General features: G+C 40.0%; 6 protein-coding genes, 1 long non-coding RNA gene and 1 other non-coding gene across 18 annotated transcripts; 2 read left to right on the forward strand and 6 right to left on the reverse strand.

The window, feature by feature from the left end:
* Positions 1–12,398: 12,398 nt before the first annotated feature.
* On the reverse strand, positions 12,399–35,282 carry LOC132324962 (uncharacterized). Its single transcript, XR_009485802.1, has 2 exons — positions 34,935–35,282; positions 12,399–13,229 (listed from the first exon to the last, which is right to left on the reverse strand). It is a non-coding gene; the product is annotated as an uncharacterized LOC132324962 (long non-coding RNA).
* Positions 35,283–40,964: 5,682 nt separating this feature from the next.
* On the reverse strand, positions 40,965–49,220 carry TOMM20 (translocase of outer mitochondrial membrane 20). The gene is made up of 5 exons (XM_059841622.1): positions 49,007–49,220; positions 43,714–43,760; positions 42,930–43,011; positions 42,503–42,645; positions 40,965–41,372 (listed from the first exon to the last, which is right to left on the reverse strand). The coding sequence occupies exons 1-5, from the start codon at positions 49,128–49,130 to the stop codon at positions 41,328–41,330; spliced, it is 441 nt and encodes a 146-aa protein (XP_059697605.1). The 5' UTR covers positions 49,131–49,220; the 3' UTR covers positions 40,965–41,327.
* Positions 48,035–48,169, reverse strand: LOC132325911 (small nucleolar RNA SNORA14). The gene has a single exon (XR_009486067.1). It is a non-coding gene; the product is annotated as a small nucleolar RNA SNORA14 (small nucleolar RNA).
* Positions 49,221–50,040: 820 nt separating the features above from the next.
* RBM34 (RNA binding motif protein 34) lies at positions 50,041–56,546 on the reverse strand. 2 transcript variants are annotated; one of them, XM_059841624.1, is made up of 10 exons: positions 56,344–56,546; positions 56,014–56,156; positions 54,769–54,988; positions 54,130–54,189; positions 53,536–53,579; positions 53,049–53,132; positions 52,769–52,832; positions 52,620–52,662; positions 51,297–51,415; positions 50,041–50,424 (listed from the first exon to the last, which is right to left on the reverse strand). In XM_059841624.1, the coding sequence occupies exons 1-10, from the start codon at positions 56,518–56,520 to the stop codon at positions 50,113–50,115; spliced, it is 1,266 nt and encodes a 421-aa protein (XP_059697607.1). In that variant the 5' UTR covers positions 56,521–56,546; the 3' UTR covers positions 50,041–50,112. The 2 variants fall into 2 exon arrangements, with proteins under 2 accessions (XP_059697607.1, XP_059697606.1); XM_059841623.1 differs by having other exon boundaries at positions 56,332–56,546.
* Positions 56,547–58,778: 2,232 nt separating this feature from the next.
* ARID4B (AT-rich interaction domain 4B) lies at positions 58,779–147,212 on the reverse strand. 4 transcript variants are annotated; one of them, XM_059841625.1, is made up of 24 exons: positions 146,992–147,211; positions 145,803–145,864; positions 116,957–117,067; positions 112,229–112,294; positions 111,551–111,641; positions 107,361–107,440; positions 104,947–105,038; positions 102,355–102,493; positions 98,616–98,695; positions 97,250–97,323; positions 95,919–96,064; positions 91,505–91,577; positions 90,367–90,461; positions 89,163–89,260; positions 88,687–88,954; positions 87,520–87,692; positions 77,436–77,681; positions 71,081–71,165; positions 70,151–70,343; positions 67,546–68,754; positions 65,623–65,733; positions 62,682–62,897; positions 61,141–61,287; positions 58,779–60,556 (listed from the first exon to the last, which is right to left on the reverse strand). In XM_059841625.1, the coding sequence occupies exons 2-24, from the start codon at positions 145,806–145,808 to the stop codon at positions 60,426–60,428; spliced, it is 3,930 nt and encodes a 1,309-aa protein (XP_059697608.1). In that variant the 5' UTR covers positions 145,809–145,864; positions 146,992–147,211; the 3' UTR covers positions 58,779–60,425. The 4 variants fall into 4 exon arrangements, with proteins under 4 accessions (XP_059697608.1, XP_059697610.1, XP_059697612.1 ...); XM_059841627.1 differs by lacking the exon at positions 146,992–147,211 and adding an exon at positions 146,411–146,628; XM_059841629.1 differs by lacking the exon at positions 146,992–147,211 and adding an exon at positions 146,011–146,265.
* Positions 147,213–147,589: 377 nt separating this feature from the next.
* GGPS1 (geranylgeranyl diphosphate synthase 1) lies at positions 147,590–170,071 on the forward strand. 4 transcript variants are annotated; one of them, XM_059841636.1, is made up of 5 exons: positions 147,600–147,745; positions 148,135–148,279; positions 152,152–152,244; positions 161,132–161,202; positions 164,931–170,071. In XM_059841636.1, the coding sequence occupies exons 2-5, from the start codon at positions 148,264–148,266 to the stop codon at positions 165,690–165,692; spliced, it is 942 nt and encodes a 313-aa protein (XP_059697619.1). In that variant the 5' UTR covers positions 147,600–147,745; positions 148,135–148,263; the 3' UTR covers positions 165,693–170,071. The 4 variants fall into 4 exon arrangements, with proteins under 4 accessions (XP_059697620.1, XP_059697619.1, XP_059697622.1 ...); XM_059841637.1 differs by lacking the exon at positions 148,135–148,279 and having other exon boundaries at positions 147,590–147,745; XM_059841638.1 differs by lacking the exons at positions 147,600–147,745; positions 148,135–148,279; positions 152,152–152,244 and adding exons at positions 156,600–156,615; positions 157,383–157,500.
* A 3,048-nt stretch (positions 170,072–173,119) lies between these two features.
* On the forward strand, positions 173,120–197,516 carry TBCE (tubulin folding cofactor E). Of its 2 annotated transcripts, none has more exons than XM_059841630.1 (17): positions 173,120–173,191; positions 173,399–173,531; positions 176,322–176,406; positions 183,214–183,426; positions 184,453–184,541; positions 185,226–185,325; positions 187,123–187,225; positions 191,165–191,241; positions 191,482–191,577; positions 192,191–192,255; positions 192,340–192,404; positions 192,864–193,016; positions 193,737–193,890; positions 194,353–194,421; positions 195,454–195,513; positions 196,832–196,923; positions 197,174–197,516. In XM_059841630.1, the coding sequence occupies exons 2-17, from the start codon at positions 173,432–173,434 to the stop codon at positions 197,264–197,266; spliced, it is 1,614 nt and encodes a 537-aa protein (XP_059697613.1). In that variant the 5' UTR covers positions 173,120–173,191; positions 173,399–173,431; the 3' UTR covers positions 197,267–197,516. The 2 variants fall into 2 exon arrangements, with proteins under 2 accessions (XP_059697613.1, XP_059697614.1); XM_059841631.1 differs by having other exon boundaries at positions 173,137–173,191; positions 183,238–183,426.
* On the reverse strand, positions 196,039–226,010 carry B3GALNT2 (beta-1,3-N-acetylgalactosaminyltransferase 2). Of its 3 annotated transcripts, none has more exons than XM_059841633.1 (12): positions 225,836–226,010; positions 213,844–213,991; positions 212,454–212,554; positions 211,179–211,372; positions 210,087–210,182; positions 205,512–205,622; positions 204,661–204,739; positions 203,335–203,515; positions 201,657–201,782; positions 199,450–199,609; positions 199,001–199,057; positions 196,039–198,633 (listed from the first exon to the last, which is right to left on the reverse strand). In XM_059841633.1, exons 1-12 carry the CDS (start codon positions 225,927–225,929, stop codon positions 198,499–198,501), a joined length of 1,482 nt encoding a protein of 493 aa, XP_059697616.1. In that variant the 5' UTR covers positions 225,930–226,010; the 3' UTR covers positions 196,039–198,498. The 3 variants fall into 3 exon arrangements, with proteins under 3 accessions (XP_059697616.1, XP_059697615.1, XP_059697617.1); XM_059841632.1 differs by having other exon boundaries at positions 203,335–203,518; positions 225,836–226,009; XM_059841634.1 differs by lacking the exon at positions 225,836–226,010 and adding an exon at positions 216,999–217,140 and having other exon boundaries at positions 203,335–203,518.
* Between the last annotated feature and the right edge of the window lie 10,529 nt (positions 226,011–236,539).

The following is a 236,539-nucleotide window of genomic DNA, read 5'->3' on the forward strand; positions in this document are numbered from 1 at the left end:
TCTGGTCTGGAATATGGACCAAAAGGCACAGAAAAATGTCAAGTGGACAATAAACTACCTATTTAAAATAATTAATATTGCTGCATTAAGCCTCCAAGGTCTGGGAGGATTCATACAGGTACACAAATGGACATTCAGCTCTGAAAACTGAGGCTGGACAGAGTAAGACAAAATTATGTTCTCTCCAGCTGGACATATTTTATAGCCTGTCAGTCTGCCACATTAAATGGAAGAGAGGAAAGACCAGTTGGGACGTGCAACCAAGCAGAGTTTGATCATTCCTCCTTTTTCCCTCTTTCTGCTCATATACCTGGAGACTTTGAAAACTAGGTGCAGGCTGGGGCTGGTTATGAACCAAAACAAGGAGAGGGCTGTTGTGGACATCTGTGCTTGCTTTCTTGTGGGACTTGTCAGAAAAAGAGGCAGGCTGCATTTTTACTGGAAGGGGAGATTAATCATCTCGGAGATGCAAACACAAGAGAAAAGAAATAGAGTCTGTTGAGACACTTCCAGCTACACTGTGCCCCTTGCCCAGCTTGTTCCTTGCCTTGAGGGCAGGCTCAGCACCCAAAGCTCTCCAGGCTCTGAAAGAGCAGAGCTGCAGGGGAATGGCTGTGTGCCAGAGACAGGCACCTCCCATGCCACTGCCAAGGCAGCAGGATCCTGCACACAGCCACATTCTTTATAAAATTACAGAAAATGTTAATTTATGGCAAATCCTTCCCAATTAAAGACCATAAAGCTCCACAGTTAATCAAGCTGATTAAATGAATTAAACTTGTTAAGAACAGTTTTATCAAAACATTTACATTTCTGCTGAGCAGAGATTCATGTGACTTTGAGCTGCAAAGTACACAGTTGCCATGAGAGGACTGAAAAGAGGATTTGGAACATTAACCATGTAAAAAATCAAAGCCTACCACTGCTTCTCCTAGCATTCATTTAAACAAAGGAGTTCCCTGCTCCATTAATTTCATAACCATGTCAGGTATCTCCTACTTTCTAGAAAGAGAGGCATTGTTTACCCACAGTGGTAAAAAACGTATGGGTCCGGAGGTGGGGAATTCATCCCCACCTTAAAAAACATCTCCAAGCCAAAGTGCTGCCAGAGGTCCTGGAAGAGCAGCACCCCTCACCCAACCCATGGTGTACACCCATGGCACCTATCCAGGTAAAATGATGGCCTGGGTCTGAGAGCACCTATAAAGAAACGTGTCCGTAAGCGTACACAACACACACATGCCCACAGCTGTCTGAAAGATTAAAGTAACTGAGCAGGGGATTTTTTTTCCTTGTATATAAGTCTGCTCAGCTTCAGACCCCATAGACATGGGTCCAATAAAAGTCTTAGATGTCTAACTTCTTAATTTAGGCACTCATCTTCAGTGTCACCCATCCGAGGAGCGATGTACTGCTGAGAGGAACTGGACATTCAACCAGCATCCTACATCCTTCAGAAGAGAGCAGAGCAGGTTGATGGTGACATTTACCACACCATGACCCACCAGCCCCATGTCTTCCCAGAGCCTTACTTGATGGGGCTGAGCTGGGAGCAGACAGACCTGTAATAGCTGGACACAAGCTGAGCTGGTATTGAGGGTTTTCTCTGCTTATGCAGAGAGAGAGGCACCCTCTTACAACACTCCACACCTCTTTAAGGATAAATAATGTGGGCTTTGCTGTCTATCTGCTCACTGTAGAGCAAGTCATGATGCTAGGACTTACACTGAATGCCTCACTCCTGCACAGCTCAAATACAATAAACCAAGGCCAGGGACAGGGTATCTAAACACACAGCAGCAGGCTTGTCTGTCACAAATGGGTAGCCCATGTGCATGCAGAGGGCAGGTTAGTGTGGGTTTCAGATCCTTCTCAAATATTTAGCCCACCTCATTGATGGGCTTTCTTTGCTGCAGCAACATGCACTGCTCTCCACAGCAGGCAGTTTGAATGTAGCACTGTGTGTCTGCCCAGCTCTGCATCCACAATAATGCCCTGCCAACTGAGGACTTAAACAGTGAGACTGCACAATTCCAGCTAAGAAGGCAGTGAAGTGGGAAAAGCATGTTTAGAAGATCTGCAGGTTCAGCATTTTGCAGTGAGTTCTGCTAAGGCAAAGACAAACTTGGCATTGGTACTTCATCTTCTGTGCCATATGCTTTATTCATCTGAGAGTTGTTTTTTCCTGCAGGGCAGGGTGGATTGGCAGGTATGGAAAGAAATTCATTAAAATTACTTTGGTCGGTTCTTTGTGCTGGCCACCATCTCCATTTTGGTTTTTATTTCTCATGCCCAGAACAATCCTGAAACAAAGGAATCCTCTCCTGGAGCACAATAAATACTCTCAAAAGAAGTGCCTGAAAGGCCATGCTCCTTGGATGAGCCTGTAAAGGCTACAAGTTGTGGCTGGAGTATTTATAAAGAGTGGTAGAAACCAAGAGACTGATAATAAAAGTAACACATGCTAAGAACCCAAATATACTTACATTCCATGCAACTACTGGGTATTGGCAAAGGTACCATCTGCTTATATGCAAGCCACTTGCCTGGTTTTGCAACAACAGGTTTCTCAGATGATGCTTGAACTGAGCTACCTATTCAGTTTTGCACTACTTGTCTGATAAATGGCAGCCTTTTCAGTGGAAAGACAGACATTTGATTATTTTAGGTTCAGGGATTCTGGCCAATTCCTTCCCAAAAGTGGCTGGGGTTGAATAGCCGAAGAAAATTTATGCATTTAAACTTGATGATGCTTAAACACTGCAAGTAAGAACATAGAAATGGACAGAAGCCTGAGGGGCACCAGAAATCTCCAGGAAAATGACTTTTCTGTTCAGAGAAACTGCCAACAGCTCCTGATAGTGGCCATTACAAATATATTTCCATGTTCTACCCTTTGAAAGTATATATGATTTTCAGTTAAAAAGAAGTCTGCATTCATTCTTGAAGTCCTGTGATGTTTCTGCACCTAATAGTTTCCAGGTCTGTCCATAGGCTGTAGCAAGTTTTTGTTTATCCATATAGACAAAGCTTTGAAGGATTCAGACCACAAAAGCAGAAATCAGCTAACTCATGTGCCACAGGCAAACTGGGTGGGACATTTGGCTCCCATAGCTTTGGAGAAGATTGCACTTCACTGCCAGTTTGACGCAATGATACTGAGTAGCCACACAGACAAAGCCCTTTGCCTCTCTCCTTAATTGTCAGGTTAGGTACAAACCCCTTCCTATTTCCACCTCTAATGCCTACAGGGAAGAAATAGACAAAAAAGTTTCTTAAGAAAGATGAAAACTGCATAGACATCCTAGTAAATGCTCTTCAGGTAGTGCATGTTTCACAGGTTGGGCTTAGGTGTCATTTACAGATTCGGTTGAAATTGAGTCCTTTCATATTCTAATCCACATTGAATATAAAAATGTAGTGTCTCCTGCACATACCATTCCAAAGCTTTTACGTGTCCAAACAATCAGCTCTTAAAACCTCTGCCTGAGTTTCTGCAGAATGTGTTAGTGCTGAGAATAACCAAGGGCTGGATTTCTCCAGAAGGGCCTTGCTCACCACTTTAATGTCCTTCCCTTTCCATATATCCAAACTGTCAGCCTGCCTAGATGCCAGGGAGTGCCCAGTGTGACTATCAATGGAGACTAATTTTTTCCCAAGCTGGGGATGTATGAACCTGTGAAGCATTCCTTTCACTTTCTGTTAAAGGATTGTTTTGGATGTAGGAGGAGGAGCATGAGGAGGAGCATGACAGGTTTGGTTTCTAGTTATGATCTCACAAAAAAAATGTTTCTGAAATGGAGGACTGGGAAGGGGAACATGTCCTGGTGGGACATAGGCAATGCAAGGAAACATTTGGAAAAATAATCGATAGCAGTTGCTGAAAAGGCCTTAAGAAATGGAAAAGAAGTATCAAGCTAAATGCTGGTTTATAAAATAAGTGGGCGTCATTTGGACCTGTAGAGAGGTGAAGAACATTGTGTCATTGAGCAGAAGAGAGGTGGCTTTTCTCTGCAGTGTGCTGTTGAGTCTGAGCCGTCCTCAAAACAGATAAAGCAACTGCAGGCACTTGTGTGTCAAAGAGATGTTGGCATATTGGAAAGAATTCAACAATGAACAACAATCAAATAACTAAAGGGAAGATTAAATAACTAAATAGTACAATTTGGATAAGTAAATCCCTAAGAGGAAGATAAAATCATTTGAAGGTATCAACAACATCAAGGAGAGAGTGCTGTTTACAGAGCTCCAGATGAGGTGTAACAAGAAAGGAAAATACATCTTCCTGCAGAAAGGGAAAATGCAGACTGGAAGTTTGAGCTGCTAACCCCCTGCTGGTGACCTTCACAGCCCTCTCAAAACCCTGCCAATACCTCAGTAGGTGCAGAGGTTGCCGAGTGAGTCCCATGGGCCATTCACAGCCACGATGGCAATACCCTTCTGCAAAGCAAGCTGCCACACATGCCCGGTGTGGTGCACACCAGCAGGCTCCTGTCCCCCTGTGCTTGCACCTCCCACATGGAAAGAGAAAGCCAAAGTTTCCAAAGCCATTTTCCCATCGCTAAAATACAATTTCTTCCCAGCATTTGATTTAACAACAAAGCAAAAAGCACCTGGTAGGTCTGCAAAACAGCAAGTCCACCTCTGGAGCCTGCAAATGCCACATTACAAGCACAGGTCAGTACTTGCCCGTAGCAATTGGATAACCGGATGCGTAGCAGCAGGATTTCACACACACCCCTACATGTTTTCTGGTGGGGCCATCCACAGAGCCAGTTTCTAATTTCCCCCTGTGAGCTCTGTCTGGAGTTAAAGTTGCTTAACCCTTCCCATTAGTGATGCCTTGCTCGAGCTCAAATATACCATGCTGGATGTCTGCCTCAGGCAGACTCTTCTGGTAATTTTTAGCTAAAATAATTCAACTGTCTCCTAGAATGAGATTAGAAAGATATATGTTAGCTTGCTCTGTTCAAATCAAGAGATCAAGCATGTCTGGCTTCAGAGGCTGGTACTGATACTCAGCCAGGGAAGGGGGATGTGCTTTTGCAGGGGTCCTAAGTTCCCCCACCTGTGGTCAAGTTACAAGTTATACAAACCCTCAATCTACATGCGCCTCATGGGGGCTTGTTTGAGTTTGGTAGATAATTTATCTGAGGCCCCCATCTGTTTTGGTCTTGCTGCAGGCCAGGGACACAGGTGCTGCCTACCATCACCAATGCTGAGGGCTGCCGTCAGCTGTGGCCTTGAAGGTGAAGCAGGGATCCTCTCATCCTGCACAGCTGCAATTAAGCAGGACAAGGACCCTTCCCCTGGGAACTGTCTGCCCTGGGCATCAAAAGATAGAGAGTTGTTGTTGGGGAAAAAAAAGTATTTACATATGGATTTTAATCCTGTAGCTAAAAGCAACACTATCATGGCTTCTCTGCAGATGGGACTCAGTCAGCAAGTGTTACATCAATCATTTCTAACTGCTGAGTGCTTGACCCTACAAGCTTCCCTTACTTTCAGTCTGTGTTGGGTTTGTGTCATTTCCTTGATTTACACATGGCAAACTGAAACAAAAATGCAGGAATCCCATCATGTGACATCACACTGGCTACCGCATGACTCACTGTCAGGGCTGGCTCTATTCTCAGAGGTTAATTCCATCATGCTTGAAAAGCAGAATAACTGGGAATACTGATAGCCCAACAACCTCTGCTGAGGGAGCAGGCAGAAATGACTTACAGCCTGTGCCAACCACTTCCCCAGGTATTTGATGACAACAATTACTGCACAGCAGAAATCCCTGGGTTTGCTGTACCCCAGGTTCTGCAGGAGGTATGATCTGGTGAGAATACTCCTAAACCTGACTTCTTCTGCTCCTCCTGGTGCTTCCAGCCTGTCTTGTGCCTTGGTCCTGCTCCCATATTCACCTCCACATCTGACATCAGTTCCCCTCTCCGGGCAGGGGGCCCTCAGCCTTTGCACTGCAGTAGGGTTCCCTCCCTCCCCCAGCCAGGTCCTAGCCCTAGTCAGCATCAGCCTTCCTGCACGTTCACCTCAATATCAGCAAAGGAGCACATCTGGGAGCACCTCCAGGCTCTGGTGCACAGCACTGCAGTGACCCTGTCAGCACAAAAAAAGCAATGTCCAAGAGCTGCTGCACTTGCAGCAGGAGGCTGCCTTATCATCATCTGATTTAGCTGCCAGACTTGAACAAGTTTCCACTGAGCAAGTGTCTTCAGAGAATTCAGATCCTAACTCTTAAGAAGTTTCTGTTGAGTGGCTGAGATCCGAGGCCTTCTTTTCCCTATGGATTCTTAGTTCAGCTGATTTCTTTTTTTCCCCATGAAAAACAATGAAAGGTGTATTCCTGATATTTGCCAAATTTCAAGCCTCTCCTGTAGAAGCAAAAATTGCTAGAGTTCATCAACAGATCACTTCAGGAACATGTCTGAATATGAAGGAAAAAATATTGTTTCTCTCATCTCTTTCTTGTAAGCAAACAAAAACATTTTTGGCTGAAGTTTCCCAGATGCATTCAGCCTGAGACAGATACCCAGAACAGCTAAGTGGTAGATAGATAAAGTTTTCAGGGTTTTACAAGCAACTGAACACTTGGTCTTAAAAGAAACGTTAGATAGTCTTAAAAACAGAGTCCACATCAAAGTCATCAAGTACATGTAATTTAAACTGAGCTTCTGCTGAGTCATCTTTTCAAGATGAACAGAAAATGCATGAATTTGATGGTAAATTCCCCAAATTTGTAACTGCTTTTGTACTTTCTAAGAGGACCATGGTGAAGAGACTTGTTTCCTTCAGAAGTGCCTGTGTTCTGCCACAAGCTGCCTAAGCAGAGACTGTCTGGGATCTAAATGAGCTTGATGAGTGATTCTCCCCAGTCCTTCCACTGGCTCTCCAGGAGCCCACTCTGGGACCTGGAGCTGTATCTTCCCACTTTCCCAGCACTCACAAACCTCCAGGGCAGGCTACTCATTCTGGGGAGCACCACGAGGAAGCAGGTGTCAAGCACATGTGTTGCATTCCTCAGTGCTGGATTGGGAGCTAGACACAGAGAGCTGCTGAGCTGGGCAGCGGAGCAAGGGCCTGGGCTTTTTGGATTTCCTGTGTAAGTGTGGATTATTTAGAGCCTAGAGTAATGGGCACCCTCAGTGAAGGATGCTGCCAAACAGAGGGAAAGCTGTGGGTTGTTATTTTGGATCAGGCCAGGAAGGTGGCATCATTTTGCAATCATGTTATGGCATGAACTAACAAAAGCCTCGGCCCATCTCCCGGTCTGTTACTGCTGAGCATTTCCGTCTCTACATCACACACACACACACACACACACACGCACACACTCTCCCTGCACAGGGCCATCCCATCAATACCCATCATGGCACCGTAGCCTACATCAGGCTACTCTTGCTCATGAAGCATGTGTGCAGAATGTGCAATCCTCTGCCACCTCATTTTCAAAGTACAGGCAAAGCTTATTCCCCGTTTGTTTATGCAGACATGAGTAGGAGGCAGGTAGCAGGTCTGCAGACAGATGGGCTCAACCTGTCCTTCCTTCCTTTTGCCTCCCACCTTTTCCCAAGAATGCCCACTGCATGCTTGCACCTGCAGTGGTGCCACAGCACTTGCTGAAACACCTCTCCCCCTGTTTCAGGGATGGTTTCACCTGTGACCGACAAGCTGGTGCTGCTCTTTCACGGTGCTGCTCTTCAAGCCCCTCTTTCATAGCCAAACCACGATTCCTCATCCTTGCAACTGGGAACCTGCTTATTTATTAATCTTTGCTGACAGAAACAGAAGGGAGTGGAGGTGGGGGACAGGAGGCAGGAGAGGAGTGTGTTTTTGGTTATTGTGCTTTTGATTTTGTCCGGGCAATATAGAAAAGCTGCCCTTACACCAATGGTGTGGCCACTGCTGGGGCAGCAAGGGCGTGAACAAGAGGGCCCATGAGCCCTGCAGTGCTGCATGAGCTGTAGTGGTAACACTAAAGGGAAACCCATGCACAAGTTTTTATATGAATAATGAAAACCCAAGCCTCCTCACACTTCTCCACATTCCAATCCCTCCTCCTGTTTTCTCTATAATTCCATTTCCATCTCTCTCACTTCTTTGTACCACAGTTTTACAGATATTGCTCCTTTGGTGAAGAGCACCCCTGTGCTGAGATGAGTTTATAAGGCAGAGGCCTGCAACAAACACCTCGTGAAGCCCAGCCAGCCGCCCCCAGCCCCCTTCTTCCCCTCCTCAAAGTTCACACGGTTTAGTATGCAAGCTTCCTGCTGCCTGCCCAGCCAGCTCACTATTCACAGGCAAACTGCGCTCCTCCGCTTGGCTCCCGAAGAAGAATAAGTATAAAAAGCCCTGAAAGTCTTGCTGCTGAGCCAGCAGGAAACTCAAACTGCTCTGAGCATGGGAACCAAGAGAAATGCTGTGGCCAGCACAACAGGTATTGTTTGGGAGGAAATCCCGGCAGCAGACACAACTGCCTACGCACACACAGATATATATGTATATGTTTAGTGAGGGTTTGGCAAAAGGGAGGGTTGGGGAAGTGTACGAGGAGAGAAGAATAGATTAGCAGATATATCCAAGAAAGAATAAGAAAGCTGCTCAGCCAAGATAAACAGCTATATCACTAGCCAAAGAACCAACCCATTTGCCATGCATTTGAATCATGTGAGACCTCAAGGTAAAGTGATGAGTCTTGGCCTTGGTCTCTTGACCTTGGGTTTTTGGCAAATCTTTCTATGTCCTGGATTTTGTTCACATCATGAGTGAGTTTATGAGGCAAATAGCATGTTTCTCCTACTTGCTGTTTTGATTTATGTCAGGGAACATTTTTTATCTGGATTCCCTTTGAGTGAAAGGAAATGAGGAGATGGACTCCTGGAGCACAGCTCCTGCACTCCAACCTCTAATGAGCATCCAGTCCCTGGGAATCAGAGCTGAGGCAGTCTGATGTAAACCCCCTGACACAGCAAGTGCTCAGCACCAAACAGCCACCTCTGTGAATCTGCTTCCTGAGGCACCACACCAGCTGCTAACCATTGGCACGGTAAATACAGTAAATTGAAGTGCAAAAGGAGAAGGGAAAAGGAAAAACTAGAATTACATAAATTCTTTTTTCAGTGAATAAAAAAAAAGTGAACAAAAGCTGTGGTAAATGAGCTCACAAATGTCACATTCACAGAGATCACAACAAGAAGTTTGACAAGATTATGGTTATCTAAAAGTATTTTAATTATTATGTCTTACAGTCTTTCTTGACAGAGATGCTTCAAAGAAATAAATCTGAGAGCAACAGGTCATCCCACCCAACTCAGCACCCCTTGCAATCATTCCAAGGAGAAGCAGCTGTGAAAAGCCCCCATAAGAGAATGTGTGGCCCCAAGTCCTTGGATAAACACCAAAAAGCAGTTTGGAAACCTGGCCGAAACAAGCTGATTCTCCAGAGTCTGTAACACCAGTGGAAAATGTGGCTAAGAGCTTACTTCTGCTATTAGCAGCTTTCCCATAATAGGTTTTTCCTGTGCTATCTGGGAGTTCCAGGCTACTCAAGATTTCTGCAGTGCTCCTACCCCTAAAAGTCCACTGTCTGGCTGAAGGAGAGAGATCTGAACTCTTACCTCCTGGGCTCCCAAATAAAAAGTCCTCTGAAAATAGAGGTATCTTAAAACTCAGCTAACTGCCTTAGTGACCCTGGCATGGGCGCTGAGCAGAGACGAAGGCCTGGTGAACCCAGCAGTAGGAAAGGCAGCTGGTTGGTGCAGAGATAACCTGGGATGTGCAGAGCAGCCACATGGAGCCAAGAATGGAAAACGTGACCAGTCCTTTGAGGTGGAAGGGACAAGAGTCACATGCAGGAGATTTTAGTCAGCATTGCAAAACTCAGAGATTCCAACCAGCACTTCTCCCTGCTACGACCACCTGGAAGAAAACAAAGCAGTCCCCTGGGGAGCAGCAGCCCCTCAGCCCCTGGAACTGCCCGGTTTCCATCCTGCAGGGTGGTGACATGATGTGGAGGCACTCACTCCTCTTCTCACCTGTCCTCACTCAAAGAGTACATTGAGGAAAGGGAATTAAACTGCAATACAGCATTCCTGCACAGCAGATGGGCTGCATTGTGGATCACTCCTGCCCCAGGGAGTATGGTATGTACACTGCACCCACATGCACAGCTGCATGGCTTCCCTGTGCCCTTGCACATTTGTAAATTCAGTGCTGTTCACGGGGAGCAAACAAGCAGCCCAGAGCCTGCCAGGTCTCTGCAGGATGAGCGGAGAACAGCCCGTGCCACTGCAAGTGCAAAGGTCACTGAGTCATCCATGTCCTCCCCCATGAAGCACAAGGACTGAGGGTGCAGGATAAGATTGGAAAGATAACCCACCTCCCCAGGGCTCAGGCGCAGAGGCAAAGAGGTGAAACCCTCCTGGCAGCAGGCTCTCACACACAGCCTTGGCACTGCGCCTCCCTGCCGACCAGGAAAATTGGCTGCCATTACGCAGAGCCCCATTCAGGCTCGCAGGCCCATTGAGTGCAGTGCTGGGGTGGACTGCCAGCGAGGGGGACACCCATTGACAGACTCGGTGAGCACTGCACAGACAGTCCCTGCCCGCCGGGTGCGACATCCGCCAGTGGCTTCATGGAGAAAGGCCCTGTGTGTTTGCCGGTGTTTGTTATGGGAGTCCTAAGAGGAGAACGAAACTGTAAAGCAAGACAATACTTCTAAGTTGAAGGGGAACATTTCTTCCTGCATTAATTATTTCCCATGCTATTCCTGGCAGTGACCTTCACCAGGAAGGAAAAAAAAATCAGATTTGTTTTTATATCTTTTATCCGACTTCCTATACTAAAGCCTCTGGCTAGAATGACTCACATTTATATCAGCCATCACATTATATTATGCTGTAGCAGTGCTGTGACCTGTCTTGTCTTCCTCAGCATTAGCGTTTGTTAGCATTAAACCCAACAATTTGCAGCTATATTTAAAGACTACCTGCCTCAGTGGCAGTGTCCATAATACCTTTGTTTCATCTTTGGAAGTAATACCATGAGGATTACATTGAAGACTGCTGGCAATTTGCCCCAGATCAAAGAGAAATTCTTTTGGTTCTGTGCAGAGAAGTGTTTGCCTGTAGCAGAGAAGGCACCCCTTCTCCCACCACTTAGGATGAAATCACTTTTGTGCACCACTGGCCGGTTACATACCACTTGCTCTGTTAGAGATTCCTAGCATTATTTCTGCTCCCTGTGTGCAACAGAGCTGCATGCTGAAACCACAGCCCCATGGGGGGAATGACCCTCATGGTTCCTCATCAGTCATTGGCCCAGCTTCCCCTGCCCTCAATTTGAAGGGTTGAGTAGGAACTCCACTAGAGGAGTTTCAGAGACTTGCATCCCTCGCATAGAACCTCCCAGAGACAGCAGGCAGTGGGCTGATCCTTGTTCTCTCATTCCATTCACACTTGGTTTCTTCCTCTGCTTTACAAACCCTGTGCTCACAAAGCATCACCTTTGTCATGAAAGGTGCGTATGGAAGCAGGTTACCTTCCAGACGTTTCATTGTTTTTGAAAAAAAGCTGTTTAGATGGTAGCAATGGCCTGTCTGCTGCCAGAACTGAAGCTGTGCCATGCCAGGAGCTGTGTGAGTGCCCAGGGAGCATCCTAGCCCTCAGCTGCTTCCAGCCTAAAAGTGAAGCAGTCTAAAGGTTAAAAGAAAAATGTCATACTAGAGGTTTTAACATAATAATATACCTGAAAAGGAATTTGATCTTCATCCTACAGAATCCCAAGGAAACCTAGAGAAAATGTAACCATCCCACAGAGTCTGAACACTTTTCCCTGCCACAGAAACGCTGTTACGAGTCCACCATTGCTGAAAAACCCCTGACCTGCAGTGTGAGGATGGAACAAATGCTGGCTGCTGGCTGTGCTGGGGCCCTGTTCCATCTCTGAGCTGTGCCTCATGGCATGTCAGCAGGGCCAGTGCAGAATGTACCAACCTCTTTTATAAACAAAACAGCACCATGAACTTTGGTGTGAAATCAACTAATTTAAGGCAAATTGCAGCAAGTGTGACAAACAGCAGGAGGTAAGGAAGGCTTAAGGGTACTTCTAAAAGTGTTTATTTCACCAACAGCCCCAGAAGAGGTCATAGTCTGGAACTGGCAGAATGTTTTCAGCAGTCATTGTTCTTTCTAGTGCAGGTCTATCTGATTTTCCATGACACAAGATCTAACCACTGGGCTTGAGGTTGTACCACAGAATTTTAGTTCAAAAAACCCAAAAGAGAGACTTTAAATATATATATATATATATATATATATATATATATATATATATATATATATATATTCAGGTCACTAAATAAATAAATAAATAAACCTGACACATGAAAATAAATACTATTTTTCTTTAAATTTACTGCTGCTTTCATTCATTTACTGCTGCATGGAATATATTAAATGGCTTATTGTCATCCTGAAATAATAGGTATGTATAAATATCCATTGCAAAACTCTCTTCATTTTTGTAGTGTTTGTTGATAGAGAAGAGGAAGCACACAGGCCCTCCCAGGCAAGCTCTTATTCACAGGTACAGACCTTTTTTTCAGTGATGAATGAATCCTTTTAGAAATGCTAATATCAGCATTTATACAAGGTGGCCAATGTAAACAGTAACTGCTGGTTCATTATTCTTTTTGTATCCTTTGCCAATTTACAAATCTTCAGAGTTAGTGTTGAAACAGGCACTGTTTTTTGTTGGAAAATAGCAAAAATGTATTTAGTAACCAAAATCTACTGATGGGAATAAATGACATAACCTCAAGGAAGGGCTTTCCTGTGAACCCCACCAGTGTGACAAAGGAGGAGAGAAAGAAGATGGGGATTTTGATACTTGGATCATATCACACTGCTTGCCTTCCCCCAGGAGATTTAGTACTACTTCTGAAAGCAGCAGCCAAAAATATGCTTTGATGTATCTTTCATCTAAGACCATCTGTATTGATAAACTATGTTTGTGCGGGTGAAGCACTGAATCAGATAGGACTTTGTTTCCACTTCTGCCACAAGTTCTTGGTGTGTCCTTGGAAAAGAAAAGAGAGTTTGTGTGCCTGACCCCAGCCTCTCTCAGCCAAGCAGGGGAGGGACCACTTTTGGCACACATGGCAGCATAGAAAGAAGTCCTGTGCATCATGAGACGGACAGGTCCCACCATACTGAGTCCTCCTGGAAGAAGAGAAAACAAATTGACACTGGTCAGATTCAGACTGCTCTAATATTAATCATATGATTCATTAGAAAACAAATTCTTCAGTTCAGAAATTACCAGTAACAATTTTTTCTTCTGGGCTTATTGCTCGCACAGATGAGCCAAATAAAGGACCATTTCAAAGGTTGTGATTAATTTCAGTGCAAAGACACTGGCTTTGCTTTGATTGCAGGGGAATGTGACTTAAATTAGGCCAGCTGACTTTGTCCTGAAGAGGACTACAGTTTCTCACATGATCTGTACCATAGCTCAGCTGTGGATGTTGACCTCTCTGGCCAAAGCCACAGTGCATTCAACTCTGCCCTAGAACATTTGCCCCAATAAAGAGAAAATAGACTGGATGGAAATGGAGTTGTCAGAAACTGTTGAGGGCAGCTATAGATTCCAGAAAAAAAGCACTTCCTCAGATCACAGGGGATGACCATTTCTCCTACTTGAACACTGCTCTCCCAAATAACTGAGCACTCCTGGATTAAGCTGGGGAGGCAGGGGATGGAGGAGCAAGAAGCAATCTTTTTTGGTAAGGGAACATGTGTAGTAAATAACAGCTGCAAAGGCTCCCTCATGTATTGAAGTCATTATGATTCAGTGTTTTCCTTCCCAAAATCAGGCTTTAATGGGAAGCAAGTTTCAACCTTTCTAAAGGAGTACTCTACAATAAGCTTGTTAAGCTTGGAAAGTACTTTGGGAGCCCCTGGGATGAAAGGCGCTCTAGGAATGAAAGCTGATATTTACGATTATTGCTTGAAAGGAACAGAGAGGAACAGTAATGTAAAATATGAATGGCTGCTGGTGCTAAAAAACATATAATTGACTTGGTGCCAAAGAAGATAGTCCTAGCTCTCAAACCTGAATGACAAGGATTTAAGAGATGCAAAAAGTGGAAGAGACTCCTGCAAATAACAGCAAAAGCCAACCTGATTGCAGGGCAAATAGATGTCTTGTGGGTTTTTCTTTTCTTCCTCCTAAATTGCAGGCCATATGATTTGATCTCTCTCATCCCAGCTCTGCCACCCCAAACAGATGCCTGTTAACCACAGTACGTACTGCTGGTTTGTACTCAACAGAGGAACCTACAGATCCCATTGGACATCAGGGGAGAAAAATATCCTTGGTAAGTGATCATATGTTATGAAGTGGCCTAAGTAGATTCATATCTCACTCAAAGGACTCGGAGCAGAAGCACTTCAGGCTAATGCAAATTAAACTTCTCTATTTTAGAAAGCTATAAGAGAAGAGAATCAGGCTAACAGGCTCTGCTCCTGCAAACACCTATCTGCATACTTTCAGCTTCTAAAATGCCTGCTATTGATTTTACACTGGGCATCTGGCCCCCTAATGTGGCACTCCACAGCTCCTAGAGATATTCTCTATCCAGATCTGCTATTGAGACATCTTTATGTTGGGCTTCTGCTCTTCCACTTCTCCCTGAGAAGAGCTAAAAGAAAATCCTTTGAGAGAAAGAATTATGAATCTTGACTTCTTCAAAAACAAGCTTGAAAGTAACTCTAGTGCATAAGAAATCTTCCCTATAAAAACCCACAAGATCTCAGGAAGTGATTTTTTTTTAATATAGCAGAGAATAACACAGCATGTAGCACAGGCTGAATGCTAATATCAGACACATTTAAATTAGATATAAGGTTTTTTTTTTTTTTTTAAATGAGCTACTGCAATGAATTAACAAAAAACGCTGTGCACTCCAATTCACAGGCTCCAAATGAAGACAGGATACCTTTCACAGGCGTGCATCAAGCAGATGTGGGTTAGTGGGCTAGAAGAACTGGAGTGGCTCTAGGGACAAGGATTTTGCTAATGAACACCCCACCCAGGTTAGCAGCCCTCTGTGTCTCTGAGCCAGCCTTGAAACCTCTCTGCAGGCCAGTCTCCCACATTTCAAATGTGGCTGTGCCCCACATCAGCCAGGAGAGCAGTATGATTGTGCTCTATGGGTCGCTGAAGGCCGCAGCCTTCAGCAGAAGGCAGAGCCCTGGCCTCACCTCAGACTCTGGAGAAGCATCATTTCATTGAATCGACGCTGACAGGGCTGCTTGGCACTGCAGCTGCAGCACTGGCACACTGTAAGGGAAGAAGGTCCCCTGGCAGCTTGTGCTGCTGGGGCTGGGGTGTGGAGTGTGCTCCTGCAAGGTCCTTTCCATTGGCCCTGCTTTCTCTTCCTGGCAGAGTCTGATGCTGATGGATCTGCACTGGAAATAACACAAAGTCCTTGGCCTTTTTTTCCCCCTTTATTTCTTTTTTCCTTCCCTTTAGCTATTTAGGCCAGCTCTGGCTAATCACACTCTCTAACTTATACTCAGTCACTGCCATGGCAACCATTTCAACATGCAGTTCATAGACTGCCTCTGAAACACACACACCTTGATGCTTCAGTAGAGGCATTAGGAGAGAACTATCATCTGCTACACTGACACATTTTTCTACAGTATTACCTCTGGCAGCATGAATCTCTTCTTTTAGCTCTGAATAGCTCATCACTTGTTCTGTCCCCTTTTCCTCCCACTAAAATAGGTTCTTTAAAAACTGACACAGATTTATGGAGATGAAAAAGAAACGGTGTAGGAAGAGAAATGCATTTAGAAATTCCACTCTCTGGCATCTGAATTCACTCTTGTAAGAATCTTGAAAGCCTGTGCTGTTACTGCTGCACAGGAAATGCTGAGACCAGGTTATAACATGATGCTAGTAATGCCAAGGTTGTGGGTTCAATCCTCTCTATGGGCCATTCACTTATGAGTTAAACTCAATTATTCCTGTGGGTCCCTTCCAACTCAGAAATTCTGTTTTGCTCTGTTGTGCCTCAGTAGAAAAGGAGAAAGCTTTGGGGGCTTGCTTTCTGGTTTTCTCAGACCCCAGGAGAAAGGCAGCAGCTCAGGAATAGGGTAGGTACTTCTTCTTTCTCCTTTGCAAAATGGCTGCTCTTCGGAAGAGCAGCTGCCCTGCAATGTGCAAAACCAGGTCTGCCTTTTTCCAAGTACAGAGAGCAAGATTTGAACAGCAGTGAAAAAAGATCTACCTGGAACATGTAGGTGCATTTTTCCAACAGCCACCTCTGAGGATCCTGCTCAAGGTCCGCTGTAATTAGGTTTGCTTTTGTCTAGTCATGATGCCTGGCACCCAGGCAGCAGTGAGGTGCAGCACAGGTGTCTGCCATGCTGCCTACAAAAGGACTATTTATTCTGCTCACACTTAACACAGTCTGCTCCCAGACAGTCAGAGGGGAGGCTCTGACTGCCAGCACCACAGCATTAAAAAAAACCTTTTAGTTTCTTTATGTAATTATAGCTGCTGTGTGGAAAGACCTGATTCTATGTCTTGAATGTTTTATGCGTTTATGTGTGTAGGTTTCTAATGTGTATATATCACATGCAGTGTCATGTTGATCCTTATCAGGTGTAATTACACTATCCATTCCTTTCTTCCCATCTTCTTCTGTGTTTTTATCATTGTTAGCTGGCCACTAGCCACAAACAAGGCCTGCCCTCACCACTACCACCTACTTGACATCAATAAGAAAAATGTTTCTGCTGCTGACCAAGGGAGAAGAGAAATTCAGATGTGCCCACGAGCAAACAAATATTGGCACACCTAAAGTAACCTGTGTGGAACATATGATTTCAGTTTAAATGGTTTCAGTTTAAACTCAACTCTCCTAGCCATAGTAGAGCACCCTCAAACACAGTTCTTCAAACTGAACTGTTTCCTAGGAACAAAATCTGAGAGACAAGAGACAGCAGTCCCTAAGGCAGGCGGATATATCTCAGCCAGCAGATAAATAATAAACAGCGGTCACCTTTGCCCTGTTATTTTAGTACAGGCACATGCAGACATGCACACTGCTTTATAAGAACTGCATATGTACTTTCCAGCAAGCATCATTTATGCAAACTATCTTCCGCTGAAATCAAGACTCTGAGACTGCTGAAGTCAGGAAACTGTGTGTTCAGAAAGAAACATCATGTACAGTCTATCAAATCTCTAGGACTCCTTGACTATGTATAGCATGCTTGGGGGGACCCAGATCCCCAGCTGTCCTTTCTAATCTGCAATCTAAAGCCAAGACAAAGGCTGGCAAGAGGAGAATATAGGACACAGCTGACTGCTTTTAGGCCAGATACTTTAATGCTAATGCATTTCTGTAACTGTATAATAATCACGGACGAAATTACAATACATCTGTGAATGGGGAATACCATCCTCATGGCATACCTACCACACACCCAACTCTTTGGTGAATCAAATTTCTGTAAACCACTGTCCTGAATTTAGACAGTCACCACACCTCCCTTTCCCAATGTATCCTAATGTGTCAGTCTCCTCTGGCCTATAGGTAAGGATGCACTCTTACCCCCATGTGAGAGGAGGCATGGAGTGACAAAGGCTAGAAAATAAACTGGAAGTCTTTTCCTTCCTATGTCAAGCATTAGGTAACTTGCCTGACACCAGCCAGACTGGCAGCATCTGGAACAGAAAATCAAGTCAGGGAATCAGGGCACGAGTAGGGGAGCTCAACCATCCACCCCCAAGCTCTTGGTGTGGTCCTGGGTACAGTTTTGGCCCAGACCAAACAGTGCTCTACCAAACTGTTCCCAAGAATAGTCCAGGAGTTGGCATGGCCCAGGATTGTTCCCAATAGGTAGTCTGTATGTGACCAGTTGGTTTTGGAGGGCAAGAAGGTTTAAACATCTGTCACACCAGGGCCAAACTGTTACCCAGCCACAAAGCAAAACACAGCTGCTGCCTGGTTTATTAGCACAGACATGGTCCATGCCACACAAGCCTGTGCCTTGGGCTTTTGCCAGAGACAGTGTCCCTGCCTTTGCTGATCAGGACACACCTCTGAGCCAGTTGTGCTGGTCCTCTCCCCCACTTTTTCCAGTGCAGTGTCAAACTAACTTTGGCTACAGCTGCTTTAAACCATCACATCTGACACTGAAGAGGCTGAGCAGAGCAGAGTTGATGCAGCCAGTGCCGTGTCCCAGCTGGGAGCTGAGCCTGTCCCCAGGAGCATCTCACCCTGCTACATTCCACCCTACCAAATCCCACCAGGTGAGCACCTGGGCGTGTCTGACTTGTAATCAGGGGGAAAGATGATGCCATGGTTGCCTGTTTCTCCACTGGAAGGGCTTCATTTTGACTTCACACCAGAGGCAAGTAGAAAAGGTGCCTCACTGGCTGGCATCATAATGGCAGCAGCAGCAACCCAACCCCTGGCATGTGGCCTCTGCAAGGCTCCCCTGCCCTATTCCCAGCCCAGCCCCAGCCTGATGTGTCTTCCCTCACTGCTCCAGCCTAGGAGGGCCTCGGACTTGACCAAGGGGGCGCCACAGACCAGCCAAGGACTTTAATTGGCCAAACAGGCTGTGCATGAACATAGATTGGGCTCAAACCTGGGCTAAGAATTTGCTACAGACATACCCTCAGCAAGTCTGGCACAACCATGAAATGAAGCTGGATGTCCTGAGGCCACCAGTCCTCCCTTCCTTAGCATTGTATTCCTAAGAATATAAACCAAACCCTGCAGGGGCAGGAGAGCAGTAGCAGTCAGTGATTCTGTTTTCGTTTGATAAAAATGAAAATGCGAAGGTGCCTGCATAGCTGATCGCCTGCATTTTCTCTCCTGCATTTTCCATCAGAGAAACATGACCTCTTGGGAGACTGCATTAGCAAGCACCTCTCACTCCTCCACCCCTGCCTGGGTGGCACAATATCTCTTCACAGAACTGAGCTGAGGAAAGCTGACAGTTTACAGGCAGTGCAGAAACCTGTACTGTGCACTCTCATCTCCTTTGGAATCCAGTGTTAGGTGCTGTCTTGCTTTCCAAAGAGATGTGAAAGAGATTAGGAAGAAAGTAAAAATACGTTTTTTATATTTTCTTAAGAAACATTCAGGTCTTGTTGTGTTCCAAGGGAGGGCACTGGCATAGGAGAGAAATCAGGACTGGCCTAATTTGCATGTTCCCAAGCAGGTCAGGAGAGATTGCAGAGAAAAGCAAACATTGCAAAAACATTTTGTAATGCAAAACTCTACAAACAATTGCAAATTGTTTGAGTTAAAGCAGAGAAATTGCTTGATTGGGTTTTGAACCCTTTTCCTCCTTCCTAATAATAAGCGTTTTCTTTTTTGCAAGCATGATCCTGGAATGAGAAGTCTCATAGTTTGGGGATATGTTCACACTGGGAACATTCACGTGACCTTTCAGATCACATTCCTCCTATTTATAAGAGTATTAGTCATCCACTTAGAGAGCAGAACTAATACCATGTTTGTTAAATGACTAAATGTGTGCTATGAATAACCAGCAGAGGGTACTTAAAACCACAGTTACATCCAAGAGCACACAGAGAAGCCCTGGCCAGCTAACACTTAGATGGGACACAAATATTACTATTGCATGTGAAATACATTTGAAAAACAACTTGAAGACAGTCCATTCACAGGAAGGAAGGACTAAATTAATCACATAGATTCTTTTCCAGAGAGAGTTCACCTAGTTATTTAGACATATAGGAGAGCTGGCAAGAATGCATGACAGCTGAAGACTAAAATTTGACAAAAGTCCAGGCAGAACTAGCTGTAAGATTAAGAGGGTGGATCACAACTCTTCTGGACCTTGGCCTTTACACTACAGAGAAAACGTCAGGGTTGTCGTACTGTTTGCAACTCTGTCACTGGCAAAACACTAGGTTTGGGAGCTCTGAGTAATGCCTCGTACGTTGCTTAACTTAGCTTCAGGGAAAACACAATACAAACCATGCACGTTATTAGCCCCAACACGTTTGTGAGTCTCAGCCAACATGAACAAACTTTCTGTGCCTCAGATTATACCAGTGGCCAACAAACTGTCACAAGCAGTATCAGTTCCTGGGTCAGGAAAAAATGGTGCTTCCCAGGCTCTGAGGACTTCCCTGCTGTGCATGCAGTAGTATCAGCACTTTTGGAAGCATTTAGCAGAACGAGATAGACTAGTCAGTACACTCAGACCATTTTTGTAAAACCATATGAGTGCATGCATCTGTCAGGAGAGGATCTGGAGGAGAGGAGAGGAAGAGTGAAAGACAAAAAGGTGGGTGGAACAGGAAGAAGGGAAGTGTAGACAGCAGACTATGTACCCCTCTATAAAAGAAACACAAGAAGCAGTCTGGGCTGTATGAGGTGCACATTTCTGACAGCAGGGAAAATGGAAATGGGAACAGCTCTGCAAAGAATTTGTGAGAGTTTTGAATAATGATGTGCAAATTATGGGCTGGAATGCAGAGTATTAAAGGGCTTTGAGTTCCCACCTGCCCCTCAATTTAGCATTAAAGTCCAGTGACGTGCTTTCACACTGCAGAGGATGGGGTTGGGGGGACACTGGGATGCCTGGCTGAACTACACTTTGGCCAAACCTTCTGAGGGTGAGCTTGGGCATTACTGGCAGGAAGTGCCCAGCTGTAGTCACCTGGCACATCAAGGAGCTGCCCCTGCCAGCACACCTTCCCAGTGCCAGCCTGCTCAGAGGGAGACCAGCGCCACACCGCAGGCAGCTGCTGAAAGGTTCAGTGAGAAGGTGGCAGCTAAAGGTGCAAACATCACTTCCTCATTGCAGGCTCTGTGAATGGCCCTGCCTGTGCAACACAGAGGATGTTTTGAATGGCAGAGCACAGGCAGTGAATCATCATATAATCACTGCTGGTGTGTCCCAGCCTCCGTGTATCATCAAGCCTTCCTTTGGGTCAAGTAACCATCTGAGTCTGACTCACCGCCACCGCACAGGTTTCTCCTGGCACAGGCTGGCTGGTCAGTGAACAGAGCTAATTGAATGTGCTCTCACTGTTCCAGCCATGGCCCAGGCTGGGTGCAGCTTTCCGTGCAGATCTTGCTAGCACAGAGGGTTCCTAGAGATCACGTAGTCTGTTGGGCACAAAAGTCAGGTAGGTAATTGTTAACCATGTAAGTTATCCCTGTTTCCTTAAAAACTCCTCAAGGGCCAAAGGGTTAGCACTTTCATGGGCTAAAGCTATGTCAGTAGCAAGACAAGTCCTCCAAAACATAGAATAATTGAAGCTGACAGGGACCTCAGTAGGTCATCTGGTCAGACACCCCTACAAAGCCAGGCTTGAACACCCCCCTCCTAGTCCTCAGAGTCTGAGCTGCCAACACAGAGGAAGGAGAAATTCCATATAAGCCAAGGAGCCCTTGTGCCCCACCCAGAAGCCCCACCCAGACCACAGTTAAGAAATAAAACTGATGGAAAAATCCAGCAACATCAGATAGTAGCAGAGGAACACTGGAAAGACAGAGTAAACTGAGGAAAAGACCAGCAAAACTAGTATAGGAGAAAGAGAAGGCATGTTTGCTTCCTTTGCTGACAAGATGGAGGCAAGCAGGGTGGTATGGAGATATAGCTCCTTTCTCTCAGTTTGCTGCACATGGAAAGAAGACCCCTCCTGACACCACGAAGGCAAAGTAAGAGTCAAGGTTGCTGCAGCTGCAAGAGGGAGCAGAGTCCTGGCTACACCCTGCCTGCACAGTTCTTCCTTTGCAGGCCTTGAGAGGGGTGGAGGGAAGGGGCAACCCTCATTCCTCTCTAGGCCAGATGGGAGCAGGGTTCACCAGGTCTCACCTCCACCCTGTCACTAATATCAAATAATAATAGTATTTAGCACTTCCATAATTACCTTTGCACTCTGATATCACAGACACAGCTGAATTGGAAGTCATTAAGATCATTATAATGAGCTTCAGTGGATCCTTTCAGTCAGAGGCATTATTTAGCCAGCCCTCATTTTCGTGGTTACATCTGAATAAGCACTCTGCATTGAGGTGAGGTTTGCCGATGAGACACTTTGGCTTAAAGGCAGTCTCCTACTTGCAAAGGCAGAATAAGTGTCATTATGCATCATGTTTCACCAGACTTCAAAATGCCAAGGAAGGTAAGTCAGCTTACAGCTGACTCCACCTTCAACTTGTAAGAGCTGCAAAACTCTCCCATGGACTGGCACGTGGGGAAGGTCTGCCATGACTCCCAGTTATGGAAGATGCCGTTCTGGAGGCCTTCAATGCTCAATACAAGCAGCCACTACCACCTCTTGCTGCAGGGGCCAGTTCAGCAAGAATGGTTACTAAAGCAGAGAGGGCAGAAGGCCAGAAGCTCTGGGAGCACCTTGCACTGGGAACAGGAGCACCGTGCTGACCTAGTGAAGGGCTGGGCTGCTGGCCAGAGCTCAGGCAGGCAGGCACGTGGACATATGGCTGTTGCTTGACTGAGCATTGTTGGGGCCTGTGAGGAGAACTGAGTCCAGAGCCATCTGCAGAACAGAGATCTGCTGATTCTGGGTCTACTTACAGCTTCACTGAAGATTTCTTCCTTTGGCCTTTCACTAAGAAAGAATTAAGTGCCCCTTTAATTGTGGTTACTTCAGTTTCCTATTCATAAATGCAAATAAAGGCACTTATTTCTCCCATTTTTGTTTGCCCTTTGTGTTTGAGCCATGAATCCCTTGGGAATCCACAGCCCACGTATCAAGGCCTTCTAGGTGTACCTCTCTTATTAATAACAAAAGTAATGTGCTGCTTTTGTTACTGAAGTAGGAGGAAATGTAGGCACATGGAACAAACCCTTGCAATGCTACTTCTTATGTTTAAAAAAAAAGAACAAAAAGGCAATAGAGTGTATACTTTGACCAGGAGCAAAGGTAAAATCACATCAGCTGACTCAGTGTAACAGAAAGAACTTAATAGAGTTGGCAGTGTTTCAGCCTGCCCTCTCAGGAACATGAACATGGAAATGTGTTAAGAGTAGCATAACATACCCGGACAGTGTCTGAATGAAAGAAAAGAGTGTTGGACAAAAGTATTATTTTCAGCAGCAAGAAAGTTATGCTGGCAAAGCATGAGCACAAACTTGTGTTTATTTCTTGGTGTTCAGTTACTGCCAACATCACAAATAAACCCAATTGAGGTGTAGAATCTAAGCCTGCACTACTGGCCCCAAATACAGCTGAAACACTCTCCTAAAGTGTTTGTGACCTAACCATTCGACCCATCCTCCAGAAGCAGGTTAAAACAGGACACTTGGGCAAGAACCAAACAAGCTTCAGTGCAGCTTAGAAATACAGTCAAGACACAAAGCTGTTTCCCTACTTCAAGACAAACTGGCTGTTACAAAAAATATTGAGGAGCAATGACACTTCTTGAGCTCTGGCTGTATCTGCAGTGGAAAGGAGTTTCCCATGCAGTTTCCTTAATTAGCACAAATATGCTGACAACCTTTTCCATGCTGAAATCAAGCCATAGGTCACTAAAAAGTTGATCTATCTACGCATCCAAATTCACCACATGCTGAGCCAACACGTTGCAAAGCTGTAATCAGTACCCAGATTATAACATGGCTTTGTCATGCATCCAGCTGCTGAAACAAACTTGGATGTCCCAATATGAAACCTATTTGTCCTTCAGTCAGCAAACAAGAAAAGTGCCAATATATACATTCAATGTTTTGCAGGTGCTAGGGTTGTGTGCTGGCATTTATTGGATAATTTAGACCATTACATGAATTTATAAATATGACCAGTTGAATTAGAGAAATAACATGATCTGAAGATCAGATGCTAAGCTTGCTTCAACTGAAATAAACAGGGAATAACTCATTCAGCATCCAGTAATTTACTCTGGTTTCATCATGGAGAGATCAAGGCCACAGTTACCTCTTTACACAGATTGATCTGAGCTTTAGTCCTTGTCAACAGCACGTGCTATAGTACAATCACGCAGCAGTTGAACAGAAAAGACAGCATGCCAATACAGTAAATAGTGTAGTACCAGCCCTAGGGAAAAGTTTAGCAACCTGACGACAGGTATGGTTTAAGTGTGAACCTGAGCCTTGTTCCTCAGACAGTTTTTGCCTTGTTGGTAACGCAGCTGGCAGAACAAACCCCAACACAATTTATGCCTGGCCAGCTCCTGGCCAGCTCACAGCCAATTCTGAATGAAAGCTGTGATGTCTAAGCTGTTTCCTCCTGGCCAAGCAGCCCATTTTCCATGACCGGTTCAGTAAGGTTGCTGCCTGCTGTGGGGATAGGACACTGCAGTGTGCCAGTGGGACTGTCTGACCCCTTCTCCCACATTTCAGTTGTCCCTAAAGTAGTGCATCCCACAGTATGCTGCACCAGGGGCTGCTGCTCTCGGAAGGTTTCTTCCAGGAATCCACCTCCATCGTTACTGGTCTATGGCGTCATTGCCCGCATTTTCCCAGAATCACTTGGCACCAATGTGGCTGGACAGCATGGCAGGTAGCCCTGCCAGCATAGCTGCTGCTTGGAAAATCTGTCCTGTGGATGTAAGCTGAGCATTTCACTGGTTACCGGCTATAACTCTTTTAGCTGGATACAAGGTCACATTTGTGAGTAACAAGAATGTCTCTGTGATGACATTGACATAAATTACCTGTACTTTCTTGCCAAATAAAAATAATAAAAAAAGAACACCAGAAAGTGATGCCCCATGAAGAACAAATTAGATCCCATTTTGTGTCCCTTCACCTGTAGAGACAGGTTTGAATGTCACTGAATCCTGAACTTGTGACTGTCACCCAGCCCAAAATGAATGAAACCAGGCTGATAGCTAAGTCTGTAACTTTCCTCTTGAACTGTTTTCTTTCCTGAATTTTATTTTGCTATATTTATTTATTCATTTCAGTAACTGTCCTTCAGTACCACATCTTTAAGACACAAATGCATTGTCATCTGCCACAACAAATTTTCCTTAGGCACTGTCAGTGCCCATCATGACTCGATGGAACTCCTCCTGAGCTGGTGAGGCCAGAGGGAAAACCATGCCAAGGGCCAGAGCTGGGAGACAGCAAGCACTCACAATTGGCCTTGGCTTCTGTTTGAGGTACATGCAGCTGAGCCCTCATAGGGGAAGCTGGACACTTCAGTGGTTACATGGAGAAAGCCGACAGATGTCCCTGCCTGCTTGCAGAAGGACAAGAAACTGACAGGAAGCAAAAGTGCTTCCTACTGCTCAGAATGCACCCTGAACCCTTGTTGCTGTTAGACAACCTTAGTCTCCCAGGGAGAAGGGGAGGGATGGATTGAAAGTAAGTCTGACCTTCCTGGAAGAATGGACTTGCTGATGCTGTGCTGGGCTGAAATATGAAACCACTGAAACTCTAGGCCTAGAGAGTGGGAATTACCAAACCAAGCCCAGCACTATTTAATAAAGCAAACTAAGTCTCACACAGCAGCTTCCTCTTCCCATTCCTTTTCTCTGAAAGACACTGCATATTTTAACCACATGGCAGCAGTGATCTAGATGCCAAGAAAGCTGACAATGTCCAGCTGTGAGTCAGCACAAGCCAAAGGGACATAAATCAGGCAAGGTGCAGGTAGTCAACTGACTCATAAATGCTTCCCCAAGGATCTCCATTGTGCTCAAGCAGTGGCAAAAACCCCCATCCACACAAAGACTGACACACCTTTGCCTCCCACTGACCTCAATATAAAATTCATATTTGGAGAACAGAACCCCATGATCCTGGCCTCATTTACACCAGTTTCACACAGATACGTCCTTGGGAATACCCCATTTTTGCACAAGTGTTCCCAAGACTAAACCTGTCTCACTCAGCATCTCTAAGAACCACTAATATCTAGGTCTTTCTTCACTGAAGGAAAAGAAAAACAAACAAAAGCTTGACATGGCTGGAAAGCTGCTTTTAATCTCCCCCAGTTACCATTGAAGACAGATTAAGGAGCTCACAAACAGGAGGGCAGCTTGGAGCCTGCAGATCCTTCACTGAATACATGAGCAAGCACCACACAAACCTTCCCTGCAGTCCCACAGCTGCTGGGCCTTGGCCAGGAGGCACCACCAACACAAGGCAAATTTCCACAGTAATCTTTCCCTGGAGAGTTTCTGCTGCAGTGCCACAGCTGAGCTGCTGGTTTAGAATGTCAAAGTCCTCCCTGCTGGAAATGAGAGCACCACTCGCAGAATACACTTCACTTGAGCTGGCATTGGTTTCTTCCCATTTTCTAGCCTTTGCCATAACAGCCTAAAAGTTTGGTCTATGCCTTGTTTACAAACTCGACTCAGGACAAAAACCCCATGTTTTAGTTTGCTGACCAAAGGCTAACAGGCCTGACCTCAGTCATTAGCTGATCAGGGGACTTATTGAAGAATTAGGAAGCGCTAAACCAGAAAATGTCCAATATTGATGGCCCAAGAGGAGTCTTGCCCCATTTCTCACCTCATAGACAGCACTGTGCCCAATGAACATACCACAGCACACTACACAGAAGAAACGATCCCTGTCCCAGACATTGTAAAATACTGTACTGAGTTACAAGCTGGAGCAAGGATGAGGTGCAGAAGTCCCAGACAGCCTTGGAGGCAGGATTACTCATGTATCACAAAACTCAGATGTTGTGCTACTTACATTGCTATAGGGCAAGGAGGGGGGAAGAGACAGACTTTAGCATTTCCAGAAGACTTGTTTTAGCTGCTGATGACATATGGGGACAGGATTCACCAAACTTCCCTTGGCTCAAGAATACAAAATCCTATTTCCCCATGTACCATTTGCTAGCCACCTAGTCAAGTGCTGTTTTAAAGCCCTAGGCCTTAAATTCTTCTTGGCTAATTCACTGTATTGACCTCTGCCCTGCCACAGGGGGAAAGACCCTTGCTTTGGGAAACCATTTTCCCTCCAAGTTGTCTGAGCTGGCTCTGCCCTTCCCCCAGAGGTTAGGTGTGTCTACAACCAGCATCTTGAATTGATGAGATCCCAAAGAAATAAGTGGCTTACCCAGGTGGAATTTGGAAGAGATAATGGAAGTAAACACCAGCTTGACATTGAGGAGTTTCTGTGCACAGTTTCATTTGTGCCTACTAGCCTACAGGTGTCCTACAAGCTAAGGATGCTTCAGCTGACTCGTTTTTTCACATCACCCTCGCCTGTTTCTAAAAGCATCTCTCCTTTTGGTCACATGGCAGCAGGTACTCGCTTACACACACAGCAGTATTACAAGTGACTGTGCTGAACACATGCTGCACTGGTGAGCTCTGCAATATTATCTGTGGCTATAGGGCCACCACCCCTCACACACTGTCTCATTTTTCTTAGTGTAACCCCAGGTTTGGCCCTACTCAATCCTTGGCCACTTTTCAGAGGGAAACTTGCTCTTCCTCTCCTCCACCCCTCTGAGCTCAGCAATCAGGAATACAGAGGAAAACTTCTGCTCATTTGCACCTGGGATGAGCAAACAGCCAGCCCACACTCTGTCCAGCAGCGTGAATGCCAGGTTATGTGAGGACATGCCAGCAGAGCCCACATACCACTGCTGGGCCATGAGCACTTCAGATATGACTCTGCTCAGGAGACTGAATTATAAACAGCAATTTCTGGGAGGAGTGGCTCCATACAAATACTCCCCCATCTTAGTCACAGGCTGAAATAAATAAATAAATAATCAAAGCCATATAATCTGCCAGTTGGCGTGCTCAGAGCCATGTGACTGGAGCCAGCCCTCACCCCAAGGTGAAACATGGATCCAAAGACCGGGTCCCGGCTTTGCGGTGTTCCAATGGCACAAACGGGACAGGCAGCAGCCCCTAACTGGGAAGGCATAGACTTCACCCACCTGGCAGACAGCAGAGCCCAGCTGTGTGCCACCTGCTCCCAGCTCCATCATGTTACATAAGGGAAATACTGAGGGGGCAAGGACACATTTAACCCAGAAATCCCCACGTGACCAAGCGGATCCAAAGTGAATCCATCCCACCCAAAACCACATCTGGGAGGCAAAATAAACAAGGGCCACTGCACAGCAGGGACCTGAAGAGGCTGAGGAACTGGCCTAAGGAAGTCGTTTCCTCTTTCCCTGTGCTTTGGTGAATGGGAATAGTTATGCAGGGAGCCAAGAGGGGACACTGGGGCAGAATCAGTCTAGACTTGCTCTGCTTCTTGTCCTCCTTCCCGCAGCATCTGCTGCTGGCCCCTGTCAGAGGCAGGATAAAGAGCTAAGCAGACCTCGCATCCGGCACAGCACAGCTATTTGTGGCTGCCTTGTGAGCCTGGCCAAAACTCCTGCGTGTGCATGAAAGATGATCCCAGCATTAAATATATTCCTCCTCTTTGTCCAAACTAGAAATGGCTCCTCAGCCTACAATATCACCAGGCTATGTTAAAACATCTAACTATAATCAAGAATGCAGATGGAGGTCCAAGCACGGGTAAGCAACGATGAGACTATTTTAACAGGAACTATCTCAATGGGCTCTGAAAGCTACCTAAAGAGTATCTGCATGTTGCTAATTATATTTACTGGTGGTGGTTGGCATTTTTTTTCAAGCTGAAGATGAGTCAGAAAAAGAAAAAAAAGTCCTTTATGTTGTGGTAGCAGAAGGATGTCTCCTGAGGGTGTATGTAATGCACTACTGTCACGGCATGACAATGGAAAAACTGACTGCTGAGCCAACCAAACCCCCATAAATACCTAATGATATCTCTCTTGGCCCAGATTTTCTACAAGTCGGTGCCTGAACTGCATACAAAATGACAATCGATATGAACGGATCTCTTTTCTCAACAGAGCCAGAATTTAAGAGCCCAGCTGAGCATTATATTCCAGTTCATACAAAGACATCCTTTTAAAGGTCTGTCACAATAACTTAAAGGTGGTGATCCAGCAGAAAAACTGCTAGGCCTCTCCTCACGATCTCCCCCACGCTCCAGCCATGAGCACAAAGAACAGCTGGCCTCAGCGAACAGACAGTGTTATTAATTACAACATGGTGACACAAACAATGAGTGCCTAGGTATGTTATTGGGTCTGCATTCATGTGGGAAAAGAGCAACATTTTCTTCCTTTTCTCCTTCTTCTCCTCCTCCTGGCTTGAGTAGCTCTGCCACCTCGTGTACTCGGCAGGGGAGGCAGCCGTGCCAAGCACCTGGCCCAGTTACAGGTATGTGGTGCACAGACACAGGGAGCCCGTTGTGAGAAAACCCAGCCTTTGCAAATTTCTCTGGCCATCGTCCAGCCTCTGCACGTTGGGCAAGAGACTCTCGCTGGCCGCGGTTACATCAGTCACCACCACCTCCCTCAATGTCATGGCACGGGAAGCGGCTGCCAGGGGAGGGGGGGGGGGCGGTGGGGAGAGAGAGAGTGAGAGAGAGTGAGAGAGGCAGTCGCTGTTTTTTGAAATAGGCTGTCCAAAACACATTACAACACCCTTGCCGGTTTCCAGTGGGTTTGCTCAGTTCCTCCCTTCCCGTGAAGACCACACAGGCTTCGCGAGGGCGTTCCGCCCTGCCGCAGAAAGGCGGTCTCTGGGGCCCACCGCTCCCGGCAGCCGCTGCGCACCAGCGTGATTCCCCCCACTTCCTCCAGATACTCTCCCAGTTTCCATCGACGGCCAGAACCAAACTCAAAAGCTGATATTTAGAGAGGAAAACATAAGCATTTTCTTTCCTTTTTTTTTTTTTTCCCCTCCAGAGGGAGATTTTTCATGCTGCTCCGCCCCCAGCAGAAGGGAGGGGCAGGGCTGGAACTCGGAGCGTTTGAAGCCCCTCGCAGTTCCACTCGCCCCTCTCACTTGCCTCTCCTCTGCCTGCTCCAGTCCCTCGCACCCTGCCGGCCATGCACCCTCTGGACACAGAGGCTGCCCAAGGCAACCCTCGGGATACCGGGGCTCCCTGCCTTCCCAAGCCGGCAGCAGGTCACAGGGGCCCAGCCAGGGACTGCCCGCGCAGGCTGGAGCACCGCTGCCGGCACGGCCATCAGCCAGATCCCACTCTTGGCTACTGCCAAGGGTAAATTTAGAATAATCCTCCCAGCAGTGACTGGGAATCTAGTCTTTGCAAAGGCTCAGAGCAGACCCTGGACAAGGGATGGCACTTCAAAACAGTCATCTGGGGCGTATTGTAAGCAAAATCACCCTATAAAACAGAGCAAAACTGGCAAACGTATTGCTCCTGGCATGAATGTACTTCCATATTGATTCAACACTTAAAAAGGCAGTGAATGAGAATGAGGATGTCCTTTCTTCGAACTCTCCAGCAAATTCACTTTCACTTTAGGCAGCCTGCTGTTTTCTCACCTCTCAGCTCCTTCACCCCGACCGCAGCAGCACCTTCCTCCACCGCCAAACCCTCTGTGCTGCCTCCCCTCGCTGCCTCCTCTGCTCAGCCTCTTGCCTGAAGTCCTCCTAGAGGAGGAGCTGAAATTTTTGCCTGACCGCCCTGGCAAAAGCAGGGAGACATTGCTGAAGTCCGCTGGGAAGCCATCACCCATGCGGGCAGCACAGCTGAGCCCTGGGCTGTGAACCTGCCCCTCAGCCCTGCCTCTCCTGGGACAGGAGCCCGCGGGTTTGAGAGCTGGCCAGGTCGGGGTAGCTTTTCTCCAGTCAGAGGCTCTGGAAGGATTATTTGGCTGCAACATATCATATGACTTTGTTCTTAGAGTTACATTTTAACTGAGAAAGTTTAACAAGTATGACTTATGGGCTTCTAAAATTGGCAGCAGAAAAATGAGCTGAGGAAGTCATGGAAAAAAACCACAAGCGAGGCCATTCCATGTTATGCACAATTTCTGGGCTCTTTTTCCAATCTTCTGGTTTTTTTGGATGGTGGAAAATATTTTCCAGCTACACAGGCCTGGCTTCACTGAGTATGTATTTATGCCAAGTTTATAAAAAGCAGCTGCAGACATGGTTGAATGAAAGGATTACACTGCTGTCTGTCTTCCAGAAGGTGCTTCAGTTCACACCCTGTCCCATAGAGCAAAGCTCACTTCTCAAATCTCCATGAATGTATGTAGGGAGGGACAAAATTTGAACCACACAATACAAACGGCTATGGCTGTGCATGCCAGTGGGCACGCATGTGTGTACACACAGCTCTCTGGATAGCAGTTCCTAGCCACTGCTAACGCTGGCTTTTAGCACTTCAAGTTTACCACCGTTCCTCCAACCTCTCCCCACCCTACAGCTTGGTCCATCTTCCGTGAATACAAAAATGGGGAGAGGGCTTTCAGGGTCAAGACCCCAGTCTCAGTGTATTGCTGCTCCCTTCTTCATGCATACCTGCTCTCCAGCTGCTCCCACTGAAATTCAGGCTTCACCAACCTCACGTATTCTCAGGCTGCCAGCCTTTAAGGCTAGGAGGGATCGCTGTAATCGTGCAGCCTGATCCCCTCCACAGCACACAACACTGAATTTCAATCAGGAACCCAGGCAGCAGAGGCATAACCTTAATTTTCAGCCATGCCTTGTCACAGTCTTGGCCTGATACACTAGTCACAAGAGGAGAGTCACAAATAATTCTTCACTCTCCAAAACAGAATAGCTCCAGGGGGTGGGGGGAGGATACAAACTGAAAGCAAATGTATATAAAAAGGTAAGGTAGGTGGTAAGCTGCAGATCATGCATTACAGATCTGTATCCTGCTGTTTTTTCAGTCGAGTATGTTAGAATAACAGTACAGAGAACGACAGTGTTACATCAGGAATATCGGTCAAGACAATATTTCCTGGCAATTGTTTGAGAAATGCTTTTCTCACAGCTAATTTCTCCCAAGAGGCTGTGTTTTCTCTGTTTTTAGAAGGAGAGTGATTAAGAAAGGAGGTTTTTAAACCTCTGCACCCTGCTGTGGGACAAAGAACTGTGGGGGAAAGAAAGGAAAAAAGAAAGAAAAGAAAAAGGCACAACAGCTGTAATGTTCTATGAAATGATTTTGTTCTGTTCTCTTGCCGAGGTGGTGGGTGCAATCATCAGTTTGGCAGAGATAAATACAGGAAAAGCAAGCCCTTTTTCAGGAGCGGCAGCTGCAGGAGTGCCACATTGCCATCTAGCGACACGGGCTCTGGAAGCCGAAGCAGCGGGGCTCCGCCGGCTCCCCGAGCCTCCTCCACCGGTGCCCACCGCTGGCCAGCACATCTGGACATGGGACCCCCCTTTCCTTCTCGTGATTTACAGCCAAGCTTGAAAACTGCAAAACTGCTTGGTCTATAAAAGACAGGTGTAGGGAGGCAGGGGAAAAAGGGAAAAATTTCTCCATAAAGAAGTTTAAGATGAACTTGGCTTTGCTAGGGAAAGCTGGTTTTTACACTGAGGCCCAAACAGATTCTTGTCTTCCATTGCTGCTGCTGCTGCTGCTGCACACAAAGCTACCACAGCTTTGTCATCTTCTGCCGTTATCATATGGATGTCTGTGGCAAAATGATGCAGAAACAGTGAGCACTACCTTGTCCCATGGAGACAAGTCTGAATCTAGACCTGGTGCCCTGCTCCCAGTCCTGTTGGACCAAACAGCTGTGTGCCCCGATGCTATCTGCAGTGCCTACCTTGACTATTTGACTCCACTATGTACATCTGCAATGTACCTCTGCATTTGTATTCTGAAAAGAACACAAACGTTAACCTTTCAACACTTTAAAAAAGAAAAGCCCAAGTGCTAAGCCCTTTAGACAGCAAAAGGCGGGCACTCGGTCTTCAGAAGATGCCCAGCAAAGGGCAGTATACAAATTCTTTTGTATGATCTTCACACAGCAAGTTAAAAAGGAAAAAGAGCTTTGGTGTATGAGAGTTCTGACACTCACTGAAAGCTGTTAAATTGAAAGATACTGGCTACAGCAGACTTACATTTACCCAGAAAACAAAAACACTCCCTGCCTAAACTCTGCCAGAAGACACCATCATTTTGGGAAGCAATGAAAGAAGCCTTGCATCAGGCATCCAAGACTGTGCACAAAGCTCTGCTTCATGGCACATGCCCTTCCCACTGAAATAAATGAGCAGTCTCACACCTTATAGGCATTGAAAGGTGATTAGCAGCAGACTGTATTGGCTCTGGGGCAAAGGATGATGTGTCTAGCTAATCATTAACTCTGTGTGTTTAGTCCCTTATTCTGGTGAAGCTTCACAAGAGCACAGCTACCCTGCATCTGCAGGCATGTCACAAAGGGTAATATTCTTTGATATTAGCAAAAAATAATGTGGTCTTCCAAGAAAAATGAAAAATGCACTGAAGTTCCCCCAAATGAAGATAATCAATGCTGCTCCAGAGAGCTACTACTGTCTTCAAAAACCCAGTGATAGTCTCTACAAATTCTTTGGTGACTACATATACTATGAGGACCTAGAAATACTTTGAATTTACAAAACCACTCCTGCATACATTAGTAACAAAGTTTGCAGTGTCACCCCCTGAGACCCATATCACCTGCAACATTATCAGGAGCTGGGCAGGCAGAATTTGAACACTTAGATTTTGAAAAAGGGAAGGCCATGAAGATTCCCAAGCCATTGCTGGTTCTGTCAGACTGCAATCTGTTTCTTTTTTTCTTTAAAATCAGGGTGAGATCACTGTTTTTCTTGAAAATGTGCTGCCCAAGGTAGGAGACACCAATCTTTGAAAAGATCTAAAGTCTAATGGCAAATATTGTCAGGCCTGCTGAAGATCTTCAAGGGCAGTGCAGCAGAGACAACACTGCTCCCAGCTGACAAGGTCCTAACACCATTCTGGAAAAAAACAAAATAAGAGAGGGATTCTACAAAGGAGTCCATTTTTTTTCCTGGCTTCACATTTTATAACCAAAAGCATGGGGAGAGCACTGCCCCAGTATCAATACATTCCATCTCAGGGGATGTATTCCCTTTAGAAACCAACATAACTTATGAGCACTTACTTTCATAGTTGCCCAGAGAAGCCAAGGTGCCCCAGTGGTGCTCAAGCTTAGTGCTCAAGCTCCCACTAAGAACCAGACAGTCCATTGGTTCTTGAGCATGGCAGGGCACACCAGTCTCATCATCTGACTTCCTGAACATATGGTTACCACATAACCTGCCAGGCATGTCCTCCTCTGCTTTCTGGAAACCAGCTCCAAATTAGAAAAAGGAGGATAGAGCCAACAGAACTGCCTCTTAACCACCAAGATTTGGAGGGTCAAAAGCATGCTTTAGAAGGTTGCATTGTTTTTAAGGATGGGGCAGCTGTTCAAAACTGAGCTACAACTTTCTCTCTGTAAAGTACCTCTCCAATTTGCAACTGTTTTGTCAGGTTGTCAAGCATTCAGTTTGCAGTCCAACATCTAAGATGGACACTGACTCACTGCATTGCCTTCTAGGCTGTTTCCCTTATTTATGCCTGCTTTAATACCTATGACCCAGCTTTCCTGTTTGCATCATGGTATCACTGAGTTTCAGGCATTACAAGTTTGGGCTGATTACAAAGTTTTGACAGAATAGAGTTCCTTTTAAAGTTGCTATCCAACAGCAATCTAGATTTCTGAAAGATCGCTTCTTACATTTTCAATGCCGAAGGTATTTACAAACTGTATAACTGCCAGCAGAGCGATTAACCCAGTGCTTGACAGCTCATGTTATTGCTTTCATTTGGGTGGGAAGTTGTGCCTCAAATCTATTCAGTTATAGAGCCTTTAATACTTCTTTCTTTTGGTAGGTTTAATTATTTATAAGCAGATCTATGGTTGGTTGAAGTCTGATTTTTCCTGATTACACTAGTAACTAGCACTGATTAGCCAACTAGTCTAAAATTAATGTGATGTAGAAAAGAAGCAAGCTTCAGAGCTTCAAACAAAATTCAGATAAAACACCCACCCAACTACTACCAAAACAATCATACTATCCTAAACCTTACCTTCTCCCTTCCTGTGTAACTGTCCCAATGTCCTGCTCTTGACTGCTTAGGTTTCCATGAGGTAAGGACCATGCAGAATAAATTATGGGATCAGGACTGCAGGCTGTGAGTTTGCAGAAGCAGAGACTTCATCTTGACAGATTCTTCAGAGTGCCACACCCATCTCTGCTGATACAGAAGTAATAATAATTTCACGCTAAGAATTCTGCCAGTGCCAATGCCCAGTAAATAATATCCCTACAAAGAAGTAAAAAAGGGTCCTTAGTTCTGTCAGATGACTTCTAACAAGCCAAGGAACCTGATGTTAAAGCTCAAACCTTTAAATGGAGAGATAAATGAAACATAAACCAAATAGCAACCCCTCATGGTTATGCAAATTCAGGTGTCATTATAGCAAACACTCTGACTAGAACTCAATAAATATGGAGGCTGTAACCTGGGGTTAGATGGGGCTTCCCTTCTTTATGTAGGGAAAAACTTCCATCTCCTCAGTGCTAGGAGCTGGCAGTCTTCCTCATGGTAACTTACAGGACCAGGCTGTATTATTACAGGTCAATGTGTGGTGAAAGTAAATCTTCATCAAAACCAGACTGTTCTCACTAGTAATGAAATACTGCTATGAATTGATTAGGTGTGTAATATCAATTAAAAAGGGAGAGTTTCTCAAAGAACATGCTTGCTCAAGAATCCCTTTTCTTCATTTCTCCATTTAATTAGTCATTGCATTATAATTCACAATTTCATGCAATAATCATTGTCATTTTAATCATCAAAGCTGAATGTACATTCCTTTCTCATTAAATAATATTAAATACAACAAGAGATGCTAACCAGCTAATGTTTCAGAGCTCCAGGGAAATGCTCTTTTACATACATGCCGAAACAGGCAAATACTGTTTTTTTACAGCAAATTTCTGTATCTACCAGGCTATATTACAGGGTGTAACATGGCCAGAGTGACCTAAGGAAAGAGAAGCAGCATGGTTTTCACACAGTATCTTTTATTAAACAGCTTTCTCTAGATGCTGTCATGTGTTGAGCAGACTGAAGAATTTCTTACTAACAAGTTGAATGTTGGAAAAATGCTGATTGATGCCTACAAGGGTGGAAAATTTCCATTTACTTGTATAGCATACATACACTTTACCCCCCCACAAAGAAAGACCAGGAAGCAGAGAAAAAACACTTGTGAGATGTAGGAGTAAAGATTCGGTTTTGAGCCAGGTGCCACTAAAATGCGAACAGCTGCCTCCTAGGCATGAGAGAGACAAAGTATGAGATCAGCTCACTTCATGTCAGCTGCAGGATCACAACAGGGAGAGTAGATTTTGTCAACATCAGCTGAAATTCAACCAGCATTGAAAATGCATCCTGTCACCGGTGTATAATATCTTGCTTCTTTATTTATTTGGTTGGCTCTCCTCACATTGCCCATCACAGGCAGAGTCCAACTCCAGGTAAAATCTCAAGATGCAGATTTCACTTCCAGCCCTCCTGCAGTTAACCATGAAAGGTGCATTCCTTTCACTCCAGCTAGCAAAGCTCACGCAGAATAATCACAGCTGGGCAGGGGAAAGCTTCTCTTGCAAGCCTGGCAATCACATGTGGTGCATTTTGTTGCAGAGTTGCAGCTGGCTTATCTATTTACCTAGTTTGTATTGAGGGATGGAGAGAAAGAGGGAAATCCTCCTGATCATGACATCACAACAATTTAAACACACAGGATTTTAAAAAGACAAAATTAGTTATTATCAGTAGAAACACATTCCACTGCTGCCCCACTGAGCCTGTGTTATACACCGTACCAAATCTGTCTGGACAAAATGCTGCATTGCATCACCTCACCAGACAGGAAGATTCTAAAAATTAGGATTTTGCAGGGTGAGCTTGCACAAAATGTGTGTGCAAAACTGCCCTCTGCTGTTTAGATTAAGACCTGCGCTAGTAAATGACTCAGTGACCAAATCAGTTTTTAGCTGTAAGGGTCCAACGTGCAAAGAGGCAGAACCATCTGTTTTCTGCCTCCATGCACACTAGAAATTTCATACACAAAAGGCACTCCCAACTGCCTTGCAGCATGGACCATCCCAAGAGATCTGTAGGCTGCAGCAACACTGTGCCAGCTGCAACACTCTGTTAAGCAACTCTCCCATCATGGGTGAGCACCACCAGACACCCTCTTATCCCAAAGACGAGTCAAGAACATCTCAAGGTGCAGGGGAAATGATGAATTTGTGAGTGAGCACTGCAGGACATCCATCAGTCAACCTGCTAAAGACAGACCTGACCTGTCTGAAGTAGGAACAGGAACTGTATGCCTGGAGTCAAAAGCTTATAGCTCAGAGGCCTTTAAGAGTTAAGGACTATTAAGTTACAGGAATGATTGAAAAGCAGGGTAGTGAGCTCATCAAAACATGTCCAGTAAATATTCTTTAAAACTAGCTCCTACTGCAGGGAAAGAAGAGAGAACCTGGATTTTCTTTTCGAGAACACATGGAAACCATTGTACTTCAAAAAAGCTGCCCATTTTCTAGTGCCAGCATGTTGGACAATTTGGTACAAAAAATAACACAGAAGGGCCAGCTATTTTCTGCAGCTTCACCCACACATTCATACACCGGATGTAGCAAACTCAGCTCTGTGAGAACAGCATTAGACATCCACATTTTCTTTGGGAAGTTTGAGTTTGGTACAAATGCAGAAAACAAGTACTGTTACCCAGACTAGTTCAGTTTCTGGAGCACCTCTGATGCAAGCTGGCCCAGTCCTCATGAATTAAGCACAAGTTTCAGCTCTTTGCAACAGGCTTTTGGTCAGTGCACAGAGAATACTGTCAGCTATGCTGGTCAGTGTAAACACGCTAACTAAAATCCAAACCAAAACTTGGGTACAATAGAAACCTTGAAGAATTTTTTTTGTTCTTTTCACATCAGCCCTTTTTATGTCCATACATTCAAAAACACAGAAGCATGGGTGTGCAGCACAACATGCCTTTGAAACAATCACTAAAAGCACTTAGTGACCACTTCAAAGATTCCCTTGATGTTTAACTCATGTTAACTGTAACACAACAGTCATGTAGGGCCACTGTTCAGCCTAAAGGACTTTAAACACACCATCAACAGATGTACAAATGAAACTTTAGAAAGATTCTTCTGAGTGCATAAATTGCTGGAGCTTTACTTTGATGATGGCTGGCTGGCCTCCTACACAGCAGGGCTGGGACTTCTCCATTTTTCATGTTAAGGGCAACAATAATGTTGTGTCAGCCCCCAGGGAAAGGAAATTAGTGCCAGATGATTCAGTGTGTGCCTGACCACTCTGGTTTTGGATTTGATTCCATTATCTAGAAAACTTAAATGTGAGACATCAAAGGTAGTCCTGCATGATAATGAAACTAACTAGGTGGGGTTTTTTCTGTAAAAGCTGCCTAAGAAACTCATAACTTTGAGGACAGAAGACTTCCCAACATAAAACTGGACCTCTCAGTTTCTTTATAAGAAATCTTTTTTGTGCTGAAAACAAGTGCCTTTTTCTTGGAGAAGCACAGAAGGGAAGATGGTTCTTTCTGGGAGAAGGACTAGTAGTTTAACCTGCAGTACAGTAAGATTACTGATTTATTCTCCAGCAGCTGTGAGCTCCATAGCAGCAATTACTTCCACACGTTTTTCATTTGCACAAGTGAAATAAATGTACAGCACTATGCACAGCTAATGCAATGGCATTACTATTGTTGATGCAGAAACCACGTTTCTGATGACCTGCACTTTGCTGGTGTCTGAAAGCAGTGTCTTTGCTTGAGTATGAAACATCTGTGGACTATGTGTGCTTAGCTAGCTACACCTCTGTCAGCCTGCTGCTCTTGGAGCAACAGCAAATTTTTATTCTAGACAATATCTTCCAAGTCTTCACAATTGTAGTTTTCGCTTCACTGGGACATTTGGGGAGAAGAAAAAAATTCAAGTCTTGTTAAATTCCACTCTGTTAGTCCAAGGCACTCAAAACAGGTGTCAGAGCATGCTCTAACTCTTACTAACTAGGTACTTCTGGGTTATCAGATATGAGAATAAATTTGCATTTAAGGCTACATTTAAACCTATGCTGTCTTAAATTTTGTTTGCATTTAACTTTGCAGGCTCGAGAAAATAAAAAATGTTAGAGCAATATGTGTGTCTATGATGCTTATTACAGAAAATACCATTTATAGATATAATCACACTGTCACCAAACCTTCCATCAAAATCAGAATTGACACACAGGTTTGCTGAAACACAGTTCAGGAGAGCTTAGCTGTAAGCTAAAATGTGAATTCAAATTGTCATTACTATACCAAAGAGTGTAAAGAAATGCTCAGGTTTGACAGAAGGGTGCTACTTTTGTCTTGTGCTGTTTGGGTTTGTTTTTCAAGGCAGGATGGAAGATTTATTCACCTTAAAGCAATGTTAAAAGCTGAACTAAAAAGATAGGCTGAAGTTACCAGCAAAACAGAAGGTAAATATGCTAACAGTTCTGTCAGCATAACCTACGAATTCCTACTTTTTCCTTTTAAGGTGTAGAAGGGAAAAGAAAAACTCCTTCAAAAAGCCTCATTAAAATCAGAGCCATCTGTAATTTCACAGTATTTTTATTAAGTGCAAAATAACTTTTTCCTTGTAAAATAAATTAAAAGGAAAACAGCACACTGGCCACTGTCCCCTGAAAAATATGGCTGCTACGTTTTACTTTTACCTTATGCTACCTGAACAAAAGCACAAAGATTAAAGTACATCCAGTTGTTTAAAACATGTTTGTTGATAACAGCCACTAACTTCAGTATTTATCACATTACAGAAAATTTCAATAGCACCTCAAATCTTTGGAAATAATGTTTTCAAGGGCTAAGGGGAAAATACCTATTCCATTGCAAACCATCTCAGCAGAATGAGTCAGTAAGAGCCATTTCTATTCCCAAACCCAGGAACTGACTGCTAGGTCACCATCAACTATACATTTAACCTCTCAAAAATCCTGTGTGAGACAATTCCTGAACCACTGAGGAGAATCTGCCTTTGAAGAAATTTGCACCAGACTGAAATGAGACAGAGGTGGCTAGAGTGCTCTCAGTGTATCCCACTTCTACAAGATTATGCCACCTAATACCTTACTCTAGCAGTATCATTAATACTGTCAGCTGGTCTGAAAGACACCTCAAAGCATTCTCCTCAAGTTAAAAATGAGTCACTGTGCCAAAAAGATAAAGCTATGTTTTTAATTGTTTCTTCTGCCACCTGAGTGCTGATAGCACAAACTCAGAGAACAGCAGAAGCCAGTCTGTTTTGACATTTAGAAGACCCTACCCATTAAGAACTTGCCTTCCTAAGTACACTTCTCCTACTCACTTGAGCCTGCTGTATATTATTTGTCTTCTTTTCATTGGCAAAGGAAAATTCACCACACCGTATTGAAATTGTTCAACATCTAATTCCATTAGCATTTGCTATTTACCCATGGGATATTATTGTCTTACCTTATCAGTGTAAATTTTTTCTTAAGGCAAATGCCTTTAAAAGACTACTAACAACCATTTGCTGTGGTCTTGAAGACTACAGACTGAAATGTCAACTGTTTATCTTGCAACATTTCAAGCTTTCCAAAAAACCCCAACTTTAGTGCTCATAAAATGTGCCCAGGTTTTATTCCAAACAGCTTTGTTTCAGACACGTGTATTAATAGAGCTTTCAAGTTTGCAAGTAATTTTGAATTGATCATTGTACATGTTTTTGTTCCTGACAGAAATGGATTAGTCATTCTTTCTGCAGCCTGTCATCTCTTACCATTGTGATTTGCATCTCCTTCTAAGGTGTTCTGTTACTGTTTAAATGATCATATATTTATTTTCTCAGGAAATTACACAAAGTTTTAAACTTAATCAAAAGTATTGGAAGACCAGCCATAACATTAAAAATAAATTTTAATGTTGTCATTTTTAGATCATTTGCTTTGACACCCAAATATTCTGGATTTTAAAGTAGTACTATAGGGACACACAAATGCAGATAAATCTTTATTGCCATAACTTCGTTTTTTCAAAAATGAGCATTGGGTTTTTAATAGGTCGTAGTTTTATGTCTGTATATGTACAACATTACAACTGCGTATTTCAATAATAATGAAGTTAGTGATACTTTGATAACTCAACACAGTGTATTTATAAAATGAATTCTTATCAAAATACACTTTTCACTGGGATAATAAATAAAATCCTGCGAAACCCACCTACACAAAGTTAATTTTAACTCTGGTAGAACCCGATGTGGTACACAGTCCATTAACTACTATGTTTGCCCCTTTATCCCCCTACTGATGCTCATCTTCTGGGGTGAGAAAACTTTTTCCCCCCGTTGTGGTGTGACCTCATTCAACATCATCTTCAGCCAAGCACTGTGCATTTACAATTCTCTGTAAGAAGGAGAAAAACTCATTCACAATTACATAAAATTGAGAGTAGGCAACTGATTATCAAGGAATGTAATTTTACACTGAACATTAAGCAGTGTAATTACCGAACAAACTGATTAAAGTTAAAAATGGCAATCTATTTGAATAAAGTTTAGAAGTCATTTCCAAAGAAATTACAAACAGTGCAATATCTAATAAAGCCAAAGTCAGATAAACAATATTCTGTCAACCTCAAGTGATGACCTTTGTGTGGTTTCCGGCACTGTTCTCTTAGGAAACATTTTTGTTCAATCATTTTCCCAACTCCTACATCTTGTATAGCTGACACTTTCCAGTGTCACCCCTGAGAATATGGACCTTTACCTGAAATGTAACCATGCCTGAGCTGTAAGAAGGGCCAACTGACACCCAGCACTGAGTCTCTGCTTTATGTCAGGCAACGCTATTAAGGAGTCCCCTTGTACTTCCAAGAACATAAAACATATAATTTATTTCACAACAGACTCACCTGCGAGAACATTAACAACATTACCCAGTCTGTACTCAAACTGAAACAGGAGGGTATTTTATACACAGAGCTACTAATGCTTTTATCATCAGGGAAACTCCCAAGCTTCCAAAATTGTCACAGGTTCTGGTGCTAGTTAACATCTTGTGTCTGAAGCTGTCCCCAGAAGCAACAGGGTAGCAAAAGCAACAGATTCATTTTGATGAACTTCCATAGCATTTACACACACTTGCAGAAATGTAAATTTAAAAACTCTTTCAAGACCCAGTGCAATAAAGTTACTGTTTTTCCAATCCCCCCAACTTGTATTTGGGAAACACTGGATGCACTTACAGTACCAGAGCTGTGGTCAGATGCCTCTACTTCAAGAGCTTAGCATACCCTATACATAAGAGAAGTTTTGTATTTCTGTTTTATCCTAGTTGCTATTAATGCTACATGATGATTTTCATATTCACTTTTTAACATCTCAGGTGAAAAAAAACCAAAATTTCTTTTAATCTAACCGAACATATTAAAAAACCAACAGATTACAAAACCTGATACTCAAGACTGGTGCAGTGGATAAAGTAAGTATTTAAATTTTTTTCCAAACCAGACCAACAGGGAATGCTTCACATACCTGACTTATTGTAGGGAGCTTAGTTAGAAGCATTTGAAACACTGGTGGTGGAAGAGTCTGCTGTAGAACTTGTAGTAGCTGCTGCGGCTGCCCACACACAGCAATGGCATTGGTCAAGTGATCAACACCTTTTTCATATTCACCTGTATGACAAATTACAATGTTTTGAAATCAACTATCTTCCACACTGTAACACATTTACATAAAACATCCACTAAGAGTGGATTAAATTATGGTGAATCAATCCACATGAAACTCTTTTCCCTCCCTGACGGACTTTCAGAACACGTAAGGTTAGAAACAAATAAGCAGATTTTCTTAAATGAATTTGACTCCCCAGAATTTCTTGGTGTATAAAAATCATCTTCTAATAAAGGTAGAGAAAAATTATTTTACAACTTAGCCATTGGAAAAAAAATATTATTACCTTGAGCTAATAATTCCTCTCCAAGCTGAATCTCCTCAAGGAAAAACTTCTGAACTGCTTCAGCATCTTTCAGATCAGGCAACTATAAACACACAGTAAAAGTTAAATCAGCCCTTAAACACCAGCTAATAAAAAGTTAGCAGAAAATATTCTCAGCTGAAATTAAACAAGCACACAACCCCATTCTTACATTGACATTGGCAGAAAACCAAGTGTCACCACTAAGTTAAACATACTCAGAATGTTTTTGAAAATCAGACTCAGGTCTTACTACATCACAAATCTGTAGAGAGACAGCCTGAAATACCTCTACTCAGTTTATTAAGTACATCATTTAGGAGCAAATATAAATTCTAAGGTGTATTATGTTTATAACAACTGTATTTCTTGTAATTGTTTACAAGAAATCTTTTCTTTCTGGATCCATTGGTAATAATGAAAAAGAAATAAAATACTTATTGCAAAACAACCTATGAAGTTCAGTTATAAGTGTATTCCATCGATAATTAAGTCTGAAAAGTCCTTGTTCATTTTACAAAGAGGGAAAACATTTTCAAATCACACTGTGAACGTTGTACTTTCTTATATAACTCCTTTATCTGACACAAAAAAGAAACAACCATACAATTATTTCTGAGCATTAAAAAACCTAAAAACTGCATATTTGCAGGACTGATTGTAATCCTGCAAATTTGTTTGTAAAACAAATCCCTAAGTAAATCTCACAAATAATACAAGTGAAACATCTTTCAAAACAGCACTCCATTATTGATCACAGTATTACCTTGGAAAGTCCTGCTCTCTCTTTGGCAAGCTTCTGTTTCTTCCGTCCTGTAAGAATAAAAACATCTTTTATTTTCAATTTGCAATTAAAAAGCCCTTCAGCTTACAGTCTGAAACCATGAACAAATCAAAGTCCTTTTCCAAAGAAGAAACTGGTAATGGATTCCAAATATTGAAGATTGAGCAGAAGACTGCAACCCACTCAGTACAACAGAGCATCATTTAGAGGTCTAATGAGGGCTGGCAGTAGCGCCAGCCCAAAATGGCAATTCTTCTGAGGGCTACAGCAAACACCAGCTGTGCAGGGCAGCATAGCAGCAGCGCAGCACACCTCCTGAACTGCAGGCACACAGAGGCTAAGAGAATTAGAGTAACAGAGGAATTACCCACATGACTTCTAACAATAAACCGCAGAAGAATTGTCTGTATGTCAAGCTATCTAGTTTTGAACTGTATGGTGCACCACCAAGGAAGGGGAACTTCAGCAGGCCACAGCAGATACACACAGTGCACTTTCTCAGCTACTTTATAGCGAAGACTTGAGAACTAGTTAATAAGTGGCAGCATCTCACCATCCCTCAGCAAGAGCAATACTAAAGCATACATTTCTGAAACCTGAGGAAAGCAAACATTTACAGATGGAACAAACATTTACAGCTTTAACTGCCTACCTAGAGGCAAAAAGTTGGTCTGCTACATGAAGCTGTACCACTTCAGCAAAACTAATGTAACTAAAATTAAAGTTGCTTTTAATGCAGCTAGGCAGGTATAAAGATATCTTTATAGTAGCAGTTCTTCATACAAGAAAGAATAATTATAATAATTATTCTGCCAATTTCCTTGGAATAATTATTTATGTATATCTTCATCAACTGAAATAGTTACACCACTAAAACCTCTGAATACAGCCTATGGTTAAGCTGTCCTTCCACTCTTTGTCCTCAGTGTCTGCTCAGAAACTCCTGTACTGACAAAGAACAACTGTCACACAGCCCTGATTTTCCTTTTGATACAATTTTACACGCTGGAAATACTTCCAAATATGATTAGCAGTTTTACATGGTAATTAAAAATTTTCACTTGTCCACATGGTGAAGACAGTCAGGAATACTATTCCCTAGTGTAGTGATAACCTAACACGTGGCATTTACTGACAAGTTGTGTTCTTTATAGCAAGGGAGTTCACATTCTAACCAGATGGAACACCCTTTAATCTTAATACACCATCTTAATAACACTTAGCACCTAGATTTCTACAACTGACCTGTGTATGTTAATTTATACTATAGATGGAAAAATGTGTTGGATAGAACTGTAGTCTACTACAATTTTATAATTTTGGAGGGTTTCAATAGTAAAGAATTTCTCTTGAAAGTTAGTGCTTCAATTAGCTCACTCCAACTTTTCAGAAGCATTAATTTGCACAAAACTTTAACTTGCACTACTATGCAACAAGTTTTGATAATAGATAAAATTGTAAAGATTAAATTTTAAAAAATTGAATATTTGAAATTATTTACTATCAAAACAAGCCACACTGCAGCTGTAGTGCATTCAGAAAAACACTGAAAAGAAATACAGAGAGTAACAGCTTAACATTTGTACATCATTTTGAAGAGAAAATTGTGTTTTCTTGGCACGACTATGATACCTTCTTCTTAAAATATGATAAAAGGTATCATTCATCAGGTTAAGCATTCTGAAATAAAGAACAAAACAAAAGACATGCTGGTCACTGGAACTAATGAAAGCTTTTGACCAGCATGTCAAAAGCTGGTGATTACACAGATTTGAAATCAAATACTTTAAGCTGAAAATAGTGAAGGAATACAAAGAATCACCAAGATTTTAAAATTGAAAAATGATCTACCAAATCCTTCAAGCCTGACTACTATGGAACTTTGTTTTCGTCTTCTTAATACTTTTTTACAGGCTCTTTAAAAGTTCACTAGCTAAAACAATTATCAAACCCAAGTAACTCTAAAGGATATTTGTGAATTCTTCCTATACTGGTTGAGAAGAAATACTAGTTTCAAAGTATCTTTGAAATAACAACTAAAAGTTACATTTCTAGTATGACAAGCAAAAAAGCAATGGCTTTGAGGGGTAAAAAAACCTCAAAAAACAAATAAACAAAAAAACCCCACCCCACACCTAAAAAACCGCCCTGAATTTGTTTCCCCTCAGGGACCTCCACAAAAATGAAACACCTTCCTCTATTCTAAGGAGATAATCACATTTTGAAAATGGAAAGGCAGTCTTTTTGAGTCAATGAATCTTTATTACCACAGAAATGCAGTGCATGCATCCAAAGCACAAAGCTGAACTGCAGCTCTCACAGGGCAGGTTCTCCAGGCACAGCTCTTGTACAAGGGTTCAAGTTCCAAAAGAGAACCAATGGATGACCTATCCTGCTGGCATGGGTTGCAAAGGCCCCTGAGTAGCCCCAGTAGCTTCCCAACCAGTCCCACAAAGGAGCAGAAAACCCAAAAAGCCATCTGCATTTTCAGCTCCCATCAGTGAAGTCTACCTACTGCCCTCCTCTCACCCTGCTGTCCAGGGAGAAGGTGCTCTTGGGCAAAATTCAGCGTGGTCAGAAATTCTGGCTGTCTCTGAACAAAGACCTGTGTGTCTATATTTTAAAGCAGAGCACTTCTGTTTTATTCATTCAAGAAGGCAAACAGTAAACATACTTGGACTATTTTATTAACAAAATACAGCCTGAGAAGCTCAGCACCTACAGATGTTTATACTTTTGCTATCTTTTGGTCCCAAGACGACCAAATAGGGACATACCCCCCAAACTAGCAACAAGACCTAAAAAAAAAAACCCCAACAAAAAATTCCACCCACAAAACCTGCTAAGTAAGATTAAAACATGTGGAAAATTGAAGTCCAGTAGTTCTATAAGCCTTCCAGAAACTTCCAAGAAATCTCTTCCCCAGAAATCTAAATCTGGCCACCTCATTTTTATTACAGGCCTTTGCAGTGTAAACTTTGGCCCAAACACAGCACACAGAGATGGCAAAAAAACAACTGGTTCTTCATTTGTCAGCACATGCTTGACAAAATACAACAGGCAATCCACTGACACATTAGGTTTCTTGTCCTTCCCAAATTCAGGTGACACTGCATCACAGAGGCTGAAAAAGGATCTTACCCTAAGAAGGTTACTGGAAAAGATGTGCTGTAAAGGTGGTTTCTCCAAGCTTTCCATCCCATACTCCCACTATTGCAAAGCACATGGAGCATCTTTACATAAAGAACTGCAGCTGGCTGCTGCACTGAACCTTTCCTGGCCAAGTATTTTACAGCCCAAGCCTTCCTGTCTACCCAACAGTAAAAATGCTGTAATACCCAGATCCCTGGCACCACTGCTGAAGCATCCATACTAAATAATCTTTTACACTACCAAAAACAACCAAAACAAATTAACCAAAGCCTTACAACTAAATGCAGACCAGTGCATCACATGCAAGGACTGTAAGTCCTACAGTGAAGTCCCCCAAATGACAACTACCTCCTACCAAACCAAAATACATTTCTTTTCCACTTCAAAGGTAATGTCAGTTCTTAATCAGAGCAGTGCTAAGGTTTATTTAGAACATGACTGGATAGAGGCTCAGATTATGGAAACCTGGAATCCAAAAATAATTTTTGGTGCTTCTGCAAAAACCTTAGATAATTTGGTGCTTCTCCTACTGCTCATTTGTCATCATAAAAAAACCCCATGGCTGATTATGTTGCTGAAAATCGAGTTTGCTTGTGCAAACCAAGCACATACCAGTTAACTGCAGTCAAATGTCCCAATTAATAACTTGCACTGCAGGAAAAAAAGGACTGGGAACACACATACACACACAAGAGGTATGTGCCCAAAATACCACACACAGGAACAAGGGCTTGAAGCTGAAATATTTGACAGGCATAATTTGCTGTGGAGGAAATTTTGGAAAGCGGACTTAATGCACCACTAAGTGACAACAGTGGCCAGGCAAATTCAATCCATGAAGGCAGAACCAAAGCTGTTAAACTACATTTTAGTACCACCAGGTAAATACTCATTTTTAACCAGTCTGGTTATTGACTTTTCCATCCATGAAACTGCTGATCACATCATGTTTACTTGCCAGGAAAATTTACCTTAATGATAACTTCTTATCTTCAGATTAGTTACCAAAGGAATAATATACATTTTATCCTGACAGAAATAACTCAGTATAAAAAATATCACCTTACTGTTCACGATTCATTTGTGTTCCTTCAGTACTCATGCCTACAACTGCATTTAAAACCCTCACTGATTATTAAAACATTTAAATAAATGTTGAAGATGTGAAATAATGAAGAGCCATGGGACAAGAGCTCTACATCTTGGATTAATCAACAGTTTTCTCTGGCATTCATTCTTATCCTGGAAGCCAATGGCAGGGCTGCCAGGAGGGTTTAGAATGCAGCTGATGAAATACCTGAGAGCTGCCACCGACCCCCGCCTCACCACAGCAACAGCTTCACTGTAAGAGATCACACTGTTTTACCTGCTTGTGTTCCAAACACAAAAGTGATTTTAAAAAGTGTCACCCCGTAAATGTGGTAGCTACAATAGCACTGCTGGGCCTGTAGGAGAGCAAGACTGGACAAGACAAAAGGCGGGGGGGAGGTGAATTTGAACCAAGCATGGACGGAAACCCCAGGCTCCCCAACACCTACAGCAAGCACTCTCCGATGGGATGGCCCTGTCTAGAACCACCAGAGCGGAGACTCTAGTGAGGTGGGGTCAGTCTCTTCTGCCATGCCTGCAGTGAGATGAGCAGAGAAAATGGCCTTAAGCTAAGACATGGGAGACTTAGATGAGACAATAGAAAAAATCTCTCCCACTGTGAGGGTGGGCAGGCATTGGTTGCCCAGGGAGGTGCTGGAGGCACGATCCCCGCGGGTGCTCGAGAAGGAGCTGACTGTGTGTGGCACCGGGCGATGCTGGTGAGCGCCGCAGGGTTGCAGTGGCAGTGCTGGGCGGATGGCTGCTCGGGACTCGAAGGCATCTCCCGGTTTTGGCGGTTTGTGACCCTGTGTCCCGGCCCCCGGTTTCGGTGAGGGGACGGCGAGAGGCCGCAAAGCCGCAGGGGCCTGGGGCAGAGGGGGCGGCGCTGCGGCGACAGCACGTGCTGCCTTCCCGCGCCCCGGCCGGGCGGGTGAGCGGGGGAGAGAAAACGGGGGGATCTCGGAGGGAAGCGCGCGGCGGCGGGAACGGACCGGACGGGAGGAAAGGGGAGGGGGCGCCCCGGGACACTCACGCTCCCGCAGCCGGTTCTTGAAATTGGGGTCGCTCCGCCTCTTGCGGTCGAAGTAGATGCAGTATCCGATGAAGAGCGCCCCGCAGAGCCCCGCGGCGATGGCGCTGGTCCTGCCCACCATCATGGCGCTGCCGCCGCCCCCGCGCCGCTCCCGCCGCGCGGCCCGCGCCGAGCTCCGCAGGCACCTTGGGGCGAGCGGGCACAGCGAAAGGACCCCTCCTCGCTTCCGCTCACGTCATCAGCCCGCGGCGGCAGAGGGCGCCTCCCGCAGTGCCTGCGCCGAGCCCGGAGCGCATGCGCGGGCGGAGGGGCGTGGCCGAGCGACGGCGCCGTGAGGGACCGGGGGGCGGGAAACGGGATCCCGGGAAAGAGGCGTGGGATCATCGCGTCCAGCCTCTGACCCAACACCAGCAGGTCAGCTAGACCATGGCACTCAGTGCCACATCCAGACTTCCTTTAAACACCTCCACAGATGCTCCACCACCGCCCTGCCCTGGGCAGCCCATCCCGATGTCTAATCATCCTTTTTGTGAAGAAATTTCTCCTCATGTCCAACCTAAACCTCCCCTGGAACGAGGGCTACGAGGCTACGTCCTGTCATGCTGACCCTTGCTGCCTGGGAGACCGGCCCCCACCTGGCTCCTTTCAGGTGGCTGCGGAGTGATAAGGTCACCCCGAACTTCCTTCTCTCCAGGCTAAAAGTCCCCAGCTCTCCCAGCCGCTCCTCATAGGACTTGTGCTCCCAGACCCTTAAGCAGCTCCACTGCCCTTCTCTGCACAACAAAAAGCCCCGCCAATTCAGGGTAACGATTTCTATTTCATTACAGACCCAGTCTGAATGTGAGTCATGTTTTTCTATAGCCATTGTGGGTAATCCTACAGAACTTCGAAAAAAAGAATTCAGTTAGCCTCTGCAGCAAGACCTCAGCGGGAGACAGACTCCTGGAACACAGGGATAAAATCATGCAGCACCTCCTTGCTGCCTTCTAAGAGAAGCCAAATGCCCCAGAGCAAACACCACGAAGGACAACAGCTGTATTAGCAAACAAAATTTATGACACTCTCACATATAAAAAACACTCTCATATACATCCATCTTCATAACACTAATCAGCATTTTTACTGGATTTTTTTTTATCAAAGGACTGTTTGTTTTTCCCAGCTTTACTCCTAGGAGTAGTTTTTAGTCTTTTTAGCTTTATGCTCTTCTTTAATGGGTTTGCTTTTTCACCAACGAAAGAATCGTTTGAGTAGCTCTTTTCTTTTTTCTTCTTCTTATGAGCTTTGTCCTTGGGAGCACGAAACTGGTCTGGACTTTTCTGTTCTTTCTTCTTGTCCGTCACACGCTGCACTCGTATCTTTCTTCCCATTAGAACAGAGTTGTTGAGTTTCAGAGCAAGGTGTACAGCATCTGTGTTCTACAAAACCAGACAACCACTTTAAATGCAGCTTTATTTCCAGCTGAGTGCTTTCAAACAAAGAGTTACCTGTCTTTAAAACTGGTAAGCAGGATTTTACAATGCAGAGCACTCACACCACTCTATTTAGGGAATGACACAACATCTCTGCTCAGGAACACCAGCACCCACACAGCCCACACACTGAGGCACAGACACTTGAAAACAGGCTACGAAACAGCTTACAATGAGACACCGAAGTCTGAGGCAGAGAGAGACAGGGAAAAATCGGGAAAAAAGGCATTGGGCTGCAGGAAATGAACTAAGGGAAAATGAGGCTGGAAGACTGGCATGAGAAAGGAAGTTGCACTGAATCAAAAGGGGAGAACCATACACAAAACAGCTACAGGAATGAATTTCACTCACGTTTTGACACATAAGAAATGGGAGAACATTGAAGTTATACCAAACTAACTCATCTGTCCCCTCCGTTAAGTCTTTAAGGTAAAGTAACTTCTTTACCCCAGTGTGTACAACACCTAAAATATTTGTGGTTTGCATCTGCTTCCACAGAACCGGTCTTCCAAGCTGCTTCCACCTTACACAATGCTACCATTTCACTTCCTACATACACACACAGACCTCAAAAAATTACTGAAAGGAAAAAAAAATGCTCTAAGGGCAGACTCCAGTGCAGGTTCTGAAGAGCTCCTCGTGCCCTGGAGCACATACCTCAGAGGCTCACACGTACCCCGGGGGCTCACACGTACCCCAGCGAGGCTCACACGTACCGCAGCGAGGCTCACACGTACTGCAGCGAGGCTCACACGTACCCCAGCGAGGCTCACACGTACCCCAGCGAGGCTCACATGCCCCCCAGGGGTCCCACGTACCTCAAAGAGGACGTAGCCGAAGCCTTTCCCCAAGCCCGTGCTCCTGTCTCTCACCACTCGCACTCCCACGACGTCTCCGCAGTCATGGAAGTGCTCCCGCACGGCGTCATCGTGGATGTCTGCGGGCAACACAAGGGAACAGATGCCTCTTCAGGGAGACACACAGCCTTGGAAGCCTGGCCCACATCCAGTTATTTCCCATTTACCCATTCAGGGACACAAACAATATGGAATAAGGAGAGGCAGACAAATATCAGTGGTTCAGAAAAATCCCAGCAAGCCGACAAGGCAGACTTTATGAAGGGCTATTTGCTCTGACAGTTATTGCTTCTCCAGCTCTGAAGAGTACGACATAAATCACAAAGAACTAAGGCAAAGACTGAAACAGATTTTTCAAATTATTTCATTTATGCTTGGAACACAGTAGAAATTAAGAATTCTGCTATACATTTTTGTAGCTCCTCTTTATGCCAGAATTTCTTTCTAAGAATTAATGCTGATGATAATGAGCTTGAGCTGGCAGTTCTTCAACTGTTCATTGACTGAGCCATGAGTTTTAGCTGAATGGGGGAGAAGGGATTTACAGTTTCCAACCACAGCTGCTATGCAAATTATTCTGATAATGGCTGGGTGTATGAGCCTTTCTCCATCTCATGCCTAGGCAGACAAATGTGATGTGCCATCACAAAAATGCAGATTTTCAATTTTTGTATAGGTATGCTTCATGGAATCCCCTGATTAGAGGCATAAATGTCTCTCTGCTGAGGTTAAACCTGAGCTCAACAGTACAGGTTTAACTACAGTAATGGGACCTTGACATGCTGAGAAAGGTCCAAGCTGCTGAAGTAATTTCAGAGCATAGCAAATCACAGAATCACAGAATATTCTGAGTTGAAACTGCCCCACAAGGATCATCAAATCTCACTTTTAGCCCTGCCTGGACAGAGTCACTCAGCCTGCAATTCACAGAAAGCACCAGAAGGAGAAGCCATCACTGTCCATCACTTGGAATTGGTTCACCAACAGGTACTGGTAACCCCTGAACAGTTGAGAGAGCCACGGCCTACACAACTTAGTCATATTTATTTATAAAACATGAACAACAAGAACTAAAAGCACTTGCAGTACTGCCTACAATAAAGGAAACAATCAAGGTGCGGAACTGGACAGAAACTTACAACCTCTTTAGGTGTTCCAATTAACAAATAAAAATTACCTCCAGCGAAAGGTATTTATCCACCTAAATCCAAGACATAAAAAGCCTAATGTCAACCATTCCATAAATGCAAATTAATGATGCATAACGATCCATTTCAGACTTACCATATGAAAGATTTCCCACGAATACAGATCGTTTACTGTCATGCTAAAGGAAACAAGGGAGACAGGACAGTAACTATTTGTTACAGAAAACAATAAAACGCCCACAACCAAACCAGAAGAGGGAATTTCTAGCCATACGCGTTACTTACCGAACTGGTCTTAGATGCAGAGTCAACTCTAATGTGAAATCCACTAGCAATTTCTGTTCCATTCCTTTTGTGGTCAAAAACAAAAGGTTTTAAAAATGAAATAAGCATTACTTAACTGACAATGTCACTGCATAGCAGTATTCCAAAAGCAAAGTTACTTTTAAGTTTGAACAACATTTTATTCTGATTCAAGCAAAAGAGGGGAGGTTGTTTAAATTTAGCTATAAATCGATGTGAACTACCTCTTCAACAAGGTATGAGGAACAAAACTGAGACTTACTCCTTCAGAGCCTCCTGGGCATCACGTTCTTCCTTAAAGACCACGTAAGCATTGACAGACTTTGCATTCGGGTGCACCTTACGCCTGGAACGGGAAAAGGACCCGTTACTGCTTAAATCCTGCTGATGCTGTGCAGTGCTGTGCAGCACTTCTTGCTGAACACATTCATGCCTCGGCTTGTTCTGTGCACACTAACAACTTCATTTGCCTTGCAGGTCAAGCTACCCCTGTACAGGCAAGGGAGTCCCACTGTTGTTTAGCTCTTATATGCACCCTGAGCAAGCTTCCTCAGCAACAAATTACAAGTATACATGGCATATAATTCTTTATTACTTGTTGAGAAAACTTAATATACACAAAGGTAGTGACAAAAGACAAAGAAACACAAATTACATAAAAAAGACCAAATACAGACAACTTTTAATTACCAACACTTAAACATTGTTTAGGCCTTGAAAAATACACAAAAGTTACAAGGCGAACCTACTTGATTGCTGCTACCTTTTTGGATACAGTATCTTCTGCAGGAATCTTAAAGATAAAAAGAGTTTGAGTTAGGTGGGCCTAGTGTTAACTTATCACAAAGAGTTTAACATAAGACAAAGATGAATTCAAGCAGGAGCCACCCAAAGCAACACAGCCAGTACAGTGAGCAAATGACAGAAGTAGCTGGACCTAGAGATGGTCAAAAATCCCCTCAGAGTTAAAGAGCTTGCCTTGACTTTGTCTGAGATGTTTCTTGAGTTCCAAGAGAGTTATCGTCAACCATTTCAGCGAGTACCCTGATTTACAATAATGTGCCCTCGCTACTATGATTTAAAAACAGGTGAGCAATGCCTCAGCCAAACCAGCAATAACAAAGGCATTCCCCTTTCAGAGAACATAAAGCTCTGATCCTGGATCAGCTGCTGCTACAGGAAAAATGCATCTGTGGTGCTCCTGGGGTAACATCTCCAAGGCTTCTTTTAACAGCAAAACCCACGTACCCCAAACCACTTCTGAGCTAATAAAGGTACAAGACTTAAAAATACTACTGCCCTTCAAATAATTTTGTTATACAACATTAAAGGGAAAAACATACCAGAGACCGGAAGCGCATGGATTGGATTGGTCCATACTTCTTAAAAAGAGATGTCAGTACCTAAAGAGATGATATTGCAAACACTCGGTACACTTTTCAACCTGGTAATGAGAATTATTTTTTAGTATTTATAAGTAATACTATTCTTACACTGTTTTCATTTCCTTTTACTTATAGGAGGTCCCTTAATGGGCTACTAAAAAAATGCAAGTAATTTGTAACTATTTCTGTGTTTTTTTTTATGGCAGTCTCTTCTACAGACTGCCAGAACTGAAGTCGTGCCTCTTACTAAGGAAGAAAGTATAAATTTAACATGTTTTATGTAACAATCTGAAGCACCGTCTGCATATAAAATTAGAAGCAGAGTAACTTTGTAAATGTCAATATTCAGTCATTTTTTCATTGACAAGGAACTGACCAATTCTACTCAAGAAAGAGTTGCTGCATCCAGTGCTGCAAGAACTCCAGGAAACCAGAGATTTGTCTCCAATGATTTCTGAGAACAAGCACCATTTCCTGCGTTCCCAAAAGCAGTTCCAATCACAAGTGCGTGTGACTTCCCAGCTGGAAATATCCCCTCAAACTGAGGACTGGTGCAACTCCTTTCATTCCTTTAGCAGACAGAACCCACCTACGTACCTGAACAGTGCAGCTGACAGGCAAGTTTCCAACAAACACCGTTCTTCTCTCTGCTGTTTTATCATCCACCCTTTTTCTCTTTCGCTGTTTTGCAGTAGCACCCGTAGCTGAATTAACAACACTTTTTGTGATGGCTTGAGAAGCCTTTTTCTTCTGCTTCACTTTGCTTTGAAACAATTTTTGATCCTCCTCTTCATCTGCCTGCTCCAAAGCATTCTCCCTGACCAGAAATGAACAGGCAGGTTGCAATTGATGGGAAAAAAACAAGGGATTTGGGGTCAAAGTACTGAAGCCTCCAAGATACTTTAACTTACATTTGAAGTTATTATGTTCTACTCTAAAATTTCAAATATTATTTTGGTTTTTTCTGCATTAAAAAAATGTATTTAACTATTCAGTAACATGAAAAACTATTTGCTGTCCCCAGAACACTGCATTCACTATTTACCAGTAGTAATACAGAAATACTTCACAATTAAATAATTTGATAGCCTCTAAAATTGAAGGGAAAAAAATCATCTTTGCATTATGCTGGAACTTAAAACAGATTTAATCCTCCTCAGTATGCAGGAGACTCAAAACAAACCCCTGGAATACTGCCATGCACTAACAAGCCTCTCTCTATCCAAACCTGCCGTAAGAGCATGAACAAGGAGCAGATCTGAAGGAGCTCCTGGAAGGCTACAGACACAAACACAGCAAAAAGGTTCCATGGGCCCAGGGACAGGACGAGGGGTTAGCCCTGTGCTACAATCAAGTTCCCTTTATTATCCAAAGTGCATCGTAGAGCGAGCAGCTTCCAGCCTGCTCTGAAGCACCTCGCTTCAAGTATTTAAGAGAAAAGAGTGACAGAGAGGTTCTGTGTCACTGCAGAGGCCCAGCAGGACACAGGCAGCTCTGTGCCTGGCACCTCACTCCTGTTGAAACCACCTCTGCTGGATAAAGCCAAGACAAGCTAGAGAGCATCTCTGAGAGCCAGAGAGAACAAGATCCATGTGTTTTCATCTCCAACCGCTGGACCTGATGGCTCTCTAGCAGGGCATTTGCACTTCACAGACCTAGCGTTTCAAGAAACTGCACTACCTTCCTTCTTCAGGGGAAAACTACAGAAAATTTGCACAATCTTAAAAATAACCTTAAACACCAATTGAAGATGAGTAGTAGATGAGAACTTCGTTGTTTTATCAAACTCACGCTACAATTAATGTAGATGCTTTAATTTTACTATAAAATGGTGTCACGCACCTCTGTGACAGTTTTTTCTCTGCCTCTGAACGTTCCTTTTTTCTGGCCTTCTTTGCTTTTACCGGAGGTTCTTTTATGTTGGATAAGCTCTGGTCTTCTGACACTTTCTCCCCTTCTTCTACACGCTTCCTTTTCTTCTTTCCCTTAAAAAAAAATAATTGTAAGAGAAACAGACTTGAAGGACAAAATTCCAGGAACGCCCTCAAGTTACTTCGCATACTACAACTTATTTGGAGCGCCACTGCCCGAAGCCCACCGCTGCGGGCAGCGCTGCTGCCGACAGCCGCCCTGCGGGGCTCACAGAGCCCCGGCACTCACTCGCTCACTCACCGCCGGCACAGGCACCAGCACCGGCGGGGTGGCGGCGCGGAAGAGGCCAGCGAGGGGCGCGGCGGGAGCCGCGGCCGCCCCGAGGCTGCCCGACACCTGCCCCACCACGTACGGCTCCTGCTGCCCCTCGGCCGCCGCTCGCTGCCGCGGCCCCGAGCCGCCCCGGCGGGCGCGCATGGCGGGCACCGAGCGCGGCGGGAACGGCTCGGTCGCGTCACTTCCGCTGCGCGGGGCCGGGAGGCGCTCCCGGACCGCCCCCGCTCCCGCCTCCGCCGCCCCCTGCAGCCACGGGCTGGGAGCTGCTCCCGGCCGCCGCGGGACCGTGCCGCGCGTGGGCGCAGTGGCACCCTGGAAAAATCCAACATCAGGACCAGATGGACACAGTCTGAAGCTGGGCCAGGGGAGGTTGAGGTTGAACATAAGGAGGAATTTCTTCAGAGAAAGGATGATTAGATATTGGAACGGATTGCCAGGGAGGTGGTGGAGTCACCATGCCTGGGTTTAAGGAAAGACTGAACGTGGTCCTTAATACCATGTCTAGTTGACGTGGTGGTATTTGGTCTTAGACTGGACTTGATGATCTCAGAGGTTTTTTCCAAGCTAATAGATTCAGTGAGGAGAGGCTGTCACTGCTTTCCCACTACCCTCAGTTCCAAGGGGAGCTGAAGCAAGCCTGACAGCACTTTGGCTGTCTCGTTACACATTTGATGCACTTTTTGAGCTGCCACTGTAAGCAGGTCTGTTGGCACTAGCATCCAACCAAAGGCTAAACAAGCAACCCAGCTGGTGAATAGAAGAAAAGTCTTGGTGTTGACACATGCACCAGGTATCACCCCTGCCTCGCCTGCTGGATGCCAGGAAAAGTAGTGACCCTCATGGATGGGGTCAGCACAAGAGAATACACAAATCCTTGAAAAGGGGCAGGTGGTTTTTCCAATCTGCCTTCACACAGAAGAGCAGCACTGTAGTGACACAGGAGGGGCAGAACAGGCACAACCATCATCCAGCGCATTTCAGAGACTCATGGCCACTGAAACTCGGCAAGAGGCATACAGCCTCCAGGAACTCTGCCTGAGAGAGAGTTCAACCCTTGTGCCAACAGGAAAATTCCACAGTGTGATGGGAACTACCCAGTCATAAGTATGGACAGGTATCAGTGGAAACTGCCAATAAGGGGAGGTGAGAGCACTGCAGAGCCTTCAAATAAGGCGTGTTTTCCCTCAGCATATGCCCATCTCAGCTATTCCCAACACGATCAGTTGTGGGACACACAAACCTGAGTCTGTCCCTCAGCCAAGGTGTGGGGAACACAGCAGGGGGTGTCTGCCTTGCTTTGCCTTTGGGATCAGGGTCCAAGCAGGTGCTCAGGAGTACAAACTCAGCCCAGCAGGTACTGCTAGTGGCAAACTGCCTCAGCTGCAAGCAGAGTGCACGTGCCAGGCAGGGAATGCACTCGTGTAAAGGTGCGTACAGCACGTACCCTGAAAAGCAGCTCAGATTTGACCCACTGGAACATGGGATAAAACTGCCTGGCTTACAGTTTGCCAAAGGTATCTTCCTTTGTTACTTACTGGGAGACAAGTGGTTCCGTGAATCTGGAGAGCACCATTTACAGACAAACTTCACAGAAGAGGTGCAGTGTAACATACTCAGACAAATGTTGAGTAGCCACTAAACTGCATCAGAAATATTATGAAAATTAAATAATATCTGTATCATGGAAAATCAAAAATCCTATTTATGCAAAAACCTGACTTAGGAACAGGGAGCTGACTAATGATTCCTGTTTTAAAAAGGTAAAGAAATCCCCCCACCAGATCATAGAGTCAGTAATTGTCACATCAAAGCAAATATGCTGGCACTAAAACTCAGAGCTGATCAAGAACTAATAGTGAGTGAAGAGCTGAATTTGAATCTTGCTCACCCAGATATAGTTCCCAGTTACATCCATTCCCCTCATGCCTACTAAACTGAAAAGCAGAACTGAACTACCACGACTCTGATTCCACTAAACAGATGAAAATATCCTCTTAGTAGCCTCACTGAAAATATTAAAATTACCCCTGTAGTCTTGGATCATCGTCATTTTTAACACAGTGTTTCCAAAGCTTATTCATCATGGGTTGTTACTGTCAGTCTCATCAGTAATCTGTCACTTTGCAGGTGTACCAGTATTTTGATCACCTGAACTACAGCCAGTAGTTTGTTTCAACTGGCTCTGCCTTAATGATGGGTCACGCCTTCTGCTGAAAAAGAGGATGGACTTGAATTCATCACTAAGAAGAAAATTAGGCAAACGCACGTGCTCTATCTTACCTTTCTATGTCCATTACAGCACACCAAAGATCATTTGCTAAACAGATTCTGCAGCTTGATGTAACTTTCATGAACACACTACAGTTGCTTAATTAAACTGTTAGAAACAAAATCAGGGATTCACAAACTATGGCATTTTATTTCAGAGGCCTTTGCTTACATTTGTACAATATATTACATAACTCTCCATTTTCTGCAGAACCTAATATATATTTTATAGCTTTTTTCTATAAGCTTTTCCTTCAATGTCTGTCAACAAATTTTTACAGTCCTGTACAATTCTGAATACTTTGAAACCATTTTCAATAAAATCAGTTATAACCTTAAGCGCACACTACAAAGACTGAAAATGCTTTTCTTAGAAAAGTCAAATGAAAAGGATTCTGACACTCTAGCACCTACAAACAAAATGCTTCAAATTCTTACATGTTGTATTGCCAGAAAACAAAGAAAAACATGCCAGCCCCTATTTCCCCAGGCAAAAGAAGTACACAGAACTACAATTAAAACAGTAAAACAATCTGTACAATAAAGTACTGTGTATTAACAGTGCCAGGTATTAAATAGCTGAATGAACACTTCCGCAATATACAAATGTCTTACAAAGGTATAGAATTGACAGGAGAGAGCTTGGGATCCATTCAACATAAAATCAATACAAGTGAAAACATTTTGAAGTTGGTTTTGGAATTTGTACAAGGCATTTAAAAAATTAAACATCTACCACTTGGCTAGCTAGTTATTTTAAAAACAACTACCCTTTTGTGGCAGTGTTGGTATCAGCAACCACAAATTATAACCTCACACCTTGCTCCCTCTTGAAGTCCTCTCCTAGAAGCTCGTAATAAAATAAGCATTACAAATGAAATATTTGTTGCTTTAAGGGGAAAAGAAACATTTACAAGAAAACACAAAAATATACCTGTTATAATCCATTATGAATAAATATACACTTTAAACTGGCTGAATACAATCTTTATACATTAAGATTTAATACAGTTTGTTAGCCATTTTCTTTCTTTTTCATAATGTATTTTATCAAAATTAAAAAAAAATACTGTTTTATAGAAAAATGGCAAAGTACAGTAGTTTCATTCCAATTAACGGGTTCTTAAAACCCAGAGTAACCTACTTAAGCCTAATTCAAACCTGTAAACATTAGTCAGTCTTTTTTTTTTTTTTTTTTTCTTTTAAAAGGAATCCTCATATTTGGTTATCAGGACTGATGTCAGACATCCTACTAACTGCAGGTTTTGAATAGATGTGCTTGACGTATACAATTAAAGCCACTATAAGGTGACTTAGCAGTTAAAAAACAATTAGCTTGTACAAATGAAAATATTTTCAATATTTGTCATAAATAAATGGAAAAATATCAAATGTTCCAGCTTTAACAAAATACCAGGGAATACAGTAAGCCTTACCACATTGATTTAGATCACCCCAACAACTATATACTTATTGTCCTGTCTCTACAGGCAGTGAACAGCCTCCATTTGCCACAGCGGAAGGCCTTTGAGTCACTAGACTTACAATTCCCAGACAAGTTGGAAACAATTATTGCTTGAGGAAAAGCAGTTTGTTGTACTTTTTCTTCATAAAAGTGCACTTAAGTGCAAAGTTAGCTTGTCAAGAAACAACTTTAAATACAAAATAGTGCTTGTCTGAATTTTGTGCCACTGTGCAGTATAAAAAAAAAAAAAGGAAAAAAAAAAGAGTGGCCCTCAGCAGCCATTAAGTGCAAAGTGCTTTGGCAAGTCCTGCTGTCACCTGCACTCAACTGACATTCCATTCTGTGATGAACTTGACATAGATGGTTCTGCTAACGTTAACATAACTGCAGCCGTAATGGAACTAGAGGAAGGTGATGAGGAGGAAGATGATGTAGTAGCAGCACCTGCACAGGAAAAGGAAAACACAAGTTATAGAGATTCATAGATCAAGCAATAAACATGTTTTCCTGTTCAGCAGCAAGCAGTGGTACATACTGACTCCTGCAACCAATGCCCTGCAATGGGAAAGAAACCAGTCTCCACTGCCTGGTTTGTGTAGCAAACACTCAATTTAACTGGTCTCCCCTAAAGTCATGGAATAAACCCCTTATCCCAAGGGGAAAGCACTAACTAGGCCCACAAGCAACACTACAGCAAATTTATCTGTAATGTGAAGAAAAATTAGAAGTTATTAATACTCTTTGTTCACTGCTCAGAAAAGTTCATTTTCTGTATATTTTTTCCTGTATGAAGTGGTTATGCCTTAACAGCATTAAATAGATTGCACACCTTGGTAACGCTCTTCCCTCTCCAGAGTCACTGGGTATCTGATCCTTCTAATGGTCATAAAATACCTGCACACAGCATCTCCCAAAACCCAAACAAAACCACACTCCTAATGACACGCATCTCCCAGCAAATTATTCAGTACCTTCACATAAGATGCAACTAAGCCCTCTAAAAGCAGAATTTAGTTTCCAGCACTCACTTTCCCGCTCTTTTTTCTTTAAGCGCTTTCTTCTTCGGTCAATGGAAGCCACCTCAGATTTCAGGGACAGGTAATGTTTCCGGATTTCTTGCAGTTTTTCTTGGAGAACTGTTATGCGCTCAGCACTAGTCAGATTTTCCAAGTCAGCTGCAAGTTAAACAATCTCTGTTAATTATTGTATTGAAGCATTTCCAAACACTTCTGGATGTCAGTGAAGTGGAAGGTACTCCAATTTTAGTGAGCTAGCAGACAGCACAGCTAAGAAACAACAGCAGCGGCAACTGCTCTTTATCACCCCCAATTTGTTCACTTTTTATTATTCTTTAAAAGATACTGCCATACACTTTTTGGGGACTTTTTAAGGAACTGAGAGAGGAAAAAAGATGCACTCCCTTCCCCATCAGGAGGAAAAGGATTAAAAAATTAAGACAAGGGAGAAAAACATCAGGGCCAAAACTCGCTTTGAGCCTGTTGCTTTCAGTCCTTGCTGGACCCCAGACACTGGGAAGGTCAGCCTTGCCTGACTTGTCTTGGTACAAAACAAGCAGGTTCCAACAGTAGTGTGTACAGCTGTGGGTTGGTTCTGGTGGAGTCCCTGGTATATGTGCCACAAGGAGAAAGCATACAGGATGACCTTGCTGGACATGGCCAGCAAAGGAGCTGCCCCTCTGGCTGTTTCCAGCTGGGAGCTCTCCACAGCATGGCACACAGCAGTGGGTAGCACAAGCAGGAGAAACTCTTGGTTCAGTCCAAAAAAGCCACACAGGAGACACTCAATTCAAGAGCAATTAAGAATCATTTAAACTGTTGTGAAGTGCAAAATGCACTACACATCAACCTGTAATGAGGGCAGCACTAAAGGACCAGAAGTCACAACTATATTAGGCTGTGGGAAAATGAGGAAAGCTCCAGTGTCTGATTCAGCTACAGCAGGAAATGTGTCAAAGAGCACTCCACAGACCAACTTCTGCCGAGCAACGTTAGCATGTGGAGTGTAGCCATGGTAAAAAGAAAGGAAGGAGCAAAAGCCCCTCAAATGTGTTGCACCAGGAAAGTATTCAATCAATCTCAACAGGGAAGTAAGCGACAATGAAGACCTTTTACATCACATACTCCTGAAGAGCACCAGAATGTAACTTGATTGTGAAGAACTACTGGGAAAAAATACATTTAAAAGTAGACTAATGCTGGCATTCAGGGATGGGGAGGAAATTAAAAAAAAAAAAAAAAAACACCAACCAAAAACCAAAACAGCAAAGTCAGATTCAATTGGTAAGTTGCACTAATATGAGGGAACTGATAAGCCACTGATCTGTTTTTCAGATTGGCAGACAGGGCCAGATAGGGTTAGGCAGGATCCTTTCCACACTCCTCACCCCTAGCTGGACCAGTAGCTTGACTGAAACAGAGTGGAAGTTCTTAATACTAGAAATAGCAAACATGTGCTGGTTCAATAATGCAAAATGGATGGGGAAAAAAAGACAAATCGATCACCCAAGTGTCTGAACAAGAACTAGGTATGTTTTCAAGAAAATACTTACACATCTGAAAACTCCACTTGTAAACTTTGGGCAAACGATTATTCTGTTCTTTGAGATCAGACTCCTTCTCTCCATTTTTACCACATTTTCCTGGTGACTGTGTTCTTGTGAGTGATTTGGTTTGGTGAGATTTCATACCAGTAGAAACCGATTTTGCTGACTGGGACTTGGACACACTTTCACCAGCAGATAGTTCATCACTGTCGCTGCTGTTTGCTGAAGAAACAAAAAGATATTGTTACAAAACAAAGCCCAAACTAAAGCTTGTCAGAAGAAATCTCTGTGCTGATTTTCATACAATGGGAATTTATTTGACCCAAATCCCTTACTTTAAAACAGAATCCATCCTGGTGTGGCAGCTTGGCTTGATGCTCTTTGCATCTCTGAAGCACAACCAGGTATTTAATGGGGACAAAAGGAACCACATCTGCCTGCTCATGGGGCTGTACTTTTTCTAACAGTTCACAAGACTGATTGTTGGCCCATCTCCTGTTTACCTCTTTCTGAGGCAAACATCAATTTCTAATGCACTATTCAATATATATAAACCTCTATCCCATTTTAGAGCTAACAGTTACAGACAGAGCTTTGATTGTATTTTTAGGACATGTATAGCAGAAGTCAGAGCAAACACAGCCTTTTCTTAGCCTTATGTCACCTTCTTAGCCTTATGTCACCTTTATTTTAATTTTCCTTTACTAAAACCACTATCAATAATATGAACATCTGTGACATACTCTACAAATTCTCAGACATGATGATACAATTTTTTAATTCTGGAAAAAGATCTTTTGCTGACCCGCAACAGAAGAACTTTACCTCATGCTGAAAAAACTTTAAAGCAACAGGCTGAACTGAACACCAGTTTTTAATCAAACCATTCAAAGGAGAGCAGCAAAATAACCTATCTAAAAGACAAGACTTATGAGTAATGATTGAAAGGCTGAAGTTTTTTAGCATTACTAAAATAAGACTGACGTGAAAGCAGGCACAAGGGATTGTAATTTAACACAAGTCTAGCAAAGCCGCAGAATAAAATGCCTAGGAAATCTGCAGAACCTCAATTGTTAGAGTTGTTTTTAAAAACACCTTGAATTTATATTTATTAAGAAAAATGTATGCCTCAGTTGTACCTGCCCCCGATGATGACAAAATAAACCCTGAACCTTTTGGCCTTTATGATCTGGTGATATACACAGGAGAAACTGAATACCCAAGACATGTAGTGTGAAAGAGCTTGGCGAGCTGCTTGTTGGTATTGGTTTAATGTGGCATTCACATTCTCTGAACAGAGAGAGAGATAATTCTCTCTCTCAGGCTTTTTCCTGGAGAAGCAGGAGAGGAGAAGAAAAAACAATTCTTATCTCTACTTGCTGCTCCTGTTGTTTTGCACATGTGGAATGTGTTAGGAAGATGGTTTACCTGAAGTGATTTGTCAATTGGATTCTGCTGCAAATTGTTTTGTTTCCTTGGCCAATCACTCAAAGCTGTGTCCTGGCTGTCTTGAGACAGTCACGGGTTTTCTTTAGGATTCTTTGCAGTATAGTATCTCTTTGTATAGTACAGTATTAATGTAATATTAATGTAATATAATATAGTTTTAAAAAAGCAATTATTCAGCATTTGAATCAATGGAGTCAGAAGCCAATCATTCCCTATGTTGGGGGAACCCTGAATTCGATAGTTTAATGCAAAGGCAAGAGCTGAAGCTACCACAAAAGCAGGTTAACAGATACACTGGAATTTGGAATTTTGTCAAAAGCTTTTTTTTTTTTTTTCCTTTTTTACTTTCAGCTGAATCCCATTTTATCTATTCATTTTCCTTATTACATCCAGTAGTGCCTGAAGTCTAACAAAAAGAGCAGACACCAATGACTACGTGGTAGTAGCTTTGAAGTATTACATCCTCATGAAGACAGAGATTGAGAAAAAGGGGTAAATGCACCAAATCCAAGGGAATAAAGGCAAGACTTAAAATGGTGTATTTGTTCTGCAAATTCAGTTTGTTTGGTTACTTTAATTTCTGGGGTAAGAATAAGGATTATGAAAGGAGGTGACCAGTAAAACGGAATTTAAAATTATGAAAAAATATGAAGAGGAGATCAATGAACATGAAAGACAGGTGGGGTGAAAGCAAATACCAGACTAGCAAGACTTTTAGTAAAAGCTGTTAACAGAAAGAGGGAAGGGAAGCTGGAGGAGAGACAGGAAAAAAGGCATGGCATATGCTTTTTATCCTTGCTTTAATTCCATTTTTTACAGTTTCCTCTAGGCTTCAGTCTCTAGCTGTTTCCTGGTATCTTTTTATTAACAGAGAAATGAAGCAGTAATTGATCTCATTGTCTCCCAAACTCCTGTGCATACCCTAACACACCTAACACACCTCTGCTTTTATTAAGCTTCCCTTACTCAGTACTGTAGTTTCTATTCCAATTAGCTACTACAATTATAAGAAACTGCAAAAGCTGCATTTTTAACTGTAGATGTAACGGACAGCACAGGAAGAAAACAAGAATCTATATTCTTCTGGAAATATATTTGCTACAGGGTAGAGACATTAACTTCCAAAAACTCATCTTGCAGAAAATATAGAGTATCATTTCCTTCTGGTCCCAGTCTCTCCTCTAAAGCAGGCAGCTATCATGATACAGAGATACCTGTCCCAATTCTGCCATATGTGAAAATACGCACTCTTCTTGGTTTTCCTGAATTACAAAATATTAAGCAGCTCTTAGAAATAGGCCCAGAAATAGTACAAGACATTTAAAAACACTCTGGTGTTTAGGTAGAGCAGTTTCTTCATTTAAACAGTGTTAAGAATTCCCTGATGAGAACATTTTGTCCTAATGCATTTTTTATTAACTGACTTCATCTCCTACAATTAGTTGAACAAATGACACGCTACTTTCACACCTTTTATTTCACACTAAGTTGTACTTACTAGTTTTACTCTTCTTTTTGCTGCTCACAGATGTTTTGTGGCTCCTTTTCTGCTTTTTTGAAGAGCTGCCTCCTCCCTGAGCATCTTTAAGTCTTTTTTGGCCTGTACAGACTATAATTGGGGAAAAAAAAAAGAAAATAAACCAAAATTAAATAAATGCTTGCACTCCTCCCACAAAACACTTCAAAGCTTAAGTTTGTAGACAACAATGCAACTGTTCCTGCCTATCCTTAATGCAGCTCAGTTTTCTACTTATATTGACAAGAGGAGGTGAAAGACAATGGAAGGCAGACAAAGTTTTTATGATGCTTCCAAATTACTTTCCCATATGCATCACCAGAATTTCTCTTGAACCACATGGGTTTACTATTTTTTAATACTGTAAATTAAATACATTTATTTAAAAAGTTATCAAGACCTACTGGGACTAAAAAATGTTTTTAAAAGTTTGCTGTACTTGGAAGCTGTTAGAAAAAAACCAAAGCCATAATCTGTGATCAGTAATTACACTGATTGAAGGTCTTAAAAAAGATCTTAGATAATGTTAAAAAACCAAAAAACAACAAGAAAAGAAAGGTAAACAAGGGAAAAATTCTACTGGTATTTGTGACTACAAGGGGAAAAAGTTGAAAAGGAACATGGAAGGATTCTAGTACACCTGCTAAAAGAGAGTGTTTTAGAACTTCTTCAAACATTGTTTCACAACTCTGTGACTTACAGATTAAAAATGACCCCTCGCATGAAACAATTTAAATTAAGGAACCTAATTTTCTGAAACAGGCAACATGCTGACAAAATCAGAGAGGAACTTAAAGTCTAATGCATTTAAAAATACTCTTTTACAATTGTGTAATCCTTCTTTCAAGTGGCAATATAAAAATCCCCAAGCAACTTAAGTTCTAAACCTACACAGCTTTAATTAGCAAAGCAATACAGGTGCATTTATCAAGACATTGATACACATTGCCCTCTTCCTAACTCTCTCCTTTAAGGAAACACATTTTGTTGCATACTTTCAGGAGATTATTTCCAACAGAACACTGAAGGTAACACACCTTTAAGGGCATTTGGAAAAAAATAGCTAATTGCTAGCCACAATTCACTGAGCTAAGAAAACCCACTTCTGTCTCAGGTTTTTATACAAAATATATTTTCTTCCTTTGTGTCCATAATTTTTAGCCACTACAACACAGTGAAAGTCGCTGTACTTTTGATGAACTGCAAAACAGCTAGTCACTTTCAGGAAAAAGCTTTTGGATCTTGCCTTGCCAGCAGTTAAAAAGCAGGCAGCACTACAGCGACATCACGTGCACAAGTGTTTATTATCCCCCACTCTCTAGTGGTTTCAGGAAAGGAACTTCAATCCAAAAACATCACATATGAAAGTGAAACATAGCTGAAAAGGTCAATGCTTTTATCAGCTTGACTTGAATCTTATGAAGTTAATGTTCTGGAAATATACAAATTAGAAATGACTGCCTAAGCACCCTAGCAGCAAGAGGGCTTTCTCCCCCATAACAACCAACTTACAGAGAATCAAATTTTATGCAAGAAAAGGATCTCCTGCTTCTAAGGGCAGTGCTGAAAATGCTTCCATCTTGCTACAGTAAGTGTTCCTTACACAAGCTATTACAGTTTGCTTTGGGCTTTTTTGCCATATCCAGTATAAGCTTTATTCTTTTATCCTTTGTCCCTCGGTGAAACCACCACAATTTTAAACGAAAAGCCAATAAACTTGCTGGCAGATTACATTTCACTCATGAGATGATTATGTCATTTCCACACATCTGAAATGGACAGCAGGCTACTACTTCCTGCAAAAACTAACTTTCCTGCACCATAATCAAAACAGAATGAAAACACATCAGCAGTGAAATAAGAGCTGGTTAGGTCTGAGACAGCACTCTTAACCCTTTCCTTTACCTTTTTCAGCATGCTCTGGCTCTGGTTGATTACTACTACTGGAGCTGACGCTGGCATCAAAACCTGTTGGAGAAATATTTCCCTCAGACTGGAGGTCTTGCAGCTCCCCTGCCACACTGTCCACCTCTATTGTGCTATCTGTTTCACTTTTGATGCTTCGTATCTCTTCTTGATTTGGTGGCAGTGTCTCAGAGACAGTGACACTGGACTGATGTCTACTGGACTCTGTCACAGTTACAGAGGAAGGTGACTCAGGAGTTGTAGGAGGCGTATTTAGCACTGAATTGCTGCCGCTGCTTGGAAATTCAACCTTCTTCTCACCCACTTCAGTCGGTTTTTCCTCAACAGGTTTAACATCGACACTTGCTGGCAAAGATTTTTCAAGTTCACAGTTAGGCAAAGAAATGCCCTCTTCTGCAAGAGTCTGAAGCTGCTCCTCTGCCGCAACATCCTCAGGAGCAGCGTGTGGAGGAGAAGCAGCAGCCTCAGTATCAGAGTCTGAGAACAGCTCCTTCAGCGTTTTCTTCGGCCACTGGCCTTGGATACTTGACCACACATCTTTTCGATCCTTTGCTCGGGTGTTCTGAAGTCTTTCATCAGAGTTATTTAGAAGCTTTATTCTTTTCTCTCCCACTTCAGAAAATCCAGAGTAGAAAGTACTTGTCCGTAAAGATTTCCTTTTCTCCTCTAGTCCATTGTACTTTTTCGTTGGAGTGATTTTCAGTTTAGATTTGTCTTCCTCATCTTCATCTGAGGAGCTGTTACTGCTGTTTTCTAAACTAAGGGAGTCTTTGTTTTTGGACTTCTCATCCTTTCTGTTAGGTGACACGGTCTTTAAGGACTCCTCTGCTACACAGTGTCTTCGTTTACCACGCTTCACTTGTGGTTTTGCTGTTTTATCCACGATCTCCTTCTTTCCATCCTTTCTCTTCTTTGTGGCTTCATCTTCTCCATCGGAATCACTATCTTCAGATAACTCTTCCATCTCTTTCCGCAATCTTTCAGGAGACTTGGATACAGACTTGGGCACCACTGCATCTGTAAGAGCTTTAGTTTCTTCTGGGAGGGATGAACCGCTCTGTTCTTTTAGACGGAGTTCATTTTTATCTTGGCTTATGGCTTCGGGCTGAGATTCCTCCTTGCCATCAGCATGAACATTCGGGGCACTTTGGTCATCTTCTTGCTCACTATCATCAGAACTTTCAGAAGCTAATTAAAAATAAATCCAAACAAAACAAAAACAAAACAAGAAAAGTTTGTCTTGATTCTGATTACAAAGAATTACTGAAAAACAAAAAACCAAAAAAACAACTAAAGAAAACTGTACAGATATGAAGACATGCTACAGGGATCTCTAGCAGTCTCTCTCTTAAATGGTACCTCCTGAAGAGTTCAAAAACTTATGGTATAAAGGCTAGATTTAAAACCAGGAAGATTCTCTGTTATACAGTACATCTCCAGGAATTTCTGAACAGGTAGACAAGGCATAGAATGCATTAATCCATAAAATACGAACTTCTGCACCCAAACCAGTAACTGAAGATGCCCTTACATATTTCTTATGGGTGATAAATACTACCATTATCTGCCTTTTTTCCAAAGCTTGTAACACAGACATCATTTTTCCTGGAAAATCCAGAGTCTAAAGGACAGAACAACACCAGAAACATTGGATACTGTCTAACAAACCAATCAACCAATCTGATGATCTGGCTGGAAAAAAGGAAGTGAAAGCAATAAAGAAAGGCACTTAGGGAAACAAATGGACAAGAAGAATGTAGGACAACTGCAAGAAAATTCAGGGTCAACAACAAAGAAACTGAGAGAAGAACAAAGATATATACAATCCCAAAGGAATCAACAACAATCTCATCCAGTGCAAAAAGATATGGATTCAAGGAGAAACACAGGAATTGGCTCAAATATATACATATATATATGCAACTCCTTGATTTGTAAAGTTAATTACAGATTAATTATCACACTAATAATAGTGGCATCACTAATTGGTTTTTGTTTCTCATTTCCTAAGGAAATGAAGCATTATAAATATGTTGATTGTTATTCTACCTACAGTTTTGGAACCCAGTGGCCAGTGTCATCCAAGTTCAAAAAAGTTGGAATGATTACTAAATTCACACAGCTTCCACAGAAGTTTGTGGTTACCCAAACTACCTATACCATACCTGATTTCCTTCTCTGGAAGTGTGCTCTAAACTAAGAATGAAGAGAAGCAAGTAGGTATTAAAATGCTGCTGTAAATGTGTGGGCAGGGCAACACAGTGCTAGCAACAGACATGCAGATATGAGTAATGGGTCCTAGAGCTTAGGCAAATCAAAAATTAAAAATTCAGAAATTAGATAGGAAGCAAAAAGCTCTACATCAAACAAAAAAAAAGGACAGCAACAGAAAATGTAATGACTGTTAACACACTGAATTCACAGAAACTGCCAACACTGCTTTTGTCCAAGGGTTATTTCTGAAGATGATGTTATAACTAGCCAGACAGATTCAAGCATTTAGTTGCATCAGTTATTCTACCTTGTCATTTACTCCTGTTTAAAGGCCATTTACAGAATTAGAAAAAGCTTTAAAGCACAATACCTTGTAGCCCATTAATGATAGAAGTAATTTCTATTGATTTAACTGGAGCTTGTTCAGTATTTTTGGCTTCAGTGCTGTCAAGTTTGGACCCAGTCTCTGGTGATGTGCTGGTGTGAAAGGGGGGTTTTGACAAACGTCGCAGTTTACAAGGTTTAGGAGAATACTTCTCTTCCTTCTCTCTGTCAGTTTTATTCTAGGTGAAAAAAAGACACAAAAACTCTTCTCACTGAAGCACACATCTTATAATGGATTACAATTAAACAATGCCTACAGTTATCTTAAACATTCAATCTGTAGAGGTCTCCTCTTTGTTTCAAAGACTACAAACACCTTCCTACACTTCATGCCAAGACCCTTCTACTGAAGACAGGGACTTAGTCAACACTAAAACAAATGGGAAAACAAACACAACCAGTGCTCGAGGAGAAATGGCACTGCAGCATGCCAGGCTCAGCAGTGGCAGAAGGAAAAGCTTCCCTGCAGCCCACTGTCCAAGAAGTATGTCATCATCTAAGCTTAAATATCAGTTGTGGAAGAATTAATTTGGAAAAAAAACTTGGCAATAAAATTAAAGAGTCCCATGCACATGGACTAGTCCACAGATCTGCACTGCAGAATCAGAGAGATCTCAAATTTCACCCCCCTCAAGCTGGCTCCCAACACTGACAATAATCTGTATCCTCCTCATTTGATTTCTGTACATTTAATTAAAAATTCAGGAAAGAAGGAAAGAGAAGCTTCCCCCCCTCACCTCAAGGAGAAAAGCCAAACTGATGATGAAAAGAGTACCCATTTTAAAAGACTATGAAGTTGCTTTCCTTGATAAGCATTTGTAAGCCAATCAAAAGGTCAGGAAGGGAGGCAAGGATTACTTAACTATGTATCAAACTAACACAGGGAGCAACAAGAGAGAAAAGGGAGAAAAACTACCTTTATTTTCTTTCGATGCTTAATTTTTGGTACATTTTTGTCAGCTGGTCTCACTATCTTGTCTGCCTTTATCCACTCATCGTACCTGAAGAGAAAAAGAAATTGTACACATTTATCATTTTAAGCAGATAATCACATCACAGTAGAAATTTAACTAAGGAAAAAGAGAATTAGCAGCCATATAAAAACAGAATTGGAATTTGAATCAAGTAATTTGTGGAATTCTCAAATCTGTGAAGTTTCAGCTAAGGTTCAGAGGATTAACGTCTTTTTACACTGAGGGGAAATGCAAAACCTATTTTCCAGTCTGCACAGAACAGCAGAAATCCATGTTTGCACGTAAAAAAAACTACCTGAATGAGAAATCTGAACAGACCTCTAAAAGGTATACTTCCTATTTATACACTGTAAAACCTTAACAATAAAATAAACAATAATAAAATAACAATAAAATAAATCCTTTCAACTACGTAAAATGTGACCAGTTAATAAAAACAAACTCTTTTGATCCTGAGTGACTGCAGAGTTATCTAGAGTGAGTAACCCTTTGGAGTCACCAGCTTTGAGTCACTGACTTCACAGGGACATTTTCAGTTCCCTTTCTGTTGAAGGTTTCCACTTAGTATCAGAGAGATACGAGACAAAAATATACTAAATAGCACCAAGATATTAACAACAGGCATCTTGTTATTCAAGACTGGACTTGTTAAGTACAAATCCAAGACCAAAGAAGTACATTCTTAGTAAGAATATACTGTAACTATGGTACTGTGCTTGCCAGGTTGTGTATTTCTGAAAAAGTCAAGAGTCATTTAAATCAATTTTTTTCCTCCCGATAACAATAAGCTTCTTTACTACTTAAACTGTAAATTCAAGAACCATATGCATAAGAAACAGTTCAGTTAAAAACTAGTTGGTATTAACTTTGACCTGAATGTACATACAAACAAATTCTGATCCTCCTAGGTAAACATAAAAATACAGGGGAAAAAAATCTACTTAAAAAACCCAAAACCACACTCTTCAAAAAAATTCGTACAAGATGGAGTAGAGCACAATGACTATGCTGGCTTTCCAGCTGGGCTTACCCAATCATAGTTTTGATACATGCAATAACTACTGATACAGTCCTAATTCAGCTTCTTTGCAACCACTGTCAATTATATCTACAATACTGACATAAATTGAAAATATTTAGGGAAAAACAAGCAAGTTTCCAACTTGCTTCCCTACATATTTAAAGTTATGATCTATACAAGACAGATCTCAAAAAAAATTCTGCTTTTTCACCTCCATGAGACAATAAAAACCACAAAATCTTGTAGCAGACCATGCAGACTATGATATATCAAGACTGCCTACACTGCTGCAGACACCACTGTCATTGTACTATTACACTGTCATTAAGAGGTGAAATGCCAGTAAACAGGTTCAAAACTGAAATACAATTCTTCAGAGTACTTGCTCATATGGAAATATCCCATATTCTGTGAGACTGGGAAACCTTATTTGAAGCAATCTTTCTTCAAGACAAAGACATGTTTTGCACAAGGAATACCATGAAGTGCCTGCCAAATGGACTTTGTGACCCAGAGAAATGCAGGAGTATTTTATTAGATCTAAATACACGCAGGAAAACAGCACTAGGACCTGACAAACCCATGGTGAAAAGCGAGGATTTTGACTGTCCTTTCTGCCTCAAGCACATTGCTAGAATACCAAATTTGTATTCACTCATTCTTATGCATCTCCAATAAGAAATTAATCTTCCTCCTATGCAAAGTCTGTGCACAGCCCACACTGTCTGAGATTCACAGCAACTGCAGTGCTGTTGGGGCAAGAGCTGACAGACATGGGGGCACACTGAACCAAAGGAGAGAAATGCAGAATATGAAGAGAACACCTCTCCATACCACAGAGTCCTAAACATCACGGACTAGAAAGGGTGGTCGTGCAAGCCCCAATCTCAAGGAGCACAAGTTGGAACACCAACGTGTGACAGTCACAGCCTGTTGGCCAGAGCACACCCTGCTTTACTCCTGACTACACCCAAAACAGCACACAGACCCTGCGAGGAGGCCGCAGAAATCTCCCACCTTCTCCAGGGAATCAGTGCCCCACACTTCACACCTTTGCTTCACACAGCTCCTTTCACTACTCAAATATCAGATCCATATGGTTTGCCTAAACCTGGGACAACTGGACCCCAGGCTCAAACAGATCCTGCAAAAAAGATACATTCCAAGCCACAGCTGACAAGCTGACCCTAAATTACATTCTCCTCCCCTGCAAGACGGAGAAGCACCCTGAAAGCTGCATCTAAATGGGGTGTGTGACTCAGACTAGAGCCTCTTTCTAGAACTGCACCTGCTAACATATGAACACTTACTTCATCACTAATCTTACTTTGGACAGTCTGTTCACAAAACAAAATTAACCCAAAAATATTATCAAAAGAGTTCTTCAGCTCTCATTACAAGAAGCATGTACTTTCAGAGGACCTGGGTTGTTTTACTGCAGTGCTGTCTTTCACATGGACTAGCTTCACCCCCCTAAAGCGAGCAGATGAGAGTGAGGAGGAAGGCGATAATATGGAGAGCTGCTCCTGAAAGAGGTGACACAAATGTCTTTGAAAATCAAGACAGGGGGTTTAATAAGGAATTATTATCTAGTTATTTTTTTAAACCAGGTTTCATATGAAATCCTGGAACACTTTCATAAAGAAAATCCCCTTGCCTTAGCAAAATGAAGACAAGGCAGAGCACCTTGCATCAGGGTAAGTACTGATACTGTTACATTCACAGGCACTACTTGCAAGATAAAATGCACCACAACATACTCTTAGAGGCTGCACAGTCGATCTTCCATGAAAGTACTAGAGAAGAAACAAGGAGGAAAGCACACTTGTCCAGTGTGATTTATAGTAGATTTATACTAGCAAAGGGAGCACTTTTCTCAGAAGGACAAGTAACCTCAAGGAGACAGCAAGTCTTGGCAAATTCTCTGAAAAGGTCCAGTATACTATCTGTAGCTGCTAAAAAGGGAGGTTTATTTATTTTTTTTTTCCCCTGTGATCAAAGAAAGGAGAAAAACTAGTCTGATACTCAAATACTGGGATATTAGATGGGGATTCTAGCTTGCCTAATTTTTTTTGGGGGGTTTTTTGTGGGTTTTTTTTTAAATAATCCGTTCCTTGCCCCCCAGTGACATACATTACGCTCCAGAAATTTAGCTGCACATTTAATTTCAGTGGTTGACTGCAAAGTATAAAATTTGTATATGAAATAATCTTTCAACAAACTTAGAAATTAGTATTTTCACATGCAGATTTCTGAAGGAAAGAAGTGTTGAAAATAGTAAGTCTTAGCTTTAAACATTTGAAACATTCAAGAATAACTTGTCTTGTGATGTTGTACCACAATGACACACAGTTTCATCAATCTAAGTGCTTTTTAAATATGCACCCACTAATCACTGGGAATACACTGCAGAAGAAAGTCACCTCAAACACACAATGAACTGTTCTCTGCACTGGGAGCTGAAGATTAAAATTACAATAGAAGGAACTGGCACCGTAGGCCCCAAAGAAGTTTTAGTTACATATAAAGCAAATATGTATGAATTACACATAATTCAGAACATCACTGGTCTGTCAGAAGAAGTTTCTCTGTATTTCTCTGCTTTTTCTGGTTATATGTGGTAACATAAACAGGTCCCTGTAACAGGGTAGAGATTTCTACCATCCCCTTTTGCTACAAGTCAGGCTCCACTGAACACTACCATTCCGAGACCTTTATCAGACACATCACCTGAATCTCAGAAGGTAACAACAAGATCCTTTAGCATAATGCTGTACAGCTTCTGCACTTTCTATTTACTCTTTAAAACAAACAAACAAACAAAATAGTTCCACAGTTCTTAATGTCACTGCTCCAGAGCATTTAAAAAAAAACAAACAAACCAAACTAATGAGGATGAGTATCAAGTTTACCCAACATCATTCCAAGTACCCTAAGGAATGTGAGCATGCTCACACAAACAGTTATTCTGAATTCCAGACTGATACTGAAATTACCTTGTGATAAGAACCATTAGCAGCTATTTCGGATTTCTGCTCCAACTTATGAGTTTAAAGAACAGGCCATTAAATGGCATACCTGACCAAAAGGGGCAACAGGAAAGTCAACTTTAAGGAGCAGAAGAATGACAGAATTAAAAAAACCCTCGATGATTAGCAAATCCTAGTTCAGTACATGCCCTGTGCTGTACATACAGTAGTTGTCCCTGCTAAGTAATCTACAATGAATAAGGAGAGGAGGGAATTGCTTCCTACCCAGCTAAGGCAGTTGCTTTTCCAGGTTGTCACTGACTGAAAGCCAAATCAAGACTAGCCTACAAGACTAGTTTTCACAATACTAAACTGTCAAAGTGTTTGGATGCTGGCTAAAGCTGAGGCTTACACACTCTGTCAAATCCATAAACCTAAGTAATTTTACATGTATGAAAAAAAATTAGCACCATTTAGCAGAGTCCATGCACAGTCCCACAGCTAAACCTCAATCACCAATGTATTTTTCAGTGAAGAATCCTAGTCCCTCCCCAAACCTTTTCAGAGGGCTCTTTTGAAACACCAGGTAAAAGTATAAACTCAAGTCCTGCTGCCAGAAAGACCAAACAATCAACACTCCTTACTTCTCAAATGAGTTCAAGTTAACTAAAAATGCTTTTATTGTCAAACATATCCTAGTCACAGAAATAATGCCTCTGACATCAATCTGCAGATTTGCTTAAAATGCAGCTTTAAAAATTTAGAATCTTGATTTCTCCTTTAAGAACTGGGGTGCTGGAATCTCCAAGGTGAAGAAGACTCATTTCTGACTTCTCATTTCTTCAGATTTGAAGCAGTACTGCTCAAGTGAAATTCTGATCATCTCACCTCACAGCATGGATAACAGCATGATATTTGCTCCAAAGAAAAATAACTTCTATGCTTACATGTGAATTCCAAAACAAGAGTTTAAAAGCAAGAAACCTCTTGGAATGGTACACACAGTAGTCTTCAGTGAGCAGGATGAAAATTCCAGCAAATTGCACTCCAAGGGAGTCTTCCTCAATAAGAACTGGACCAGAACGCAAGTCACACCCCAGCTGCCACCTGGAGCAGGCTGAATCTCCCCTCATCTCTTGACTTCACAGCCCACTACGCTCACAGACGTTGCCTGAAGACAGTTTATGTCAGATGCTATTGCTGCAGATCAATGTAGAGCAAAATTTCTACAGAAGATCGGTACCAAAACTGGCAAGAGCGAGATTCCTCCTTAGCAGCAGCGCCTGCAAACCGCCGAGCCTTGATGCAAAGAGGTGAATTCAAGGCAGCAAGAGAAGCACTGCACTTTTCTGTTACCTTTGCTAGCAGATCTTGCTAGAACTGAATAAATGGTATTTGTCCTGCCCTCTTGGCCAGAGGCAGGATGACAGATGAAGGTTACAAGAACCTCAGCTTTCCCAGAAAAGGAAAAATAAGAACAAAGTACCTCAGACTTGTAAGGGTTTTTTTACAGACAATAATAAAGTTTAAAAGGTAGTATTTAAGGACAATGAGCAATTATGTGGAAACTGAGGAAAGGAGCAGACAAGCTTATAAGCTGCTCAAAAATTTTAGTTTTCTCCACTGTTTTCAAAGTTGCTTCAAGTTTTAAATAGCAAAAAAGAGGTCCGAAATAGCAATAGAAATACTTCAACTTATTTCTATTAATGCTAGACTAAAGACAAAACAACCCATATGCTCCTCCTTCTATTAAAGAAAGCATAAGAAGCCACTAGCCTAAGAAGAGTCTGGCTGGGAGAGGAGGTGGGGAAGGGAGGATAGATATAAGATCAGATGAAATGCAGTTACTTGCCGTGCACTTATTTGCCACTAAGAATCTTGTTGTTTTCCAGTTAAATACCCTTTATACCAGCAACAGGGCGCTGTTGCTGTGCTTCACTGACAAGAGTGAGCTCCCTCAGCTAAATGCACTACTCAAACACTGAATCAGAGAAAACCGGCTTAAGAGAGCCAGAGGAGGAACCTGAAAAGAGTGATGTGTCACTTGCATGGGAAGATCTAAAAGTAAGATTGGGAACAAATGAAGCCTTCTTTGGACAAGTCATTTTAAGATGATTTTCAAAGTAACTAAAGCCCTGCATTTATATAGTGTTAAAAATATCTAAGTTTTATACAGTACAATGACCTTCACAGAACACCAATACTGAAAGTTTAGGACTCCAGATGTCTATTAATTTAGTTTTTAAAATTCATAAGTGTATTTGAGAAGTAATTCAAGAAGTAATCACTAACTAAAACTCAAGTTACCTCACGTTCCATCCACAGTAGTGCACCAAGTAAAGGACTTCTCCACCTTCGATGTCAGAATCTTTAATACTAGCTTCATACATTTTTTGATTTTTCCCTCTTCCATACCGCACTTGGACTTTCATGCCTGGTGGATAGCATTCAAACTCTTCTTCCTCATTGTTATTGTTGTCTTCTTCCTCCTCCTCCTCTTCCTCCTCCTCTGCTTCTTCTTCATCTTCATCTTCTTCCTTATTCGTGTCATCTCTTGAAAGGTTTAAAAAATTGTAGAGTTAATATGAGATACTTCATAAGCTTTTCAGTTCCAAACCACATATATTGATAAATATTGTGGATGCATTAGAGAGTGGGAAACAGGAGGCTCCAAATATGTGAAACTGTACTACAGCTGAGTAACATCAGCAAAATAGGACATAGCAACACACACAAAATCCAGTGACTGTAAGGTGCAAAAGTGACTAAAAGAAAAAAAAATCCATCAAAATCTGTATGAGTAGAAGTTGGTCAAACTCATCTTTACATGATTCTTGCATGCAGTCTCTTTGTTTAAATATAATTTTCCCACTTAAAAATTAATTATTTTCAATATAGAGAAAATTTCCTAAATTCACTTTTTTAACCTACAAGTTTTACAAATGCTTCTTGAAACTTGCTTCTCAAAAAAATCCTTGTTTTATTACTATAATACATAAACTCTGTCTCAACAGCTTGAAATTACTGCGTCCATTACCAAATTTTGGACCACAAAAAGAAACCTCAGCACCTTATGTGACTGTATTAGCAAATTAAACAACCTGTGCTAATTTATGACCTTGCCACTCCTTGCCAATTACACTGAAAGTATTCTAAATATGTCAAACTTGCATTTAATTACTATATAAATACACAGGCAGGTGTTCACTGCTTTCAGAAGTAAGGAAATTTTGAACACATTTTTAGATATTTTGTACCAATTTTCAGAAGCACTAAGAACCCACAAATCTTGCTAGTTTCAGTCAATGGTAGCTACAGCCTGCTCAGTTATCTGAAAATTATCTGCAATCAGCTTAAACAGGCAGACTAGATTAAAAAAGTTAATGGGGGAAAAATCTAATCTTAATTAGACTTCTAAAGCAGCACTATTGGCCCCGTACCATTCTAATCACACACTCTGTGCAACACAGCACAGATTTAGCTGCTGGCTAAATTCACAACAACTGCAGACTGCCAATAATCAAAAAACCTGATAGATGGAACAGGTATGTTTGGATATTTGGATAAGAGTGAACGTAAATACTGTTCCAAGTCTGATTCACACCAGTATTTTAGTTAAGCTTACAAACAGAGAAGTCTGTATTAATAATCTAAACCTTTCTATAACATTTTCAGTAGAAAACTCTCAGATAAGCCAAGCTACCTTCTCTCTGTGAAAGGATGCTCCTTTGCAGAAGTAAAACTGCAGTATTGCTACCTAATTAGCTGGCTGGCAAAAGGTAATTCAGAACAATATGCTAAATTCAACTGTAGTATAACCACACTGATTGAATAAAATTACTTCAGAAATTCATGTTGTCACACATATATATATATATATATATGCAGAGATATACACTAAATATACAAATACATATATGTATACACACAGACATGTGCATACACACTGAGACAAAGGCTAAAAAAATCCATCTTGGTTTAGTACACCAAGTCCCAGAAGACATATCTGTCTATTCAGGTATATATGGCATGGACCATACAGTAAATTCTAGAAGGCCAATATTTTAATTTTATTTTTTATGTATACATGTATGTATATGTATAAATATACACACACACACAAAGTCTCAGCCCTCCAGGAGATATATAGATAGATAGATATAGAACTATATCCTTTCAGAGAACTACTTTGCTAGTGAAGTTAAAACCACCAGAGTTAAAAGTGCAACATGAACAAACAAGCTTTGAAAGCTCACTTATGGCAAAAATTACTTCCCAAAGAAATCAAGAGAAAAGGTGCCCAAAGATTCAGATGAAAAATCCCTGAATAGAATTCCACAGCTAAGAACAAAAAGCACCAACTAATAATTTAAATTATTTTAAGTTATACTCTCTGCTGCACTAAACAAGAACTCCTAGGTAATTTCAGTACAACAGGTATTACCACAAAGAAGCTAAAAAAATGGGATCAGAAGCAGAGCCACCACTGCTCCAAGAACAAGAAGAGCTTTTGATTTTCCATTACTAAGTACACTTCAAAACTGCAGTGAACCAAATTCTGCCTTTTAACTTTTTTCTCTACAAGATCTAGGGGCACAGTCCTTGAATGCTGTCTGCAAAGTAAAGTATGCCTATGTTGGAGATTCAGGATTTTCCAGATACTGGAAATTATGGTGCCAACAGCTTTTCAAAAGATGAACAAATTTGGAGTCTCTCCCATCTTGGTGTCCCAACATATCCTACAAAGACTCCATGAAAATACCAGAAATTGGTACCTTCTGGAAGAGATGTATGAAACCATCATAGTGAGTAACTTGGATGGTCAAGGAGATGTGAACAGCAGGTGGAACATAGGTGGAGGGCATGTCAGGAAGCAAAAGCAAAACATCAGCAGAGATGGCTGCAATTAAAAAGTGTTCTAAGGAGTGACTTGGTTAGCAATCATAAGCTTGAGGTTTTAGGAAACCAAACAGAAGCAAAGAACGTTCATCATTTTGGAGAAGAAAAATCCAACACACTCATATCGCTCCTGGAACAAAAAAGTAACAAAAAAACCTCAACACAAAACCCAAGAACACATACCAATGGTTGCAAGGAAGATATTGTCTTATAATGCCATAAATAGTTCAAATCTGGCAGTGCAGACAAAGGAGAAGCCACGACTGCCACAAAAGTGAGGTTTCTAAGAGGAAATTGTGATTGTAGGCATCCAGTATGCACAGTCATAACTTCATTAGTCCATGTATGCATGCACGAGATCATCATCGGATTTTCTTCAATGCTGTTTAGTCAAAATCCCATTTGGGGAAAGGGCATGGGGAAAAAGTAAAAAAAAAAAAAAAAAAAAAAAATGTAGAGAAAAGAAAAAAAGAAACAACCTCTTGGCAGCAGACAGTTATTGTCAACTTAAAACCAGTACCAAGCAATATCTACCACAAAGCTGCAACAATTTGAACAACCCCAGCAGCAGCTGATGAAACAAGGCAGCAGCAGATGTGCATACACAGTGTACAGGAGACACAGCAATACAAGTGTAACTCTGTTCCAGAATCCAAAGTATTACCAGAAAGCTTATCAGGACTGAAAAGCATTACAAATTACAACCACAGACTAAAAAGAATACCCTCACCCCATCTCAAAAGGATTGGGAACATAAACATTCAGAAGCAAGAAATGAATGAATTGAAATGCAAACCTATTCATTAATGAAGTAAAACCATTAAAATGTTTAGAGCATACAAATATTGCTTATCATTAGTTTCTAAGGACAAGGCAACATCCTCAAAAGGCTAAAACCACACACAGTAGGTCACTCTCAGTCAATACAAAGATTTAACACCAACAAGCCAATAATTAAGTGTATTAACAACCGGACGTAGTTAATAAATTAAACATTGCTGCTCTTACACCACTCAAGAAACTGCAGCAAAAATCATGCAAATCTCTTTCAGCCCACATTCTCTGGCACTAAACATGAGCTGTTACAAAGCCCAGGTGAAACCTAAGAGACAGAGTGTGATTTGGAACATTGTATCTGCTTCCAAGAATTCCTGTTGTGCAGCAAACCTATCCTTACTCCAGAACACTTCCCCGGTGCATCAAACTGGTACACACAGCAGGTGAGATGGCACATGCAAGATTATTTTTTCAGGGGTTATTCTAAAATTTGAGGAAGTAAGATTATTTAAATTATTGGCTTAATTAAGTCATTACAGTTAATTGAATCACTAGCAGAAATAAACTTTAGTATAATTGACACTTCAAGTTTAGGAATTAGCTTCTATTTTTGTTTCCTGCTTATTTTTTTCCCTTTTCTCAACCTAGCGCATAATTTAATATCTACTTCTCATAATACAGAGCTGAAAGATGTTCAGTTTCTTTTGAAACTGCCAATCACAGATGTGATGGTCACTTAAGGTGACCTTAAGTTTTAAGGCAGAGAGGTCATTGAGACCTTTACTTAACGCCATGATAATGGAATATCATCTTTAATTACACAAAATAGCATGTCTCAAAAAATCACTAGTATTTGTCTTCCCTCTTGTTCTAGTTTTGGCTGGGATAGAGATTAGTTCTCCTTGGCAGCACAGTGCTCTGTTTTGGATGCACCAGGGTGGGAGGAGTGAGCCATGGTTGCATGGTACACGACTGCCAGTTGGGTTGAACCACAGCACCTCTGAAGTTACAAAGAAAATCTGAAAATAAAAGTCCCAGGGACTTCTGTCTGCACAGAGAAAGTTGGAATAAATGCAACTGGGGTCCCAGGGCCCAAGGGAAGGGGAAAGCACTGCCTTGATCTGCTTGAGTGTAGTACAGCACACTTCAATCATGCAAGCACGTTGGCTGGGATCAGCGTGCTCCTCTGCTGCCAGACAGGTGAGAGGACCTCAGGTTATCACTTCTCATCATTCAGCCACATCTTGAAACATTCCTCAAAAGGATAAAAAGGGGTTCCAAAGTCTGACTGAAGAGTACAGCCCTTCCTGTTTTTACAGCACTGGTTCACATTCACCTTGGAAGCACCCAGTATCTGATGAGTGTTTAAAGACTCTCCCACACATGTAAGCCTTGGTGACAGCCACCATGGTTAATAACCTGCACAGTGACCATCTGCTATGTAAAATATGATGGCAGAACCACTTTTCCCATCTCAGGTGTCTCCCTTCCAACCAATACAAAGAGCCAGTATATTTACACTGCCACTCTACGCTTCATTATTGTGTCATCTGCAGCTTATTGCTGTATCAAAAGCAACCATTACATGTATGCATGTATCAGTCTGGATTCTATATTAACAAAAAACAATCAATTAGACTGTTTCTATAAACATGACTATGCAATGAACTTCTTTCCTCATACAAAGCCAGCTGAAATACATAAACAGAACACACATCATAAATAAGAGCATTGAAATATAGTCCTATAAATAAAACTACTAAGTATGGTTCTTATAAGCATTTTCCTTTAGCATACACACCAACAATTTAAAATTCTGAGCATACATTTACACTACACAAGCACTGAACACGGCACATTGTTCTCCATTTTCCCAAGCTAATCAATTCCACATAAACTTGAATCAAACTGGGGAAAGCTATCTCAATATATAGTTCTCAACTCTCCAAAAGCTGAGAGATATGCCTTTTATATCAAATATTCTACACTCCAAATGAGTCTAACCTTCTTGCTACCATTTCAGATCCACCACCACAATGATGTGTCATTTCAAGAGATAAGGAATTGAAGAAAACATTGCCTCTAACAATGTCTTCTGTATGTGAAATGGAGCTTCTGACTATAAGCCCACTGTAAACTTCTTTCAGAAAATCCCTAACCGGTGTTATCAGAAAATTTAACTCTTGTACAAAAAGTTTCAGCAGCAGCACAGGCACAGCAAGCAGTCCTCTTACTCCACAGAGGCAATACCCCTTAGTAAAATCCCTCATATGAAACAATGCACATCTTGACTTAGTTTTCAATTACTGCTTTTATTATTCCTAGTCCCCTCCTACTGCTTACAGGAGGGGAAATGTTATTACTGCATGAAATATGCATGTAACAGCTTTAAGATTAAGATTTTTCCTTTGCATGTGAATGAATGGCAGATAATCTTGAACAGAATTAAACCAAAGACTAAATGATTAGCATTTTCACCTTGTGATACTGTCAAAATATGACAGAACCAGCTACCAGAAAACCACACCATAAAGATGTAAACCATCAGTATCAGACAACCAGAAGTGTTTAGGATTCTTAAACTCCCTAAGGACATTTGTTTGTGCATTCCATGAAGAAAATCAATAATTAAACCATTGTCAAGAACAATAAACAAATAAATTCAAGAAGTTTCTAAGGCCAAAGAAGGACTTGTGAAAATGAGTCTGATGAGCAAGAACAAGGTAAGATCCAGTGATGGCAGCCCTTCCTGGTGTTAAGGCAGCACCTCAGCCACAAGAAAGAAAATACAAGAACAAAACGTCTGGCTATGTCTATGTACTAGAATTGGGATGCTTAAAAGAATTTTGCCCAGGCACCTCAAAAATCCTAATACTACCCATATATAAGTCTGCTGCCAATTTTTGTTGAGAAGCAAAAATTACCCAGATTCTCCGCATTTCAACTTTCATTTCAGTATTAAGTTCTTGATAGTGGTCTGTTCCAGGTGCCTTAGAGCATAGTGTTAAAACCAAAATAAAACATAAAACCAACAACAAAAAAAAAATCTCAGTAAAAACTCCAAAACCAACATAGAAACTTGGAGTTGAATTAACTATCTGGGAGGAAAAATCTTACTAATATTGGTTTTATAGCAATTAACTACACTTCTGTTTCCAGACTGCACCTACTACGAAATTTTTAAAGATTTTCCTTTCACTTTATTAGTCTGTACTAAAAAACCCACACCTTCTAAAATCTCCACTAGGCTCCTGGCCTCAATCTCCTTGGAACATATTCAATTGTCTACACTGTTCATTGTGTAGAAAAATAGTTCCGTTCCAAATTTGTTGACTTTGACTCAAGCGATCACCAAGTTCAAACAGCTGATATTATTGGATGCTACAAAGGAAACAGCACACCAACCACACAATGCTACATTTGAAGATCATGACTTCCACAACACCAAGTTCGTAGGAACTTCTGAAGAAGAAGGATTATGAACATTCTTCTTTATTCATTGGCCAAGTAAAACTACTTTTTTGGATGTTATGGAAAAGGATGATTTACGAAGTCAGTTTTGTAAAGGATCCTCTGGGACAGACACATTACTGGCTTTTTTTTAAAACTTGTTTTACTGATCACAAGTTGTACAACCTGTATCGAGCACAGGTATCTTCCACTAGTCACAGGAAAAAAAAAACAACCAAAAACCAAAGCAAAAAGCGAACAAGAGAAGCATGTACAGAATAAAGGGCAAGGTGCCCTTTGAATCTCTGCTCTCAGTGCTCAGAGATACACAAACAGGCAAGAAACTGGCACTCTAGGGAAGAAAGAAAGAGAAAGCTGAGCCTTTCTTCCTCTTCATCATATTGCTAAAGTCTGTGTAGATGGAACCATACAATTCAAGTGGTAGCAATCTCAAAAGTTTGAGATGCATGGGATTGCACAGAGAAACAAAACCTGCAGAAAATAAACAACCCTGGCTTCCAGCAGTATTTCCTGACATTTGGAAGTTGGGAATTACATCCAGTCCTCCCATAAGAAAGTCAGCAAGAAGAAAGCCAGAAGTTTTTCTATCCTCACGGTTCCTTGTGTCTATAGACAAATAAGCTACATGAAGATGTCCAAAGTCCTACAGTTTTAAACACAAATAGAAAACTCTAAAAGTTTGCCTAATATAACATTAGATTTAATTTGTTTAGCTGTTTTGTTAGGACTGTGAAGGACAAATGGTCCAAAACTTGAAAAAAATGCTAGGAAGACATTTTAAATGCACCAAATAACAAAATTTCAATCTGAATTTCACACTGATCTATTTCGATTACATTTCAGGTATTAGTGTGTGTGATTAGTTTTCTACCTAAAAAATGCCTGTTTTCATTTTGCATTTCAGTACAACAAAAAACTCCATCCACAGCATTTCCACCTTTGTATAAATTCTGCCACTTCTAATCCATGAAGTTGGGAATAGGGAAGTACAACATCTAATACAATGCCCCATAAATTCTCTTTAAGCCTTTATGGCATAAAAGCTAAAAACATTGTTTAGCACTTAGGATGACAGTAACATTTTTGAAAGCTCTTTAAAGCTGACTCAAGTGCATTTTGTACTCCTTATCAATCTGAGAGGGTAGAAGGGAAAAGTAATCATGCTAACAGTGCTACTACAGTAACACTGCTTATAAATACTTAAAATTACCTGCTATAAGTGTTCCATTTTTGTAATTTAAATTATCCCTTAAACACAGCATACCTCCCCGCAATGACCACATCACCACCTTTTTAGAGTTATGCTTTCTATTCTAAGCAATTCGTTACAATCTTCCATGAGTCACAATAGCAAAAATACTAGTTGGAAGAGTTTTTCACTGGGATGAGTAAGGAGGAGCAGAGGGAAAAGAATTCACTCAATTGCTATCAGGTGAATTGGGAAAATTTTTAAAAGGAAATTCTCTACAGATTTTTGTTGTTTTCATAAATAAAATAATAGGAACACTAATAACATTTTTGATGTAATAAATAATGCAAATTGACATGATTTGGGATTAAAAACACCCCAACTTAAAAAAATAAAAATAAAGTATTACTGAAAAGCAAATGCAGCTTCTAACTTTTCATGTACCATTTACTGCTGCAGCATGGTAAGCGTGAAGCCACCACACTTCCCAGGTATATAAATAAAGTAACATCACAAACATACACACATACAAATACAGATTTTAGAGAACTTTAAAAACTGCTATTTTCTGAGCATTGCAAAGTTTTCCATCTATTTAGTTCCATATTTTGAAAGCAGCATTGTAAAATCAGTCTTTAATAATTCTGAAAATATTGCAAACCTGTTAAAGTACAACTCATCTAGTTCACATTAAAAATAACAAATGCAACAAAGTCCAGCAATTAGTAATTTAAAAAAGAAAAGTTTACATAGGATACAAACAAAATCACATCCATAAAGAAATGGCTCTTCAACTGAGTTCAGGTAAACTTGGTTTTCTGTATTCTGCATTTCTGAGTTACAGAAATTGCCAATGAAATCTCACTGAAAATATGCAGGAGGACAAATCTTATTACAAAAGGATCATTCCAGAATCCACAAAAAAAAATCAAAATCTAAAATAAAATAAAATAACTACTACCGATGAATCAGAAATCAATATATTAAACCATGACATTCTGGCCACAATTTTTAATGGGCCAGAAGAATCATTAAGAGCTAATGATATTTAGATAGAAGATCAAGATAAGGCAGCTCATCTACTAATCAACAAAATTGCTGGAATGAACAAAGGAATTACTGGTCAGGCAACAGATGGTATTAACTACAAAACCCAACAAAACCCAACACATCCCTGATATACAGATTGCTGTGAAAGTATAAGGAGGTGTCATTATCTGCTTTTCCTCTTGTAACAGCTTCAGCCTTAAGCATCTGTTACTGGGTTTTATTGGGGACAAATACTGTATTAAAAGAGATCTATCTGACCTCTAAGGGGAATTGTTGTGTTCTTAATACTAGAAATCATACTGTATGAGAGCTTTAATTGTAAGGATACTAATTGTTAACACACTGGGGATTAATAAGGACTATATTCTGGTTGGGTTTTTGTGTGGCTGCTGAAAAACACTTGTGAGATTTTCCTGCACTGAAACAGGAAAACCTGCCCATTCCATGAACCAAAAGATTCACAGAGACTCACTGATGAGATGGCCCTGAGCATCCCTATTATTTCCATCTCCTACTTTCAAAACACCTGTCTGAAGGTCTGCATGAGAGACTCCTGCCAGTACCAGGCCTGTTCAACAGCAAGGCTGTTAACTGAGCACTGCAAGGTACTTCCATCTTTTCCCACGTTACACACCCCTGTCCAAAAGCAAAAGTTTGTGGCAAACCACAAGTTTGCCTTATACTTGTTCCAAAATCAAGTATGAAAATACTCCTGGCAATGACTGCAATGCTTTTGTATTAAATCAAATAGTGACCTATGCTTTGTATATTCTGTTCTCACTCAGCTTACATTTAGGCCTGGAACCTATAAAACTTGAGGTGCCTTTTCCTTTAAAAATAGACCAATGAACTTCAATGGCCTAACCATGACAAAGTTATGAACGCAACGGTCTCTGGAAGATACAAGCCTAATTAACAGCACCATGTCTGATTTGAAGTTCAAATTACAAGAGTAAAATTTAAGAAACACCTATGTCTCATCTGATTAGAAACAGCATAACTTACCCTGATTTTTCTTTTTCTTCAGCATCTGCATTTACTGTAGGATTTTCCATTTCTTTGATCTTCTCCTCCTCTTTATCCTCCAATTTGGTTTCATCTTCGCTTTTGATTACATTTAAGTCCTTTTCTTGATCAGGCTGAGCAAACACAGAATCTGGCAAATTTTTTTTGTTTCCCTAGGACAACAAAACCTTTAGTTAACTCACAAGGTGAAAACAAAGGATTTAAGTAAAGACAGACAAAACATACTGAAGTCATAAGAGCAAAACAATGCTACAGTGTGGGGCTTGTCCTAAAATTACAGCACCTCTGCTGCTTTTCCTTTTGAAAGTCTTAAGCTAAACCTAACAGTTTCAAGTTGCAGCCAGTGTCCTTGCTTGTTTTATCCCAATGATATAGGCATGCAGCTCTTAGACCTGGACTGCAAAGCAATCCCAAAGACCAACACTTTACAAAGCATGTTTCCATTTGGGATGCAGAAATACCAGTACTGCTCTGTGTGGGATTCCTCCTAGAGAACACCAGCCCACATTACAGCTGGGTTCCACACTGACTTGAGGAGCCACACTGCTTCCACAGTAAACTCCAAGGCCTGTACAGGGCAGCAAATCAATTTATGGCCTTGAACTTCCTCTGCTAAAGCCACTGAGTCAACAGTGGATTTTGAAAAGCTATAAACATTTGTTTCTCTAGACCACTAAACTACATTAGACCATGTGTACATAATATGGCCCAGGTCTTTGTAGAGCTTCACTGGTTTCATGGGAACACAAAAGTAACAGCAGTATTTCTGAGTATTACTATGAGTATTTACAAGCATAGCCAAATGGATAATGAAAATATCAGCAATATAGTTAGCTGTGAGCATACATTATCCAGATAAAGATAAAGCTGGACACTAATTAGTCTCCATTTCATCCAGGAGGTCCCCAAATAAATGAAATGTTGGACCTGTTTTCTAACAAGTCAGATATTTGACGTCATGAGCCCCTAAAACAGGCACCAAGGGTAAATATAGCTCAAATGTCTTGTTTCAAATTAGGTTTACAGTGAGTTTTTGTTTTATTTTAAATCCATCGCAGAAATTTCAATCTTTATATAAATTAATGGTTATTAACACACCAACAGACTTTATAAACAAGATACAAGATGAACTTTAAAATATATTACCAGAACAGAGGTCTTATCATTTTCTTTACTTTCATTATCATTCTCAGCTGACTTTTTTTCTTCTGCTTGTACTACTGCTACATCTTCCTGCTTGCGCTCGTCCTTGTCTGCTTTTATCTCTTTTGCATTCTGCTCTGGTTCTTCACGCATCTTCAATTCTTTTTCTTTTTCACAGTCTTTACAAGGCTTGTTTGTCACTTTCTCTGGCAATGCCATTTGAAATTCAATGTTAGCTGATGTACAATATTCTTCGAAACCATAGAGATATCTAAAAAAAAAATTAATTGTTTGTGATAAGCAAGTTTCATTAAAGAAGGAAAATCCAACTTTAAGAAGCTAAACATGGGCAGCAGGTCTAAAACCTTAAAAACTGCATTATAAACAAAGAGTTATGGATTTTAAGTGTATTACCCCTAATACAGCATCACTTCAGTTCACTGTAGTTTTAGCATAAACTACGTGGCTTTATTACTTACTTTCTGTATGCACATTTAACATTATATCCTGCAGCTGAATTTAATACAGGGATTCCAAGATCTTGATAAACTTGCTTCCACACCGCACCACTTTCAATCTGTTAAAGACAATGAAGTCATTGTTTTTGAGTTAATTCACTGAGAAAAAAGCTAAATTGACAAAGTTTACAGCTTCAAGAAATAAATGTAAGTAATTTCCTCTGATCTATAAAATTACTATTTATCACACACACAGTATTTCACTGTAATGCAAACTGCAGTCTAATGTAATCACTTTAAGCAATTTAGCGTTTCTGCAATGCAACAAGCCACAGCAGGTTTTCCTCTCCAGGTGGCAATAAAAGAGAGGAAAGAAAATATAGCTATCGGAAAAATCAGTACATCATTTTTTTCATTTCATATTTAAAGCAATTCTTAACTATCAGAGCTAGAATTTTAATTAAATTGGAAAGAAAAAAAAAGTCAAAGCATTAACAATACTCAGCACTGGTAGTACTGCACCAACCACAGTGCCTACTAGTCTTTCATTACGTCCTTAACATGCCCTTTGGTGACAAAGATCTGTGATGTGCCCATTTCTAACCATCTGTGAAGGTAAAGCAGATGTACTGCAATACCCAATGACCACATCCTGTCCTGCCTGTCAGAAAGGCATCACTGCACAAACAGACCTCCTCAGCTGTCAGGCTACATTCACAGGAAGCACAAACAGAACCTGCTTGGCCATGAATTCAATGTATTTCAATTACTCCTCCCAAGACCAGTCTCACTAATCCCCATAAGCAAATTCTTCTTTACACTGCCCAAAATAAATAGAAATTAAGGGCCTCACATCAGGCCACTAAATTGGTTGTCTTTGAGATTTTACTGAGCAGTGACTCCTTTCACGTGGAGGTAACAACTTTATCAGACAAATGTTTCTTGAACTATTACAAAAACACATATGCTGGCTGATTTTATTCAGCAATAATTAAACATGCTGAGTACATGTGTAATTTGTTTAGCTTCTAACTAGTTCTGGTTCATGTTAAAGCATGGGTTTTAGAGCTACAAGGTGTCTTATGCAGTCATAGTAGGAAACTTTTATACATCTAATGGTCCTGTGTTATTTATCAGTACTTCACAGAGTAATAAATTATTTCACAATAATAAGCAGCATCCTCAGGTTTTATGGCTTTGGAGTACTCATCATACTAATACTCACGTTATCAAATCCTCCAAGCTTGTGTACAAGTCTGAATAATTTGAAGAGATTCAAATTTCTATATCCTAATACAGGTCGTTTGTTAATAGGAGTCCCTGGGTAACAAAAACAGTTGTTAGGGTGTTTTGAAGTATTTTTTTCAGAATAACATGAAATTGACATCATATGCACTATTATTAAATACAGTATTTTAAACTCCACCTCCTGCATCTGGTACTTTCTTTTCATGAAACTTAAACTCTACAGTCTTACTGAACAAGAGGGAAAATGGGTTATGTTATTTAATGCGTATATATATATATATATATATATATTCTTCCATACATTACTGAACACACAGAAATGATGCAAATTTTCTTGCTAACTATATTGTACATATTTTTATTTCATTGACTGAAACAATTACATCTGAAAATACAATAGTCCTTTCCCTGATTTAAAAAAACCCAAACCAACTCTCACCAGGAGCAAACCCATAATGCTTCAAGAGCTGAAACTTCCTATGCTACTGTACCAGCAGTAGCTATCACACTGTCATCTCTTGTGAACAGTTTAACTCATTTCATATGGCAATAAGAAGATACTAATTTAACTTGTTATAATAGTAATTTAAATATAGATACCCTCACTCCTGCATTTTCTTGCAATATATAAAAGCCTGGTAAAGATTTAATATAATGACTGGTGCTGGCTTTCAAAAACATCTCAATCTATGGATAATGTTCATGCACTTAAGTCATCAGGATTCACAAAAGAAAATTAGCATAAAGTAAATGCATTTTTCCATTACCTAAAAGGTGTGTGTGTGTCAGTATTTTAAAGTTATTAAACTGAGAATATAAATTAATATGATTGAAAGTATTAAATGTTTGATTATACAACTATAAGTACACTATAGCAAACATAGTACAATATATGCAAAACATAATAGGATAGATATTTATATATATCCATTTATTTCTGAAAGTAGAAATCTGGGACTGCATTTTAGGAGATGAGTCAAGTGACAGACTCATCTTCCAAACAGAAGGGAAGGCAGAAGGCATAAGTACAGTTTCCCTGTTTCCAAAACTGCACTGCAAAGCACTACTAGTTTACAGGCTCAATTTTTCAAAGAACTGCTAATTAAAATGCCCACCTCTGTCTTCCATGAACTTGTACAACTGCTGAAGAAAGTTCTCTCGTTCTTCAGGAAACGGCTCTATTTCCTCCTGTTTAAAGCAATGCATACATGAGAACTGTCACCATTTTGAGTTACATCCCTCATTAAGAAACAAAAGGCAGTGATAATTTAGGTTTAAATGTTTAAGTTTGTTTTACTGTAGTCAGCAACAGGATATGGCACAGAGAGATACATGCTCTCAGTGCTATGCCACATGAAACCAAGTTTTATAAACTACAGCGTTTCAAAATACATAAAACATTGACTGTAAACATACATCGAAATTGGATTTTTGACTGATCACTGAAGTATCATAAGTGATACCATAGATCAAGATGTGTTCTCAATTTCGTCCATTTATGCAGAAAGTCTGGGAGACAGCGCTATTAATGATCAAGAGATCATATCAGAAATCTCAGCTCTATTTCTACTGCAGTTAAGTGACTCCTTGGTTCCTGGACAGACTACGTCACTTTCAGAGATGAAGTCAAGGAGCAAATGGTGCTTGCACTTTCTTAGGAGTTCTAATCCACTGCACTGGCAAACCGCAGCCAATGGCACTGCATGCGAACTGCCATGGGGCACCGGCTGAGCGCGTGCTGAGCAGGATCAATCCCAGAACTGAAATAACAATGGATATTTTGGAAGTTCAGTTCATTGCACTAATAAACCTTTGCATTAGATTTACTTAGATTAATAAACAGTGGAGTTTCACAACAAAGCACTATGGCTTAGTAACACCTCAATTTCTTTTGGAAATGGGGCTTGCCACAACTAGTAGCAATAAGATATTAGTATTTCAAATTCTGATGACTGAGCTACTGCAAAACAATACACCAAATATGAGTTGATTAATTTTTAATACTACCCGTAGAGTTTCCAAAAAAACCACTAGTTATTCAGTAATCTAAACTAAATTATTTTTCTTTGGTGCATTTGCATTTCATGTTTATCATTCCCATTCTTCAACAGTCTCCTTGTACTAAATAGTAAAGCTTCACCTACCCTGAAGCAAGGGGAAAAACCATACTGTCTTTAAAGTCATAGTAAGACAGTTGAAAAAACAACAGAAACAGAATATCATTACTAAACAGAACTGGGAAAAACAAACAAACAAAAATACACAAACAAAAACAAACCCCAAACCCTCCAACATCTACTGAATCTATTTAATATAGAGATATACAGCTGAAACTAAGGTCAGGAAATGCTGGAACTGTTATCAAGGAGTAGGGTTTTTTCTTACTCTGTACTTCCTCTTACCCATTAAATGCACTTGGATGACATCAGAGTAAACAGGCAAAAAAATTAAGAACCAGTATTCACAACATGCTGAAACAGTTGCCTTTCAGGTATAATTATCAACAGAAATGCAAGGAAAATACTCCAATCTTGCAAAGGCAATGCAAGAGGAAAGTCTCTGTAAGGGGCATTCCATGATGGGCATCTGACACCCAGTGTACCAGCAGAGCTCAGAGCAGAAGCTTTGATGGTTAAGGACAGGCTGAGTAGAGAACTGCAACCAATATACTAGAGAGCCTTTTCACAGGGCAGGGGCACCACAGATTGGCACATCTAGCCCAATTCTTCTCTGACAGGTATAAGGTGATGCTGCAGCTCTGCATGTAGTACAGATAAAGGCCTAGTTAAGAACAGTCATATTCCACAGGCCATGGAGAACAAATTACTTGGGTTGAATAAAACTCCAAAACTGCGTAATGTTTGTTTGTTTGTTTGTTTTTTTCTCCCAACTACCACAGTAGGTACTTGGAATGGACTTTTACCAATATTTGCTGGATCATGGAAAACAGATCATGAGCAGCTACTTGGGTTTCTCATGTTCCTCACCAACAAGAAAAAACTTGCCATAAGACATTAGTCTCACAGAACATTTAGGGGAAGGGTGACAGGTGCCACTGAACAAAACCATTAGGAAACCCAGCAATGTTTTGAGGAAGGAATGTATTCTTTTTAAATAGAGGGGGAAATAAGGTAAAGGTGATGAAGAGGCTGAATAAAATACTCCTTTCCTACTACATAGTCCCATGCCTGAAGGGCACTCCTATATCTCTAATGTGATAATTCACAGAGATGTCAGAATGGCAAGTGAATGAATACTCCTTAATTATTTTTCCAGTAGAGAACAAAGTAACTTTCTACAGAAGTGTGCAAACACAGAAAGCCTAGGACCCTGCATGCCTCTGAAAAGCATTTACACTTTCTCAGAATCTCTACAGTCAGTATGTATTATACAATACTCATAGTATCTGATAATAATCTCTCAATCCAATTAGACAACAAGGTTTCCTAGATAATGCTTTGAAGCAGGCAGGTCACACTATCATATTTGCTTATTTTCAAGTTACACAACCAGAGAGCTAGCTGGTCACTCTACACTCCCTAATGTATCTGTCTATGCTACAAGTCAAAATAAAGTGGCTTCTACATAGGAAAATAAAATCCAGGAAAACAACATGTTTTTTGCAACCCAAATTCACACAGTACTATAGCACAGCACTGGAAAAGAGGGTCTTTGACAACTCTTTTACCTACCGTCAGATTCTGGAAAGTAAAGGCCATTTTCCAGTCTCTTCCATTAGGGGGTAAAAAAACCAAGGCAACTACTCTTCTCAGAAGATAAGTACAGAGGATTTGCATGTCAACTCCTATCTATATAGGATGGAAGCAAGTGTATAGATAGGAGATATAGAAGAGCATCTATGTATATATCTACAGAATGGGTTGAATATATATATAGGACAGACATATCTATTTTTTAAGTCCACATTGACATCTCTAAAGGCTTGGGTTTTCTGTTCTGTTTTGTTCTGGTTTATGGGTAGTAGGACCACATGGATGGCCTGAGGGAAGTCATCCTGTCCTGGGACAGTAAAACAACCTGCAGGTGGATAAAGTCCCAAGAGCAGGCCCATAGGTCCTGTTTGGGAAGAGATGCTGCTTGATAACCAGGAGGTCATAGACACAAAATAACAAGAGAAGAAGCAGGAGAAACTGCTCAAGTATGGGGGGAGAGAAGACACACATGCCACTAACCACCAAGAAAAAAAAAGAAGAAGAAAGAAAAGCGAAAAAAAAAATTTGCCTCTGTTTTAAAAACTTCCTAGTTCAACAAATTACTGAAATCACTGTTTACTGGAAAAGATATTATCACAAGAGGTGATACAGTAAATTCCAAAATATTTGTCTAAGATGAAATCTTTATGTCTAGCACATGGAACAATTAGCTCAAACAATGTCACATGCAACTAAGAGGAGCTCAAGAGAAGGAGATGAAAGAGTACAAGGTCAAATGCTTACAAATGCTGTAGCTAAAGGCTCTTTATTTTTCACCTAAAAGTAGTGCAGGAATGATCACTATATAAAGATGATGTGTCATTCTGCATAGATACAAACTTATCTGCATGCATCATGTGTCATGGCTGGACATGGACCTGCTGACAAAGTGCAGAAATTGCATTGAGCCCAAGGAACTATTCCTTGCTTCTCAAAATGCTAAGCAGAGCACTGCTTGCCCCTTCCAAACTTTTGATCAGAGCTGGGTAATCTTCTGAGAGCTTAAAGAGGAGGCAGAAAGAAATTACAAGCCTGGAGAGGTGGAAAAGTCATAACTTCACACTTTTGCAGTCTCCCAGCACATTTTAAAGAAATGAATGACTAAAAAAAGAAACACTATCTTCTGATATGCCAGAGCCACAATATCCATGGAGGATGGACTGAGAGAGGGACCCTAACAACCACTTAAGACCCAAACCAGTTCAGTTTCTTCTTCACAATTCCCCTACTAATAGGAAATTAAGTCTGCTGCACTACTGGTACTTGCTTGAAAACTAAGAGAACAGCTCTCAAACCCTAGTGAGAGAAAAAAGTGATTATGGCAGGTACAGATTTAGAGTACCAGAGAAAGGTACAGAGAGGTAAAAGGATTAAAAGCCTCTCTTTCAGCCTCTCAGCCAGCTGTGAAATGAAGTTCTTTCCACTAATTTTCTTCTTTTCTCATCCTGATTTTTTTTCTGGACAGAAGGCTGGGGGTAAAGAACAGATGATCAGAAAACCAAGCATGAGGTGGGGACTCCATACTTGCAGGACAAAAAAGAGAAGAAAGGTGGAAGTGGAGTGCATGGGGGCTAATGCCTTGATTGAAAGTTCTGCTTCATTACACAGGGTAGCCAGGGAGACAGCTTGGAGTGGAGCAGTTCTTTAGCAGATCAGGGAAAGAGCAAGTTACTAAATAATGCCCATGTTAACAGTGTTGCCTAAGTTAACATGTCACATATCCCCTAATATTATGACTTTTCCACCTACTTAAGTATGTATGTCCCTGCTAATTTTTACCAGCTGTGTAACTATGCCTTTTACTAACTTCACTTGCCTCTTCCTCACTGCTGTTATCCTCTTTTTCTTTTTCATCCTCTTCCTCTTCTTCAGCTTCACTGCTGGAGCTGTCTTCTTTCAATTCTGTTTTCCAGTTACTAGGAACAGTTCTGTTTTTACGGAATTCAAGTGCTTGGTCAAAAGCTGTAAAAGAACCAGCCTTTGTTAGCACTGCAGGAAGTATCAGTTTGCACAAATATTTCAATTTAAAAAACAGTAATGAGGGGTGAGGAGTAGAAGGAAGGCTGCAAACTAACAATTCCTTTCCAAATTCAAAGATCCTAAACAACTCCATGTTGTCCATCCTTATTTGTCTCATCCAGTCAAACTGGCCTAGTGTTCTCTGCACATCAAGGCACTGAGAGATATTGCTAGTATTTTTACCGTGTTAGTATCTACAGACACAAACAAGGATATCCTGCACAGGGCATATATGAAAATATAACTGAGGAAACCCCTATCCAACAGGTTTACACTGCAGTTTATATGTATCAAAAAGGGAGAGCAGGGAAGGAATTAAAAATCACAAGCTAACTCTTAAGAGTTTCATCACACAAGCTTAAACTTTCAAATGCACCCATAATTCCAGATTTTCAAAGCTCACAAAGGCAATTTACTTACTTACTATTAGGGGCACTACAGTGAGAATAATTCTATAAAGTTCTAAAGCAAAAGGAAAAATATAATGTATAGAACCAATGTGTTCTCTGCACATCAAGGCACTGAGAGATATTGCTAGTATTTTTACCGTGTTAGTATCTACAGACACAAACAAGGATATCCTGCACAGGGCATATATGAAAATATAACTGAGGAAACCCCTATCCAACAGGTTTACACTGCAGTTTATATGTATCAAAAAGGGAGAGCAGGGAAGGAATTAAAAATCACAAGCTAACTCTTAAGAGTTTCATCACACAAGCTTAAACTTTCAAATGCACCCATAATTCCAGATTTTCAAAGCTCACAAAGGCAATTTACTTACTTACTATTAGGGGCACTACGGTGAGAATAATTCTATAAAGTTCTAAAGCAAAAGGAAAAATATAATGTATAGAACCAATGTGTGCATGTTTGGCATGTCTAAACTTACAGCCAGTGCAGAGAAAGTGGGGTGTTGTTTTGCGGGGTTTTATTGAGTTAGGTTTTATTTGTTTGAAAAAAGTTCCTCTAACTTTCCATAAGCATTCTCCTTCAATGCATTACTCTGTAACAAAAGATCCTATATTTTAGGATCCTTAAGAAATGAATCAATCTGCCATAGATTTAGGGCAATTCATGCAACTAAGCAAATACATACAAGTGTTTCTCATGAGAAGTTATTTTTACCTTGTTTTAACAAAGCGTCGGGCTTTGGTGAAGTTTCACTGATTTCCCGGACATCTTTTCGTGGCACAGAAACACTGGAGAATTCAGAAAGTGTTAAAAAAAATTAAAATATTTCAAAGGTAAACTAACTATACAATACAAAGCTCCCATTAAGATTCTAATACACTTACTAAACATACATGAGAAGCATATGAAGTGTAATAGCGTTACTCTGGTACAGTGTTAGTCAGTGGATTAAAACCAAAAGTTTTTCATTTAATTGAACTATATGCATTCACTGCACACTAAAGAAAGCATTCTACTTCCACAAACAGGTAGTTTCTGGAATCTCCCATATATGTAATACTTTAAACCCTCACATTAATTTAACATTAATTTAGAACCCTATCTTGCTTAAATGAATATTAGTGTAAATTGTCAATATGAAATTAAAGACTTTCAGATTGAAAGAACAAAGCACTTTCTGATTTTTACTTTGTCTACAACCAAGGAAGCAAATCTGAATTGCAGCTGTGGAGGACTGGGGGGTGGGTAAGTGCTTGTGTGCACACATCTTATGTGTGTTCCTTGGGTGATGTGCACTGATGCCTGAAAAACTATCAAATGTTAAAGCAATACCCTAGACTTAGTAAGTAATTAAACCACAACAAAACTGTTAAATATTTAAATATCCTCCTTGCAAACCATTGTGTTGAACTGAACCAAGCACAATAAATAGCTGCAACTTTTGAAATAAAAACTAAAACCTAGAAAAAGAATTCTATTGTTGTGAGTTTAAGAACACAAAGTTCTTTATTTTGTTGCAAATACCAGACAGTCTGGTTTTCTATGTTTCTCTATCCTTTTTCCTACTTTGAGTAGCATTAGAGCTCTTTGCAAGGAGCTCGATAAGATGCAGTTGCAGTCTAGACTGAGATAAACATATGCCTTAGTACCTTCAAACAAGAAAGAGGATTTCTGTGTGTGCACGTGGTGTACGTGCAGGCATGCACACATCCCCACTGACCCTTCTGTAGCTGGATAAGCTTACAGCCACATCCCTGAAAAGCACTGCTCTATTCCAACCTCAGCAGGAAAGAGTTTCAGGCCATTCTTGAAGTCACGTAATACTGCTGGGTTTTCATTTTAACAATGAAATTAAAACTAAGACAGATAGATTTATGCATCCCATTACTAATAATGACAAAGTTAAAGACTAATTTCATCACCGTGTAGGCTGTTAACAGTTTTTTAAACATTAGAAAAATCTTGGCAGTAACTCACTGAGCTTACGGATGTTATTAATACTTTAACCAACACATCTCATACTACATTTCACTTGAGGTATAAATTTTGTTCAATTATCAAACTCAACATTCCTACTCACAATTTGCCATCCTTGAATGAGCGAACAAGAATATTGTCTTTTTTCACCGCAATATCATCACTACAATCTGGACAAACCACCTGCAAAGATATTACAATTGCAAAGTTTAGAGAAAAAAAGCTAAAACAAGAGAGTAATAGTAAATAGTATTGCTTCTCTAAAAGCTTTAATGCTCATTTCTTGCTGGCAACCCTGAGATGAGAGCAAGTGAGATCCCCCAAAACACAGGAGTGATGACCTCCTGAAATTACTGAAGACATGAGGTCATGCTCGCTCCTAGAGGGAAACTGATGGCTGCTGCCAGAAACATAAGAACAGCATTCTGACAAAATGCCAATCTGTCATGCCTCTACAGCTTATTCTACTCCTCTTCCCAAAAGGACAGAAATTTCACCAAGTGCTGCCACCTGACTTAGAGACTTCTTCTGAAAACTTCTGGAAATGGCAAAGATGTGATCACACACAGTGTCAAAACCAAAAGCTAACAGGATTTATGAAATACAATTTTATAAGGGAAAACTTACAAGTAATCTGCCTAGGAGAGAAGAGCACCTCAAGCACAAGTATTACAATATCTTCTTTAACTCAAGAAGTAAACTAATCAAGTCTAGTACTGAGACAACATATTAATTGTTGCAATTTTAAAAGCTATTTAAGTTTTGTTAAACCAGGATACAAGTCACTAAGCAAAAAGCATCAAGAAATTAATAAAAACAAAAGAATAAATGTTGAATTGCCAGAGATACACAAAAGAAAAGCAACAATAATGTGCATAGATCCCTGAAAGTTAGGAAAAGTCTGGCTGCTACAAAACCTCAAAGAGCAGCAAATGACTGTAGCCCTAAGTTAGCCCAGGTAAATACCTCTTCTCTCTTACAACAACTTTTGCCTTTCAGTCTTAATTTTCCACCAAAGATACTAAATGGCAAAAGTTGAGTTTTTTCACCCTCTTTGCATAGGTCACCGCCTACGCAGCATTTTAGGAGCTAAAGTCAAAAGTTCCAAGTGATTTGGAAACAGAATTACATATCACAAAGCATAGGCTAAATATGGTCCTCAAGACAAATAAAATTCAACAGAACAAGTTCCAAAATTCAATGCATTCTATGGTCTACAAAAAAATTACTTTAGGAAATGACAACTTTCTAACTGGAATTACATTTGCGATACAGCTTGCAATGTCAGGGTAAAAGACAGTGATTATCATCCTCTATTTTAAACTGACAAGTGCAAACTCCTAGCTCCTTAAAGATGGAGAAAGGCTCTTCAGGCTTTAGCTACTGTTTTTCTAGAAGCATCAAGATTTCAGTAGTCAGAAATCCATTCAGAGGTTGGTAAACAGCTTATCATGACCTCATCTACTGCCTTTACATCAAGCAACATCACCACAATTTTGCCTGAATCAAGTTCTCAATTTCCTTGCAAAACAAACTCCACTGGAGTCATAGGAGGATGAAAGAGATGATCCTATGTAAACTCAATTTTCTGAAAATGCTGCAGGCAGATTTCCTCACTGCACCTTTCAAAAGCCTTTAAGTACACATTAAAACTAAGCAATGCTATAAGACTTACTGAATCACACTCTTTGACATAAGGAGCAACTGTCAGACCCTTTTACAATTCTAGTTAGTCACTGCACTCCCCCCTTCCCCACAGAAATAACAAAAACAAGTGAGCAAACAAAAACCCCACCAACCCAGACATGTATGCAGGATTAAAACAATGCAATCACTGAGACCTTAATTTTTAGCAAATTTAGACTTCTAGAGTTCTAAATTTGTAAGTAATAATCTATTTGGTTATAGGCGTCATCTCCAAAGTACTTGGCTTCCACTACTAATCTTAATTGGTACCTGCTGTAAAGGTTTAGACTAATCCCTGAACTTGTTTTCACATAATAAACTTGCACAATGTCCTCTGTGCTTATACACAAAGTATCTGTACATAATATCATTAATAAGAAATAATGCTGAGATACACATTCTTCTGCACATTAAACCTCAATTTTCATTACATTATTCATGAAATTACCATAATACAAAGTTAATGCAAAATTTATCAGTAATAAGATAAGATTGCTTTGTTGATACAGTAGAGCTAACCTGCTTACAAGGTAAAAAAAAATCAAGAGGCATAGCTATTGGAAAGGGGATTATAACAAAGAAAACCAAGCCAAACCAAAAAAGGCAGCTATTTGAGGTATAAATTTATCCTTTGGCACAGCTTTTCTGGTTAAATGCAGCATGATGTTTGTTTGCAGAGCTATAAACCTGATTACTAAAGTAAGAGTTAATCTAGGATAAGCTATTTCAGAGTTAACAAGCTTCACCCTCAAACTTTATCCCTCTACTCCTTTTCATTTGTTGCAGGAAGCTTTCCATGAAGAAGAAGCTATTCCAATCTTCAGAAGAAATCCGAAGAAACAATTGTGTATCTTTAGTATATCTCTGCAGCAAAAGCAACAATTCAGCTCCTCTTTAGGGTCTGACCCACAGCTGCCCTGAGCAGCACTGCACGAGCCACCAGCCACAACCCCTCCCAGAGAGCCTGTCATGGAAACTGGTACCTGGCATGGGCATGACCAGAAAGGCAAACCCGGCAGTGTGACAGAAAACTGCTCAAGCCAGTTTCACTGACCACTTCTCTGAGTGAACTGTGAGGCAGGTAATACTGCATCCTCCTGATGACAGCTTTCAGCAAAGAAATATCTCAATTTTTCTTGTTTATCACTAAAAACTTTTCTTAAAGGTATCTGCTGTAAACATGGCATCTCCTTGCTGTACATTCTGCCCTCTCCCTTGTAAAAAAGACTTCAGTAACTCTTCCACAAACTTCCCCAAAAGAATTCCTACTGGAAAGCTGCTGGACTACATTACAAGACACAGCAGGTGACAAGCAGAAAGCTGCAATTGAGAGCTACTGCATATACTTAAAGGAGTTAAATGTTACTGTATGGCATTGTTTCAGAACCAGAGCACAAGTCTCCCTGAAATTAGATAAATGTTAAGCTTTCATTGCCAGGGAGAAATTAATCAAACATTAAATATAAAATAAATCAAATATTAAAAATAAAATAAAAATAAAAAATATGGTACTAGAAGGAACCACATATAGAAATATATTCATTTCCAAATCAATCAGTGAGTATACATGCAATGACTAGACTAGCAGTGATATATTTTTAGAAGCTGATTTCTTAAAAAGTGTCTTTAAGCCAGAATAAAGGAAGAGAAAAAATAATGGTACCAAAAGGCTACAATGTAATTTTAAAGTAAATTTATTGTCAATATTCCACTACCTACTGTCATGGCCAAGAAAAAACATTTGATTTTATTATCCAATGTGTTTATATTGAATGTTGAAAAATCATGTCCATATAATCACTAAACTTCTCCTCTCTCTGTACTTTATATTTCCTTCCTTGACAAAACTCAGTAATTTGGAAAATTGATATACAATAGCCCAGGAAAAAAGCCCTGAAATTCTAGTCCAATAGTGAACACTGAACACACTGCTGAGCTAGAATTAGGTCAACAAGCTAAGACCATGTTAGCAATCCCTTTTTTTAAACAAACATATCTAGATATATTTCCTTTGACTGTTATGGTACAGTCCAATTTGAAAAAACACATTCTAAAATTCAAACAAAACCCACCAAAATGAAAAAACCCCACACCTCTCTCAGTGCCTAGAAAACTATATAAGCTGTACAAAATTATAAAAAAGATGAAACTCTTACCAAGGCTGGAAACCACAGAGCTTTCTTTTTATCCACACTGAAGCAGTCCACACACACAACTTTTCCTAGTAACTCATCACTTTGTTTCCTATCATCTTCATCTTCGTCGCTGGAAGAGGATGAAGATTCTTCTTCAGGACTAAACAACAGAAAGAGACTTAAAACTCAACTGTTCAAAACTTGCTTATTGTAATTACGGAGATCCAAAGCAAATTATCAAAAACACATAAATAACAGTGACTTGAATGGTCTGTTAGGTGTTTTGGCATAAAAACGAATAAAGTATTTATAATTATATTATAGTAACAATTTAAACATTACAAACTCAGAAATGCACATTTACTAGCAATACATGTAAAACCCAAACAAAACACCACCATGCACCCATAGGAAAGAAGAGAAATGCACTGTCAGGGTATTCAAAGTGAAACCATTCTACCCTACAAAAACACTGTTCAAAAATACTGTTGCAGCTGTAGTTTTGGACCAATGTTTATCTTAAATGTTTTAGTTTTCCCTCTTAATCTCTCCATGCTTTTACTTTAACAACCACACAGAATGGAAAGCTATTTTGAGAGAGGACAAATCTCTGAAGAAGAAACATCAGAAACAAAGATGAACAGCAAAGAAAAAGTCTGTTTATCCTTAAACAGTTCTTTAAAGATGCGCAGAGAAGCATTTCTATGACTTTCAATTTCACATTGCATAAAGTGTTGGAATGCAAGTAGATGGGCCAAGATGCAAATGGATTTTCATTTAAAAGGGTTCTGGCTCATTGTTTTGACTGTTCAAGTACAAAGTTGCACCTGGTTTTAACCATATGAGGAGTCTAAATATACAAACTAGTCCAACTAAAATGACTTGCAACCAAAAAAAAATAAACAAACAAACCAACCCCGCTCTTGATGCTCTCTGTATATCTTTTTTTAATAGTCACTTCAAAGGTTAATCCTCAGAAAATATACAGCATCTTCAATGAGCATTACTTCAAAAGCTATCTTCCATTTGTCACATAACTGCTTCTGAGTACAGAATTCAGTACTAACCAAAAACTCAGTTACCATTTGTGTAACAGAAGGCAACTGATGCACACTTTAAGGAGAATTTCTTTTTCCCCATCTTAAATTTATGTTATTTCCAGTGATGATAATTCTTTTGGTTTAGCATTGTCTTATTTTTTCCCCTCAAAAATTTTTTTTTGTTTTTTTTTTAAGCAATGGTTTCTTTTAAAATATATTAAAGTCTTTCAGGCTGCCTTCTGGGGCTCAAGAATCTCTTGTAGGAAGAGAAAAAACCAAAAGACTAAAGAGAAAGCCAGAACTATTTTGGAGAGACTACTTCCTAACTCAAATTGCACAGATAGTGGTATAAGTGTCTTTAAACTCAGTTAACTCAGTTTTAACAACAAGATAAAGATAAGTGTGTTGCTTCTGACGTAATAATATCCTGTACAACCCTGTACAATATCCTGTACAGTCAGAGACATCAAGGATGCTACAATCACATTCTCTGTGGTAATACCAGCTTTTTTCAGTTTTTTCCTTCACTACCTCACAAAGTAGTAACTCAACAATTTTCTGAGTTAATTTATAGCTCCTTTGCATATACAGGGCAACATTTATTTCAAGGTACTAGAAAGTGAAAAAACCCAGGCATGAAAACCACTACACCTAAAAACTTTAAGCAAACAAGCAAAAAAAAACCCAGACATATACACAAAAACCTCACAACCCACCCACAAACAATGAAGAACAGGCACTAGACTATGTAACACTGGTTTATCAAGACCACAGCTACCAAGAATTCTGGCACCTAAAAGTTCTTGAACTGCTTTTATATCAGTAAGCTTTGTTGCAAACTATACTAGAAGCAGTGGGAAGAAACTGATGCACAGGAAGTTCCACCTGGATATGAGGAAGAACTTCTTTATTGTGCAGGTGACTGCACACTGGAACAGACTGTCCTGAGAGGTTGTGAAGACTCCTTCACTGGAGATGTTCAAGAACCATTTGGACACAATCCTGTGCCAGGTGTTCTAGGATGGCCCTGCTTGAGCAGGGAGGTTGGACCAGATGCCCCACTGTGGTGCCTTCCAATCTGACCCATAGAGTAATTCAGTAATACTGTTCATTCATTTCTAAAAGCCCTTCAGAGACCCTATACTCAGAAACCACAGGTCTATATGAGGATTCTGGGACCTCCCACAAAGACTTCCTATCAGCTGGACAAGGATTGCATTGTAATTATTTCAGCTTGAATCCAACATATTTACAACACTTCAGAGATGTTTGTCAATACAATTCACTGTCACATTTCCATTTGGGATGCCACCTTTTTTTTTTTTTTTTTTTTAAACAGGAAAAAGCTCTTGCTGGTGCTATTTTAAATATTGATTACATGAAGACTTGAAATGCTTGTATGCAACAATAGACATGAACCTGAGTTTCAAACTGAGTGCTAAACAACATGTTTCATCCAGCCTCCTGTTTTTTTAATAAGAGAAGCCTGAACATACAAATAATAAAACTTGACACATGCTGAAAGCTTCAGAATTGATTATACACAGCACAGATATCAAAATATTTAACTTACATATGATTGGATCTCCTTCCCCTGTTTGTTTTCTTTCCTATAACAGGAGTCCCAAAGTGTTCAGGATTGGTGAGTGGAAGCTGATCTAATGTCTGTTGAAATGAAAAAATACGTATGCATATACATAAGAAAAAGCTGGCATAAGTTATTCTCCAAACCACCTGCTTCACTGAAGCAATTTTTATCAACAGATACTTTCTCATTATAAAAGAAATACAGAAGTACATCATATATGTCACACTTAGATTTTAAAAAAGGAATGTCTTTTGTTTTGCAGGTTTTTTTCAACACTTTCTCTGCACATCTAAAATAATTAACTTTTGCTGAACACACACACAAACAATTCTTCCCTGAAGTCTGTCTTTGGACCATCAAAACACAGAGAAATAAGTATCAGGTATTCTGCTCACCTGGCATATTCCATCTCTACCAGATTAATTTTCTGCCTATCCTATAATTTGACTAAATACTGAATCATCTACAAAAAAATGAACAAAGGTCCTCTTTGAAATGAAACAGCAAGATCACTCAACAGCAGCAAACATGACAACTTATTTTAATTTTTTGTTAGTAATTCATACTTTGTCTGAGAGAGAGTCTAAAACAATTTCAAAGAGGCTGCTATATTGATAATTGGGAGGATGCTAATTGATGCTTTATCAGAATCAAAACAGAAAGAGAGGGAGAGAAAGAACTTTCCCTCTCCAGGAAGAATCCTTCAACAGAAGGAATTAATGGACATGCAGTATCTTCTCTCCTTAAGCCTGCTGTTACCTGTTTAAATGATAACCATTCCTGACTTGAAGGCTCCTGGTACACAATAATTTTTTGTAAAGCCACTTATTATTGTTCTTTGAAAGAAGGCAGAAAGCCTTCCAAATTAAATATAGTCCTCTGACTTACACTTCTTTGTCATGTATGAATTTCACAATGTGTAACACCGACAAGCATTTCAGAAGTATTCTGTCTCAGAGAATTGACTGAGGGACAATAAAACTGGCTTTTTAAAATCTAAAAATAAATGTATAACTACTTCTGAGTGCAGTGGACATCCTAAAAGATTCTACACCACACACTTGGGAAGCAGTATCAGAACAAGACAACTGTGGGGCACTGGCCTAATTACAAAAGAAATTTGAGATTTAATTTTCCCCGCTGTGTAGCTCTGCAATCACAAGGTAATTATTAGAAATGTACAACATGTTTCATTCAGAGCTGGTGACAGTGAATTGCAAATCAGTGACTTCTGGCAAAACATCAAAAGCTTTGATGAAAAAAAAGATGATAAAAATAAGAAGCACCAGTCATCTGAATGTAAGGTTTCTTTGAATGTGACAAAACAATCCAAATTACTCTCATTCAGCCAAAGAGATCACAAAGCAATATATGTAGACCAAAATTTTCAACCCATGCACTCTAAGGTAATACACCTGAAACTATATTGAAATACTGTTTATGGAACAGAAGAAATCTAATTTTCAGTTGTGCTGATCATTAATAACAAGGAATTAATTGAAGGAATACCACAATCTTTAAAATTATAGAATTTCTATCGGAATCTAGATTTAGACATCTAATTAGGCTCCCACCTTTACATAGGTTTAATTCTGATTTAGGATTCTAGAAGATACCTGAATCTTCATAAGAATGCAGCATGCAAACCACAAACTCAGCTGACTGCAGTAACAGCACATTTATGTAGAACAAAAAAACCCATCTTCAGCAGCTGTCCAATAAACAAACATGTTTACATAAATCTGCCCATCCGTCCAGATTGTCTTACATAATATGAAGGAATAACCCTCATTCTGAAACTCCAATTATTGGGAATGTGCTACAAATGTTTGCATACTTTAATGTGTAAATCACCTCTAAGACATGAGCCAGCTTCAAAATACTAGTAGCTGTTGTCATATAAACAAGTAACAGCAATTTATTATTAGCCATTTGAAAGAAAAGCATTTATGTTTCCTTAACTATTACAAATTGGGTTTGACCATCAAAAATGCAGCAGAACTTTACTATGCAGAAACATGTACATTAGTTTTTTTATGTTATACATTATATTACTCTTCATGTTATAAGTATACTGTGATATTTTTCATCACTAATGCAGGTAATTTTTTAAACAATGCAAAGTAGTTATGTGATTGCAGATTTTTTGTGTGATCTACAATCTATGAATTATCAACAATATAAAAATGAAAAAGATAAAATGCTGATTTTGTTTCTCAACTTACACAGTTTGGTGAAATCTAACTGTATTTCTTGCTTTTAAAAAACAATAAACCAGACCCTGTGGACCACACTTTGCATAATCCCCATTTTTAGTAGCATGGATTACTGAGGTAATAAAAGTATCACTTTTAAATTTTTCTAAATAAAAAGTTGCAATATTAGAACTCTTCAATTACCTCACTCTCAGCAAAATGTCTTTCTCCTTTTAAACACAGGGAAGAGCGTCTCAGAGTCTTCTCATCACCATCATCAAATACTGCCACCAGACAAGTAGTGAGGAAAGAAAACATTTCTTTTTAACTCAGGGTATTAACAAGCAATTCATTTACATGTCAGAAAGAATGGGATATATATTCATGTAGTCAACCCTTGGAACAAACCTAGGCCCAGATAATGCTGCAGACCGAGTAAAGCATTTCACAGACTGATACAAATACAAATAAATAGGCTGCTCTCTCACCATAGCTACTTTACACTTGCATACCTTAAGTAATCAGTAGTTGATCAGACAATTCATGGTGTCATGAAATTAAATTCAACACACTAGAGTTCAAAACCTATTTTTTCTAACATTCAAAAACTATTTTTTCTAACATTAACAATTTTTAAAGAATTTAATTACACAACTCCTGTGATATTCAAGTGGAAGCTCTGCTTACCATGGAAAAACATAATTGGATATTTATAGAAAAAAGCTGCAATTTAACATTGTATGGAAGTTCAATGTCTTTCTCTACTGATTTCATACAACTGAGCTACAGAACAACAGTGATACCATCCTAAGATGGATAGTCAAAGTGCTGACAATCACTAAACCCAGCTCTACTGACAGAACTGTGCAGCTCCCGGTTTCTAGACTTCTTACTATCTCTGCTATCACTAGGTCAACTGGAACAAGTTCACAATACAGTTCATTCAGCTACATCCTTTAGAATCCTGAAATGCACTGCACACATTTAAGGTGGGTTCTTCTTCATCAGAACCTGATGAACTGGTCACATAAAAAGTAAGCTTTTGTCAAGAATTCTGCAGGTACTCAACAGATGAAAACCTGGTGACAGATTTTAACTCTAAGGCTTTGCTTGCACTGTTCATTGAGAAAAGAATTTATCTCTTCTCCCCCCTTGAGCAGTGATAATTATATTCTTGCTCCAACACAGCAGTGTGGAGCAAGACCTCAAAGCAGACCTCAAAGACTTTTGCGGGCACAGAAACAACCCCAAGATAACATTTAAAGTATTTCATTTAAAAAAAAAGTTTCAGCAACTTCTTAACATGTCTCTTTCACCTTCATTTAAACATCCTCTTCTGCCCATCAACATATCAAAGTAACAGCAGAATGGTTGTTGACCATCAAGATTAAAGAGATTAATTTAATTTCTTGCTTTCCGATGGAGGATGCTCTACTCTTCAATGTTTACTAACTCAAATAAAAATATACAAAAAGCAAGAAGGTACATCAAAATTCTCAACAAATATTTACTTGGTATTAAAGAACCTTCTATTTAGTTCTGTTTTTTTTCATCCCAATATAAAATTGAGTACTCTTGAAGAAACTTCCCCTTGTAATTACAGTTATCCAGCTTGTTTTATGGACTACAGTAATTGTTGAAAACTGTTCAATTGTGATACAGTATGAGTTAGAGATGCACATCCTTCACTTCAACATTTGCTGAAAAGTATCAATGGCAAGAAATGCACACAAACCACTTAGATTTGGTACTGCATCTCAAATGGTCAATGCACAATTAAGCCCCCCTTTGGTTAAGCGAAGTAGAAGTCAGCAGGTTCCTAATCCAGTTTGCGTTAATTAACAAAACAGTCTCTTTACATAATGAGAGAGAAAAGAAATCTATCCACTTCAAGAGATAAGCTGACTGCAGCAGAGGTAAACCTATTCTGAGCTAGGCAGGTAGCCACATAATGTGTCCTATGTAATAATCTGCTTGTGGCCTCTTCCCTGCCAGAGGGAATCTTAATCTTGTTCCATAACACGAATACTTTTAGAGGAAAAGTTTGACCTCTCTGAAAGACTTATGTGGCCAGAATGGCACATGTGGCTTAATGACTATGACATTCTGATCTATTGGAACATCCTGAAAACCATCTACTGAGCAGGCATCAGGAATGTAATCTATTTAAAATCACATATTCTGAAACTGCCCGAGAAAAGCCAGGGAGAGTGGGGAAAAAAAGACACAACTTCAATGCAACCAAAACTACTTTGAATTCTGTGAAAAAGCACTGTAATGACAAAAAAGTGCAGAAGTAAGACTACTTTTGAATATTATACCTCTGCATTTTCAGTAAAGCAAATAATCCTGCTATTTTCTTCCCCACCTCATAGTAAACAGATTTTAAGAGACATTTATATGAATGACAAAACAGTATCTAGTTACCAGGACTTAAGCACCTTGAGTTCTTTGAAGATTTTTCACAGGGCAGGCAAAACTAAGGACACTTATGTATTTATGTATGTATGTATGCATGTAGTGTGTGTGTATATATATTTTTATATATATGCCTATTAAATTTACAAGTTTTATGCATATATATACATACCTATATATACACACACACAGTGCTATACTAATTTTAAAAGACTATACTAGCTGGATTTTTATAAAAATTTAAATTTAATTTTTGCTGTTCTTTGGTAGGAAAGCAGTAGCACCAAAAAAAACCATGTAAGCAAATTGATGTACAATTTCTATTCAGACAACGCCTTAATACAAGACACACAGGGACATTCACAGCAACTTTGCCCATTCTTCGGTGTTAAAAGAGGTCTCAAGCAGCCCTCAAAGGGTTATTCCTCTTCGGATACTGCTGCAATGGCTTATCTGGTCTTAAGTAACTTTTGGAAAGGTACTACTTCAGATGGATCTATGCCTTCACAAAGTTTTTCACCAAATCATAGGGATGTTATTCACAAAATCATTAACAGTGCAAATAATAGCTGCTTCTCAGCAAGTGCTAGGACAACATTAGGTAACTGCTAGTTAAGATGAGTGTCAATTCTGGAACCTGGGAAATGGCAACTGTATTTTACAGTAGGATTTCACTCAGATCTGCAAAGTCATCACTGTCAGAAAAGGTAATTCTCGTCTCATTCCAGTCACCCTCCTGACAAAGATTATTCTAATCATCCACAGCTAGAGTCAGTTCTCCATCAAAGTGCACTACCCTGCCAGCAGCTGTGCTTCTTTCACCAATTCAGCAAGGTCAACATGCTTTTGCCTGCTTTTATCTACAAAACACAAGAGTTGAGACTGAAACCCATACTTCTTCCTATTTCCCAAGTTCAGGATTTTTGACAGACATCTCCTTGGACTGCAACTCTGTGACATCTACCTTCAAAATTTAATATGCATGGCTCTCTAGCTTACTCTTCTTGCTGAACTGCTAACCTCACACTTTCTGAAACATAAACAGAGACATGCAACACAGTTCCAACACCAGTTATACCATTTGCTTCTTAAAAGCCCTCATATCTGAGCCACTTCTGTATTAATTACCAAAACACTATCTATAATGTTAGTTCTTGTCTTTGAACATTATGTTTCACCCCATCCTAACCCAGTCTCACCTATACTAATAGAATCTACTTCTCCAACAGAAAAACAGACATATTTTCTTCAACACTTATCTGTAAGGTCTTATCTAAATTTAGAGCTCTATTCCCTTCTGAAAGGACTATGACAGGGAAAATAAAGTCTTTCCCTAGTTGTTCAACATCACCTCATTAACAATAACTCATACCTCAAAAGAACTAAGTCTGGCTAAAGTACTTTGAAGTTCTAGTCTTCAACTTCCCATATCTACCCAGGAGAGGGCTATGTAGTTTTTCAAAAATCAATACATTTCCTGTATTTAAATTTAAAAAAGCCTCCACCCTCTACTGGCTATAGACTATGTGGTATATAATCAAACATCTGAAATATCACATTATAATAAGCTATGTGTATTTTAACAGCAGCTGTTGTAAGGGCTAAGTCTGAGAGTGGGGAAAATTAGGTGTTGCAGCTTGTGTTTTAAAAGCACTTCTTCGCTCTTTTTTTTAAGGACCTGTGACAGCATACTTTGCTTCAGAATATTTAACAAGTGTATTTAATATCTAAGGAGCAGTCACCAGTTATAGAGCAATTCACTACATCTTTATTTGGTGTCCCAATTTCAGATCATAAAGGGCACAGTTTCTTATAAAAACCCAAAATAAGAAGTTTATCTTTAAAGGTTTTTCATAGAAACTCTGAATACCTAAGCATCTCCAAAAAATCTCTCTCACCATACTTAGGACATGTCCAGATCACAGGCTTATTTTTAAGTCAGAAGTTTTATTCAAATACATAAATCTTTCTCTTACCTACAGTATACCAACTTGCATCTGTTAATTTGTTGATAACTGCTTCCTGGTATGTTCCATCTGGATTCTTCACCTCCACAACAGTTCCTACCTAAAATAGAGAATTCACTTAGCACTGGAGAGTTTCTAACACAGGCAATGAAATCAACACTTTTGTGATAGCAGAGATAATTTCTAGCCTATTCTGTGTCAAATATAAAGTATTTTTCCAGTTTCACTTGAATAAATTTGTATCCCTCAAACTTCTTTTTTCATTCCTTTAAAATAAGCCAACTAACTGAGCTGATTATTTCCTGCCAGCAGGTGGGGAACAAGAACCAATTTGAGTGATGTCATTCTCTTGTATAAGAGCTTTCCCATCAAATCCTCCTGCCGGGTTCTCCAAAGGAATAGTGACTAAATATCAGTGCCAGCCATACTTCTTAGCTTTAAGGCAAAAAGGACAAAGAGGCTTTCACCAGCCTGTGCTGCATCCCCTTTAACTACAAAGAAAAAATCCAACATAAAGAGTATACTACCTCTAACTTTGAAGCATTACCTCTTATGCTTTGTGATCCTATCTAGCCTGTGTAATAAGTTGAACCTTCTAGTCTCACCCAACACCGTATATGCACACTTATGTCAAATACTGAAAAATGTTTTTCAAAGCATTAGCAAGATATAAATCAAATTTATTACCTTTAAAGGACCCTTAATGTGGTCATCTTGCACTTCCACTGTTGAAGAATCGTGCCTAAAGGTTACCTAAAAAATATAATTCAACTGACAATCACTTGATACAATTGAGCAGCATAAGCACAAGCAAACGTCAATAGTCCTTTTCTTACTCTTGTTTTACAATTAATCACCATAATCATCCCACTTGCTGAAAGCTGTCTTATTCATATATAATAGAAATGTGAGGGGCTAATTCCTTAGGTATCAAATCTCCTAAAATATTTTTCTCTTTCACAATAAAATCATTATCTCTAAAGGAAATAACAGGCAAGAGTATAACAAAATTGTCTAATGGTCAAAATTATCTCTGCAGTTCTCTTAAGTTATTTGAACATCTCTAGTACCACAGCAAGAAATGAGAAAGTTTCAAGACTTCTGAGTACAACTTTAAAGAAACACTTATATTTCAATGCTTTGAAATCAAACAGTTTTAGCACCTTTATATTTTGCTGATAAAAGTGCATTTTTCACCTCGTGGTTGAAAGACTCACAAAAGTACAGGACACTGCTGTTGACTAAACAAAATGAACAACTCAAACAGGCTTTCAGTCAATGTCAGTGTAGCCTACACACTGAGATAATTGGAAGAAAATGTAAAACCAGCTAACTTTTCAGTCCTTCCAAACCAGAGTTAGTAAATCCTGTAAATACTTTAAATTATTTTCCCCTGCAATTCCCATAAAGATACAAAGGCTGTTGTCTTTAATCCTACACACTCTGTCCTCAGGAAAAAAAACTTGGTCCAGAAATTCAAATGTATGATTAAATTATGTGTACCAGGTGCTACAGATATTCAACTTTTGTTTCATTCACAATTAACTTGGTTACACTGAAAGTCATAGGATTAATTACATCTGAAGTTTTATTTCCACTCCAGTTTTAAAATTATAGGAAACTGAGAAAATTCTAGAATTACATTTTATGTACCTATGTACCTTTATTAACACACAAATGATGTTCTGATGTTCACTAGAACAGACTCTCTTGGTATATTGATGTTGAAGTATATGATGTTTTACTGAGTATTTGAAATAAGTAAGAACGTAACATGAGGTCCAGCTGTATAACACCAGCTCTCAACTACAGCAATCCTACATTAAAATCTGAACTTGCTTCACAAGCGTACCCACGTGCATGTTCACACTGCTGTTGAGAGTTTCACTGTAGCACACAGGAACAGCAAAATTTCCTTCAGAACCACATTGTTCTTTAACATCAACTCTCCTACACAGCCTACTCAGAGAGGAGATTTAAAGTTTTGCCAAGAACAGCACCTACAACCAGGACTAAGGACAATCTATCTTGACTGATTGGAAAACAAATGCACTAAAATGCCTCTTCCAGGTATTACTTCAATGAAATAGTCATCCATCCTTCTTGTAGTCAGAACTACAGCAACACATACAGTTGTGAGAGTACGTTCTTTTTAGACCTGCACCTCTCACTTGCTGATGGCAAATACTTTGTCCACCACACAGACAAAATCATATCTTGTAACCAAAAGGCAGACAAAGGATTCAGGCTAGGAATTAACTGAGCAAGGACTACTCTTCTGAACTTCATCCTGACAGATACAGGTATTTAATTAAGTCTCTCTTTGCAGGAATTTATCTAGAAAGTTAAGATTCAAAATAATCTGAAACCAAGGGTCACTAGTGGCTCGTGTGAAATACCCAGTAAACCAGTTTTGATTTAGACACATCTGGTTTTATTTACTTTCTGTAATTATCTTAAATGTATTTTGCAGCAAAAAGGAATTCTATCCAGAACAGGAGTCAGCCACAATGTACTCTATGAAAGGTAAACAAAGCAAATTGCTATTGTGTATTCCAGAAGGGTTTGTCTTTTCAAAGATGTCTTGGGGCTTTGACTCTTTGGGGGGAGTTTTGATACCAACAGGTTTTGCTTCTTGAGATATTCATATGTGCTCAAAAAGTACTGGTTATTAACAGAAATATTCAAACTCCAAACTCAGTGTGACACTGCTGGCCTTTCTTGAAGAAGAGAAAAGTGGTGTCATTAGTTATTAGTTGTGGGTTCTAATTCTCACAATACTTAGCAGTGTGGAAACTTTCTGTCTCAGGCAAAAGACTAAGACATTCTGCACATCATCAACTTGGTTAGACTCAGCTGGAATTTCTTTTTTCTTCCCTATCCTGAAAAGACAGACCTAAGTCCTATTACAGCAGCAGCTTTACTTATTTCTGTTTAATAAAGACCTACACAGAAAACAGTTTCTTCTGAATCTTCTGTGCAGGGTGCCCAAAAGCAAGTAGTGGTGGATGATTTTGCTAATTGTTTCAGGAGATGCTGCTAAAATAACTAGCTTAAATAACTCTCTAAATAAAGCTACAATAAATCTGATAAAGTAGACACTCCTGTAACACCCAAAATCTTGCCCTTGAGTCAAGATTTGTACTGCCTTCAACACATTTGAAAAGACCAGGCAAATCTGAAGTTCTACTGATTTCCATGAGCAAGTATGCAATGCTGTTATATGTTACTGTAGAATTCTGTACCATGTACAGAATTTGCCAAAGACTACTAAAGTGCCAAATGCAGTCCCTATTGATACTGAAATTATACGTACATGGCACCTGCAGCAAATTGAATGAAGTTTTTAAATTATGCTGTAATGGGAAAGTTGACGTGAAGGTATCTCCTCAAAATATTCTAGGAAGCAGAATTCAGCAGAAGAAGAAAGTACATGAAAGGAGACTCAATTAAACAAATTTTACTTGTCTGAAGATTACAATACTCCCTATGGAAAGAATTTTGTTGCAATTCTACTTTCTCAGCAGAACATCTAGTTATTAACTTAAATTACTGCTTTACACTAAAATTGACAGTATGAAGTTAACTGACTTTCCTTCTCCTCTAGTAGTTCTAGAAGACAAAGGCATAAAATATAAACTGGGGCCAAAAGAAACCCATTCAGCATGTGAAAAAAATAACGCAGCAGATAAAACTACCAAAATTCCAGACAAAGCACACCTGCTAATGAGAATCTTTGTTGGAGCTAATATTGGGGAAAGTATGCATGTGCCAGGAAGGGCTGAACAGATTTTCACAGAAAATCAGAGGGTCACTACTAAATTTAAGAAATACACATTCTTGGTGGAGAAAAAACAATGTAAACATATATTGCTACAGCACTTCACCCAAAAAATCTCAACCACGTTACTCTGGAAAGCAACAACAGTACTGGGGCCAAACTGCTCTAAGCAATACACACACAAAACTGAATCCAGAGGGCTTTGTACAAAATCTCCACAAACAATTTAGGGAAAAATTCCACTTCATGTCAAGATCTTTCTGCAAACCTTGCAGTGACCAAACTTCAAGTGATAAACCCCTAAGAAAATACTTAGCACTGAATAATAAATAGCAAGTGGCCATCTAAGGAGGTGGACTGAAAGTCCCCCAAAGAACTGAAATGAGTTAAGATTTCACTGATCTAGGCATGATAAAATTCCTGTACTTACATACTGATGCTTAACAGCTCAAATAGCAATACTTATTCACTTAAAGCCAATGGTACTGTAAAGCATAGACCAGCTGATGCTATTAAGAGTTTTGACTAATGAAATGAAAAGACCACTGATTTGCTCTTCTGGCAGATTTAAGACTAAAATCTTCTAGCTGTATTTAACATTACTGTCAGGTAAGTGACAATAGACTTTCCCACCAGGGTTTATGGAGAGTGCCTGCTCACTCCCTCAGACACACTATAGGCAAAAATCAGCCACAGCATGAGGGCAGAGTCAAATAATGCACACTAGTTTGCAGTGTGCAATAGTCTTCAATAACAGCTTATCACCAATCACATTTTACACATTTTTCACTTAAATTTACAGTAGATATAAACTGCCACTGTAACTCTTGCAGAGCAACAATCTAAGTTGTATTTTCTACGTGGTTTTGATCCTTGTTCTGTAATGTTTCTATATGAGGTTAAGAGGCAAAGTAAAAAAATAGTACCTCCTCCCAAATCAGTTTTTAGGGCAACATTATCCCAACAGAAATATACAGCCATTTCTCAGGGTATTGCTCTCTCTATTTCTAGAAATGATACTTTAGATTTTCAAGGAATGTTAAAATGTGTATCTTGCAATCCCTTTGCAGAATTTTTAATTGTCCTGCATGTGGCTTATATTGATCCAGTCATTAACTAGTTATCATAAAGCTTAGGTGAGATCCCTGGCTTGCTATTCTATAAAACTCAATATGCCAAGTGGTTTTTGGAAGGCAGAAAGGTTTCAGCTTATTCCTGAAGCATTACCTAGTTGCCACGGCTACATGGCAGTGACCTGTACTCCTCAAGTAATAGATACCCTATTAAAGCCTACTTTGAGTAGTCTTAGCTATTTTCTGGCAATATTGTCCCATATGTAAGCCTACATTTGTCACATTTTAATAAATTACTTTAAGGTCAGCCTATGGCATTGAAGGTCAAAACCACGCAGATGACAAAGTAGTGACAGAAAAGGAACATATTTATTTGTGTGGGAGTGGGGGAATCCCTCCCATCCCAATAGTAATAAGCTTATTGTTATTTCAAAGACTGCAATATCAGCCTCCAAGGACAGGATAGCCTGAGACTAAAAATAAGTTTCACGTTGCACCATGATGAACATTAATCACTTTTTTACCCCTCCTCAAAAAAGCGCTTGCAGGAAAACCGCATACCTTGACTTTGACAAGCCTTTTTGCTGTCTTGATCTTGGCTTCACAGAAGGCTCCTCTATACTTTGCACTCACATCAGTGCCCACTGTGAGATAGGGAGGCTCATCAATTGCCTGGAACAGAAAGGAAAACAACTACTTTTTAATTACTGACCACTGGCAATATAGCTACCATAGTCTCACCAATTTCTGCAGACAAAGTATTACAAAACAGCCCAATGAAACTTAAATTGACAGCAGTAAAAACATAGAACACAACACTAAGCTAATACAATGAAAATCATTACAATCTCATAATATACAAATATAATCTCCTGATATAAGGTCATAAATACAGTACCACAGTTATCTACAACAAGCACCACAAAGGCTTCCAGCCTCTGCACCATCTGAAGACTTAGCAGGTGATCAATTCTACTGCAATGGTGAAGACCAACCAAGTGTTCTACTGTCTCCTTAAATTGCCTCAGGACCTGATTAAGTCACATGAAGACACCGATGTTTATTTCACTCAAATAATTAAGGTTCATTTTTCATTAGTGAATAGAAAAACTCTGAGGAGATTTTGCTTTTTCACTTTTGAATAAAGTAAATTATAAAGGTGATGCTCATCAGGAGAGTAGTCTACGGGCAAGGTACAGTAGCAGACTAACAGAAACTAAACACACAATGAAGGTGAAGGGTCCAGACAAAAGACAAGGTTTTGTGACATGAAACACAGAACAGGTGACACCCAAACAGGGAAAAAAAGAAACAGAAGAGGTGGGAAACAAGAGAACATAGGTCAAATCAGTATACTGAATGAGATCATGAAGGCACAGTTCCTTCAAAGGAAGTCCATCTTCTCTCACACAACCTCTCCTAACATAATCTGGGTGAGGAGATTCCAGATAACTGAACCACTTATGAAGTATCACTTCATAGACTCTGGGTCAGAAGAGGGAAGGCAGAGGGTGACACACAAGAGGAATGAGGTTTGTTTTCAAGAGTTGTAAGCCTCCATGGAGACGCAGACAAGAGCAAAGCAAAGAGATTTAAGCCCTTATCAAAGCCAAATTGTGTTTCTGTGCCCTTACAGATTCAAACACAGCTTGCAAGGGGCATCTCTGGCACATCCAGATTCTCTGTGGGAAAAATACAGAGATAAATCTTCACAGGCATTAGAGACTGATACTATTTGAGACTGAGGTGCTTGCACTCAGTATCAGATAATTCCTACTAGCTGCTCCCAGTTCCAATACATCAGAAGGCATGGAAGTGTGTACTTGAATGCTTCAATGCACCATTTTTCAGACATTTAAGTTCTACAAAACTTGAAATTGAGAAACATTAGATGCTACAGGATTAACTCCTTATTAAGGATGCTTTTTACAGTGACTGTTCCAGCCTCTCTCTCTCTCACTGGCAGGCAACAGAATATATTTCTGAGTAGTAGAAAATCGTTATCAATCTGCACTTTCTAAAATCATCACAAGCATGAATGCACTAATGAACCCCTCGCTCTCTCTCCCTGTATGTGTGGTACATGACTGCATGCAGAGTAGTAGGATATACTATGCTGGTGGCAGTATATCCATGAACACCTATCCTTTCCTAATCCAGGCTTAATACCAATAAAACTCTGCTGAGATTACCAAGGAATCTGTTAAGCGTGTTGGGATTCTGAAATTCATTCCCCCCTCGCTTGCCCAACAGTACTTGCCTTTGAGGCAAGACGCCATGCTTTTCTCTTGCTGCACTTGGATGGATGCTGAAAGAGGGACTCAAGTGGGGATAAATTTGATTTTGGTCAGCACTTGCACTGAAGTGAACCAAGAAGTGGCTGTTTCCCACAGTATGAATCTGAGCAGAGGAAAGCATCGATGTACTCTCCTGCAAAGACAGTAAAGCTCTAAAAGGGCAGCATCCCTCCTGCTCCACTGCACTCTGTAGTGAAGAAACTCATTCCCCACTACAGGGGTGATAGCATTTCATGCCAGTTCATCTTCCAAAGTTAAAAGGAATTGTAAAGTACTGAGATTACTTTAACAAGAGTGACAGACCCCAGATGGGTCCACACAGATGCACACAGCTACGATTCTACTACAAACAAAACTTAAAGAGCTGGTTTGTCAGTGTCAATCTATACTTCCCCATACAGACAAAAGAATTATCAGAAAGACCAATCTACAATGTCAAGGCGAACTTACAGAAAAATATAGAACACTTTTTCTTCACTGCTATTGACACTAACTAAAACAAAAAAATAAATTTTGAGCACCAAGATAATCTGAAGCTCTGGTATTTGTTTGAAAATTTATGGCAGAGAACAGGCAAGTCAACAACCAAACTTTAAGCAGGACTTTAAATTCTTATAAAGATCATAATTATCAGTATTGTGGTTACTTTATCACTACACTAATTCCTAACAACTTCTTTCAGAAAGAATATTCCTTCAAAGAAACCCAACATCTGTAAGATCTTCTGTTACTAACACACAAGTTAATTTCATTCTGTAGTCTAAATCCTCTGAAATTACTCTTATTCCTTTCACTAAAATTAGTTAATATTTACTACTCTAATGAACTTTAAAGAATAGCAACATATGGATCATTTGATTACCAATGTAGGCATGTTTACTAGAAATAAAGTATTGGAATGGCTTTTGAGAGAAAAATTATGAAATTAATTTCTTTAACTACCACTATAAATCATTATATACTCTAAAACAGTATCTGAAATCTTCAATGGATACACACTGAATTTTTTCATGCAATTTCATTATTCCACTGAAAGACAAATTACATGGGCTTTCCCCCCACCCAAATCACTTAACTGAAATTTCCAAGATACTTCCCTCATTGTGACAGAGTAACAGCTGAAAGTGTCAAGTTAAAATAATTAGCAAAATGTCATGCATCATAATGAATGCAAACTAAAAAATAAAAGTAATTATCAGAGTCTGGCATCAATTTAAGATAATTGACTTCGTCATTCTCACCAACTCTGAGTCACCTGTTCTCAAGTAGGTTTTATTCAATTTCACCAACATCAAAGAGATTAAAAATTAGTATACCGCTATTTTTACCTTTCTGTTATTCCTTCCCTGCTTTGTGCTTACGTCATTTATTAGGTGCCCTTATGCTCAGACTGAATGCATCTTTGCCTATTTAATTTTGACACGTTTTATCAGGATTTGTTTTTATTCTTTTTTTAGGCTTTTCAGAGCAGGTTTCCAGAAAATAAAAAACCAACCAGTAAGCTAAAATGCAGCTAGAATTTGACAGTTCACTAATCTTGGAAAAGGTATTCCAAGCATATTGAAAATATCTTAACAAGAATAATTGCAATGATGCTGAAAGGGAAGGGGGGGGGGGGGTCTACCATATAATACAAAAAGTTCTGGGCTTCCTAAAATCCTTGAAGGCCTCTTAAAATAAAACTGTACTACTCTCATTCATTGCTGTCTCAGCCTTTATTTTATTTTAAAAGATAATGTGAATTGGCATTTACATTTTATATGTGAATATAATCACCTACACCTTACAATTTAAAGATAAGAATCATTGTTTCAGGAGCATATCAGCAAACTTCTGTCAACAATCAGTAACCTTCTCACAATCAGTTTACAATCAGTAAACTTCTGTCAAGAGCAAAACTGAAGCTATGCCCAGCACATGCCATCATTCATGTATAATGAGATCATGAACTTCTTTCATTCTGAGCAGCTTTAATACACACCCCAGGATATCCTGTCAACGTTTCTATGTCTGTATATGTACTCTTTCGGAAATCCCAGAGTTCACACTGGAAGAAGGAGAGAAGTGAAGCTGATGGCAGTATCTCGGCTTGTTCGTTTCCATGTTTAACTACTGCCAGAAGACTGGCATTGAAGGTCTTCACGGAGACCACTGACAGACGATTCCCAGAGGAATCGGTATTTTGTCTGCATGAATGACCGAGGCCAGGCTACCGAAGGGGAGCCAGCCACCCATCCGCACACGACACCAGGGGAGGGCTGTACCCCGCGGCAGCCCGCGGCCGCAGCCAGGCGGGGGCTTCGGAGAGGCTGTTTTGGAAAGAGATTGGGATGAGCCCTTCACCAGCATTCGCTGCAGAGGGTGCTGAGCGCTCCCAGGGCGGTTCGAGCAGCGCCCCGAGGAGCTGGGGACAGCTGGGCCGATGCTCCAGCTTCGGCAAGGCAGCCGGAGAAAGACGGCGCCCGGGTGCCTTGCTCGGCTCATTGCGGTGGGCAGGCGGGCACCAGCGACTCTCCGGGGAGCTGCCGCTTTAAGGGGAGGGGCCGCAGCCGGGAAGCTGCCAGAAGTTTCTGGCTGCCCGAGCCAGCCCCAAGCGCAGCCGCCCGCCCGCGCCCTCTCCGCGAAGGCGCCTACGGCTCCGGCAGATTAAGCGCGGATTGCCGTAAACTAAATTTGTCCCCTTAAGGCGATTGCCGGGTAAATCTGCACGCAGGGCTTCCCGGGAGCCTGCCGCTGCTGCAGCCAGGCACGGAGCACCAGCAGCGCCAGCTCCCGGGATCCGGCCGGGAAAACGTGCGAGCGCTGCTCGCGGCCCTGCAGTACAGCTCCTCCGGAGCGCCGCTGGAATGCGCCTGGCCTTGAGTATCCTAAAGCATCGGCCAAATTACTGTTAAAAAAAGTTCCGGCAGTGCCTTGGGTGAGCAAGAAGGGATAAAAAGAAGAGTATTTCCTGCAGTTTTGCACTTTCCATTAGGAAATCCAAACTAATGGACAACTGCCATGCTACTACTAGCACTTAATTTTGTTTTATTAATGGGAGTAGGATGAATAGTTTCTCTGCTATCTCAATTCACAACTGCTATGCGCGCAGAGGAGTTGCAGCACAGGCTGCCGCAGCTGAAAAGCTGGTTTACCACTTAAATAAGAAGCAGTCTCTAGGTGACCAGTCAGCAATTTCCACCAATTCAGTGGCGGAATTTTCTTTGGCAGGAAAAGCTGGCTGCTGGAAGGGTTCTGCTCCAGCCTTCGAGCTGATTATACCTGGAAGGATTGATAAATGGCTAGATGCCCACATCATAAAACATCCCGCACATCTTCTGAATTTGGATATTTACATCAGTATTAATAGTTCTGGTCTTCCATGTATGAGGGAGAAAACACACAGAGACCTCTCCCAGGTACTGTGGAATACACAATTTAACATTGCCATCTAAAATGGTAGCATCACACTAATGTACATTTTAAAGCTGTAAAGAATTTGGTTTTCCAGCTTTTTTTTTACACACATATATTTTTCCATCTACTTGAGATGAAATCATCCTCACATCTCTTCTTTCAACTGTGCTGCATTACTATATTCAAATTCCTTTGTAGAGTCTCTCACGCCATACAGCAGCTGATAAAATTGCTTTACATTGGGCTTTGCCCATAAGCACATTTACTGTGGTGTATGTGTGAATGTATTATTTCCATCTCCTAATCTGTATTCTTCTGCACCGTGCACAGGATGTTCCAAGTAAACCACATGAAAACAAGATTAAGTATTCAATCTAGAAACCTAGCAGACGTGGTTACTAGGAAAGCCTGCAGGACTGCTTCTGGAGTAATATACAAAGAGAAAAACTTTCCCTCAGTCTTTCATGTATATGAAGTCTGAAGAGCCAAGATTTCAGTTTGCATTAAACATTCAAAATTCAACATTTATCTACTCTACAAGACTCTTGAGTCAAGAAACTGTTTTCAACAAGCAGAAACCACCCCAGCTATCCCACAATTAGTGAAAAGACAGGGCTGGTTTTGAAAATTTAAGATTTGTTTAATTTCACTAACCAAGGTTCAGGGAAAGCTTGTTAAAGACTCAACAGCCTCTCCCTCCTGACCCCACCTGGCATCCAAATTATTACTGAGTTTCAAAAAGAAACATCAGAAGCCTCAAAATCTGATTTCTTTTCTCACCCACAGTAAGCTGAGGAGCAGTGGCAAAGTTTTTTCCTACTGCCTATGGTATTGTGAAGTTATTTTTCCAAGGGAAGTATTTTCTCATTGTTGGTTTGTAGTCCATAATTTAAGATGGAAACACAGTTTGCAAGTGGAATCATTACACACATACTTGACTATTCCATCTACAGCCATCCCAGTCCCATAATTTAGTAGAAAAACCCACCAATACCCCACTACTTCAATCCAAAACCAAGCCAAATCTTCAAGTCTTCTAATGAAGAGCAAAAATTTCACATAGCTGGAACCTTAAATTCCCTTTCCATCCTGCAGAATTAGCAGCTACCTCAAAGTCATTCAACAGGCTTTCAGAAGCTTTTGGGGCAATAAAGGCTTGAAAAGACTCAGTTTTAAAAAACTTTTTTTTTTTTAACAAGAGTAAATTCAACATCTCCTTGACAAGTTCTGAAAAAACATTTTCATGAACAGAGGTGAATAAAACACAAACACATAAGAAATTTCCTCCCCCAATACTAATGCATTTAACTTAGAGATTATTACCTTACATACTTTGAAACTGCAGTAAGTTCCACCCAACAGCAGTTCCACCTACACACTGCAGAATCAATCTTTTAATAAGCAAAATCACAGTGTAATTAGGAGTACAAGATTTTGCTTACAGTTCTATCTGCTGTAGTTCAGAGGATGTTCAACTCTATAGTAATAACAGACATCTTCAGGAAAAACTATTATTATAACACTTTTAATATACTCAATTTTGCAGATAATATCATCTTTATAGCTGATTTCAAATACATTTCTCATGTATTTTCAGAGCAACAAAGCTAAGAAACTTCTAAAACCTTTCTACAAACTGTATCACCAAGGCACACAATTCCTCAAAGGCAAATGAAGTATTCAAAACAATGACTGAAGCCCAGAAAATAAAAAATTCCTTTTAAGAAAGTAAATCAATTGGCCCATCATCCACCTTCCAGAAATGAGAACACCACAACAGGAAGCAGGAGGAATTTTTCAGAAACTTGCAAACTACAAAATAGAATAAAAGGCAGTGATGTTTTCCACATGAAAAGGCTACTACATGAAAGCCCAAGAGTATGATTGTGCTTTGAGCATATTTTCTTCTGGTTGAAAAATCTGATTTTTACTTACTTTTTGATTTTGTTACTGTTGTACATGTCACAGAAAGGCAGAACTATATATGTATGTGTATATATATAGATATAAATCTATGAAGGAAAATGGTTCAATTTTATCAATATTAGCCCACAAATAAAAATTATGGTAGGAAACATCCTGACCAAACCAAACATTTACAAGTTAAAGGAGGGGGGAGGGGAGTTTTGTAATGAAACCTATTTCCAGTTTCAATTTAAAATCTACAGGAAGTTTCAAGTAACACCTCACCAATCTTATAAGTAAACATTATGCAGCATGTAACTGTGGCAGAATATCGTGGTCTATCCCCTCGACCAAGCTGGAAATTACCAGAGCTTAGTGCACTGACGTCTGGAAGCATTAAATCAACTTCTGACAGCTTTAGCCTTCCCTACAGGTGCAAAGCAGGTATTTTCCTTTATTTCAAATTATTCAGTTTGATCAGTCCAGTGCCAAGCTTATTTAACGTTCTTAAAGACTTGAAAGGGTTCAAAAGCTGATTTTCCTCTCCAAAGAAAAGTGAGCAGTGGAAAGGATTTACAGGTTCTAAGATTATGAAGGACCAAGAGACCCAAAACAAGAAATTCAACTCAGTAATCACAAGTAACACTTCTTTTATTTATTATATCTGTATTAAATGCAGAATGGATTTTCATTATCTTTACTTACCCATGTAAAGTTGAATTTTTATGGAACCAATTTCCTTTTTTTGTTTTTTTTTAACTATAAGTTGAGGAATAAAACTATAAAAATATTTTAACTCTACTAAGAAAATGAGAAGTAACAATTTAAATTTAAAAGTTAGTCTGTCCTAATCATTGCTAAGGAGCAGCTCAATTCTCCATCCAGAAATTTACTGAGTAGTGTAATTTCCAAACATCTGAACTGTAATTACCTCATTTCCTATTCAAAATGGCAAATCCAGAAAGGTGACTATGCTTTAAAAAATTACAGCATTTGGGTTTCTTTTTCCCCCCTACCATACTGAATAAAACCCAGTGAATTCTGATTCTGTTCCTAATTTGGTCACAGACTTGCTGCACCATGATATGGCCCAGCAGGCTTGTACCAACTTTCACGTCTGCAGAATGGGGGTAATGCACACCTTACTCAAAGGCAAGTAAGTATTTGATGTTTCTCTACAGTACTTTCAGACCTAAGAATGGAAATCTGTATTCTTTCTATCAGTATAGCATATCACTTTATAAAATGTTTTATTTAATAAAAACACTCCACAACTGCTGATCAAGCTCTCTAAAAATAATGCCAATTCTTTACAATTCCTTCTGTAGGTCTCTTGTTCTGTATTGCTGAAAGACTAGATGAAGAAAAGATATTTTGAATGGCTACTCCTGCTGTTTATCCCCCTAAATATAAAATCTTTCTTGAAGTCAATTATTGCCATAGCTACCAGATTGCAATTTTTTTCCTGTAAGGTTTAGCTAAATATTCAACTATTTAACATTACAGCTTACTAGTGTAAAATGGTACATACAACTTCATTAATTTTGGTCAGACTCTTTTGTACATTTCTATCTTGAACAGTTTCTACATACATACAGATAAAAAAAGGAAAAATTAATTTGAAATAAGGAGCTTCTCAATGAAGACTTTTAATCACAAATATTTTAAAGACTTTTCACATTTCCTGTGTTTTGCGCAAGAACCAAAATTCATTCTAGTATGGAGAACTGTAAGTCAAAAAAAGGAAGCAATCAGTAAAGTGTTAGAGGGTAAAATAATTCAACAAAAATATGTTCTCGATACCTGTTTAGCACTTAACTAAGTTAAATTCAATTTATACATTGATAAACACCCTTTTGCCAACTAAAAGATTCAGATGTTGCTTAGGAGCATTATTTAAATTATTAGGTCTGGAAAGCTTGCCTCATTTTTTTTAAAATGTGCCACAGTTCAGTCTAGAGATGCTGCTATGCAAAACTTGGGATGTTTCAAAGCACTGAAAAGAATGATATACTAATGATATGCTTGCATTCCAAACGGATTAGAACAAAGATCATTTGATAGTTCAATCAAACGGACCAGTCCAGGCTGTTCCTGAGCAACATGATGAAGTGACTATGTAAAATCTGAAAAAACAACAGTCAATGAAATCTCAAGAGGAAAAAAACCCAAACAAACCTATTTTTAAAACAACTTGATAATTCTTGGGCATTTTTTCTATTTCCAGTCAAAGACAATTTAATTAGTTTTCTTTTTAAGAAGTTAGTTGCACAGTAAATTCATTATAACAATATACAGAACAGGAAACTCTATGTATGTGAAATGACTTGTCTGTATTCTAGGTAACTGATAATATTGACATTTTAGTTGACAGAAATATTTTTAGATAGTAAAACTAGCAAGAGCAAGATCAGTGAACAGATACTAAAATCAGATAATTACCTAAGAATGCTGGTTTTTTTCACTGAAATTGTGGTATATTAAGATTCTGTTTATTATCATAAATTTTAAAAGCTATTTTCTGTTGTGTAAAACTTTAGAAGCAAATGAATGCTAAATTGAAAAACTGAACCTAAAAAAAAAAACCACCACCAAAACTCAAAACCAACACCCAAAAACCCCAGCCATAAACCATGACTCCTTTTTCTGCAGATACAAAATAAAATTTCTTGCCTTGGTTTATTTCCATTGTTTGTACAACACTTTCTAAACTAACTATGAGGAAGGAAAAGGGGGAGGAGTTATTTTTGTTCATAAGTCAGAACAGAAAGGGAAAGCTGAAGGAATGACATACAATTCAAAATCCCTGAGCAGAATGAGATTTCTGAAACATCGACCCAAGTCAATTCACTAAACACAGCTACAATCTTATTTGTCTGACAGTGTTTAAATATGTACTGATAAAGTTATATTCCAAAATTCTAAGCATTGAAGATGTTATTTCTTATATTTGTATGAAATCATGACTGCAGCTGATCTGTTATTTAATATAAAGTACTTTTTAGAATACCATTTTAAAACTTTAACAGAGTAACACATTAAATCACAACATTAGTCTGGTAAAAAAATTAATGTGTAGCCTCTGGATTTGGTTTTCACCATTGTTGCTAGCTAGAAGAATTATGGGGGAGTACACAAAAGTAATGCCAAACCTACACACAACTGTCAAACAATACAAAACAAAAAACAAATACAAAACAAAGCAAAAAAAGAGAACTTTTCTCACTGAGAATCAATCCTTCCTAAAGACACATTATTTAGTAAGTTAAGCCCAATCAATCTGCACATGAAGGCTATGCACAAATCCAGGCATTCAGGAACTAAGAACTTGTGCACTGTGCTTCTGGAGAAAAAATGAATTTGCAGCAGAGAGCCAACTGTACACAAGAGTGTGCCAAAAGCAGGGTAGTATAAAATGTCTAATGTCACAGCAACACAAGAAATTTTAGACAAGAGAGTGGATTTTACATCTGCCATGCTCCCTCCGCTGCTGCATAGTAATTTGGTGTAAAACTGCTGGCCAGGGACAAGACACTTAGAAAGAACTATTAAAATTAGTTTAGGAAATATCTACAAAGAGACTGAAATAACTTCATCTAACCCCTTTATTAAATGTTAATTTTCAATGGATGAGATTCCTGGGAAAAACAAACAAAAACTTATTAACACATAAAAGGTTATCAAGGTCGTTCCTCTCAGCAGGATCATTTCAGCTGTATTATTCCTAACAGGTGTCTGTAACATCCATTCTTACATTTAGGAATGAATATCCTGCACTCTGCAGTGCTTACAGGCTTTTCTCATCTAAACAATCCTCGCTACTGTTATTTCTTGTCTTAACAATATTGCAAATTGAGACAAGTGTACTTCTGCTTAGTAACTTTCAAGAGATGCAACTCCTTAGAGTAATCCTATTTCTAAAAGAAAACAAAAACTTACGGTGTAAATTTTATGTAAAAAATTAAGTATTTCTATTTACCTACAGGCCCTGTATTTTGAACTGTCCCTCTGGAGTTTGATTTAATTACCTCACATATTTCTCCTAGGTGGTGTCTAAAATTGGCCTATACAATTTCACACAATTTTCAAGTAATACTTTAACATTCCAGTACAGCATTTGCCTTTTTGGCAGAAATATGACATTGCCTCATGTTCCATTTATTTTTTGGCTATTTTTCCAAGGACTGCCCCCTCAGGAGGCGGGGATAGCACGCAGCAGGTTCCATTTTCAAAGGCAGTGAACTACAAATGCGACACCTACCGCACCATGAAACTGGCAAGTGTTGATGGTCCCCAGCCCAGCCTGCTGGCTGCCTTCAGCCCCAAACACTAAAACCTTAGATGAGAAGGCAGCAAAGTTCTCCAATCGATGTGCTGGGAGTCTTGACTCATTGAATAAAGCACCAGCCTCACTCCTCCAGAGGATCTGAACTACTGCAAATTCATGACATGAAGCACGTTAGAGGAAATGAGATGCCTGAACGAGTCAGGAGTGTTTGCAGATAGGTTCTGAGCCAATCATCCAACAGAACCTACCCTACTTTACAAAGCACTATTACCAAATTCATTCTGCCCAGTGACAGAGCACCCAGTGCCACATGCCCACATTTATAATACAGAGGAGACTTTCACGGTGCCATCTCTCACACTGAGAAGTATCACAAACACCCACAGGTTAGCTAGAGTCCTTCACTGGATTTGGTCTAATGTCAGAATCAAGTGCTCTTCCATTGCAAAGGAAAAAAACAATATTGCTGGGACCTTTAATCTTGTAGTCTAGGGTATTAAAAATCCCATAGCTTCAGGATGAACATAGTTTTTAGGTTAAAAAAAGGATGTTAATATGCCGTGTAACTAGCTGCTTGAAGAGATCATAAGATCAATTAAAATACTCTGCCACTTTGAACCTTTAAATTAACAGTCTTACTAAATACACACTAAAAGGATGATCAAGCAGCTTTTGAGGTAGCATTTCAAACTAAGCCTAATATGGCTATAGGTATTCACACTCAAATTCTGAATCAACAAGGAATTCCCACAGCTAAAACAAACTATTTTCATAAAAGGCAGCTACAGAACAAGAAGTCTTCTAAACAATTACCTGTGCTTTTCAAGATTCTATGAATTGCCCCATACACAAAACAGCCTATCAAAGTAATCAGAAAAATCACTCAGTCAAAGAAATACCAGCTTTACCACTTCTGATTTGTGCTGATGTATGTCAAAACTCATTTTGCCACCCCCAGGCACTTGTACGATGTCTCAGACAGACAGGAAGTATGCACATGGTTTCATCTCTGGTTGGAGCTCAACTTACCATAATACTAATTTTAAAAATACTCTGTACACAACTCCACTCAGCAACAATCTGTTCACTTTAGTTTTAAAAGCTCAACTGTTGCAGACAGTCCCCACTTCCTCTCAACAAATTATGTAGGCCAAAGCTGGCTGCCATGCCTTATACTTTTATTCATTGCTCTGAAATCCTGCAATCTTGTGGCTATTATAGCTGTGCGGTTTTTAGCCTCAAAGACATCCCATTATAATGGATTAGAATTTCATAATGCATTTTTCTTAGTGCTTACAAAAACCTGGTAACATAGCTTGTATTTAATGCAGTTTCTTACTAGATTTCTGAAATGCAACAGTCATAAAGTTTTATCTCTGCAAAGGAACAGGTGGAATAGGCCCTTTAGGTAAATTCAGGAGGGGAAGAAGAAAAATAGGGACTACTAAAAGGAAAAAAAAAAGTCTTATTTAAAGTGAGAAATTACAAACAGAGCTTCTGCTGTATTTGCAACCAAAATACACAACTACTTGTATAAGAATCAAAATATGAATGCTTTGTGTAGAATTATGAGCTGACATGTGGCAAGAAGCAATCTCTAGCCTGATTGCTACAGAACTGACAGGAAACTTTTAAAAATATAAGTGCTTTAAAGCCTAACTGGTCCAAAAGTATATAGCTTCCTTATAAGGCAGAAATCTAATCAAACAGAACTGTTCTAAATGCAAGTCACACTCATTTATTTGTTTTTTCCTGGTTCCTCTGAATAATCATCAGGATGGAGTTTTGATCATTATGCAAAGTAAGAAAATCGGTTTAGTAAAAAGGCTTGAACCTATTCACTCCTCTGAGAAAGCCAAGAATGCTAAGATAGAATATTCTAAAATCTCTACCTGCAGAAAACAACAACAACAACAAAAAAGTAATGATCAAAAATAAATCCAGTAAGATGAGTTTAAATAATCAAAGTTGGTGACACACACTACCTACTGCCAACAGTAGTTCTTAATTTCTGAAACTAGGAAAGGTGGGGGGGAGATGTGTACTGCTAGATGCTCACCACCAGCAGTTAAAACAGATGGTGTGTTCTTTCATACTTCTTTTGTGAGTTAAATTAACAACTCACAAGTGTAAAAGGGAAAAGCCTGGGCCCTCCAAACTCCAATCCAATGAATGACGATGCCTCTCCCTGTGCATCCTTCCTTTTGCATCTGCTCTGATACACATTTGATTAGGAACTAAAGTGCTTCAACTCATGAATTCACTTGTTTCTGTTGCTTTTGCAAAATTGCAATTCTTTCACTTTAGTACACTGTATCATTTCACTGCAAGATCACACAGCAGCATTAACTAAGCAGGAGCAGATAACTCAATGGGCAAATTGGCAGCCTGCCCCACACAACAAGATGAAGCAGTACTCCACAATAATTTAGAACTCAAGATTGTTGCAAAAAAACCACAGAAATTTAAAAACTTAGAAAATAATCCTCTTCTTTTCCTGTGGGTGTTTGATAGCATTTTCTATATTTACCTTTACATTGCACACTCTAGCACTTAAATTTCTTTTTTTTCCAAACCGCAAAAATTGAATGTATGGGACCCTTAGCTGGATGGGAAAGATGACATTTACCATCCTACCTTCTTTTTCTTTAATATCTTCATAGTCAAGCTGTCTCTTCTTCAAATGATCTGAGTGTCAAACAAACAGCTTTTGGTCAAACATCTCCAATAAAACCCTGAAGTGGCTTTAAACTGGCTGAAAGCACTTCAGCACTAGAGTATATGCAAGGTCAAACACAAGTTTGTATTCAAAGTCTAATCTACTTGGACAGCACTCAAAAAACCAGTTAATGTTAAGTTTTATATCCAGCACACATTATTTGCAAACAAAGCAGATTAACTGAGCATTCTCTAGGAATGCTCTAACTTTTGATTTTTATAGGCAACTAGTAAAATACCATTACCATTAGATCACAGAACAAAACGATTTTTAATTAATCTGTGTTTGTAAAAGAAGAAGTCCAGTTGTAAACTGAGAACTAATTTCGAGATTAATTTCAAAAATTTCAGAATTTACCACAAAAGAGCGCTTTACTTAATTCAATTTATAAAAGGGATCAGTCCTGTCAAAAATCACTGCCTGGTTTGACTTTCCTGAAAAATGCGATATTTAATATGACTGGACTACAGATAACTTGTATCAAGATGATGATCCAGTGCTGAGGCAGACTTGAAAAGTCCTTGAAGATGCAGAGATCTACAGTAGAACAAGAAAATTACCCAGAGCCATACAGCTGGACAAGCGAGATTGCTCACAAGTCACTGCCTTGCACAGGGCAGCCCCATTAGGTTTAAGAGCAGTAACAGACACTTTTCTGCAGCACATGCACCTGGAAGCACAGCAGTTACAGGAATATGAATATGCAGACTTTCTCCCCCTTCACAGAGCCTGACAGTGCAATTAAAAACATCACCTGAAGGAAGGGTCAATATCACTGCAAAGATAATTTCCTTCAATTACACCTCTGGCATCTAGTTTCTTCTGATAAATTCAGACTTGGTAGAGATACAGTCATCTAAGTCTCCATTTCAGACTATATTAAATTAATAGCATGTAGCACAAAGATACCTTACCTACAGAAAAAACTCCAGTTCTCTCTACCAACTTGCCATTTGCTTTTCTCCTGGCTTCTCCAAACAGGTTGTTTTCATCTCAGACAAAGTGCAAGGCTCAGATTCACTAAGATATAAATACAAGTAAAAGAACCTGAAGATGCACTTTAGAACAAGCAAACCAGGCTCTCCTCTGCTTTCCAGTTACTTGCTCTGAAAACATATCCTCGATTTCTCCACTGGCTTCGGAGATTTAGCATGCACAGACCAACAGTCTTGTCTTCCTTTCTAGGTCAGAGCCAGCAACAACTTTTAAAACTTTCATTTTGTAAACTAGCCAAACTAAAAATACTTTTCACTTGTTTTGGATTTTGACAATGTTTGACTTCAACTAGATACACACTAATCCCTATACTTCTCCTTCATTTTCAGCATTAAGGGAATCCTTCTTTGGAACATTTTGACAGATCTTCACTCCTGGTCTAAACTAGCCATTTATTCCTCACCAGTAACCTGCTATGCTATTCTTGAGTCTCCAAGGGAAACATTACACAAGAGCTAACAAAACACATCTCAATCGGATAAAACAACTAATACACCAAGAGTGCAATATTTTTGGCTTTAAAACAGTAAGCCTTTATATTTGGCTTTCCTCGAATTCCTGATGCCACAATTACGCTTTAGAAACATGTAATAGAAAACAATTGTAATGAAATTCAAAGGCAAGCTAGCCAACAAACTGAAACTTTTAAAGAACTGCAGGTAAATTCTAGATATTAAAATATATACATATGTGTTTATGTGTGTATAAAAGTAAGTGTAAACTTGACCATTATTACCTTCACTGACTAAATTTTTGGAAGTAAAAATTACAAGTATTATAATTTACAGGTATATCTATCCTGGTCTCTTTGATGATACAGTCTAGATGTATTTTTTAGTGTCCTGATGATAATCCTTTCCTTTGTGCTTTTTTTTGTCCCCTTTTGCATTTAATAAATATTCAATTTTTTTCTCCAAACTACCTGTGAATAAGATTCTATTTTCTAATAAAAAATTATTTTACATTACATTAGCTAAGATACAAATAGCATACAATAACTACACACATGCAAAGTATCAAGAGTGCTTCTGCCTTAGTCCATGCAGAGGCTGTATTTTTTAACACCTGAAACACCTGAAGTGTTACAATCTTTGAACAGTCTTACAATATTTGAACTGACAGTAAATTATACTGCAATACAAATATCTATCTCCATACTATCTTTCTTTTATGGAAATATGGAGAGTCATCTTTCTATAAAGGCATTAAACCTTATTAAAAAAGTAAAAAAATTCTTCAGCTTCCTCTCCCAGTAAAAAAAAAAAAAAAAAAAACAAAAAGGGGGAAAAAAAACTCCAGTGAAAATTTAAAGCAACCACAACTATTGCATGTGCAAAGAAAAAGGTGACCATATATACATAGATAAATGAGATTACATAAGAAGAGTTGCATGAGCCAAAGTTTTTCAATGTTCTGATTTCCCCCTAATATTCTAATGAAGCTATAGGTCCCTGAATAATGAACAGGACTATTGACAACAAGATTTCTTAACTCTATCTTCAAATCTCCTTAGAAACAGGCTACAGAACCCATGGCACTACATTAAAGACAATGAGAGACAAGACACAAATAGGGTTAAAGAGAAGTGAAGTATTAGCATTACTCTATGCACACTTGCACTACGTAGAAGCAGCCAAGCAGCACAAAAAACAATTACAATTGGTCTGCCACTACAGTAAAATTAAGTTAAGAGTACAGATAACTTCCAGTCAAGAAGAGCAGATTGGTTAAGATTTTAGCTATATACCCAATTATAATCGCATAACCAATTATCTGGGTTTGAAAGAGAAAAAAGCCCCACATTATTCTCTGTTAAATTTCACGTTTCTTACCAGCACCTATTGGGCCACTGCTGTCAGGCGAAATATACACATCCTTGCAGAACACAGATGTCTTAACTAAGCTGGACACTGGTTACCTGGGGCAGCCAAGTAATTAGCACCCCAAATAATTTACCAAGGAAAACTGCAGTAAATTATAATAATGCTCACAAGCAGACTACTTCTACTATTGAATAAACTTGATTTTCACTTAGGTAGTCCTCTTGCAGAAAAATGTAAACATTATTTTCCACAATACACTTGTCTTTCAAATGGAGAGTTCTCAAACAATTAAGTAAATTGTAAATCCTTCCCTCACACTCCCTGTTTAAAAGAAAAAACCAACAACTTATTTGTATATCACACTTTCCACAGATTAATAGAAATAAATCCCTCTTCTGGAGTAAGGCATATGTAACTTAGTATAATTGCATATGTGTTAAAAAAAAGTGAGGACTAAAATTTCAAGTCCACAGTTTTTATTTATCTTTTTTCATCATAAAAACTATAGTGTTTCTTTAATAATATTCTTCTGTGAGCTAGTTTTACAAATATCCTAACTTGCAGGAAGACAATTCTAACTTACATAAATTTAACAAACATAAGCACACATGCAAACTTCTCTCCTATCTCAATTCAATTTTGGAGAATACTACTGGCCAAATACATTAGCATGGTCATTAGCAAGCATATTAAAAGAAAATTAATAATTTCTCTTTCTCATTCCTCTCCCCAACAGCATTCATCTTGCAGACTAAGAGTTCAGTATTTAAGTTGGTGAAAGGAGGTTTGGGGGGAAAATGCAAAATGTAGTCAATGCAGCAACTATTTAGAACAGCTATGTAAGACTTTCCATCAGAAAATACCCATCGCCAACCAAGTCTGCATTAAAAATAAAACAGATATTAAGAAAACAGAAATACCCAGCTGAAGACAAGTTTGGAGGAGATTTGTCAAGTGCTGCATAATTATGAAGACATATTTTAGACGCATGCTACACAGGAAGTGTAAGTGCCACTGTAGAAATATAGGGAGAAAGAACAATATACATACAGATAGTATTTAGCTAGGCTACCTTTCAGACTTGAAGGAATTAAAGAATCTAAACTACTTGTTTCATACCTTTTATCCAATTTATCCACCCAGAATACTTCTGTTTCTTTGGCTACTCATTGCTGCACCTGTTTCCAAAACATCTTCAGCTGGCTTAGCCTGTGACTAATGGCAGCCATTTCCAGGGAGTGACTATTTAAAGAAAGATCCTTGCTCAGATTCCACAAAACTCTTCAACATATTAAAGAACAGAGAATAAAATTTTTGAAGTTGCATAGGTGGTGTAAGAGTCTGTTCACTGCTTTCAAGTGTGCTGAAGCTATTATGTAAAGCCCAGTTTTTTTCTTGAAAGTCTTTAAGCCTCTTATACTAAAACCTTCATTTTTTTAGCCTCTTTTCAAAAAGTAACATTTAGGATTACTCAAGTGAAAGGGAAAAAGTCTGCCTTAAGTTTTACTTGATAGTCTTTTGTATGTCAACAATTCTAATGTTACTTCCCCCATGAAACCTTGTTCCATTCTCTAAAGTTGAACAAGAAGCGCCTCAAGAGGTCTTCAGTTCCAAGACACAATGGAGGAGTCTCAATAAAATATCAGTGTCTCCATCAAATCACCAGGTTACAGTATCAACTTCATATGCCAATGAAATTCTAATTAATTATGTGCTTATGATCACTGGTTTTTTCCCTAAGTCTAAGAAGATAATTGAAGAGAAATTCTGAAATACTTGGCTTAAAAGATAAACCTGCTCTTCCAGTACTACTGTATGCCAAATCAGCCCAATGTCATATTTATTTTCACAGAAATACTGTGCATCACCCTGCTAGAAGAGGAATACCCAGTTAAAGCATTCACACTGGCCTTACTAAGCAACTGATGTGCCCACGTACTACTTGGCTGGAATGTTGTTTCAGTGGACACAAAAGCTGTTTGAAGAGAAACTGCCAGAAAAAAAAAAAAAGCAAAGATGGCACAGTTCCTTTAAGACTAAGGAGTTTTTTTGTAAACACGTCCCATCTGCACATCACATTCAAGTACTGCAGTGGTTTAGATTTTTTCCCCAAGTTCAATTCTGAGCAAACATGAATTTTGCTCAAACATGAATTTTGTCTCCAGCTACAGCAGTAAGATAGCATAGTTCTGGAACTGTATCTGGATTTGTCTGGAATCAAGTACCTGGGAAGGAAATTTACCATTTCCTTCTGGGATTTTGTTTGTTTTAATATATATGTATATTTATATGAAGATCTTAAAAGCTGGTCTGTTTCCTCAATACTCCAACTAAGTAAATACAATACAAGTAACTAGAGAAACTTGATGAGGCCAGCTTAAGTATCATGGATCATTTTTATTCCACATAATGAATGTTATGTTTAATATTTATTGTCAGATCATAATTAGGATTTCATTACACCATTTCAAATGTTCAAATATGTGATGTTGCATAGGAAGTTACTCCAGTGACAAATAGGAAGATTGCTCTCTATTTTAGTGTAAAAAAGAGTACGTATAATTTTACTGAACTAAAATCAGTGCTACTTGAGCCACAAATAAAAACATTTCATTGATTTAAAGTTGACCTACTACCACTTGAGTTGCTCTCTAGATGTTTTCAATGCCACATACAACACCAGTGAAAAAGTCTGCCACAGCAGGACATACACCTATCTCTCTCATATATATTATTATTACTATCCTGTTACCAAAAGAGTATTTGTCTTACAATAGAGAATGTAACAAAAGCAGCTTATTCACTTCACTTGCATCTAAAAACCTAAACCACCCACACTAGCCAGTGTACATAAAAATATGTACTTTTTAAATGTACAATATATGAAATAGATTTTTAAAAATAAAATGCTTATGAAATATTTATAAATGAAATGTGTTTACCTTATCAATCCAACATTTTGGCTTGTATCAGGCAAAGTAAAATGAAATCAGAATATTAGCAACAGCCAAAGAGCTACTAGCAAAGAAAAACTGAATTAGTGTAGACAGGCATCTAATATACATAATACTTTCTGGAACTTCGTGTTTAAATTATTCCAGGGAACACACTTGGCAGGAGCCTTGACTCCAATTCCAAAATGGATCAAGAATATCAGAATATATATTTGAAGAGTGACTTTGCAGGTTTCAACCCATGTATCCAATACAGTATGTCACCAAGTGACAATCTTTTGTACTACTCGAATTTTAGGAATGTAAATACTGCACAAGTAATCTGTGAGTAAAGGAAAGAATCCAAGATTTAATATTTTTAAAATTGTCCAACATTGCAGGAAAATAGGCAGGAAATTCTGCGAAGAAGACAAAGACACCACACGGTTACCTAAATCATGTTCTGTGTCTAAAGGTGTGTGGATTGTCATTGTAAAGTTCCAGAAGAGCACCTCAGGATGAATCTGCATTTAGAAAATGGAAATTATTCGAAGTTGAATTATTGTTGCCATTTTTGTCTCTGTTCCAGGCAGCAAGGTATTGGTACATATCAAACTCTCATTTTCAAACAGTACTGCAGTCTTACTTTTGATTAAGTATTTCACTGTCTCCCTTGATGCTCATATAGCAGGGCAACCTTCTAAAAAAAACTGAAGTGGAAATTTATAAAATTATTGCTATGTTTTCAAAAATGCATTTACATTTATGGAAGTACAAAGATTAAGAAGGATATCTATTTTATTTTTAAGTTTAGTGATGTAATTTAAAGTTACATTCATTTAATATTGCAGCAACAGCTATCTTTCAATAAACAGAGCAGTAAAATAAGTTTAAAAAGTGAAAACACATTTTCCATTACAAATTCCTGAATTCTGAAATGCTGGTATAACATGTACTTATTTTAAAAAATGTCTCAATCCCTTATTATTTCTCCCAGGAAAAGAAGTTATGCCAACCTAAGCGTCACAGCATTAACGGGAAGATTAACTTAACACTCTTTCACTTAAATGCTCATAAATGATATTGGAAAGTCTCTTCCACCATTTTAAAATAATTTAAAGTATTCTTTGAAATCTTAGAAGAATGTATTCCACATTTATTTTAAAGAAAACACAGAGTGGACTATTTTAAATGTACAAATGAGATTTAGCACTTGCAATCTGCTGTTGAGAGGATAGCTGAAAATAGGAAGGAAAAAAATTATCACAGTGGATCAGGTTGCCCTGCCACAAATTGAAACATTTTTTTTCAAATGAGAAGAGAATGTGAAAAAACAAATTACTCTCTACTACATTATTTATTTCAGCTGAAACCTTGCATCAGATACACTTGGATCTGAATTTTACTGAAGTCAAATCCCATTTCCCAAATCCCATTTAGAAGGATTGTCTTAAATGATGAGGAATACTAAGTTAGAAGGACACATAAGAGGGAAAGGGGAAAGGATCACAGATAAAAGCTCAGCCAGAACACCAGTTCTTAGAAAGGAAGATAACCTATCATCCAAATATCTGCATCGAGTTTGTGGTAATAAGCAGAAAATGTCACACACAGCTCTCTCTACCATCTCCAACTGGCATTAACACCCAACTGTCACCAAGTCTCCACTTGTCTATCCATAAATACATAAATATACAGAGCTTCTTAACACATACAAAAAAAAAAAAATTTGGAAGTTTTACTTCAATTCCCTTCAACTTCCTTATCAGAGTGATGTAACTTCTCCCCAAATTATCATTCCCTATTGTTTACGTTTGGAATAATGGTAGCACAATTGCTTACATCTTCCATCCACTGGTAAAAGTACCTATTGTCAAAATGCATTATAGGCATATAGAAACTGTCACCTTTATAGGATGGAAATCTAATATTTATAAATATTTTTCTACAGAAAATTATAATATCAACTGTTTCTCTAATTTAAGTAGAAAGAAACATAATTGTTTATTAATGGTATTCTTTCCAAATGCTGAAGAAGAACTTGAAGGAGGAGGGAAAGCAAAGCTTATACTGGCCTCAAAAAATGAGGTTTTTCATCTGATACCATCTCTTCTTTAAGATTGCTCCATTTTTTGAAATCAATGTTTGTCATATTGAAAATTGAATTTTATTCATTCCTTTAAAGACACAACATCAATTCAATTAAATCTTTTCACTCAATATCTTCTAGAAATTATGGACTTCAAACCTGTAAATAAGTCTGGTGTTCTAGGTATCGAGAAAGCACAAAAAACCTTCTATGGCAATTTCACCTGTAGGGAGTTTACAAAATGTTTAGCCTAATGACTGTAAACTGCTAATTTGGCAGAGGGATGGGGAAGGATGTGTGTCCACATGCAGTTTAAACCAATCCTAATCAGTCTTGGTGCACTTCTGCTTTTGTGCCCTTTCTTCCTCTGCCAGGCATCAGTCAGGGCAGGAACAGTCTGCAAGTGAAGAGTCTATGTATCTGATTGTTTCTAATTTCAGCTTAGTTCCGTGTGCTCTGGCACCACACAAATGGACTGCTAGCACGGAAGACAATGAGAATAAACAGCCAAGAGTGGAAGAAGGAGACAAGACTGCATTCTTCCATGACCACACAATACCTTAATTTGACAAACTACTTATGAAACAAAACCCTTCGCTTCAAGTTGTTGGAGGACAAACCAACAGATTAAACAGTAAGAACAGCAAACTCCTCTGCCCAAGAACACTGTATTCACATTTGTCCATCCTGGGTGATCTGCTCTACAACAAAGCTCTATAGATGTCTGCATTCACATTTTGCTTAAATGACAACTGATGAATGCTGTCTCTAGTTACTCCTTAAGGAGATCTGTGTAAGTCACAATCAAAGACTACTTAAACTGGGAGTTCTGGATGCCAAAAAGCCTTTTCTTTAATGTACTGACTACCATCTTCATCCTAGAGCAAATACAGGCTCACAGACAACAGCAGTGGGAGCAAGTAACTCCATGTTAACCGGAATGATGCCTTTTCCTACTGCTTTCACTCACAGTAAGGAAAATGTCTTTCGTAGTTAAGCACAATTTTCTTCATAGTGAAGACAGGTTCAGGTACCCCCAAAATAGTATTTCACATTCAATTAATTAATAGATACTCACTCAGGAAGTCACTGTCACCCAAGTGGTCGCACATAAAGCAGCCGGCTCATCTCAGCCCCAATTTTCTACAGGTAACTCAGCAACACCCTCCACCACCCTGCTCTGACATTCTCACAACTGGCTTTCAGAGCTTGCTTACAAATACTTCTTGCTAAACAGGTCATGACTGCTTTATAGTCTGCCAAGGAAAAAAAAAAAAACCAAAAAAACCAAAAAACAACAGCGCTCTCTTTATTGAATTTCTCCCCTGGTTCAAACTAATCTTCAGAAGGAAAATAGATGTCTTGTCAAGTATTGAATATCAAAGTGGCTTGCTGTCTTTTCCTTACTTGAATTCCCTGAAATATCCCCTCATCTGGTCACCCCATGTTAACAAAAAAAAGAACAAAAAACCCAACTACCCAGATTTATGACTTTCCATCAAAACCTTTTAAAATAATTATGGTAACACATATTAAATCACTAACATTTAGTTTATGCATAGGGCTAAACAATTTTTCTCAGTTCCCTGGAGGCCTTTTGAAGTCTTCTAGAAGTCTTTAAAAATCCATTGCATGCACATATCCAAGCAAGACAGCAAGCACAGTAACGGGACAAGACTAAGTGCTAAGTGGAAAAGGCAAAAAGTAGTATTTTTTACCAAAGCACATCAATTAAAAAGCAAGCAGCCACAAGACCTGACTTCTCAACATCTCTCAACTGTGACCTGAATCACATTTAAGGCAGAAATAGTTCGAGATCCAGGGTTTTCAGCTTTGTACATTTCAGTAAAACAGCTGAAGGGCCTATTAAGTAGAAATGCAGAGAATCCAACTGTTGCATTTCACAACAGGTAGTGAACAGAAAGTGGGTTAACTACTTTCAAGTAAGTATGAACTGATAAATAATCAAGCATTTGGATGGCTGTGTATAACATCAGGGTGCCAAGTAAAGTTAAGCCCTAGGTTTTTCTGTAAAATTTGTTCACTTTTTCAATGAGGTCACCTCAAACTCCCTTTTATTCTTTAGCCTATTATAAAAGCATATGTTTCTAAGGAAAATGTGTGTATCTGTAGGATTTAAACAAAAAATTTGAAACCAATTTGTGACAACAGTATCATTTCCACCTTCTCAAAGTCAGCACTATTTTTCTGATTTACTCAATCAGCAAAGCATTCAGATTAAGTATTTGATAGTGACAGTAAAGCTCAATATATCAAAACCTGTGCATTTTGTTTCTAAGGGCTTTTCAACTACAACGCAGAATTTCTTTGAAAACAGACATGCAATGTGTATCACAGCATGCTTCTGCTCTGCATGTATACAATACTTGTTTTGGATTACAAAGTGAACTGAATAACCATCCCAAAGTGTTCCAGTGAAGATATGCACATTCATTATTCTGCCTACTAACATTTTTCTTAGACAGTATGCTCATACAATAGTTATGCCGCCGTGAGAGCATTGATCCAAAAATCCTTCACCAACTTTGAAGATAATAATACAGGCAACTTAACTATACTAATGCTCATAGTTTATTACAACTTCAGTCTTCTCAGTGTAAGACAGCCTTTTTTCCACTATGTGGTCTAATTAACTTTGCGCCCTTATAAACCAATACAACCATTCAACAGCCACATACTACCCATGCAGATTTAAATTCAAGACATCCATGCTGTTTAGCCACTGTAAAATATACAAAGACTAGCATTTAAAAAGTGCAAATAAACAATTTCAAAATAACATAGATTATTCCAACGTGACTTGTAATTGCTTGGCGCAAGTGGTGTTTGCTTTCCTTTCTACATAATTATGCAAGCACCAGGAAGTCAATAACTGCCTCTGATCACTTGTTCAAATTGTAACATCAGGAAAGAATTTAAGAAAAGAATTTTTCACAATGTTAAAACTAGTTATAGAGTAAAACCACCTCTTAAGACTTACCTGTTCTCCTGCCTCCATCACAAAAACTATTCTAACGGTACTCTTCCCTTAAAAATCTCCATTTCTGCTGTAATTCAAATAGTTAACCAGAAAGTGAAAGGTCACTACATTCCACAACTGGTTTCCAGCCTGCATAAGACCAATGGGATTTTCAACTGACTTGTACTCAAAGTTGGAAATTAGTGGCTAAAAAGTTTACTAGATATTTTAGTTTTGTCTTCAGCCGTACTGGCAGAGAATATGAGCAATGGTCTGGCACGCATTAAGGGAAAGCAGCTACCAATGTGCACAAGTGATCTCTCTGGGTAGCTGGAGAGGTCATTAGGACAGATTACTGAAACAAAAATGTAAATTCAGGAAGAATTAAAACCAAACCAAAACAAAAAATCGACCATAAACTATAGGCAAAGCTTTCTTAATTTGCTAGCGTGGCAACTTTGAGCAAGCATCCAGGAACATCTAGGATTACCAAAGACAAGTATCAACAACCATTTAATAGTTTGTACTTTACAGAATGAAAAACATTAACATGCAAGTAATATCCAAACATTTAAACAATCGTTTCAGATCTCTTAATGCATAGAGCATTGCTCTGGCTTCTGGGACATCTACTCTTTTGATCCCCGCTCAGCAGTGAACTTTTTAACTACAGTGGGTATATTAACTTCATTCACATATATAAATATCAAACAAATGCCATGATACATATTAAAAATCTCATGAGCATTAGCAGCAGTTCTTAGTACATATCACTGGTGAAACCAAGCTTGTGTTTATTTCTCTCTTTAAAAGCAGACACTTTGTTTTCAGGTAGTTTATTTCCTGATTCTGGAGCAAAAAAAAAAAGCATTCTATAAGAGTGCTTTTATATATATTGCTACCTACTTAGTAAGTAGTCATTTGATGGCATGCAATAACTTTTAAAATAATCAAACAGATTCTACATTGTTCTGACACATACTTAATGCAGAAAGGCCTTATACAAAAGGTGCTAAATTAAACAACAAAAAACCTTCACAACATGCAAGTAATTCTAGCCATTATCTAACAGTACTATCAGAGGTCAATCAACACAGGAAAAAGCCTGATTTAGTAGAACATCACAATAGCAAGCATAATTCTATTAAGACTTGAACACTTCTTGTAAGACATATTTCAAAAGTCTGTTTTTAAGTGGTCTTAGCAGTCCATGGGAAGACTACTTAATAGGCTAAAGTTACTGGTTTATACTAGGGACTTCATTTCCTTGGATTAAGTTGGGTTATTACAAGGAGAGCAATTATACCAACAGCTCTGGTAATCTCTTAGCAGGCAGCATACCTCTCTTGTGTCAAAGCATTGCGAAATGCAAGAACACGAGTGACTTACAGTTTTGTGTCAACGTTGGTGCTGTTCCTATATATACCTCACTGTGTTTTACAAACAAAGATCAACATTTTATCCATACCACACAGGTGGGGGAGAGGACTCAGTAAAGCTAATTGAGTTGTTCAAGTTCACATAAAGAGACAAGATACAACAAGGAATCCAGTTCTAAGGCTCTGTGCGCCAGAATCCACAACGCTCTGCACTTGAAAGAATGACCAAGGCATAAATGAAAACAGAGGCCTCAATCGTGCAGTCAGAAGCAAGTCTGCATCAGCAGACTCTAAGCAAGACTAGGTCTTAGAGCATTAAATCCTCTATATGCTGAAGCGTCCTTGAGTATCCAAAGAGTGTGCTCTTTGGATAACTAAAAAAATAAATGCACAGAAACATACAGTCATATTAAAACAGTATCATGATCTAATATAGTCAATGTTACCTTGAAGCGATACAAACAGAAAGCTAATAATTCTCTTAAGCATTCTCCCTTACTGCTTCTTATTGGACTAGCTCGTATCCCTGTAAGTTTAATAAATTACAAATTTAAGCCAGACAGAAGAACTGATCCACTGTATAACTCCTATAATCTTGGTTAGGTTGTTGAATCTTAGAAATTTCTTTGGAACCACAATTCTGTTTAAAGTTTCCCTGTAATAATTAAAGCTTTAAAGTAATGACTTACAGATTAACCTCCCTTAACACTACAGGGCACAGTAAATAAAGTACTGGAGTAATCTCAAGCATATATAAGTTTAACGCTACACACATAGACACACAAACTGCAAAAACTACAGACTTAAACATAACACTTGAACATTCTGACAGAATTTATCCTAGCTTTAAAAATAAACATGCAATAGTAGCACAAACCTTACTGAAGGCTAAGTAAGCTCTGAAGGTTTAAAAAAAAAAATACGGGTCTATTAACAGGTTTTTGTATTTGTTACTCTAATCATCTGTTATACATTCAATTCAGCCTGAAGTGGGTCTATATCACTGTTTCACAGAACACTTTGCGTTCTACTTGTGATCTGACCTCCTCATGCTCCCAGCTGTCTATCTACATATTAATATGGCTCTAAAACCTCAGTATCTGAACCTAATCTCTATGGTAACTGTAAGATTTGTTTACATTGAAAAAGAATATTAGAAACGTATGCAAATTTAACTGTCATTTAAATAAGTATTTTTTCCTTCTGGGGAAAAAAAGCTCCCTATACTGCCTCCTATTTATCTTGCTTCCATCTCCAGTATCCCCACCAGGCAATGAACCACATTTGGAAAGCTCCCTATCATACAACTTTAACAGCCTGTTGTTGTAAATTCACAAACAGTTTACTTTTAATAAAACAGACGTGTGCAGTATTTTATATCTTAGCACTTACTAGAGAAAAATCATAGGGCAATTAAAACGTGATTTTTAAAAAACACTGTCATAAAGTCACCAAAGGGAAAAAAAAACATGCTAAACCTTTAACAGCTATACAGAAAGACTTCACTGCTCAGCAACTCAGATCAATCTAGAAATTAAGAGAGTCTATTTCATTTACCATTTCTAGCAGTGAATATAGTACTGGGTGCACATTTTACATAATACTTATTCACAGACAGTAGGCAAAAACTCTTGATAGTAGAAGAACCCACATACAGACTGCTCTTTTTTATTAACAAATACCAAAGAATTGATGCATTACAGGTTTGTAACAATCGTTTTTTATAAGATTTATAGTATTTTGAAATGAGATTTACTGCTGCCCAGCAGGACCGGGAGCTAAATTACATGGGGGTGATGGTAACACGAACGGCAGTTTGAGCAAGACATATCAGCGAAATGGTAAAAAGAAAAACCCCTAACTAATGCAGTTGTTAAAAACTACTTTTAGGTACACAGTTCTTGGCCACACACAGAAGAAATCATTCTATTCCACCAAAACGATCTTTTTTGCTATTTAGCTTGCATAATATACCAAACATAAATAGTCTAGAAAGGTCTAAGAGAAGAAAAATGCATGACAGTGAGGTACATGAATACTACACAGCACCGAAAGGAAAATTAGAACCTGTTTGAAAATCTTTCCGCACCTTACAGCAATCATTTCACTGCGGAGAATCACTTACTTGCACCCTCCCCAATCACATCAAGATTACTCATTCAACAAAACTCCTATTGACGAATAGAAAGTAAGTAAATCTACCCTCTATTCAAGTAAACAATGTTGTAGAGCCAGCATTTCACCCACAACGTTACTTTCTCGAGCAGGGTGGCTGTGCCCTACTCCTCCATGAAGCAAGCTCAGCCCAGGCAGCCATGTCCTTATTCTCCTACAAACAATGTTTCTGAAGGAGAACGGCCCCGGCTCCGGGAACTTGCAGCTTCCCCCAGCATAACGCGGTTGAGCAAAGCCCGCCCCACGATCAGCAAACAAGCCAAGGCACCGAAACACGGCAGTGGGGGCGAAGCTGCCCGCAGTCTGGATCTGCACCAGCACCGAGCCTCGTACCGGGGTCGGGACAGATGGACTGACAGATAGGACAGCATTTTTCCATGCAACCCTTCCTCCTTTCCCTTCCCAGGCACACAAGCGAGTGTTTTACCTTCATGATGAGCTCAGGCTGCGGTAAAAGCCTCGATTGTGGCTGAGCGGCCGAGGCTGGACCTGGAATTTAAAACAAAGCGCTAAGGCACCGCACCAGCCGCTCGCACCGGGCGGGGGGAGGGGAGCCAAACATCGGGTGGGGGCGCTGGGCTCCTCCCGATACTCCCCCTTTCCTTCCCCGGATCCCCCCTTCTCCCGCGGCTCACCCCCTTCCCTCTTTCCTCGGCCGCCGTTTCCCCCCCCCGGCTCCCACACGCCGCGGCTTCCCCTACACTCGCTGCCACTGACGCCATTTCTGTCAGAGGAGGAGAAACTTGCCACAACAACAACCCACCCCCGGCTGCCGCGGGAGGGGGAGGCGCCCCGGCCGCCTCCCCGGGGCGCTGCGCCCCCTCCCCGGGCACCGAGCGGCGGGAGGGCACCCGCGGGGGTCCCAGCGCAGAGAACACCCCCCTCCTCGCTTTACCGCGGGGAGAGGGAGAGAGGACAGAAGGAGGGAGAGAGGGAGGGAGGCTCTTCCTCCATTGTACGAGGAAGAGTGCCCGTGTGCACGGCGGTGGAGCGGGGTGTCAGGAGCAGTCCCCCCACCCCGACACACACACACACGCTTTTGTAGGGGCTGCGGCTCCGGATCGCGGCGGCTCCTCCTCCCTCCGTCTCCCCCCCCTAAATAAAGGAAAGCGCTGACTCCGCCGCAGGAGTTTCGGCAGCAACAGCCGCAACTCCCCGGCTCGGCGCAGCGGGTCCGGGCGGGGGGAGGGAGGGAGAGCAGGCAGGAGGCGGCGGAGGAGGGGAAGAAAAGGAAGAAGAAGAAGAAAAGAAGGGAGCGGGGACGGGGAGGGAGGAAGGGAGGGGGGCGGGGAGAAAGGGGCCCGACCTGCTCGGCGGGGACACGGAGCGTGTGTCTGTACGAGTGTGGAGGAGGGGGCTCCGTCCCTCCCGGCAGAGGGGCTGGAGGAGAAGCCGCCGGTCCCTCCCCCCGGCCCGCCACTGGGTGTTTGGGGTGGGGGGGGAAGACGAAGCAACGGCGAGTCCCGCCGCAGTCTCGCTACCAGGAGAAAAACAAGCGCCCCCCTCCCTCCCTCGCCGCCGCACGCCCGGCCCCGCGCCCCCACGGGGCCCCCCGCCGCCTCCCCGCCCGCCGCCGGCGGGGCACGGGGGCTCCTTCTCCGGCTCGGCGCCCTCACCTTTGTTCCGCTGCGACCGCCCGCCCGCTACTCCCCCGGCCCGAGGCGGGGGGCACGGAAGGGAACTGGGCGAAGGTGCCTCTCAGCTTCAGGCACCCCCGGCCCCGCTCAACACTGCTGCAGCGGCTCCGCTGGCGGCGGCCCCGCACGGCACACGGAGGGGCCGATCCGTCCTGCGCGGCCCCGGCGGCGGTGACTGCACGACTCGGTCCCCCTCCCCCTCCCGCACCGATGGCTGACTGACGGGCGAACGGGAACGGCCACGCCCCCTTCTCCACCTCCCCCATTGGGCCGTGTCCCACAAGGCCCGCCTACCCCACGGTCCCATTGGCCTTCGTGTCGGAAATACTGACATCATTCTTCTCCACTTCTATGGAAACTGAGACTCGGCGCCGAGCGTGCTCATGGGGAATGCAGTTCTTGCTCGTTGTTAGCAGCATTTCCGGCAGGAAGGGCTGCGAGGCTCAATGGACAACAACTCCCAGAGGGCACTGTGCGCGGGGGGCGGGGCACGCTGGAGAATGCTAACTAGGCGAAGGGGTGGGGCCTGCGCGTGCGCGGGGGGCGCTCGGTGGCGCATTTTCCCCCCAGGAGGGGAAGGTGGCGCCCGGCGGGGCGGAAGGAAGGAGGGGGGCGGCGCTCCGCTCTGGGCTCTGCCGCCGCCAGCGCCGCCACTCTCGGAGCGGCGGCTGATCAGGGGCGGCGTTCCGGCTGCCAGCGGCGGAGGAGGAGGCGGCGGCGGCGGCGAGGCGAGGTCGGCTGCCCTGTTACTGGCTGTGGGTGGGGGGGGAACACTGGGGTCTGGGCGGCGGAGAGAGAGGGAGCGCCCCTCTCGAAGGGGCCGGTCCGAGCCTGACTGCGGAGGAGCGGGTCCTGTGGCCGCCCCGCCCAGGAGGGGCTTGTATGTTGCCCGGGATGGAGCCGAGGGAATAGGGGCCGCCGGTAGTGCTGGGCGGTGCCGAGGCGGGCGGAGTGAGTGATAGAGCTCTCCGGGGCCGGGGCTGCGCTGGGCTGGCGGCGGGCGGCGCTTCCCGGCCCTCCCTGGCGGCTGAGCCCGACAGTGCCGATCAGAAAATGGGGGTGGACGGCGGGCGGGGGGAACGATGCGTCCTCGACTCTCAATCTCTTAAAATGGCGCTGAAGAGCTTGGCCCGATCGTCCTGGAGTTCTCGAGGCAGCTGAGGAGGCTTCGCCTGTCGCGTTGAACTCCGAAAAAAATGAACCTTATTTCCGTCGGTCTGGCTGTGGCGGGAGTTTGGCGGCAGCAACTTCATGTTCTCTGTGAAATGTGAGTTTTAACCGCGTAACGCAGCGCTCCAGCTGCGGTCGCGGGTTTTGCCGACTCATCTTCTGCCTTCGGGTCAGGCCGCAGCTCAGAGACCCTCCCTGCCTGCGTGCCGGGACTTCGGCGGCCACGGTGTTGTGTCGGGCTTCTGTAGCATTCGTGCTCAATTTTTCTTGAAAATCCCCATTGAAATGGAACCACGATTACAAGAGCAGTATGCTCACGTCGCGTTAGTGTTGGAGTGGCGCTATGGAAAGCTATTGTTTATTTAGCTGCATCTTTGGGGAAGATGTGTGGTCTGCCACTGCCCTTCCACCTGCGGGAAGCTTGCCCGCCCACAGCTTGAATGCGAGGTGTTAGGTGTCAGCCTTCGAGGGGTTATAAATACGACTCTGCTAATTAGAATGGGAATGTGCACTAGCGTCCCAGTTGCATTTAGATTAAGACTTGTGGTAGTCTCTGTTTGAAACAGTAGATATTCACTATGTTTTCTGTGAATTCCTTTTGAATCTTTCCTTCTCACTCCTACCTGCTCCCCCTGTCTGAGGCTTCTTCCCCCGCACTGGTTACAACGAAGCCAGTGTCTCAGTGCACTAAAATCTGTGATGGAGCTGATTTGAAAACCTTCTGAATGGTTCATTTTATACTGGAGTTCTTTGCTTCTTTGGTAGTTGTCTCTTATCTTCTCTGTAATTGCATTATGACTGCAGTCCCTGAGATGATGATACTTTTTAAAATGCTATCTGTATATTTAACCTGGACTTTTTCAGACTATTACATTCCCCTTATTTGGGAGGAGGGGAAGAGGGATCTGCAGAGTGGAATGGAACAGGGTAGCATGAGAAGCTGTTTTGTGAAGTTCCAAAGGGAAACTTTTTCTTGTCATTTGGCCTAGAATTAATCATGATTAATCATCAGCTTTCATTCTCTCTAGAAAGGTTCTAGACACAGATCACAACTTCAAGTATAGCTTTAGAGTAGTTCCATATTATGGAGGCCCACGTCACCCTCTTATCCTAGTGTCATGTGTTTTCAAAGAGGTCATCAGAGATAAGCTTTGATGCAGTCCAAAAGACAGCTGTTTGGGCTGTCTGTTGTGTGTGGCTGTTCTTTTTGCCTATGTGAAGATATAGGAAATAACTGGAAAATTAACTTTGTCATGCATATGAATTGAAATGCAGTAAGTTTGTGTGCTGGTTTAAAAGGTCAAATGGCCTTAACTGCTTTAATCCTATGAATAAGTATAGATGTAATCAATTCTTGCACTTTCACTAACAAAAGGCTTTTGGTAGCCTTTTATTTATTGTTTAACTGCTTGCTTTAACTTTTTAGTGGGGGATGGTGACTTGAGATCATGTGTGTAAATCACTGAGAAGTGTAACTTCCATAACAAATCGGTCAGTCACCTCAGCAGGAAACCCTTAATATCAAGCATTTCCCAAGTGTGCTGTATGTGATAATTTTGTGCAAAGAGCAATAATATTACACATCTGGTATCATGGTATTTTTGCTTAGAGGCTTTTGTAATGAATTTCATTTACATGTTTCTTTATCAAGGGTCCCTTTCTATGTATAAGTTTGGGGGAGGTTCTGTTCACTGTTCATGTGCCAGTGGGTGTGTTAAATGTGTAGCTGTCTGATGAATAACCAGACTTTTTTTTTTCCTTGGTGGGCATTTACCTAGAATTTCATTTAATGGTAGAATAGTAGTATAGAAAATTTTAATTATATTGATTTGAGATTAGTTACTTTTGTTCGTTAGATCTTTTTTGCCTTTTATGGAAAGAAAAAAGAAAGTAATAATCTCTCTACTTGTGGCAGAAGTACCTGACTAATTTTCTGCTGATATTTAGTATTTCAGGTGAACTCCTATTAGTTTTGTGCAGAAAGATGCAAATATTTAGGTTGATGCTGTACAATACTAATGAATTTCAAGTTAGTTGGGGATTCTGAATATTGGCTTACTGCCTTACAGATGAGCAAGAGACCTAATTCCCTGAGGGAAGAGGAAGATCTTTAACATTTACATCTAAGCAAGAGCTTTTAGGGAGACCACTTCCAATCCTAATGTCTCTTCTCAGCCTAGCTGGATAGCTATGCACTCTCAATTCTGTCACCATCTGTGTGGCTTTTTGACAAATAATAGTCACAGGGGAGTTGTTAGGTTGATAGAATCTGGTGAAGATAGATATAAGGATATATTTTCTGCTTAAAACATCTGGGGGTAGACTCTGAAAATCTTTGATTTTATCTCCTCACTTAAGTCCTTTGAGGCTTACTCTTTATATGTAAGGGTTCAGTTTGACAGCTGCCTCTCAGTGGCAGTGCTGGTTGAAAGCACTTCAGTTACATCAACAAGCTGACAACAAAATAAGGAGTCAAGGGTGTCAAATCTGATTTTGATTAGTGTGTGCCCTGACCGCTAGTTGTGCTGGCATATCATGGATAGGATGGAGGGGCTGTGCGTCTTATCACAGCATCACTGCCAAGAAAATATGAGAAGTTTTCCCAAAAGGTGCAGCCTTATGAACGTTTTGTTGACAACTGTATTTGGCTAAATAGCCTTTCTCGCCCCTGAAGTGCCAATACACTTGATGAACACACAGAGTGATGCAAATAAAGGAGTTGATCTATACCTAAGCTTGGAAAATAGTTAGTAACACAGATTAGTTCCCCAAGTACAGACTGCTACAATTGCTTGTGGGTGTGGAAGATGGGAATGGGAATAGACAGGAACTGATTGAGCTATACTCTCCCAGCTTCTTGTGCACCTGCTCCATGGCAGAGCTGGGGAAACTGAAAAGTCCTTCACTCACAGAATTATTTAGCAACAGCTGAAACATTAGTGTGTTATCAACAGTATTCTCACACCGAGTCCAAAACACAGCGCTGCACCAGCTACTAGGAGGAAAATTAGCTCTATTCTAGCCAAAATTGGGACATTAATTTACATAACTATTCACCTGCTCCAGGACCAAAGAGATAAATCCTTTGCAGGATACTAGCAAAGTATCTGAGAAGTGGTGCTGAAGTAGCATGAGACTTTATGCTACTCCTGCAGTTCCTGTCTTAAAACTACATGAGAAGTAATGTTTTGAGTTGCTGCATCTGCCGTGCAGTAAGGAAGGCTAGAGGTGAAAGGATAGTAAATCTATCACAGAAAATAGTCTGGAAAAAAATGCAGATGGAGATGACCTAAAGTATGTGAATTGAAGCTAATCAATAGAAAATTGTTGAGCTCTGTAGGCCTTGGATCCTAAAAGATTATTCATAAGAGTCTATTACATTTATGGTGTATGTACGTGTAGAGCTGTCTGTATGCTTGAACAGTGGTAGAAAAATGGTATATTTCTGTTTTGACTTATAACAAAAGATTGAGGAATTACATCAAAAGACTGAAGCTAGTATTCTTCTTTAGGTTCCCTTGGTCTGCAGTGTATTTTCTGCTCTTGGACACTTCCACTTTTGGAATGTCTAATGTATGGAGAAAGCATTTAGGGACATCTAATCAGATTAGTGGTGTGAGGTTTTGTATGTGGGGTTTTGTATGAGTGTCTTTAAAGATTTGCAGTGGAGCTTTGAATGGTAAAGTTTTAAATACTTCATCACCTAAGCAATCTACATACAAAAAAGTAAACAGTCTAGGAGTTGGCTTAAACTTCATGATTAATTAAAGAAAACTGTATTTAGCATGTATTTTATATGTTTTCTTGGTAAATGACATCTGGAAACCATTAATATACTGAAGGTGTCCTGCACAAAATTGGAATATTTGCACCTAGCCTGTAAGTCAGCTGACATTTTAGTTGTATGCATCTACTGCTTACTTACAAATTTCTTAATCTAAATTGTGTTAATAACACTTTCTTTAACAGTGAACTACGTCTTAGGAAATAAAGAAATGGATGGGATGGATGAAACATCTAAAAGAATCCTAGAGCCATACCAGTATTTGCTTCAACTACCAGGCAAGTTTCTTTGTACTGTGTTGTTTTAAGTATCATAATTGTTTTTATAGCAACTTTTTTCTTGGGAAGTAGAAGCCAAGAAGAGTTTCTATTCTTGATTTGTGGATTTAAGAATAATAAAAATTAATACTTTTCAGTGTTTCTTTTTCACTTGTTCTTTTCTTCCACTTATGGAACCACCTTTTTTTTTTTTCTCTTTGTGAGATTGGTAGAATAGCTCTTGTGTCTGTTGTAATATTGCCATATTAATATTACAGTTGTAGTAAGTAATATTGCAGTTACTCTGTTCTCCAGAGTAGCTGACTTGATGCCTTTAAAAATGGATAAAGGCAAGTACTGAAGACTTGATCCTGGTTTTAGACTCCGGGCTGACTATATTTTGTTCTTTAGTTGCTTGCTGTACTGAATTCAGGGTTGTGGGTTTTCTTTTGGTTGAGGGGGAGAGGTGATGTTTGAGGGGTTTTTCTTTTTTCTTTTTTCGTTTTGTTCTGGGTTGTTTTTTGGGGGTTTTCATTAACCTGTTCCTCTTGTGTAATTTATTCTCCTTGGCACGTATAGAGGCAGGTGTTTTTATAGCCAATTTCAGCTGTCCCTTTTCATGGCTTGTTTCACCTGTCAGAGGTTCAGCCAGTCCTTGTGTAGTATCAGGTCACTAGTAATACATTCACATGAAGTTTTCAGTCTTCCTCAGTGTAGCAGAATTCAGGAGGCAGTTTGAAAGCAAGCTGCTCTATGGATATGCCCCTTGGAAGCCTCTTTGACTAAACAGTCAGATTGCTGTGACTTTTATTTGTACACCTAAAGTGTAAGAAAGACCATACAGGCTATCAAAGTGACTAATTTTGTAAAACTAGTGGCAGAACAACTTTGTCATTGGAACTACGGCATAAATGCCTGGTTGCCCTCTGTTCAGCTTATATTGCCTGCTGAAGGAGTTAAGATTAGAAAATTTGGGTAAATATTAAGGAAATATTTCTGATCAAAATTATATCTGGCCAGGGTAGAAGACCTTCTGCCTAGACAAGTAGTATTATAAATCACAGACAGACTACTAAGTGGCTTTTGCACATCTGCAACAAGAGCTGTATATCAGTAGGGTGGGTCCTCTGAGTCCTAATTCATTACACCTGAGTATAATGAATTTCATTATTGACCTCTACAAATTTTCTTGCCAACATTAGTGATTTCATTTGACTTGGCAGTTAGCACTGAGTTGAAAACTAAGAAAAGGAAAGAATTTGGCAGTTGCATGCCTTTTTAATGCCAGAAGGCTTGTTTCCCATTTCCTCATGTGTATGCCTTTTGGCTATGTTGAACTGGGTGGTGGTCTTTCTAGAGAACTACCTTGAGAGCGAGTCTGTGATATTACAGAGAGCTTTCTAAGCCCTGGTCCTGAAAAAAATTGCTTTCCTCAAACATAATCTTTAAGTCTACTTTTTATTTGATTAGAGTATCTCATTAACCAAGGAATGTTGCAACACCTCTGCATCTTTAGTTGCTAATTATTTTTAAAGCTATTGTAGATACCAGGAAGAAAAACTCAGTTTCCTTCTAGGAAATATACAACGCCAGTAAGTGCCCAAAAGATCTTCTATAGGCAAAAGTGCTTGACTAGTAGCTCTTCAGTTACCTTTCACTTTAAATGAAGCATCTAGAATGCATTTACCCTTCCCACCTTGATTCCTGTGGCTAAATTCCTTTGTTTTGTGAGTTCAACTGTAATAACTCTGTACTGGTGGCTTATGTAAGACTACATTCGCTGGCAGTACAGGTGTTTTAAATCCTGTCCTGTAAATGATGCATCTAGAATATGTTTACCCTTCCCACCTTGATTCCTGTGGCTAAATTCCTTTGTTTTGTGAGTTCAACTGAAACAACTCTGTACTGGTGGCTTATGTAACACTACACTTGCTGGCAGTACAGGTGTTTTAAATCCTGTCCTGCTAAAGTATCATAGATCTGATAGTCCACTTTACCATGTTGACTTCTTGTTAATTTAGTGGTTTTTTTGGAGAAGGTGAGAGACAAGATACATTGCTCTCTATGTAGTAGTGGTGGTGTGATTCAAAAGAAAAAACTTCTCTTAAACTAGGCAGGTGAAAGTGGTGTACCTGTGGGAAGCTTGTACTGAGAAACAGGTGAAGCAGTGTGTGTTCCCAGTCATAAATAAACCATGTTTACTGTGTTTGAAACACTGGCTTTACCTAAGGTCAGCTATGCCAAGTGCAGATCAGTGGGAGCCAGTTACATGTGTGAATCTTGGAGTCAGTGTGAGTACCAGTGCTCAGTAAGGGTGAAAAAAATGGGCTTAGAGATGCTGTTTCTACCTAGACTGGAGCTCAAATGAGATGCCCAAGCTAATACAACAGGCTCTTGTTGAAAGAGGCAGTTTCATTCTATCCTCTTAGCCTCTGGCAGTGTTCTCCTGCTGCTTAACTTGTGCCAGTTCTCAGCTTGCTAATCAAATTGTTAGGTAGTATCAATCATCTAACCTGTTAAAAACTTGCCTGGTTAATCTCTTGTCTTGCTAGTGAGCAGGCACAGCGTCAGGAACAAGAAGCTGTTTCTCTGTTGGATCAATTTGAGCTCAGAGGGGCTTTGCAGAAAGCTTGGCTGAGTGTCAAATATGTACACTATTGCTCTAGAATAGTCCAGTTCCTTATCTTAAAAGATTAGTTAAATTCTCCAAGCAGTTTAGTAACCTGTGGTTGAATGAATGTAGATACATATCGAAGTTTATTTGCATAAAAAAGGATTGTATAACTGTATTCAGGTGGGTAGCAGGGAAGGAGAAAAGCTTGCTAATGTTGTCAATAGCGTAAGAACCCGTATTTTTATAACTGCTAAGTATTAACCGCTTAGTAGAGGAAATTGATTACTGTTTCCCTTTGCTGAAATAACGCTTTTAATGGTAACAGTCTCGGGGGTGATACTTAAAGTAACCTTGTATATTTCTTTGACTTCAAACAGCGCTTGGATAGGGAAGCTACTAGGCTTAAGGTGTTTTTGATATGGTGCTATTTTAACTGCTAGTATGGTAATTAATGTTTATTCCTTCTTGAGCAGAAATTATTGCTTGGGGGAAGAACATAGATTCTGAAACAGTAACTTTTCTTGTAAAATCTCATTGTAGTGGAACATTGCCATACTAGTTTTTAGCAATGTTCTGCTTAATCTAGAATTTTGTCACTTAGTATCATAAAGTGCAGGACTGACTTTCATAGATTCTGTTGAGGTTTGTCTCAAAAATGTCTTAATTCACACACATGGTGAATCTTTTATTTTTAAGAGTCTGAGTTGACAGCAGTAGCTGATATTGCAGCACTAAGGAGTATATGGAATTTCAGTTCTCATAAAACTGATATGGTTAATAGCTTGCTGTTGAAAGAGGCAGATTCTGATCCCATTCATGACTGTGCATTTTTCCGTTCTTGTCCTGATGGTCTTGGCTGCAGTCTTTCCTGCTCTTGTTTAGCAAGCTAAACAGTCAAAACTGGCTTTGTTGTTCAGCTTTTTCTGCTGGGTTGGTGAACTTGATCAGCCTGGTGAAGGAGTTAAGCACCGCAGGCCATGATCCCTACCACTGGCACGGCTACCCTTGGCACATCAGAGGTCTCTGCTTGGGCTAAGTTCCTGAGGGAGGCTTCACCTCTCTAGACTGTGAGCTGCAAGGATGCTTGGGGGCACCCACTAGCTGGAATCAAGTGATGTCCCTGCTCCTAAAGGTGTATAGTTGTGGAAAACCTATGTCACCAAGCAAAGGAATGGTGGAAGGGTGCCAGCAGGCTTGCACAGCATCATAAATAACAAAAATTACAAGACTCTACAGATTCAAGAATCTGAAACCTCCAGATATATTGACAGGGGAGCAGAAATAGTCTCTGCATATCAGGTTGGGAGATGGATACTCCCGCAATGGTGAATGAAGGCTGGTGGCCTCTGACACCAGGAGAGAGATTTGTGTTCCTTGAACAGATGTGCAGTTGCCAGATAGGTTCAGTGCACTGAAAGAAGACACATAGCTGGAAGCTCTTAATAGGCCTTTTGTAACCTAAATGATTCTATGGTTTTATACAACAAGCATCAGAACAGCACCTGGGGCAGCAGCAAGTGGTGAGACTGAGCAGATAGTGGAGAGACTGACTCCTGTAGGGAATAGAGGTTTCCACATGTTTTAGGGAGGTTTACTGCTTCTAGATACCCCTGATAGGGATGTGAGGGAAGGACTGCCAAGGTGTGTTTCATCTTTAAAATACTTAACCTTACAGCTCTTCTACTTCAGCACTAATGGATATAGCAAGGGGGTGCCTGAAGCTTATCAAGCAAGACTATGTGGCCTTTGGAATGAGGGCCAAGGCCTCAGGAAGCCAGGTGGGTCTTCTCTGTCATCCTCAACCCCCTTCTCACCATCAGGAGGAATAAACAGATACTGCCTGTCCTACAGCTAATTAGTTTCACAGTTCATGCTGATAGCAGAGCTTTGGCTCTTAGGCCTTGAGAGCAAGGACTACCAGGAGGAGATAGCATCCACCTGTCCAAGTCAGGGCAAAAGCAGAGATTATAGTAAAAGAAAATGACTGCATACAGTCAAGTAAGGAATTAGTGAACTCGCAAACAAAGTGTGTAGGCTGATTTGAACAAGACACTTAGTAATCTACAGATCAGATCAGGAGGCAAATCATCGCAGCACTCCAACAAGGAAGTACAAACAGAACTTGATAGGGTAAGCTCTTGCTTTTTCTGGGGATCTGCAGGATTGAATGCTTCTCTGACGTGTCTTTACACAGATGCATACATTATTGGGAGTAAAAAGGAGGAGGTAGAGTTTAGATGCAACTGTAGGGCAACAATTTTATTGTGGTATAAACACACAGCTAGAGTGCTGCAATGGATAGATGTGGATGGCCTAGGAGGACAATCTGAGGTAGCAAGAAAGGGGAGTTTCATTTTATGTGAAAGAACAGTTGAATTGCATGGAGTTTTACCTTCAGTCAGATGAGCCTGTTGAGAGCTTATGGGTTAAGTTTTGAGGGCAGATCAATAGGAGTGACATTATAGTTGGTGTTTGCTACAGACCCCCTAAAAGGGAAGAAGTGGATGAGACCTTCAGACAGCTGCAAAATGCTTCATATTTACAGGTGCTGATTCTTATGAGAGACTTCACTTTCCTCCCAGTATGGTTGAAGAAGCATCACAGCAGATCACAGGCAGTCCAGGAGGTTTCTGGAATGAATTGATGACCTCTTGCTAACACAGGTGACCACGGTGCTGATGTAGGAAGGCATTATGCGTGACTTCCACTTTAAAAGAAGGGAGAATTGGTTAGGACATTAAGACTGGAGGCAACCTTAGTTGCAGTGACTGTGGGATAGTGACATTCAGGATTGTGAGAAGTAGCAAGGCACAAATCAGGATCACAATGCTGGGCTAGTTAAACCATTAACTTATTTTAAGTGGAGGAGTTATGCTAGAGAATTCTGTCAATGATCTTAATCAGGCAGAAGTTGCTGCACAGGTTAAAAGTGTATGTGCCTGCTCTCTGCTTGTCTTCATGCAGTTCACTTATGCCGTTTGTAGTGTTCTTGTAGCTGCTTGGAGAGGTCTGCCTGGGGACTTTATCCATTTAGGTCTAATCCATCAGAGGATGCAGCTAAACATGCAAGTGTACAGTACAGATGAGGTATTACAAGAGCTTTCTTCCTCCAGAAGGGCAATGCCCCTATCCCTCAACCTCAGCATCTCCTGCTCACCTTGTACTGATTGTGGTAGATCCACTGCATAAGCTGACTCAGTACATAAAGCTGGCAGAAAGCTAACCTAGCAAAAAGCTGTGTTCTCTGCTGGGCTAATGAGTTGAATTAGCTGTAATGAGGGCTAGGTTAATAGTCCCTCTGCTCTTTCCCATGCTGTTCTAGCCCTTTCATGAGCCTTTCTGTAAGTGGGGTGCTCCCTTAAGGGCAAAATTTGTGGTTACTTGAATACAGCAAGAGTGAAGCAATACTAACCAGGAGGCTGTCCAGAATGGAGGTCTGCAGTTTTTGGGTCTGTGCCCTATCATAAGAACAAGTGTGTATGTAAAGAGTTAGTTGGCCGATTTTTTTCTTTTTTTTTTTTCCTTTAGATGAGAAGCATCTCATCTGAAGAAGAGGAGGGAATGTCCTCAATACAACATCTTTAATTTAGCTTGATATTTGTTTGGAGAATAAAGCTTTAACATTCTTAGCTGTAGAAGGAATTTCTCACTGTTTTTCTCACATTTTCCACCCAGCAATACTAAGGAGAAAAGCTTTCCATAGTTGCTGTTTAATTTGGGTAATAATTTGGGATCTTAGGCAGATTAAACCAAATGCATTTAGTGGAGCTTTGATAAAAGCTTGGTGCAGTAATCTATTATTATAGCTCTATACAGTAGGTAGAGCTGCTAATTTTGGATGTTAGACCTCTATTCTTCAATTTTACAATAGCCTGCTTAGAATAATTAACAGAGCGATGGAATGTGACAGTGAAGAAACTGGATAATTCTGGCAGTACTCCTTTTCATGTCCTAGTGTCCTTGTATTGTTGTCTTGTCTAGTTTGGGGAGAGGAGGGATGGTGCAAGGAATGGAGTCTTCTGCATCCAAGCTTTAGAGACTGGTATTGGAGGGGTTTGGTCTTTTGCCACCACAGTATGGCTGCAGGTATAAATTGTGCATACAGAGAATCGCTGTACTATCACGTAGACCAGGTAAGACTGACTTCAGAATCAGATAAAACAGCATTTATGTAGCAATAATGTTCCTTTAGAAAACAAGCAAATCTGCATCTTTAAAAGGAAAAATAAATGTCTCACTATACAGGTAATGTTTTTTCCCTGAATAGTCGGTGTCTAGGAAACCTAGCTAGTCAGAGTAGACAAGTCTAACAATTCAAATGCTCCCTGTACTGAGGAACTAAAGTCACTTAATCTTTTGTGCATGTTATGATCCATTTAGAGTGTGTGCTAGTAGTCAAGTTCCTCACGATGAAATAATGCTTGTTGCTGAACATCCAGCATTCTTTATGTGTATTTTCTAGGAAACACATTCAGAAAAACAGGATTAGCTGCCTAGTATAAAAAGAAAAAGCAGGCATTGTCTGTGTGTAAGTAATTTAGAAGAGAAAAAACAGCTATAGATAAGGTACAGATCCTTAATGTGATATTCTCAGACTGGTTTTTGTTATGAATGTGGTGAAATACTTGTTAATCCTTAACTGGTAAGCCATACAGTTTGGCAAATATTTATAAAAGTTATTCTGAAGGAGAGACAAAACAATCCTTCCCTTCTGCAGAAAACTGTTAGTGTTTAAGACTGAGCACAGACAACAAAAAAATGGAGAAAACAAGCTAATGGCAGTGTATGTCCAGGTAAGAATGCCCGTTCACATGTGGCAAAAGCAGAGGACATAGCTCCTGGGGGGAAAAAGAACCATTTTGTTTATCTTGTCTAGTGAGAACCGGAAGATGGAGGTGACAGGAAGCAGTGGTAATCATTGAGAACTGAGACAAAAAGTGCAGACCTCTGATCTAGGGAGGAAGGTTATCACCCTTGCTACAGAGCCCAACCCACAAAGCTATTGCTTACCTGGTGGTGACTTAATTAGGAGGGGGAAAATTCTCTGTCCGGTTTCTCCAGGGTCTATTTCTCCAAGTGAATTTACCCATACTTATTATTCTGTTCTGTATATGCTGGCTACACAGTCATAGAGAAGCCTTAGGGAGAGATTCAAATGTTGACATTTCTTTGGTGCTACAGGCAAGATGGAATTATCAACATGAGGACCAGTATTGCAGAATATCTCAGTTATGTCTCAGTACATCTTGAGTCAAGTAATATGGGTTCCATGGGTGACTATGTTGCACTTGCTTTGAAGTTTATTTAAAGCTTTTCCCAAATGCTTGTTTATGTGAGCTATATATACAAAGCTGTTTTTGTAAACCTGTCTTGCAGTTATTCCAAGATGTTATACATAACTGAGCTTCTCAAAGTTCAGAGCAGAATTGTCTCAGTGTGGATAGGGGATGACTTTATTTCATATTGAACATGACTAGATGCTGAATAGATAATTGTACATGAAAACCAGCAAGTTACTAAAGAAAGTAGACATCAATTATGTATAGGCATAAGGTTAGCTTCTATTGAAATTCACTCGGTCATGTAGAAAGTATCTGGATTGAACAAAACAACTTGTTTTAACTAAACTTGGTCATTTGATGTTGTCTTTAATTCCTATGAAACAGGATGACTGCCTGGTTCCAACAAAGTAGATTTTACCAAAGCAGATCAAATCCTATTTGTAGGTAGATTTCTTGGGTATAAGATAAATATCTGAATTCTTGCAAGTTCTATTCTGTTCAGATTTTTGTTTAGAGTTATTTAGTAAGTATATGAAATGGCATTTTCCTGTTTTACAAATTTATAGTAGCAAGTAAAGAATAATAGTAGAGGAGAAAGACCTAGAAATTGACAGAAATAGTTATTCAACAAATACCTGTACTCTCAACTAATAATGAATCATAATTGAAACTTTTAAATCTTAAAATTAACGTGCCTTGCAAACTAGCTGATCTGTACAGGCTACCAGCATGGTCAGGATCCCTTACTAATTAAATTGTGAGAACTAAATATAGTAACCTGTAAATAGGTGCTTTAAATATTCCTGTAAAGTGTTTAAAACTGAAACTGCTGCTACTTGATGTTTATTCAATGAGGAAACAAACCATGCACTGTTATTTTCCATTTTTGTGCTGTCACACTGATGAGTTTTTTTAATGGGGTCTCAAATCAACTGTTGTTGTTAAGACAAACTGTTGTGCCTAATTATGAACTCTATTATTTTTATAAATGCCTATAATATTTTTATTGTAGGTAAGCAAGTGAGAACCAAACTGTCACAGGCCTTTAATCACTGGCTGAATGTTCCGGAAGATAAAATACAGGTACTGGCTAATTTTTTTTAAAAGGTTGTTATCTTTCTTCCAAGACCATTGGTAACAGATTATTCTCTTACATAGCATAAATTATCAGAAATCTTAAATGCACTAATTTCTGAATATCAAGTCAACTTTCAGGAAAACAACTTCAGTGCAAATCTTTTACTGTGAAGCAACACTAAAGAAATTATTTCCATGTGTTACTAGAATGGTTACTTCTTTCCAGTGTGTTCAACCTTTGAAGTTGTAGATAAGTAAACTATCATTGTTACCCACTTAACATAACTCAGTTATTAACACTGAGATTTTAATAACTTACAAAACAAGCTAGTTACCTTGTAGACTTCACAAATACAGTGTTTGAAAATAAAATCTTCAGATTTTGATACAAGAATATCAAAGACAGCAATTAAATCAACTGTAAAAACCTAAAACTGAGAGGGATGTATCATATAATAATCTGCAATTCTTACTTTCTAATGGGAAGGATTATCTAGGAATTCTCATTGTCTTTTCTCTCTGACAAAGTGTGCAAGATGCATGGCTGTGTATTTAAACACTGCGGCTTTTCAAATGAAAAGTTATCCTCCTTTTTAGGTTAGACTGCAGTTTTGTTGAACTGCTACAGAGTATGCAAAATATTTTCTGTCCAAGGCAACGTAAGGAATCAATATAATTGGTTTTGGATTTTGACACCTAGCTGGTCCTTTGTTAATTTCATTAATTGTTGGCAGAAATATTTTTAGCATTTGTGAAGGCGTGATTTTTAGTGTGGCTTTAAAGTGACACTTCATAGCTCTCAAGCAGCAAAGTGATTTAAGTGGTTTAAGAGGCTGCATTTCATAATCTAGGAATTCTTCAATTTTTCAGCCTGTTTGTGTAACTGTCTTGAAAAATTTGTCTTTCAGCTAGACATGTCTTACCCTTTGTGCTCAGACAAACATTCAAATAAAGCAAATAATATAGCAACCTGTGTATTGTATGTATGGGTTTAATCTAATATCACAGATCAGAATACAGATTGGAAAAAGCCTCTGGAAGTTATCTAGGACAACCCTGTACTTGAAGCAGAGCTTGCTCTGTAGCTACTTAAGGCTTCTGGGAGCCCTGTTGAGTTCTGAAAATCTGGTGATGGGGTTTCTGCAGCTTCCCAAGGCCTGTCTTCTCCTGTTGAACCCTTTTCATTATAACAAAACCTTCCATTCTATTCAACTAGTGGGTTTTTATGTTGCAATCTGACTGTTGTTTCCTGCTCTTTTGCTGGGCACTCATGACATTGTGGTCCATTTTTGTTTAGTGCTAATAGTAAACTAAAGCTACAGTGCCTCTTTGTGATCAGAAGTTACCAGTTCTGTCACTTTAAACTGGTGATCCATGTAACTGCAATTGAAAACTTGGACCACTTGTTTTGATTATCTTTATGAAGAAAACCAGTGCTTTAATGTCTCCTTTACTACTTAAGTTGATTGTAATGGCAGGAAAAAACATGACCCTGTTATCTTTTAGTCTTCATCATGATGCAATTATTACTGCTTTTGTGCATTTTAGTACTAATTATAATAACAAAGGATGGTTGAAGTCTGGAGGACCACCTCTGGTCGTCTTTTTGACATCTCTCATGATCTTCATGAGATGTCCCCTGTGTCTAACAGCCTGATTAATTTCCAGCTATTTGTATTTCCTTTATTAAAAATCTGAATTCTGGCATTCATTCTGGGGCTTTTTTCTTACCTTAGATTATTTATCTTTGTGTAGTTTATTTAGATTATACAACTGAGGCTACTGTTCCTTGGTAGTTTATTTTACTGTTAACTGCCACTGTTTCACCTTTTGCCCCAACCAAGTGATCTTTTCCCCCAACACTTACTGAATTTCTAGTTCCCTTTTGGTGCTGCATTGAAACACTTCAACTTGTTGAATTAGAGAACACTGGGTTTGTCAGGTGAACAACCCAACTTCTTCTTTCTGAGAAGGCCCTGAAGTGGCCTAGCAAGAGTCAAGCAAATTTTAAAGCTGTTGCAAATAAGGAAGTGGAAGAAACCTGTGTGTTCAACTGATAGTGCAGCAGAGATTGATTAGGTAGGTGTAGGTTGTAAGAAAACATACCACTCTGTACTGGGTCTTGAGCTTTCATTATGGAGACCAGACTTTGCATTTTGTCAGGCTGCTTCCTCATGTCTTCTAAAATAATAATTTTCTGATATCTGAGCTGTTTCACACCTTTCCTTCACCTTGAAAGCACTTTTGACACTATCTTAAGTTCACAAGGTAATTTGATAGAAACACAGAGTCAGGAAACACTGTTTCCTTTAAACCTTACCTATGGAAGCTGCAAGAGGTCATGAAACTGCCAGTGATATGAAGTAGGTTAGCAAGAGAAGTACTAGAGTAGCAAGAGAAGTACTAGAGCAGGTTTATCCAGTGAATTCACAGAACACAGGGAAATGTTCCTGATAGTACTGAGAATGAGCTAATGGACCAAAAGTATATTCAAACAAATAGATGTGTAAAGTTGCCTTCAGTAAGTCTGAACTCTCATTGGATTTCATGAGTGTTTAAGTAAGTTGTTCTTGCAATTGTATCTTGGGAAAGGGATTAAATTTCAGGGGTTTGAATTTTAATCTTTGGGACAATGTTCTCTGAACACCAGGTGGCTTGGTGCTCAAGAAAATGCTTACAAGTGCAAAGTCCTTATTTTGTCCTACAACACTCACCAAATAGGACCATACTAGATATTTGCTTCCATTTTATGGTGTTCTTAGTACTTTTTAACAGTTGTTTTGATGAATTTTGACTGAATGCAGTGTTTGTAGCTAAGGAGTGTAATTGGTTCATTAGCTTTAAAATTATATCTTAATCAGATGTGTTTTGCAGTGAGTTTATACAGTGTGCAGTTTTATGTGCTTAAATTTATTTCCATTTAAGCAGGCACTGAATATACCTGTTGTTTGCATGGCAGCTGTGGAATTAAAGCAGAATCTCTTCATTTTTTGATGAGTTGTTAAGGTTCTGTTCTACTCAAATGTAGTCAGCTACAAGCCTAATGTTGTGAACAGTTTATTGCACACCTCTGGTGGTGTGTGATACTGGTCTACCTGGTAACAAGCAGAGTGTAGGAAGCTTCTCAAAAGAAATTGTGGCTGTTGTCTTCCTGCCAAGAATTTTCCAAATGATGTTTCAGAGGAGATAGTCTGTCCTTTAAGAGCTCAGTACTGAATATAACCACACAAAGTGTGGGAAAAGAAAGATGAACTCTCCACTTATCAAAACACGGTTCATGAGAGAAATGTGATATGGATGGCACCTGACACTCTCAAGAACTGACTTTGGGAGATTTCAGATTTGTAAATCTAAACATTTCAAAACACTGTGTTTATTTTATTTTCCCGTAGTCATGTTTCTAATAACAGTTATTCCATGACTCCTAGCCAATGGCTTCTTTTAGAACTGTAGCAACAGTGAAGAGGAGCATGCAAGTGGAAGCACTTCAGGGAGTAAGTTAACTTTGAATCTGAAAACATTACACATAAGACTTTGTGATCCAGAACTTAGGGCAAACTGGATGGTAAAGAGAAGCATATGTCTGTACTAAGAGTAAAGGCAAGTTGCCTGAAGAGGAACCTCAGTGATAGAGAATATAGTTCTTTAAAACATTATCCATTTTAAGTATAGTCTCACAAAACTCATGGTTAAATTACAGTGACAGACTTAACACTTATCTCTTCTTGTAACAGGTTATCATTGAAGTGACAGAGATGTTGCACAATGCAAGCCTACTTGTGGATGATATTGAAGATAACTCAAAGCTACGACGGGGCTTTCCAGTGGCACATAGTATCTATGGAATTCCATCTGTAATCAACTGTGCTAATTATGTTTATTTTCTTGGCTTAGAGAAGGTTTTAACCCTTGATCATCCAGATGCTGTTAAAGTTTTTACTCGTCAACTTCTGGAACTCCATAAAGGTCAAGGCTTGGATATTTACTGGAGGGATACTTACACCTGTCCTACAGAGGATGAGTATAAAGCGATGGTACTGCAAAAGACAGGCGGTCTCTTCGGATTAGCTGTAGGCCTCATGCAGCTGTTCTCAAATTATAAAAAAGACTTAAAGCCACTTCTTAACACACTTGGTCTCTTCTTCCAAATAAGAGATGACTATGCCAACTTGCATTCCAAAGAATATAGCGAGAACAAGAGTTTTTGTGAAGACTTAACTGAAGGCAAGTTCTCATTCCCAACCATTCATGCAATTTGGTCAAGACCTGAAAGTACTCAGGTGCAAAACATTTTACGTCAAAGGACGGAGAACATAGATATAAAAAAATACTGTGTACATTACCTTGAAAATGTTGGTTCCTTTGAGTACACTCGGAATACATTGAAAGAGCTTGAATCTGAAGCCTATAAGCAAATTGAATCACTTGGGGGAAACCCTGAGCTTGTAGCACTAGTTCAACAGCTGAGCAAAATGTTCAAAGAAACTGAGAATTAGGAAATTGACTTCTGGGTGTGGATTAAAACTCTTTTGAAAAGGGGCGAATAACCAGATGGAGAGTTGAGATAATCAGTCTTATGTAAAACTTCCTCTTGTAGCCATGTTACAGAAATTACTGTTAAAAATAACTTGTCATTGAGTTTTGAAATATATACCTTATTATCTCTAAAGTCTTAACTGTAACTGCTTACAGTTGGTTTTGTTAAAGCAGATGTACTAGAACTAAAATAAGTTTTGAACCTAAGTGTAATAGTCTTGACAGAATCACAGGCATTATTTCATACCTAAAACTCTTGTGCCCCTAACCAGGCTATGATAGGATTTTGGTTGAAATTCTGTGTTAAATCAATCGGGTTGACATGTGCATATTATGCATTTTAAACAATGCTCTTGTAAACCAAAATTTGTGTTAAAAAAAGATGATGCTTGCAACTACAATGCACATAAAATTGCATGATATTTCTAAGTTTGACTTGTGAAAATCAGGGGGATCAGTTTACTATGTCCTAGAGTGAATATCCTATCCAACTTCGGTGGATATTTTCAGGGGAATGTGAATTATGAAAGATACTATTTCGTATGCAAATAAGACATGCTCAGTCTGAAATTGTGACTTGATAAAGACTTTGCAGTACCTTAGAGAAAAGATTTCATCACATCAATGAAGTGTAAATTTGCTGCTGATTCCAGCTCTGCAGTGAGTAATTTTGCTCACCTGGTGTTAGATTTTGAAATTGTCAGATATTCTGTAGCCAGAAACTTAAATCTATGCATTAGAGCTCATATATGTAACTGCAAATAGCAACATAATGAGCTGCTATTAGAAATGGAAAGGGATGCATACCAGGTTACTTTAGGGCACCATAATTGGTGCAGGTCTCTTTAATCTCTGCTTATAATTGAGGGGCTTCTCCAAGACTTTATTCATAATTCATATTTCATTCCTGTCCTGAATTGCTGTCTGGAGGCATGTTCTGTATCTCTCCAAAGAGACAAGAGCTGTAATTTTTTTCTTAAAACAAAGTACAGTATCTTGTTTTACAAGCTACAATACCACTTCAGTTTTGTTAATTGCTGAAATAGAGCTTTAAAATTATAGACATACCAAAATAGAACTGGGACTGAGAGTGAAATTTAGGGGTGGGGCTGGTCAGTAACAAAGTTCTCTGCTCAGATATATATATAAGTATAAAATATATATATATGTTAATAAAATGTAAGCAGAGAGGTTTGTTTTTTTCTTGCCTGGCTGGCTTTAATCAGGTTCAGTTCCCTTAGTATTCACAGGTATATTAAGTTTGCCTTGGGGTAGCTTGATAATGGTTTGGATCAAAGGTAGGACTGGTGCTATAAGCTGTGGTGTTAGCTCAAGCATACTCTGAAATGGACAGAGGTGCTTGGCTTCTGGTGGCTAAAGGATAGTTTTATACAGGTGTTCATTTACTGCACCTGGAAAACAAGGAGAGCTATGATCTTGGCCTACTGAGAAAACTAACTGAAGAAGGTTGCTGCAGTTTCTTCCCTGGGCAGCCTTAATGTCTTCCTGAAAGTTATCAAACATGACAAAACTGGGGATGACTACTTTCAATCTGAAATATTATGTAGTTATGGATGATAGCCTGTCCCCATTTATCTGCATGCTGAGGAGAAATCTTTGTCTGATTAGACACTGAATAATAGGCTTTTCACTGAATGGACCTGGTTGTGAGGACTGAATAGCTTGAAGTTGGTGAAAGGTGTCTCCAGTGTTAATGAAAGAGAATTGTAATTCCTTTTTCATAACTTGCAGTGCTTAGTAAGCCTGTAAGTTTTTAATGTGTTATGTGAAAATACTATCTGCAGCAAATTACATTTATTTTGTGCCATGTCTTGGAAGTTTCTAAGCACTGTTGCAGTTAATGTTGAATAGGGGGAAGCATTGAAAAGATTATTGTTGTTGGGAGAATCTCTTAGTCTTACTGTGAAATGTATCCTTGTGCCTGTTAGGATATTGTAACTGCAACACAATGCAAAGTGCACTTAGTGCCATTTAATTTCTGTTCTGTTGCTGGATGTAAACAGTTCTGTATAATCAGACTTCCATAAAGAAGTAGCTTTTCTTACTGTATAAAGCTTTTCTACCATCTGAGATTTCTGCTATGTCATTGCTCCTTTTTTTCATTCTGGCAATTTACCCCAGTTTTTATTCTAATTCTATATCTTGTAGCATGTGCCTTCATTAAGATTAGATACATGGATGTTTTCCAGTTGCAGACCATTTAAACCACAAATGGGCAAGGAGGGAACAGTTGGTGCAGCTTTCTTTCCTAGGTTACAAGAGGCCATGCAGCTCTCTCTTACTCTTCTGCCTTCAAGGCGTTTGATGTCAGTATTCAAAGCATATGCTGAAGGCATATCTGGAAAGGCCCACAAATAGAGCATTGTTGCTCTTCACTTAGGATAAACAGGATTGTGAGAGCTGTTCTTGATGTATTCAGGAGTTGGAAGAGGCTGGGATATTTCCCCTTCATCTGTTAAGCTGGTAGAGCATCTTTAAGTACTAAATGCCAGTAGTAATGATTTCCCTTAGTCAAGATAGATTTTATATTTGGTGCCATAAGATCAGTCTGTGCATTTTCATTGATATCCTCAAATGTTATCACTGGTTAAGTGTTAACTTAATGTTATCACTATTAAGTGATGCTCCTGAGGTTAAGCAGTGTTAAGAAAAACCCTTCTTTAAAGCAGCATGGGAGTTCTTGTGACTGCACAATTGGTTGTGTGAGTGCCCCTCTGTTGCTATGCCTCCCACAACACGGGGAGTAGGGATTTTTCCTGATCTTCATAAAATATGCACTGTTGCAGAATGGCAATCCAAGTTGCAAGTGGAGATGCCCACAGGAAAACAAATGGGATGCTGGTTTCAGTGTCAGTCCCTTTGAGCCAGAATCATTCCCCTTATCTTCCTACCATTGCCAGCAAGTTGTACTTTGATCAGGTTATCAGTGCATTTCCTGGGGATTTAGTTCTTGCAGTTCATATTAAGAGAAATGCAAATAGTCATCAGTCTGATGGAGCATTCCCCACTACCTCAGTCTGTTTTCTGATTTGTGCTTGCTTGGATGTAAATGAGTGCTGTCATCTGTCTTGGAGTAGCCAGCCATTGGATGGAACATCTGTCTTTGCTTTTTCATAGGCTTATGTTTATACATATACCCCATCAATTATGATGAAAATTGCATCATTTCAAGACCTTCCTGAGAAGATAGCTTTCTCCTCTTCTTTTGAACTCAGGCTCTTCATGTACCCACTCAGAGCCACTTTGTATGTATCAGCCAGTTGTTGATACAAACATAGAAATGTTAATTGAAAAAAAACTTGGCTGTTCTTTGTTTCTGCTTTTTTGTTAATTTTGCTAATCTGGCTGCATGTGCTATGAAAATTTCCTATATTAATGGCTGTTTTCCTCAGTTATTGTTAAAATGCTAGCAAGGTATAAAAACGTAGGGTTTGTGAGGGGGTTTGCATTTTTCATATAAAACTGGTTTGAACTTTAACATGACTTTAATTGCACCAGGCTTTTATTCATGTGCAAGAGCCATATGGGCATCTGCTGCTCTTCTTTGTCCCATCTTCATTTTACATCTCAGGTTTGGTATTTACTATGCTCTTTGTATTATTTGCTCAGTACTTTCACTGTAATACTTCTTTCAGCTATATTTCTATTCTGCTGTTAATACCAAGCACACAATGCCACCAAACTCAGTTTTGATCCTGGACAAACATACTAGTCTGGGTCTACTTTTGAAATGTTGAATCTTGGCTCATCATTTGCCTTCACAAAAGTAATCCAAGATTAATCCAAGATTTTCTGCAACCTCAAAATGCCTGAAACTTTTTTCCAGGAAGCTAAAGCCTGTAACATCTTATGTGACAATAAATTATTTTTGTCTCATGTAGGTTGAGCTACTTTCCTTGCCCTACCTGTTTGCTTTCAAGATCTATTTTGCTTTGGTGGTAAAGGCTGTTAGGTCTTTTTATGAATGACCTTAACTCACTAGCCCTGAGGGCGAGAAGTTAATTTTTGTCCAGGTTAATGAATTATCCCACTCAGCAAGAGCCTGATGAATGCCAGAGCTTGCAGGTGGACAAAGGCCAAGGAAAGGATTTCAAAATAAGAAAACTCATTTTGGCCTCTTGAGGCTGCCTCGTGTAATTTTGCCTTCTTTTACAGAATTTACTTGGCTTAGTTAGGAAAAGCTAAAGTGTGTGGTTAGTTTCTCTATCCCAAATAGACTGTGAGAGATACTTAAGTTAAAAATTATTTATTCTGACAATTATTTATGTAACTTGCATATATCATCTAAAGATTTTATTAAAGGTACAGATAAAACAGAGTATATTGTTTCATTACTTTATTTTTCGTACTCTTAACAATTTTTCTGTTCTTGAAGTCAGGGAAACATCATCTGCCATGTGCCTATTTGAGTTGATTGCTACCTCACATCAACACCTTTCCGGAAAAAGTTTTGTCATAGCTGAGCATCAGTGTTCAACCTTTTCTGCAGCACTTATTTTTAAATTACTTCAGAGGCACCTTGTTGAGGTGTGGCTAGGAATAATCCATGATTCATTAACTCACTTCAAGCATATAATCTGCAAAACTTCAAATAAAGATGCAGGTTAAACCACATTCACCCTGGTAGTGTTCCTGACCTGTATAGCCTTTGGAACAAGTATGTTCTCAATTAACCTACTGCAAAGGTATTTACTGATTATCTCTGTTTAGTACAGCATAGAGAACCACAGGAGACACACCAAGAAGGCCTAACGTGACACTTCCAGGGAAAGCACTACACAACCTGACACGATTTTGTGTAGAAGACTAACTGGGGTGAAGGGAAATCATAGATAATTATCTGCTTTTGAGCTCCTGGAAAATGCTCTACTCATTGCTATATGAATTACATGCTGATAGTTAAGCAGCTGCATCATCTCTTGCACATAGTAGGTCATTTTCACTCTTCATAATGCTTCAGTTGCTATTTCTAGAGCATATAGTGTGAGCTACTTAATCACTCAGTAATTACTGAAGTCTCTAGAATGGCAAATGCATACATTTTGTTTATGTATTTTGAAATACATAAAAACTTTCATTCTCTTGTGATCTCTGTTACTCTACAGAGAACTTCTGTTGGCTGAGGGAGGCATAACCTTTCACTGACTGGAGTTATTAAAACCAGGCTGACACCAAGCCTGTGTGAACAGATTGGAGTGGAAAAAAGGTTTGCAAGGAAAAAAATCCCCAAAGTTCTTTAAAAGTAGAATTTCCTATAATTGCAAAGTTACTATATGAAGCATGGAACTAACTCAAACAGTTTTTCTGTGGTTCTGACTGAAGAACCTATAGCTAATTGCTTCCATTTTGGGGTGGGATGGAATGTACACATCAAAGTAAAAGCCATACAGAGGAATTGTCATTGCTACTGAGAGAAGTGTAAAAACTGTCCTATAAACCTAATCTCTTACCTTTTACACCAACCAGTGTGGATGTTCAATAAATTCAGAAGCTAAATGCATTTTTACTTAAGTGTTTATAAAATGCTGAAGTTGTAATATGAGGTAATGAAGTGAAAATGTTAAATTAGTCTAGTTGTTTCATTGGCATTGGGACTGTCCTGTTCCTTGTCAAGCAGGTCATGAGCTATGGTTATTTGTTGATTACAACACTGAAACAAGAAGTACAAAGAAATAGAACAAGCAGTAAGTTTTGCTATTCTTATTATCATTTTAGAAATAAATTTGACAACATGCATGTAGATTGTGAGAATGGCTGCATTACCTGTCAAACTAGGGATAAAACAAGGGCAGCTGGGGTCAGAAAGATCACCAAAAGTATTTTCTTGTTTTCAGTGCCTTTCCTGTCAGGCAGCTCACAAAGTAGAGGATGCTCTCAGCTTTGACCTTGGGAACAGTGGGGGAGTCAAAAAGGAGAGCAAGAGGCCTTACTGCTCTCAGTTGTACCACTTCCATGTACCTTCAGCTACATGGGTTGAAACTGGAATAGATCGTTCCAAGAGTGCCCTCTGTGGGAGATGAGTGGGCTTAGGAACCAAGATGAGACAGCAGCACTACCAAAGATGTGGGAAAAGGACTAGGGTATGTATTTTTTCCCCCAGTTCTATTAGTTGGCCTGAAATAACACATTACCTATGGCAAGGGAGGACTATGAAATGAAGGCACAGAGTTCTTTGCTGGGCTGTCCCCTTGGGGAGCAGCTGCTTTGTGCAAGCCAGTAAAGCACACCCCTCAAAGCCTCTTCCTTGAAGATGCAAGCTGTCAGCATGCTAAAGAATACATTATCCAGATTGTTTTGATTGGAATCTACTAGTGTTACCAAATACCCACACCTGATTTCTGTAGTCAGTATCACGGCCTCGGAGTAAAGAGTACTAATATGCTGCCTGCCAAAAGAACAGACAGATTTAATGTAGTGGAGCCAAAGGACATTTGCTGTCATGATTGCTCCAGTCTTGGTGGTGCCAACGTTCAAGTGATATTGTTTGCATTAAGCTGTTATGAGACATTGAACTATGAAACACAAGAAATTAAAAAAGGTGAAAAACATCATTTAGGATACTTTGATTTTTATAAACGCGGTTCTTTGATCTTGCCATACCTATCTCTGTCAAACTGACGAGCTCTTAATTTCTGTTCCTCACGAACTGGTACTAGAACACAGTCAGGTCTTTCATTTTTTGCTGTTAATCTTAGGCACAATGGACACTTCGATTTTCCTGGATCCTCCCAGGAATATTTTCCCCAAATACTGAATGTTGAACTAAATGCAGCAACAAATGTAGCGGCGTACAGAGGAATACAACCGTTTGGGAGTTCGCCTGGCCCGGGGGTGCTCCGGGGGAGCTCTGCTGCTTGGCGAGTCGCCCACGTTCTCCTCAGCCGCTGCTCCCGGGAGAGCGCCCCAGCCTTGAGCTATGGACTCAGAACCATCTCTTGCACAGTGTCGGCTCATCGGTGCCGCAGGGCTTTGCCTACCGCACGCTGCTTTACAGCACGGCAGCGCTTCCCCAGGGCATCTTTCCTCTCTCCTCACCGCCCGCCGCAAGTCTGCGGCTACTCCCAAGGAGGCGCAATTCCCGGGCACGGGCGGGACACCCCGGCACCGCCCTGCGCGCGCGGCTCGCCCAATCAGAGCGCTCGCCTCTCGCCCCGCAGCATGCTGGGAGCTGTAGTCCAGGGACGGCAAGCCCGCGTGGCGGGGCCACCTCGGTGAACACCATTACCCAGAAAGCTTCACGGCGGCGACGCCCCGGGCCGATTTTTCCCCTGAAGGCGGTGACTTCAGCTGGGTAGAAGGCGGGGCTGGCCAATAGCGGGCCAGGGCAGGGCTGCCCCAGGGTTCGCGACCAATCGGAGCGCTCTCAGAGCCGGGCGGGGCGGGGCGGCGGGTGCCGCGCGGCGCGGGGCGGAAGTGCGGCAGCGGAGCGGCCCCGCGGGTGCGTGAGCTGCGGCCGCGGCCTCGCGCGTGTGGGGCCGGGGCCGAGAGCGGCCCACAGGAGCCTGCTCCGGGAGCGGGGAGCGGCACGGGGTGGTGCCGGGAGGGAGCCCGCCCCAGCCGGGCGGCAAAAGAGCAGCTCAAGGTAGGGGCGTTGTGAGAGCAGCGGCTTGCGCGTGTGCTAAGGGTGTTTCTCCTGTGCCTGCAGGTCTGGGAGCAGCCCGGTTCCCGCGGCCCCGGGATGGCTGCTGGACTGCCTCCTGATGCGCTGGGCCGGCGGGTCGCCTGTGGCACCGACTACGGGACTGTGCGCTATGTGGGCAGCGTGTCTCCTACTGCAGGTAAGCGCCGCACAAGTAATAATCTTTATATTTTATGGTTGTTCTCGAGGTTCTGCTCATGTTCTTCTTAATTAAAAAACCCCAACACTGTCGAGTAAAACGAAGCCATTTACAACTTGATTTTTCCTCATTGTTCTTTTGTAAATATGGTGAGTTCTAATTTGTGTGAGGTTTTGGGGTGTTTTTTAAAGTCAGAGATGTCAAGAGGAGTGTAAGAAGAACTTCACATCTCTGTGCTGGCATAGTCAAGGAAGGTAAGAGGCAGCAGCAGATCACCAGACCAGGTGCTCCTTTGATAACATATTGTACTGGGTTTGTGTGACAAGCCTCTGAGAGTGGCAGGGGCTACAGGAGTGGCATCTGTGAGAAGCTGCCAGAAGCTTTCTCCCTGTTCAACAGAGCCACTGCCAGCCAGCTCCAGGGTGGACCTGCCACTGGCCATGGCTGAGCCCGTCAGCAATGGTAGTTGCACCTCAGTCAAACTGTCTTTAAGAAGGGGAAGGAAAAGAGACACTTTGCACGAAGGTAGCTGTGGCCAGAGAAGAGCTGAGTAAGAATATGTGAGAGGAACAGCCCTGCAGACACAAAGGTCCGTGAAGAAGGAGGGGAAAGAGGTGCTCCACACTCCAGAGAGGGGATTCCCCTGCAGATATCCTGAGACAGACAGGCTGTTTCCTGGCAGCCCATGGGGGTCCGCAGGGGTTCAGAGATCCACCTGCTGCCCATGGAGGAGGCACACACAGGTGGATGCTTGAAAGGAAGTGGTGACCGTGGGGGAAGCCCACACCAGAGCAAGCTCCTGGTAGACCTGAGAGATAAGCCCTGCTGGAGCAGCTTTCCTGGTAGGTCTTGTGTCCTGGAGTAGCCTTTTCCTGAGGGACTACACCCCATGAACAAAGGGTTCCACACTGGAGCAGTTCCAGAGGAAGTATACTGTAGCCCTTAGGGAGGGACCACTCCATGGAGGACTGTCTTCTATGTGAGGAGCCTGCACTGGAACAGGGAGAAAGCTTCCTCTTTGAGGAGGAAGCAGCAGAAATAAGGTGTGATGAACTGACTGTAACCCCCATTCTCCATCTCTCTGTACCTCTCGTGGGGAGGAGGCAGAGCCCAGGAAGGAGGGAGAGCTGAGGTGGGGGTATTTTTAAGATTTGTTTTACTTCTCATTATGCTGCTCTGATTTTGACTGGTAATAAATTCAATTACTTTCCCCAGGTCAAGTCTGTTTTGCCCATGACAGTAATCAGTGGGTGATCTCTCCCTGTCCTAATCTCAGCTCGTGAGCCTTTTGTTGTATTTTTCTTCCCTGCTCAGCTGAGGAGGGGAGTGACAGAGTGGCTTTGGGTGGCACCTGGTATCTAGCCTGAGTCAACCCACTATAGATGTTCAAATTTATGGGAAGATTTCTGATGCTTGGAAGAAGACTAGCCTTAAACACAGTTCTAGAAGAGGCAAGAAGGATGACCAGGACATGTAGACTCCTTAGCCTCACTTCAGTTTCTGGAAAGATCACATAGCATGTTTCTTTGGAATCCATTTCCAAGCCTGTGAAGGACAAGATGGTAGTTGGGAGTATTTGGTACTTGTAAATAGGAAGAAGTTGTGCTTGGCAAATGTAATTACTTTCTATGATGATATGACCACGAATGTGGATGAAGGGAGAACAAGTCAATATTCCTTGACTTCAGTAAGTCTTTGAATGATGTCTTCAGAAAGAATCTTATTTGGAAACTGAAGAAATACAAAGTAGGTGAATGGACTGTTAAATGAGTTGAAAGTTGTCAAGTGAAAAAGTAATTAATGACTCGATATCTGGTAATGAGTGAGGACTGCAAAAGTAAATGCTGTGGTGTGTATTGTTTCGTGTATTCCTCAGTGACTTGGGTGATGAACAGTGTTCACCCTCAAATGGCTGCTGTGATACAAGATACAATTACAATCCAGGTCAATGTTTATGAACTTTAGGTTTGAACCCAAGAGATTCAAGGAGGATAAATTTCCACGTGTAGTATGGACCAGGAAGTATTAGTGACTCACAGAGTCTGTTGTAAAGGGCTGGGGAGTTAAGTTGGATACTGTTATGAATATGAGCCAGCAGTGACCCCTGTAACAAGCAAAGATACATGTTGTACTGGTTTACCTTAGAGGGAGGTGATGAACATGGCCTGCAAGTTAAAGGAAGCTGTTAGCCCTCTCTGGGTGCAGGGGTTCTTGACAAGGATACACTTGGAGTAATGTATCTGCTGTGGAACTATTCTAGTTCAAGAGGGATGCAGATAAACTTGAGAGGATCTCGAAGATCTCCTCTCTTGAGGAGTCTTGGAAGGCTACAATAGTGGGTAAGGGTACAGACCATACACATGTGTTGTGAAGAGGTTGAGTGATCTGGGCTTGGTTAATGTGGTGAATAGAAGAAAAAGTGCCATCCCATGGCTTCCTGCAGCTGTTTGACAGCTGGTTACAAGGATAGCAGAGCCTAACTCTCTTACAAGTACTAGATTATAGAGTAAAGGATAATGGCCACAGTGGGAAAACCTCTTCCATTACATTGCTGCATTACAATGCAGCACTGGAATATGCTCACCAGATGTATTGCAATCTTTCTCTCCTTGGAAATTTTCAGGGTCTGGCTAAGTAACTAATTACCTGACTAACTTTTTTTGGTGCTGGTGATAATCTCCTGCTTTGAGAGAGAAGGTTAGTCTAAGTAAACTGCAGAGGTTCTTTCTAGCCGTGATTTCTATGGATATGATGCTTTAAATTTGAAAAAGTATCAACCATTTTTTTCAGGAATTTGGCTGGGCGTGGAATGGGATGATCCTCAAAGGGGAAAGCACGATGGCAGCTATGAAGGAACACAGTATTTTAAGTGCAGGTGAGTTGGTTCACAGCATTGGCATGTCATATGTGGTGACGAGATGCTCATGGGAAAAGGCCCTTTGGCAATTTTTAGGGCAAACCCTTCTATTATCAATTAGCCAGTGTTAAAAAGATCATAATTCTGAGTGCTCTGACTAGCTAATCCATAGAGGGTCCTGCACTGATATTTATCCAGTTACAGGTATTAGGGTATAGTAAATACTTAAAAAAATACAAGTCGTGTTTTCAGAGGTATGTTAAAAAATGAGACTTTTGGATGTTATTATTATTCTTAGTAGGTTTTAGATCTTTTACTTTAGTTAGGAAATCAATATTTCCTAGTGACTTCTGTTAGGTAATTCTGAACTGAAATATTGGTCCGTATTAAGTGTCTCAAATACAGTTTTTACTTGAATTTAAGCTGACTTGCATGTATCTTGTTAAGGGAAAATGCCAAGTTCCTGTTAATGATTTGGGTTATATTTGTATCACTAAGGAATTGTTAAATATATTCATTGGATTTAGTACATGCAAAACATAGTGCAGCTGTGTGGGGTTTTTAAATGTATGCTTGCATTACTTTTAAGTGAAAGGATTTGAGCACCTAACATGTTTGAAATTGTGGAATACAGGACTCTAAGATGGATATTAACTGCAGCAAGTCATTGATCTCTATGTCAGGACACATGCATCAGCTAAAAGTTTGTAAGTTAAATAGTAACTGGATGAGTTCATAGAAGAAAGTCATCAATAGCTCTTACATACCACCAACTGCTAGCTCAGTAAGTCCCTGAGCATAGAAGTGGTGAAGGATGAGAGAACGAAATCTGTTCTGCAGAAAAATAAGAAGAAAACACCCACTGTGAGGATTGGATATTTTTTCCCTTGTATTAAATAATAATAAAACAAGGCTTGAGGAGGCTAAACACACTTAATACAAGAAAAACATCAACATTGCTGGATTTTTTGTTCCAGCTAAAGAATTGGAAATTATGGTTTTAGCGCAACCATGTCTTTTAAATTAATATATTAGTGGAAGTTGCTTCCTAAATGTTTTGAATTTAATTGAAACAGTTTCTAAGTTGAAGCTAGCTATGTTCTGCTGTAGGATAAAAAACCAGAAATAATTGGCTGACCATTCCAAATCTCTCTGGACAGAAAAAGCAATTGAAAATTTCATGAATGTTTTTTCAGAAACTTGATTGCTTTACATTTGTGTGTATATGATATTTCTATATATGTGTATAGACTCTTGGGTTTTTAGCAGCCATTAGTGCGCTCCCAGGAGATGAGATCTCAGTAACCCTAATTTTTGATGTAAAAATCAATGTTTTGAGTGAAGCTCAATACCCATAACAAATGTAAATGTTGTTGTCTTTAAACATGTTGTTTTCTCAATACCTGTTCTTAATACTCTGCTATTTTCCAGTCAGAAGAGGTCCTTCTAGATTCTAAGAGAATACATAGTTCCAGCAGTCCACTAAGACATACAGGTATAACTTCCTGTGTGCAGACACATTTGTAGTTCTTCTGTTGACTATTGGGAAAATATAGGCAAACTTAAGTAAGAAATAGTTACCTTATTTTAGCAAAAGGGTGCTGAAAAACAAAACCCTCCCACAACTGAAAATATCACCTCTTTACTACTACTGATTAGGAGGGAATAATGTTTCTTTGTAGATGAATATACACATCTAAAAAAAAGCTGTATTTTTCCCCATATCATGAATATCCTTTGCCTACAAGCCTACTTTGCTCACTCCTTGAATTCTGATAAGCAGAAGCAGCTGATCAAGTAGCTTGTGCTGTAAACAAATGGAGTGAAAGGACATTTTGAAATTGTTTTTAAGGCAATTTTGAAAATAACTGCTTTAAAAAATACATCTTTCATAGTGACATTTGAAAATAAGACCATAAGCGGAAAATAAAACTGATTTTGAGATGCTCATTACCAGAGAATCTTCTTTCTTTTCAAGTCCTTTTTTGAAACAGTAGGTCTGCTTACAGCTCTATGTGATCTCTATAGTAGGTTTTTTGAAAATATGACCTAAACTTTTATGTTTCATGGCAGTATGTTTATCTGGGTCATTATGTGGGGATAAATAAACTTCTTAAGAATATGAATACCAAAGAACAAAACAGCCATACTTCAAATTATGCTGACATCATGAGCATGTTCATCAACCCAGTATCAGCTAGAAACGGCAATGCACAATCTAGTGGTGGTTTTGTGTTCGGTTTTTCCCTGATAATAGGATCTTGTTTCTTAATAACTGAGGAAGCTATTATTTTAGCTGTCAGTTGCAGTAGTGTATAATGTAATTATGTTCTGCAGTCCTTCAAGAGAAATGAGTAATCAAGCCTTAAAACAAGCCTTTAACAGTGTTAAAATTTGTATACAGCTTTTGAAACGTGAGTGTGCTTTCCAACATGTTCTTGTCCCAGAGAACATTTGTATGCATGTGTTCCCCTGGAAAATGTGGGTTTCAAGCACACCTTCCTCCCCTGGTTGTCCTATACTTGTTGCATGATGATCTGCTCCATGGTGATTCAAGATTATCTGCTTCATGAAAGATCTCTTTATATTAAATTAGGGCTATTTTTTCTTCAAGGGTGACACATTCACCTCCAGGAATATCTACCTAGGGCAGAAACAAACTCTTCAAATGCAGGAAAAAAACATCATTTTAGTGTCCATGAAAAAAAAAAAATCCATTTTGCAAAGGCAGAAAGCATTCCTAAGATTCCTGAGAAGGTTTTAGTTAAGAAGTTTTTGTTCATCAGAAACTCGTGCTCTTTGCTGCCAGTAGAACTGTGTTGAAACAAAAGGTTGTCCCTAACCACTGCTCAAACATGTACTGTGCACCAGCAGAATCCCAAGATAGCATCTAAAACTGCAGATGTCTGTCTGTGTTTCCTTGTTTTTTGAAAGCTCAGAGTCAAGTTTCATGTCTGATTAACTAAGGTAAACTTTCAAGAGCTTGAAGTACTTGCTCATGCTTGCAAAGCTTCTGTTGTTGAGTCAGGCATTTGATACAACATGGCAGGTTAGTGTTAGGTGTCATTTATAAGCATTGTTTGGTGCCATAGCCTCTTTCTAAAACTTGATGGATTTTCTTTACTGCTGTGTGTAGATTCTTCTAATAGAAGTTTTGTCTGTTGAACACCTTCCCCTAGAAGGAAGAGATCTGTTCAGATCTGTGTAAAAAAGACGTGCATGGATTCAAACAGCTCCGCTTTATGACACTTTATGAGTCTTGTAGTGCATTTGCTGCAGTCATGGTGGTAATTGCCTGGAGTTGATCATTGCAAACAGACTGTACTGGGCAAAGAAGCCCTTTGATCCATGTTTACTGCCTAGGCTGATAAAGCTGACGTCTCTCTCCGTGGCTCAGAGCTTCTGCAGTCAGCTCAAGTGTGTACCAGTTATGATTTATGTACTCCTGCATTTTTCTTCAGTACTGAGAAGTGTATGTGTGATATTTCCCTAGCATAAGAGGAGCCATCATGTACCTGTAATGATGAGCAGTGCCATGACTTTGTTTTACATTAGCAAAGAATGATGCCAAATTTCCTCCTTATTCCATGGAAGCTGACAGCTAATCTCAATTTTAATGAATATCTTTGAAGCACCCTGGGCATGCCAGCAGATGGGTTGTATGCTTCAGGCTACTGAATCATGAATAGGAAGTGTCCTAGAATATGACTTCTGAGATTTGGGTCAACCTCTCTATTTTAAAAGTCAGTAGGAAATGTCAGTATTAACTAGAGCTAGCCACTTGCCAGAGCCCCACTTGAGCATATTCCACATTTTCTGCTTAAGAAAATTGGGCCATATCTTCTACCACTCTATTTCCACACAGTGTTTTGTTCTGGCTGCAAGACAGTTTGCACACATGAGAACAAAATCCCTGTTCTCAGACTTCTGAGTGTTCATCTTAAGTCAGGTTGATTAGTAATCCATAAGGTTCTTCTATCTCATAATATGCATGCTGGATGGCTCTTTGGATTAGGATTTATCTGTTTAGTTCCCAGTTATGGAGACTGATGGCTAATAGGTGTGTTTATGCATTAGTCCAGGTGCTGTACATTATTTGTTTGATATGTACATGCAGCTTGTACAGTTCAAATGTCCTAATGTGAAATTTAATACAGGCGGTGTGTTTTAGGGAAAATGAGTTACAGTGACCTCTCTCCTTGAATGCACAATAATTTTGCCTGAAAATAGGTTCCTATTGCAGTTTCCTTTCCTGCCTTTTGTGACAGCTCCTAAAAAAGTAGATCAAATAAATAGACTGGAACTGAAAAAGAAGCTTAGGCTGTGGAATGGATTTAAATATACATTAGGTAACTTAATAATAGTGTGCAGAGTAAGGGGAAGTGAAAGCACCAGGAGAGAGAAAACCTATGACCTTATGATCAGGATAAAAAGAGAAGGGTCTTGAGAGATAAATACACTAAAATTTTCCTATAGCTTTATATGACAGGGGACAGGACAGCTAGGTTCCTCTGCTTCCCCCCTCCCCCCCTCCCAAGGATAGAACTGGTTCCTGCACAGAAAATGAAGAAGGAGATGCCAATAGAAGTGGTGACCTGACAGGACAGAAATGGGCTTAGGGATGGATATGGCGATGGAGACACCCAAAGGTCTTGGCTATGACAGGGATGAATGGCATGACAGGAGGAATGCAGAAGTGAGGTTCTAGATTAGCTCTGGTGTGAGGGTTGAGGAGAGCAGAACTGTTGAGTATAGAGGGATGGTGATGACAAAATCATGGTGATAGGAAATTGGATAGTTGTTGTCAGAATAAATTTACTGCAGGACCTAGTGTGAATTACGGATAGACAGGAGTACAAGGATTTTTTCCAGAGCCCCAAGCAGAATCCTGTACTATCTGCCATCTATGAAGCTGTTTGACTTAAATAAATGCAGAAGTGATATATTTGGAGGCAAGATATGTTCTAGTTCAGGTCATAAAAAGGTAATTTACTGTTTTAAGAAGAGGTATTAAGAAAGAATCATTTTTACACTTGAGAAAGTTCAATACTTAAATCAGTCAAGTGTTTGCAAGCTATGAAGAATTTCAAAGGAATGGAAGAAATTACTTAAGAGAAGGTTACTGGATTAAAAATGCATTGAAAATGCTTATCAAACATAAAAAGTTCATACCAGATTTATATTCTTTAGTAATTTGCCTTTCTGCTTCTTTTGTAATCATTGCACTCTAAAGTCATTACAAAACTAGACTGAAAATATTTTGAAAGTAAATAATATCAAGTTTCTACCTGGGTCTTTCTTCAGGATATGAGAGTAGGAATGCTAATGAATGAAAACTGGCACAAGAAATTTCCAGCACTGATTTTTTTAACAAAAATGTGAATACATGGTGCCCAGACTATTCCATCTAATTGTAATAGGTCCATGTGATTGAGGGCCTTTAGTTACTGGGTTTTTTAATGAGAATTTTGAACTTTGTAGCACTGGTGGTTTATATTATGGTTTGCTAATTAGACACTTAATGCTTACATGCTGTTTTGAGAAGTTTTATTTACATAAGTGGTGTCTTCCTCCTGGGCACTTTCCTACCAAAGCCTGTTGTCTTCTCAGCTTGATGGTAGACAGATATTCATAGCTACCAATTTTCTTCCTGATGTTTTCTGGCTGATGCTCCTATCAGGTCCTCATCTACTCTGCAACACAATTCTCATTACTTGTCGCTGCTAGTTCTTCCCTGATACTGTGTTTCCTCACTAACTTTGCTAGAAAATGTCAAAACAATTGCATGGTAAGACACAGGAATGCAACAAAGTTTTTTCAGTGCTCAAGAAAAGCCAAGAAGCTCCACTGGACTGACTTAAAGGTGCATTATTGGTTGGATATTTCTGTTGAATATTCAAAATTGTTACCAAGTGGGTATCAGGATTTTTTGAAGTTTGTGTTTGTATAAGAGTTCTGAGTGCTACAATTTGTATGTTGTGTCATTTGTGTGAATTATGCAAATCAAATGCAATGTAGCAATCACTATTCTGAGTATTCCTTAGGCTTTGGTAGATTTCCCAGCACATTTATTGTATGATTTAGGTAACTTTGTGTCTATCCATAGGTACAAACTTCTTTATCTGGAGAACCTGACTTCATCATGAGTTTGGAAATAACAGAGCAGTTATTTTTTGTCACAGACATATTTTATGAAAAATCCTTTTGCCAGGATCTTTTCTCCTGAGAAGCTGGGAAGCTTCAGCTTCTCCATGTTTTGCTACTTTGGAATGTGATTTGGAGAATTGTTTACCCAGCATGTGATATTGTTTTTACTTGATGACCAATGACAGCCACCTGTGTCGAGGCTGTGAGCAGCCACAAGATTTTATTATTCATTTCATTCCTTTCTTTGCTAGCCCTCTGATGAAATCCTTTTCTTTTATTCTTTTAGTATAGTTTTAATATATCATTTTCTTTTAATTATAATATATAATAAAATAATAAATCAGCCTTCTGAAACATGGAATCAAGATTCTCATCTCTTCCTTTGTCCTGGGACCCCTGCGAACACAGCCACAATTTTTAATAATGGTACTGACACTGTAATTTTGATGTGTGAGTACATTTTGGGGAGCTGGTGCTCCATTTCTCACGGTATCTCACTATATGAACTTCTGTCAAGTACTATCAAAGATACTCTGAAAGTCTTACTGGCTCTCTGGGAACAGTGATGTTTACAATTAGCCCGTAGAATTGCCTTTTGACTGCTTTGGCTCTCAATACTTTTGTTTAAAGAAGTAATAAATTGGTCAGTCATTGTTGAGATAACTGTTTATATTTCAGCTTTTCCTGGCTGCTCTGTTCTAGGCATCCTAAAGGAGGATCATTCATCCGGCCAAACAAGGCAAATTTTGGAGTAGATTTTCTTACTGCAGTAAAGGATCGGTACGGATTGAATGATAAGCAGGATGTTCAGTGTGGGACAGGGAATACAGTAGTAATTGGAACGAAGACTGTGGAATTTGTTGGCATGGATTCTGTTGCAGAACAGCAAAGGCAAGTGTTATATATGAAAATCTAAGATACATTGTTAGTCATTGATCAATCAAGTAGTGTTTCAACTGTAATGACTGCCCTGCTTATAAAATTGTTGTGTCTAAAAGCAAGCCAGACTGCACTGTGGTGGAAGAGACAAGAAATCTTCCAATTGTGGATTCATAATTTACAGGTTTTACAAATACAAACTGGGATTATATCACGTTTGAGTGCTAACAATCGTCATTCAGGTTTCATAAAGAAGCAGATAATGATATCTGTTGAGAAATGAGAGAGAAATTATCATGATGTTGGCAGTAGTCATACACATACATAGTCTTTTTAAAATAGATGTATTTGAATGTTTTCTTAATATTGTCCAGTTTTTTGTAGTCTTTGTTTGCTCATATCACAAATGACTTTGTAACCAAGAGAGGGAAGACAGAAAGTCACTGTACTGTTAGCGAAGAAGTTTTTCAATCAGGTGGGGTCACGTTCATATACCTGGAAGGGTAAGAAAGGAAGTAACTTAATGATGTGTTAGAAATTGCAGTTCTAATGGCCTCCAGCAGAAGAGATGTATTAGTTCAGTAGGTGGCAGTCTCCTTCTGAGTTGATATTCCACAACTATTCTCCTTTTCTCCCAGAGCATACTAAGCAGTCAAAAATACTTCTGATAAATGGTACAAAGACTGCCCAAATAACTCTGAACTTCTTGCAAAACATGTTGCAAGAAACCTTTTTAACTTGGAATCTTAAATTAAATTCCAATTTGCACAGCTATATTTAATCTGTTTTACCAACTCTTTATTTCAGTTGGAACTATGGTTCAACTAGACTTATTTTGTAGTAGTGATGTAAAGGCAAAAAATAGAGCTATATCTCATTTCGCGTGTGAATGACACTGCAGTGTAGTAATCTGCACATTGCTAATTCCAAAGGAGATACGCATGAAAAGGATGTTATGGAGTTCTAAAAACCAGGCATTTATGTAACATACCTATTTCTGTTTGAAGATTACCTAACAGAATGTTCTTTCTCATGTAGACAACTGAACAAACTGGTGGATATCTCAGTGCGTGAGTGTGCAGTGAGCCATGCTGGTCAGGAAGAGGAAATCAGCAGAATATGTGCCAGTATCCTTTTCTTGCTGTATTGCATGATGCCACAAATAAAGTACATACTCTAGCATTCCAAGTGTTCACGTCAGTGAATGATACTTGTATCCTTTTATTTAAAAGAAAAAACAACCCAAACTAAACCTGAAGTTTATATTTACAAGTTTAATGCAATGTTAAAAAGTTAAATAGCCAGGCGCCTACAATTTTTGAGAGGAAATGCAAATTGTGTATAAAAATAGAAGTGTAGTCATAGGTTGTTACTGTGACTGCAGTTTCAGAAGGCTCCAGCAATGTTTTTTTAAAAATTCCCTAGAATAGATAACCATATAGAAGTAGAACTGGTATGTTCTGTAGACACCAGAGGTTTCCAATATATAACAAATAATGTGTTTAATACACTGCATGCAGTGGTAGAGTTACAAAAGTACAAAGCAGTTATTATTTGTTAATTTTTAAGGACTTAAGACTTCCTGTCAGTATAGAAGTTAATCCATTTGAGGATTTGTGTCTTTAGGCTCTTTTATAAAACTATAAGCCATTTCCATATCAGAAATCAAAATAGAACTTGCTGTAACTGAGCAGTACCATCCCTTAGTGTAATCTGTTTCTCTTTGATTCAAAATGAAACCCTAATTCTAATTCTGAAAAAAGGAAGTTCAGTTTTGAGATAAGTTTATTTTTCTTAACAAGAAATTTCAGATATGAGGCATATAAACCTATCAAAAAATCTGATATCATCTTGGGAGACAGTAGTAGCTATTGCTTCTCAAGTTCAAAATCTGGAAACACTTAATGTCAGGTATAAATATTCATATTTGGGTTTCTCTTCCTTTGGGGTAGGAACAAAAACCAAGAGGCTCAGGATTCAGCTTTCTAAATGTAACTGGATACAACAAGATTCATTCTAATGGGAGCTAAGGGGTTTTTTGTTTTTTTAAATCTTGTTTTTAAGCAACTGCTTAAGTTGTGGGCTGTAGTGTGGGCAATATTTTTCTGACATCTGTGATACAGATGAGGAGAAGAACTCTTAGGGTTCTTCTCCTAAGAAGAACCATAGGAGTTCAGCTTCTGTGTAAAACTAAGTTCTGGAGAATATTTTCTTCAAAGTTTTAAGACTTGATCTTTGGGTTTTTTTATTCTTGATACATTCTGGCTGCTCAGGCTGGTCTGCATTTAAGAACCCACTTAGCCAGCCTTGTCTTGACACTACACTTAATTATCCATAATGTTTTGACTAAACCTTAATCATCCCAAACCTTTGTCTATTTCTGTCCTAAAATGATGCTGATAAGAAACTGTTAAGACCATGGTGTCGGATCTAGAGGAAAATTTCTTGTACAATGATGACATAGGAAAAGGAAGGAGGATGTTGTTAAATAAAGCTCCAATTCTGTTGAAACAAGAAAATTCATATAATAATGCAAAATAAAGAATATTTCTAGTACACACCTATACACTGTAATTGGCACATGCCACAGTAATTTTCTGGTGTGAAGTAACACAATGGATTAAGTAGCAGCCTAAATCACCAGGTTTTTTTATTTATTCTTATTGTTACTGTGACAAAAATGTACTTTTAAAATAGTTATAGGTTTTCTATTTTCTTCAGTATTTAGCAATGAAAAGCTGTTTGCAACCTGGGTGCTATTTGTAAATCTAACTTTGCCTAGAGTGTATCATGATTTATTGTTATCAGTATGCATGACAATACAGAGAAATTTTTTTTAATTCACCTGGAATATTTTTTTCAGTTTTTCATTGTTGACAAGCATACTCTAGACTGAAGGGTTTTCAGAAGTTATTTGTAAAAAAATGGAAAACAAAATGAGATTGATGCTGAAATCTGATGCTTACAACTACAAACTGATATAGTCTGAATGAGTTTTTTATTGTTTTGACCTTCTGTTTGCTTTAAAAAAGAAAGAAGGTAAATCTGTTACTGATTGTTTTTGTGCACGGCATGTTGGAAGAAGAATAAAAGTGATTAACCATCCACCAGCTCTCTGTGTGGAAATTTTACTCATAAGTATGTAACCATAAACTACCTGGAGAGATTTTTATGAGAATATGCAGGTACATTAGGCCTTAGGAAAGAAATAAAAACTTCTTTTTCAGGGTGAATAATGAAAACTGATTTGAAGACTGCACATTTGGGGATCTTCATCTTTTCTTCTTTGTAGTGATACCTATTGAGAGGGGATTTTACATACTTCTGTTTTGCTGGGGTCTGGATAGTCATGTAGGCTCCTCATTTTCAGTCAACACTAAGGAGTTTAAGCCCAAGCTCTGGCTTTGTTTCATTTAATATTAATGAAAATCATTCTTTTCATGTTGAAAACTTAGTGAAAGAGGCCACAGAGGAATAAATATGCATTCTTGAATAAATATGCATTCTGGAAGCAGGAAAGCAAATTAGGAAAGAGTATGTTTGAATATAACTAGAAATATATTTTATTATATTTTAAAATATGTGACAACTTGGCAGTGATTTTAATTTTTGGAGGGTGTAAATTTATTTTTCTTTAATGTGTAGCTCCAAACAAATGACTTAAATAAATGTGATTATTCATTTTGGAAATTATTTTTTTTTATGCAGTGAAAACAAAATGAGATTTCCATCTACATCAACTTTTACGTCCAGTGCCTTTTCAAACTTGAAGATTCTGGCCCTTAATCAAACTGAAATAACATGGACAGAGGTAATAGCCTTTCCTGATTTTTTTTAAATTTAATATCATTAGATTTCTGTGGCAAGGGAAGAACAATAAACATTTGTGCACTGTATTGTTCTACTGAAATCAAATCATCCTTAGAAAAGGTGCTGTGGGGTAACTGTGTTAGTTACATATTGACTAACGTACTTCCTACATAGTGAAGGAAGTAATATTGGCATAGGAGTCTAATAAGAAACATTTTACTTCCATCTACATCTGTAAATTGCCAAATCAAAAGAAAACAGTTGGAGTACAATATAACTTCATGTCCAAAGATTTTTTTAAGTGAAAACATTTTGGTTCCTGGTAGCTGTTGAAGATTTGCGAGTACTTCTCTGTATGCAATAGAACAAATGCAAATAGAAAGAAAATATTTCCTTATGATGAGAAAAACTTTGTTTTGGCATCACTTTGCATCAGCAGGAGACTGATTGGTATCTTTGCCCATCCTGATGCTTCTTGAACCACATGATGCCTGGTTATTGGCAGCAGAGAGCAGAGGAAAAACAAAGCTCTGACTTGTTTCAGGCACTGAAACATGTGCACACTTAAATGACTCTCTCCTGGTATGATGTCTTATTAGGAATGAAGTCCCGTTGTCAGCTCTAGTTAGCAGTGGGCCTTTTTTCAGAGATGGGGCTTAGGATGTGCATCTCAGTGTCATGTTACTTAGAATAGCTTCTAAATTCCAAACTATTACTTGGATTTCTCAGGGTCAGATTTTATTGTACTGCATTGTAAAATTGCATGACTTTTCTGATTTCAGCTGCTAGCTGCTATCCAGTAAAAGAGCATTTAACAAAACTGGGGCTTGACTAGAAAGAAGCTTCTTCATTCTCTTGTCTTGCAGCAGGACTAGAGGAAGGTCACTGCTGTGTTTTTGTTTTGTGTCCATTCACTGTGCTCTTAAAACTGCCTGTGGGATTTATGGCAGGACAGTTGATAATCCTTCCAAAGTAGTAGCAACATGAATGGTGGAGGGAATGGAAGAATTAAGTGGCTACAAACACTTTAAATGTCACCTAGTGCTCATCAGAGTAAATCTGTGCATTGTGGTGTTTAAAATGTTGGCACCTGCCAGCAGCTGTCCTTCATCCCTCCATGGGGTGACTGAAAGGCTGGTTGGAGCCATGGCTGCAGATTAGAGTTCTCCAGGGCTAACTCAATTGCAGTGAGAAAGCCCCAGCTTAGCCAAAGCAATTTAAAATGATGCAGCTTTTGTATTTTTTCTTTTTTTGGAAACTCTGCTTTAGCTGATTTGTCATTGGCCATAAAGGCATCTTTGGTTCCAAAATCTGTTTTATAAATTTGTTCCAGATCATTCCCTGTAAGTTAGGAGACATAAGCCTGTGCTTGAAAGTGGTGTTCCAGGGCAGTCAAACAAAAAGGGGAAAATAAAGGTGTGTGCCTTACATCAGTATTCTGTGAACAAACTACTTGAAAATGTCACTGCTTAAGCTCTGAGGGGAGTTACTTGAAAATTCAACTTTCAAATAGGAAATAGTAATGAATATAATGCAAGCAAATGAGAAATACATTTAAATCGTTGATGGGATATAAGCAAAAGTCTTAGGAGTGTTTTAATTTTAATTAAAACAATTTAACATTGAACAGCATTTCAAAATTACTTGTTGTTATATCTAAGAATGTATGGCATTGGGATTGTTATACTTGGATTTTTTTTAGTTTGTTCCTCTGTTTTGAAGTATTTTTCACAGGAGAGGGACATTCTTAACTGTTATGCTGTAATACATAGCTCCACATTCACATGCCTTGAGCATCAGTTTTCAGAAAGAATTCTTTCATTAGTATATGATTTGCATATATCTAAATACTTCTGAGATTATTAGTATATCAGTAAAAGAGCTTATTACTGTAGAATTGTTGATTGATTGTTCAAAACATAACATATAACTTCCAAGGGGGGGAAAATGTCCTGTAAAATGACCTAAAGTTAGCAGCCATTGACTTAGAAATTGAATTAATGCATTTGAGTGTAATGAATTTGTATTTATGGCTCCAAACCCTTTCTTTCTTATTCAGCATTTAAATCATAATGTTATATTTGTGATTCTGTGTTCAAACTAAGATTTTGTATTTATAATAGAATCTACTATTATACAGGGTAAAAGAAAAATCTGGGTTAGAACAGAAGTGCAGGATCATGCTTCTGACACTAGCAAGTAGCAGCAGGTAGTTGGGAAAAATTCTAGGCAAAGGGTAAGCACATGGTAAGAGCTTCTTAGAAAGTAACCTGGAATTGTGTGGCTTTGTGAGCTCAAGACTATATACCTTTAATAATGTTTGTGGATATTTTTGCTTCGTGATTTATCTAACTGTATTAAGAACTCATTTGAAAATTTTGCTGTGCATATCATTTAGCATAAATTCAACCTTTTTTGGGTTCTGATATTGCTGCCTGGTAATTTCATTTAGTGAGTCCCACTGTTTCATGTGAAAGTTACTGAGAACAGCTCTTCTCCATTTCATGGTTTTAATTCCTGTTTAGCTTCTTTGTGCCTTTCCCAATTATATTATTTGCTTCCTGGGATAAACAGACTAAAGATACAGGAACATCATGAACTTACATTGTGACAATTGTTTCTTGTTCTGATTGTTATTTCTTGGTTTTGAGCATCAGTGGCTCTCTTCTGGGCATTTGTTACCTCCCCATCAGCTATCCACAATGAGGTCCCAGTCTTTCCTGAGGGTTAATTCACAGTGTCAGATCTGTGAACTTTTGTTTCTGAGAAAGCTATTTTAAGCAGTAGCTGGAAATTTGGCAATTTGAGTTTTTTGGAATCGTGCTGTGACCTATCATTTAGCAATTTTCTAGTCATATTGAAAAATCTTCAGATACTTCAGGTTTGTGCAGTTTTTTTTATTCCATCCCAGTGCTGGGCTGTTGTGGGGCAATCTCTGTTACTGAACAGGTACCTCATTTCTCTTGACTCTGCAGGTTTCTTGTCATGCTTCATCATCACCAGTGGATAACCATTTTGGTCTGTCTTGTTGACATGGGGAAACACTATCAGATTAAAGAGAGATTAAAGAGATATCTGTTCCCTGCTCTTGCTTTGGAACAGGAAAAGTTGTTATAATTGAGTTTGTGTGTTACAGATATGACAGGAGGTTGATTTTTCATACTTTTGAGAGTGAAACAGTTGAGTTCTGAATCATAGGCTGCCTTTGGGGGAGATCTCAGTGTTTACCCTTGGCATGGTGTCTCTTATGAGTCAGTTATATAGACCTGCAGCTGGATGGATTCATGCTGTGTAGAGTAAAATAATATCTTTTATACCATTTCAGGGCATAAGATCTAAAACAAAAATATCTTTGTTCATTTTGTAGCCCTTTTTGAATTGATTTATTTTCTTTAGAGAACTTGAAAACTTCAGGGTGTGTTGAATTCATGCAATTCTAGGCTTTTAGTGAGTTATAGGCTGGCACAGTCCCAAGACAAAAAAGGCTTCAAGCTCTGAAAAATTGACATATTACAAATATTCTGTCAGATGTGTTATGTGTATTAGCTATACACATAGGTTCTGGAACTTACGCACATGTATAGAGTTTGTGCAGCCAATTCCTCACCTCATCATAGGGAATACCTGGTCACTCCAACTCACTGAATGAATTAACTCAGTTTCCAGGTCACTCAGTTTCCTGTCTCAACTGTGAGGGTGGCCACAAGCCCAGGACTTACAGTCTTGTGACTGCAGAACCCCTTTGATGTCATCTGTGCTGGCAGATCCAGGCACAGGAGAGCCATCTGGAAGAAAGGGAAGACTAGGAAATCTTTAATAATTGTTTCTCTGGTTTGGGGAGCCATAGCTTGTTCTGAACACATTCAGAGCAAATTTGCATGAAGTATAATTTCTGAAATATTCCCGTCTTTTGTTATATTAAATGAAGTTTTGCTCTTAGGTTCTTCTTTGTGCTCAAGGATGGCCAGTACTTGAAGAGTTGTACCTTTCTTCTAATAATGTTACAGTTTTGGAAAGGTGAGTAACATGAGTCACTCAGTTGTTAGCCAGTGGTGTACCACAAAGTTACATAGCACATAAAGTTACATTCCTGTAGCATTTAACATCACCACAGCAGTAATTGGTGCAAATTTTACGTGATGTATTTCAGAACATTTATAAATGTGCGCACAATTACATACTTAGGAAAATAGTGTTTTCATTGGCCAATAACTTTAAATATTCTGGTTTTGTGTTTGTTTTTTTCCAATATATCAGGCCTGATAATGTCCTGCAGACCCTTAAGTTGTTAGACCTTTCAGACAACCAGCTACTGGATGGAAATCAGCTGCATCTCATAGCACAGCTCCCCAGGTAGCTGTAAACAAATTTGCTGGAAATTCTTTGTCCTAGATATTCATCTCTGTAGTCCTTGTTGGCTGAAATATGAGAGTATTGATGTTGCATCAATGATTCATGAGATCTTGAAATAGAGGCATTTTGCCCTCTTGAGGAGAGTAACTGCATTATTTAGTTGAGCTATTTTAATATAATCTTGCTTTTGTTGTATAATAACACATTCTTCAGCTGTGTGTCATTAGGTTTTCATTATACACTTATGAAATGAAAGTGATTTACCACACTTTGCTAATTTGCAGAATTATCTTCTTTCCCTGTACACCAGAACAGCAGCCAAGATTTTCAATAGCCACAAGCTATTTTTTAAAAAATTCATTTAGAAAATCTCACATTTTAAATCCAGGAGCCATTCTGAAAGCTTGCACTTATTCACTGAAAATTTTATTCCCTGAACACAGCTGAAGTCTGGATACTGCCTGTGAGGCTGCTTTTCATTTGTCAGTGATGCTGCACCACATAAAAAGCTGCAGATCTTTATTAAGAAAAGAAAAAAACAAATCAGGTTGTATCTGTTTGCAAATAACTTCCTGTGCAACATACAGTGATCATTGTATCTATTAAATTTCAGATTAGAACAGCTAATACTTAGAAACACTGGGATATCTTCTATACACTTTCCTGATGCTGGATTTGGTATGTAAAAGAAGTAATTTATTTATAGTTTTAAAATTCTGTTTATTTAAAGTTTTCACTGTTTTCCTGTTACTCTTTTCCTAGGATGCAAAACTAAAATGTTTCCTTCGCTAAAACGCCTTGCAATAAATGACAATAAAATATCACAGGTAGGTTAGATTGTGATGGTTTCACATTTTGTAAATAAATGCAACTTTGTCTAAGAGTAACTTTAAGTTTGCTTTTTAAAATTTTCTTTTATATTATGTTTAAGATTCTGATGTAACTACTGAATGCTTTGGTCAATACAGAGGCATAGTTAAAAATGTAAAAATATTCCTTAACAGTTAAAAACCATGTTTATGTTATGGCAGCTATCTTATAATTCCTGTCACAGAATTCTAATGATCTAAAGCTCTGACTAATTCCTTGTTTTGATTTGGTTTTTAATTAAATGGAGCGCAGTTCTTCCTTAGCTACGTGAACAGGATCCACGTACTTGGTTTGGATGATCAAAAGAATTTTTCCTGTCATGTTTGTTGTATAGGAAAAGTCAGTGTTACCAGGTATTGTTCTGAAATGAAGTTATGTTTTATATTTCCTCAAAAGACTCTTCCCTTCCATTTCAGTGGTCATCTATCAATGAGCTTGATAAACTGCCAAGTTTGCGGGCACTGCAGTGTAACAATAACCCCTTCATGGACACAGAGAAGAACCCAGAGACCCTGAAACAGCTCATTATTGCCAAGATAAGCCAGTTGGAGGTTTTGAACAACTGTGAGGTGTGTGATATTTCAACAAATTGCATGAGTCTGGCCAAAACTTTAAATCACTGCCTGAGGAATTGTTTTCAGTTTCTTTTAAGTTATTGATTGTTTGGGTGCAGGAAAAGTAAAGTGCCAACAAATCCATCCCCTTGTCAGTGGGGCAGTCACAAGCTGACTACAAGATGGAGCCCTCTTTGTGAACATTGCTAACTAAGTGGGGCCTTGGACAAGATGGGTCAATGGTGGTTTTTTTTCAATGCCTGAATTGTGGTAAAGTTGCAGGACTGTTAACAAAAACCATACTCTTAAAAGAAAGAAAAAACAGAAAAAGCAGCCTAGTTGGATCTGTTTCAGTGACAGAAATACCAAAATTTCCCTTCTGCAATAGAAAAAATATAATCCACACCAAATCAAACTTTCAGAAAATGTTTATGATAAAGGAGAGCAGAAGCAACATCTGATCCATTGCTTCCGTCATCATATAGAGCAAAATCTTTGCTTAGATATTCATTAATGGTTCAGTGAGTACACAGAGGGGCTTTAAGACTCTTAATGGCTCTAAAATATACTGAATATATGGATCACTCAGTATTTGGAGACATGGCTTGTAAGATTCTTGGTAGCATTGAAATATACTGAACATCAAGTAAGACCAAGGAGTCTGTGGCATTGATCAGATTTTGTTCTCTGGAAAGTTATATAATTATATTATGTGCCATTCCTGTGTCAGTACAGATCTTTCCTGCTGAAAGAAGAGGAGCAGAGCTTGATTATCGCAAAATATTTGGAAAGGACTGGCTAGAAGCTGGTGGGCATTGGAACCCAGAGAAAAACAAACCAAGTGAAGAATTTCTTGCTGCCCATCCCAGATACCCAGCACTTTGTCTTAGTAAGTGCAAGCAGAGTACAATAGCATTTCCTGACCTCTAGCATTGTGGCAGCACTGGTTTGGTCTGTTTTCAATTTCTCTTTCCCTTGGTGTTTTTTCCATGTGCTGCTACAGCGTTAGGAAAGCCCATGCATTGGCAAGCTTGTGTGCCAGTGGGCTTTTGCACAGAACTGCACCCTTTGGGGCACTGCTGCCTCAGGAACTCAGGCTCCTGGCCTTGGAGACCCCAGCACCTGTGTGCATCAATCCATTCAGTAGCTCTCTCAGCAGTGGGAATGTTAAGCAGCACACCCCTGTCCTGAATGCTGTAGCAGCTGGACAAGGCTCGTGTCTGCAGCACCGCGTGGTGCAGGAGCCACCACGGCTGTGCCAAGGGATGTCCTGCCTGATCCTGCACCAAAGTGGTCCTAGGTCTTCAGTTTTAGTCTTTGAAGGGCTCTATATGCACTTTTCTTCCAACAGAATATGGAGCACCTGAAGAAGGAGAACTGAAGGGACAACAGCCTTTGACTCTGAAAAATCAGCTCCTGAGTAAGAGGCCAGAAATGGTCAAAATTGTTCCTTCTGCTTTTAGAATATTTTATGAGCTTAGTATCTCCTAGATGTATATGGAGAACAAAAAATTCCAGCTTGTAATTTTGATTTTCTGAACTGCCTCAGTGAGTTTGACTGGAAAGCTGATTCTGTGTACTCTCTCTCTCATTTCCCCCCTCAAACCAAGCCAAATGATTTTCTCAACTGAGATTTAATGGAGAACAAAGGTTATTGATACTCCATTCTGACAGTGTGAATGGCTTCTTTACAGAAGACATCTCGGGTTTTAATCTCAACAGCTGCACTGTTTTCTGATATTACCTTTCTTATAGCTTCTTAACTTTAGACAGACAAGAAAATCATGGGTAGCTTTGGTATTTGGGGCTGTCTACATATTTAATCTAGGTTACATCCTCAACTTGCAAATTCATGTAGCTGTGTTTTCCAGCTGATAGAAGAACTGAAACTTTTACTCCATGGGCAAAACAGTATTTTAAGGCATTACATTCTAATGCATTTAGGTGGAAGACTAAATAGAACAAGGAAACTTATTGGCTAGACATAACATAAACCATTGTTTGAGGATAGGTCTTTTAATCTCTGTAAAATAATTAGGCTAATTATGTCCTGGGAAAGTCTTTGTATGGTGCTTTTGAGAGGACCAAAAGCCTGCTTTAAACTTAATAAGCAATTTCCATTCTACTGCAGGTTATTTTTTAAAAATGAAATAGAAATTAAGTATTTTTAAGTAAATACTCATTTTAACAAAAAAATCTTTAAGCATCAGGGAGTCACCTCTACAATACTTTACCAAAGATGAATAAAAACTTGGTTATTTTCATTAATTAATTTTTCAGATAATGACTAAATGTTATCTTAACTGCTGAGATGCAGGCTACCTCCTAATTTTTGAGAGATCAGGCTGAGCTAAGGGAAACAATTTGTAATAAAAAGAGACTAGAAAGACTATGCTTCTGCCAGAACAGGGCTTATTGTTCTTTCACTAATGCCTCACCCTTCTTCTTTAAGCTTTGACAATTAAGTGTCCCGAGAAACCTGAACAGAAGCCAGTGGAGAAAAAATTACCAGGTAAGAAGTCTTGGCTTATGTTCAAGCAGTTGTTTCATAGCTCCTTTTCAAACAACTTTATTCAAGAATGGCAGCTGCCTCTGGCTTTGTCAGCTCCTGAAAGCTTTTCCTCTGTCATATAAAGAAATAACAAAGGCAGAAATTATTTGAAAAGTCATAATTCTTCTAGCCTTCATACTTACTTTAAGTCCAGTTCAAAGATGGAAAGTTGATGTATTGTTGTAAAGTTGATGCTTTGCTGCTGGTTTCATGTTTAATAGTCTGAGGCAATTAAAGGCCAATTAATGGGGATGAAATCTGGTGGATGTGTTAAACCAAGTAACCAGAACATGAAGTCTAAGAGGCAACCACATAGTGTGTAAATCTAGATATTGAGGTCTAGTATCTAATCCATGAAGTTAGAAATCTAGTTCTGACCTCTATCAAATTCATCCTTTGAGGTTTTAGTGCCTGTAGTGACACTAGAATGAATAAGACCATTCTAAATTAAGCTGATGAAGTCTGGGAGAAAAGAAGAATTCAAGCTTTATTCTAAAATAAAAATCACATTTATTATCACAAGTTGCATAAAATCAGATAGATACAGCTTTTACAAAAATGTTTGATAGAAAAATATTTGTCTAAGTACAATGTGTGGTATTACAGGAGTAACTCGCTATTGCTGTGCCTTTAGATAAAGCTTCAAAAGAAGTGAAAGTTCAACCAAAATACTGAGTTTATCTATTGCAAACACAGGTATCACCTCTGGAACAAACTACATCTACTCATTCAAGATCCATTACAAAAAATACCCCTTCCTATAACTGACTTCATAATATAAACAACTCTGCTGACAATGTGTTTGGGACTAATAACTCAATACCATTCCTAAGAATGTCACTAGTTCCACCGTGCCATTTCCTTACTTGTGCTGGGAAAGCCAATTCCTGGTAATGAAAACTGCAAGGAACAGTTGCCAGATTCAAGTAGTCAGAACCTGGCTGGTGTGTGTCCCAAAGGTCACTTAGTTTAGCATGTAGAAATACAAACTCAAAAAAGGTAAATTATGAAGCCGTAACGCTTTCATTTGGTGTATGGGATCAAAGCGCTTAATCTGTAGTAGCACATCCTGCCCTATCCACCACAGGAGAAACCATTTTCCACTTGACAGTAGCAGACATGGTTTCAGGTACCAAAGATGTTATTGCAGTGTTAGAACTGAAGCAGCAATACAGCCTTTCACTGTTGCTGTAAGCAAGTAAAGTGAAACACTGGTACTTTGCTACACTCAGCGGCAGCAGCATTTTTCTAATAACTTTTCTCTCTCTCCCCTCCACAGAGTCTATGACTATTCAGAAGGTCAAAGGACTGCTGTATCGCCTATTTAAAATTCCTGGTTCAGACCTGAAACTGTCCTACAAAAGTTCTAAAGTGAGTTAAAAACTGATATTGAACAACAAAACATTTCATGCTGCTAAAGGTCCATTGCATGTTCTAAAATACTATACAAAGAAATTCATTTCACTTGAGGAGAGCTGTCTTCATGCTGTAACTTAGGACCTAATTTAATTCCTGTAATATGACAGATTCTCCCTGACTGCAACTGCCTGCTATTTGGTTTACATGAAGGGATTTCAGTGTAAGTCTGATTAGATTTTTTTTTTTTTCTTTTTTATTCTAGTTGGAAGGAAAAGAAGTTGAACTAGACAATGACTTAAAGCCTTTGCAGTTTTACTCAATAGAAAGTGGAGACTGTGTGTTAGTACGTTGGTAAGAAGAGACTCTCTTGCTGGACTGAAGGAAAAGCTGACACAAGAACTGCAGAAGAGAGACAGACAGCCTGTGCCTGAACAGACATACAGGTGAATAAGAGTTTCACACATGTGGCACCAAAGGGCTGTACAATTGTACTTTTCAGCTCCTCAACTTGGTCATCAGCCTCCATGAAAACATCTGCTCATTTGTCCTACTGGAGAGATACCAAACAGTGCTTAAATGCTTCAATTAAATAAAACTCAAGGTCACCCTTTTTGCCAAGATTTTATACTTCCTGCCCCCAGCAGCAGTGAGAATTTGTTTTACTGAACTGAGTACAGAGGTTTGAGCTGTGATCTCTTTGCTGACACGACAAGATCAGTGCTGCACTGAGAGGCCACTTGCTCTTTGTTTTCACCTACATCCAACAACCTTAAAGTGAACAAAACCCAGAAGTAATTTTACAAGTATCTAACCTTGGATGATTAAGGTCAAAATCTGCCAGACCTTTCTTCTACCCTACAGTAGTAACATACCACATTATAAATAAGTTCTCAGCACACTGCAAGGCATTGCTATTTATTTTACAATCTTTAGTGTGCTGTTCCTCAAGCTTATTTTCACTTGTGTAACCTTTGATTCATATCTAGTCAGAGTGAGCTCTCAGAAATCCCTCCTAAATCAGGCCAAGCTTGCAGTACTTGAAGATTTGGTATAAGCAAACCTTGATTTTATTTTTATTTAAAATGACAGTGATATAAACAAACTAATCAATCACAAATCCTAGCCCCCATTGCTGTCCCTGTCCCTGCACAGATGAGGGCAACCCCTTAGCACAGAATGTGCTGCAGCAAGACTTACCCACTGCCCTGGTGCTGAGCACAACTCTCACAGGATCCTGGAACAGCCCTATACTGAATCAAATCAGTAGTGCTTTAATTTACAAAAGACAGGCTAGTTGGCATTCTTATGTGCATTTATTAATTACAAGTAGGTCTTTGACTTTATATAAAAAGGTTTTTTTTTTAATCTTGAACATTTTGGTTTTTGTCTGATCAACATCTATACTATAGAAAAAGAATAGTATCAGTCCACTTGTAATTATCAAAAGGGATGTGCAAATATTGTTATACTTTAGTTGAAACCCAGCATTAAAAGGTACCTTAGTATTTCTTACTGTTCCAGGAATGAATCCAAATGTACACTTTTCCATGATCATTATACACTACCCTGTTTTCCAAGGCAAGTCCATCATCTTTCCTCACATCTACATGGATCTCCACACAGTTCCTTTAATCTCCAGAGCTCTCCCAGCTCCTGGGGCGAGTACTGGGGGGAAGACAGCATGCCACTCTCACATGTCTTCTCACACAGCCACAGACCATCCTGTTATAAGAAAAGCTTATGAAATGTTTCTCTTAAAGTATGTAGTCTCCAACAATTTTCACTTCCAAGAATCAGGTGTTTATTGTTTCTAGCAACAACCATTGCACACAAAAGTCCCAAACTGATCTGCTAGACCTGTTCAGAGAACTTGGGGGTAGGGATGGAGTCTGCAGGTGGTTTGTGGCAGATTTTCTGGTTTTTCTCCTAAATACATATTTAAAAGATTTTTTTCCCTCTGGATTTTAATTCAATGGTTATTTCAATTCCTTTTTAAAGAAAAAAAAAACAACATTTCTCCTCGTTTATGCTACTTGGAACAGCAGGCATCTCCTCTTTCTGTAAGGACAGACAATTCCTTCAGACTTACTTGATATCGCTTGGGTCCTACAGCTGCCATCCAGATGCCCATGCTCACATCTTCACCCTGAGATGAAAAAATACAGATATGAGCACCAAGAAAGCATAAAGCATAACTGTGACCTGGAATGAGCTGCATCATCTACCAGCAGTAAAGAATGGTAACTAGAAAAACCTACGCCAGACTACTGCAGAGGTGTTAAAATAATCCTCCCACCTTTCCCATGACAATACCCTGTTCTTACAAAAACAGAGTACAAAAAACAAGATTACAGCTCCAGAGGTTCTCAGAGGTGCTTTGACCTAGAACGGGCACTAAGCATAGCAACAAAAACAAGGCAAAAGCCCACAGAGCCAGGAGAACCCAACACTAACACTTGAGCAATGTTTTTTCTGACTCAGTACGTGCTGTTCCCCAGACCACTTTTAACACAGATAAACTGAACTAATCTTTATTACCTGGTACGTTTTTAATCTTTCAGAGTTGCTTGCCAGCCACTGCACAATGTCTTTGGAGATGACATAGCCAGACCCACAAGCAAAGGCTGGATATGCAGGACTTGGATACTCCAGTTCTTGCCATTTCCCAGTTCGATCAACTGCCCAATTTAGTCTGAAACTGAAGACGTGTTAGACATGAGATATTTGCAGAGAGTCCTCTGTGGAACCTATGAACACCTATGAACCTAAAGTAATACTGATAACAAATGACTGAGAGAAAGAAGTAGGTGATCCTAATTATAGCTCCTACTTTTATTTCTCTAGGGCACAAAGCTACAATTTTAACTGTTGTTTGGTCTCAGTCTTGGATAGTAAGAGAAAGTTTTTGAAACAGAAGCCAAAGCAACCTTGACAGTCAGGTCTTCAGCACCTGTGCCTTGCTGTTGGGTTTTGAACTAGGTTAGCACACACATCCTTACTTATTTTGTAACAGGCACATCTGTCTCCTGCTAATTAACCCCTCTGGTTAATCATCATGACACAAAGGCAGTGCCTCCAGCAGGCATGCAAACAGCGATGTTACGCAACCCATTTTCCTGTCAAAACTAGTGACTGCTTAAAAATCAGGAAGCAGTACATACGTTCTCTAAGCTGTTTTCCAAATGAAGCTCAACAAAAGAGATGTTCAAAGGCTGCCATCACTGAATTACAAAAGAACTCTTCCTGGCAGTGGAGTTCTCTAAGGAAGGCTTTATGTACTCCCAGAGGCCTGCAGGAAGCAGTCTCTGTCTGCAAGTCTCCCCAGACGCTCCCAGCGTGGCAGAGCTTGCTGCCGTGCTGTGGACCCTGTCAAACTGCCGAGTGAGGCACTGAAAAGCACCCTGCTTTCCCTGTTTGGGAACAGGCTGCTATTGCACTCCTCTGGCCTCACAAGTACCTCATGCAGTCACAGCTAAGAGACATAACTGTGTCAATGCAGCAGGGTCTCCCCCTGTTTTACAGAGGTTCAGCATTGCTGATTTCCAGCCATGAGCACAAGCAGCTGAAAGCTTCAGTGAGTTACTAAGAACTGTCACCTCAGACAACAGCCCCGAAAGGGAGGAATTACAGCTGAGTGGCAGATATGTGATCAGATTCTGCCTATTCTCAACAGAAGCTGACATATTAAAGCACAAAGTAAATGAAAGTCACATCTGATACCTGAATTCACTTTAGGCTCAGTACCTTCCACTCCACTGAATCACAGCATGAAGGGTTCAACCAGACTGAGAAGTATCTGCTTTGATAATCATACTTCCATAGTTATTTCAGTGTTATTCCTTACATGTCACACTTACCTGACCTAAAGACTGTGACTGTTAAAGAATTTACACTCAAAGATGTCACTCCTACAGATCTTTGAGATAATCACAAGATAACCAACTATTTCACACACTTGACCACACACCTTATTAAATTGCTTTATAAGCAACAGGCAGGACCAGATTTGTGAAGCAAAGCAGCAAAGGCCTGTTTCTCTTCAATGAGCAGAGGGCAACAGGAAGGTACATTGTACCATTATGCTATATTGAATGCTATAGCAGCATAGAGTTCCTGCTATATTGGATTTCATACCAGAGCTGCAATGCATTCCATGGATGGAAGGGAATATATGGGCTATTTTGATCCTCCTGGTTATTCACAACTGTAATAAAGGCTGGGAAAGTTCACTCAAAAATTTATTAATCAGATCTTCTACTTCATACAGCAGAAGTGGGTAGCAACGCCTGAAATTCACAGATGTTACAATAAAGTACAGACCATAACAGAATTTTGTTTCTCCTTTTTACCCTACTTCCTCACGCCCACCAGAAAAATCACAGTGACATCACAAAAAGCAATATTTATAGTTCTGTACTATGTACTTTCCTTTTAACTTCACTGTATTGCTGGAAAATTCTTATTTATTTAAGTACCATGACAAAGATGTCTACAACACATTTTAAAACCAGGCAAGATATTTAGCAAGTTTAAATCACTGTAAAGGCATACTCTGGAAAGTTATTGTACAGGACTGATTTCTGATTCTGAGATTCAAAGTTTAACACATATAGAAGTCCTGCTTTTTACAACTGGCTTCCTTAGGCATAGGAGGAGAACCCATATGAAAACAGACTTAAATCACTAAACCATCCACTAAAGAAATGGTATCTATCTCTTAAAGGTAATTTTAAAAAACAACTTACTTTCCCCACCAAATGTTTGGCCTGTCCAATTTTTTCTGCATTATCCTGTTAAAAACAGCTTCCAAATCAATGTAACAGTCATCATCCGTCTTCAGCAACAAGTCAAAACTCGTTGATTCCACTGTCCTGTAGCCAAAAAGAAAAGTGATGAAATGCTGAGCTGCACAGCAAAACGACAGACAGCACGCTCTGCAAGGGGTTTTTTGGGATGTGGGGGGGAAGCAAGAGGGAAGGAATGTCTTTGCTACCCTTGACTTTTAAATGTTTTCTCTATCGACCAAGGCTGACTGCTTGTCCTTCAAAAGAGATGTAGCTGTATCCTATGATGATCTTACAACATGGACTTGTGTATGAGCGGAAGAAAACAAATTTGAAGTTTTGTTCTCCAGGACAGATGGTGGATTTACTAACGAAACCATCTTAAGCAGTATGACCTCAGAAGGATATGAATCCCTGATGCTGATGGCAGCACAGCTGTTAAAAGCCATTGCTACATGTCAGTAGCCTACTTTCAGGACAAGACAGTCAGTTCAAGGGCAATTAGAAGGTTGTAGGTGGTAGAAAACATCTGTGGAAACAACTCTGTACTTACTCTTTCTCTGTAAATGCACCCTTCAAACATGAAAAATGTTATCTTTACCTGTCTGAAATAGTTGAACATGACACACACGAAATAACCAAAAAAGCTTCAGATTCTAGGGATCATGGCTGGGTTGGTTACAAACATTTGTAAGGGTAACTTCTTACAACAAGAAGGGTATTTTTAAAAGCCTTTTATTACTAAATCTTGAAAAATTGCTAATCTGTAAGAAATTATTACAAAGATCTAAGTGTGTTGACATGCAAACCTCCTTTTAGAACTGAAAGCATGGTTCAGTTTTTCAGTTACATTCATAGCCAAGGAATTCATGACGTAAGTGCATAATCTTGCAAGCAACTAAACTGAATTTTGGACAAAGTACAACTGTCAACTATATTTCTTACTCCACAGCAGCATCAATTAACTGAAACAGTTGTCTCAGAGTAATGGAAATCACTGCAAATTTAGAGGTAAAAACTTACTGGATTAACCACAGACAATGCATTTCACTGCGAAAATTCTTCCTATCAGCCTTCTGTCCCCGCTGTACACATGCTCCCAATCCTTCCCCTCCACTCAGCACTGGTGTGGCCACATCTGGACTACATGTGCAGTCTTAGACTCCTCAGCAGATGAGGGACATGGCCATACTGGGCAGAGAGTCCAGCAAAGGCCCATCAAGATGATTATGGGACTGGAGCAACAGCCACAAACTGAAACACTGAGTAAGTACACAAACTGGCCAAGAGCCATCCTTTAAAATACTAAAACTGCTAGTTTTCAGTTAGATACAAATGAAAAGAAATTACAAGGAGAAATGAAAGTTTTTACACCTGGACTCTTAGAGCAGAAGCCTGTCTTGCCAGCTTGTGCAGATTTGAGGCACCAAGGGTCAGCAGTCAAAAAACTACAGGCACTGCCATTTTACTCACTACATGCACCCAAAATTTTGAGAGAGAAATACAGCTTAATGAAGTAAATCACATAAGGCATGTATTTCATGGAACCTATCAAGTAACATAATCTGCTAGATCATCTTGCACTACAAACAGCACCATTCCTAAGAGAAAATAAGAAAATACTTTCTTTTCTACTTACCATCGGTAGAAGTTCAGCAGTTTGGAGGGAACGTTTCTGTAAGTGTCAATCACATCTACAAAAACAATGTCATCATATATACTGCTTTCTTCCTTCAATAAAGCATCTTCCTTCTCAAGGTTTTTGATGTGACTTGCAAACCTTTCTGGGCGAGTATGGAGGCTTTTTAAAAGAGCATCACCTTCTGAAAGAAACAGCACCCATTATTAAACAAAGATGCATATCTACGTATTATTTCACATTTCTCTTGGATCATACAGGGCACACATTGACAAAATGAATCTGAAGAAGCATTTAAATTAATGGAGTTATGAAAATCCTGCAATTAATTTTAAAATTTATACAAAATGGTTTAAGTTGCAGAACAACAAATATTTTTTTGTATAAGGCCTGACACTAAAAGTTTAAAGTAAAAAAGCATTCTCTTCCTCTTCAGTAATAAAAGAATTCAACTTTCTAAGGTTCCTTAATATAAAGAACAGTCTGGGACTTCACTATTTCTCTTACTGTAGAGTAAAAAGGCCACTGTCAGTTCCTCTGAAATATATATGCTATGCTAAATATAATCAAATAGGCATTGCTTTGATGTAGCACAGATGATCCCTGCTGAACCACATCACATAACTGCAGGTAAAAGCTAAAAACATATTGCAGATAAGGAGGTAGTTCGTGGTACTGAAGAAAAGTTTGACAAGATGGAAGGGCTTTAGCACACACCTTAATCCGGGCTCCTACAGTGATGACAGGACAACAGGACTGCCCAATTGTATCTGCCAGGCCTAGCTACAAAAACACAGCAATAACACTCCCAAAGTCAATGCTTATGTTGGATCAGTAAGAACACATTGACTCCAGACTATGTGGCCAAAATCTCAGACATTGGAAAGGCCTCTTATAAAAATCTCTCAACATTCTGCTGAAATAGGTGTAAAAGAGCGACAACAGGGATGGAAACTGTCCATATTGTTAAACATTGTGATACAGTACCTCTAACTGCAGCAGAACTGGAAAAAAGTGTGAAAAATATCAGGGAAAGATTTCATTGCATGACATTTTTAAACTCGATGTTGGGTAACAAAAAACAAGAAGAGAGTCTAGATAAAAAGACAAGGGGATGCAAGTCAACTGGAGTGGCTGACAAAAGGCAAGCAAAGGAACCACGTCAGGACACTGACTTTAAGCATAAAAGAGCCAGGAAGAAAATGTTTCTACTAAAAGAAAACCTAGGGTGATTAAGTTCATGGAGACAGCACAAATTATACTCAGAAGTGTAATTTAAATTACCTGTTTTACCATAACATCAAATGCTACGTTTTGTGGACTTACCCTGAATAGTGTAGATAAAACCACCTGCTATTCCCTCCACACCTTCTGTGAGTTCATGTGGCAGTGACCCCTCCCCTGCCTGTTAGGAACAGATTCATTGAAATTATTAGATTAATTCATCTCTCATTACTGATGTGTTTTCCCTCTGATTTTAAGGTGTGAAGTTTTCTGGCAACTAAGAATGAAATTAATTTAAAGCTCTGCTGGTTCAGGCACTTGCATAATCACAGACCCACAGAACATCCTGAGTTGGAAGGGACCCACAACAATTATTGATGTCCAGCTCCTGGTCCTGCACAGGAGCACCCCAAGAATCACACCATGTACCATGAAAGACTAAGACTAAGATTTTTAACTAAAGTTTGGCAGCATTTTTTTAAGTTTCCCCCAGAACTAGCAGTACCACTGAAACTTTCAGGAAATTACTTTCAGTTTTGAAGTTGACAGTAAAATGCAAAATTATTCTTGCTATATTAAAATGACACAGGATGTTTAGGCAAGCAACAGTCTGACATGAAAAGAGACACACTGCCAAAAAGCAAATACCCAGACTTTATCCCATCAGTTGGGATTTTAGCACAGGATTTTTGACCCACATTTTGCCATCTCTGATATACTGATACTGCTTCACATTCTCACAAAAACAATGAGAGATTTACTCCCCTCAAAATAAAATGCCACTTGCAGGCGTAATTTTTTTGCAACAAGGCAAAGCAAAACTTCTGAGACAAAAGAAGAAGCCCAACTAAATTAATGATTTACACATAGAAACACAGGAAAATAAAATGCTAAATTCTCAGCAATTATAGGAAAAATAGAAACATGGTGGAAAGGAAGGTGAGGGGACTCACTGTAATGACTCTGAAAACACCTCCTCCATCATTCACCATCACTTTATGAAGGTTTCTTGAAACCAAACCCTGAAGATCCTGGCTCTCCCACACAATGGTACCTTCAAAACTCTGGTGAGAGAGCAAAATACGGTTATGCAGGTATACAAAGACTTTAAAAAATGGAAGTCAAACAGTTTGGGCTCATTAAAATTATTTAAAACAGTCAACTTCACACAAGATTTAGCTTGAGTGCATAACATAAATGTTTTACTTACACTTCAATAAAAATAAATTTCACATAAATGAAACACATCCATGAAATTCAGTAACACAATCATTCTTTTAAGACTAGTCATTAAGACTATATTAAACTTTTAACAGAAGCACAGCATAAAAGACTTTGGCTTTCTAAAATCATCAAAATAGCATTTAAAGGTGACCTGAAGTGAGTTTTTAAAAATCAAATACAAAATCCTGCATTACAAAGAGAATACGTTAAAAGAGATTTGGAAACAAGCTCAGCTTTTATCGTTATCTGCCAAACAGAGATCAGAGACTGGATCCTGACACCAGCAAAACTCAAAGAAAAATAAGGCCACCTTTATTGCAGTAAAGGTGTCACAAGCTACTGTAGGACTCGCAGAAGTCTTACCTCACATCTTGGCTGGTAAGGAAGAAAAAGGTAAGTGAATAACTTCAAAATTTTCTGCTTTTAACAGTCAAATTAGGCTATGCCACTCCATGTTTTACATATATATTATATGTATATGTGGGTGTGCGTGTGTAAAGTCTTGCATTTGAGAGGACATAATCTCAACTTTAAAAGGAAGGCCCTTGAGAACATGTAAAGGAACAGGAGGTAAGTTGTACAAGTAAGAGTATTGGTAGAATTTTATTTTTAAAAAATTTTAAAGCAATTTCTCCCTTATGAAAAGGTAGGGTTGTTATACCCCTGACTCCTAGATGAACACATTCCATTTTGTCTCTCCCACTTTCATAGGAAACACACTGGTTGTTAGTGTGGGTGTTGGAACAGAAAAACAACTTGTTTGTACATGCATCTCTGTTGCTGTAGGAAGTCTGTTTACTTATACCAACCTCTAATCTCTTTCCCATTTTATCTTCCTTGTACACTAGAAACCTTCTCTAAAAATCCTCCAGGTACTGAAACACCTTCAAGTCTAGATTATAGTTCAGCTTACTTTATTGCTTTCCTCTAGAAGTAGGTCTTAGCATCTGCAGCAGCCTCAGTGTTTAATGACAGCTGTGTACTTCAGAAGTCTCTCATCTATTATTTAAAATGCCAGGTTTATAAGCTAATAATGGAGCTAGCCAGTGTTTATTCAATCCTGACTTCCATGCTCAATACCTTCCCCTTGTTTCAGAGAATCACAGAATAAGCTGAATTGGAAGGGACCAATAAGGATCATCCTATCCAACTCCTGACCCTGCAGGACCATTCCCAAATCACACCCTCTGCCTGCAAGCATTGGCAGAACTCTTCTTGAACTCTTGGCTTGGTGCTGTGACCACTTCCCTGGGGAGCCTGTTCCAGGGCCCAGCCACCCTCTGGGTGAAAACCATTTTTCTAATATTCAGCCTAAACCTTCCCTGACACAGCTTCAGGCCATTTCCTGTCCCTGGTCACCACAGAGAAGAGATTGATACCTGCCCCTCCTCTTCCCCCCATGAGGAAGCTGTAACTGCAACGAGATCTCCCCTCAGTCTCCTCCAGGCTGAAGAGACCAAGTGACCTCAGCTGCTCCTCAAATGCCTTCCCCTCAAGGCCCTTCACCATCTTCCTTGCCCTCCTTTGGGCACTCCCTAACAGTTCAATGTCTTTCTTGTATTGAAACTGCCCCCAGCACTCGAGGTGAGGCTGCCTCAGAGCAATCCCCTCCCTTGCTCGGCTGAGGATGCTGTGCCTGAATGCAGCCTCAGGACACGGCTGGGCCTCGTGGCTGCCAGGGCACTGCCGACTCATACTCAGCATCCTGTTGTTCGGTTAATTATTTCTCAGTTAGCAAAATAAATGGACCAATATTAAGACTTTTTCTAGTGGCTCAATTTCTCTTTTTGCAGTGACTGCCATCTCCCATTCCAATGTTTTTTGCTGTAGGGATTGAGCTCTAATCACACTTCAGTGTCCTCTTTATAGACACAACCTCTGGAAAGTCGTTTAGTGAACAGGAGAGTCCTTTAGGAGCAAGAAAGTCCTTTCACGCTTCAGCAAGCAGAAACATTACAATTCTCACCACTGACTATTAGTGATACTGACTTCAAATGTACCAGGAGTCTTAATCAGTTACTACCAGTGAACATCAGTGTAAGGTGTCCTAAGGCTGCAAACTAACTGTCAATACTTTCCAGGTTGACAGACTTGTAAGCAAATTTTCTAATGACTTTAGCCCTCAGCTATCCTTACTCTAAGCCAGTTAATGAAAGCTGAGGCCTGAAAATGCTTGAAGTAAAAACATTAGTGGCACACCTGAGACTACATCATCTGTTTTTCCCCATTTAAATTCCAGCCTTGTTGCTGCCAGAGCGCAGTGGCATTTACAGTGAATACCGAACAAGTGAGCTGACATAATGCAGCCCTGCCAAACTCCTTTCCTAATGTTAAACAGTGCTGTGCTTTTTGTTCCTCCAACTACCTCCCATTAGTAATACAGATTATGTGCAGTACAGAGTCCCATCTTCATGCAAATGGCCCACGGCTTTTTGACAAAGTAAGCGCACTGCTAAGACTTGTCTGTAAGAGCCCTGTTTGTTTTAGTTATCTGCTGGTGCTTCTGCTGTTTGGCGCTTTCAGTCGTTCCAAAGCTGAATGATCGATTCTGTCTCTCACAATCTGGCCTGCCAGATGCTTATTCTAATGCTGCATTTCCTTTCCTTTCCCCAAGACGAGCAGAAAGAGCAGCACTTCAGCTGCAAGATGAATGAAGCTCTTCAGCAGTCTGTACAATCCCTTCTTCAAGGTGGAAAGACAGAGAAAAGACGCTGTCTCAGACAGCATCCTATGACAATTAAACAGTTCACTAAATTTAGTGCTCTCAAACAAGTAGACAGGAACACGTAGGCATTGCCACCTCTTCTGAATCATCGTGTATGCTTCAGCATCCTGAGCATCACAGGAGACTGCATGCTGTGCCTAAGCCTTATTAATCTACGTTAGAAACATCGTGTTACCCTGTAAGCATTCAGTGCATGATACACATCAGATTAAGGAAGCCCACACAAAGAAATACATGAATACTAATATTCTCTCTCTCAAGGAAGTACTTCCCATCTGCCTCGCAGGGAAACTGCAACCATTTATAGCAAAATTACAACTGCCTGGAATTTTAGCATCTCAAAACAAAGTCTTACAGGGGAAAGGCTCACATGATAGAATACCAAATTACTAGGTAATCAATATCCTTTTAAAAAAAGTAAAATAAACCCTTCATCACTTTAGTATGAAATTAAATTGCCAAAGCATATGCACGCAATACTGCAAGTGGTCTGCTCACCTGAAAGGTCTCCTGCCAGCATAACAACTTGCACAGTATTCAGTAAACACTGTCTAAGATGATAAATCAATCAGTCAGCTGCAGAATCCTCTTAAAATTATTAGATTTCCAAATGCATTCCTCAGTACACAGCCAGAGGAATAAAAACAGGGAATAAATGCCCAAATTGTCTCTCTTCCCTCTTCAGCCTTCTCTTGCTTCATTCTTTCATAACACAATTTCTTTAATAATAAAACAACCCAGACCTAAAGGCAATTTACAGGAACAGCAGCAACAACCCAGACCTAAAAGCAACTTACAGGAACAGCAGCAAGAATCCAGGAAAATATTTAAATTAAGGAAAACTGTCAAAAATGGTACCTGAGTATCTAGCAAGAGATCACTGGTCCACTGAGAACAATTTCTTGTACGTGAGAGGGTCTGCTAACTAGAATTCTCCTTCTAAGCCAACCTTTATTCATTTAACCTTCGCTGTAAAATCATCAGGGTATTTTCCTATGACATTCTGTTCCTTTTGTGTTTAATCCCCTTCCTTCCTTCCTATGCAGGTCACAAGTAGGGTCCATATCCCTATACCAAAACCAAACAACCCTTTCACTGCAAACATAACACACACTATCTTGATGTTATGTCCAAGACATAAGATGCAGAAACCTCTTTTCCAGCTGTTCCCCAGAAACCTGTGCCATCTTCCCCCCCTATCTTTTGTGCTATGTCTGATAAAGCAGAAGGGAAAAAGAAGCACCACATGTCCTGGTAAACTCTCCCACAGAATCAAAGCAGGTACAGTTTTCAATCAGAAATAGATAAGTTTTCTGAAGTTGCTACTATTTAACAAAGTAATTTTTTATCAATTGGCATTTTCCAGGCTTATGCTTTATAACTACCTGTGATAATAAGATGCTGTAAAACAAATACTGGATTTCAGCATATCCCTGCAACTATTTACCCATTCTGGGATTCTGTGAACTAACATTCTCGAGGTTTTCACTTGCCCTTTTCTGCCTCAAGCAAAGGACAGTTTTATCTGTCTGTCCAGATGACTTAAAAGAACTGCTGGCAGTTCTGATACTGCACATACCTCTGGCAAAATAAACTGCTCTACTGGCTTGTACCACAATCTGTTCACCTGCACTCCACAGCTTGGCGGACTAAAGCGAGCACTGAAGATGGCTTCCTGTGAACAATGGGAAAAAAACAAAATTAAAAAATACCACAACACACATTAAAAGTGCTACTGTATTACACAGGCCATAAAATGGCTCTTAGATAATAACAAATTACAAAAAGATTCTGCATTGCCAAATTCCAATCTTCAGAAAACAGTTTCCAAGCTCTCTTATGATACCAACTTTTCTCCTTCACTGGAACTAAAAAGCTAATGCAGATAAAATTATCAGATGTTGAACATTTAGGAATTCTACAGTTTAGGAAATATGAACTTGATTACAGTATAACTTTATTTTTATTATGGCTATTATAAACCAAACTCCTTGGAAGTTCATCATGGAAGTCATACTTACAATTCTACTGTAGCACAGGCAGAAGTTTTGAAATTGGCCTATCAAATTATAGGTTGAGATAAATGTAATCTATCAAATGCAACCATCTTGCTCAAAAATTTTTTTCCCTCCAAATCAAAAAGCTATTCTGTCAAGCCCATAACAGCTTGGGACTGGGGGAAATTATCAGTGAAGTCTGATTACTAGAAGTAAATTGTAACAGTTTCTAGAAATCTTAAAATGTCTTGCCAGAAGACAGACAAGAAAAAACTACAGCTGTGCTGCATCTCTGCTTGAAGACACCAAATATATGTTTCTGCAAGCATTTTAAATATATTAGATAGCTTAATTTTTATTCCTTAATAACTATCAATATTTAGAACCCCAAATACAAACAAAAAAATGTGCATTGGAATTAGATGTAAGTGCTCTTTCCTACCAGCATCTAGATTAACACACAGCACTTGGGGAATTTTATCTTTCCTTCATCCAGGATGTGCCTCTGTATACATATATGAGAATTTAAAATGCAATAGAAGAAAAATATAATTCACAAACTTGTCAGTTAAGTATTTCTCTTCTAACTCACCAACACAGCATGTCACTTTCTTTAAGAACTTAATGCATAAAAAGAGACATCATGCTTCCAAAAAATAACTACAGCACTCTACCTCATGTTCTGCCTGGTACAGCTTTACAGTGATGTTCCTCTGGAATCCCACCCCATCAGCCTCATAAAATACCCCAAGGCTGGTAATGACAATGGGGTAAAGCACACGGAAGTTCACACTGACGATTCTGTCTTCAGACAGCACAGAAGGTATGTCCTCAGGGAGACTGAATGCTTCAATTTCCTGATTCAAAACTGAATGAAAAGGAAAGGCCAGAGGTAAGGGGAGAAAAGTTCATAGCTCCTGGATACAGACAAAGCACGCTGCCTACATGCAAAGCATTCTGGTTAATTAGTATGGCTCACAAGTGCACAAGGATAATCAAACACTGTAGTAAAAGAAAATACAATGGGCTGCAGATTGCAGCAAGAAAAATTTCAGTGATACAGCAATCTGCAGGCTAATAGCAATTGCAACTCAATGCCTATATATCCACGGGGCAAAGATTAGAAACACAATAAATCCACAGCAGGAAGACAAAAATGCTATTTGACTGCATGACTACCTGTATATTAGCATAATAAAATAATTATTCATGTATCAAAATGGCACACACCTCCACTTAATTCAGCTGTCTGCTTTTTGCCATTATCGCCTACCTAAGCCCTGAGGCACCATTTATACTTGGGAACAGTGGATGTTGTCATTCAAAGAGAAAGTAACAGAAGTTACATTTCGCGTTGAATCATGCCTCAGGTACCTAGCAGTCCTTACTTAACTTGTATTAAAGAGCAAGAATGAAATAAAATCCAAAAGGAGACAGGAAAAATTTACCATTTTAGTTAGGAATTTTTGTATGACATTTAATTTTTTCCCTCCATTTTACATTTCTTAATTGTTTTCTCTCTAAAGCAGAATCTGAAAAATCAATCAGTCAGACTTGCTTAGAGAATTCACTCTGTCACCAGAGAAGTCCATCTGACACTCAAGACTGTCACCTTGCTACTTTCTTCACATTTGACAAAATGCCAGGTCATTTTGTCTCTCTCTAACTTCATTTAACACATACATCAAGTAAAAATGTATTGTATATGGGAGAGACTGTTTGGTGGCACCAGAAAAATGCAAATCCATTAGAAGTCAATGGATTCCACATGCCCAAAAATCTCTCCCTTTCTGGCCTGCACACGGTACTTACAGGAAGGTTATGCAACAAGTTCTAGGAGGTATTTGTTTTCAAGACTAGCTGTTGCAATGAAACTCCCCAAACTACTCTCAGGAAAGATGACTAGCTCTAGTTCAGACCACAGAATTTTTAAAAGTTAACGTCTATACCTGGGTTACTGATGTTCAGAAGTTTGCAGGAGTAGGGGTCTTCTCTGTCCTTCACGGGCACAGCACAACCATGCGCACCTATTATAAACTTCACAAGGACACTAAAATAATTTGCTTTTATTAACACCAGTTCTCTTCCCTCCTCCCTCCATCTTCAATAAACTTAATTTTATCACCGTGACCTGTCTTTCACAGGGTTAAGATTCTGAACCTCTTAAAAATCAGCAATGACAGTTGGTATGCAGAGCAACCACATGAATCCCCTCATAGGAGCTCAATTCCAAATCCACATTAACATTTTACATTATGAGGTCACACGAAGATTGGCAGCTAGAAATGAGATACAAGACAGCCAGCAAACTAAACAGAAAAAGATCTAAGGCAACACTGAAGGATCCCAGAGACCTGCCCCTGCTAGCCCGGGTTTGTTACCTTATTTAAGATTGTTTAAATACTATGCATTCAAACGTCAATGAAAAAAAATAGTAAGAAAAAAGACACATAGCATCAAAGGAGGAACAAGGATTCCAGACTATCTGTTACAATGAATGTAACAGCTTTGGGCTGTAGCAAAACAAGAGGTTCCTCTCCAGCTCCAATCATGGTTATTCCACAGTAAGAAGACATCAAGTAAGTACAAAGAGCAAGGATCCACCTTTGCCTATCTTTTCATCTAGCAGCTAGATGTCCTCCCAGAAGTCCATGTACACTATGAAAGGTCACAACTTTAGATGACTGAGGTGGCTATGCTGCACTCCAGGCTGCATGCTGACACAAATCTGGGAACAGCAAAACGCTCTCAGTGCAAGGCAGGTACCCAGGTGTGAGGATGGCAGCATTTCTGGGGATGAACTGCAGCAGAGTTTCTCAGCAAAAACAGACCTGTCTGTACACTGTCAGGCCTATGCCAGCAATCAGGAAGGGCCACTCACACTGCAGCAGTTTGGTGCACCTGGTTCAGTGGGAAATAAACCTGAACTTTACAGTTGAGGCTGTTGCAAGAGCTTTTGTGGCTCTCTCACCGTCTCACCAAATGCAATCCTGCCTGCTTTCAAAAATCCTGGATTACCAAGGATTCAAGCTGCACACCATACATTGCAACATAAAAAAGAAAAAGGCTTATACATCACTAATAAACAGTGGCAAGTAATTGCAAGAGCAAACAGCAGTGTATAAAAAGTAGTTACAGCCCCAGGCAAGAAGTACTCTTATATACTATAAGGCAGACTTTTAAAAATCTATCAGAATACATGATGCTAAAAACAAACAAACAAACCAACAAATAAACTAGGAAATATTTTAAAACAAAAATTACTAAATCAAGATATTTCAGCATTACAGTCCTGCCCCCCTGCCCCCCAGGCCCAAACTACAGAACAGTAAAGGTTACCGTTGGTTCAGGGCAGGATGTTGTTTCAGGTGCTTGAACCAAGTGCTCCTTATAACACTGCGTAGTTCATGATTGTGTCGAGCTGACAAAACACCTACAATAACATCATAATGCTTCAGCTTCCATTGAGGAAAGAAGGACAGTGGACCTAGAAGTAGAAAGTGACAAATATTTACTTTATGCACATATTATAACAAGCCTGAGTTGCAAGTGATAATTAATTCTAGCCTTCCAGTACTTAAAGGAGGCTTACAAAAAGGAGGGGAAGCAATGCAGATAGTGACAGGACAAGGGAAAAGGGTTTTAAACTAAAATAGGGGAGACTGAGATTAGATGTTGGGAAGAAATTCTTTTCTCAGTAAAACACTAGAAAAGGTTGCCCAGAGAAGTTGTGGCTGACTCAGTCCTGTGAATTGTTCAAGGTCAGGCAGGATGGGGCTTTGAGCAACCAGGTCTGGTGGGAGTCATCCCTGCCCATGGCAGGGGAGTTGAAATAAGATGATCTTTAAGGTCCCTTCAACCCAAACCATTCTGAAATTCTGTGATTAAAGGACATCTCAAAAGCAAGAGAACTGAAACACTAAAAACAAGCAGCAGAATTACTTTTGCATTCTTGGTTCAGAATCAGAGAAACTTTTTCAATGCACCAAAACCTTCACTCACATGTCCATTTTCCCTCTGCTTTCTAAAGTTGCTGGGACCACCTTTCTGCCTCACAATTTCAGTGCATCTCAAGGACTATTGTTTCTAACCTTTTGAAGTGGAATACCACCCTCTGCCTTAACACAGGGTGTTACATCCCTACACAGGGGAATGCTCTGGCTTTATTCAAAGCCGGATGCCACTGCCAATACTTGTAATCCAGGATTTAGCCTGTGCTGTTTTAATTTAGAGATCATGAAACCTGAACTCGATTTCAAGCAGGATTATGACCAGAGAGAGACCTGAGAAGCTCTGATGTACAGCCTGTACACAGTCAGCAAGTAGCTAAAGTGAATTTGCTTCGTTTAATCTATCAGACATCCTAGAGTTAAGACAGATTTGCATTCAACTTTAGCAAAGGATTGCTTCCCTCTCATCTCACTATGTTTTTCATTGGTCTGCAGATAAAACAAATGTGTGAGTGCACTTTAAACAACTGTCTATAGCATAGACAAGATTTTTTAGAATCTAATTAAGAGACTAAAAATACTGCCAAGTCTGTATTGTGAACTCCCACTAGAAGGAGTTGAATTATTATCCAGACTCTACCTTCTGTACCAGCATCCCCTTTCTCCACCTTGAAGTTGAATAGATGGGCTCTTTTACACTGCTCACTAACCTAGGACCTCACAGCATCTGCCACAAAAACTGCTGTGCCAAATCCCAGCAGACATCCATCTAGCCTTATATCCCACTGTCAGTGTTCAGCATGCAATGGAGAGGCCTTGGCCTTGCTCTGTACCATGCTGAATCAACATCAAGATTTCAGAACTTTTGTTGTTGTTCTTTAGTACTATTTCCAAAAGCCAAATAAAACTGCTCTGGAACTGATTCTCAGAACAATTCAAAAGCAGAAAAACTACAGAGTGATGTTTCCACAGGTAAATCTTTCCCATTCTATTTCCCACTAAATATTTTAGTTTTAAGTATGCAAACACTCATTTTATTTAAGAAGGTTAAGTTCCACCATTATTTAAATGAAAGCAGCTACAAGATTATCAATTACTTCAGCTGAACATTAACCTATTAAGAGAAGCTTCCATCAACTTGGGCTCAGAACAACTAAAAATCCCAAGCAATGAGCCATTAGTTACATTCTTCATTTTTTCACTGAAGTTACCTGCGACACCTCTTACAACAACCATAACTGAGCTGATGGCGAGGTTTAGGAATATGATTTGTTTGCTACAGAGCAGCAAATCTAGTGCCTTATATAACATCTGAAGAAACTTGTAAGTCAAACACACTGGTCAATCAAAATACCAATTTAGTTTTCCTTTATGCTGATAAACACCATTTATCCAGAGGCTCTGCATGTCCTCATAGGTCATTACATAGCCAAGAATTACTAACTCTCCAAGACAGCAGAGATACATGAGACAGACATATGTTTATAACACTATAGCAAATTCCTGCTTACACTCCCCTTTTTCCCTTGTTCTCCATCCATCCTTTGATTATTCTTCAGCCTTAATTCCAAGCCTTCCAGTATAAAGTTCATAGGTCTAATATGCTTGTAGACTGTATATGAGGCACTGTTTACACAGATTTTTTTTAAGACATCACTTTTAATAAGAAGCAGAACCATTCCATTTAATCAAAATTAAAGAAAAATAAAACTAAGGGCACAAGTCTATGGGGTGACTTGACTCAGAATAGCATGAGATAGCTTGAATGAATTAAAAAAAAACAAACTAAAAATAAGCTACTCAAATCAAATATACTTTTAATTAGTTTGTGTTTTAAAATGAGTGAAGCTTTTCCTTACGAAACATCCACATGGGAACAATGTTAATGTAACAGATGCTTCAGAATTAATATCCTATTGCTTTTAGAACATCACTGCAGTGGCCTATATTCAGAAGATTGTCTGTCTTCTCTGTCTCAAGAGTTATGTAATTTTACTTTTAAAACCACTAAAAATAAAAAAAAAAAAAGAAAGCTTACTTTGACAAAGCATTTTTTTTGCTTGTTAGTAAAGATTTCTACTTCCAATGGAAAAATAGGAATAATGCTAAGATTTCAGGAAAATAGATTCATATGTGTTTCTCTGAACTTGCACTATTTTAAAAAAGGGAGATAAAGAGAGAAGTACAGGGAAAAATACTAAGGCTATTATTAATTTATAAGGATAATTCCAATATGGGCATAAATATTCTCTGATAGAGCATAATTTAAGAGAAAACATTGCTGACCTCAAAGTCAATAGTGGCAATTTAGACAAGCAATCAATAGCTGCCACTGAGGACCAAAGCTATTTATCTTCCATTCTATTTTTGTGCACTTTTAGGCCAAAATTTCAGCGTGGGATTGTATCATATCATATACATCGCTCTTACCTGCAACTGCTTGTGCAAGACAATTACAGCTCTACATTTTCCGATTTCAAAGACAAGAAAAAAACGTAAATTTTGTGAGGGGGTGAAAAAAAGGAAAAGAAAAAAGCTACATACCACATTCCATTATAAACCCTAAAAGTGTTGCAGACCAAAGGTATGGATGAGGAGAGGAAGCTTTCCAATCCAAAGGCCACACTACCACTGCGTACCTTGCTTCTGAACTCTTACTTATTCAAAGCTGCACCTTGGTTGCATTACTTAGCCCAGGACTTCTCAGCAGAACCTGAGACAAATACACAAAGCCTACCTGTTAATCCACAGCAAAACCTACAAAAACCTACAAAAACATGAAAGCAAGCAGCCCTCCCTCAGCTGCTGAGGTTCATTCAATTCTCTACAGCAGCTGCCAGCAGTACTTCTGTCAGTTCTAAGTCTACTAAGTCCAGTCTGCCAGTACCTCGTGTCACATTGTTCTTGGTAAGCTCCCGCTGAAGCTTTCTTGGGCTCTGATATTTGTAAGGACTGGCTTCCACACAATTCTCTGAGATCTGACCATACTTGTACCTTTATTGGTAACGATTTTCACCTCAGTATCAGCTTCAGGAAGCTTGCACAGGATTCTCAACCACCAATTTTCATGAAAAGGGTGAAAGTGCTGGTCAACCTCCGCCTGTCGGTCAGGCTTGACTGAGAACCAGCAGCTGACCAAAGTTTGGGAGAGATACAGGAAAAAGTCAACAAGGGCCAATGTAGAGTACAAAGCTGTGCCATTAGAAGACACGACTAAAGATGCAGAGGTGTGTCCTGCTGAGCTGGACATGGAAAGACCACGACAGGCAGTCTGCTGACCCTGCTCAGATTTTAACCACCTCAGCAGCAGTCAACAGCTCTTGAAGTTTTTCAAAACCCCAAACTACAAAGATGAACATGCACCTCTTCTTCCCATGAGACTGATTCTCAATAAAATGTCAAATTAGGCTGTTAATTATATTTGCTTCATTATAAGGAGATGAAAAGAGAGATCATTTAGCTTGATTTTGTCAACAAACACAGTCTTGCTAAACATATTTCTATTGATGAGTCCCCAATCAACTACTAAATTTGCCATTTTCAGTGAAATTTGACATAATATGCAGTCCCCAAAGTGATTAAGTCTCCACATTTCATGCAACTGGAGTGGACAAAGAAAAGACTCATTAGTGCCTGCACTGAGAACACAGCACTGTAGGCTTACTTGCAATATCAGGCACCAGAGCACCTCCACTGGACACAGCTAAAATAAGTGAGCTCCACAGAAGGCTGGGCTTGGTATCTTCTGCTACCAATGCAGCTTTTTTCTTTTTTTTTTCTTCCTGAATAAATCAATGAATGGAACTAAGTAGGCCAAGCAGAAGTTATTTAGAATATTCTCAACTAATCCACTTCATAAGATAAGCAACACTCCTCCAAAATAAGAAACCCCACACATTTTTATCTCTGCCTATTCCTGTGATTTTGCAATCATATTCCTGAGGTTTAACACTTTTTTCTTCTCGGCTGCTTTGCAAAAGATACAAACACACACTACAGAAGGAATTAACTCAATATAAAGATTTGTATTCACAGAATGCTGACACACACAGAAAAAGAACAAACCAAAGAGCAAAAGCAGCTCTCTTCCCCTTTTAATCTACTTCACTTAAGGTAATCTCTTACAGCTCATCTGCATTACATGTTTTGCTGCAAGCAGAGCTACCTGACCTCCCTGCAGTACCTACTTCACCCCAGAGCTAGAAATTGCCAAGATGTGCACCCCTGGTCTCTGCAGTACTCCGTGAGACAGGCAAGCTTTTAGACAAGATTTACAGATTCAAAGAACAAAACCTCTGCAGGCAGAGGTTTCTGTTTGTTTTACATCAACAGCATTCCTTAGAAGAAATAGGACAGCAGGGTCCTTCTGAATTGCCAAGTGGCAGTAGTAACAGTGGTGGAGTGATGATACCCTAAACCACCTAATTATACAATACTTGCACATTTCTAGACAAAACCCGGGAACAATGGCCAAAGCATCAGTAGAAAAGTCAAAAGAAACAAACACAGCACAAACTGATGCCTCCTTTTCTTTTTTTATTTTGTGGAGGGAAGGGGTGGGGTTGTGGCAGGGCCGGGGAAGCAGAGTATAGCACCTTTATCGGAAGAAAACTGGCCACCAATCCCTGCTGCCATGGAACAAAAGTCTGCTCCCAGGGAAGGCTACTTGCTCTCTTCTGGCTGTTCCACTCAGTGGGCAATTTAGAGGATAACTGTTGAAAACCTTAATTCAGCCAACCCTGACAGAACTGGTCCTCTTTGCCCCCTGCTCCAGTGCCAAAATACAAAAATACAATTCCTGTGCCACTCATCAGTAGTTCACGTCGTCTCAAACATCTGTCTAAAGAATAACTGCAAACCCTAAAAAAACATCAGCTAATTTGGAAAATAACATCAGCTTACTTTGTGTCCATCAAAAGTTACTGGATTGTTTTATGTTGGGGGGAGCCTATCCATGAAAAACCATGTCATACTAAGATCTTACAGATGAAGGGTGGGGGACAACTGGCATTTGAGGCAGGATTGCATATCTACTGCCAATGCCAAACCTGACCCACTGAGTTTCAACTTCCAAGGCCCCCAGTCTGTAAGTCTTTACATACCTACAAAAGATGAAATAACTTTGTGACCAAGCATGCTACTCCCTGACAGACAGGACTACCAGATTTCAGACAACATGCTTTCTTAAGAAAGTCTCATATTTTAGCAAAACTTCACCTCATAGCTTGTTCCCATATTTTGGATCCATTAGGCCAGTGCCTGAAGAAGTACATGCTGTGCCACAGGACAACAGATGGCATACAAGCAGACTCTAGAAAATGCTGGGTTTTAATCTGTTGCATAATTGTTCACTAGTAGAAGATTGACTCTCACAAATCCAAATGGGCCAATTTTTAGCTGCCACCCCCCCCCCCCCCCAAAATGTAACAGGAATAACAACTTAAAGGGCACTAGCATCACTAAAGTAGCAGAAGATTACACAGAATGTGTGGGGCTTTCTGATTAGTCCCTGTAGCTGAAGCCTGACACTGAGTAACTTCCTACTCAGTAAGATTTGTGCCATCAATTAAAACACACAATTAGCATGAATCCACCTGGAGTGCTAAAAGCAGGTCTGTCTGTTCCTTCTCAAGTTTCTGAGGTCATTTTATAATTAGCATTCATCTAAGACTTTTACAAAAAATTAACTAAGCTTCCTACTCACGAACTTTCTTTGGATAGCACTTGTTTGTAACCAGCTAGACAAGGATTTCAATTAAACCTTAAAGCATGTTCCTGCACAAATCTTATTCAGAAGTGTGAATAACAGTCTCATTAACCGATGAACAAAAAAAAAAGCAGGAAGCCACCAAAGTCAGGACACTAAAACAAAGGCCTTTGGTCTCAGGATTGATCCTATTTATTTTTTTGCAGTTACCGAGTACTGCCTACAAGAAGTGTACTTTATCTCCTGTGACACCAAGGTAAATGTGATCATGAACACAGAGAAAGCCTGAATCCTGCACAGGGAGAGACACAACTGAGGGCCAAGAATGCAGGCAAACTACAGGCGTTTCACAAGGGGTAGTTAAAAGGAAGAATTTATTACAGAAGGTCCTTCCAAGAGAGGAAGAAAAGTAGATGGAATGAGTGAAGACTGGAACACTGTTTGCATTTAAAGACATCTTACCTACAGTTAAAAAACCAAACTGTTTTCTAGAAATGTTTTCTATTTCTAGAACTGTTTTCTATTTTTCACTAGAAGTCACAAGTACCTGAAGAACTCAAAGGTTTAAAACAGGCACCTTTGATCTCTATGGTTACATGCTGAAGATGTACTTGAAGGAGAAGAAAGACCCTTTTGACTGAAAGGCTTAAGAATTAAAGGTCATAAATCAGGTGCAAGTAAGGTTGGGCTAGAAATGAGAATATTATTTTAATCAGGACAACAAGCCTCTAGAACAGCCTCTTCCTACAACTGCTAGGAATCCAAGTGAACAGACAAAAAGCCACCCCAAGCCCTCACTAAAAAAATGTAGGCTGCCCACCTGCCATTTTATGACAGAAACCAAGAATTGCTTAATAGAAATAGTAAGCAGAATTGATGGCTGGGAGTGTCTATTCCAATCTTGTGTGAGTCAATGAAGCCAAGGTAAATAATCACTAAAACAGGTTATCAACTTTTTGACAGCTTTCCATTTGAATGTGTGGCGATGATTATTTGGGAGGGTAATTAATCTCCTCAAAAAACAGAACTGCTGTTCACTCTGTTCTTGACCTCTACTGGTAGCTAATTCTGCAACTGTTGAGATAGCTCAAGATTATTGTACACAACTACACAGAAATACCAGAGAATATACAAATTATGCATTTTTATGTCACAGCTATTGCAAAACATTGCCCCATGATAAGATTTACTTTTTATTCACACCAGGGATTCCAGGTGATAGGTAGTAAAGAGCAGCTGGAGTAGTAAGCAAGGAAAAAAAATTACTCAAGAGAAACAAGACTGGCTTTATCAGGCACTGCCAGATCCTCTTAAGTAGTTTCATATTCAAGAAGTCTTTTAATAAATTTAATACATTTTAAAACATTTCCTTCTCTTGTATACAAAGTCACTAATGTTCCTAAAATACTCTGAATAATAAAAAAATACAACACAGAAGACATCTGAGGTCCCTTGGCTCACCCCTCTTTCTTCTGCCAAAGCAGCCATACCTACACCTTGTACATTTTGTGATACTTTGAAGGCTAAGAGACAGATTCTTCCTTAAACACTGTGCAAGGATTGGGCCTACAAAAAGACAACACATGTACAGTACTGAGCATTTTCCTACAGATGACATATGTTCTCATTTTAGAGGAGGCATCGTTATTCCTCTCCTCCGCGTGAGTACATTACTCAATAGTAACTTTACAATAGCATTTATTTACAAGTAAATAAACCCTGCAGAGAAACCATACAGTTGTTCTTTCAGTATTAAAAAAAACCACTTCTTAAAAATCCTAGTTAACCTAACATTATCCAGTGCAGCATGGTACAGTAATGAACATCAACTCCAATAATAACTGCTTGAAACAGGGAAACTCTGAACAGCAAAGCTACTTCTCTCCTTCCTCCACTCCCAAGTGGTGCATTCCTCCCCCTCCTCAGGGCTGCTCTACCTCAGAGATTCCCATCAGGACTTTCTGTAATGAGTTGGGCAGTGAAGTGTCCCTTGACTGGACCAGGAACCAGCCCCACCACGGTTAAGGTAAGGGCAACACTGACTGTGGGAAGGAACTCCTGTTACCTGACCAAGGAGGGAACGACAGCAGCAGCAATCAGTCATCCCCTGACAAGCCTGGAACACTCCTTACCTGAACTGCACCCTGAGTGGAACAGACTCCATAGCTACTGGATTTTTGAAAATTCCAGCAATTACCAACCAAGACTGTGCTCAGGGTGGAAATTTATGGATGACTCAAGCCAAACATCTAAAGAACCCTAAAAAGTGGTTGTGAGTGAAGCCAATTGGCTCTCCTGGACCCCAGCAGGCTATGGAGGATGTCAGTGACTCCCTGAGTAGGACGTCTCTCAGAGCTCATAGGCGCTCCAGTTTGCAAAGTTCTGAGGATCAGCACCCAAAACTGATGACAGTGCCTGGCCTGAAACCTTCCATTTCTTGAGACTCAACCCTTTCCCACTGAGAAACGCCAAGATATTTGAAGTGAGTGTTTCACTGAACTCCAGGGGGATTTTTAACAGACATTGATACCCATATATCCCTGTATACAAATATATCTCTTTTGTCAGTATGCATGCATGTGTGGACTGACTTAGATACTCTTCTGCCAGTATAGCATGAATGTTGCCGTCTGGGATGTACAACAAAGTCACTGTAGCAATTATAGTAAATCCTATCACTTTGTAAATGTTAAATTAGTCAATGATTAAGTGCTGCTAAATCCTTTAGATATTGATCGTTGCCCAAGTCTGAGACTAAGACTGGACCTAGCTGCACCTCAGCTCCATGAGGAGTTTAGAAAGTAAGGGGGTCCACTCTGAATCTCATGACTCAACAGGAGGGTCTCCCTTACTCTTTTTGCATCTTCAGCCTCTGTGTAAATCATTCTAAATGAATTCTGCATCAGTTCTTCCTTTCTCAGTCCATGAGGGTTTATTCCTTCCCCACTCCCCCCCAAGTCCTCCTCCCCATCCCACTGCAGGGGTGGGGGGCAGCAGGAAGTAAGTGAGTTGGCTGCAAGGTGCTTAGTTGTGAGCTCAGGTTAAATCCAGGCGATACCTGGTTTTGCTACTACCTTTGATGGTGATTCTTTAAGCAACCTAAACCACTCATTTGTGACAAACTGGCATATTTGACTGGATGTCAAATAGAAGCACAGATTACTTAAGAAAGTACAGAATAGGTCCAAGTTCCAAATTCTCAGAAGAATGGGGCTGTGTTAACTGGCATGATTGTACAGCTGTGAAATGACAGCTAAAGGTGGCTGGAGCCAGATAAAGGATGGAAAAGGAATTATTTGCAAAATGCTAGGAACCTGGTTAGAAGCTGCTTATAAAGATAGCAAAAATAACAATATAAGGGTACTATACCTAAAGGAAGAAATAAAACTCCTAAAGGCAACTGAATTAATACTGTCTTTGAAAATGGAGCAGCTGCAAAATCAGTTAAAGGAAGAAAATGAGAAAAAAAAGTTGGAGGAAAACATTAGATTTATGTTTATGTGGGCTTTCCATCCTCCTGACATAGGTTACAAAATTAATTGTATCCCCTGAAGAATGGGATGGGAACACAGGGGATGACCCTGATGACAGCAAACTGAGGAAAGCTGATTCTTTGCTTCCCTCAGATTCCTCTGAACATGAGCTCAGACCTATCACTAAAGCAAATCCTGCTGGCCCTCAACAACTGACAAAATTCCACACAGACACAGGAGCACAAATTCAATATTAGTGCAACAGGATGCTGAGAAGCTGGGTGTACAGCTTGGACAGCACAGAGTTAAAACCACTGCAGTGAATGGAGCAAGTGTTATTCACCAAACCACATAAGTTAATTTACGGCTCTGGGCAGGAAGCAAATGTTGTCTACCTGCTTTGTAGTGGAAGATCACAATGGAACTACTCTGGGTTTTGATATTTTGAATATCCAAGCCTGGTGCCCAGGGGTCAGCAGTGCATGGTCCTTTGGCTCAAATCTAGCCCCTAAACCAGACAGAAACCAGTGGGTACAACATGTGTCGCTGCACTCCCAACCCAAAGACTAAAAAAAAAAAAAAAATAATAACGGCAGTTTATTAACCTAGATTTCCTATTATTTCCCACTGTACTCACTTTTAGAAAAGGAAAATCACTTTATTAAATTAGTCATTAAGTGCTGCTAATTCATTTAGATGCAAACCTCTGATGAAGTTGGAGACCAAGATTGGACTTGGCTGCACCTAAGCTCCATCAGGAGTTTAAAAAGCAAGGGGATCCACCCTAAACATCGTGACTCAACCACCAGAGTCAACCCTTATCCTTTTGAGTCTTTGGTTTCTGTGTAAATCATTCTAAATTAATTCTAGCTGGAGTTTCCTTGGGACTCTTCAACCATGCAGTAAGCAACAGGGAGAAACTTAATATACAAGTTTCTTAAGCTGCTCTTACAAATTTGTGTTACTCCTACTTTTCCTAATGCCTTTAACAGTGATTATTTAAGTGACCTAAACCACTCATTCACACCAACACCAACTGAGAAACTTCTGGATTTTCTTTAGAAGTGTTTGTTAGTGGAAAACACATTTACATGGGAAAAGCCATCACGAGATTCCACACTGCCACTTCTAACTCCAAATTAATCTTCTGAAGCTCCGAAATAGCACCGTGAAAGATGAACAAAATCAACCAGGCAATTCAAATGCACATCAGGCTAGAAGTTCAACAATTAGATCTCCCTTTCTTTTATAATTCAAGTGTGACCGCTGCTGATGTGATATGCAAAAGGCAGAATACAGACAGACACCTATACAACCCTGCAGCCTTCAGACTATGCAATAGTGCAATTGCTTCTGGCATATTTGCACTATTAATTGCCACTGGCAATCAGCAGACTCTTGCTTCCTCACAGCTGTGCACACCCCGCACGGGAAACAGGCACCAATTGCAGACTGTGGGTCCATTAGTGAACAGGCTACTGGGCCACTAAGCAGTTCTAAGCACGCCCCAAGTAAAAACACACCATTACGTGTTCACGTACAGTATTTTCTAATATCATCAAAGAGCACCTGTGGGCAGCTGACAAAAGTTTCTGTTCCAAGAGATGCCCGCTTCCTCAGGCATGAAGATTTGTGGCCTGAAAACTACGCCTCATTTTATAAGGAGCACAAGGTAAGCCCTCAAGCATCGGATTTCACTTCTGCTGGATGATACCCGGTCCTATGAATAGCTTTTTGCAGCACAGGGGTTTTAAATCCCGCTGAGGCAAACACGGCGCAGTGCGAAGAGCTATTCCTAGGACCGGGAATGACGCGACACGAGCGGGATCGGTGGGACTTTCTTCCCCACGTGCCTCGGTGGGAGCGGGAGGGCACCGGTGGCGCAGGAGGCGCTCGGAAGCGGGAGCTGCTGCCCCGCACCAGCGGCTCCGCACCCGCGGCAGCCCCGCACCGCCACCGCGCTCGGTGCCTCCGCTTCGGGCGGCGGAGCCCGCGCTGCTCTCCGCCGCTCCACGGTACGAGACGCTCCCTCCCCGCCCGACGAACCCCGCCGGCATAGCATGCCCCCGGGCCTTTCATCGCCTCCCGCCCCCGCTACCTGCCCCGCCAGTCCCGTCCTCTCCCCGCCTGAGGAGAGAGGGTGGAGGAGCCCAGCCCGCCGGGATGCCCCAGGCATCCGCAGCCGCCCGCCCCTCTCCTACCTGCCGGCTGGCTCCCGGGGCAGCTCAGCAGGAGCCAGAAGTGCAGCGCGACCCCGACCACACAGGGGCACAGCAGCACCAGCCAGTTTCGCATTGGCCGCCGCAGCCGCCGGCCCCTTCCCCTTCGCGCCGGCCTCTCCCAGCGGCGCCGGCGCGACGGCCCGGCTCGGCCGCCCGCGGCTCCTCCCCGCTCGGCCGGGCCGGGCTCGGCTGCCCCGCGGCCGCCGGGAGCTGCAGTCCCGCCCCGGCCCGGGCGGGCGGCGGCGGCGCGGGCGGCGGCGGCGGCCGCCTACAGCCCCCACAATGCCGCGGGGCGCCGAGGGAGCGCGGGGCTCCGCGCGTCTCACATGGCGGGGGAGCGGGAGAGGGGCCGCGGCGGCGGCGGCGGCGCGTCCCCCTCACGGAGTGCGCCTCTCCGAGATCGCCCGGTTGCCCCCGGCCGCGGGGGAAACCCTCCCCGCGTAATCGCTATTCGATGATCCGCTGAATGCCCCTTCTCAAAAGCCGTTGCAGTAGGAACAAAATAGCTTTCCAGAACAATCCTTTACTTATTCAATAAAGAGCAGAGAGCGCTTCGCCTTGGCAAAGACCTGCGGCGCTCGCAAACGGTTTGTGGAGTATTTTATTCCAGCAAGTAACATGTTCCTTGGCTGAAACTCCTCAGGGGAGGGGTGGGGGGAGGATGTTACACGATCAAAGTGTCCTTAACTGCGGCTGGATCACGGCCAAGAATCCTTAAATTCGTTATGAAATGTCAATAATCCGAACTCGGCTTCACCTGTTACCTTCAGCCACCACTCAGAGAAATTGGGTCCCTAAGGACTGACTGCAGAGCTCTGTCCTGGCGAGCAGGGTTTGAATACGAGCGGATGAAGGAGAGCACACACAATGTTATCAGCACCTTGAGAATTTACTTGGGTCTCCTGCACACAGGTAACAAGGAGAAATTTGTTTCCTCAGACTGCCCCAGGATAAATCTACCTGGAAAAGTGATGCGGACAAATAAGCAAAGGCTTCTCAATATCAGAGACTGACAGAACGGGTCAGGTTGGAAGGGACCACAGGGTCTGGTCCAACCTTCCTGCTCAGGCAGGGCCATCCTAGAGCACGTGGCACAGGAGTGTGTCCAGGTGGTTCTTGAACATCTCCACAGAGGGAGACTCCACGACCTCTCCAGAAAATCTGTTCCAGTGTGCAGTCACGTGCACAGTAAATAATTTCTTTCTCAAGTTCAGCTGAAACTTTTTGTACATAATTTTCTGCTTTTTGCCTCTTGTTAATGTATAAACTAGAAGATTATGTGTAATAGATGTAAGGCCTAAATGAATGGCTGCTGGTGCTAGTCTATTAGAAACACATTAAATTAGTGACAGAACCTGATCTGTATGAAGTAGAATGGAAATAAATTAATTTTTTTATACCCAAGCCATGAAAAGTGGTTGGAAAATGCCTACAGTCCTTTTAAACTGCTTAGTTAAGGTTAATTTTTCATCAAGTGTAGTGAGATACTAGAAGGCAAACCAATGATTTTAACCTTTATATATTAGGTTTACAAGCAGAAGGAAAATGTCTTGGAAATGCATCAGTTTTAGTTTACTGCATACTTAAAGCATATTTAATATGCAACTGAGTACTTGTCAGCAAATAGTAATACTAGGGAAAGAATTTACACAAAAAATGCTATGATTAATCACTATTTACATTTGACTTGCCTTTCAGCATGTTCAGTTACAGAAATAAAAACTGGTCCATCTATTAATATTTCTTTATATTTGGCTACATTCCTTGTACCCAGTATGTTAGGTTTTCCCCCCATGCCAGGTGATCTGATGAGGATTGATCTTATAAACATACCTGGGAGTGATTATTTCTTTGCCGGCAAAACAGAGCACCCAATCCTTTAATAACTTATTTTCCCTATGGCATTACCTACCTCAAGGATAAGTAACCATTACATACAAACCAGGAGAAACCTGTTTGTATGTAATAGTTACTTATCAAATAGGATATCCAGGTAAAAAGGATGATACATATGCATTTTTGTTAGTCAGGTAGGAAATGGTTACTAACACAGTTTAGTTGTAGAGGATTGGCCTTTCCTATTCCATTTTTCTGTTGCAGCTCTACAAGATTTTTAAAGCCAAAGATTTTACCTAAGCTTCCCAATGTCATCACAATCTGTATGATACTGTGTGCAGCTGTATGTAAATCATGAGATGATCAGACCCAACCATTAACCCAATTTCCAAAAGTTCCCCTAAGTAAAGAAGTTTCAATTTGCATTCTTGAGGGCTTTTATGAGGACTAGCATTTTGGCAAAGCAGGCTGATATTGGAGTATCTAAACATGGCTTCAGGGCACTCAGTTTTAAGCATGCTTTTTAAAAATTGCCCATATAAAAATCAGATTTTTTCCAAGATTTAAGAATCATGAATATATACTATGAATGATCTGGAATATAACTTCTAGATAATGTTAAATTGCTTTTCTGAAAAAAATGAAAAATTTGAGTTTGGTTATGTTTTGATTTGGGTTTTAACAACTCTATAAAAACACACCACTTTCATTATGCACTTTCTGAGCAGATTTTCTCTTCTGACAGTACAGGCTCAAGGGTGCCCCTGGCACACAAACTATAGTACAGGCACAACATGTTGGGCACAAGAGCTGGAGACAGAAGAGACAGAAATATTACTGCCCGGGCTGCTTGCAAACTTAGGATGCTTCTGTTAAATTTGCAGTCCCTCTGGATAAACATCTCATGTCTGACACAGAGAGGACGTGATGGATACCAGAGCTGCACTCATGTACCAAAGCTAGCCAGTCCATAGCATTCTGGGGTTTTTTAATGTTTGTTTGCCTAATTGTTGCCCCGAGTGAGCAGCTGAGATATTTTTAGGACAGCAGCAGCAGAATAGAAGAACAAGAATCAGTGTGGAGCTGTGTATATTTTAGCAGAGTTCATCCCCAGGGAGTTGAGTTTTATTGATCTCTGCCCGCTCCTTCTGAAAGCAGAGGAAGGTCTCGTGAGAGACTCTCTTTTGGGGGTTTGGGGCTTAACTTTCTCTCCAGATAGCAGTAACACTGATATATTACTTTTCACAAAATCTTTTTGCCTTTAGTTCTTTAAAGAAAAAGTAATAAAAGAGATTACAAATCAGTGCATGAAGGGCTTTATTAGTTTAAAGGATTATAAATTTGCCCAAGAATGTATTTTATTCTTTTTCCAGTGTTCATAATCTAAACAGATTCACTGTCCATACTGAGGATTTATCAATCCTTTCCTTACCTTGCTTAGGGTCTTTACAAGAAATAGATTTTGCTTATCTTCCCAAACAGAAGAAAAGTCTTACTGCTTCCTTTTTCAGATTTCTGATTCAATGAAATGCAGATGCAGAGGAGTTCCCAGATTCCTTTAGGAGTGTTACTCCATCCCAGGTGCAGGATCTGACCTTTCACTTGTTAAATTTCATCCCATTAATCACTACCCAGTGTTCCAGTCTATCTAGATTCTTCTGTAAAGCCTCCTGCAGAGTCAACAGCACCTCCCAGGTTGGTGTCACCAGCAGATCTGTTAATGCTGTGCTCGGCTCCTGCATCCACATCACTGATGAACATATTGAACACAACTGGCTCTAGACATGAGCCCTGAGAAACTTCCCTGCTCACCAGCCAGATGTGGCCCCTTTCACTGCAGCCCTTTGAGCTCAGCCTGCCCTTCAGCCAGTCCTTCACCCAATACATCATGAACCTGCCCATCCCACTGTCAGGCAACTTATCCAGAAGGGTGCTGTGAGAGGCAGTACCAAAAGCCTCACTAAAATCCAGAAAAACTACATCCACCTCCTTCCCTTCATCCAGCTGGCAGCAACCTTATCACAGAAGCAGATCAAATTAGTTAAACAGTTATGAGAACCCATATTGACTGTGTCTGATGACTGTATTATTCTTTAAATGCTTTTCAGTAGTACACAGTATAATCTTCTTCATTTTTCCACTTAACATGTTATGAATTAAGGAAGTTTTGTTTAAATTGATTTGTCTATTATTTTGCTGAGCCCTTTGTTATTTTAATTAAGTTTTTGCATCTTCTTGTCTGTTTGGAGGAGTAGCTTTAAGTTTTGCTGAATTAGGTCACAGGTATCCAACCTTACCAATATAGCAATAACAAATTTTACAGCCTAAGTTGACTCCTTGACATCTTCATGACAATCAAAAGTAGAAATGGACTCAAAAACGACCCATATGGCAGCAGCTAAATCTTGACAAGCACATCTCAGAGAGCAAACAGGAATGTCTTGCAGAGATGTGGAACATCAAATACCCAATAATCAGGCAGCAGCCAGCTGGTGGGGTTAGCTACTTCATGTGCAGTTAGAATACACTTATTTTTAACAAGTGGCACAAAGACTTCAGGATGCATGTACAGAAGAGCATAAGGTTTGTAGAAAGTCCTGCAGAGACCTACAACAGCAAATACACTTTTTAATCACATGCCTGGTAAAGAGATAAGATGGTGGGGGATTGCAAAGCAAATTTGCCACAATATTTTTTATTATTTCATTATCTATCACTGGAAAGATAATATTAAGGCTGTATTTAATTTAAAATAATTTACATAATCTCTTGTTATTTTCCCATCGTGGTGCTTACCTTACCCTAGGATGGATGTGTTCTGCTGGAGAAAGCACCAGGTGGCTGCTTCATTTGTTGCAGCAAGTGTGAGGTCAGTGAGGTAGGAGCACAAAATAGGCGTTACAAGGCTAAGGGTCATTGCTGCCTGGGAGAACTGACAAGACCAGGAAAATCACAGTGTTACAGGAAAATCTTTCCTGTTACTTTTTCCCCCCGTAGTTTCTTTGTGTTTGATGTGCAAAAGGCATTCCAGTTTGTAGAGCTGAGGACTGAGAGCTGATGGCTGAGCAAGTGGGAACATTGTGTGAGATGTTGAAAGAGCTAACTCTGGAGCAGCAGGTACTCACAATCTGTCCAGGCTCAGCTTCCCACTGTAAGATGCAAATAGTTCCACCCTCATATTCCTCCAGGATACTGTGGAGATGCTTTGTGAAGCAACCTATGATGAGCACCACAGAGGAGCTCATCAGGGAACAGTTCTACATGGAAAGCAGAATTTGTGAGTAAATCAGGCCTGGGGCTACACAATGAATAACACCAAAATAGTACTGACTAACTGCTCATTAACTGAGCACTGCCTATGCTGTGCCTTGTGGGAATTCCTGCAGTGGCGATCTGGGATAGTAGTACATACAAATGAAAGAAGCAAATGGAATATGCATAAAGACATTTCGTAAACAAGTGCTTAACTTGGCCTCTTTAATGATCTTTTAATGTACTTTTTTTCATGTATCCAGATTCTGTTTATATATTCACGACCCTGTTACAAGTATTTGTTTAGCTGGTATGCACAGAACTGTAAAGAAATGTAATCGCTTTTATGGCCTTCTAATTTCTATTTCATAGTGGCTCTTTGTAGTAATTTTCCAGAGTGTGAAGCAAACTCTCAATACAAAAAGAGCATGTGAAGGGTGAGAAAGAGGACATCAGAAAGGCTGTTATCTATAACATTCTTCATGTTCTCAAAGTTTCTGTAAAGGAATTTTTTCTCGAGAATCTTAGCACCTGAAGTTTTGTCACTTGATCTTTTAAGGGTATGACTGACATGTTCATATCAGCACTGCAGATATATATATATATATATATTAGGAATCTATTTGTGTGTGTTCTGTTCTGATGAGTAGGATAAAAGCTGATATGCTCTCCAGGAAGGAGCCTCTCAGACAAGAATCTACCATAATGAATCATTTTTGCAATGAGAAAGTATGGATAAAAAAGCCACACTTGTGAGCCACACTTGCCAGAGACAGATTGTTACACAGTCAATCACTGTACACTTTAGAGTTACTGCTACTTGAAAGGTTTTTAAAAAGTCACAATGGTTCTTCTCTAGAAAGTATGGCTTATTCCTTCCATTTGCTGAAAATCTGTGCATGTCTATCGGGTATGCCATGAAGAGAGTGAAGGGCTCAAGGATGCCACCTAAAGCTCAAAGACACAAGAGGGTACGGTACAGTGAGAAGCTACACGACAAATACATTTTGTGGAAAGGCTTATCTTTTGAAACACATCCCTATGCCATGCCTAGTGTATTTTCCCTAAAATGCCGTTCTTAGCATAAGCAGTGGCCTAAGCTCTGTTCTGGCTGTATTATTATGCTGTAGCATATGAGGAAGTATTTGGCCCAGACTCCAGTAATTGGAGAACAGCCCCCAACCCCGAAATAAAACACCCAACAGGCAGGAGTGAAGTTTGAGTGTGAAGGAACAGAGCAGCAGTCAGTGAGAGCTGTTGGGTGCTCTCTTGGCTGGGGACTCACTCTGGCCTAAAGCTGAGCCTTTCTGCTGTTAGCAGCCACCTCACCTGCCCCAAGGAGCAAAGGGCACAACTGCTGTCTCAGCAGCACTGAGGAACAGGCATCCGAGTTAATCTGGAAAATGAGCTCCAGCTGGTACACACAACGGCTTCCCCAGTTTTTGAAGGCATATTTAGCCAGACACCTGACCCATTTAGCCAAATAATGTATTTGTCTTTTGTGTCTTCCTAAAGTGAGCAGTCTGGAACTGAAGCATGAGGTCTAACTGCACCCCAGCAGTGCAGCACTGCCCCAGTGCCAGGTGAAATCTTACACAATGCAGCCCACAAAACCAGGAGTGCTGACTCTCTGTTTTAGACAGTTTGTGTATTAATTCAGAATCCCCCTTTTGGTCATTACTAGTTGGTGTTGGTACTTTTTCATCTCAGTCGGCTGCTTATCGCTTTATCAGTAGGTGGCAGTAATAGACAAGCCTGTGCAGTTCCTGCTTGTAAAAGGAATTTGGGAAAGAAAAGACCCAATTTTAGGGTAGAGCTGCTCATTTTGTTTGTTCACAAGCGTGAGTGGTGTAAATGTGCTTGACAAACTCCGAAGTACATCTTTCTCTAACAGACTGAAAAGTTGTTCTCATACCAGTTCTGGTATTTATGGCTGTACATAATTTAATAGTGCTATAAAGCTGGATTCAGTTAGATGCAAATGTACATTATTTACCTAAAGAGTAAATGTGCAGATGCATGTAAAATTTTATGTAACACTTATTCTGGTAAGTTTGCACACTATTTTTCACACATTACTATTTAAGTTAGTCTAATGACTTTAAGTATTAGTTTTCAGTAAAAGAAGCCTGTATTTCCTACTCCTCCCCCAAGTTTTCTTTAGTCTCCTTGAAGAAACAAATCCATATTCTGATGCAGACCCAAAGGACAGCTGTAAATATGGCATTTTCTAGGAAAATTATGTATACAGATTTTTATCCCTATAGATTGAAGAGATAGGAAAAACTGTATAATCAGGTGCTCTCAAAGCACATATTTTGTTACTCCTTTGATATCAGAAATCCAACTGAGTAAATGATTGCCTTATTAAAGTTTAGGCTTTAATATGCACCTTTACAGATTGCTGTTCCCAAAGTGTGCTTTCCTTTTGTTGGAGCTGATCCTGCTGTAAGTCACTGCAAAAATGCCTGGTTACAACATCCTTATGAATAATTGTTTACCTTAGTGCCACTGACTGCAAAGGTTGTATTTATTTTAACCTTTGGTGTGATGTAGAATACCTTAAACTTCCCTCCATATTTTTCTCCTCCTTTGGCCATAATTTTATAGAGGTTAGCTTAAAAAATTTGCCTATCAGCACCAGCCAAGCACCCTGCTACTAAAAAATTTAATATATGAGATAGGAAGCAAAAAAGGGAAATTAGTATATAATAGAGAGGAGGAAAATAGTTTTTAGGGTTGAAATGATGGCATCTTAAATTCAAAGTAAACCAGGGAGATTAATCTCATGGAGGCAAAACAGCCAGTCCTACATGTGCTACTGAGACATTACAAAAATTTACCACCAAACTATTGGGAACTCTCATTTCATCAGAGCAGCAAGAATTGGGATATGAAGAAAGGATTACTCGTAGCATGTCAATAATCCAATTCTGTTCTGAAGTAATCACTCTCTAAGATGACAGCCCCAACTCACACAGTTAAGAGAGAGCACCCATTACTTTCCGGGCCTGAACTACAAATAAACAAGCCTAATGGCATATGAGATGAAACAGAGAGAGAGAGCAGCACAGCATTTGGATGGCAGCAGGTCTGGTTCTGTTTTCATTAAAATTGGTAGGAATCAAATCAGACCGTTTGATGAAAATATAAACTCATTGCTTCAGCATACAAGAAACCATTCTATTAGATAAATCCATGTTTTGGAGAAGTTTTTTCCTGTCATTCTATAATTCATGATATAATATGTATTCATTATTTAGAAAAATGTACAAAATCATTTGGAAATTTTTGTGTGGATCTGAGGCAAGATGCTTAAGCATGAAACTCAAGTATCAATAGAGGATTATCCAAACCGCCTCAAAGGTCAAAGCAGCACAAAATATAACTATGACAAAGACATCTTATGGTTTGCTGGGATTGGAGGAAAATATATTCTTTTAAATGTTGATTTGTGGATCAAGCTGGCATTAAAAAAAAAGTGAACCAGATGACACCATTCTCTTTTAGAGAGTCAATTTTTTGATGGTGTTCTTAAGGAAAGTAATATATTTATATGCAATCCAAAGCTGTTACAATTCTATTTGAAGTGCTGATCTTCCAAGTTCGCCTCACCCACTTCCCCTTCAAATTACTAATTTGCCAATAGTATATCTTCATTCAAGGAACTGGTAAATAAGGCCCAAAGATATCAGAGAAAGATGTTCTGTTTTCCAGTAAGAAATTATGCTTTTACAGTTTAACCTCTTCAAACACATTATAGACATTTGCTAACGTAAATATGCACTTTATGGTATTCCATGTATTTCTTTTTTTATAAATTAGAAGCATGAAATCATCTTAGTAGATGCATTTTTTTTAACCTAATGAAATTTATTAATTGATGAAAGAAACCACAAACATGGGAACTAGCTATTTAACACATAACTCCAACACATTCACAGTTCCTCAAAGAAAGATTTTGGAGAAAAAAACAGAAGATCAAAAGAATTCCATTCTCCCCTTGTGAATAATAATTCTGGATTTTTGTAAATGCATTTCTTAGAGCTAGAGACCCTCAAAAGCACTGAAATGTTTCAATCTCAGGATATCAGACACTAACCCTAATTGGAAACAGAAAGCAAGCTGTTTGCAATACTGTAATAAGCCGTGGCAATTTTGTTATTTTAGATGGGAATGTTAATGATGAGCCACAAATGCAAGTTGTTACAAAGCCTTTGAGAATAAAGCTGTATGCCCTATATTCTCCTCCCATGCTGTTCCAGTTAAAACCATACATGTGGAAGGACAAATGAAAATGTTGCCATGGTGATCAGAGCAGTTACCAAATCATGTATGCTGTAGGAAGGATTCCCTAAAGAACCTTATTAAGCATTTTGTTGCTCTTTTAAAATAAATATTTTCAGAAAGCCTTTTTTAATTTTGCTGTCAATAAAATAAATACTCTGTTAGCTAAACCCTATTTCTCTATCCTCAAAATAAAAACATACCATACATTAAGAAATATTTTCGTTAAAAATAAGGAATGAGATTCTTAAGCTGAAAACTTTGAAATAGGAACCAAGGATGAGCCTACCAAAAAATAAGACCTGTTCAAGATACTTGAATGTTTTTCAGCATAGGTATGTCAAGCTTGCTAAGATACTGACGTCTCCAGCTGCCCAGTTCAAAAACCAAATCTTTGAATGAAAGACACCCCAAAAGCCTGTTGGTTAAAATGAATATGGTTCTGTAGGGGTTTTTACAATAACATGGCATGTGAGACATGAGGTGAGTTCTGCCAGCAGCAGAAGCACCATCCAAAGCCCCCTAGCCTGTTCACTGTGTGCCCAGACTAGTAGTGAACACAGTCGGGTGAGGCACATTATCCAAGTGAAATAGCAAAGAAAACAAAACCTGTACAATGCAGACATCTTGTATTTCCACTGCACAAAACAGTACAATAGACATCAATGGAAATTGCTAAAAATAAGCTGGAGAAGGTACATGCACTTTGGGGGAAATGCATGTGGCTTTGTTCACCAAGCAGCCCTTTTCAGCATCTAAATTCAGCATTTAAGAATACCCCAAGGCCCTCAATTCCTCAGCTAGTTTTTTGCCTCGCAGGTATTTAAGATGTTTATGGAATACAAGTTTGTGCAGAGGAAGGGAGGAAGCTTGATCTCTTATGGCTGGCTGTTCAGAGTCTCAGCTCAGACTGATGCAGTTCTCCAACAAAATTGTCTCCTGCCCTAAGGGGCTGGCTGAAACACTGTAAATATCAGCTACTGCACTGAGACAACTGTCCTAATGCATCAGATTGAAAAAGAACTTTCTTTTTTCTTTTAAATAAGGAGAAGAACAGCAACAAAAAGTCTCTAAAGTAACAGTTGCTTCCATCAGATGCCCTGTAGGAGCTGAATTTTACTTCATGAAGAAGGCAGTCCTATTTCATACCTCATTCTTTTCCTCTCACTACACTTTAAAGCTGAAGCAAAAAAAAACATCCCAGAACCTCCACAAATTACTTGCTGACAACTTCACTAATCTGTGGCCACAGAATGTACAAACATAGTGGCTGTCAACAGCACAGTGCAGAAGCACGCTGCATATCCT

Source organism: Haemorhous mexicanus, chromosome 3, assembly GCF_027477595.1.
Source record: "Haemorhous mexicanus isolate bHaeMex1 chromosome 3, bHaeMex1.pri, whole genome shotgun sequence".
In the NCBI taxonomy this organism is placed as follows: domain Eukaryota; kingdom Metazoa; phylum Chordata; class Aves; order Passeriformes; family Fringillidae; genus Haemorhous; species Haemorhous mexicanus.

What these genes read in the sequence shown, in the direction of transcription:
- B3GALNT2 (XM_059841632.1), bottom strand. Translation starts at nt 225,929, where the DNA reads ATGCGAAACTGGCTGGTGCTGCTGTGCCCCTGTGTGGTCGGGGTCGCG. An exon ending in CATCCTGCCCTGAACCAACG is followed by an intron (nt 212,555 to 213,843) that starts GTAACCTTTACT and finishes AAATTATTTTAG; the next exon opens with TGTCCTTGTGAAGTTTATAA. An exon ending in AGCAGTTTATTTTGCCAGAG is followed by an intron (nt 205,623 to 210,086) that starts GTATGTGCAGTA and finishes CTCTCTCACCAG; the next exon opens with AGTTTTGAAGGTACCATTGT.
- GGPS1 (XM_059841636.1), top strand. An exon ending in GTATTTGCTTCAACTACCAG is followed by an intron (nt 152,245 to 161,131) that starts GCAAGTTTCTTT and finishes TTTTTATTGTAG; the next exon opens with GTAAGCAAGTGAGAACCAAA. An exon ending in TTCCGGAAGATAAAATACAG is followed by an intron (nt 161,203 to 164,930) that starts GTACTGGCTAAT and finishes TTCTTGTAACAG; the next exon opens with GTTATCATTGAAGTGACAGA.
- TOMM20 (XM_059841622.1), bottom strand. Translation starts at nt 49,130, where the DNA reads ATGATGGTGGGCAGGACCAGCGCCATCGCCGCGGGGCTCTGCGGGGCG. An exon ending in AGAGAGCAGGACTTTCCAAG is followed by an intron (nt 43,012 to 43,713) that starts GTAATACTGTGA and finishes GTGTGTTTATAG; the next exon opens with TTGCCTGATCTGAAAGATGC. An exon ending in AGAGGAATTATTAGCTCAAG is followed by an intron (nt 42,646 to 42,929) that starts GTAATAATATTT and finishes TTTGTCATACAG; the next exon opens with GTGAATATGAAAAAGGTGTT.
- RBM34 (XM_059841623.1), bottom strand. Translation starts at nt 56,520, where the DNA reads ATGCGCGCCCGCCGGGGCGGCTCGGGGCCGCGGCAGCGAGCGGCGGCC. An exon ending in GCCCAGGAGGCTCTGAAGGA is followed by an intron (nt 52,833 to 53,048) that starts GTAAGTCTCAGT and finishes TGACCACAAAAG; the next exon opens with GAATGGAACAGAAATTGCTA. An exon ending in CGTGGGAAATCTTTCATATG is followed by an intron (nt 51,416 to 52,619) that starts GTAAGTCTGAAA and finishes TGTTGCCCGCAG; the next exon opens with ACATCCACGATGACGCCGTG.
- TBCE (XM_059841630.1), top strand. Translation starts at nt 173,432, where the DNA reads ATGGCTGCTGGACTGCCTCCTGATGCGCTGGGCCGGCGGGTCGCCTGT. An exon ending in AATCAGCAGAATATGTGCCA is followed by an intron (nt 184,542 to 185,225) that starts GTATCCTTTTCT and finishes AAGAAATTTCAG; the next exon opens with ATATGAGGCATATAAACCTA. An exon ending in CTTTCCTGATGCTGGATTTG is followed by an intron (nt 192,256 to 192,339) that starts GTATGTAAAAGA and finishes CTCTTTTCCTAG; the next exon opens with GATGCAAAACTAAAATGTTT.
- ARID4B (XM_059841625.1), bottom strand. An exon ending in AAAGGCTTGTCAAAGTCAAG is followed by an intron (nt 112,295 to 116,956) that starts GTATGCGGTTTT and finishes TATATTTTTTAG; the next exon opens with GTAACCTTTAGGCACGATTC. An exon ending in CGACGCTTTGTTAAAACAAG is followed by an intron (nt 96,065 to 97,249) that starts GTAAAAATAACT and finishes GTTCTTTTACAG; the next exon opens with CTTTTGACCAAGCACTTGAA.